At 38.1% G+C, this 205,070-nt stretch overlaps 2 protein-coding genes across 2 annotated transcripts; one reads left to right on the forward strand and one right to left on the reverse strand.

Annotated features, from left to right (window-relative positions):
* Positions 1–10,815: 10,815 nt before the first annotated feature.
* LOC150081616 (SPARC-like) lies at positions 10,816–122,743 on the reverse strand. Its single transcript, XM_090379471.1, has 8 exons — positions 122,649–122,743; positions 108,418–108,504; positions 98,123–98,300; positions 72,832–72,947; positions 56,124–56,262; positions 33,489–33,699; positions 18,956–19,104; positions 10,816–11,197 (listed from the first exon to the last, which is right to left on the reverse strand). Exons 2-8 carry the CDS (start codon positions 108,481–108,483, stop codon positions 11,151–11,153), a joined length of 906 nt encoding a protein of 301 aa, XP_090235597.1. The 5' UTR covers positions 108,484–108,504; positions 122,649–122,743; the 3' UTR covers positions 10,816–11,150.
* Positions 122,744–138,360: 15,617 nt separating this feature from the next.
* LOC150081617 (glutathione S-transferase 1-like) lies at positions 138,361–179,237 on the forward strand. The gene is made up of 6 exons (XM_090380265.1): positions 138,361–138,450; positions 145,396–145,538; positions 156,798–156,890; positions 164,869–164,987; positions 173,777–173,884; positions 179,070–179,237. The coding sequence occupies exons 2-6, from the start codon at positions 145,403–145,405 to the stop codon at positions 179,235–179,237; spliced, it is 624 nt and encodes a 207-aa protein (XP_090236391.1). The 5' UTR covers positions 138,361–138,450; positions 145,396–145,402.
* Positions 179,238–205,070: the final 25,833 nt, after the last annotated feature.

Consider the following 205,070-nt stretch of genomic DNA (forward strand, 5'->3'; position numbering starts at 1 on the left):
ATCAGGCTGATCCGTGACCACCCGTCTTGTCGAAGCAGGGGCCAAAGTGGTGTATTAAGACTGGTCCCCTCAACCACCAGGATGTCCCTTTCAGTTTCCACAGGTCGTGGTGCATGGCTGCACATGCCAGATTCCATTGATGTAACCCTGGAACCAAGGTATGGGCATTAGATCCCAGTGATAATAAATCTGGAAGGCCAGCATCACTGGGCGGTCCCCTCACCATGTACAGGTGTCGACGTCAAGGGGTCCAGGTACCGGCCAAATAAAAGACATTTATTTCTCATTGATCCATCTTCGAATATAGATGTGATGTCAGAAAAGAGCAAAATGAAAATTTTAAATTTAGAAATGTGAGCAGAAGTTATAGAAGATGCAGCAAAGGGTTTACCACGAAGACGGTTGGCATAAAAGTATAATTGTGGTAACCTGCATATTCAAAACATTTTACAAGAAAAGACAATATTAAAGAATAGTAGATTCGGAATGCAAATATTCAATGCAAAACATATCATCCATCTCAAAATATTAATATGTTAACACATGGCTGGTTTGATGAAAAAAAGAGATTTTCTGTTAGCAATGGATGGCTTAGAAAATTTTGTAACAGAAATAACATTTAGCAGATGAGAATACAGCAGAGCCAGTGGAAGCAGTAACTAATCGAACTCCCTCTTCAGCAAGTACATACAGAAATGCAAATATGCATAAATCGTTAGAAATAGAATAAATCATACCAAATATGCTGTATGTGATCAGATGACTGGGAGAGTGCGTACATGAGCGTGAGTGCTCATGAATGCACTGGATTTTGCATTCACCATCTTTAATCCAACAATTTGAAATGAAAGGCATCTAACATATATGAAACTGACCTCTTTTATTAAGCATTAATCAAGTAAATCATTAGTGTAATCTAAAGAATGTTCTAATTCTTTCGGTTATAAAAAAGAAAAACAGTGACAATTTTACTGTGTAAATTCATCAGGAAAAAAAAAACCATTGATAATTAATACTATGCTAACAACAAGATGTTTTAAAAACATGAATATGGCATTCATAAGTGTTGATTGGTATGTCAATTAAAAAAAAAAATTGGAAGATTTTACTATTATTAGATAATCCTCCATGTCACCCCCAAAAATTTGAATTTAAGTAATATCAATTATTATTTCTTTCTGCTAATACTTCAAGTACACTGGACCACTGGATCATTCAAATTACTTTATCACCTACTTATTTTCTTACATTAGTAGCAAATATGAACAGTATAAAATGTGGAAAAATTAATTTAAAAAATATCACAGCAGATGTTACTGAGTACATAAATTTGGCCTGGAATAGAGTTATCAAAAATACCATACAAAAGTGTTTCAATAAATGTCGAATTAACTGTGATACCGAGGGAGATATTATAACTGATTTTATTGAATTAGAAAAAGGAATTGTGAAACTTGGGCAGTATATAAATGTAAACATTGATATGAAAAATCAGACATATGAAAACTGTGAACTTTATGATTCTACTAGGAACATTGGCAACAAAGCCAATTTATGTGAAAATATAAATACAAATGATGAATTGGATGTTGAAGAAATTAAAATTCCAATAGAAAAAAGCTTAAATATTGTTTCAGAACTTAAAATTTTACCCCACCATTCAGGTAATAATAAAATATTTAAGGGCAAAGGCCTCATGCTACGAGGTAGAATGACTAACATATAGGTTATGTGCAAAAGCATCATTTTAACTTAGCCATCTACTAAAGTAGTAAAATTAATTAATTAAATTGGCATCGTTTTGGTTATATCTCATATTGGGAATACCTTCACAACGAGTTGCCATGGTATTGTACTACCATGAATAAGTATCACATCAGCAGTGGAGACTACTGTTACTTATTCACGGCAGATACCACCACCCAGACGGCACCGTTTCAAAGCTTGTCAGCTTCTCCTTTGTCCTTAAATATTTTATAGTCTATATCACTACACACCATCAGGCATCTCTCATTGTGAAATTATACTTCATAACTGAGTTGTCACTATTGCCCAGGTGCAACACCAGGGTACCTGCCCACTGAGGAGAAGCCAACAAGGTTTGAAAAAAGTGCAGTCTGGGTGGTGGCATCTGCCAAGAATAAGTAACAGTAGTCTTCTCCACTGGTGAAGTATTACTTATTCGAGGCAGTACAATACCGTGGCAATTCGTTGTGAAGGTATTCACAATATGAGATATAACCAAAACAATGCCAATTTAATTAATTAAACTACTTTTGTAGATGATTACGTTAAAATGCTGCTTTTGCACTAACTTATATGTGATGAACAATTAATCGAAATTATTTTAGAAAAGGAAATAATTCAACAAAAAACAAAAATATTATTATTATTAGCCATATGGTGCAAGGAAGCCTGAGGGTTATGTTGCACCAGCCAAAAAAAATTCCCCAGTTACCCTGAAAAAGAGAAAGAGAGAGAGTTAGAAATAGAGAGGTATCACCAAGAAAGAGAAGAATGATGACATTATCTGTTTAGTTTTTAAGATTTTTTTATAATTAAAGTAAATAATTAAATAATTTATTTTGAAATAAAATAAGACATTTCTATTGTCCTATTAAAATTTTCATTATACTGATATGACATATTTCTACAAGGTGGACTGCCTGTATAAAAGACCAAATATGTATTGAGAGATGTTTCACTGCACTTTCTTGATTTGTTTTATTAAGTCAGTTTAAAATTATATCAACTTTAATACAGGCTGGCCTTGATTATAATGCAATTAATCATCCGGCAAGCACATCACGCAAAATGGAAATGCATTAATTGAATATAATAAATAGGAAAAACTATAATTGGTCCGTGACCTTCACGGAATATCCATAAAGAATTTTAAAAGTACTTTTTGAATACCTAACTGTATACCATGTAAATGATAATGAAATTAATTATATAATTAAATGTTTATTGCTTAAAATACACAAAAAAGAAACTGTTTCTAGAACAGTGTTGCCTTTCTTTTTTTCGTCAATTTTCTGATAACCAACAACAATCTTCTCTAGACCTTGGTGAAATAAATATCACAGAGAACCTCATACCTTTTGTTTTAAGTTCTCTGTGATACAAAAGATTTCATCTAGTTCTTTTACCGCTATCTCCTTTGTGGTAACATTTTCATCTGGCTCATTTAAAAATTAAATTTTTTTTTGCATTTAAAAATTAGAATTTTTAAATGCAAGTCTGCACGTGACTAAATTAGTGGGAGACAAGTAACATGTCTGCTTCCGATGGTTGATGAAACACTGAGGCAGGCAGCGGGCAAACACTTATTTATTGACTATCTAACACGCAGTCAGCTTAGCATTCAAATATTTTTCAACTATCACAAAAAAAAAAAAAAAAAAAAATTCGTGTTAAATGGAAATTTGCATCGTGTAAAGTGGTATAATTTTTTTAAATTAATGGGAATTGAAAAACGCATTAATCGAACTCACATTATGCGAGGCCTGGCAACTTCCAATACCTATTTCATTAGGTAAAATTTAATTAATTGCAGTGCATTTTTATTCATGATAAATATTTAATTAATAGATATCAGAGCTGCAATAGCTCGATATGTTCTAGCATTAGCATTAGTAGAGGCATATGATGTAAGAAAGCAAGCTTATGCAGCATCAGGCAAAAAAAAAAAAAAAACTTCCACTTCATCCCTCCATTCGTTTGAAATACCTGTCCAGTTGAGCCTTAAATTTATCAACTTCCACAACAAGGGATGGAAGTCTGTTCCACAAACCAACAACCCGCTGGCTAAAGGCAAATTTCCACACATTTATCCTACATCTGTCTTTCTCAATTTGATTTTATGCCCTCTCAGGTGATTATTCTGAGCAAGAGGCGAATCCCATCAACATTGAGCATGCTCAAACCATTCAAGGCTTTATACACCTCTATCAGATCACCTCGCCAGTGCCTAGTCTCCAGACACTGTAATTTGCAAAACTTAAGCCTTTCTTCGTAAGAGCACCCCTTTGTTCCATTCACTAATCTTGTTGCCCTTCTCTGTACTCGTTCCAGCAGCTCTACATCCTTCTTGAAATGAGGCCTCCAGACCTGTATACAGTACTCTAGGTGTGGCCTGACCATTGCCTTGTACAATGGAATAATCACCTCCTTATCCCTGCTGGAAAAATTCCTGTATATCATTGACAATACTCCATGAGCTACTCTTGCAGCCCGTCTGCACTGCTCAGAGAACTTCATATCTGCCTGCACAATCACCCCCAAGTCCCTTTCATTCTCTACCACTGTCAGTGTAGTACCACAGAGTTGATACGTTGCTCTGGGGTTGCTGTTTCCCATGTGTAGTACTTTACATTTGTCAATGTTAAACTTCATTTGCCACCTCTCAGCCCATCTGCTCAACCTTTCCAGATCCTGTTGCAGCAGTGTAGTGTCAGTAGTGTCCTTGACAACCCTGCCAACCTTTGTATCATCTGCAAACTTGGACATTAAGCTTGATATACCATCATCAATATCATTTATAAATACAGAAAACAATAATGGACCCAACACTGAGCCCTGAGGGACTCCACTAATAACATTATTCCACGATGAGCAGGGTCCATTGATTACCACTCTCTGTCTTCTCCCACTCAACCACCCCTTTATCCATAGCAGCAATTTGCCTCCAATGTCACACTGCTCCAATTTGTGCAGCAGTCTTCCATGTGCAACAGTATCAAAAGCCTTTCTAAGATTCAAGTATATAATATCAAAGTTATTCCCTGCATCTAGTTCTTTTGTGACTGCATCATAGTATCCAATCAAGTTGGTCAGGCAAGACTTCCCCTTAACAAAACCATGCTGTGTCTGAGCTATAACTGAAGTCTTGTCTAAAGGATCCTGCAGTGCTTCTTTAACCAGTGCCTCCATTAATTTTCCTGGAACAGAAGTTAAGCTCACAGGTCTATAGTTACTTGTGTCAGCCTTTGATCCTCCTTTGTGAATTGGGGTCACATTTGCACATTTCCAGTCTATGGGTACCTCCCCTGAGTCCAAGGAAGCTCTCATAATTATGGCTAAGGGTTTGCTTACTTCCCTTGCTGCCTCCTTTAATATAACTGGATAGATCCCATCCACCCCGGGTGCCTTCCTTGTGTTTATCTTCAACAGTTTCTCCTCCACTTTACTCCCAGTTATTTCAAGATTCTGTAGCTTACTGCTAGAGTTGAATACACCTCTGGCATTCCCCTTGCTGAATAACTCCTCATGTGCGAATGTCGATGCAAAATATTCATTTAGTTTGTTAGCTACCTGAGCAGGATCATCAACAGTTGACCCATCAATATCAAGTGGACCAATCTGATTCATCCCCTTCCTTCTAGAGTTTACATAAGTAAAGAACTCTTTGCTATTTTTCTTTGCATCCCTTGCCAAGGATTTCTCGTAATCTGCCTTCGCCTGCCTAACCTCCTTTGTAACTTGGTTGCATATCAACTTGTATCTATCATAGGCTTCTGTGTCATGTGTTAATTTGTAAGTATCCCATGCATTTTTCTTCTCTGCCATATGCCTCATTAGTTCATCTGACATCCATTTTGGCCTAAACCTTGAACAATATTTCTTAGTTGGTATGTAAAGCCTAATAGCTTCCAAGATACGTTCTTTGAATGCTTCCCATTTTGAATTTGCTGTTGGTAACATCATCAGTTGGTCCCACTGTATAGAATTTAAATACTGTCTCAGTCCATCGTAGTCGCCTTTACGGAAGCAATAACCCTTCCCTTTACCCCTAATGGTAGTTACCTCTTTCAGTAAATCCCACTTCAGCACACTGTGATCACTACCACCTAGTGGTTCATTTATCTGCAGATTCTTAATGCATGAAGAATCACTGCTGATAATCAAATCAAGAGTATTACTCCCTCTAGTTGCCTCCTGAACATGCTGATGTAGAAAACAATCATCCAATAAATCCACAAAAGCCCTGCTAGTGTGTGAGTAACCAGTCCCAAAATTCCAGTCAATATCTGGGAAATTAAAATCTCCCATTATAAGACTCTCTGATTTACCGGCCCACTCTATTTCCCTGTACAGTTCCTTATTATACTCATCAGAGTCATTAGGCCTATAGCACACTCCTACTCTCAATTTTGATCTCCCAATGCTTATGTCACACCAAACTGACTCAACACTGCACTGTCCAGCGATGTCGACTGGCTTCACTTCCTTGGTTTTTATGTGTTAAGAGAAAACACCACGTCTCTGATATCCCAACAATATCTGCCTTTGATGTTTTGAGCAATACCTCAAATTCATCAAATTTATTTACTAAACTCCTAGCATTGGTGTACACGCAAGTATACCTGCACCTGTTTCTATTCTTAGCTACCGTAACACAACCCATGTGTTTATTTGTACCGCAATGGCTCCCAGCAGTCTCTGAAATACCATGCATCTTGTTTTTCAGGCTTCTGCTCATTCTAATAGAAGCAGTGCAAGAATCTCTTTCACCTCTGCCAGTGGCTACTGTCAATGTATTGGTCTTTGTCTCCCCCCAAGCTAGCAGTTTTCCGACCCACCTAACACTGCCTCGATAGCATCAGCAAATATTCTTGCACCCTTTCTATTTAAGTGTATCCCATCCCTGTAGAAGCAATCTCTCCTGTTAACAAGTACAGTCCAGGCTGAAAAAAATTCTACCCCTTGAGCCTTGCACAATCTTTCCAGGGCCGAATTGATCGACAAGGCTCTCATCATATACTCCCTCCTATCGTGTCTGGGCAGAATTGCAGACACTTTCAAATTCAACCCTAATTCTCGGCTTTTGTTCAACAGTGACCTGTACTTGTTAAGTAATTCTGCCGGTCTCCTACTCTTAATATTATTAGTGCCAACGTGTACAACTATAACACCTTTTGTGCCCTTAAAAGATGATATTCGCTCTACAACGTCATCAACCTTTGCCCCTGGCAGACATACCCTGGTCCTGTTCCACCTATCTTTTTTACAAAGCATGTTCCCCGTTTCCCTGACAATAGAGTCACCAACAACTACTAGTTCCTTCGGGACCAGTGCATTCTGCCTTGGGGGTTGTCTCTGTGTCACGCGATGCCCAAGTGCAAGCTCTGGCGTTGATGTGGGCAGCTGAGAGCTTGATGGGCCCTCAATTTAGTTTCTTCGAGGGCATCCACCCTGTCCTTCAAGCTCTCATATAGGCCCACAAGAACGCCGAGTTGTTGCCTGATATCGATACACTCCTTGCATCGCGCACACACAAAGACATCCCCCTTGGCAGTATCATGTCCCGTACCCGATTGCTCTGCAAACATCAAGCAAACAGTGCATTTTATAAGGCTGTGAGTCAGAGGACAACTGCCCCCCTCAGTTCTGCTCTGAGCCACAGCGCTTCCATTAGCTTGAGCCTTTTGCTTTGCTGCTCTGGTCTGAGTCATGATTCTATTAATTTATTAATTAATTATAATTAATTATGTTAAATATAATTAATTATATTACGTTTGTAATCTAAGTCGTTATATGTATTTATTTAAACGTACAATTTAACTGCTAACGAAGTTCAACTAACGCTATCTAGTACGGCATACAACTATCGTATCACAATGGCGGGAAAATTACGAACGCTAGCGGAGTTGAAACACGTGGAAACCTTTACCGATACTTTTATGCAATTACAAGGCCGAGTAAAGAATAAATACACCAAGTTAATCAGAAAATCACAAAATAATGTTATACTACTAAATTTAAATCAAAAGTTTTAGAAAAACAATAATTTCAAATCAATAAATAAGAAAAATCCACTTTGCGGCTTGGAACACGACCGTCTCTAGTAGCCTCGTCAGCAGACTGCTTCTTTGTAAGAGAGCAACCCTTTGTTCCATTCACTAATCGTGTAGCCCTTCTCTGTACTCGTTCCAGCAGCTCTACATCCTTGAAATGAGACCTCCAGACCTGTATACAGTACTCAAGGTGTGGCCTGACCGTTGCCGTATACAAGGAAATAATCACCTCCTTATCCCTGCTAGAAAAATTCCTATATATCATTGACAATACACCATGACCTACTCTTGTAGCCCATCTGCACTGCTCAGAGAACTTCATATCTGCCTGCATAATCATCCCCAGGTCCCTTTCATTCTCTACCACTGTCAGTGTAGTAGCATAGAGTTGATACGTTGCTCTGAGGTTGCTGTTTCCCATATGTAACACTTTACATTTGTCAATGTTAAACTTCATTTGCCACCTCTCAGCCCGTCTGGCTCAATCTTTCCAGATCCTGTTGCAGCAGCATAGTGTCAGTAGTGTTCTTGACAACTCTGCCAACCATTGCACTGTCTGGAAACTTGGACATTAAGCTTGATATACCATCATCAATATCATTTATAAATACAGAAAACAATAATGGACCCAACACTGAACCCTGAGGGACTCCACTAATAACATTAGTCCACAATGAGCAGTGTCCATTGATTACCACTCTGTCTTCTCCACCAAAACCACCCCTTTATCCATAGCAGCAATTTGCCTCCAATGCCACACTGCTCCAATTTGTGCAGCAGTCTTCCATGTGCAACAGTATCAAAAGCCTTTCTAAGATCCAATTAAATAATATCAAAGTTATTCCCTGCATCCAGCTCTTTTGTGACTGCATCATAGTATCCAATCAAATTGGTCAGGCAAGACTTCCCCTTAACAAAACCATGCTGTGTCCAAGCTATAACTGAAGTCTTGTCTAGATGATCCTGCAGTGCTTCTTTAACCAGTGCCTCCATTAATTTTCCGGGAACAGAAGTTAAACTCACAGGTCTATAATTACTTTTGTCAGCCTTTGATCCTCCTTTGTGAATTGGGGTCACATTTGCACATCTCCAGTCCATGGGTACCTCTCCCATGAGTCAAAGGAAGCTCTCATAATTATGGGAAGGGTTTGCTTACTTCCTTTGCTGCCTCCTTTAATATAACTGGATAGATCCCATCCACTCCAGGTGCCTTAGTTATTACAAGATTATCTAGTTTACTGCCAGAGTTGAATACACTTCTGGCATTCCCCTTGCTGAATAACTCGTGTGTGAATATCGATGCAAAATATTCATTTAGTTTGTTAGCTACCTGAGCAGGATCATCAACAGTTGACCCATCGATATCAATTGGACCAATCTGATTCATCCCCTTCCTTCTAGAGTTTACATAAGTAAAGAACTCTTTGCATCCCTTGCCAAAGACTTCTCGTAATCGGCCTTCGCCTGCTTAACCCCCTTTGTAACTTGGTTACAGATCAACTTGTATTTATCATAGGCTTCTGTGTCAGGTGTTAATTTGTATGTATCCAATGCATTTTTCTTCTCTGCTATATGTCTCATTAGTTCATCTGACATCCATTTAGGCCTAACCTTGAACAATATTTCTTAGTTGGTATGTAAAGCCTAGTAGCTTCCAAGATAAGTTCTTTGAATGCATCCCATTTTGAATTTGCTGTTGGTAACTTCATCAGTTTGTCCCACTGTATAGAATTTAAATACTGTCTCAGTTCATCGCAGTTACCTTTACGAAAGCAATAACCCTTCCCTTTACCCCTAATGGTAGTTACCTCTTTGAGTAAATCCCACTTCAGCACACTGTGATCACTTCCACCTAGTGGTAAATTTGTATACCAAACTCCTAGCATTGGTGTATACGCAAGTATACATGCACCTGTTCTTTTTCTTAGCTACCCTAACACACCCCATGTGTTTATTTGAACCGCAATGACTCCCAGCAGTCTCTGAAATATCCTGCATCTTGTTTTCCAGGCTGTGGCTCATTCGAATAGAAGCAGTGCAAGAATTACTTTCACCTGTGCCAGTGGCTACTGTTAATCTATTAGTCCTTGTATCCCCCCCAAGCGAGCAGTTTTCCAACCCACCTAACACTGCCTCGATAGCATCAGCAAATATTCTTGCACCCTTTCTATTTAAGTGTATCCCATCCCTGTAGAAGTATTTCCTTCTGTTAACAAGTACAGACTAGGCTGAAAAAAATTCTACCCCTTGAGCCTTGCACAATATTTCCAGGGCCGAATTGATCGCCAAAGCTCTCATCATATACACCCTCCTATCGTGTCTGGGCAGAATTGCAGACACTTTCAAATTCAACCCTAATTTACGGCTTTTTTTCAACAGTGACCTGTACTTGTTAAGTAATGCTGCCGTCTCCTACTTTAATATCATTAGTGCCAACGTGTACAACTATATCAGCTTTTGTGCCCTTAAAAGATGATATCCGCTCTACAATGTCATCAACCTTTGCCCCTGGCAGACATACCCTGGTCCTGTTCCACCTTTCCTTTTTACAAAGCATGTTCCCCGTTTCCCTGACAATAGAGTTATCAACAACTATTAGTTCCTATGGGATCAGTGTATTTTGCCTTGGGGGTTGCCGCTGTGTTGCGTGATGACAAAGTGCAAGCTCTGGCATTGATGAGGTCAGCGGAGAGCTTGGTGGGCCTCACTTTAGATCCTTCGAGGGCATCCACCCTGTCCTTCAAGCTCTCATATAGGTCCATGACAACGCTGAGTTGTCGCCTGATTTCGTTACACTCCTTGCATCGCACACACACAAAGACATCCCCCATGGCAATATCATGTCCCGTACCCGATTGCTCCACAAACATCATGCAAGCAGTGCATTTTAAAAGGCTGTGATTCAGAGGGCAAGAGTTTTTTTATTTTTTTATCTAATATCACAATAAATATGCATGCATACTTCTGTTTCTTCTTTCTCAAACCCCATTCCTCGTTTAATTCCAGATCAACTACACCTTTTTTAAACAAACTTTATTAAAATAACAATATGGCAGTGTTTTAGGGAGGCACAACCCAAGGCACAACATGACCACTACCACTACAAAACATATCTGAATAAGACTTTCCATATAATCAACTAAAAAATAACATTCCCTCAATAGCAACACTTTAACTAAAAGTATACAATGTAAAATAAGTATAAGAAAAGCTGGAATGTGTTTAGTTTCACGATGTCACATTTCTTTCACAACCAATTAAGTAGTCAGCAGAAATAAAAAAGGGCGATTGTAAGGAACTCTAAAAATAAAATAAATGTTGCTGCATCCTAATTGTTGTCCTTCCTTCATGTCAGCCTTGCCTTTCAACAAGATAAGCACATTTATCTTCAATTTCATCTGTAAAAGTTACATAAAATTAATAAAATAACAGCTTTCATATAAAAATTTCTAGACAAAAATATACATATTTCAGAATGGATGGAAATGCATCATTTTAGGAAACAAACACAAATCAAAGTGAACAAACTAAGTTGGTAAGAGGAAGTTACAAACACACAAGTGGAGTACATTTCTGATATTCTGTGATGATTATGTCTCAATTTCTTGCTTGGAAAGTACTCAATATTTACATTTTACAATTTGAGTAGTTTAGCTATTATATACTCTTTATAAAATACCAAAAACAAATATAAAAATTTTGACCAAACAAGGTATTTTCTTTGTGGATAATCTGTGGCACTGTTTTCAAACTGATGGTGACAATGGTTTAATTGTACAAAATAAAATCGACAAGATGAGGTAACCGTACAAGTACTTTAATTTCGGGCATATTTGATTTTCCTTAAATTTTGTTTTGCAATTATTTATGTAGCAGTCTGAATACTGCTAGGAAACTCAATTAGCTCAACTTATATTAGTTGAGCTAATATTCATTGGATAAGTCTTAATTCTCAGTTAGTCATTAAATTTTGTAAATGATTTTTTTATGTACGTTCTGTAAACTCAATTTAACGAATATAAACTTATAATCTTCATCACTGAGCTGAATGACATCTTTTATGTGCTTGCACACACAGAATGAGCTTTTGCAGTACATAATTACTAAAAGTACCGTATTAAATCATCCATCATTAAATATATACAGAGTAGCCTTTTCCTTCAGTGCAGTATGCTGATTTTCTTTTCCTTGTAGTATATTAAGGGTGTGAAATAGAGTTCCTATTTCCAACCACCTTCATTGAATAAACTTTTTTCCATTTTCTGGGATAACAGAATGAAATGAAATGAAATAATGAGTCGTCATCATCTACTCCATTAAGTGTATTTACTCCGACAGAACTAACATAAAGGAACGAGTTATCCTCAACTCAAAGAATATTTAGCAGTAGTTTCCTTATAATTTAGTAAGTTTCAATTACATATATTATCGAAGGTAAAAGAATATACACTGAGCAGCCACTCTATCAGGCACACTTACCCCTCTTTTTTTTTTTTTTTTTGAAATGGAACACTCCTTCAGTAACAACATCACATGTTCTTACCATGTGTTAAAAAGCAAATGAGCAGAATATGCAGGGATGTTCTTGTATTAAATTCAGTGTAAGAATGGGTAAGAATAAAGATTTATATGGGTTTAAACATGCTCTAGTAGTTCATGATAAGCATATTAGTATGAGTAACTTGGAAACTGTGACCTTGCTGGAGTTTTCACATGTGACTGTCCCATGCGGAGATGGGGGAAACTGCTAGTGCTGTCAGACAATACACTTGTCCCATGTGTATCAAGATTAGTTCACTAACCAAATAACATCCAGCCAATGAAGTCTCACAATACACGTGTAAGATAACAGAAAAGCTAGTCAGTCAAATCTCCACATATGTGTCATGAATGGGGTATCACAGAAGATGACCAAACTGGGTTCCACTTCTGTCAGCAAAAAACAAGGTGAGGTTACAGTGGGCTGTAATACATAAAAACTGGAAAAATATTGATTTCCAGTTCTTACTGTTCTTCCACACTGACGGGAGGGCCAAAATATGGTAAAAATAGCATGAGTTCATGGACCCATCCTGTCAGATATTAACAATGCATACTGGTGATAATGGTGGGGGAAGTGTTTTTTGTGATACTCATTGTGCCTCTTGATAACAAGTACATCCCTACATGACTGCAGTGTATCCTGCAAAGAGGTTCTTCCTACATGATAATGTGCCCTGTCACAAGACCAGAACTGTGCAGAACTGGTTCCAGGAGAGACACAGTGAATTCAGCCTACTGCAGCAAAAAGCCTCTCCATTTACCAGATCTCAATCCATTTGAGATAAGGTGGAACAAGCTCTTCTGAGCAGAGATCTGCAGCCATCAAATTAGCAACAACCATGAGAAGCAATCACGTCTTCCTTATTTCCACTTTCAACACCTGAGTCCATGCCACAACAAATCTAGGCTGTTCTGAGGGTTAAAAGGAAACCCACTCAATATTAGGTTATTGTTGTTGTTGTTATTTAGTTTTTAGGAGCATTAGCAACTAAGGCCATATTGCTCCGGGGATATGCGGTGGTCATTCCCTGACCTTTCCGCATCCTCCATATTTGGTGGCTCACAGGCTCGAACCCGGTCTAATCAAGAAGCGCTCGATATTAGGTAGGTGTAGCCAATGAAATGGCCACTCAGTGTAGATGAATCAAATAAGGTTAGACATATTGTGGTTGCTAGAAATAAATTTGCTCAGAGGAAGTACAGATGCCTTGCAGGGGACAAATGACAATAACCTGGTGGCTTGCCATGGCTGCAGTCCTTCAACTGTAAAGGAAGAAAATTTATTTCAGTGTGCTAGATGCAGAGAGTGCAATGGTAAGTCAAAGGTTAGCGTACTAATGGATGAGAATGAGTGACAAGGTTCTCCAAATTATTCAATATTTGCCTGAAAATTTATTCAAATGAGGTAATTTTAGCATAGCACTGAGCTGGCGGAGAAACTGGGACTATAATAAAGACAGATGAAACAGAACTAAGGTATGTCTGCAAGGTATGAAAAGCAAATATTATTGTAAAACAAATAAAACAAGTAATTACAAGTAAAAGCAAGTATGAAAAGCAAATATTACTGACCAGTTGCCAGCATATTCACAATCAGGCTCAAGCACAGGGAACCCTTGTTCACAAACATTTTTGTCACAGTTCTTGAAAATACAGTTTTTTTCTATTTAAAGGCAAGATTAGATGACGTAGTTACTAAAAATGCTCCTAACAGAAGTGTGACTGTTCAATCAGAATTAAGGTTCCTATCTGTTTCGAAAAAGACATGAAAAGTTTTCGAAATATTTTGCTATGGAAGATACAGTATGCGTTTTTGCAAAGACATTATTGGACTTCTGAAAGAACTAGGTGTCATGCATAAAGTCAGATAAATGGCGTTTATTCATAGATGCCATAAAATTAAGTTTTAAGTTTAAAAGCAGTTTTGCTTCCTAAAGGTGGCAATGAATTTCCATCAGTTCCCGTGTTTCCTTCAGTTGGACTTAAAAGAAAGTCATGAAAGTATGTCTAAGGTTCTATATGCTATAAAATACCAGGATTATGGTTGGAACATATGCAGTGATTTTAAGGTTATTGGTTTGCAGGGGGGGGGGTTTCACAAAATGTTTTTTGTGTTTGTGGGACAGCCATGCGACAGAAGAACATGTGCAACAATAGGACAAGCAGGACGAGTTCATACCAGGACAACGTAATGCAAAATATATTCCTTATTTTCGTAGGACCCCAAATTAGGAAACACCTGAAAGATGATGTTTGAAACCCAGTTAAAAGAAGTTGAATTGGCAACTTGGGAATCATTTAAGACGGCAGTACATGTTTCTTTGGGTAACAGGAAATTTATTCGAGTGCTAAAAAACATGGGCTGTTGAATGTCGTTGAAAATTCATTTTCTTCATTCCCATCCCAAATTGTTCCCAGAAAATCTGGGAGATGTGAGTGATGAACAAAGGGAGCGGTTTCATCAAGATATTTTCACGATGGGAAAGCGATACCAATGTCACTGGGTTCCTGTAATCATGGGGGATTACTGCTGGTTCCTTGTGAGGGATAGTAAGCCAGGAATACAAGAGAAAATCCCTTAGTTGCAAACATTTTTAAGGACAATTACAGATATGCTGATTATATATTATTGAAATATAACTATTTTGCAATGGTTTTTTTCTGAAGTTAAATGAGTTATAGAAAACGTTAATTTTTTTTTAAAACTTGTATTACAAACTTGAATTATACGTATATATCCCTTTATTTTAACACTGAACATTGGTACATCTTTTGACATAGACGCGATGGAGACTTTTTATGGTGATTTTCAGAAACAGTTTGTTTATTTCCTCCATAATCACATATTTTCATTGCAGAGGTATGAAAAAAAAATTTTTTTTGTTGGCTAGTGTAAAGTAATTCTTTTCCCTTCACTGTGCATAATAATATAATATTAGTCAAATTTCTGTAATGCCCTTTATTATTTCCTCCTGGATTTTAATAAGTGAAATCACACACCTGATCAAGAGATCTGAGGATTTAATTAACAAGTACAAAGCAATGTTGAGAAAAAGTCACGAGTAGGACTGAAACGAAAGTATCTACAATTCTGCTCAGACATGATAGGAGCCTTGTCAATCAATTCAGCTCTGGGGAGATTGCAACACTCATGGTGTAGAATTTTTCTCAGCTTGTTAACAGAGAGAGACTGTTTTTACAGGGTTTTAGGTTTACATTTTTATTGCCATATTAGCAACAAAGGTGTTATGCACCAAGACAAGGTTACCTCATCAAAAGGTTAGGTTATATAAGTTTGATTTGATTTATATTTTACTGGCAATTGACCGTAACCTTTCAGAAAGGTTACCGTGTCAGTATATACATAAAAGTGTAAAATAGAATAAAAGCAGAATACATGGACTAAAAATACAAGGGCAGATCAATAAGTAATATACAGTTACTCGCATCTGCATGCATAAGCAAGAGGGAGAATTTCTGATGTACACTTATTGTACTACCAATCACCATTAACAACACCTAATATTATTTTTCTGGTGTTTTTAGATCTGAAGATATGGATGGATAAAATGACAGCCATTTCAAACAAACTGTGTGTGTGGGTGTGTGTGATTGAGTTCAAATTGGGTGAGCAGTCTATCCATCAAACTCCTGGCAATCTATGGGAACCAGACAAGTGACTACAGTAACGTCTATCGGTGGCTCAAACAATTTCAGGAAAGTGATTTTGGCATCAAGGACAAACCAAGAGCCGGAAGACCAATGTCTGTTACAAACAGTGAAAAACGAAGAACATTACTGACATTCAAAATGACAGGTGCATAACCAACAGACAAGTAACAGACGCTGCAAAAATGTCAGAGGGAAATGTTTTGACCATCATCAACAGACAGGGTACTCACATACCCATCATCACCTGCAAACAAGAAGCCAAAACTTTCCAAATCACTGACAAAACTTATAGCCATCTTCTAGAATCAAAATGGTATAATTTTTATCGATTTCAAATGGAACAACTATCAACAAAGAAAGATACTGCTTGTCGCTGGAAAAACTTAATCAAGCTCTGAAATTTGATTTGATTTCGGTTTTTATGGTGCAAAAGTGACTAAGACCATGATACGCCAAGTCCAAGCCAAAAGATCTGAACTGAGTTGGCAGAACATTAAGTTTAATCAGGATAGTGCAAGGATGCAAGGGGCTGCACACAGCACAGATGACATCATCAAAGACCACCCAGCAGAGGTGGAGCAAAATTCCTCACCCACCCCATCAGATTCAGAATGGTTTAACTGTTGATGACCCTGCTTAGGTTGCTGACTAACTGAATATGCATTTTGTATCTACATTCACACACCAGGGATTTTTTGGGGATGGGGATTACAAAAGCTTATCAAATTCAAACAGGAAACTGATGATTTTGTGATAACTGAGAGAAAAGTAGAAGAGAAATTATTGAAACTAAATGTAACAAAAAGGTATCTGGGATGGATAAACCTACCTAAATATATTAATGTAGGCTGTAAAAGAAGCTAGTCCTCTTTAACCATAATTATGAGAGCATCCCTGGGTATATTAATAATAATAATTCCAGATACACTTTACAGAAGTGTATTGCTGTAGTTTCCCCCCTTGGTTAATCAATAGCCACTGCATTTTATAGAAGTTTCAATTTTAGTTACTGTAGTTGTCTTTCAATGGTAGGCATGTTTGATGACTGACAGGAAATAGCAAGATTGTCTATATACATTTAAGTTTCCACCATAGCTGGAATGTCTTGAGTATGCTATTGGTATGTAATGCAAAAAGAGTTGCAATTAAAATCGATCCTTGAGGTGCCCCTTCTTCCAGCATGTGAATTGTGGCAAAGCATTCTGGAATTGTACTTGAAAAGTCCTGAGATGGAGAAAATTCTGAATAAAATCAAGGTTGAATTAAATCTTGGAGAATTCCATATCTCCAGGTGGTGTTAAATGCTTTATTAATTGCAAAACTCACTATTACCATATGTTGTTTTTTTTTAACAAAAGCATTTTGAGCATATACTTCGACTTTAGTAGTAGTGGCAAATGATGCAAAAAAGAAAGCTTATATAGTATAAGCCACACACACACACGCCGACCGGGCTAGCCGAGTGGGTAAAGTACCTGCCCGGCAACCCAAAGGTCGCGGGTTCGATTCCCGCCTCGGGCTTGGATCACTGTACTGCAAAAACCTTTGGAGGTGCAATATGGCCACAGAAGCCGATGCGCCAACAACTACCAAATCAAAAAAAAAAAAAAAAAAAAACACACACACACACACACACACACACACACACTTTATCCATCCTTACCCTTCAAGAATTTGTTCAAATGTTTAAATTCAATTCTTGAATTTATTCAAATCCTCCACTTCCAACAACAAATGGAAGCCTAATTCAACGATCAGCCACTTGCTGGCAGAAGGCAAACTTCTGCACATCTATCCGGCAACGATCTTTCCTCAATTTGAATTTATGCTCCCTCATGTGTATAGTCTCAGCAGGAGGAAGCATGCCATTCACATTCAGCTTACTCAATTCATTCAAGGCCTTAAGCTTCTCGATCAGATCATCCAGCAGGTGCCTCGTCTCCAGATGCTGCAATCTGCAGAACTGAAGCCTTTCTAGATAAAAGCACCCCTTTGTTCCCTTCACCATCTAGTTGCCCTTCTCTTTTTTTTTTTTAGTTTTTTTTTTTAGCACACACTACATTCTGGAATTCAGCTAAACATGACAATATCAAAAGTCTCAGGCAGCTAAGGATTACTTCTCATGAAGTTTTTTCATATTTCAATTACTGGAATATAAATTATGCTTTATATCTGTTACAAATCATATGCAAGAAAATTTGCAAGATTCACAGCACAAACAATTCAAAGCAATTATTTTTTGACAAAAATATAAATAAATAAATAAATTTTCTGTTTATACTCCGGCACGACAACCAAGTCAGTAGAGTTTACAATAAATCGTCAATACAAATATTTATCGTATTTAGTAGTCACGGGCTTGAACCCCGGTCCACTCAAGGAACGCGTGCTATGCACTCTCGCTCCTGACCACTGGGCTACGTCAGGCCTACCTCCTTACCCTCACTGATAAGAGATCACATTGGCTCTGTTGTTGGGAAGTACATAATGATTATTTTCTGATTTTTTACTCTGCAGTTCATAAAATTTGTTAAAACTGTCAAGAACGGTTTTCAATATCTAATTTTATATTTGTAATATCTATTTAATCTAATAATTATAATTTATCTGCTATGAAAATGTTTATTTTCCAATTTACGTGTTTAAAATCGCATGTAGTTATTATTATTAATGATTGTAATCATTATTTTTGTAATGCAACAAGCTGTAAGGTAAGTGCACAAAGTAATACTAATTCTGCACACTGAGGAAAAAAATTAGAGGCTACTATGACCATATGCTCACATTTTTAAAATGCATTATAAGCATAAGTAGACTCCTCCTCTGATCCCAAATAAAATGGCTTACTGTAACCCTTGTGGCCTGTGCTGTACAGGATACATTTTTTATGTATTACGCCCTACACAAACAAGTAATATTTAACTCATTTCCATTGTACTTACTTTCTTCTAGGCCCAAACACTTTCCCCATTCTAGTAGAGTAATCATATGATCATCATTTGCATCGCAATTGTCCAAGAAGGGTGCTATACAATGTTCCATTGCTATAAGTGGTGCCCTGATTGGAAATAGTTCATGTCTAGAAACAGCCCTAAAAATAACAAAAATAAATTAAACAATGTTCTCAAGGGAGAAAAATAAATAACAAGTGGAACAGAATGTTATTTTAATTATGTCGTCTTTAAATTCATAACAGGAGGAATAAACTACAATTTAAAAAAATGAGCAAAATATCATGCACATAAAATTTAATGCATATTATTCTATATGAGTTAAGCAATCAGGCTTGTTTAATCTGGCAAGTAATTAGACTGCACCTTGAAGTGCAGCACAAAAGTTTTTGTTCAAAGTTAATGATTTAAAATTTCACTGCTTTCCTAAATATAGACACTGTTTACTAGAGTAGTTTTTGAAATGCAATTTCTTTTCAGGGATTGTGTGAAAATCCCATCAGATACAGCATGACACGAGATCACAGGTGTTACTCCTCCCCCCCAATATATATACACTGTACAGTCAGAACATTGTGATCATCTACCTAATAGTGGGCATGTCCTCCCTCCTGCCACCACATGGCAAGGCATGGATTTTATAAGATCTCTGAATGCTGCAGAATGTATGTTGTACCAAGCCACCAGGATTTTGTCCCACAGATCTATGACAGCCTGTGGTGGAGGATCCAAACTCCAGATCTGTCAAGCCACGTAATCCCAGACACATATGGTGAAATCAGCAACCAAGGTGGCACCTAGAAGTAACTTTTGTGTTTGGTGAACCACTCTCGAACAATACTGGCAACATGGCAGGGCATATTATCCTACTGGAACACACACCTGTGCTACATCGAGGAAGACAATCACCACGAATGGGTGTACCTGATCAGCCACAATGGCCAGGTCATTTTTATCATTCAGAGTGTGGTTTTGGGGTATGAGGAGCTCTAAGAGATTCTGAGAAAAACATCCCTAAACCAAAAAACTGCCACTGCTTGCCTGTTCTTCTTGGATCAGGAAATTGGAGTGATTCCTCTCACAGTTTGTCACCATACCTCCAGGAGGGCATTTTGAATGCTTTAAATGAGTTTTCTTTTAAACAGTAGCTAAACACATAATTCAGTTGGAGGGGGGGGAGGGCAATAAAGGGAAACTCTTCAGAAAGAAGGTAGAAAGTCTGTCATTGCCATGGCTGCAATGCATGAGTGCAGCTTTGAAATCTTGGATTATCTCCCAATCACCACATCTAGCACCCATTTCCCCACCAACAGTGACAACACTGCTGCAGTAGATGCATTCCTGGAGGCACAAAATAAAACTTTCTTCATAGTTGGAATCAACACATTGGTGACAAAAGTGTACCGACTCCAAAGGTGACCATGTTGAAAAGTAACATTACCAGATTCCTCAAGTAAATCCTTCACCCTCAGGCCATGAACTTTTCAAATGCCTCTTGTATATCTCCTACCCAGTTGTGCTCTTATATAGTATGGTCCTTATATATATAATTTTATGTACCTTATTCACCTTCTTGATCTCATCTGCTACAACCCTCATACTGATTTCATTTATTTGCATAATCCTGATGTTTTTTTTTTTGTTTTGTTTTAGGAACATTAGCAACTAAGGCCATATTGCTCCGGGATATGCGGTGGTCATTCCCTGACCTTTCCGCATCCTCCGTATTTGGTGGTGACGGGCTCGAACCCCAGTCTAATCAAGAAGCGTGTGCTACGCACTGCTGCTCCTTCCCACCTGGCTACGGAGGCGCCAATCCTGATGTTGGTATGAAATGAAAGATGTGAAAGACTTGTGGAATTTGCAGAATCTCGAGGATTGTCAGTAATAAACACTTTTTCAAGAAAAGGGTGAACAGAAAGTGGACATGGAAGAGCCAAATGGATTAACAACTAACGAAATAGACTTCATCCTCACTAACACAAGATATATCGTGAATGATGTTACCATCCTGAACAAGGTAAATGTTGGAAGTGATCACAGAATGGTAAGATGCACACTTGATATAGATGTAAGAAAAGAAAGGCAAAAACTTACTAGAGTAAATAATACAAAGGTCTTTGAGATAACAGAAGAGGAGAAAAAGCAGTATTTACTGGAACAAGTTTGAGCTTCTGGAGATGGCTCAGAACAAAGATATTGATGAGGTATATTACGGCTTTCTGAAAGGTCCAAGAAACCTGTATAGGTAAAAAGAAATCCAAAGAAGAAAAAATTAGTCAAGAAACACTTGTCATGATGAATTGAAGACAACAAATGAAGAGCAAGATAAACACTGACAAGGAGAAAATTCAGTATACTGAGTTATGCAAAGCCATTAGAAAGAGACTCAGAGAGGACATAAGAAGATTTAACACAAGAAAAATCGAACAAGCATTAAGGAAAAACAAAGGACTTAAATCAGCAGCCATGTGCAGTAATACAGAAAGACAAATGATACTGAAACTGAAGAATAGCGATGGCATACTTATAAATAGCAGAGAAGGCATAATTCAAATAGCAGAAGACTACTATAGACAATTATAACCAAGGAGCGAGGGAATGACGCCAGCAGTGGGGAAGATGGATCGCAAATTAGTAACACATACGACGTACCTGATATCCTTCCTTCCTTCCTGATGAGGTAGAATATGCGTTGAAGAAAATGAAGAATCAGAAAGCCCCGGGGGAAGATGAAGTTACTGTAGAGTTGTTAAAATTGGGAGGAAGAGACATGTCACAAAAACTGGCAAGACTCTTCACAAAATACATTAGAAAAGGTGTGATGCCTAAGGAGTGGAATAATGCAAGCATAGTTTTGCTGCATAACTAAGGAGATAAATCAGAAATTGGAAATTATAGACCAATTAGCTTGTTATCCCACATCTACAAGTTATTCACAAGGGTCACTATTAACAGATTAGAAAGAATACTTGATGAAGAATCAACCGAAACAGCAAGCTGGCTTTAGGACAGGATTCTCAACTATGGATCACCTTCATGTAATATCACAGCTAACGGAGAAAGCAAATGAATATAAAACACCATTATGCCTGGCATTTGTGGATTATGAAAAGGCGTTTGATTTCATACAGCATAAGGCAATGTTTCAGGCACTGGAAAGACAAGGCATAGATACCCCATATATTATGATTATGAAGAAAATATATGAGAACACTACCTTCTTTATTAGACTAGACAAAGACAGTAGCAAATTTAAAATTGAGAAAGGAGTTCAACAAGGAGACAATATCTCCGAAGTTGTTTACTGCTGCCCTTGAGGAAGCTTTCAGAAGATTAGACTGGTTGCAGAAAGGAGTCAATATGAATGGAGAGTACCTAAACCATTTACGGTTTGCAGATAACATTGTAGTCATATGCCATGATCCCAAAGAATTAGAGGAAAATCTTAATCAGTTATGAGAGTTAGTAAGGATTTTGGACTAAAGATGAATATGGCTAAAACAAAAGTAATGATGAACAAGTATGCCACGGAAAGGGAAATAATGATTGAAGGAGCAGTAATTGAAAAGGTGGAGTCATATACTTATCTGGGACAAGTTATTAGCTGTAATAATGATAAATGGCTGGAAATCAAGAGAAGAATAAATTTTGGATGGATAGCATTCAGGAAATATAGTCACATACTGAAGAGCAATATCCCAGTTTGTCTGAAACGTAAAATAATGAATCAATGTATACTCCCCACAATGACTTATGGAAGTGAAACTTGGGCACTCACCAAAAGAATGGAAGAGAAGCTGAGAACTACACAGCGAAGAATGGAACGAATTATATTGGGAATCAGACTGTTAGATAAGAAGAGAAACACATGGATTAGGCAGCAAACTCAAGTAAAAAACATTCTTATTAAAACTACAGAACTAAAATGGTCTTGGGTAGGACACAGCTTGAAGATATGATGACAGATGGATTAAGAAAATAACAGAATGGTACCCAAGAGGAGCTAGAAGAAAACGTGGAAGACAACGACAGAGATGGACAGATGAAATTCATGAGTTTGTGGGTAGTAAATGGATGGCCATTGCACAAAACAGAAGGAACTGGAAAGTTGCTGGAGAGGCCTTCATCCTGCAGTGTACTGAAAATGGCTGATGATGATGATGTTGGTACAATACATTGCACTTTGATTGTTCCAAATATTATTATTCATTGAAAATTCTGGAAATTGAGATTCACAGTGGTTGGAATCATGCTTATGTCTTTTACAGTTTATGCAATCTTGGGAGTATATTTTGTTAGGCATTCCAAGAAGAGATGCTTTTGTGGTGCAGTGCCCACATGAGTGCACTGGCTCTATATCTGAAATGTGCACCCACAGCCTAGGCAGGTACAAGGTTTAATGTTGTGTGCAGCACACCCAAGGGAAATATTTTCCCTTTGATGTTTTGCACATTTTTCCTAGCTTCCAGAAAAACTGGAGAGGAGGATAGTGTAAGATCTTTCTTTGAGGCCGTTTCAATGACAACTCGTTTACTTTTTGTTAGTTTAACCATTTTGATTCTGATATCCTCCAAGTTATTTTTAATTTTAATACTGATGGTAACCTTCACTTCCTGACTGGTCTTATAACCACTTTCTTTGGTAGCCTTGAAAATAAAGTTGTTCAGCTTATGTCCAGAATTTGGGATATTTGGGGGGGAGGAGGAGGTTGAGGGGCATTCTTTTCCTTTGCAATGGAAAATACGACTTCTAAGTGTTTTAAGGTATTTTCTGAACTCATAATCATTGCTGTATATGACTAAGATAGATGAAAGATTTTGTAAACCAAGTTTGGGATTAATGTGAAGCTATGATTAATTTCTCATTTTCCATATACAAGCAATTTATTAATATTTCTAGGGTATTCCAGTATCTTAGGATAGTGTACATTTTATATTTAAAAATTAAAATAGTTTCTGTAGCCAGGTGGGCAGGAGTAGCAGTGCGTAACACACACTTCTTGATTAGAACGGGGTTTGAGCACGTGACCACCAAATACGGAGGATGTGGAAAGGTCAGGGAATGACCACCACATATCCCCAGAGCAATATGGCCTTAGTTGCTAATGCTTCTAAAAAAATAAATAAATAAATAAATAACAACAATAAAAATAAAATAACAAGTATCCATTTGTCATTATGGTTTCCATTCTACTTCCAAGAGTGACCTTGGCTTGGGGGGGGGGGGGGTGAGAGAGAAACTGTAATTGACTCTAGTTCATCTGAGTTTGAATTTTGATCCATCTGTGCATCCTCTTTTGGAGTGCTTTTGCTTTTCTGCAATTTCCTTTTACTGTTTTCTGTATTGCTACCCTCCTAGAACCAGGTGCTCGATTGTATTATGCTGGTCTCGTTTCTGGTTTGTGTGTGTTACAGTGTGCTCCCTGAAGGACAGAGGAGGGGAAGCAGCCTAGTGGAAGTGGTGATTTTTCTGTTCTGTGCTCATGATGTATAAAAGAGCAGTTTATTAATTTTATTTAAAATTAATAATAAAATCACTATTATTTTATTTAAATAATTTATACATAGAGATGGTAGCAAATATATTTCACTGCCCCCCCCCACCATGTGTCATGTAATCTCACTTCAGACCTGTTTCAACATGTTACTAAATTTAGATTCCATTATTAAAATATTTTAAAAATTCAATTGTTAATTGTTAAAATATTTTAATATTCTAACCATTCAAATTTTACTACACTAAGCTGATATCTATTCATTACAATATCTCATTCAATAACAATATGCACTTATAATTTGGTTTCCGATATTTATGATATATGGCAAGATCAGATAAATTTGTATCTGATCTTTAACTTTTATTCAAATTTTGGTTATCTTTCAGTGATCACGGAGGGGGGGGGGAGCTTCTGTTACTTCTCTAGGATAAAAGGCTGCTGTAAATGTGAAGCGAGCAGAAACAAAACCAAGAAATGGAAAACTAACACAGAATGGTTACATGACATACTTAATACTTAGTAGTACCATAGAGATTTTTTTTAATATCTACATTTTCTCAATTAAGAAATAAGGATGCAGACTGAGAGTCAATACTATATCGGTAGAATAATACAATTTTAACCACTACTGTAATTTTTAAGAGATATTTAAATTTTTCAGTTTTCCTCTGCTTTAATATAAAATATAAACCAAGATACCCACTAGAGAGTAAACCACTTTTCGACTGCTAGCAGACAATTATTTTTGGGATAGTGTTTGTGCTTCTTTTTTTAAAACAGAATAGGCAAGCTGAAAATACAAAATGAGGTTCATTCTGAAACTTATGCTTCCAATTTTTATTGTATACCACTGCAGATATGCCAATTTAAACTGAATATTATGTACTTCAAGTCTCAGCCAACTTACTAGGGCCTTCACCCACCAATAAAAATTACTATCAGCCTATAAGACCACTGATGCAACAATTCCACTGTCGTTGATGAAGCATTCTCCACAAAAGCCATCTTTCATTGGGTCACACAGATGAAAGTGTAATGGCACAAGGTCAGAATGTTAATAGGTTTCTTCCCTCGCCAATTATGTTTTAAATGGAAATTTCACTTCTGTCCATGGCTTAGCTTTCCACTTTGATAAAACACATTATTCAGTTTGGAAAAGTTTTGCTAACAGAGACCACCTATCAACTGATGAGAGCCCAGTAAGCTTTTAAACAGCTGTCTTGGTAATGTCTCAGCTTTTTAAATGTACAGCATATTTGCCTATTCTGGTGAAGGAAAACAATTTCCCTAGAAAGCCAGCAAAATCAGAATGTCTTATAATAGAGAATTTTAACTTTCCCGATATTGAATGAAACTTGGGGGTAGGTGGCTTAGATAGCAATAGAGCTTTTCTAGATGTACTAGATGACTGTTTCCAATACCAGCATATTAGACAGGCAACAAGAGAAAGCAAACTATTGATATGATTATCAGTAGTTACTCTTCATGCATTAAGAATTTCCAGATAAAGGAACCACTAAGCAACAGTAATCATAACATACTTTTCAGATTTACTTAATGATATAAATACTGTCAAGGACATGGGGGAGGGAAGGGATCTTGCTTTCGTAAAGGCAACAATAATGGCTTTAAACAGTTGTCAAATTCTTTTCAGTGGGACCTATTCTACAAATTCTAAACGGGAAGCATTCAGAGAAGTAATCACAGAAGCTACACCAAACTTTTCACACTAACTAAAAGATACTGCTCAAGGTTTAGTCCTAAGTAGATGTCAGATGATCTGAGGAGACTAGCAGCAGAAAAATACAAAATATGGAATGATTATAAATTATCAGTGGGTACAGAAAAACTATAGGGGTAAAAAACAAGTAGATAAGAAAAACAAATTATATGCTTCCCTCCTCACCTCCTATCCCTTCGTCGATGTCATTTATGAAAATGAGAAACAACAATGGTCCTTGAGGGATCTCCCTCCTGATTTTAGACCAATCTGAAGAATATTCATTAATCACAATCCTCTGTCAGCCATCTTATCTATCCATCCATCTTAGAATCTTACCAGTAATCCCAACCTGTTCAAGCTTACGCAGTAACCTCTCATGAGGAACCGAGTTAAATACTTTGCTAAAATCCAAATAAACTATGTCGAAATTGTTCCCTAAATCTAGATCATGAGTAACTGTGTCAAAATAGCCCCGACTAAGTTAGTTAAGCATGATTTATCCTTAACAAAGCCATGTTGTGCACCCTTCAGAATGCCATATCTATCTATATGTCCCTGGATTGCACTCTCAATCATTGCCTCTAAGATTTTTCCTAGCACTGAAGTCAGTCTAACTGATATGTAGTTACCAACTTCACTCTTAGAACCACTTTTATGTAATGGTAATACATTGGCACTTCTCCAATCCAAAGAATCTCCCGAGTCCAAAGATGCCCTCATAATTAACCTCAGTGGTTCAATACATTCCCTCATGTTCTTCCTCAAAACTATAGAGTATATGCCATCAACTCTGGGAGCCTTACTTTGCCTTTACTTTCAAATGATTTTCCAATAAACAATCATCTGTAATAACAACATCACTAATTTCATATGGCTCTGCCTCACTCGCAAAGCCTCTTCTCAGCACAAAGGGTCTTTTGTCAGTAAGGAGCGATGCAGAAATACCTATTCAAATCATCTGCAACATCAGCTGGGTTCTCTAAGACTTACACACACCCAGTGCACAAAGGTCTCATCTGATTAGCTTTCTTTTTTTGTTGTATTTACATACATGAAAAATTCCTTGTCTCCATTCTTTGCTCCCTTAGGCAATGCAAAGAATTCTTTGCCCATGTTAACACTAGAAGGAAAGGGATAAAGGCATATGAATGGCATAACTACTGATGATACCTTTCAGATTGCTGATAAACCGAATAAGTATTTTGCATCTGCACTGGTGCATGAAGAAGTTTTTTAAGATTGGAACATCCACACTATACCAAATTATAAGTGGGAGGTAAAGCATTCTGTCATAACAGAGAGGAAAATGAAAGAAAAATTGTTGGAGTTTGGCGATGTGCAAACATCACTCCTATTTATAAAGGGGGTGGGAAAAGTGCAAAGTGAGTAATTATAGACCTGTAAGCTTGATCTTTGTTCCAGGGAAAAATAATGGAGTCAGTAAGTATTAGTAATAGTAACGGCCGCATGGTGCAAGAAAGCCTATGGCTTATGCTGCACCAGCCAAAAAAAAAAAAAAAAAAAAATCCGAACAAAACAATGATAAAAACAAAAAAAAAATAAATAAATAGATAAATAAAATAAATAACTAATTAATAATAATTAATAAATAAAAAAATAAAATAAAAAATAAATAAAAAGGAAATTAAACCTATCATCCTGTGCGCTTCCCTTACCCGAAAATACTATCCAGATGACCTTTGAATTTCCCCAAATTGTCGGCCTCTACCACCCATGAAGGCAACTTATTCCAGTAATTTATAACTCGCTGGCTAAAATAAAACTTCCTGCAGTCCAATCTAAACATTTCCCCCCGTAACTTGAATTTATGTCCCCTAGTTCTAGCATCATTTATAATCTTGAAAATTTTGTCCTCATTCATTTTACTGATGCCTCTCAGAGCCTTAAACACCTCAATCAAATCTACTCTAAGGTGTCTAGTTTCCAAACTCTGCAACCCACATATTCGAAGTCTTTCCATCATAAGGACGCCCTTTTGCCAATCTCACCAGGCGAGTTACCCTTCTTTGCACCCTTTCAAGAAGCTCGATGTCTTTCTTTAGGTGCGGTCTCCATACTTGGACACAGTATTCCAAGTGTGGTCTAACATAAGCCTTATATAATGGGATTATCACGTCCCTATCTCTACTTGCAAAAGTTCGATAGATCATCGACAAGACACCATGGGCCTTCCTTGCAACCTGTTTACAATGATCAGAGAATTTCATGTCTGACCGTATCTTAACACCCAAGTCCCTTTCCTCTAGTACTGGGTTTAGTTGAACTCCACCAAGTGAATAAGTTATTTTGGGATTACTGTTTCCCAGGTGTAACACCTTACACTTTGTTGGATTAAAGCACAGCTGCCATTTTTCTGACCATTCCTGAAGTCTATCTAGGTCTCTCTGAAGAAGCTCAGCTTGACAGTGATCATTAACTACTCTACCAATTTTAACATCATCTGCAAATTTAGACATCACGCCCTCTATCCCTTCATCAATGTCGTTTATGAAAATTAAAAACAACAGTGGTCCTAATACTGATCCTTGGGGAACCCCACTTCTTACATCAACCCAATCTGAGGAATAGCCATTTATCACAACCCTCTGCCTCCTGCCCTGAAGCCATCCTTCTATCCATCTAAGGATTTTCCCAGTGATTCCAACCTGTTCCAGCTTATAAAGCAACCGCTCATGTGGGACTGAGTCAAAAGCTTTGCTGAAATCTAAATAAACAATGTCGAAATTATTCCCTAAATCCAGCTCGTGAGTGACCCCTTTCGAAATAGCGAACCAGATTTGTTAAACATGATTTTCCCTTTACAAAACCATGCTGAGTATCCTTGAGAATTTCAATTCGATCCAAATGATCCTGATTTCCACCCTTGATCATTGCCTCCATGATTTTCCCTACTACTGAAGTCAGACTGACAGGTCGATAATTTCCAACTTCACTTTTAGAGCCACCCTTATGTATGGGAGATACATTTGAACTTTTCCAATCCAAGGGAATCTCCTCAGTCTAGTGATGCTCGCATAATTAGCCTCAATGGTTCAATGCACTCGCTTGCCGCTTCTCTTAAGATTATAGGGTATATTCCATCAACTCCAGGAGCCTTACTGGTCTGTAGGCTCGAAAGTTTTTTCATTAAATAATCTTGCGAAATTTCAATATCATTAATTACATATTTTTTAACTTCGCTCCCACAATTTCCCATTGCCACAAAAGGCTTTTCATTTGTAAATATCGATGCAAAATAACTGTTGAGTTCATCTGCAACGGCAGCTGGTGTATTTATTACTATCCCATTTCCCTTACGTAAAGGTCCGATCTGGTTTGTCCTGCTCTTCTTGGCATTTATATATGTGAAGAATTCTTTATCCCCCCCCTCTTTGCTCTGTTTGCTAGTGATTTCTCATAAACTGCCTTTGCCTGTCGAACCTTTTCTGTGGCTCTATTACACATCACCTTGTAGCTGTTATAGGCTTCAGTACTTTTTATTGCTCTGTAACCTTTCCATGCCACCTTTTTCTGCTCAAGTAATGCGGCAACTTCACTATTCATCCAACTTGGAACCCTTCTCGTGGAGTATTTTTTTAATGGTATATACTCATTCAAGGCATCTGTGATTAATGTTTTAAAAGCGTACCACAGTTCAATTGTATTCATTCTCTGCGCAATATCTACCCAGTTAATAGAGGCCATGTAGTACATTAAGGCATCGTGATTTCCTTTTCTGAAATTAAAACCCATTCCTTTGCCTTTAACTACTGCTACCTCTCTCGTCATCATCCACCATAGAACTCCGTGATCACTTCCTGCTACTGGTTCCTCTACTGTCAGCCCTGTTATGTCATCTGATTCATGTGTGATGATGAGGTCTAGGATATTCTTTTCTCTAGTACTTTCCCTGACATGTTGATACAAATAACAATCATCTAGTTGATTTAAAAATTTTGTTCCCCATGTCGAGTTTCCTTCCCATTTACTCCAATCAATTAGAGGCAAATTGAAATCACCCATAATAAGACATTGACGCTTACTTGCCCATTCCATTTGCATATAGAGGCTTTTGTCATAATCTTCACAATCACCTGGTCTGTAGATTACTCCTACTCGCATTATACCTTTGTTTCCAACTATCTCACACCATACAGATTCTATACTAGCATGTGAAATGTCTGAATCCGGGAAAGTAACGAAATATTGCAGGATCATCTTGATAGTAATAGATAATATGGAAATCACAGCATGGATTTTTTTAAGGAAGGATATTTTCTGACTACTGACTAATCTCATTAGTTATTATGACACAAAAACAAAGGAAATGGATGCAAAAAATAATTTTGACATCTTATACTTACATTTCAATACAGCTTTTGACACTGTTCCATGTGAAATACTGCTGTACAAATTGGAGCATTGTGCCATTGGGGACAAGTTACTGCTACTGTAGGTCAGATTTTGAGTGGCAGAAAACAGAGGATGGTCAGATAGGTGGACAGAGGGTGGGTGGACACTGCTGTTCTTGGATTAATGCTGGTGGAGTCCTCCAGCATTCAATGCTGGGCCCCTTACTATTTGATATTTATTAATATAATGACGAGGCATATCAAGCTTGTATAATTTTCCAGATGATACAAAAAAACATATAATGCTACCAAAAAATATAATGCTACAAAAGGTGGCAGCATGGTTAATGACAGGAATAAAGGCATTCTACTGTAACAAGACCTAGAAAAATTAGGCAAGTTGATTGAGAAGTGGCAATTGAGGTTTATCATTGATAAATACAAGATACTGCATGTGGACAGCAATAATCCTAAAATAATGTACCAATCAGGTTGAACCATGCTAAAGGTGGTGGGGGAAAAAAAACCTAGTGTAATTATATCATCTAACAATTTCTCTGAACAGTGCAGATAGGCTGCTAGAATTAGAGAGGATGGAAACGTTAGATAGTGTTATATTTTTTTTGTTAATGCTGTATACGCTTGCTTTCCTGCATTATTTGCCATTACTAATACTAACTGCAGTTACAAGTAATAGTCATTTTTATATTTACAACCGTTGAGACATAACCTCTTATTATTTAAGTCTTCTTTACCTAAAATTTGCAAAGTGTGACTGATGGTTTCTACAATGACTGATTGAATTTCAGACACCATTTGGGCACTTGAGCTGGTGCACATGAGATCCATCACCAGATGAAGATGCCAATACTACAAACTGAAGAGAAAAAGCACTATTGGACTCATTACATCTCAACATCATTTTTCAGCTAATCAGACGCATCATTTCACAACTGAATAATGACTAGTCTGAAATTGTAGTCATTAATAAATTATGAAAGCAGTATGCCAACAATTAAGCTCTTTATGAGCTACAGATTTCTTTTATCAAGTTATGTCTGAAGTAGTTATCCGCAGAGAAGGGCAACAAGATTGGTGAGGGGAATGAAGGGATCCTCTTACCAAGAGAGGCTTAAGTTCTGCAAATTGCAGTGGCTGGAGACTAGGCACCTACACGGTGATCTGATTGAGGTATATAAGGCCTTGAATGGGTTGAGCACGCTGAATTCTGATGGGATCCTTCCACTTGTTCAGATTACGAACCTAAGGGGGCATAAATTCAAATTAAGAAAAGACAGATGTAGAATAGATGTGCGGAAATTTGCCTTTAGCCAGCGGGTGGTTAATTGCTGGAACAAACTTCTATCCGTCGTTGTGGAAGTTGATAGGTTGAATAAATTTAAGGAGGAACTGGACAGGCATTTGGAGGCAATGGTGTGATTTTTTTTTTTTTGGCTGATGCTACATAAGCTCATACACTTGCTTTCTTGCATCACATGCCACTACTACTACTACTACAAACTGCAACAGATAGTGTTGAAGTGTGTGAAGTATTTATCCACACACTGCAACACTATCTGTTGTTCATGTTATTAATAAATTAACAGTGTACAGTCAGTCCTCGTATAACACGTGTTTACACTACACGAATTCGATCATACACGATTTATAAATAGGGGAACGATATCTTATATAACACGAACCGAATTCGCTTATGCATGATTCGCCTTTGTATTTACAAGAAATGGCAGTCGAACGTGGAATCACCCCAACCGAATGCAACACGATAGGAATGAAGAGAAGATTCCGAAAATGTATTTGTGTTTTATATCAGTGAAAGGGGAAACACATTTCACCATAATAACGTAAAAACCAACACAATTCCAGCTATCGGTATAATCGCAAATGCAATTATATCAAGTTTACTACCAGTTTATAACAGATTCCACTAGCAGGGATGCAACTGGAAATTGTTTTTATTGTTTTATGGTAGTAACCCCTAGAAATGTTCTTTAGTAAAATGTGAGGTGTTAATAGTGTATCTCTGCCTTTACGGTGTTGTTTATTCAGTTGCTACATGTGTGCAGCTTTGTTTATGTGTATCAAGCATGCCTCCTCGTTTTGTAATTGTGCTTTATTCCCTAAAAATGAGGAAAATACTTAAAAGGTATGAAAAGGAAGTGTCCTGGTAAAGACACTGCAGATTCAGAGAGAAAAAGAAAAGTGATATCGATAAACAGAGGCCGACTGGGTCAAAAATTCTTACACAGGAAAATTTGTAGTGGCCTCATACTAGCGTTTATGGCCAAAATCACATCAGCCTCCGGGGTTTCCTCCGGTAAGGCTTATGGCCAGTCCACCTCTGTCGACTGAGAAAAAAATATGAAATTGTGAAATGCTTTGAGCGAAATGAAAGACCATGTGATACTGCACATGCTACAGACCTAAATGAGGCAACACTGAGAATTACAAAGAATGCAGAGAAAATAAAAACAACTTTGATAGCAGGAACAACTCAAATTGTAATTAAAATCCATTAGATTAAGACACAAAGAATTGGAAGAGATGGAACAGCTGTCATCTGTTTTGGATAGAAAATCAAACAAAAAACAAGTTTGCTTACGATAGAAGCAAAAGCATTAGCAATATTTTATTACGTAATAGTCATAATAAAATACGTAAGTATTTTATTATGATAATTTATTGTGTTTGGTAATGTTCTGGTTACAAATGTGAGTTCAATCTTGGGTGGTCGGCACCTAACACTATTTTTCCCATAGGGCAAATGTTGTTTATATTGCACGAGGGTTTCTAGGAACACAACTATCGTGCTATACGAGGACTGACTGTATATTATACTATGCTATTGTACAGATTTTTTAATATTTGCAACAGTATGTACAACTTAAAAACAAATGATAATTTATAACATAAAAATATCAGTTATACCTGTCATGTGGGTGAGTGTCTAAGTCACAAAATTTCCAAATAACAGCATTTACCCACTTTCTGCCATGCTGTTTTTCTGCTTCCTTTTCCATTCGAAGAAATGGATCCTTAAGCTCCTCTCTTCTTGCTAGGTCTTGCATAATATTAAACAGCCATTCACGCATTCGGCGTGGAAAGTCAGCCATTTCTTCCTCAGCACAAGCTTTTATGTCTGGAGCAAAAAAAAAAATATAGTGCCTTTACAGTTTTGTTTAATCTTATTTATAGTAATTTAATATTGATTTAATATCACTGAATATCTGGGGTTTCTTTTAAATTAGAGAAATTACTGTAAAACAGAACTACAATGTTCCATACATTCTATGCTGTATTTCAATAATTGCAGAAGAATAAGAGAAATTTACCCCAGTATGATACATATAACCTTCCGTATGACAGTCTCCAGCAATTAAAAAGAATACAAAATTGACACAAAATGATTGTAGTAATAAAAATCAATTAAAAAGACCATATGTCTTGATCACAGGAATAAAGCAGAGTATGTGTGAACCGAATCTTAAATAGAGATATTATTTGTCTACTGCAATCATTTTGCATTAGTTTTATATTGTTTTAATTGCTAGAGAGTGTCATATGGAAAGTTCTACGTATCATATTGAGGTAAATTTCTCTTATTCTTATACAAATATCAATTAGAGAGAAGACAGGAAACAAAAAGCAAATACACCTAATTCTGTTTTCGCACGAACTTTTTTTTACACGAATTCAAAATAAAAATTTCATTCTCTTTTTAAGCGAGTCATTTTGATTTAACACGATTTCTATGAATTTTTTTTTGCCTAAATTCTAAGAAAATTTTTTTTTTTTATTTGTGGCATATTAGTATCATTTCTATATTACACGCACCAATAGATTGGATAACACCTAGTGTGTGCATCTTGAAACATGCTTTTGTTTACCAATGTGTACATCTAGGTATCTATGAATCATCATTTTTACTGAATTTGGTGCACATCTACGGTATTCGTGCATTGTATCTTCAGAAGACATTTAGTAGTAAGCTCTATTTCAAAGTGAAAGAATCTTTAGTGAAATTTGTGCACATATAAATTTATTAATTTTGCCGATAGTCAATAAATTGTAATTTTACAAAGTTTTCATACTTTTTTTATTAATTATAACTGAGATATTTTTCGGTAGCCCTTATATAACTGAATAATTCCCCTATTACGAAAATGAAAAGGAAAGCGATTTCTTTGGAACTTAAAATTCAAATTTTAGATCGTCTTGCAACTGGACAAGGGGCTACGTCTGTAGGAAAGCATTTTGGTGTACATGAAGCTACCGTAAGAACTACTAAGAAAAATGAAGCTGCAATTAGGAAGTCGGTATGTTCTGGAACAAAAGTAAGTGTTAATTCATCGTCATATACAAGAGATATTGTCAAGGAAAAAATGGAAAAGGCTCTGGTAATATGGATAGAAGATCAGTCACAAAAAAGAGTACCAGTAGATGGAAATGCCATCAAGCAAACAGCATTAAGAATTTACAGACAGACTAAAGAAAAGGAGCCAAGCACTTCATCTCAGTTAAACAGAACGTATGAATTTTCTGCAAGTACAGGTTGGATGACAGGGTTTCTTAAAAGGAATGCTCTTCATAATATAAAAATTAAAGGCGAAACTGAATCTGCAGATGAATCGGCTGCTAAAGTATTCCCGCAGGAACTTGCAAAAATTATTGAAGATGGAGGATACACTCCTGATCAAGTGTGGAATGCAGATGAAACTGGTTTCTTCTGGAAACGAATGCCGAACAGAACGTATGTAGCCAAATCGCAGAAAACTGCTGGTGGCTTTAAGTTAGCTACGGATCGTGTAACCTTATTATTTTCCTCCAACGCTTCAGGAGATCGTATGTTGAAACCACTGCTGGTAAATTGAGCCCTAAACCCACATTCAATGAAAGGTGTAGATATCAATAAACTGCCTGTTCACTGGATGGCAAACAAGAAGGCCTGGATGACCACTGCTATCTTTACAGAATGGTTCAACAAATATTTCATCCCAGAAGTCAGACGTTATATGAATTTGAAAGGTCTCGAATTTAAAGTTCTTCTGATTCTTGACAATGCACCCGGCCATCCTGTCTTGGAACACCCAAACGTACAAATTTTATTTCTGCCAACTAATACTACATCTTTGATACAACCGCTAGACCAAGGTATAATTGCGACAATTAAAACATACTACGTAAAACGAATATTCTAACACGTTTTGGACAAACTGAATGATGAAACACTAACAGTCATTGATGTGTGGAAGAAATTCTCAATTATGGATTGTATCAATCAAGTTGGATTAGCGTTAACTGAATTAAAACCAGCAACTTTAAATGCATGTTGGAAAGCAGTTTGGCCACAATGTGTAAAAAGCAAAGATCCCATCATCCCTAATACGACCGAATTTCCCAACATCATTACATTGGCACACAAAATTAGTGGAGAAGGATTCGACGATCTATCGTTTGAAGATATTGATGAATTGTTAACCGACAAAGCCCTAAGCGAAGATGAAATATTAGAGGTTGTCCTTGGGACTCCTTATCCCACAGAATATAGTGATAATGAAGAAAATGATCCTATTCTAAATGCAGATTTAATAAAAGAAGGTCTGGAACTGACCAGAAAATTAGGTAATCATTTTGTCAAACATGACCCTAATGAGGAACGCGCTGGGAAGTTTCAACGTGAACTGAAGTTGTTGACAGCCTCTTACAGAGAATTATATAACAGCCTAACCAAAACACGAACACAACGATTAATAACTGAATTCATTCGTAAAACCGGTGAAACATCAGCACCAGAGGAGACTCGTGCTGATTTTGCTCAAGAGATCACAGAAGGAATTTCATTAATAGAGGAAGAAGACAATGTCCACAACATTTCTAGTGATAGCAGTGATATTCCAGTCGTATGCAAACATATGTGCCGTTTATTATCAGAAGGTGAAAATGAATAAAATCTTGTTATGGGTAAAACAGATTTTTTTTGTTCATGAAGAATTTTTTCATTTCATATGCATGCAAATTTACTTTAATACATTTTCATTACATATTATTACGTGTGTATTTTGTTTAAATAAAATAATAAGGTTAAAACGAATATTTTCATGTGTTTTTTTTTTTTAAATTATTTTTACTGATTCTTTAGATCCAGAACCAATCTTCTTTTCTTCCATATATACAATGTCTTTTTTTTACACCAATTTTTTTTGCACGTATTTTTCAGGAACGTATCTATCGTGTAAAAACAGAATTAGGTGTAATAATTCAAGTATTAGACTTCTGAATTAAAATATTGCCATTTACTGAGTGACTCAAAGGACTGCTATTAAATGGAAGGACCTTTTAAAAAAGATTGTAATTGTTAACTAGCAGCTAATCTCTCTCTCTCTCTCTCTCTGTTTACAATAATGGAGTCAATCTGAAAAGAAAAACAAATGAATATATCAAATTTTACCAAGAGCAACAGCTGAATCCATATTAATTTGTGTCATCAGTATAAAAGCAATCTTCACCAAACACAGTATTCTTTCAACTCAATTGGTTATACATTTCGATATTCTCTCTCTCTCTCTCTCTCTCTCTCTCTCTCTCTCTCTCTCTCTCTCTCTCTCTCTCTCTCTCTCTCTCCGTTTTTTTTGTGTGTCATTTTACACTGTTTAGCATACAATGATCAGTGTAAAGTCAGTGTAAAGTAACCCATATGAAATATATGTTATAATATGGACCGATTACACTGCATTGTTTTTTTTTTTTTTTTGCTTTTAACCTAATCGTCAGCTGCAAGACAGTTTCTTATATATTGTTACCATTAACAGAGGGCAGTATTTATGGCCTTTGTTAAATCAGGACTGAAGTTCTACACAGCCAACATCTCACACATTTATCGCCATGGCTGAAATCTGCTCTTTGTAGACAATTTTACATTTCATAATCATGAGTTTGTTCAATCAACATGATCAAAGTTCACATAAAAGAACTGCAAATGTTAAGGGAAAAAAAAATGGCATTACATTGAAATATTTTATTTTTTGAGAAGTTGATTTATTTAGATAACACAATTGTTAAGAAACTACTAAAAATGTTTCACTACACAAAGTCATACACAAGTCATTTGATAATGAAACACAAGTTTAGAATTTTAAATCATAACAAATTATTAAATATGAATTGTACAGTGTTTAAGTGATAGCAGAATTAACTTATAACTTGGGAGATTTTTAATGTGGAGTCACATGTGACTCAATACAATTTTTTTGACATCCATCATCATCCACAATTTGTTACTTTAATTCCTTTGTGTTAAGCACATTAACAAATATGAAAACGCAACTATTGTCTTCACCGTGTCATCTGCATGTAAAACAACTTGACTCTCAGCAGAGAGATTTTCATGAAATTATATACATACTTGGACCTTTTAAAAAGATATATCAAGCCAATTCAAATTTCATTAAAATCGGACCAACAGAAATCTAGCATTTATTATTATTATTTTTTTTTTTTCATCCTCACATAATAACTGAACTCCCAGTGGATGGGTTTTCATGAAATTTTATGTCTAGGCCTTCTAAGAAAGATTTATACAGCCATCCTAAATTTAATTAAAATCTGACAATTATTATTATTATTTGTTGCACATGGAAGACTGCTGCACAAATTGGAGCAGTGTGGCACTGGAGGCAAATTGCTGCTATGGATAAAGGGATGGTTGAGTGGGAGAAGACAGAGAGTGGTAATCAATGGACACTATTCTTCGGGGACTAATGTTATTAGTGGAGCCCTCAGTGGTCAGTGTTTGGTCCACTGTTGTTTTCTGTATTTATAAATAATACTGATGATGGTATATCAGGCTTAATGTCCAAGTATTCAGACGATACGAAGGTTGGTAGGGTTGTTAATGACAGTACACTACTGCAACAGGATCTAGAAAAGTTGAGCAGATGGGCTGAGAGGCGGTAAATGAAGTTTAACATTGACAAATTTAAAGTACTATATATGGGAAGCAGTAATCCCAGAGTAACGTATCAACTCTGTGGTACCACACTGACAGTGGTAGAGAATGAAAAGGACCTGGGGGTAATTGTGCAGGTAGATATGAAGTTTTCTGAGCAGTGCAGACGGTCTGCAAGAGTAGCTCATGGTGTCTTGTCAATGATATACAGGAATTTTTCTAGCAAGGATAAGGAGGTGATTATCCTGTTGTAGGTCAGGCCACACCTTGAGTACTGTATACAGGTCTGGAGGCCTCATTTTAGGAAGGATGTAGAGCTGTTGGAACAAGTACAGAGAAGGGTAACAAGATTAGTGAATGGAACAAAAGGTTGCTCTTACAAAGAAAGGCTTAAGTTTTCCAAATTACAGTGTCTGGAGACTAGGCACCTGCGAGATGATCTGATTGAGGTGTATAAAGCCTTGAATGGTTTGGGCATGCTCAATGCGGATGGGTTTCTTCCTCTTGCTCAGAATAATCGCCTGAGAAGGCAATAAATTCAAATTGAGGAAAGACAGTTGTAGGATAAATGTGCAGAAGTTTGCCTTTAGCCAGCAGGTGGTTGGAACAAACTTCCATCTGTGATTGTAGAAGTTGACAGCTTAAATAGATTCAAGGCAGAACTTGACAAAAATTTGGAGCGAGTGGATGAGTGAAATAAGGGGTTTTTTTTTTTTTTTGGTTGATGCTATATTAGCAAAGGCACATTTGCTAATGCTAATTAGCAAATGTGCCTTTGCTAATGCTAATGCTATTTCTTTGCCTATGTGTCCACATATAATAGCTTGATTCCCAATAGATGGATTTTCATGAAATTTTATATTTGGGCCTTTTAGAAAGATTTGTCAAGTCATCCTAAATTTTATTAAAATCAAACCAATAGAAATCTGATAATTATTATTTCTTTGTCTGTCCGTCTGCATGTAATAACTCAACTCTCAGCGGATGGATTTTGCTGAACTTTTATATTTAGATCTTTCTAAAAGGCTTGTTAAGCCTTCTCAAATTTCATTAAAAATTAACCAATAGAAATCAGGTAATTATTATTATTATTATTTTTTCAGACATAACACATTGTTCATCCATATACTGTATATTGCAGCTGAAGCAGTGGATATTATTTTTGTTGCTGTGCACCACTTTGAGGAAAATTAGTTGCTTTTTGCTCTTTTATTTTATTTTTTCTTATCATGAATTAGTACTTATTTGCTAACACACCTGATATGTAACACAACAATGCATACATTAACAAATCTGTTATTACTTAATTTACTGATTCAGTTCCTGCCAAGAGTCAGTAACATAGGCTGATATATATTCATCCCCATTAGAGGGGGGAGTTGCCATATGTACTGTTCTCAGAAGACAAGCAGATGGACCCCCCATCCTACAACTGATCCAACTGCTAAGTTGGATCAGTTGTAGGATTATCTGGTTATTCCATTGTGGTGCTGCATCATTCTGGATGAATGATGCAGCACCATGAAGGAATAACCACTGTTGAAGTATGCTAGGGTAAATCATTTCTGCCATATATTTTTTTTTTGACAAGGAAATGACCATGAACCTTTTCCATACACTTTAAGAAAAAAGGTGGACCAGTTCCAAAAACCAGTTTGGTACAGTGTATACGCTGTACCAAATTATTTGTCCACAATTGTGAACAAATAATTTGGCATATGTCTATCGTCAGCTGCAAAATTTAGCAACTTCTGTATTATATTCTGACATTGAATTTTCATTCAAAATCAAAATTGTTGTTGTTGTTATTATTTTGGTTTTTAGGAGCATTAGCAACTAAGGCCATATTGCTCCGGGGATATGGCGGTGGTCATTCTCTGACCTTTCCGCATCCTCCGTATTTGATGGTCATTCTCTGACCTTTCCGCATCCTCCGTATTTGGTGGTCACGGGCTCGAACCCCGGTCTAATCAAGAAGCGTGTGCTTTGCACTGCTGCTTCCTGCCCACCTGGCTACAGAGGCACCTCAAAATCGAAATAAAAGGTGATTTTAACCTACAATAGGCACTAATGCAAATATACTATCACATAGGCTTATTCTTTTACAATTCTTGTAATTTTGTTGACTGCTTACTAACATTTCATAGGGGTGTTGATACTTTAATACGGTAGTTCCATGAGCACTGGGTGATTTTATTTCTGTATACTAATTTGCAATCTGTGAAGCAATCAGCTTGAATACCAGCCAGTTGAAACTCATGCAGCCTTTGCCACTGACAAAAACCAAAAATTTATTGAGGCTGCAAGATGTTGTGAGACAAGATGGAGTGCAATACCTTATCTCACAACATCTTACTGCCTCTTCTTTATAGGCATCAAGGACATTAGCCAACACCTTCACCACACCACAACTTGCTTTTCTGTGTCAAACTTTATTCGTATGTATTGGTTACGTTCTATTCCATCTTCCCCAAAACAGTGACCGTGTTCATGTTTCATACATTATTGTACTGCTTTAATATAGCAGTACATTACATATAGGGTATATGTTCTTGTTTATACTCTGGCACGACCACTAGGTCAGTGGATTTACAATAAACTATCAATACAAACATTAGTCATATTTGGCAGTCGTGCGCTTGAACCCTATGACTGCCAAAGAGCAAGTGTTACTGCACTCTCGCTCCTGACCACTCGGCTATGTTAGGCCTAATATGATAGTTGGTTCTAATCACTGGCAGTAAATCTGTCAATTTAAATTGCATTAATATTAAATGTGCCCCTAAGCAATATGATAGGCGAGGGGAAACATAGACGTGGCTAAGAGGATAAAAGGTGTTCTTTAGAATATAAGACAACATTCCTTGTTGAGCCAGCTCAAAGTAAAAACAATTGTGCAGTTTCCCATCAGTTTTATGCAAACAAATCAGCACTTCAATAAAAAAAAAAAAAAAAGTATATACCATAAAGGCCATTATTGCAAGTGACATGAAAACATCGCTAAAAGCATCATATACACCTTATAGCCCAACTTTGAAAAATGAAAAAAAAAAAAAAAAAAAAAACCGGAAGCAGTGAAAATTTGTGGAGGACTAGTCACAAGAGAAAATGACTATTAGTATGTGTCATCTGCAAAGCCAAACTACCGTATTTCTCCATGTATAAGACGCACCTTTTTTCGAAAAATTTGGGGTCTAAAAACTGGGTGCGTCTTATACAGTGGTTGTAAATTTTTTTACTTGCATTTGTTGTCTTTGCACTCATTGTTTCGCACTTGTTACAGGTATATTAGGTTACGTTTTGCCAAGTTCTGCCCAGAAATGGCTCAGAAAAGATTTTCGTACAGTGCTGAATTCAAGTTAAAAGTGATCCAGTTTGCAAAAGTGAATGGAAATCGTGCTGCTGAACGTGAGTTTGGTCCTCCTCCAACTGAGAAAACAATCCGAGACTGGCTACGGGAAGAAGAAACCCTACTGAAAACGCCACGGCAGAAGAAGGCCATAAGAGGCAAGCCAGCAAAATGGCTTGATTTAGAGAGGGAATTGAAGATATGGATTGAAGAGCAAAGGGCAATTGGAATTCATGTGTCCACAAAGATGGTTCAGCATGAGGCAAGAATTGCTGATGAAAAAGAAGTTACTGATTTCAAAGGAGGACACAATTGGTGCTTTAGGTTCATGAAACGGAGTGGACTAAGCATGCGTACATGCACCAGACTTGCCTAAAAGATGCCTGAACGCTATGAGCCGAAGGTCCTTGAATTTCATCATTTTGTCATTCAATGTCGGAAGACACATCAGTTTGAGTTGGGACAGATTGCAAATATGGACGAAATTCCCCTTCAATTTGATGTCCCAAGTAACAGAACTGTTGATAAGAAGGGGGTGAAAACTGTAACTGTGAAGACAAGTGGACATGAAAAGAGCCATTATACAGTTGTTCTAGCTTGTTGTGCCGACGGAACCAAACTGCCTCCTATACTGATTTCAAATGCAAAACAATGCCAAAAGAAGACATTCCTCGAGGAGTGATTGTCCACGTTCATGACAAAGGTTGGATGGATCAGGATGGGATGAAGATCCAGTTTGAGAAAGTTTGGAGCAGGAGACCAGGTGGGCTCTTACGCAAACCTGCCTTATTGGTGCTTGATCAGTTCAGGGCACACATAACAAAAAACACAAAGAAGATTGCTGCAGAGCAAAAAACAAAACTTGCCATCATACCTGGAGACTTGACATCCCAGCTCCAACTACTTGATGTCAGCATTAACAAACCCTTCAAAGCTGCCATGAGAGACGAATGGAACCAATGGATGAAGACTTCTGGGGACAATTTGACACCAGCAGGAAGAGTGAAGAAACCAACTATAGGAGAAGTTTGTACCTGGGTGAAAAGATCCTGGGATAATATCAAGATTGAGATTGTTGTCAAGTCATTTAAGAAGTGTGGCATTTCAAATGCCATAGATGGAACTGAGAACGAGGCAATATATGAAGACAGTGATTCATCATCAGACACAGATGAGGACAAGCTAATGGATGGGAGTATTGTTAGTGATGAGGAGTTGTATGAATTTTATAATGAATAAAACTTGAGTTCAATAACTTTACGTAATACATTTTTTTTCAAATTTCGGGCCCCAAAATTAAGGTGCATCTTATACATGGGGAAATACGGTAATTTACAGGACTTTTACAAAATTCAGGTACAAATTCTAATAAGTTTGGTTTGGTTTGGTTTGGGTTTTATTGGCGCATCAGCAACTGAGGCTATAATGTGCCAAATACCGGTCATATTATAAAAAGTTAAAACATTCAGTGACCTAAGTAGTTAGGCCACCATGTCCAGATATATAATAACAGGTATATAAAAAATAAACCAATAAAGAGATAACAATAACATAAATTTTACATACAATTAAAAACTTTTATTGATTTCAAATAGTTAAAAACAGCAGACACGTCATTGTCAGATAAAATCTGACTGAGTGTATAAGGTTCAGTCAGATAATTAAAAGCGGTAAAACGGGTGCTGCTAAAATCTGGACAGTCAATTAAAAGGTGTCTAATCGTTAAAATTGTGCCACAGGACACACACATAGGAGGGTCATCAGCCCTCAGCAGAAACGAATGAGTTAAATGACTGTGTCCTATGCGGGTCCGGGCAAGAACAACTTCCTCCTTACGATTCCTGCGCAGACTAGACCTGCCACGGTTCAATTACAGGCTTTATATGATATAATTCATTCGTAGTCTGTCTATTCCATGAATCCTGCCATTGGGAGTGTATCTTTTGATGTATTATTTGCCTGTAGTCTGTATAGGGGACTGACAGGCAGCAGTTATTATTGGGAATTGCTGATTTGGCTGCGGCGTCAGCCAAATCATTTCCCGTAATCCCAATGTGGCTGGGAATCCAGCAGAAGCGGATATCATATTCATGTCCACAGAGGAAGTTTTTTTTTTTTTTGGTTTTTTTTTTTTAGGAGCATTAGCAACTAAGGCCATATTGCTCCGGGGATATGCGGTGGTCATTCCCTGACCTTTCCGTATCCTCCGTATTTGGTGGTGACGGGCTCGAACCCAGGTCTAATCAAGAAGCGTGTGCTACGCACTGTTGCTCCTTCCCACCTGGCTACGGAGGCGCCTACAGAGGAAGTGAATCTTCTGCTGAATACTAGACAGAACTGGATGAGGATTATATCTCACAGATATTAAAGCCTGTAACATGCTAAGAGAGTCGGAATATAAAATGAACCGTTGGTATTGGCATTTACTAATGTGATCCAAGGCTAACTCAATTGCGTGCAGCTCTGCAGTAAATATGCTACATTCAGAGGGAATCTGCTCCGATGTAGTGCTGTCTGTAAAGACAGCAGCAGATCCCACATATGATTCTGACTTCGAACCGTCTGCGTAAACTGGCGCGAAGTCAGAATGTTCAGCTCGGTGTGCTGAATAAAGCTGCAGGTAGACAGATGATGGAGTGTCCGACTTTCCCCAATTCTGAAGGGACAAATCACATTTCGGGACATGAGCATGCCAGGGTGGAAGGGGTTGCTTATGTGTTTGGGCAACCTTGTCTACCTTGATATTAAGTTCTTTGAGTAGCTCTTGGAGATGAATACCAAAAGGACGATTGGCAGTCTTACGGGTATTGTACAAATTTTCCCATCGTGGCTCAAAAACGGATAGCCACGTAGGGTGGTCTGGCAGGGATTTCAGTTTTAAAGCATACTTTAAAGACAACTGTTTACGTTGAAGCGATAACGGTGGTTCGTTTGCTTCGACGTATAAGCTCTGGACAGGAGATGTGCGATATGCTCCAGTAGCGATACGGAGAGCCTGATGATGGACAGGATCCAGCCATCGAAGGGCACTGTCTCTGGCTGAGGAATATACCTGGGACCCATAATCTAATTTGGATCGCACAAGTGCACGGTAAAGCCACAGAATGGTGCATCAGTCAGCTCCCCAAGATGTAGAGGAGAGCGAGTGGAGAATATTAAGCCCTCGTGTGCACTTTGTGCGGAGTTGACGGATGTGATCCAGAAATGTGAGTTTTTTATCAAATATGAGTCCCAAGAATTTTGTGTCCCCTGCTACTGGAATAGCATTTTGTCCGAGCCTTAATTCAGGTTCAGGATGAAGATTACGCTTACGACAAAAGTGTATGCAAACGGTCTTCTCCGGCGAGAACCTAAAGCCATTAGTAAGTGTCCAGGAATTGAGGCGATCAATGGCTTTTTGCAGTTGTCTTTCAATAACCCTCATGTTGCATGACTGACAAAAAATGCTAAAGTCATCAACATAGAGGGCACTGTTTACAGTTGGAGGAAGTTGTTCTGTGATGGAATTTATTTTGATGGCGAAAAGCGTGACACTTAATACTGATCCTTGTGGTACTCCCTCCTCTTGGCTGAAGGAACGAAGTGAGGATCCCACAGGATGAATAAAAAAAAGGGGAGATGCCCTCTAAGTCCTAGGCTATGTAAATCTTTTAAAATGCCAAATCTCCAAGTTGTGTCATACGCTTTCTCCATGTCAAAGAACACTGACACCAAGTGTTCGCGTTTTAGAAAGCATCCCGGATGGATGTTTCCAGTCTAATAAGATGGTCCAAAGTGGACCGGTTCCTTCAGAAGCCGCACTGGATGTTGGAGAGAAGGTCATTTGATTCTAAATACCATATTAAACGAGAATTAACCATTCTCTCCAGGATTTTGCACAGACAGCTAGTCAGAGCAATAGGACGATAATTGGTGGTGACTTTTGGATCCTTTCCTGGCTTAGGAAAGGCAAGAACGATTGCCTTTCGCTAGGAGTCCGGAAACTGCCCTTCAGTAAAGATTCTGTTATACAGAAGGAGCAGACAATCCATAGATTTTGGTGAAAGATGTTTAATCATTTCATAATGGATGCCATCTGGTCCAACGGCACTTGCTTTGGAAAGAGCGAGGGCTCTTTTCAGTTCGTGAATAGTGAAATCCCCGTTGTAGGGATAAATGCTCTTTGATTTAAAGTTAAGTGCCTGTTTTTCGATTTTATATTTCAGGACCAGGAACTCTGGGGAATACGAAGATATTGCAGAGATGTTAGAGAATGTTTCCCCAAGAGAATTGGCTATTGCAGTTGGATCTGCAATAGCGCATCCATTATAATCTAGGATTGAAGAAGGGTGGGATGTATATTTTCCCTTCATTTTCCGGATTTTATCCCAGACTACCTTAGAGTTGGTAGACTGGTTAATAGATGATGTAAAACGGATCCACGATTCCTTTTGACTCTGACGGCGGATATATCGTGCTTTGACTCGTGCACGTTTAAAGGCTATAAGGTTGGTCGTGGTAGGATATCGGCGGAATATCCCCCAGGCTTTGTTTTGAGCCTTTTTTGCTGCTGTGCATTGTGAATTCCACCAAGGTTTGGGAAATGGTGGAAACCGGGCAGATGTTTTTGCATTCGCAGCTGCTTGGACAATATTTTCTGTGATGTACTTAACTGCATCATTGATAGGTTCTTGACTGACTGCTAAGAACAAAATTTGCCTGATGTTGGAAGGCATTCCAGTCACCGTGATCAAACTTCAACCGTGGTAACCTAAAAGGAAGACATGGTCTCCCACTGTGTAACAAGGTTATCACAGGGAAGTGATCACTTCCATATGGATTCTCCTCCACTTCCCAAGTGAGTGAAGGGAGTAGAGAAGGGGAGCAGATAGAGAGATCAATGACAGAAAAAGTAGGGTAGGCATGGAAGGTGTTTGTTCCAGTATTTAGAAAGGAAAGGTCATTGAGCATACGCTCTATGACTCGTCCCCTTCCTTTGATGTTAGCACTACCCCACAGGGTGTTATGTCCGTTAAAATCCCCGAGAAGTAAGAAAGGGGGAGGCAACTGCGTTAGAAGATCATCAAGGTCTTCTTGGGAGATGTCAGTCCCAGGTGGCAAATAGATAGAGCAGACCGTTAATAAAAATCCCACCGTAAGGCAAATTGCAACAGCTTCTATGCTAGTTGTAATTAGCAGGGGCTGCACTGGGGTATGGTTACCCACAAGGATAGCCACTCCCCCATGAGCAGAGCCATCAGCAATTCTGTCCTTTCGAAAAATTGTGATGTTGTGCATGGTGGGATCATCATTTGCCTATAGATATGTCTCCTGCAAGCAAAAGCAAACTGGCTCATGCTTTTGCAGGAGGGCCTTGATGTCATCAATATTTCGCCGGAATCCACGACAATTCCATTGTAGGAATTTAGCCATTATTTTGGCTTGGTGGGTCCATCAGGCGGCTTCCGAGGTGCTGAGGGCTTACTTTTATCAGTCTTGGGTTTATCTTTTTTGGGGAAGAATGGACGCTGTCCCGTGTCCATTTCTTCCTCCGCAAAGAGTTCCAAGACTGAATCTTCGGGTACCTCCTTCTGCTCGACATCCATGTTTTCTTGGGTACTAGGGGGGACTTCCCCTTTCTTATTCTTTTCTTTCGTAATTACCTTGGTTACTTGTGGAGCATTAGGAGGCACTGATATAGCAGTGGCAGCTGATTGGTTTTTCTGTGCAGGTTTTTGAGAACTTAAGAGGTAACGCGCGATGGGAGTGAAAGACTCCTTTGGAGGAATGGTCATGTCCGTCTGAGTTCCGACGGAACATCTCCCTGCTACCTTCTGGGCGTAGGTAGGTTTGTTGATATTCAGGGGTTTGACCGATTTCCTTGCCTCCTGGTATGATATATTTAGCTCTGCTTTCAGCCGTTGAATTTCTTTTTCTTCTTTCCACCTCTGGCATGTTCGTGAGTAGGCCGGGTATTCGCCTTCACAGTTAATACAGGTGGGTTTTACGGCTGAACATGCTGTTGTTTCGTGGTCCTTTGCACCGCATCGAGCGCATGCAAGGACTCCACGGCAGGCCATTTGAGAATGTCCATACTTCTGGCATTTAAAACACCGTAAAGGGTTCGGAACGTATGGACGCACTGAACAATTGACGTATCCAGCTTTAATCTCGTCAGGAGGTTTAGGAGAGTTAAAAGTCAGGATAATGCTCCTGGTTTTAACAATTTTTCCATCCCTTCGCGCAGTAATTCTCTTGACGGCAATAACTCCCTGTGGTTTTAATTCGGAGCAGATTTCCTCCTCGGTTACGTCGAGAAGGTCCCACTCCGAAATGACACCTCTCGATGAATTGAGTGTTCTGTGTGGTGTCACTGTTATAGGTATTCCTCCGATTGATGTTGTTCGGAGTAGATGTTCAGATTGCCTGTCATTTTTAGTTTCAATTAAAAGGTCTTCAGAAACGAAGCCTCTTAACTGATTTGGGTGAACCTGCTAACCCATCTAACCCTTTTTGAATAAAAAAGGGCGACATTTTACCAATCGCTGTTTCATTGGTAGAACGCATGATTAAGAACCTTGGGACAGGCCCTGATGCTAATTCGGTTCGCTGCCTCTTTTTAGCAATAATGCTATCTGCCTCTCTGTCTAAATTTTCAGATAGGGACCGGGTTGGGGCCCCTGAAGGAGTAAGTTTATCAGGATTCATATAGTTTTTTAAATTGTTCAGTGCCCGGGTTCCCCACCCACCACGGAGCCCAAAGGGATGCCCACTACCCGGCATGCAATAAATGCGCTTGGGAGTGGAACGCCAGGGCTACCCAGACACTATATCCGCACCGCCGACAGCCTGAATCCTGTCCCTCGGACCATGAGGGTAGGGGCGTGGCATTGACATGGTTGACCCTCGCAGGCGAGCCTACTAGCCGATTGATCCTAGCCGGGCCTTCCAGGACCACCCGTCTTGTTGAAGCAGGGGCCAAAGTGGTGTATTGAAGCTGGGCCCCTCAACCACCAGGATCCCCCTTTCCGAATTTCCACGGGTCGCAGCGCATGGCAAACACGCCTGATTCCATTGATGTAAGCCTGGAACCTGGGCTGTGGGCGTTGGATCCCAGTGATGCTATTCTGGAAGTCCAGCAGCGTCACTGGGAGATCACCTCACGTCGAGGGGATTCTAATAAGTTAAGACAGCCAGTGCTGGTTTCATAATTTTAAGAAGCCTACCTAATGTGAGGATGGCAGAAGAGGTATCAGCAGATTCTCCTTCTGCCATCTAGCCTAGCTTTGAAACATCCAATAGAACAAGAAACTTATTCAGAAAAAGGTTATAAATCTGAGTGGGTCTTCAATGCTAACAAAACAAGCCTGTTTTGGAAACATGAATAGCTTGCATTTTGAAAAAAAATTCAATGATGTTTTCTCAGAAAAGGATGTTTCTAAATCATTTTCTAATGCATTTCAAAAATTGACTTCCATTTGTTTCCATCAATATCAGGTTTCTTCAAAAATCACAAAAGAAAATTTGATTTTTCACAAATTGTTGTTAATTTTGGCAGATTCTGTGCATTAAAATTATAACAAAATTTTACTTTTACTAGACTTTTATATTTAAATACAAGTTCAAAACACTATTAAAAGGAGCAGTTAGGGTAAAATGTCCATTAAACACTCACCTCTCATTTTAAACCGATCTACCATGGGTCATATTTTTTTTTTTCTTTGATTTTCTTACAGATCCTTCAATTTTAGTGTCCCTCCTCAGCATCCAACATTAGTCAGTCATCATGTTGACATTCCAACTTCCCTGGTACCTCATCTTTATGTCTTTAATGTCCTGGAGAAACCTCTCACTGTGTTCTTCACTAACACTTCCTAGTGCTTTCTGGAAAGTAGTCAATGTCGGAGTGTAGAAAATATACCTTGACACCCATGTTGCAGTCCAGCTTCTTGAAGTTTGCCAACATATTTTCAACTATATTCTTGTAGTAAGTTCTCAACAATATACCTGAAACTAATCCATGCCTGTTTTTCTTTTATTCCATAATTCCCTCAAAATCTTGGTCCCCTCATCAGTTTGCAAATTTGATGTCCAACAAAAATACCTTGTTTAAGCTTCTTTTGGGTGATCAATGGTAATTTAGTACAAAAGGTAGTTGAACTAGGAACCTACCTGAGGTAAAGCTTTCACAAAGTCAGTTTGATGTGCAAGGGTGGAAAGAGGAGAGCTTTGGGGGTCTACAAGTAGTTTATGAACCATGTTCTTTGATCTAGGCAAAGTTTTTTACATAAAATCTTTTTATGTAAAAAGATTGCTATCCAGGTAACATGCCTATTACTTTAAAGTCAACCAATCATGTTCTTCATAATTAACATTTGTCAACAACTTCTTCAAGTTCTCATATGTTTCTTTAAAATGCAGAGAATAAGCTACTGGAATTGACTCATATTTATTTCCATTGTGGAGCAACACACCTTTGAGATTCCTCTTTCACGAGTCAATAAAAATTCTTCACTGTGAAGGACTGTAACTAATTCCTAAATAGTTCATTAAGTCATTTATATTACTACAAAAAAATAAACCCATAGAAAATACCTCAGAAAAGTAGGGGCCTAGTTCTCATTCTCTGTGTCTGTACCATGAGAAAAACATCCCATGTGCTAGATTTTTTGACTTAAGTCTAGAACAAAGGAGTTCTGCAACTTCCTTTGTTAAATTTAAATCTCTTACCAGATCACTGAGTTTGTGCTGTGAAAACAGTAGTGGGCTGGATTCAGTCTCCAGACATGTAGGCTTCAGTTTCATCTTCAGAAGCGTCACTTTCGGTACTCTCTGCTACTGCATTCTCCAATATAAGTGGAGAGCATGGAATTGGCAAGTCATCTCCACATGGGACTGGTCTAATGGCAGATGGAATATTAGGATAAACAATGCCCTTCTTACTCTTTACATTGTATCCCTCTACATTAATAAAACAAAAATAACAGTCACACAGTGGTTTGTATGCTCTTGTCAAATCATGATAATTGCAAATGGCATAGCCTTCTTTTTACCAATTTTCCTATATGAATGCTTCAAACACAGGTTCGGCAAACTTTACGCAGAGTACTCCAAAATAAACATAATACATATATTTTTTTTTTTTACAAATTCTGTAATATCGTCTTTGCTCGAGGCCTACATAACTTCCACAAATATAGCATAATAAGTTCCGATTGTTCAAACACTTGAGTGAAGATGTTTTACTCACTGTTCAGCACAAGTCTGACATGATAACCTCAAAAATAAACTGATCTCACACTGATAAACACTGTTGCATGCAGCTCTCCAAGTCGAGAAGTAAATGGCTTGAAACAATGTTGCCAACAGGTGAAGATTTAGTTTACAAAATCTCAGCATTTACTCCTAACTTAATACATTTAATAACACAACTCATGAACATCTCTGAAATCAGAATAAAAAAATGAGTTAAAAACAGCCATTAGTTTACAAACATCGAAAATCATGTAGAGTGGTAGCTGTACATTCCTTTCAAGGAAGAGGAAACTAGTCAGGGCTTAAAAGCAATGATGAGCAAGCTAACTCCTTATTTGGTGCAATGTTTCAGGTGACTTCATTTCAACAGATGTTTCTCTACCAAACCTTCACCCTATGTGTTCTCTTAAGGGCAAAATAAGAATTACCTTTCTCTTTGTGTGGTCAGAAAGGAAGGCATGGGAGAAGATATACAAGAGTTAACTGCATTATCTAATGACAATGAAGGAACCAAATAAGAGGACAGATCTAGAAAATGTAAATGTAAACAAATCACTTAAAATCTGAACAAAACAAAGCTATGGAATCAATCTATTCCTTCGTGGAACAAAGCTTGCTCTTAAAAGTGCACCATGATGATACACTAAAATATTGCATGGAGCTATAAAAAGATCTGAATCAGGAAGACTTGGCCAATGTTTAGTGCTTTCTTCAAAGAGTTCAAGAAGGCAACTCCAGAATGGGTTCAACCATCCTGCAGCATTTTTAAAAAATACTTTTTGAAGGCTGCATGATGATGGAACAAAATCTCATGCCATACCACACAAACTAGAAAAAAGATTCATAAGGAATTCATTTAACCTCGTACAGGTTGAAGTTGGAAAACAAATCATACATTTGCAATTAACATGCAAGACAAAACCAAGATGGTAATCCAGATTATATTGCTGTCCAGGCTTTCTAATAAAAGGCATGCAGCAGAAACTGAATATCTGTATGATAGGAAGCAAGAGTCAATTAAAATGACTCAATTAATCTGAATGTTCTCTTCAGGATACAGTCTAGGAATTAAAGAACAGTTTTGATTCATTATGTTTCACATCACTACATATGTGGAACAATAATGAATGGTTGGGAGTATTTGTTGCGTCGGTAGCCATTTAGAAGAAAAGTAATGACAAGAATAGAAGCAAAAAACCTAGTTTATTCAATGCAGAAGTTAACTAAGTTAGAAATTTTTTTAATGAAAGAGAAAAATCCAGTTTATTCAATGCAGTTTGAAGTTAACTAAGTTTCTTCTTCCCACCAGGAATTACCTGGAGAACAGCATTTAAATTATCATCAGAAGGGTAACATAAACCAAGGTATCAACAGTGGATAAGAGAATGACAGAACTGATACCAGTGATTGTTAATCAGATGAAGGATTAAGAGAGTGTAACAGTTAGCAGCTGATGGATTTCTCCATTACTTTGGAAAGAGATGAGGGTACATGCAGTGGGATGATAAATGGGGGGGGATGTCACCAGGATCTGGAGACCTCTTGGCATAAAGACTGTTCAGGATTCTTCTAATTTTTTTTCTTCCTATAAGATCCACCACCAACTGGTATGCAAGAGTCAATTTACCAAGATCATCAATGAAAGGTTTAGAGAAGTAATCTAATAAATCAGCCTTACCTTTAGATGAGATGTAATTGAGCAATCAGGATATAACAGAAACAGAAGTATGGATGGACAGAAGTCAAATCCAAAAGCTCTGCTATCCTTTGGATAAGTAAAGTTTCCAACTTCTTTAGCCTTTTCAAATCCAAGTGTGCATTTATTTATAACTTGTTTACAATTGTTGCAGGCTTTAGTGTAGGCAGAAAATGAAGGTGGAGACTTGAATATAAGCAAATTGCAATATGCTATATTCTTACCTTGAAGGACCTTAACATTTTCATTGGAAAACCATGGTTCAAATAAAGGATGAGCATTGAGTGTAATGAGGAATAAGAATTTCATCTTTACAAGAATAATTTTACTGCCTTATCTGAACAAATATTAGGATCAGAAGAATCTGTGGAAAACAACCAACACCAATCTGACTGATGTACTGTACCTAAAGCAGTATTTTCCAACATGTGGCCCAGGTAACTTATGAAAGTGGTCCATGAAAAGTGATAATAAAACAGTTTTTTTTTTTTTTTTTTTTTTTGTGGTAGTGGCAATAATCCCATTAATAGTGATGGAAAATGCAGGTATGCCAACAATTCCATAAGTATACTACATATCACTGTATATTATTGATAAGTATTTCTTAAGGAAATAGTTATTAATATATACATATATACTTCAATATTTTTTTTTTTGTGGGCCTTGACATCTATCTACCTTAAATTTAAAAGTAGTCTGTATCTGAAAAAAAGGTTGGGAAACACTGACCAAGAAACATTCAAGTGTTCTTGAAAATTTATTGGTGAAGAAAAGATCAAGGGTGTTAAGTGCGTAGTCAGGACCATCTGGTGTTCTAGTAGGTAAATGAACAAGTTGTTTGGGGTTATTTTTTTTCAATGATAAAATCCTGATCTCTGCTACACACAAACCAAATGCTACTTCACTATACACGAAAAGTAGTTGCTGACAATTTCTCTTATGATTATATACATACACCGATGAGCCAAAACATTATGACCAGCGGGTCTTTATGCAAATCGAAGCAACTGCAAGTGCACGGGTCAGGATACAGTAAAAAAAACACCTGATACTGAGCTCCATTAATCAGTGTTACTCTTGTTCTTCAGATCGGAAAGGCAGCGGACTTAAGCGAGTCTGATAAAGGCCAAATTGTAATGGCCATATGACTGGGTCAGAGCATATCCAAAACGGCATGGCTGGCGGGGTGCTCATGGTCAGCCGTGGTTAGTACCTACCGAAAAAACCCACAAACCACCAGCGAGGTGTTGGACGATCGCTGCTCATCGATGCTTGAGATGGGCGAAGGCTCACGCGGATGGTACATCGCAACAGAAGGGCAACTGTGGTGCAACTCACAGGTAATTGGAATGCTGGTGACAGGAGTAATGTGTCACAACACACAGTACATCGAACCCTGCTGAAAATGGGGCTGCGTAGCCGCAGGCCGCTCCGAGTGCCCATGCTAACCACGGTCACTGGTGACAACACCTATGATGGGCACATGAGCATTGAAACTTGGCCTTGATTGAAAGAAGGTTGTCTGGTCCGATGAATCATGTTTCCTGTTGCACCATGTGGATGGCCGGGTACGTATGTGTCGTTTACCTGGGGAAGTGATGGCACCTGGATGCACCGTGGGACGAAAACAAGCTGGTGGCAGTGTCATGCTTTGGGCGATGTTCTGCTAGGATACCTTGGGTCCAGTCATCCATGTACCGGGCACTCTAATGTCTACCACATACCTAAACATCATTGCTGACCAGGTACACCCTTTCATGGCAACGGTCTTCCCTTCTGGAGGTGCTGTCTTTCAGCAGAATAATGTGCCAGGCCACACCGCCCGGATTGTTCGAGATTGGTTTGCGGAACATGAGGAAGACTTCCAGGTATTGCCCTGGCCTCTAAATATTCCCCAGACATCAATCCCATCGAGCATCAATGGTTTGCATTGAAATGCAACTGCGATCTGTGGCATCTCAACCACGGACCTTACAGGAGTTAAAAGGTCTGCTGGTTATGTGTTGGTACCAGATACCACAAGACACATTTAGAAATCTTGTAGCATCCATGCCTCACCGGGTACGAGCTGTTTTGGCTGCATGTGGAGGAACAACATCATATTAGGTAGGTGGTCATAATGTTTTGGCTCATCAGTGTATATAACTGAGAACATGCTAAAAAGTTAAATAAAATTTCTAATGCTAGGATTAATTTAGATGAAGATTAACATTCTGAAAAAATTATTTCGGAAAATTAATGACAACCAAAAATAAGGATGAAGTTAACACAGAAAAGAATATTTTAACACATGACATAAATGTTTTGATGAACTATTTAAGGAGCTGAAGAAGAGGAAAAGACTGAAATAAAGGAGGTTTTGAATACTATTTCTATTGTTAATGTAGAAAAGGCCATGTAAAATACAAAGTATGAAAAGATGAAATTATACCTGAAATGCTGAAAGCTGGCTGGAAAATAGTGTCATGGCAGTTACACTGTATTATCCAGAAGTGCATTTCTCAAGGACAAATTCCAAAAGTTAGGGGAAGGCATTTGCTTCACCAATATGTAAAATGGAAAATAAAGCTGAATGTGGAAATAGTAGCAAACTAGTTAAATTCAGTCGGAGCAAAAGAGAAATTTGCCATAACACAAAATTTTATATTACATTATATATTACAATTTCTATATCTATTTTAACATACTTAGCTGAAAGCTAGATGAGGAAAAGAGACCAATCGAAATCAGATCTTCAGAAATGAGTTTTAAGAAAAATAAATGGAATTAAAAGATGAAACCAAAGAAGAGACCATATTACAAATAATGAAATATAAAAAAAAAAATCTTTAGGTGAATAATAAAGATAAATGGGGATTTAGACAGATATGTAAAAAAAAAAAAAAAAAAAAGAAAAGAAAAGAAAAGATAATAAACTTAAAAAGAAGGCCAAGAAAAATAAAAAGGTGGATTGAAGGTGTCCAGCATGCATTGGGGGAGGGGAAGGTATACTATGGTTAGGATGACTGAAAATCTAACATAAAATAAGGTGGCAGGAAAGAAATGGCAAATGGAAGTCTAACAGCTTTGTGTTATTACTGGCAAAGCCACCTCTGAAATAGCCAAAAATTTTATACCCAGCGGTGTAACAGATTTGGCTAATTCAAAGGCAGCTATTTCTGTTTATCTTATGAGCATAACCTTTAACGGGCATTTTACAATCCATATTACAACTTGAAATAGTGGAAATAATAATCTCAATTCCATTTAACATATGCATGTGAATAAAACATGGGTGAAAAAAAAAAAAAAAAAAAAACTGACATAAAATATTAAGAAGTTCTAAAAATAATCATCTACCTCTACAAGCACCATAATAATCCACATGAGTATGTTTATACTTCTTGTGATGGCAATCCTCAGTTCCTTCATTACATAAGCATCTCATCTTGTACAGTTCACAGTCACTGTCCCAGGTTTCATTGTGATTACTGCATACCTACAAATATAGAAGAAAAAGAACGTCATTATCTTTTTAAGATTTTTAAATAGACACATTACTTTGTAAACAAAATATTCTGCATATGTATCCCAACTTAAAATATTTTACTTAGATCTGCTGTCACTATATGAGTTAAATTAATGTGAAGCTTTTTAAATTTTTCTGCACATGGAATCAAAGAAAGGACTTACAAATAAGGAAATAAAAAAATTTTAGGCAAATAATAATCAATCAGTTGAGGTGGCCACCCAGGTATGAGCAATGTAAGCAGGAGTAGAGGTGTGGCATCTGCATCATACAGAGGAATAACACCTCTCTGCATCATCGGGCAATACTTGACAGGACCATATGCGTAGGGAAAGTTCCATATAAGGATACCCCTTCAGCTTTTTCCCCTTGACTTGATCCCCAAAGCTGGCTTGACTACATCACTAGGTTTGCCACCATTGCCAACCCAGAAGACCAGCCCTTGCTACCAACATCTGACACCACTTTTGACCCACTGACTACCATAATAATATTGAGACAAGAATTAATTAATGCCATCAACTCACTGCCAGCAACTTCTACTACTGGACCTGACTGGATTCCGCAATTTATGCTTAAGAGTCTGAGTCCTTACATCCTGCAACCTCTGTTACATATCTTTAACTCAGTGCTCTCAAAGCACTGTTTCCCACACCAATGGAAGGAATACCTCGTCAAACGAAGGCCAAAAATTCGAGATCCATCACTTGTAAAACATTACAGACCGATCTCAAATTCATCCTGTCTATTGAAACTGCTAGAAAAAATACTGTTCCCGATCCTCACTAAGCAAATCCTGCCAGACAATCCTCCACAAATCCACTATGCACTCCAACACAGATCAACTGTGACCAACCTTCTAGCAACAACTAACAGAATCCTCACAGCCTTTGAGAATAGAGATGAGCTGGCAGCCACCTACGTAGACATTGAATCTGCATTTGATGCCGTGCTCATCCCATCTCTCCTAAAACTACTAGAAAAGCACTATCAGATAGGAGGCGACATCTTAGCTTTCCTCACATCTCTGCTAAATAACCGAATATCAAATTATCTGTAAATAACTCACGATACTGCAAAGTAATCTCAGTTGGAGTCCCGCAAGGGGGAGTGCTATCTGGCCGCCTCCTCTTCACCGCCCTTATTGTTCCACTGGTAATCCAAAACTTAAATATCCTGGTATATGCCGATGATCTAAAAGTACTCATGCCAATAAAAGCAAGCCAAAAACCTCACCAAGTCTCAGAAGAGCTAACCTCCATTCTCTCCTCAATATATATCTACCACAAACAATTTGGTCTGCTTATCAATCCCGAGAAGTCAGAAATCATGGTCTTCTCGTTAAAGAAACAGTCAACAAAAATCTATCCAACCCTCAATGGCACCTCCATCCCTCTTGTCCAACATCACATTGACCTAGGAATAAGTTTTGATCCGAAGTTCTTTTCGGCCAGCAAGTAGACGTACTCCTCACAAAAGCTGTACAAAATCTATACAGAAAACTACTATCCAAACTGTTTGGTGCCATGTCATTGGCTTTGCTTTCCCCAAACTAGGAAAAGACTACATAAATCCAACTCACCATCATCCAATTGTGCTAGCAATCTGTGTAGGAAAAGCCTTCCATAAAATAGTTAACAATAAGCTATTGTAGCTTTTGGACACAAAAAATTTGCTAAGCATCCACCAGTATAGATTTAGGAAAAGCCAGATAAACTCTGGACCTCTTGATAAAAACAGAAGCTAATATTTGCAATGCTTTCCTTCACAGTGAACACCTTGTAATGATATGCCTTGACATAGAAAAAGCATTTGATACAGTTTGGAGATGTGGCATATTAAAAAATCCCCATGATTACGGTTTGAGATGACATCTACTCCTAATATGAAATATTCTAAGCTGTAGAACCTTCTGAGTCAACAACTAAAACATATTCACATAAGAGGGAGTCCCAAAGGGCTATGTCCTTAGTGCTACTCTGTTTGGTATAAGAATAAACTCTGTTACAAAAGATATACTAGACGTAGTGGAAATGTATCTATATGCAGATGCCCTTACCATTTCCTATCATTCACAGCACATGCATATGATTGAGAGACTACTTTAGGGCACAGTAAACCTGTGACCAAGTGGTCAGATGTGAGGGTACATAAGTACACATGCTTTGATTAACTGGGATTCTAGCCTTTGTGATTACTAAATGTGCTGTTTCTTGCATATCTAGTGAATTCTCTGACCGTGTCCTCCTACAGTATATTCAGAAAATTTATTTTATTTTAAATAAAATAGAAACTTTGACCAAGAACAATGGGTACAAAATCTCAAAACAAAAAAGCAACCACAATACACTTTTGCAGAAAACAACCCAATATCTCTTACAACCAGTACCTACCTTCTTGAACTAACTCTCGATAATAACCTCACCTTTTGAGACCACATTAAAAATATCTTCGTACAGTCTGTCTGGAAAAAGCTAAATGTACTTAAGAGTGCTTTCCGTCACACGCAACAACATTGATACAGAGCCCTGATTAGGCCTAAATTAGAATGTGGTGCCCTAGTATATAGCTTGGGGAGACCAAGTACTCTGAAGTGGCTCACAAACCTGCCATGTCTGCCAATGTGTACAACTATATCACCTAGAAGGTGATATAGTTGTACACATTGGCACTAATGATATTAAGAGTAGGAGACCGGCGGAATTACTTAACAAGTACAGGTCACTGATGAAAAAAAAAGCCGTGAATTAGGGTTGAATTTGAAAGTTTTACACCACATTTTAATTTGGGATTGGTACATGCACATTGGGAAGAAAAGAATAATTAGTTGAGCTTTATGAAAACAGACATTTGAATATACATCCCACAAGCTATGCACATGGATAAACTCTGACTTGTACACCTATCATTTAAGGCCATTTCTGAGTCGTGAAATCCTCGAATAAAGCATTCAATGTGAATCTTATAACAACTTGAAATTTTCAAAATATCACATTATTATAAAATATACAAATTATCAAGAAATGTCTGCTTGCTCTGACTGCTAATCAAGTAAGTAATACTCTTTAGCATGGAAACTAGTAAAGCCAGACTATTTACATAGTCCACAGGTGCCCAAAAATGCAACCTGTTGGCCATGTGCAACCCATTCTTTTACAATACTGGGCTGTCTACTTGGCCATGTTTGGTATGGCCCTAAGTGTCATGCGTCCACCCAAGTTTAAAACTAGCATGTCACAAAATACAGTTTCACACACTTCTGAAAGTATCCATATTTAGTAATACAGTGGATTACAGGTATTTGGGCCACTGGTTAATCGGGACAGCTGTTTATTTTGGACAAATCTTAAAGAACAGAATCCAATCAAGAGAATAGCCAGGGTTTACTTCACTTAACTGGGACAATATGCTGTTTAATCGGGGCATGAGGCCGCAGCACTGGAGATTACCCTGCGATTGTCTCTGACTGTACCTCGTGAATTGGTCGGATTTCTGGAGGTCACAACTATAAAATAATAAAAACAAATAGAAGACACCTGTTTATTGGACTTTTCTGTTAGTGCAATCTATCATAGACGGATAGTAAACTCGATCTTATGGAATTTGCGATAATACCGACAGCTGGAATTCTGTGGGTTATTATGGTGAAATGTGTTTACACTTCTATGAAATCTTCAATCGTATAAAAAAATTAATTTTCAGAATCTTCTCTTCATTCCTGTTTTTAAAGTTCTGTAACTTGTTACTCCATTCTCACTTGCACATATCGTGAGAATGGAGTAACAAGTTACAGAACTTGTTACTCCATTACTTGCAATTTCTGTGTGCCGTGTTCTTTGTTACTGATTGCTTATCTTTTTACTGTTTTAAATTTTAACCCCCGCCCACAAACGTCAGTGAATAGAAATGTCAACTAGTTAGTATGTACATATTACAGTACGTATTAATTATTCCGATTACCATGTATATTCGTCCAATTTTCGTGTATCATTTATGCTTAATAAATCTTTACTTTTATAGCCTGTGGATAATATTCCTCCTATTTTCGCTAATTACAATCGCTGTTTAATAGAATTGAAATTCAATTCACAAACGTGATCACAATGACCGGTGCCTACTACACATCGTATAGTGAACAGTACTTTACTATGGTAAGGTTATTGTAACATGATTTGATTGTACAGTGAGCCAATTGTAAAGTGGGTATCCACTGTATTTTTAACTATTTACGTGAAAATTCGCATAATTGGGACAGCCCTTAATCAGGCCAAAATGTACTAGTCCTGATGTGTCCCAAATAAGCAGAATCGACTGTATTTGATTTTTCTGTATTGCTTTTGCATGTTTTATGTGTCTTCCTCAGTATTTTAACAATATCATTATAACATATAATAAAAACTTTATTATAAGAATACTTAATTCTTAAATATAAACATTGATAACAAAAATCAAATTCTATTTTGAAAAATGGAAAATTAGTGTAAAGAACTCTTCTTGCAGCCTTTTTTTTTATTATCTGTTCCAGCTCCTAGCCCAACGACGATCATAATGACCACTTGTCTGTCTCCTAACATCCTGTGTTAACACAAGTAACAGACTTCTGAAAAAATTTTAACATAACAGATCCCAAATGCAAATGAACCACTCTATAGGATTACCAATTTTCAGGAAAATAAGATGCCTATCATTTTATGAAAAATTCCCAAACATCCAAAAAACAGGAACTAGCCACTATAATATGCAAATCTTAAATCTGGTAAACCTCGGCTGCATCATTAATATAATAAAGTGGTTCCCAACCTTTTTTGACTTGCGAACCCCTTTCAACATAATATTTTGATCACGAATCACTAAGCCTATATTCTCTAAAATCGTATAATAGTTGTGAATTTTTATTAAAAATATAAAATTATTATTAAGTACCTATACATAACAATGGTCTTTGAGAATGAAAAAAATTTTAGTATGGAAAACATTTAACACGATATACTGTACGATAGTAAACTAATTATAAGGAATTGTGGGAGATGTAGTTTCTTTCATTGGCAATTCTTTACTTTATATTTAATTTTATTTTACTTTATTCTATCTTTGTTTATTATTAGTTATAATTTTTATAATGAACAGTCCATAATTTTTAAAGTTTAAAAATACTATGAATTCACATTAAAAACAATTTAATACTGTATAACGTTCAAATCCAACACGATGTGGTGTGGCACAGCAACTAGCAACGTTTACCAGAGTTTGTCTGACACATGACTGAACGGTGAGATACATATAGGAACGTTCACACCCAACCCCCCCCCACTAACGTCCTGTCATGCATGCTCACTATGTAAGGGCGCATGACCCAAACCACAACTAAATATAAATTTTGAACCGAACCACATAAATTAACATTAAACTATTTTATAGTTTACAAAAATATACCTATGTAAATCTAAGCAGAAGCCATTACAAAATTTTTAGTGCGAACCCACTGGAACACTCTTGCAAACCCCTGGGAGTTCCCGGACCACCAGTTGGGAACTGCGCAATAAACTATTGTCTCTTTCAAACCATCTTTTTTGTGTATTGTAAGAATTCAAGAGTTAGAACTAGCAGACAAGAGACTGGAGAAACTCTTAAATTCCTCTTCAAAGAGTAACATCACTACTACAGTTCGGAAAATTAAAATTCTCTGGAATGTCACAGTTTTTGTATAAAACAAAATATTCTTACCTTTCCAGCAGAATTCCATGTATAATTTGATGTATCCTGTTTCTGAATCATAATAAAATTAGCTCTGTTCAATTCTTCCTTCAATCCTCACTGCCAAATTTGTCATTTTTATACAAAATTTTGATTTCCTTTAACTTGATATCATATTTTTATAAAATTTGAAACAGCATATTTATAAGTACTTTATCATAAGATTTTTCAAAATCAACAAATTCTAAATTCAAGTTCCAATGACACTCTTCTATAATTTGTTCTTGTGCAAATAGTTGATCCTGGCATACTGCTTGACCTGAAATTTGACTCTTCTTTACCAATGTTACATTCAGGCAATACTTTTTAATCCTCTTCTAAAATACTTACATAGATTTTACATGGCATATCAAGAAGTGAAATTCCTCTAACTTTCCTTTTTATATATTGTTGCAATATAAAAAATTCCAGAATTGTCCTTTGGAAAAAGGATCTACATAATGTGATGTAACCAGAGCAACACCAATTTCCCTCCAGCTTTTGGGATGTTAGGTGTACTTTCAATTACACCTGCTGCATTTAAGCACCTTATATTTTCCACAACTCTTTCCGTCTACATAATATAGACAGCATCCAAATTTCCATTGTTTCAAACCTTTTATATTCTTCAGTGATATCTTCAGCTCCTTTGTTTAGCATAGTTTCTTTCTTTCTTTTTTTTTTTTTCAGTTTTAATTTCACCCTCCTTCATTTTTGATTACTTCCAAAATCTTGGCCATCGTACACTTGTTCATTATATTCCAATTTATTACTTTAACTTGCCAAAATTGTCTTAATATTTTTTCTTTTCCCTAACTGCATATTATGACAAAGGATGGTGACAACTTTGTAATCATGGGAGACTTCAATGCCATGGTTAGATTGCAATATGATAGAATAGGAGTTGGGAAGTTTGGACTCGGAAACAGGAAGAGCACAGGCAACAGGCTGCTCGACTTCTGTGAACAGTACGATATGGTGACAACCAATACCTACTTATTCTATTAGAATAAGTAGCGACCTGGAGTGAGGGGTGCTGGGAGTTTCAGGGACTGATGGCAGTCATCATGAAACAGGTGGGTATATGGGATGTGTCAGGGTAACTAGGAATAGGAATAGGTGCATGTATAGCAATGCTAGAAGTATAGTAAATAAATTTGACGAATTTGAAGTGTTGGTCAAGACATCAAAGGCGGATATCGTTGGGATATCAGAGATGTCGTGTCACACTGATATTAGGAATGCAGAATTGGAATTTGGGGAGTACAATGTGTACAGAAAGGATAGACAGGATAGAAAGGGAGGAGGTGTCATACTGTTAATTAAGAAAAACATAAAATCAAAACCAAATAAAATTAAAACCAAACTGTTAAGTCAGTTTGGTGTGACATAAGCACTGCGAAAGCAAAAATAAGAGTAGGAGTGTGTTATAGGCCTAATGACTCGAATGAGTACAATGAACAATTGTAAAGAGAAATAGTGGGCTAGTAAGTCAGAATGTCTTATAATGGGAGATTTTAACTTCCCAGATATTGACTGGAACTTAGGATTGGTCACTCATACACTAGTAAGACTTTTGTGGATTTATTGGATGATTGTTTTCTGCAGCAGCATGTTCGAGAGGCAACCAGAGAGGGTGATCTGGTTATCAGCAGTGATCATTCGTGTATTAAGAATATGCAGATAAAGGAACCCCTAGGTGGCAGTGATCGCAGTGTACTGATGTGGGATTTACTTAAAGATATAATTACCATCAGGGGTAAATGAAAGAGTTTTTGCTTCCATAAAGGTGAGTACAGTGGTCTCAGACAGTTTTTAAATTCTGTACAGTGGGATCAACTGACGATGTTACCAACAGTAAATTCTAAGTGGGAAGCATTCAGGGAATTAATCGTGGAAGCTACTAAAAGTTTCATACCTATTAAGAAATATTGTTCAAGGTTTAGGCCTAAATGGTTATCAAATGAACTAATGAGACTCGTGACAGAGAAGAAAAATGCATAGGATGCATATAAATTATCAAGCAACTCAGAAGCCTATGGCAGATATAAGTTAGTCTGTAATCAGGTCACAAAGGAGGTTAGGCAGGCGAAGGCAGATTACGAGAAATCTTTGGCAAAGGATGCTAAGAAAAATAGCAAGGATTTCGTTACTTATATAAACTCTAAAAGGAAGGGGATGAATCTGATTGGTCCACTTGATATCGATGGTTCGACTGTTGATGATCCTGCTCAGATAGCAAACAAACTGAATGAGTATTTTGCATCTACATTCACACATGAGGAGTTATTAAGGTTTGAAAATGGCAGAAGGTTATCAAATTGTAGCAGGGTGTTTAATGATTTTGTAATAACTGAGAGCAAAGTGGAGGAGAAATTGTTGAAGTTAAACATAAGAAAGGCACCTGGGGTGGATGGGATTTATCCAGTTATATTAAAGGAGGTGGCAAAGCAACTAAGCAAACCCTTAGCCATAATTATGAGAGCATCCTTGGACTCAGGGGAGGTCCCCACGGACTGGAGATGTGCAAATGTATCCCCAATTCACAAAGGGGGATCGAAGAGTGACACAAGTAATTACAGACCAGTTAGTTTAACTTCTGTTCATGGTAAAATAATGGAGTCACTAGTTAAAGATGCATTGCAGGATCATCTAGACAAGACTGCAGCAATAATTCAGATACAGCATGGGTTTGTTAAGGGAAAGTCTTGTCTGACAAATTTGATAGGATATTATGATGTGGTTACAAAGGAACTGGATGCAAAAATTAATTTTGATATCATATATTTGGATTTCGGGAAAGCTTTTGACACTGTTGCGCATGAAAGACTATTGTACAAATTGGAGCAGAATGGTATTAAGGGTAAGTTGCTACAATGGATAAAAGGATGGTTGAGTGGGAGAAGACAGAGGGTGGTAATCAATGGGTGCTGCTCTTCGTGGACTAATGTTATTAGTGGAGTCCCACAGGGTTCGGTGTTGGGTTCTCTGTTGTTTTGTATATTTATCAATGATATTGATGAAGGTATATCAGGCTTAGTGTCGAAGTTTGCAGATGATACAAAGGTTGGCAGGGTTGTTAATGACAGTAATGGCAGTGTGCTACTGCAACAGGATCTAGAAAATTTGGGCAGATGGGCTAAGAAGTGGCAACTGAAGTTTAACCTTGACAAATGCAAAGTACTGCATATGGGTAGAAGTAACCCCAGAGAAACATACCAACTGAGTGGTACTACACTTAAGGTGGTAGAAAATGAAGAAGACCTGGGAGTAATTGTGCAGTCAGATATGAAGTTTTCTGAGCAATGCAGACAGGCTGCCAGGGCAGGTCATGGGGTTTTGTCAATGATATATAGGAATTTTGCTAGCAGGGAAAAGGAGGTGATTGTCCCTCTGTATAAGGCATGTCTGGAGGCCTCATTTTAGGAAGGATGTCGATTTGCTTGAGCATGTACAGAGAAGGGCAACAAGACTGGTGAACGGAATGAAGGGATCCTCTTACCAAGAGAGGTTAAGTTCTGCAAATTGCAGTGGCTGGAGACTAGGCACCTGTGCGGAGATCTGATTGAGGTGTATAAGGCCTTTAATGGGTTGAGCAAGCTGAATTCTGATGGAAATCGTAATCCGAACAAGTGGGAGATCCTCCCACTTGTTCGGATTACGAACCTAAGGGTGCATAAATTCAAATTAAGAAAAGACAGATGTAGAACAGATGTGCAGAAATTTGCCTTTGGCCAGTGGGTGGTCAATTGCTGAAACAAACTTCCATATGTCGTTGTGGAAGTTGATAGGTTAAATAAATTTAAGGAGGAACTGGACAGGCATTTGGAGGGAATGGTGTGATTTTTTTTTTTTTTTTTTGGCTGATGCTGCATTAGCTCATACACTTGTTTCCTTGCATCACATGCCACTACTATTACTACTACTACTACCTTATTTGAAGTACCACAGAGAAGATACACCTGGAGAACACCAGGTGAGATACGTTATCAAATTGATTACATACTAGTCAAGACAAGATACCGCAACCAAATTAAGTCGAGCCACAGTTATCCTGGAACATAAGTTAAAGTGACTACTGTCTAGTGATGGCAAAGTGCAATCTTAGATTTAAGAAATTCAAACGAATTGGAAGGACTAGCTAGGATTTGGATAAATTACAATATGAGCATGCTAAGAGGAACAACGAAGAGAAAACAAATGAAATCATAGCTAACATAACAGGAGGGATCAACTGAGATTTGATAAAGCAAGGTACATTAAAAGTAATGCAGGAGACATTAGGAAGGAGGAGCTTTGGTCCAAGGAAACCATGGATCACGGAAGAAATACTAGGACTCATACAAAGATGTAACATATATAGGAAAATATCCACAGAGGAAGGTCGGGAGAACTATAGATACACAAAGAACCTAATTACAACCAAATGTCGGGAAGCAAAACAAGACTGGATGAATAAAATTTCAGAAGACAGTGACGAGGACTTGACAAAGGAAAGAACAGACAAAGCGTATAGAAAGATTAAGTCATTACAATGCAATCCCAAAACGAGGAGCATGATGATTAAAGACAAAGAAGGAACCTACTTATGGACCCAGAGGAAATTGGTGAGCATTGGAAGGAATATCTAGAAGAACTCTACTGTGGAGAAGAAACAATTGGTGAGAACGACTATATTGAAACAGAAGACAAGGTGGAAGAGGATGCTAAAGGCCCAACAATTACAAGGAGTGAATACGAGTTAGCATTAAGTCAATTAAGGAATTTTTTTTTTTTTTTTTTGGTAGTTATTGCCGCATCGGCTTCTGTGGCCATAGTGCACCTCCCAAGGTTTTTTGCAGTACTTTGATCCAAGCCCGAGGCGGGATTCGAACCCGCGACCTTTGGGTTGCCAGGCAGGCGCTTTACCCACCCGGCTAGCCCGGTCGGCCAATTATGGAATAAGAAAGCAGCAGGACTAGACAATGTCCAGGCAGAGCAACTCAAGAATATGGGAGGAGACATGAAAGATAGGTTTTATCAAGTGATACAAAAAATCTATGAAAGTGGTGAAATCCCAGATGACTTTAATAAAAGCAGAACAATCACTCTTCCAAAGAAAGGAAATACTAATGACTGTGCCAATTACAGGATTATAACCCTACTGTCCCATGCATCCAAAATCATCATGAATGTAGTGAAGAACAGGATCAAGAAAAGGATTGAAAAGGTCATCGATCAAGATCAGTTTGGCTTCAGAATTGGATATGGGACAAGGGAGGCGCTTCTAGCAATTCTTGAAAGAAGGATGGAAATGAATAGGAGAACATATATTGCTTTTGTTGATATACAAAAAGCCTTTGATAACATAAATTGGAAGTTGTTCAGAGTCATGAAAAACCTTGGCCTGGACTGGAGAGACAGAAGGCTTATCCTGTATCTGTAAAAGACACAACGTACTGAAATAGATATTAATGGTACCATAAAGGAAGCAAGGATCAGGAGAGGTGTGAGGCAGGGTTGCTCTTTATCCCCATACCTTTTCAACAGGTTCATTGAGGAATCCATAACAAAAATGAAGCAGGAATCAAAGGGTATCAAGATTAATGTACAACAGATTCACTGCATCAGATTTGCGGACGACATAGCATTATTAGCTGACTCAGAGCAGGAGCTGTGTAAGATGTTGGAAAGGCTATCATTAAGACTACAGGATTCAGATCTAAAGATAAATGCACAAAAGAATAAAATACTTCCAAGATGAACAACCTCAAACAAACATCAAAATGGGGAACAACAAAGTGAAACAGTTTTGTTATTTGGGGAATTTCATTACCCAGGGCAACCGGTGCACTACAGAGATCAAAAAAAGAATCACCCTTGCCAAGCAAGCTTTCAGTAACAAGCAAAATATTCTAACCAGCAGACATATTGACAGGGAGACCAGGAAAAAGTTTGCTAAATCATTTGTTTGGCGTGTGCTGCTGTATGCTAAGAATCAATGGGTACAACCAGGCTGCCACGCACGGAAACTGAACTTGACCTGTTATAACGTAAGATCACTCATCGGTGAAGACAGGATATTAGAGCTGGAAAAGGAATTAGAAAATGTGAATTGGAATATCATCGGTTTGGCTGAAACAAGAAGAAGAAATGAATCACTTATAAGTTTATCAAGTGGAAATCTGCTGTACACCAATGGAAACAGTGAAAGGAGTGAAGGTGGAGTTGGGTTTCAGTCCATAAAGATTTTAAAAACAACATTTTGTAATTCAAAAGTACATCACCAAGGGTGTCAAGACTAATACTCAGGATTTCTAAGAGATACAAGCTAAAGGCTATAACGATTTATGCACCAACATCGAGCCATGATGATGAAGAGGTTGAAGAAATGTACACCGAAATTGAGAATCTTCTAGATGAGCAGAAAACCCACTACACTATTATTATGGGGGACTTCAATGCTAAGGTTGGAAAAAGACAAAACAGTGCAGAAAGGGGGACTTATAGGAAATTTTGGAATTGGTGAAAGAAATGAAAGAGGTGAAAGACTTGTGGAATTTGCAGAATCTCAAGGACTGTCAGTAACGAACACTTTTTTCAAGAAAAGGGTGAACAGAAAGTGGACATGGAAGAGTCCAAATGGATTAACTACTAATGAAATAGACTTCATCCTCACTAACAGAAGATATATTGTGAATGATGTTACCATCCTGAATAAGGTAAATGTTGAAGTGATCACAGAATGGTAAGATGTACACTTGATATAGACGTAGGAAAGGAAAAAACTGACTCGAGTAAATAATACAAAGGTCTTTGAGATAACAGAAGAGGAGAAAAAGCAGCATGTACTGGAACTTAAGAACAAGTTTGAGCTTCTGCAGACTGCTCAGGACCAAGATATCGACGAGGAATATTACAACTTTCTGAAAGTGATAAAGCACAAGAAACCTAAAGGGAAAAAGAAACCCAAAGAAGAAAAAATTAGTCAAGAAACACTTATCATGATGAACTGAAGACGACAAATGAAAAGCAAGAAAAACACTGACAGGGAGAAAATTGAGTATATGAGTTATGCAAAGCCATTAGAAAGAGACTCAGAGAGGACATAAGAAGATTTAACACAAGAAAAGTAGAACAAGCATTAAGGGAAAACAAAGGATTTAAATCAGCAGCCATGTGCAGTAATACAGAAAGACAAATGATACTGAAACTGAAGAATAGCGATGGTGTACTTATAAACAGCAGAGAAGGCATAATTCAAATAGCAGAAGACTACTATAGAGAATTATACAAGGAGCAGGGGAATGATGCCAGCAGTGGGGAAGATGGATCGCAAATTAGTAACACATACGACATACCCAATATTCTTCCTGATGAGGCAGAACATGCGTTGAAGAATCAGAAAGCCCCAGGGGAAGATTAAGTTACTGTACAGTTGTTAAAATTGGAGGAAGAGACAGCACAAAAACTGGCAAGACTCTATACAAAATTCATTAGAAAAGGTGTGATGCCTAAGGAGTGGAATAATACAATCATAGTTTTGCTGCATAAGAAAGGAGATAAATCAGAAATTGGAAATTATAGACCAATTAGCTTGTTAACCCACATCTACAAGTTGTTCACAAGAGTCATTACTAACAGATTAGAAAGAATACTTGGGAATCAACTGAAAGAGCAAGCTGGCTTTAGGACAGGATTCTCAACTATGGATCACCTTCACGTAATATCACAGCTAATGGAGAAAGCAAATGAATATAAAACACCATTATGCTTGGCATTTGTGGATTATGAAAAGGCATTTGACTCCATACAGCATAAGGCAATGTTTCGGGCACTGGAAAGACAAGGCATAGATACCACATATATTATGATTTTGAAGAAAATATATGAGAGTGCTACTTCCTTTATTAGACTAGACAAAGACAGTAGGAAATTTAAAATTGAGAAAGGAGTTCGACAAGGAGACACAATATCTCCGAAGCTGTTTACTGCTGCCCTTGAGGAAGCTTTCAGAAGATTAGACTGGTCGCTGAAAGGAGTCAACGGAGAGTACCTAAACCATTTACAGATTTGCAGATGACATTATGATCATAAGCCACAATCCCAAAGAATTAGAGGAAAATCTTAATCAGTTATGCACAGTTAGTATGGATTTTGGACTAAAGATGAATATGGCTAAAACAAAAGTAATGATGAACAAGTATGCCACAGAAAGGGAAATAATGATTGAAGGAGCAGTAATTGAAAAGGTGGAGTCATATACTTATCTGGGACAAGTTATTAGCTGTAATAATGATAAATGGCTGGAAGTCAAGAGAAGAATAAATTTTGGATGGATAGCATTTAAGAAATATAGTCACATACTGAAGAGCAATATCCCAGTTTGTCTGAAACGTAAAATAATGAACCAATGTATACTCCCCACCATGACTTATGGAAGTGAAACTTGGGCACTCACCAAAAGAATGGAAGATAAGCTGAGAACTACACAGTGAAGAATGGAAAGAATTATAATGGGAATCAGACTGTTAGATAAGAAGAGAAACACATGGATTAGGCAGAAAACTCAAGTAAAGGACATTCTTATCAAAACTAAAGAACTAAAATGGTCTTGGGCAGGCCACATAGCTCGGAGACATGATGACAGATGGACTAAGAAAATAACAGAATGGTACCCAAGAGGATTTAGAAGAAAACCTGGAAGACAAAGGTGGAGATGGATAGATGAAATTCATGAGTTTGTGGGTAGTAAATGGATGGCCAGCGCTCAAAACAGAAGGAACTGGAAAGTTGCTGGAGAGGCCTTCATCCTGCAGTGGATTGAAAATGGCTGATGATGATGATGCTGTATGGACATTATGCAAGCAAGATATCAAGAGACTGGAGGCATTGGAGATGTGGGTCTGGAGGAGGAGGATGTTAAGGATTAGCTGGACTGAGCGACGATCCAATGAATCTGTCTTGAACGAGATGCAAGAAAAGTGACAGCTACTCACGACTGCGGCGAAAAGACAATCTAAATTTTTAGGACACACCCTAAGATAATAAATTTTTAGTGAATATCTCAGAAGGAAAAATATTGGGAAAGAAAAGAAGGGGATGACCAAGGAAGAAAATTTTGGAAAACCTAATAAGGAAAATGAACTTGAGGGGATATGAGGAAATGAAACGTTCAGCAGAAGACAGAGATGTATGGTTGCAGTGACAAGGCAAAGCCTTTAGAGTTTGATGATGATGAACTGCATATAACTTCTTGGGTCCACCATGTTGTTCTGAATTTCCTATCTTAAGACCTTCATTACTATTTCCCACACATCTCTTTTGTATCTTTCCTCTAAAGGGCTCTTAAAAAAAAAAAAAAAAAAGCATTTCTGTGGAATTAAGCTCTTAGTTTTTAAGCAGAAACATTTCTATATTTGATGGTTATGGCAGATCTCACAGCTCTGACTAAGAGTCCTTTTTGACAAATTTTATACTTCTTATTTTTGGCCATAATTAGTATTTTTAATTTGCTGAATACAAGATGACCAATGCCAATCTCATGCATACATGCACAGATAAATTTCTTCCACCTTGTATTCTATGGCCAGTTTCCTGGCCAAATAAATTTTCTTACAAACTAGTCCTATAAGCTACTACTAAGACTTTCTCTGTACAATATCTTACTCCTGAAATAAATTAATTTATAATTATTGTTTAGCTGTAGCATCCCTGCATATGAATGTCTCATCATCATCCTCATTGTTTCTGTGATGCTTGTTATTCTGACAACATATCAAATTAACTTAGTTTTTCTGTCAGTTTCACTTCTTTGCCCTTTAAGCTTCTAACAACACTGATGGCTGTTTCAGTGGCATATTTAGCACTACATTGTGTGTGTGTGTGTGTGTGTGTGTGTGTGTGTGTGTGTGTGTGTGTGTGTGTGTGTGTGTGTGTGTGTGTGTGTGTGTGTGTTCCTGGTTCCCTGACAAGCATACAAGGACTTTGCTGACACAGGCAATGTTCTAGCCTTGATTGCTTTTTCCTGTTGTAGAATAAAGTATCAGCCTTCAATTTATCTGATTTTAGTTTATTCCCATATTGGCAATCCATCCTTATTCATTCAGTTTGCTCCCTACTAATAGACCAGAAGGTTGTGATGGGCAAACATTAAGTGTGGACTCCAGTCCACACTTAATGCTCCAGCCAGTTTCTCCTGATCACAACACTCACTCAGGAGAGTGGGGACAATTTAAATACAGTAGACAAAGATAAGAGACTCAACTTGTGATCCATTTCTGTATTTTAAAGAAGAAAATAGGTTTACAAATGATATCCATTTTTAACTTCCAAGATTTCTTCCAGGCACTGGAGTTAATCTCAAAGAAACACTTTTACAACACAGGATGGGACAACCACATATAATGTGCACTCAAATGAGCACTTCAGTCAGATACTGAAAATGTTTTGAATACTTGATCAGAAAATATGAAATGAGTGACAAAAAATTCAATTTGTCATACATTTCACTAAATACATATAAATTAATTTAGGGTTCTTTTTATAGAATATTCTAAAAAAAAAAAAAAAAAAAAAAAAATATATATATATATATATATATATATATATATATATATATATATATTAGTATACTATTACAATAATTTTTCATATGTTCATTACTCATTTAGCCAAGATTTCAAAAATCAAGTTCTTTCTACCATTGAATCATCCAAATATGAGTGTTAAAACAAAGTGATATAATCCCCTTCACTCTAACGAGTGAAGGGATATGTTAATAATAGATACTTATGGCAATATTAAAAAAATAATTTAATCAATTACCTTTCTCCTTTCATCTCTTTCTAGAGGACAAAATTTCACACAAGTACAATGGGGTTTTCCTTCATCATTAAGTTCACACTCTCGGCCTGCACCACAGTGATGTTTATCACAAGGATCTATATTAAAAAGAAAAAATAAATAAATAAATAAAATATCTAGGTGATGGTTATAAAATATTTCATATTAGTGAGCAAACAAGTGTGTGTGTGTGTGTGTGTGTGTGTGTGTGTGTGTGTGTGTGTGTGTGTGTGTGTGTGTGTGTGTGTGTGTGACATCTGAGGCATTTTTATAAATTAAACAAACTCTCCTTTTTTTTAAAAATTAATTAAAAAAAAAAAGGAAAGCTTCAAACATTTCTGCTAAGACTGAAGTCAATGGGTTAAGAAATGAAACTGACAGCAATATAGATAGTATCATCTATTAGTTCATACAAATACCTTAACCAAAACAAATATTGTGGAAGTAGTGCCACAATATTTGCTACTTCATTCTAACCTAAGGTAATTGTTATAGGCTACATTTCTGAAACAACCATGCAATCCATCAAAGCCAAAAATGGGGTTTAATTCTGAATAAAGTTAAAAATTAAAAACATGGCAAATGTTACAAGTAGATATATAAAAATTGATGCATTTTAAAAATTACAAGTGAACACATTACAAGCAAATTAACATATTATCTAAGAGAGAATTTAAAACAATCAACTCACCAGATACAGCTAATTATGTCTTCACATCAAAAAGCCAAAAACTGAAATTGAAGTGAAATGAGTGCTGAAACTATATAAGGTAAGTACGTAAAGGCTGATACATCCTAGGATGATGTCATCATACAATTAACAATACTAACAATTGAAGTTAAGAGATAATTATGAAGAGATTGTCTGGATACAAGATTAACAGATAATAAGATGCCATAAAAAGGATGACATTACCACGACTGCTAATGAAAGGAAAATTAAAAATCATAAATTAACGTTTTTTAGATTAAGGAAAATAAACACAATGAAAACAATTAAACCTTGCATTACAAGTTGGATGTGAGCTTATTCTAAATGATAATCAGACAATTAGGACACTAAAAAAAGAAAACCCATTCCTTCCCCATCACAATTTCTGCCACTTCTATTCATTATGGCGGGAGGGGGGGGGAACTGCCAACCAATCTTTTGCCTAATTATTATATGGAGAGGTTGTCCATCTCTTCTGTAAGTTTTAGATTTGCATGAGAACTGCGAAGAGCTTGTGTATCCTAGTATTATAAGGTGGTTTACGACTGGTAGGACTGGTCAGGGCATGCTTAATCAGTTCTAAAGCCTGCTGTTGTTTGCTCTGGTGCTATGGAAGTTTATAGGGTTCTAAATACCTTAGGTGATTGGTAACCAGTTGGTTAGAGGGCCAAGTCACCTTTGCCTTGCACTGAATTATTACCAGGGTGTGAAACTTATGCTTACAGAAATGATAATATTAAAATTGAAATGGGATTCATGTTTCATGTAACGCCCATTCAAAACATTTAATGAAGATTGATTCTTTAAAGGATCTTCTGCAGTATGAAAAGTGTGTAGATAGCACTTTGGTTCCTTCACGAAGAGCTGTACCAGATTTTTCTAAGTTCCCTAACATCACCTACATAGGCACTGTTTTAACCACAACAATAAAAAATAGGACCTCTAAAATAGTTGGAAGAGTATATGGAATGTTTCTATGTTACTGAGTGAAATCAAACCTGATAATATGTGTTTATGCTATGAATTTTTAGTATTTAGCCATGTAATGCAAGGAAGTCACAGGCTCTTGCTACACCAGACAAAAAAAAAAATAAATAAATAATAATAATAATAATAAAATAAAATAAAAAAAATAATAATAATAAATAAATATATAAAAATAAGCTGACCGGGCTAGCCAGGTGGGTAAAGTGCCTGCCTAGCAACCCAAAGGTCGCAGGTTCGAATCCTGCCTCGGGCTTGGAACAGAGTAAAATGCAAAAACTTTGGGAGGTGCATTATGGCCACAAAAGCCGATGTGCCAACAACTAACAAAAAAAAAAATATATATATATATAAAAGAAATATAAAATTATTTTTATTGTTATTTGTAGAATGTAGTAGGTATATATCTATAATTTAACTAGTGCTAATAATGAAAATACCGTGTATCCTGGGAGCGATATATGTTGATTAAAGGGGGGGGGGAAGGAAAAGAAAAGTGTAACGTTATAAACAAGAAGAAACAAAGTGCGAATTTTGCAAAAAAAAAAAATGCAAATTTTGAAAAGAACGACCAAGGTAGAAATAGCATTGCAGTATCTTTCATAATTTATGTGTCTTCTTCAGAGGTCATCCACCCAAATTATGAAAAAGAACAGCAATACTCTTACTTCTGTTTCTGACATGTTCTGTATGTCAAAAAGCACGTGTAAGCAGCCACGTGGTAAAAACTAATTTAGAATACAAATTTTGAATAAATAAATAAAATAAATTACAAGTTATGCAAAACTATTATGTGCCAATAAAGTATAACATACAGAACATGGATGACCTTACAGAAGTAAGTAGCCCGTCAAAAAAGCGAAGACAAAGGAAGGTAGTGTCCGAATGACAAGAACTTACCGCTACTGGACGGGTTGACAGAAAAAGACAGAGCCGGAGGCTAACCCGTGTATATATGTGTAGAAACGCTAGCGGCGCCTAGCGTTAGACGAATTTTGGTGTCTGCATATTATGTAATTTACGTATGCGGTGGAGCTACGCTAGGTTAAAGTTAAGTACATGATGCTCAAACACCCGGGATAGCAAAGAAATATAATAGCTTACAAAGTAGCAGTAGAAGGCAGCTAAACTTTGTTAAGACGAAAAAATATAGATTGGGTATAGTAAGAAAAATAGTACTCTGATTATTGCGGTCGGTAAACTAATGGCCCACAGAGCATAAAAAGTAGAAATTAGTAAAGCAAAAAGATGATGAAATTAGGGATATGTAGTTGGGCTAGGGTAGTTCGGGGTTGCAAACCCGTTCCTATAGTTAGGACCCTGAACGAATGTCCGAGAGTTCGTGCATCATGTGCTTAAGTCAGTTGTGTTAAAAGTGTAAAATGTATATTATAATTAACAATTAAATAAATAAATAAATAAATCAAGATAAGTTTAAAATTAATTACAAGGTAATTACAAGGTAAATACACTATGTCAGGCCAATCCGTGGGTACAAGTTTTCCAGACCGTAAGACACCAAAGAGGCCTAGTGTATTGTATTTACACTATATACAAACTCGATGCGTATGGGAATAATTATAAGTTATGAACTAATAATGCTGTTTATATTGATATCTATTAATTTCTTGTGCCTTAATATGTTAAGGGCTTTATTGATATGATGACGCAGGTATGTAATAGGAAAAAGATTTTTGGTCAGTTTACTGTATAATATTCTGATGTTATCAATAACTGTTGTTTTGTCGCTGCATATTGTTGCTATTCTGATGCACTGTGCTAAGATAACATTAGCATGTACCTGTTTGGAAATATTGGAATTCCATTGTGTAAAAGTTTACTATGCTAAAGTTGAATGCTTCACGTTTGTTGTACAAATTGATGGAGGCTATACCATTTTTTAAATTAATGTCTAGATCCAAAAAATGGGCTGCTGTATCCGAATTGTTAGTTCTTTCTAGTACAAGTTCCTACAAAAATAACACGCCTATAGAAGCATACCATATGTGGATTAGCCATACATTCGCCTTATTCAAACATAAATATGCATTACACAGTTCAAATGTATATTATCAGGGCACATACTACAACTTGACTGAATTAAAACAAAAACTGCTAGAAATACACAAAGACTTCGTAATCACACCGGTAGATAAAGCAGCCAATAATTTTGCATTCATTTGCAAATATTTTTATACATATACTTTAACTAATGAACTTAACTCAAGCAATACCTACAAACCGATTTCCAGTACATGTAATATCATTACAAAAAAACTAATGGCCTTCAACAAAAAACTAAAGCTCAACTTAAGCAATTACAACTTACCTTATATCTACTTCATCCCTAAATTTCATAAAAAACCAACAGGCTTCAGATTCATAACCTCATGCAAAAATAGTTATGTACACAAATCTGGAAAAACACTTGAACAACTACTGCAACCACTGATGCATAACATAAATAACAGCAAAATCATAGGCAACAACCAGCCCGTATTAAAATTTTTGCAAAGTAATACAGTCAATAATATTCAAACCTTTGATTTCCATAGCCTATTTACCAGTATCAATCAAACCAATCTCAAATTGGTACTCAAAGATATCTAAGATAAACATAAGGATTTTATTTCCTGCAACACCTATTACTGGAACAACATACTGAACTTATGTATTTCCAATAACTTCATATATGATGGTAATACAGTATATCAACAAACCAATGGACCACCTATGGGCAGCCCAGCCTCGTGCATAATAGCCAACCTATACCTATACTGGTCAGAAACCTCATTTCCACAGGACCTATTACTATTCAGATATATAGATGACCTCATGGTAATTAACTGCCCGAATTTCATCCAGGATTATGGACATCTATACCCTAACGAACTTGTACTAGAAAGAACTAACAATTCGGATGCAGCAGCCCATTTTTTGGATCTAGACATTAATTTAAAAAATGGTATAGCCTCCATCAATTTGTACAACAAACGTGAAGCATTCAACTTTAGCATAGTAAACTTTTACACAATGGAATTCCAATATTTCCAAACAGGTACATGCTAATGTTATCTTAGCACAGTGCATCAGAATAGCAACAATATGCAGCGACAAAACAACAGTTATTGATAACATCAGAATATTATACAGTAAACTGACCAAAAATCTTTTTCCTATTACATACCTGCATCATCATATCAATAAAGCCCTTAACATATTAAGGCACAAGAAATTAATAGATATCAATATAAACAGCATTATTAGTTCATAACTTATAATTATTCCCATACGCATCGAGTTTGTATATAGTGTAAATACAATACACTAGGCCTCTTTGGTGTCTTACGGTCTGGAAAACTTGTACCCACCGATTGGCCTGACATAGTGTATTTACCTTGTAATTACCTTGTAATTAATTTTAAACTTATCTTGATTTATTTATTTATTTATTTAATTGTTAATTATAATATACATGTTACACTTTTAACACAACTGACTTAAGCACATGATGCACGAACTCTCGGACATTCGTTCAGGGTCCTAACTATAGGAACGGGTTTGCAACCCCGAACTACCCTAGCCCAACTACATATCCCTAATTTCATCATCTTTTTGCTTTACTAATTTCTACTTTTTATGCTCTGTGAGCCATTAGTTTACCGACCGCAATAATCAGAGTACTATTTTTCTTACTATACCCAATCTATATTTTTTCGTCTTAACAAAGTTTAGCTGCCTTCTACTGCTACTTTGTAAGCTATTATATTTCTTTGCTATCCCGGGTGTTTGAGCATCATGTACTTAACTTTAACCTAGCGTAGCTCCACCGCATACGTAAATTACATAATATGCAGACACCAAAATTCGTCTAACGCTAGGCGCCGCTAGCGTTTCTACACATATATACACGGGTTAGCCTCCGGCTCTGTCTTTTTCTGTCAACCCGTCCAGTAGCGGTAAGTTCTTGTCATTCGGACACTACCTTCCTTTGTCTTCGCTTTTTTGACGGGCTACTTACTTCTGTAAGGTCATCCATGTTCTGTATGTTATACTTTATTGGCACATAATAGTTTTGCATAACTTGTAATTTATTTTATTTATTTATTCAAAATTTGTATTCTAAATTAGTTTTTACCACGTGGCTGCTTACACGTGCTTTTTGACATACAGAACATGTCAGAAACAGAAGTAAGAGTATTGCTGTTCTTTTTCATAATTTGAGTGGATGACCTCTGAAGAAGACACATAAATTATGAAAGATACTGCAATGCTATTTCTACCTTGGTCGTTCTTTTCAAAATTTGCATTTTTTTTTTTTTTTTTTGCAAAATTCGCACTTTGTTTCTTCTTGTTTATAACGTTACACTTTTCTTTTCCTTCCCCCCCCCCCTTTAATCAACATATATCGCTCCCAGGATACACGGTATTTTCATTATTAGCACTAGTTAAATTATAGATATATACCTACTACATTCTACAAATAACAATAAAAATAATTTTATATATACATTATGGTTGTAGGGTACTTTTGCTCTTGCAGTGTCCCTGATCCATAATTCATATTTTCGCTTATATATTTTCGCTTATTCATATTATCGCTATTCAAATCCAATTTCTCTACTTAATTTTAATCTTATTATTCGTAATTATAAAAGAAATATATATATATAAAAGAAAATAAACTACCTGTGTGTTTCCCTCCTCACACAGGTAACTATACAACTGATTTTTGAATTTCTCCAAGCTGCCAACCACAACTACTAACAACGGTAACTTTTCTTTATTACAATAATTCACAACTCGTTGGCTAAAAGAAAACTTCCTGCAGCAACCCAATCTAACCCTTTCCGGACGATTTTAATTTACGACCCTTATTACTTCTGAAATCAATTATAACAATGAAAATTTTGCCTTCATTTTACTATCCCCTTTCAGAGCATTATAGAACTTAATCTGCTATCTTTCAAGATGATCATTACTAATCTCTGTTGCTCACACATTCTAAGTCTTTCTTTATATGGGCACCCTTTTGCAGATCACACCAAGCGGGTTGCCACTGTTTACACTTTTTCAAGAAAATTATTCTTTTTTATTTATGGTGCATTCTCCATGCATGGATAGTATTCCATCTGCGAGTTTACAGTTACCTTATATGATAGGATTACCTATAAGACACCATGAGACCTGTCTGCATTACAGGGATTAAAAAAAAAAAAAAAAAAAAAAAAGTAAACTGCTGCCATTATCAACCTACTGCAGGATGGAAGCCTCCTCAATGATTCATGTTGGGGGAATGGACCATAATCTGCCACACTGACCTAGTGTGGGTTGGCAGATCGATTGCATTTAGTAGTCAGGGGCTTAAACTCCAGTCTACTCAAAGAGCGTGTGCTACTGCACGCCTGCTCTGACCACTCGGCTACAGAGGCCTTTTTTCATGTCAACCCAAAAATAAATAACTTCCAAAATCACTTTTCCTTCCTCAACTATTATTGATTCAACCCTACAAAATTACATTATTTTGGGGTTGCTATTGCCCAAGTGTAAGACCTTGCATTTTGCTGCATCAAAGCAGCTGCTACTTTTCTGACCACCCTGTCCAAGTCATCCTGAAGGAGAACTGCTTTGCACTGATCATTAAACACTCTCTCAACCTTTACATAATCTGCAAATTTTGATTCCATGTCCTCTATGTCAATGTCATTTAAGAAAATCAAGAAATAATTCTTGGAGGACCCCCCATACTAATGTTATCCTCTGCTTCCTACTCTGCAGCCACCCTGCAATCTTGCCCATTATCTGAATTTGTTCGAGCTTACGGAGTAATTTCTCGTGAGGGACTGTCAAATGCTCTGCTAGTTCTGACCATTATAGTCTCTTCTAACTAATCTGAGATATGAAGGGAATATTTATGGGCTTGGAAAAAGGATGTGTCTGGTATGGAATCTTCTGACTGGTGGAAATGGTCTTGGATGTGACATTTTCTGGATAACCATTTTGCTTGTATATTTTTCTAATAACAATTCTTTTTGAAGATGTTTTATTGATGCATACTCTTAGATCATACAGCCCCAAAAGCATATTTTAGTATAAAATGAATTGCATGATTTAAAATCAAGAATTTTAAACCTGTGCTGAATTTTAAACCTGTGACACCTGTGCCTGAATGGCATCTAGTAGTGACAATTATATCCCAGTAGGAGAGAATAATATCTAAAAGCAGAAGAGATGTGTTGCTTTCCATTTCCGTTTTAAACTCAATGGAAGGGTGAAAGTTTAATGATGGATCTGAGAAATGTTTAGTTGTCCAATCAATGAATCCATGATTGATGACACAGTCCACCAAACTTTCTCCCCAAAGTCCACCAAAAGAGTTTTGAAATTACGTGGAACTCCATGGATTTCTTAACAAACGAAGTCATGAAGATTGATTTCAGCACACAGATTGCACTTTGATCCCAGCACATGTTACTACACCAGAGAGCATGAAAAATCACACCAGACTTTTCTGTGTTCCCTAACTGCACATCAGTTTTGTGTTCCCTAAAATATTCTGGGAGTACTACGTGAATGATGTCCTCAAGCCGTAGCTTGAAAAACTTCCAAACACTTCTAAGATTCATCAGTAACTTTCAGCCTTTCCATTAATTCTCTTCTAAATGCTTCTTAATTCTCTTCAGTTTAATAGCACTCCTTTCATAATTGGGAACTCAAAGTATGCACAGGTTAAGTACGAACACTATCAAAAAGGGTTAAGACAGCAGAAAAACAGTCAATAAAAATAGGTATCCATAAAAATGTTGTATTCGAGGCCAACAACATCAGAAGGCTCCAGAGCAATTACAAACTAGACCTGGTCACTTCATGTCCATAAATAAAAAGAGACCCTAGGACAACCAAAGTCCGTAACATAACTATGTATTTATCACAGCTGAAATATTCAGGCAGATTACAACCTATACCCTGTCCACAAAGCCCTACAGGTCCTACCTATCACATCAGTTTTGGTTACAATAGTGTCATGTAGAGGAATCCTACAGATGGCTTGATGTTAGCAGCAGGGAAAAACATAAAACTGATGCAAAGTTAGACAACACAAAGTATTATTTACAGACTCACCATACTGCGGGAGAGCCTTCAAAGAAGCACTCTTCATAAAATGTTTTGAACTGATTACAATTAATAGGAAGAAAGGAATCCATTTCAATTGGAAATATTTCCATTTGTTTAAAGATAAACTTACTGACAGTTTAAAATTTAGTAATAACATAAGGCATTAGACGCTCAGGCACTATCTTCTAGCACTCTGCAAACCTCCCCAGCACCATAGGTCTCAAAATAATACCCAATCTTCCAGGCTTGCTCTTGAACTAGATCACAGCACCCTTAGAACTGAATCAATAATGCCTAACTTTCAGTCACAGCTGGCAAGTGGAGCCCACAGCTCTTCTTGATCCCAAATCACCTGATAATACTAGAAGATTAAGTCCACCACAGCACCATTTATAATGTGGAAAAGGACATTGACAGTATTAAGCTTTTACAGGATATTTATGCTCAAAACATTTCTAATTTTGGGATTAGCATTGAAGAATTTTATCAAGATTTCCCCTATTGCACTTTTCAAATTGAAAGGCAATGTTCAGAATGTAAGTGGATAACTGAAATTTTGCTTAAGATCAGGAATTGATTGGAGAAATCAGGAATTATCTTTAGAGTTGGCAGTGGTTGTACAAATTTAAAAGATTCTGTCTTGGTACAAATTTAAAAGATTCTGTCTTGTTATAATGTGTTATCGGTATCTGAGATATGGATGCTGTCACTGTAAAGAGATAGTGTGTTTGCATTGTGCTAACAGGAGGCATTCATACCATGAATGTAAAAGAAGAAATTACAATACAGTATGTGCAATCCGTTGCAGTATAAAAAAATTAGCTTATTTTATTCAGTGTGAAGTACATCTTGTCATTATCTTAAGGCAATTGAGAATGCCAAATTACAGAATTGTGTATTCTAGGAATAAATGTGAACATACACAGATAAGTATATTATGACATTTTCAATGATGGATGTTAAAATTTTGCTAAATCTAATACAAGAATGCTCATCTAATCTATTAGTCACAAGCTTTGTTGGGCATACAATGCTGAGACAAGTGTTGCATTTTCCAGGCATCTTTTCATCATCCTCTATGGAAATTTTGTGGTAGTGTTCATTCCCACTCTGGATGCAACTTGCATTTCCCCCCTTCCTAGACAAGGAGAGGGAAACATGCATGGAGAGGGACCAGACCCTGGCCAAGTTCCATGTGGCAAGGATGGAAACCAGATGGTTGCAGTTTCTGCAGCCATTTGTGTCAAGAGGCCAGCTACTCAATATGAACAACATAACCCAACAGCAGATCTGACCTAACCTATCCCAAGTGGTCAGAGGGAAAAGTGCACTAGCACACGTTCTTTGAATGAACCATGGTTCAAGGCCACAGCTGCTAAATACAATTAACTATTGTATTCATGATATTGTAAACACAAGGGAAGGGCAAAACCATCCAGAGCAACAAACTGGAAGTGCTTTCTGTGCAATGGCACTAGTGACCACCAGGAAGAAAGGAAGAGCCAATGCATGAAGTGGAGCAGTGAAATTAATATATTCATCATGCGAACATATGAAGTAACCAAGCTAGAGACCAATATGACAATGTACAGGATTGAACTACACACCAAGACTGTTCAGGTCACCAGAAAGCGAAAGCACACCAGAGATGGATCACTGTCATGAAGAACCTGATAGCTCCTGCAACCTTGAAAAGAAAAAAAGAAAAGAAAAAAACAAGATGTGAGGACCAACTACAAAGAACATAAAATATGGATGCAACCGAACCAAAAGTAGAGAAGGAACAACAAGTACAACTTGTAAAAGCCGAAGTGGAAACAGGTGAGGTCGTAATATCCAGAATAGAAGAGTGAAAGAAGGTCCAGCAGAATACGAGGTAAAGGATCTCTCCAAACACCCACACCACACTGAGGCAGAAACCTAAAAGAATCCTGTGGCAAGTCAACAGACCACCTCAATTGGCGAACAATACTGGATTGCCTCAACAACAACGAAGTAACACTAGATACTATACAGCCATTTTTTTACTGTGCTGCTATAGCAGCCACAAGGATGAATTAAAGAGAAACCAGAATCAGAGACCAACAGAAAACAAAACGCAAAGACAAGGAACCACCAGCTGGGAAAAAGAAAGCTACAGCAGAAGACAGAAGAGCACAGAGTGAAGATAGGCCAACTGACCCAGTACCAATGGGGCAGGAGAAGTAAGAAGCTGATCAGAAAAGTGAAGATCATCCACAGCAAACATGAAACCTATAATCTGATGATCAAAGAATACCTGGACACCTTCAAGCAAAATTTCCTTGCACTTGGCAAGAGACTCCGCTGTTACAAGGAAAATGCCAAGAGGAAAACAGACAACCGGTAATTTTATTAAAACCAGAGAACCTTTTAAAGGAACACTGCACAAGAGGCGAAGGGCAATGGACCCACTGACAAGAAGGCACTTGAGGAATTCTAGGGCAATCTGTGAAGCAGCAAAGTTAGCCATAGCAGCCATATCCCCTGGATAGACCTAGAACAGAAGAAAACAAAGGACACAGAGATGTCAGCGGGAGATCTGGAAGGAAGAAGTACAACAGTCAATCAGAGAGTCTCACAACTGGCAACCCAGGAATAGATAACATCCATACTGCTTGTACAAGAAGTTCAGCTGTACACAGATGCACATAGCAAAGCAGTTTACCCAGATAGGTACCCTGACACAATCCTAGATTTTCTGACTCAAGGAATCACCTATTTGAAAGATGAGGGCAAAGACACCAAAACCTTAGTGAAGTACAGACTAATTACCTGTTCCCCAACAATGAACAAAATCCTGAGTAGCTGCATAACTAAGAAGATATCAGCCCACTTGGAGAGCCAGAACATCATGGCCAAGCAGAAAAAGGGGTGTAAGCAGATGAGCAAACCTAAAAGCACTGCAATCTCTACACGGCCTGCATCAACTACCACAAGGCCTTTGACTCCATGTCCCAAGCTAGCTGAGGCATGGAATCAAAGATCCCCATCAGAAGAGGAATCTTCTAGGGAGATGCATGGAGTCCACTATGCTCAAGTCTCCCACTCAATTCACTGTCCACCATGCTCAACAACAAGATGTAGGGATATGTCCTTAAATAAGGGAGGAAGAACCCACACACCCTCTCTCAACCTGATGTACATGGATGACATCAAACTATGCAGGAACCAAGAATTAACTCCAAGAGCTACTCTGGATTGCCAATTAGTTCAGAATTGACACTAGGATGCAATTTGGCCTAGACAAATGCAAGACCCGTGGACTGCATCAGGGGAATCTAGTCAGTCAAAACTATCAGTTGAAAACCAATGACGATATTAAAGCCATGACAGAGGGAGAGACCAATAAATATCCGGGACTGATGCAAGCTCAACAGTTAGAACACAATGAGATCAAGGCCCCTGCCTGACTGAGAAATACCATCAGAGGCTTAAGGAGGGATTGAGCAGCCAGCTAAAAGCTGAATGGCAGGAAGGAACGTGGTCAGAGCCATAAACCTACACACTGTCCCACCTACAATTACAGATTGGACCAATGCTGAGCTGGAGATTATAAGATTGACCATGAAAATGACCAAGAGGCTCCAACACCATCAGAAGTTATCCATCAAGAGACTGACCATAGCACAAGGAGAGCAGAGTTGGACAAACCTCAGTGAACAACAGAAGGTGATTAAGAACTAGAGGGATTACTTTTAGGAAAACACAGAGCCAATCTACCAGGCCATAATGAAGATAGACAAACAGAAAACACTGCTCAACCACCACAGCAGACACCACTACAATGAGCTCTATCAAGACCACACACATAAGATGGCTTCCAAGCAGGAAGCTCTTCCCCAAGACCAAAAGTTTCATGGTCTCCATCCAAGTCCAGGTAATGAACACCATGAACTACATCGCCGAGAACCCCATAGTGACAAATGACGCATCAACTATGCCAGCTGGTCTCAGAAACAATCCAGCACATCAATGATATAGGGTGATCACCCAGACGGACTACACTGATAAGCATGACCAGGTCACCAGGATAATACATCAGATGGTAGCTCAAAAACATCAGTTGATCAAAGAAAGTGCACCACATTACAAGTATGAACCCCAGGCAACTAGAAACTCCTACTCACAAACTATACTGGGACTGTGCCATAATAACAGACAAGATAATCCCAAACAAACAAACCAGACACAACCCTCATCCAAACAAACAAACCAGACACAACCCTCATCGATAAGAAGGAAATGGCTACCTACCTGATCGACATAGTGGTGCCCAACATGAGCAAATTCTAGAAAACTTACAAGGGAAAGATCAGGAGGTATATAGACCTATGACAGGAAGTCAGAGAAATGTGACATATGGAGCAAGTAATGACCATCCTGATCACCATGTCAACCACTGGAATGGTGCCAAAGAGCCTCCATACGAACCAGCAGCAATAAGCCTCTCAGAGAAAACTTATATGAAACGCCAGAAAGCTACGATCCTGAATGCTTTTAGTATAGTCAGAGAGTTCCTCAACCAACAGTAATAAAAATAAGACCTCACTGAGCAACAAAAGAAAGTGATAGAGAATCTGAAGGATTACTTCCAGAAAAACACAGGACCACTCTACCAGGTCATAAGGAAGATAGACAAGAGGCAAACCCCACTCAACCTAAGCAAGGAGACCCCTCCAGCCCAGATGAAATAAACAAAGCTAGGATGATGGGCAAAGAAGACACTTGGCACACATTATCAGTGTTTTTTTTTTGTAAAAAAAAAAAAAAAGTGCCGGTACTCATTCTTTGCTATCAGGAAAAACTGAAAATTAAAAGTATATGAAAAGTACTCTAAAAATTTTTTTTCTCCTGATATTGTTACTTTAGTAATGTTTTTAGAATAAGAACAAATTAAGTGTTTTAACACAGTTTATTAAGCATAAATTTTATTATTCAAATATATAAAAAAATAAGTAAAAAATAATAACATAAGTAAAAATAATTTCATTATAAAGTTTTTGTAGAATATTTCAAATTTTTATTAAATTCTCATCCGACACCTATGCCAGGGCCCGACAACCGTTTTTGGGTGAAGAGCCATTTTTGATCTAATTAAAAAAAAAAAAAAAAAAAAGAATCCGAAGAGCCGTAGCTCAAGCTGGGAGGAAGGAGGTGGGGAAGGCAAGAGTTTTTAATAAATGGAATAGAGTGGGAATGCGTTTATTGAAAAAAAAAAAATAAATAAAAATATATATATATTTTTTGAAATGTTATTTATGAATACTGAAAAAACTTAACAAACATCCAATTAGGTACAAATTAATGTGACTTTTACTGATGAACTTCTTGAGCAAGTCTCTCAACATCATGCAAGTATGTTATAATTAAACATGCTCGCATTGTCCAGACGACGGTTTCTTGATTTATTTTTAATATAGTCCATGTTAAAAAATATTTGCTCACAGAAATATGTCAAACCAAAAACTGACAGAAGGTCAAACGCAAATATTTTCAAATTTATATACTTGTCCGGTCAAACACAATTTTGTCTTGCATTTTCAACTCATCTATCGCCATCCATTTGTGTAGAATTGCAAGGGCAGCCTTTTGCCTCTCTAAATCCCCAATTTCAGTTTTAAGTCCTTTTAGTCTTGCACTCCACATGTCCTTGATTTTTAAGTCCTCTTAACTCTATTTCAAATTGTGCTTCATGTGAACTAAAAGTTAAAGAACTGCAGTTACATGTTAAAAGAGCTGCATCATAGGACAGGAGTCGGCAACATGCGGCTCGCGAGCTGCAGGTTGCCGAAACACAGTTTATTAAGCATAAATTTTATTATTCAAATATATAAAAAAATAAGTAAAAAATAATAACATAAGTAAAAATAATTTCATTATAAAGTTTTTGTAGAATATTTCAAATTTTTATTAAATTCTCATCCGACACCCTATGCCAGGGCCCGACAACCGTTTTTGAGTGAAGAGCCATTTTTGATCTAATTAAAAAAAAAAAAAAAGAATCCGAAGAGCCGTAGCTCAAGCTGGGAGGAAGGAGGTGGGGAAGGCAAGAGTTTTTAATAAATGGAATAGAGTGGGAATGCGTTTATTGAAAAAAAATAAATAAATAAAAATATATATATATTTTTTGAAATGTTATTTATGAATACTGAAAAAACTTAACAAACATCCAATTAGGTACAAATTAATGTGACTTTTGCTGATGAACTTCTTGAGCAAGTCTCTCAACATCATGCAAGTATGTTATAATTAAACATGCTCGCATTGTCCAGACGACGGTTTCTTGATTTATTTTTAATATAGTCCATGTTCAAAAATATTTGCTCACAGAAATATGTCAAACCAAAAACTGACAGAAGGTCAAACGCAAATATTTTCAAATTTATATACTTGTCCGGTCAAACACAATTTTGTCTTGCATTTTCAACTCATCTATCGCCATCCATTTGTGTAGAATTGCAAGGGCAGCCTTTTGCCTCTCTAAATCCCCAATTTCAGTTTTAAGTCCTTTTAGTCTTGCACTCCACATGTCCTTGATTTTTAAGTCCTCTTAACTCTATTTCAAATTGTGCTTCATGTGAACTAAAAGTTAAAGAACTGCAGTTACATGTTAAAAGAGCTGCATCATAGGACAGGAGTCGGCAACATGCGGCTCGCGAGCTGCAGGTTGCCGACTCCTATCCTATGACGACTTCTTTTCTACCTTTGTGTGTCGGTTGCTGAATGACGTTTTCGAAGCAGCCAAGAATCAACATATTTTGCTGGATAGAAGCGGGTCAGCGGTGGGCCTAGAATTTTAAGAAACAGTAGTGAAGAAACTGTTTTTGTCATCAACGAAGCGCTGGTTGAGCTGGCGATCAGATTCATTTGTGAAAATCCTCATTCACATTCACTCGATGGAATTGATATCGTACTCAGAGTTAAATTCTTCCGAAACCTTATCAATTAGATATCCACGAATTGCATTTAACTGATTGACAGTTTTCTAACTTCACTTTCACCAAATGCCAACAATTCATGTTTAGAAGAATTAATACCTTTATTCCTCGTTAATTGGTCCTCGTTTTCTGTCTCTCGTCATCGGTATTGTCACTATTTCTTAAATTTGAATTTTTTTTTCTTTCCTTTTTTATTTGAAACTGTCCAAAATGTCGGTGTCATTCGGATATTCAGGTGCTGAGACCATGTAAACAGAGATAGGGAAAATTTACGGAAAAATGTGGATAATGCACTTCCTCCAAACAACAGATGATTATTTGTCGGGGTAAAAGAAAATCACTTTTCCAATTCTCGAACGGGGTGCTTACAGTTGATTCACAAAGGTGTCCAACCGAGGAAAGTGAACTAAAAAAGCATTTTAAATTTTGTTAATTATCGAAAAAAATTCTCAATAAATGTTTAGTGCAGTAAATATAATTGTGCATTGCACTTAATAAAATTTACAAATATTTTCAATTTTATTTTTGCATGCAACAACATATGGAAAATGTAAAACAATAAAGAACTTTGAATTTTTTTTTAATGTGTCCCCTATATTTGGGTTGTTAAGGACACTACTGACGCTATGCTGCTGCAACAGGATCTGGAAAGGTTGAGCAGACGGGCTGAGAGGTGGCAAATGAAGTTTAACACTGACAAATGTAAAGTACTACATATGGGAAACAGCAACCCCAGAGTATCAACTCTGTGGTACTACACTGACAGTGGTAGAGAATGAAAAGGACCTGGGGGTAATTGTGCAGGCAGATATGAAGTTCTCTGAGCAGTGCAGACGGACTGCAAGAGTAGCTCATGGTGTCTTGTCAAGGATATACAGGAATTTTTCTAGCAGGGATAAGGAGGTGATTATTCCCTTGTATAAGGCAATGGTCAGGCCACACCTTGAGTACTGTATACAGGTCTGGAGGCCGCATTTCAAGAGGGATGTAGAGCTGCTGGAATGAGTACAGAGAAGGGCAACAAGATTAGTGAATGGAACCAAGGGTTGCTCTTACGAAGAAAGGCTTAAGTTTTGCAAATTACAGTGTCTGGAGACTAGGCACCGTCGAGGTGATCTGATAGAGGTGTATAAAGCCTTGAATGGTTTGAGCATGCTCAATGCTGATGGGATTCTTCCTCTTGCTCAGAATAATCACCTGAGAGGGCATAAATTCAAATTGAGGAAAGACAGATGTAGGATAGATGTGCGGAAATTTGCCTTTAGCCAGCGGATAGTTGGTTGGTGGAACCGACTTCCATCCCTTGTTGTGGAAGTTGATAGCCTAAGTAAATTTAAGGCTGAGCTGGACAGGTATTTCGAACGGAGCGTGAAGTGGAAGTTTTTTTTTGGTTTTTTTTGGCTGATACTGCATAAGCTTGCTTTCTTACATCATATGCCTCTACTAATGCTAATATATGTTTTGAATATGTACGGGAAAAGATTGGACACCACTGCAGAAGGTAGACCAGAGCCCACTGGGAATACACCTTGATCTGCTCACTCTTGATTAGTGCGACTTCTCCGTGTGTGAGACAGGTGGTCGGATAGGTTTTAACGGGTACCACTAAGTTGTAGAATGCTTTAGCTCTCTTAATTCACGCAGCAGCACTAACTGCCTAAATTGCCTGCAGGCCAGAAATGTGAACAGTGCGTACCAAGTTAATTCTCTCCTAATCCGTTCGCTATATGAAAATTTTCTTTGCTTAACGGAAACTATTTTAAATGTAACTTCCAAGAGGAATTCAAAATAATTCGCTATAAAAGGACTTTGTTAAACTGAGGTCCAACTGAGTAATTTAGAAAATTTAAAAACAGTTATACAGTTTTATATAGAAAATATCTTAATAATAGACAGTAAAAAATGCAAATTTAGTTAAATAATTTTAAGCTTATACAAATAGTAGGTAAATATATGAAAAAAATTTATGGAATATTACAAATTTCGAAGTGCACCGCATTCAAATGTCACACATCACTGTTAATAAAGGTGCCGGTACGCCGTACCATTGCGTATCGTCCCATAAAAACCACTGCACATTATAATGACCTCCATCAAGACCACATAAATAAAATGGCTTCCAAGCATAGCTCAGAAGAGGGCTGCATTTCCTCGAGACTGAAGGATTTATGCTCACCATCCAAGGCCAGGTAATATGTAAGGGAAAATGTACGGAAATATACACCACAAACTATAGAAAATACATTGCCAAGGAACCCAGAGTGACAGATAACATGTCACCTATGCCACCTGGCCTCAGAAACAATCCAACACATCACCCAGATGGAGTACACTCACAGGCACAACCAGGTTGTCAGGATAATACTTCAGAAGCTAGTGAGGAAATACTAGTTGATCAAAGAAAATGTACTGTATTACAAGTACGAACCCCAACCCACAAGCTGTACTGGGACTGTGCCAGTACAGTGAGACAGAAGACAACGAAACAATCCTACAAACAGACTGGATATAACCCTCATCGAGGAGAAGAAAAAGGCTACCTATCTGATAGACACAGCTATGCCTAACACTGGCAACCTCCAGAAAACTTACGAGGAAAAGATCAGGAAGTACACAGAACTAAGATAGGAGAACAAAGAGATGTGGCATATGGAACAAGTAATGACTATCCCAATCATTGTGTCAATCACTGGTATGGTGCCAGAGATCCTACATAAGAACCCAGCAGCAATAGGTCTCCCAGAAAACACCTACAAGGAATTCCAGAAAGTTGCAATCCTGAACACATGTAGGATAGTCAGAGAGTTCCTTGGTCAACAGCAATAACAGTCAGACATAACAACCATCCTGTGCATGTGGCACCAGTATCTGTCATGGGTTGGAACCCCCAATCAGGGAGAAATAATAGTATAATAGTAATAGTACAAAAGTATAATAATAATAATAGCAACTAGACACAACCAACCATCCCCATCTCATAAGGTTGGTTGATTTTATTTTTAATGGCACATTGGCAGCTTAAGCCATAATGTGGCAAGTCAAAAATAAAAATAGCACTAAACATGTTTGGTAACCTATAAATTATGAAATAAGGTAAATATAAAGTATATATAAGGTAAATAAAAGGGAATAACAAAGTATAAGAGTAAAACTTTAAATTTGAGTGTATAAATTGATAGAAAGCAGAAAGTTAAAAACAGGTGCTTCCATAGCCAGGTGGGAAGGAGCAGTAGTACGTAGCACATGCTTCTTGATTAGACCGGGATTCAAGCCCATCACCACCAAATACGGAAAGGTCAGAGAATGACCACCGCATATCCCAGAGCAATATGGCCTTAGCTGCTAATGCTTCTAAAAACCAAATAACAACAACAACAAGTTAAAAACATCGACATATTGCCTGTCACTTAAAATCTGGCTGAGTGTAAATGGTTCATCGAGATTATTAAAAACAGCAAAACATAAAAAGGCACGCATCTCTAAAGCCTGGATATTTGATAAAAACATGAGAGAGAGAGAGAGAGAGAGATGGGTAAAATAATTTTGCACTTCTCATACACAGTTGTCATCCATCCTCAGCAAAACAGAATGTGTCAGATGACTGTGACATATGCAGACTCGAGCAAGAACAACTTCCTCTCTTCAGAGACCCTGCACAGGCTGGACTGCCATACCTTGATTATAGGCTTATTCTGATATAGTTTATTTATGGCCAGTCCATGCCAAGAATACTGCCATTGGGAATTTAATTTTACCATTAGCATTAGCAAAGGCACATGATGCAGGGAATTAAATGATTTTGTAATAACTGAGAGCAAAGTGGAGGAGAAATTGCCAAAGTTAAACATAATGAAGGCACCTAGAGTGAATGGGATCTATCCAGTTATATTAAAAGAGGCAGAAATGGAAGTAAGCAAGATCTTAGCCATTATTACAAGGGCATCCTTTGACTCAGGGGATGCCCTCACAGACTGGAGATGTGCAAATGAGATCCAAAGCCTAAAGAGGGGATCGAAAGGTGACACGGGTAATTACAGACCAGTTAGTTTAACTTCTGTTCTGAGAAAAATAATGGAGTCACTGGTTAAAGAAGCATTGCAGGATCATCTACATAAGACTGCAGTTATAGTTCAGACATAACAGTGTTCTTCACAGAAAAAAAATTGTCAGGAGGGTGGGGAAGTATAATTGGCATTAGTATTAGCAAAGGCACATGATGCAAGAAAGAAAGCTTATATAGCATCAGCCAAATCAATTAAAAAAAAAAAAAAAAAAAAAAACCTTCTCATCTCACCAATCCACTCGCTCAAATGTTTGTCTAGTTCTGCCGTGAATCTATTTAGGATATCAACTTCTACAACGACAGATGGAAGTTTGTTCCAGCAATCAACCGACCGCTGGCTAAAGACAAACTTCCGCACATCTATCCTAAAACTGTCTTTCCTCAATTTCAATTTATGCCATCTCAGGTGATTATTCTGAGCAAGAGGTCTGTTTGTTTGTTATTTGGTTTTTAGGAGCATTAGCAACTAAGGCCATATTGCTCCGGGATATGCGGTGGTCATTCCCTGACCTTTCCGCATCCTCCGTATTTGGTGGTGACGGGCTCGAACCCCGGTCTAATCAAGAAGCGTGTGCTATGCACTGCTGCTCCTTCCCACCTGGATACGGAGGCGCCTGAGCAAGAGGAAGAATCCCATCAGCACTGAGCATGCTCAAACCATTCAAGGCTTTATACACCTTAATCAGATCACCTCGCACGTGCCTAGTCTCCAGATGTAATTTGAAAAACTTAAGCCTTTCTTCATAAGAGTAACCCTTTGTCCATTCACTAATCTTGTTGCCGTTCTCTGTACTCATTCCAGCAGCTCGACATCTTTCCTAAAATGAGGTCTTCAGACTTGTATATACAAAGGGTACTAGGAAAGTTTTGCAATACAGCTTTGTTTATTTAATTTTTTCAAAGTAATTTCCTCTACATTCAATACACCTCTCCATCCTCCGAAACCAATCTTTAAACCAGTTCTGCCAAGTTTCACTAGGGAGTAAAGCACACTCGTTGTCCCAAGCCCGTAGAAGGTCCTCATCACTGGAAAACCACCTCCCTTTTAGCTTCATTATCACATGCGGAAACAGTGCAAAGTCGCAGGGAGCAAGGTCTGGACTGTAGGGAGGGTGCTCGAGAAGTTTCAGTCCTGTCGTGGTCAAATATTCGGTGCAGGCTTTGGCGCAGTGAGCTGGAGCATTTTCGTGATGGAGGTACCAGGTGTCCATTCTTGACTTTGGCCGCAGGTTCTTCATAGATCCAATGACTTTAGCAGGCATTGTTCAGTATACCACTTAGCTGTGACTGTCTTCTGCGTGTCCAAAACGACACGTTCCACAATTCCATTCGATTTGAAAAATACAGCTATCATTTTCTTCTTTACAGATCGGGATTTTCTGACAATTACGGGTGTGTCGTCATCATCAAAGACCCAAACTTTGTTTTGAGCCTTGGTCGGCAGATCGTAATAGTACAGCCAAGTCTCGTCACCTGTCAGGATGTTGTTCACATACCGAGATTGTCCCTTATCAAACTTTTTTAACATCTCCCGGCACCAAGTCACACGTCGTGTCATCTGCTCTTCAGTCAGTTGATGCGGCACCCAGAGAGAACAAAGTTTCTTCACGTGCAAATGATCTTGCAGAATCGAACGAATTGCTGGTGCATTTAGGCCCAAAGTATCCTCTATCTGTTGATAGGTCACTCGCCTGTTTTCGTCAAGCATTTTCCTCACAGCAGTAACGTTTTCCTCCGTAACTGACGTTTGTGGCCTTCCCGGCCTCTCCGAATCCTCCAGAGTGAAATTTCCCCTTTGGAATTCTCTATACCACCTGAATATCGTTGTACGATGTGGACAATCATCATCTAGTGCAAGAGTCATTTCTTCTAAGCACTGGTCTATGGTTAAACCACGCACGAAATTATACCGCAAAACTGTCCTTATCTCATTTCGTGACCACGATGCCATCGCAAGCACTTTACACCCTCACTACTAATGAATAACTGAGCCCATCGACTTGGCGCGGCGGCTACTATGCACGTATGAACATGTCTCAACATGCAGCAACAAGCAGCTTCCTGTGATTCATTGTTGCGTCGTATTGCAAAACTTTCCTAGTACCCTTTGTAGTACTCAAGGTAGCCTGACCATTGCCTTATACAAGGGGATAATCACTACCTTATCCCTGCTAGAAAAATTACTGTATATCGTTGACAAGACACCATGAGCTACTCTTTCAGACCATCTGCACTGCTTAGAAACCTTCATATCTGCCTGCACAATTACCCCCAGATCCTTTTCATTCTCTACCACTGTCAGTGCAGTACCACACAGTTGATACATTACTCTGGGGTTACTGCTTCCCATATGCAGTACTTTACATTTGTTTGTCAATGTTAAACTTCAGTTGCCACCTCTCAGCCCATCTGCTCAACTTTTCTTGATCCTGTTGCAGCAGTGTACTTTCATTGGTATCATTAAAACCCTGCCGACCTTCGTATTGTCTGCAAACTTGGACATTAAGCCTGATATATATACCATCATCAATATCATTAATAAATACAAAAGACACCAATGGACCCAACACTGAACCCTGGGGGGCTCCACTAATAACATTAGTCCACAAAGAGCAGTGTTTATTGATTATCACTCTCTGTCTTCTCCCACTCAACTATCCCTTTATCCATAATAGCAATTTGACTCCAATTTGTGCAGCAGTCTTCCATGTGCAACAGTATCAAAAGCCTAAGATCCAAATATATGATATCAAAATTAATCTTTGCATTCAGTTCCTTTGTGACCACATCATAGAATTCAATGAAACTGGTCAGACAAGACTTTCCCTTAACAAACCCATGCTGTGTCCGAGCTATAACTGAAGTCAAGTCTAGATGATCCTGCTGTGCTTCTTTAACCACTGCCTCCATTACCTGTGTCTCCCTTTGATCCTCCTTTTACACATCTCACATTTACACATCTCCAGTCCATGGGTACCCCCGAGTCCAAGGAAGCTCTCATAATTATGGTTAAGGGTTTGCTTACTTTCTTTGCTGCCTCCTTTAATATAACTGGATAGATTCCATCCACCCGAGATGCCTTTCTTATGTTTATTTTCAACAATTTCTCCTCCACTTTGCTCTCAGTTATTACAAAATCATTAGCTCACTGCCAGAGTTTAATTCACCTCACATTCCCCTCCCTGAATAACTCCTCATGTGTGAATGTAGATGCAAAATACTCATTTAATTTGTTAGCTACCTAAGCAGGATCATCAACAGTTGAACCATCAATATCAAGTGGACCAATCTGATTCTCCCCTTCTTCCTAGAGCTTATATCTGAAAACATTAACATTAACATTAGTAGAGGCATATGATACAAGAAAGCAAGCTTATGCAGCATCAGCCAAAAAAAAAAAAAAAAAGTATAACCATTTTATAGCATGTTTTTTAGTTCCTTCTTATCTGAAAACAGAACAATTTGCCAATGCTGTTAGCCCCCCTAAACTTTAACAGATTTAAAATACAAAGACTGTATCCACTTGAGGCCTGACGTAGCCGAATGGTCAGGGATGCGAGTGCGGTAGCACACTCTCCTTGAGTGGACCTAGGTTCGAGCCCGTGACTGCTAAGTAAAGAAGTAAAGAACTCTTTGCATCCTTTGCCAAAGATGTATCCCATGTATACCATGCATTTATATGTATCCCATGCATTTTTCTTCTCTGCAACACATCTCATTAGTTCATCTGACATCCATTTAGGCCTAAACCGTGAACAATATTTCTTAATTGGTATGAAATGCCTAGTAGCTTCCAAGATTAATTCTTTGAATGCTTCCCATTGAATTTGCTGTTGGTAACATCATCAGTTGGTCCCACCATAGAGAATTTAAATACTGTCTCAGACCACCATAGTCACCTTTATGAAAGCAAAAACCTCTTCCCTTTACCCTGATGGTAGTTACCTTTGAGTAAATCCCACTTCAGCACACTGTGATCACTGCCACCTAGTGGTTCCTTTATCTGCAGATTCTTAATGCATGAAGAATCACTACTGATAATCAGATCAAGAGTATTACTCCCTCTAGTTGCCTCCCGAACATGCTGCTTTAGAAAACAATCATCCAATAAATCCACAAAATCCTTGCTAGTGTGTGTGTGTGTGTGATCAACCCACAAATTCCAGTCAATATCTGGGAAATTCAAATCCCCCCATTATAAGACACTGATTTCTCTATACAGCTGTTTATTATACTCATCAGAGTCATTAGGCCTATAATACACTCCTACACTCAATTTTGCTTTCCCAGTGCTTATGTCACACCAAACACTCAACGTTGCACTGTCCAGCCATGTCGACTGGCTGTTCTTCCTTGGATTTAATGTGTTTCTTAACCAACAGCATAACTCCTCCTCCCTTCCTATATTGTCTATCCTTTCTGTACACATTGTACTCCCCAAATTAAGTTCTGCATTCCTTATATCTGTGATACCACATCTCTAATATCCCAACAATATCTGCCTTTGATGTTTTGACCAACACCTCTAATTCATCAAGTTTATTTACCAAATATCCTAGCATTGATGTACAATGCTAAAAGGGCATGTATTTCCTTCAGTATAAGGCTGTGTACTTACACTGTTGAAGGTGGGTGTTGCTTTGTCTTTTCTTATTTATATTTTATCTCATTTAGGATATTAAGTGGGTTGGTACATAGGAGCAGAATCACACCTTGTCAAATTCAACTTTAACCACAGAAGGAATTTGTTGTATTTCTTAAGTGGTTTAATGTTTTCTTTTTTTCATAAGTCTTACTGATGTTATTACATGGTCCCTATGGTAAAATTATGTTTGTTTACAGTCTTGTGTGAAGAATTGCTGCTGTTTAGACTGCATCATTTGACAGCAGTGCTTATTACAGCTTTATAAATTTGAAAATGGAAGAGACTGTCATGTTTAAAAAAAAATTTTTTTCCCCTCTAGGAAGAATTTGTTTTTTTTTTTTTTGTTGAAAATAAGCATCAAAAACCAAATTTTTAAATTTTTTATTAAAAAATTTAAAATCACATTTAAAAAGGAATTTTTGTTATAATTATTCATAATATGTAACTTATTGCTCTGACTTTTTTACTGAATTTCACTGCTACAAAATTTTGCTATAACGAATACTTTTCTTTGCCCACATGAGGTAATTTTACTGACATCTCGCTTTATTATTATTTGCAGCTTTTACTGTTTACAAATTATGTTTCTATATTTACTAACTTTCCAGTAATATAATCTCCTTTGCCATTTATTTTATGCATTTACTAATTGCAATTTTGCCAAACATGGAGCTTACACCTCCCCACACAATCAACAAAGAAAGCTTGCACCTGTATATAAAAATATTTATAGTGCTGTTTAAAACATCTGAATGTGAAAATATATCATGACTGCAAAACTATTTATGTAATACCTTTTATGTATCCTCCTCTGATCTGGTTTTCTTCTTCTTCTTCTAGTTTCTTCTCTATGTCTTTCCTCCGTTTCTCTTCATCTGCTTCATCATCGGCCAATAATTCAAAAACATCTTTTTCATTCTCTACTTCTTCACTCTTGGGAAAGTGTTTCTTTTCATGTTTCTTTTTGTGTGTCTAATGTATAAATAACAAGGAAATGCATTAATGTAAAATAGTTTGATACTGCAAAATAAAAACGTTAGTAATGCCTATAAGATTAGCAAAAAACAATAATAAACAAGTAAAAATAAAAAATTCTTTTTTATACTCATACTGCAGTCCTAAGGAGCTCAGAGACAGTCCAATACAAACATAACAATACAAATTATGTTTATGGCACAGGCAAGTCTGTTAAACTAATTTTAAAAAAATAGTTTAGCATTACATTAGACTTGTGAGGAATCAAAAATTAACAAAAAATGCATAATTTCATTCAAAACTCTATATATAAAGAATTTTCAAAGGATACGCAGTATTGTACAGTGATATTCCATTCTTCCCAACTAACCAAACACTAGAGAGCTAGTGTGATCAAAACCACGATCTAGTGTGTAAGTGTGTCAGAATGAAAAAGGATAAAAGACAGAGAGAGAGAGAGAATGAGCTGTTGTTGTTTGTTGTTGTTTGGTTTTTAGGAGCATTAGCAACTAAGGCCATATTGCTCTGGGATATGCGGTGGTCATTTCCTGACCTTTCCGCATGCTCCGTATTTGGTGGTGACGGGCTCGAACCCCGGTCTAATCAAGAAGCGTATGCTACGCACTGCTGCTCCTTCCCACCTGGCTACGGAAGCGCCTGAGAGAATGAGCAAAATAGGAATTATGGTAAAAGGGAATAAAAGGCAGTTTTGGTGAAAGAGTGATCCAGTATGAGAGCAAGAGAGACTGAATGAGTGTTATGATAAATGGGAATGAGTGAAGGAGTGAATGTCATTGGCTGTATGAATACAAACTTAATAATAACTCACATTAGTTTATATATACTAACAACCCAAACACACACTCACTGCATTCTCCACATGCCTTCAAAATGTTGCAGCTGGGCCTGCACCTCAATTAAAGAATAATAGTAAGTTGAGGTGCCCATAGAGTGCAGTATAGAAAGAAAGAGTTGAACAAATGAAATGATAGTGTAAATGTGTGAGAGAAAAAACACAAACCATAAAATGTTATAGTTAAGTATACACTAATCCTAGTTTTTAATTTCCAATAACTTTACACTGCATTCCCCCCATGGTGTGTGAGAAAAAGGATGAATGAGTGAGGGAAAGAAAAAAAAAATAGATATAACTTAACAGAAAATGTAAGAAAAAAACAAAAAAATAGAACGAAAGTAGAGTGTGAATGAAGATTATGAGTACAGCAAATGTCTCTTCCCCCCAGATAGAATGATGGGGAGAGCATAGGGAAAAATCCTCTCCCTATGTTCTTTCATTCCTATCACCTAGGTAGGTTGATCTCTTACTCCCCCACCCCTTCCCCCAACCCAAGTGGCACCCTTCCACCCTTTGCCTGGTGGGTTTTCCACTCCAAACTATCATATCCCACCCCAGAGCAGGATGGGCATCCTGACCTGAAGGTTCCCCCCTTTCACTCAGTCAGGCACCTTCACTACTGCCTCTCCTCTATCCTTCTTACCGCATTTTCCTCTCCCACTTATCTCCCCACTACCATCTTCTAACTTTCACTTTTTTTTTTTTTTTTTTTTTATACTGAGCTCTCCCTGTCTGTAGCCTTTGTTGCCACAAGATTTTCCCTGGAAGTGCTTTACACTCCCTATTGCGAAGTCCACCTTCTCATGGTGCTGGACAGTAAACTAGAGGTTTTTTTGTGAAAACAGATGTCTTTAGGCTAAGAGGCTGAATACACAACACAAACACTAACACTCACTAACTTACATAAATCTGGCCTTTACAGAGTTTTGTATTCATCACATTGCTTGATGCGGAGTTGGGGGAACCCCCTGAGCTGCATTACAATTAACATTATACACTAGTACTGTTAGGATGAGTTTAAAGGGACCACATTCTTAAAATAAAACTCTTTATTAGTTATTTTTTAAAGTCATTGAGATTTAGCATTAGCATTACTAGCATTAGTAGAGGCGTATGATGCAAGAAAGTAAGCTTATGCAACATCAGCCAAAAAAAATTCCACTTCATCCCTCTGAAATACCTGTTCAGCTGAGCCTTAAATTTATTTAGGCTATCAACTTGCACAACAAGGGATGGAAATCTGTTCCAACAACCAACTACCCACTGGCTAAAGGCAAATTTCCGCACGTCTATCCTACATCTGTCTTTCCTAAATTTGAATTTATGCCCTCTCAGGTGATTATTCTGAGCAAGAGGAAGAAACCCTTGAATGGCTTGAGCATGCTCAAGCCATTCAAGGCTTTATACACCTCTATCAGATCACCTCGCCGGTGCCTAGTCTCCAGACACTAATTTGCAAAATTTAAGCCTTTCTTCGTAAGAGCAACCCTTTGTTCCATTCACCAATCTTGTTGCCCTTCTCTGTACTCGTTCCAGCAGCTCTACATCCTTCTTGAAATGAGGCCTCCAGACCTGTATACAGTACTCAAGGTGTGGCCTGACCATTTCTTATACAAGGAAATAATCACCACCTTATCCCTGCTAGAAAAATTCCTGTATATCATTGACAAGACACCATGAGCTACTCTTGTAGCCTGTCTGCACTGATCAGAGAACTTCATATCTGCCTGCACAATTACCCCCAGGTCCTTTTCATTCTCTATCACTGTCAGTGTAGTACCACACAGTTGATACGTTGTTCTGGGGTTGCTGTTTCCCATATGTAGTACGTTACTTTGTCAATGTTAAACTTCATTTGCCACCTCTCGGCCCATCTGCTCAACTTTTCCAGATCCTGTTGCAGCAGCATAGCGTAACTCCTTAACAACCCTGTCAACCTTTGTATCGTCTGCACACTTGGACATTAAGCTTGATATACCATCATCAATATTATTTATAAATTCAGAAAACAATGGACCCAACAGTGAACCCTGAGGGACTCCACTAATAACATTAGACCACGATGAGCAGTGTCCATTGATTACCACTCTCTGTCTTCTCCCCCTCAACCACCCCTTTATCCATAGCAGCAATTTGCCTCCAATGCCACACTGCTCCAATTTGTGCAGCAGTCTTCCATGTGCAACAGTATCAAAGGCCTTTCTAAGATCCAAGTATATAATATCAAAGTTATTCTTTGCATCCAGTTCCTTTGTAACTACATCATAGTATCCAATCAAATTGATCAGACAAGACTTCCCCTTAACAAACCCATGCTGTGTCCGAGCTATAACTGAAGTCTTGTCTAGATGATCCTGCAAAGCCTCTTTAACCAGTGCTTCCATTAATTTTCCTGGAACAGAAGTTAAACTAACAGGTCTGTAATTACCTGTTCTCCCTTTGATCCTCCTTTGGGGATTGGGGTCACATTTGCACATCTCCAGTCCGTGAGTACCTCCCCTGAGTCCAGGGAAGCTCTCATAATTATGGCTAAGGGTTTGCTTACTTCCTTCGCCGCCTCCTTTAATATAACTGGATAGATTCCATCCACTCCAGGTGCCTTTCTTATGTTTATCTTCAACAATTTCTCCTCCACTTTACTCTCAGGTATTACAAAATTATCTAGCTTACTGCCAGAGTTTAATACACCTCTGGCATTCCCCTTCCTGAATAACTCCTCATGCGTGAATGTAGATGCAAAATACTCATTTAGTTTGTTAGCCACCTGAGCAGGATCATCAACAGTTGAACCATCAATAATCCCTTTCCTTCTAGAGTTTACATAGGTAAAGAACTATTTGTTGTTTTTCTTTGCAAACTTTTGCCAAAGATTTCTCATAATCTGCTTTCGCCTCCCTAACCTTTGTGACTTGGTTACAGACCAGCTTATGCCTAACAAACAGCATTAGGTATGACAAGTTCATTAACGATGGGGATGAAATTTAATGGTTTTGTTCATCTGTGAATGATCTCTCCCTACTGTCTTTAACACCATACCGAGTTTTTACTAGGGTTTTTGTGGTTTTTCCTTTTGCAAAACTGGTAAATTAACCATATCTATTTCACCTGTTATTTTATATGTATCCCATGCATTTTTGTTCTCTGTCACATGTCTAATTAGTTCATCTGACATCCATTTAAGCCTAAATCTTGAACAATATTTCTTTGTTGGTATGAAAAGCCTGGCGCCTCCGTAGCCAGGTGGGAAGGAGCAGCGGTGCGTTAGCACACGCTTCTTGATTAGACCGGGGTTCGAGCCCGTCACCACCAAATATGGAGGATGCGGAAAGGTCAGGGAATGACCACCGCATATCCTGGAGCAATATGGCCTTAGTTGCTAATGCTCCTAAAAACCAAATAACAACAACAATGAAAAGCCTAGCAGCTCCCAAGATTAATTCTTTGAATGCTTCCCATTTTGAATTTGCTGTGGGTAACATCATCAGTTGGTCCCACTGTATAGAATTTAAATACTGTCTCAGACCACAGTAGTCACCTTTACAAAAGCAAAAACCCTTCCCTTTACCCATGATGGTAGTTACCTCTTTGAGTAAATCCCACTTCAGCACACTGTGATCACTGCCACTTAGTGGTTCCTTTATCTGCAGATTCTTAATGCACGAAGAATCAATACTGATGAATCACTACTGATAATCATATCAAGAGTATTACTCCCTCTGGTTGCCTCTCGAACATGCTGCTTTAAAAAACAATCATCAAATAAATCCACAAAAGTCTTGCTAGGTTGTGTCCAACCACAAGTTTTAGTTAATATCTAGGAAAATTAAAATTAAACATTATAAGACACTCTGATTTACTGGCCCACTCTATTTCTCTACATAACTGCTCATTATACTCATCAGGCCTATAACACACACCTGTGTCGCCTGATAATTTATATGCATCCCATGCATTTTTCTTCTCTACCACGAGTCTCATTAGTTCATTTGACAACCATTTAGGCCTAAACCTCGAACAATATTTCTTAATTAATAGGTATGAAACGTTTAGTAGCTTCCACGATTAATTCCTTGAATGCTTCCCACTTAGAATTTGCTGTTGGTAACATCATCATCACCTACCCTCATTTTTCCTTTCCCAGTGCTTATGTCACAACAAACAGACTCAATATTGCATTGTGCACCAACATCAATTAGATGCACTCCCTTAGATTTTATGTGTTTCTTAACTAATAGCATAATCCCTCCTCCCTTCCTGTTAGGCGCCATAGCCAGGTGGGCAAGAGCGGCAGTGCATAGCACAAGCTTCTTGATTAGACTGGGGTTCAAGCCCATGACCACCAAATACGGAGGATGCTGAAAGGTCAGGGAATGACCACCGCATATCCCCGGAGCTATATGGCCCTAGTTGCTAATGCTCCTAAAAAAAAAAAAAACCCAACCCTTCCTGTCATGTCTATCCTTTTTGCACACATTGTATTCCCCAAATTCCAATTCTGCACTGCTTATGTCTGTGTGACACCACATCTCTGATATCCCAACAATATTTGCCTTTTATGTCTTGACTAGCACTTCAAGCTCATCGAATTTACTAACTATACTTCTAGCATTGTTGTACATTCAAGTATACATGCACCTGTTTCTACTCTTAGTTACCCTAACACAGCCCATGTATTTACTTGTTCGACTATGACTCCCAGCAGTTCTGGAAATCCCCATTGCCTTGCTTTCCAGGCTGCTGCGCAATTGGATTTCAATAGAAGCAGTGCAAGAATCACTTTCACCTCTGCCAGCAGCTACTGTTAATCTATTAGTCCGTGTTTCCCCCCCCCAAACTAGCAGTTTTCCGACCCATCTAAGTCTGCCTTGATACTATCAGCAAATATTCTTGCACCCTTTTTATTTAAGTTATCCCATCCCTGTAGAAGCAGTCTCTCCTGATAAAAAGCACAGACCAGGCTGAGAAAAATTCTACCCCTTGAGCCTTGCAAAATCTCTCCAGGGCCAAATTGCTCAACAAAGCTTTTAACATATTCTCCCTCCTATCGTGTCCAGGCAGAATTGCAGACACTTTCAAATTCAACCCTAACTCGTGGCTTTTTTACAGCATTGACTTGTACTTGTTGAGTAATTCTGCCGGATATAAGACAGGATTGAGTTTCAGAAGTAAAATTAATTAAGTTATCTTTTCCACACCAGAAAATTACATGGAGATCAGCATTTAAGGAATTGGTCGTGGATATTTGAGAAGTTTGTGCAGGGCAAGGTTGCTCAAACAGGAAGGTGGAATGCAATGAGCTACCATCAACAATACTATGGATAGGATTTCCAGTCAGTGGAAGAAGATGATTAACATACAATAAGGAAGGGGTGGGAGAATGAGCTGAATCCTTGTAAACACCAGCATTACTACAGAAGTCAGAAGACAGATTGCTAACTCCCATCCCCTGCGGAGAGTAGTCAGAGGAAAAACTGAATACTCAAACACAGTTTAGAAGACATTTATGAACATGATCAAAATCTTTAAAAATGTCAAGAGCAACTATTTGAGCTTAATTAAAGTTTTCCATTGCATTTGTCCATAGATAGACAACATAAGCCAATATATTACTGGTGGATTAACGATGGAATCTATACTGGCAATCAACGATTGGATGGAAGCTTTCATGATAGTTTAGGAGTTGGTGGTTGGTAGATTCTTCCATTATTTGGAGTTTTTGGTTCATGGATTTCTCAATTACTAGAAAGGAGTAGACATAGGTACAATAGAGCAATAATTGGATGAGAGGGATTTGTCACCCTTTTTAGGAACTGGCTGGATGTGAAGAAATTTCCAAACAAAAGTAAAAAAACAAAAAACAGGCGGTTATTCCACTAGTTTTTTTTTTTTTTTTACTTCTGCTCAGAAATTTGTTAAGAAAGTTTAAAAGGGCAAATTAATAGAAGAATTGTTCTTGGAATGAAGGTTTAATTGTAAAAGTGCTACTATGGCCAAATTGCACCTCCAACTTTGAAATGTTGATCAGTATGGTAAAGAAAAAAATTCAGAAGTAGTTATAGAAATTGATTGCTTTCAGATAAGTGAACAGCTCATTTAAATTGGCATCATCTCCAATGATGTGGTTTAGGATTAGTGGTTCTATTAGGTTAGCAATTTACTGGAAGGAGGAAATTCTAACAGTATGCTCAGGTGATAGGCCTGACATAGCCCAGTGGTCAGGAGCGAGAGTGCATAGCACGCGTTCCTTGAATGGACCGGGGTTCAAGCCCGTGACTACTAAATACGATAAATATTTGTATTGACGATTTATTGTAAACTCTACTGACTTGGTTGTCATGCTGGAGTATAAACAGAAAATTTATTTATGGATCATCCCTGAGCAACAAAAAGATGTACTACCACAGTCGCTGCTGCCTCCATGCACATATGCATAAAAAGCACTAGGAGTATTGTGCTGCAATACTCCTAGTACTATTTGTGCCACAATACACAAATTCGTTCAAAATGTGCCCAAGTGGTGCATCATAACACATAGGAGCAGTCATTCTTAAAGCAATCAACCAAGAAATGCCATAAACATAAAGGTAAAATGAACACTACTCAGTACTGGCACACTGATTGAATGCTTTGTAGTAATGCTTGGCATTTGCTTAGAGACTTAGCACACAGTTTTATTTGTTTTCCTTTTTTTGCTAGTGTTGATGTTAGTTCGTGTACATGAACAAACTTTTTATAAAATTTTAAGATTTGTTCTGATGCACAGCTCAGCACAAAAGTGTTCACCTTTAGCAATGAATTCCAAACTTTTTAATTTTCACCCATTATGTATGAATTTTTGGAATGCTGGGGATGTCAGAATGTTGATTTTTTTAAAAATTACGAAAATTACAGCACATTGAATGAGTTCTTTCACATTTAGGTAGCAGTGAAAATGTTAAATAGGTGTGGTCAATTCTTGTTCTCACCAGTACAACTTCTTTGTGCCTATTCTCTTGGAAGTTGGATTTCTGTAATTATGGTTTCTGCTTTATTTGTAGCAATTTATTACATGTTTTGGTGCTTCACAGTTGAGCCCACTGTTCTTACATAGTCATCATAAGGTCAGTTCACAATCAGTGGAGGGAATCGAAATGGGGTCAATGTCTATAGAATTTTTTGCTGCTTGATCTGCATGTCATTTCCCTGTATTCCAAAGTGCCCTGGAATCCAACAAAATGAAATGATCTGTTTATTATCATTGAGCTGAAATGTTCATCACCCGATCTGTCTCAACAGCGGATGTGGATTTTAAAACCATTTTCCAATTGCTGTCAGAGTCTGTATAAATTATCTTCTGTGGACTGAAGAGGTTAGCAAATAGAATTAAAGCCACTTCAACAGTGTGAAGTTCTGCTGTAAAAACAATGCATTCACATAGACATTCTGAGGACTAATGCAGCTCCCACAACTGTGTCAGTTTTTGAGCCATCGGTATAAATATAGAGTTTGTACAATGGCTAAGGCATGGGCTGCACGTAGCCTTTGAAAAGTTTGTTTGTCCAGGAAGTGTTTCTCCCGATGACAGAAGTAGCTATCACAGGGATGTATGCTTATTTTCCATGAAGGCTACACTGGTTCTGTGTCTTGGTACATTACTGGCCAGTTGTATACTCCATTACTGCATTATTCCTTGTAGGTGGATTCCTGCAGGTTTTTTTCTCTAAAGGTTTATCCATGGAGGATCATAGAGGTATCTCCAGGTGGGATAAGACGAGAAACTATGGATTTTAACTGCACAATTAAGTAACAGCTCCCCCCCCCCACTGAAAATGAAGTGGAGGTTCACTGAAACAGGCCTGACGTGGCCCAGTGGTCAGGAGTGAGAGTGCATAGAACGCGTTCCTTGTGTGGACCGGGGTTCAAGCCTGTGACTACTAAATACAATAAATATTTATATTGACAATTTATTGTAAACTCTACTGACTTGGTTGTCGTGCCGGAGTATAAACAGAAAATTTATTTTTTAGGCCTGACGTAGCCCAGTGGTCAGGGGCGAGGGTGCGTAGCACGCGTTCCTTGAGTGGACCGGAGTTCAAGCCCGTGACTACTAAATACGATAAATATTTGTATTGACGATTTATTGTAAACTCTACTGACTTGGTTGTCGTGCCGGAGTATAAACAGAAATTTTATTTATTTTTTTACAGACTTGAACTGGAAAGGTGCAGAATGCCTCAAGACAATCACGAGTGCACTGTGTTGAACTAGGTTGAAACATTCTAAGTCTTTCATGCAAAGTCATAAATTGGCTCTCCGTAATCTAATTGCAGGCTTTATACAGGTGGAGAAGCATATAGCAATCCATCCCTATGTCATTCTGATTTCCATATGTAACGTATTTATTTATTTTGAGCAAATAAATAAATACTTAATGTAACAAGGCATAATATTTTAAGATTCTATATATATATATAATATCGGTATAGATACACCACAGACAACTCTAAGAAAAACTACGATCGTAGTGTGAAAGGCACCCACCGATGAAAAGCCAACTAGCTTTAAAATGGTGCCTTCTGGGTGGCACTTATTCTCGGTGGGCACCTTCTGGTGGTGCCCACCGAGAATAAGTGACAATAGTATCCTCCATTAGTGAAGCATTACTTATTCAAGGTAGTGCAATACATGGTAACCAGTTATAGGCACAATATGAGATACAGATGAAATGATGCCTTTCACACTACGATCGTTGTTTTTCTTTAAGATGTCTGTGGTGTATCTACACTGATATTATATAGATATAGTAATGTATTTATGTATTCATAATTGAGGAAGAGATACACACAGAGTCGAAAGCTTCTGTAATTATTTAATTTTAAAGTTAATCACAGAGAACAACCATCAAAAAGTAGATGGCTGTGCTGCCAATACATTCCCCCTTTATCTGTTCTTGAATTTTGACAAATCATGATTGGTAAGATTTATTGTCCAAAAACCAGCAATCTCCAAGTCCAGAGGATGAGGGATTTCAGACTTTGCATCTGCATTAATATCTAATTTGTAATCAGATTTAATTATCATAAAATATTAAATATAAAGGGATGGATTGGGCACAAAATGTAAATATGTTATATAAGCTGGCTTCCCTGCATAATTGACAGTACTACAAACATCCAGTTTTTAATCAAATATATGTTAAATATAAAGGTATTTTTTTACTAATATATTATATATTATCACAAGATATAAAAAAATAATAAAAAAAACAAAAACACTTACCTTTTTTGCTAATGCTGTTGCTAATACTAATAAACATAACAGTAGTACAATAGTGAACTTCATCATTTACGGAAGTAGGATGGATCTCTGAAATACAAACAATTTTATAGCTGGTACAACTTTTATTTAATTTATTTATACATCATCATGCCTCTTTATGACTGTACCAATGTCATTAAAATTTAAAATTACCAAAATTCTGCACATTTAATTTGTAAGAAACAAAATCAGTTAAAACACACAAACACACACCATTATATTTTACAAATGTCATTGAACTTGTGTTAATCAAACTACACACAGATGCAACCCTGATAACAGTTTCTTCATAATAACACTTATTTGATATATCTGATTAAAATTCAAAATGTGTCAGACCTGGAAAAGAGAAACATTTACTGATAGCTGCAACAATCATTATGTTAGCACAAAAGATATCATAAATAGCCATGTAAAAAATAGTTCGCATAAACTCTCCTTATACCCTCAGTGTCGAAAAAATTTACAGAAGAAAATTTATATACATTACATTACAATATTTACAGAATAAAAACCTTTTACATCAATGAGAAATTATGGGAGTGAAGCTTAAAAAAATGTAATTAATGATGTTGACATTTCACATGTTTATTTAATGAAAAACCCTTTAGAGTCTATAGGCCAGTAAGGCTCCTGGTATCGATGGCATTTACCCTATAATCTTAAGGGAGGCAGCAAGTGAGTGCATTGAACCATTGAGGCTAATTATGAGAGCACACTGGACTTGGGTGTGATTCCATTGGATTGGAAAAGTGCCAATGTATCTCCAATACATAAGGGTAATCATCTTTAGGGATGGTCAGAAAAATAACAGCTATTCTTTAATCCAGCAAAGTGTAAGGTATTCCACCTGGGGAACAGTAACCCAAAAATAACTTATACACTTTTCAGAGTTGAACTAAAGTCAGTAGTGGAGGAAAGGGACTTGGATGTTATGATACGGTCAGACACGAAGTTCTCTGAGTATCATAGACAGGTTGCAAGGAAGGCTCATGGTCTCCTATCGATGATTTATGGAACAACTGCTAGTAGAGATAAGGACGTCATAATCCCATTTTATATAAGGCTATTGTTGGACCACACTTGGAATACTGTGTTCAAGTACGCAGATCGCACCTAAAGAAAGACATTGTTCTTCTTGAAAGGGTTCAAAGACGAGTAACTCGCTTGGTGAGATCAGCAAAAGGGCGTCCATATGAGGAAAGACTTCAAATATATAGGTTGCAGAGCTTGGAAACTAGGCACCTTAGAAAAGACTTGATTGAGGCGTTTAAGGCTCTGAGAGGCATAAGCAAAATGAATAAGGACGAAATTTTCACGGTTATAAATGATTCTAGAGAACAAAGGGCCATAATTTCAAATTATGGGGGGGGGGAGTTGTTTAGACTGGATCGCAGGAAGTTTGAATTTCCCCAAATTGTCAGCCTCTACGGCCAATGTAGGTAACTTATTCCAGTAATTTATAACCCGCTGGCTAAATTAAAAGGTCAGCTGGATAATTACCTAAGGGAGTAGGGAACTGCATAGGTTGACCATTTCCTTTTCTCTTATTAATTAATATATTTTAAAATTTTCTTCTTATTATTAATTTGTTTTTATTCTTATTATTTTATTTTATTTTTTGTTATTTTATTATTATTATTCTTTATATATTTATTAATTATTATTTTTTATTTTATTTATTATTATTATTTTTTTGGCTGGTGCAGCATAAACCATAGGCTTACTTTCACCATGTGGCCAATACTAATACATCTCTATATAATATCGGTGTAGATATACCATAGTTAAACCATAAATTTGAACTATGTATGTACTGCAAAAGGCATCATTTTAATTGTATCTCATATTGTGATAGCTGGTATTGCACTACTTCAAATAAATAATGCTTCTCTAGTAGAGAAGACTATTGTTATTTATTTTCAGAGGATACCACCACCCAGACAATCGTTTCAAAGCTAGTGGGCTTCATCATCAATGGGCGGGCAGGTACCCTGGTAATGCAACATGCTATCACAGTTGAAGTTATTTTCACAATATGGGAGATGCCAAATGGTATTGGTAATAGTGTATTAGAAGATGAAATGCACAAGGTATAATAATTCCTTATGGGTTTAGGTAATTAACTATATAATATCGGTATAGATACACCATAATTAACCCATAAATTTGAACTATGTATGTAGTGTAAAAATCATTGTTTTAATTGTATCTCATATTGTGGGTGCCTTCACAACGAGATAGCTGGTACTGCACTGCTTCAAATAAATAACACTTCTCTAACACCATTGGGCATCTCTCATATTATGGAAATTACTTCACAACTGTGATGGCATTTTGCATTACAAGGGTACCTGCCCACCCACTGATGATGAAGTCCACTAGCTTCAAAACGATCGTCTGGATGGTGGTATCCTCTGAAAATAAATAACAGTAGTCTTCTCTACTAGAGAAGCGTTATTTATTTGAAGTAGTGCAATACCAGTTTTCTCATTGTGAAGGCACCCACAATATGAGATACAATTAAAATGATGCCTTTTACACTACATATGTAGTTCAAATTTATGGATTAACTATGGTGCATCTACCCCGATATTATATAGTTAATTACCTAAACCCATAAGGAATTATGCCTTTTGAATTTCGTCTTCTAATAAATACATTTTATACACTTCAGATAATTAGCCTTTCCCAACTACAGAGATATATTATTACCTATTCTCAGGTGAGTACTACCACCCACATTTCAGTGGTAGTACTCACAATTTGAGAAATGGCAAATGTGCGAGAAAATGTTTTTTGAGAAAATGTTTCAATCTATGGTAAAGAAATAACTACTACACTATTAATGCAATATACATCAAATTACATGTAGCCACATAAAAGCAAATAGTTTGCACAAATCCATTTCAGTGGTACCCTGAGTGTTTCAGTGGTTGACAAACCAGTTGTGGTTTCATTTCACAGTATGAGAGATATTTAAAATTCAGAGAAATTTTAAAGAAAATGCTTCAATATATGATAAAGATATAATAACTACTGCACTATTAGGGCAATAAGCATCAAATTAAATGTAGCCATATAAAAAGGATCTAGAAAAGTTAGGCAGATGGGCTGAGAGGTGGCAACTGAAGTTTAACATAGAGCAACGTACCAACCATGTGGTACTACACTCAAGGTAAGGGAGAATGAAAAAGACCTGGGGATAATTATGCAGTCATAAGTTTTCTGAGCAGTGCACAGGCTGCCAGAGCAGCTCGTGGGGTACTGTCAATGATAGACAGGAATTTCACTAGCAGGGATAAGGTGATTATCCCCTTTTATAAGACAATGGTCAGGTCACACATTGAGTACTGCATACAGGTCTGGAGACCTCATTTTAGGAAGCATGTACAGCTGCTGAAACAAGTACAGAGAAGGGCAATGTGATTGATGAGGGGGAACAAAGGGTTGCTCTTACCAAGAAAGGCTTAAGTTCTGCAAATTGCAGCATCTAGAGACTAGGCATCTGCGAGGTGATGTGACTGAGGTGTAAAAGGCCTTGAATAGTTTGAGCAAGCTCAATGCTGATGGGATTCTTCTTCTTGCTCAGATTACAAACCTGAGGGGGGATATAAATTCAAACTGAGGAAAGAGAGTTATAGAACAGATGTGCAGAAATTAGCCTTTAGCCAGTAGGTGGGTGATTGCTGGAACAAACTTACATCTGTCATTGTGGAAGTTGATAGCTTACATAAATTCAAGGAAGAACTGGACAAACTTTTGGAGCGAATGGATGGGCGAAATTAGAAGCGAGGTTTTTTTTTTTTTTTTTGTCTGATGCTATATAAGCTTGCTTTCTTACATCATATGACTCTACAGTATTAATGCTAATGCTTAAAAAGCAGTTTGCACAAATCTCCAAATAAGGAAACTTGTTAAGGGATTCACAACAGAAGATGTTGTATACCCAAAATTGTGTTTGCTTTTTTTTTTTTTTTTTTTTTATGTGGCTACTTACAAATCAGATGCTATTACAGGAACAGTATGACAGTTATGTACCTTTTTCCTATCTTGAAACATTTGTTCTGAAATTGCTCTTATAAATATAATAATTAGCTAAATATACTTATTAATTATAATAATAATTATTTGACTTTGGCCATATAAAGTAATTCTAAATGTTAAAATATTTGGTAACAATACCAGGAACAACTATTATTGAAAAAAAATTATTTCTCAAATACCTCTCTTCCAATGCACAGCATCACAAAGCAAGAATTATCAAAGCAGAAACAAACACTACAAGAAAATTTGCTATATTTTCAGGATAAAATGCAATGAACAATAAGACACACCCAAGTATTAGAAGGAACACTTTATTCCAAGTATTTGAAACAGATTCTCAGATACTTACTACACAAAAATGCCTGTATAGAATGCTAAAAACTCATCACTACTCCCACAGTTGTCCATTTCATCAAAGACAAAAACTCTGTTTCATCAACTCCCACAAATTTTTCACACAATTGCATAACTGTTGGTCACTTCATCATGTTGGTCTCAAATCATGATTTGGTGCCTCCTTCCAATTGGTACATTCCTCACACACATGAATGCATTAAAGGGTTTAATTGAGATGTCCAATGGCAGTAGTGGGCTAAGACTACTTGGAATTAAGTTAATTCCATGTTTAATTCAACAATTGATCCTTTTTGTTGCGTTCATCACATGTAAGCTTAACTATCCACATGGTAAAAGAGTTAGATTTTTTTTTCAGGCCACCTTTTAGCATTAGCATTAGTAGAGGCATTTGATGGAAGAAAGCAAGCTTATGCAGTATCAGCCAAAAAAAAAAATAAATAAATAAATAAATAAAAAATAACCACTTCCACTTCACCCCTCTGTTCGTTCGAAATACCTGTCCGGCTCAGCCTTAAACTTATTTAGGCTATCAACTTCCACGACAAGGGATGGAAGTCTGATCCACCAACCAACCAACCACCCGCTCGCTCGCTAAAGGCAAATTTCCTCACGTCTATCCTACATCTGTCTTTCCTCAATTTGAATTTATGCCCTCTCAGGTGATTATTCTGAGCAAGAGGAAGAATCCCAGCAGCACTGAGCATGCTCAAACCATTCAAGGCTTTATACACCTCTATCAGATCACCTTGCTGGTGCCTAGTCTTCAGACACTGTAATTTGCAAAACTTAAGCCTTTCTTCGTAAGAGCATCCCTTTGTTCCATTCACTAATCTTGTTGCCCTTCTCTGTACTCGTTCCAGCATCTCTACATCCTTCTTGAAATGAGGCCTCCAGACCTGTATACAGTACTCAAGGTGTGGCCTGACCATTGCCTTATATAAGGGAATAATCACCTCCTTATCCCTGCTAGAAAAATTCCTGTATATCATTGACAAGACACCATGAGCTACTCTTGTAGCCTGTCTGCACTGCTCAGAGAACTTCTTATCTGCCTGCACAATTACCCCCAGGTCCTTTTCATTCTCTACCACTGTAGTACCACAGAGTTGATACTCTGGGGTTGTTGTTTCCCATATGTAGTACTTTACATTTGTCAGTGTTAAACTTCATTTGCCACCTCTCAGCCCATCTGCTCAACAATTCCAGATCCTGTTGCAGCAGCACTGCATCAGTAGTGTCCTTAACAACCCTGCCAACCTCTGTATCATCTGCAAACTTCGACATTAAGCTTGATATACCATCATCAATATCATTTATAAATACAGAAAACAATAATGGACCAAACACTGAACCCTGAGGGACTACAGTAAACCCCCGCTATTCGCGGGGGTTACGTTCCTGAGAAATGTCGCGAATACCAAAAACGTGAATACTGAGTTATGGCTCCCATAGTAATAAAGGGGTTCCGTTCCAAAGTATGAAATATATAAGAAAAACTAGTCTAAAATTTTGTCTATGTTTGTATTATATGTACATTCATAATATGACTGTACATAGACAGTACATAGTGAAATGCAAGCATATGGCATTGAAATGAAAATAAGAAACAATTTAATATTAAATGTAATATTTATTAGAAATTTCAAACAAATCTTTCAAACCAGCGCCTTTGCTTGCTATCAAAAAAAAAAAAAAAAAAACATCCCGCCAGTGCTATCACTAGTTTCGCTAAAGTGTTGATAAAGGAGTTTTGCCTTTTCACGAATGATGAGTGAACTTAATGGAATTTTATTTTGAGTTCAGTCTTCTATCCACATATTTAAAGCTTTTTCCATTTTTTCTAATTTAACATCACGAGTTACAGAGCAAATTTTTGAAACAATTAGCGCGTTTTCGCGGACACTACGGCGGATTTTTTTCTTCCGATTTTTGATTGATCGTACCGTTGACTCATTGATTTTATAATGTTTTGCCACTGAAGAGACACTTTCACCATTAGAAATTTTGTCTAACTCAATTTTATTCGCTAATGTCATCACCTTCTTTGATATTGTCACATTTCTCTTTTTATTCGTAGCCATATTTTTGTACGGGTTAGAAAGAACTTGTCCACAATAAAGTCACTTTCTTCCGTTAACACACTCGAAAAAGTCTGTTTTACACTGCAAAACGGTAGATTTATCATTTTTGTAAGCATATCAATTTATAAATTGATAAATTTATAAGCATATCAATTAAAAGCAAACGACGAAACCTTCCATGACAAACGCATAACACATACTGAACAAGGATTAGCGAGAAACATCCACGCTCGCGATTTTGTCACCCCTCTCCCCCCACCCACTGAGCGCTGTTTTGACCGGACAAGATAATTTTAGCCATGCCCGTGTTTTTTATGGCAGAAAATATTCACGGCGCTTTAAAATTCACATTTTTTTAGGTTTCATTTTATATTAAATCGGCGATCGCGAATACGCGAAACCGCGAATAGCGGGGGTTTACTGTACAATTTTTTTTTTATTTTATATATATATTTTTTTATTTATTATTTATTTTTATTTATTATTTTTTTTATTATTTTTTATTTTATTTATTTATTTTTTTTTTATTATTTTTTTTTATTTATTTATTATTTTTTTTTTATTTATTTTTTTTATTTTTTATTTATTTTTTTTTTTAGGCCCTTGCCACTGAAATCTTAGGAAATTAGGTGGCAGGGCCTGCCAGAGTAATTACTTCTAATGCGATCCCTCTATGCCTGACCTGCCTCCTCGGGGTTAAGTGTGGGCAACGGGGGGTCCCACTAGGGGCCCAACGGCTAAAAGGTCAGAGGAACAACACAACATGACACTACACAACATAAACATGTACCTTACACTTTTTAAAATCTCTGGCCTTCACAGTGTTCTGTGTTTCACAAACAGAGTACACAACACGGAGATGGGGGAAACCCCTTGGGCCGTTAGACAATGAACACTTTACACTTTGTACACTAATAATGTTAGTCCAAGATGAGCAGTGTCCATTGATTACCACTCTGTCTTCTCCCCCTTAAACATCCCTTTATCCATAGCAGCAATTTGCCTCCAATGCCACACTGCTCCAATTTGTGCAGCAGTCTTCCATGTGCAACAGTATCAAAAGCCTTTCTAAGATCCAAATATATAATAGCAAAGTTATTCCCTGCATCCAGTTCTTTTGTGACTGCATCATAGTATCCAATCAAATTGTTCAGGCAAGACTTTCCCTTAACAAAACCATGATGTGTCCGAGCTATAACTGAAGTCTTGTCTAGATGGTTCTGCAGTGCTTCTTTAACCAGTGCCTCCATTAATTTTCCTGGAACAGAAGTTAAACTCACAGGTCTATAATTACTTGTGTCAGCCTTTGTGAATTGGGGTCACATTTGCACATCTCCAGTCTATGGGTACCTCCCCTGGGTCCAGGGAAGCTCTCGTAATTATGGCTAAGGGTTTGCTTACTTCCTTTGCTCTCTCCTTTAATATAACTGGATAGATCCCATCCACCCCAGGTGCCTTTCCTGTGTTTATCTTCAACAATTTCTCCTCCATTTTACTCTCAGTTATTACAAGGTTATCTAGCTTACTGCCCGAGTTCAAGACACCTTTGGCATTCCCATCGCTGAATAACTCCTCGTGTGTGAATGTCGATGCAAAATATTCATTTAGTTTGTTAGCTACCTGAGCAGGATCATCAACAGTTGAACCATCGATATCAAGTGGACCAATCTGGTTCATCCCCTTCCTTCTAGAGTTTACATAAGTAAAGAACTCTGCTGTTTTTCTTTACATCCTTTGCCAAAGATTTCTCATAATCTGCCTTCGCCTGCCTAACCTCCTTTGTAACTTGGTTACAGACCAGCTTATATCTATCATAGGCTTCTGTGTCACATGTTAATTTATATGTATCCCATGCATTTTTCTTCTCTGCCATATGTCTCATTAGTTCATCTGATATCCATTTAGGCCTAAACCTTGAACAATATTTCTTAGTTGGTATGTAAAGCCTAGTAGCTTCCAAGATAAGTTCTTTGAATGCTTCCCATTTGACTGACTCGACACTGCACTGTCCAGCGATGTCGACTGGCTTCACTTCCTTGGATTTTATGTTTCTTAACTAATAGCAAAACCCCTCCTCCCTTCTTATCCTGTCTATCCTTTCTGTATACACTGTACTCCCCAAATTCCAGTTCTGCATATCTGTGTGACACCATCAACAGTTGGTGGTTGAACAGAGAAATCTAATATCCCAACAATATCTGCCTTTGATGTTTTGAGCAATACCACAATTCATCAAATTTATTTACCAAACTCCTAGCATTGGTGTACATGCAAGTATACATGCACCTGTTCCTAAGAATAGGAACAGGTATATACATGCAGCTGTTCCTATTCTTAGCTACCCTAACACAACCCATGTGTTTACTTGTACCGCAATGACTCCCAGCAGTCTCTGAAATATCCTGCATCTTGTTTTCCAGGCTTCTGCTCATTCCAATAGAAGCAGTGCAAGAATAACTTTCACCTCTGCCAGTGGCTACTGTTAATCTATTAGTCCTTGTATCCCCCCCAAAGCTAGCAGTTTTCCGACCCACCTAACACTGCCTCGATAGCATCAGCAAATATTCTTGCACCCTTTCTATTTAAGTTATCCCATCTCTGTAGAAGCAGTCTCTCCTTTAACAAGTACAGACCAGGCTGAAAAAAATTCTACCCCTTGAGCCTTGCACAGTCTTTCCAGGGCCGAATTGATCGACAAGGCTCTCTCATCATATGCTCCCTCCTATCGTGTCTGGGCAGAATTGCAGACACTTTCAAATTCAACCCTAATTCACGGCTTTTTTTCAACAGTGAGCTGTACTTGTTAAGTAATTCTGCCGGTCTCCTACTCTTAATATCATTAGTGCCAACGTGTACAACTATATCACCTTTTGTGCCCTTAAAAGATTAGTTTTATAAAACCTGTATAAATTAACTATCTTATAATATGGATAATATCACGTTATAAACTTAGAATTTTTTATACTATGTATTAACCTGATAAATCTGATGTGAGCGTCGAGTGAAGAAATTTCCTATAAAAGGTATGAGAAGTTAGCTATTTTTTTTAAATAGGAACAGAGAAATTTCTTTGCAGAAGTGGGCCAGGATGTTGGTACTCTGTTTCCTTCATGGGTTTGTGTCCACTTCTGCTCCTGCCAATGCAGTTGGCAAGAAGCCTTGGTTGTTGTTTTTCTTGGATTTGATAACAACTTCCAGCTTGGTTTTGCTGGTTAATATGAGTAACTTCTGTTGAGCTCTCTAATTGCTGGTGGATTGCTGTTCCTCGAACTGTTTATCTTTTGGAGATTACTGGCAATGATCAGTCTCTAGGATGCGATGCTCATCTGTGGACAGTGTCTCTTCATCGGTTTCTGTTGTAGCCTGCTTGTCCAGCTCATTGTGCTGTAGCTTAGTTCGGGGATGACCATTGTATAGTACAGTTGGTTTGTCATGTGCTAAGTGAATTAATCGATATGTCATCATCATTCTAAGGGCCAAGCCCTGTCACCATAGAGATCTTTTTTCTCCACTCGACCCGAATTTGGGCTTTTTAGTATGGATAAACTAGTTCATTCTTGAGAGTCGGAGCAAGTCATCAAGTGGTGTGATTCTTGGTGGTCCTCTGCTTCTTTTCCCTTCAAGCTGTCCTTCTAGTATGTTTACTATCCAATCACTGTGTCTCCAGAGATGCCCTAGGAACTGCATCTTCCTCTTTATTAAAGTTTTCTTGATTGTTCTTCAGCTACTCTGGGGACTTCATTTGTCTTTTTGTCTCTCCAGTTGATTTTCATCAATGTTCTCCAGCAAAACATCTCAAATGCTTCAATTCTCCTCCAGTCCGTTGCTGTTGTTGACCATGTTTCACATCCATACAGCAGTATAATCCATATATAGGTTTTTACGAATCTCTTCCTCTTTTCTTTGTGTATCTTGCTTGCAATATCACGGTACTAAGTACTATAGGTTCTAATACCTCTCCTGTTTGGGGTTCACATAAAAAAAAAAAAAGAAGATTTATTTTTACTAAGTTCCTCTTTGACTATAGGAATTCTCCTTTTTATTTCTAAATGGCTTTTCCCATCCTCTTGTATGTTGCTTCCAAGATGTATATACAAATGAACTTACTTGTTCAATTCCCTTATCTATTTCTATCTTCTGTTTTTTTTTACTTTCTTTTTCGGCAACCATTATTTTTGTCTTTTTTGTGTGTTAGAAAACTTCTTTCATTACTTCTACTGTGTTTTTAAACTATCCTTCATTTTCTGCTGGTGCTGCTATTATCAACTGCATCTGTACTCCTCCTATGTTTATTCCTTTGGTTTTACACTTCCCTTTCTCTAGAGCGTCCTCCATGTACAAGTTAAATAGTAATGGTGATAATGCACACACCTGCCTAACTCCTTTTCTTATATTGGATATTATTTCATTATTTTAAAATTTTTGTCATTTGATTTTGATATAATTTTTTGAAGGCTCGTCGATCTCTCCAATCAACTTGAGCCTTCTTCATGACTCTGAAAAGCTTCTCCCAGAGAACACTATCAAATGCTTTTTCGAGATCAATAAAAACTATGTGTATGGTTTTATTTATGGTTATTCTTCTATCTACAATTGTGCAAAGCACTAAGATAGCTTCTTGTGTTCTTCTTCTATTTTGGAAACCAACTGATCTTTGCTTAAAAACTGTTCTGTTTTTGGTTTAATTCTGTGTTTTATTATGTTCAAAAGTATTTTGGATCGTGGCTAAGCAGACTGATGGTTTAGCAGTTTTTACACTCTATCGCATTTCCTCTTTTCGGCAATGTCACTTTCCGGCTTTGAAAAAAGTCATCCACATATTTTCCTTCTTCGTAGACTGCTTTTATGATATTGAACATTTCTTTCCTTGTTTTGTCTCCTGCTTTTTTTCAGCAATTCAGCTGGAATTTAATCTGTCCCTACTGCTTTTCCATTGGGGATCTCATTTAGAGCTCTTCTATATTCTAATTCTAGTAGGTCTGGCCCCAAACAGTCCTCTTTTACTTCATGTTCAGCCTCCAAGGCTTCCTCACTTATTTTGTTCCCATCATAGAGGTCTTCTAGGTACTCTTTCCATCTTATTTCTATGTCTCTGTTTCTAATCAGTAGTTTTCCATCTTAATTGACATGTACAATGTGCTAACTGAATGTACAATGTTTCATGTATATAAGAATATTGTTAATATTTGTATATTTTACCATGTCTATATGTATAGCAGATTTGCCGGATATTTTGGCTAGGGGCCACTTTACTCAATAAATTAAAAAATAATGTATTTTCTTTTAATTAATTGACTTCACTGTGTGAATTTCAAAAATTGGGGTTAAATAATGTACAGAAACTTTTTTAATAAAAGCAATACGTAAGGAGTCGATTAAATGATTTCAACAATTACTATTTATTTATGCAGCTGGACTTACATTAAAAAGCAACTGGTACTAATAACATTAAAATGCAATTTAAGGATGCTGATCAAAATAATCTTTTACAGTCGTCTCTTTTGTTTGAACACATTTTGCCTTCATTTATTTTTTCAAATTATCTTCTACTTGAAATAACAAAAATAACAATGCTTCATTTCCTTAGCAGTTGTTAAACTTTCCCTGAATAGTATAACTGTTTCGATCCTTGCCTCATTATCATTATGCTTGTCCTCTTTTCCGTATCATCTGGTTCCATATTTTGACAGTTAAAAAATTTTTCTTTGCAATTTTAAAAGGTTGTCATCGCATATATACATCATTCTCAAAAGTTAAATTTACTTGAAAATTTGCCACTTCTAGCTGCATTGATTCCTTTTCAGAGGATGATATGTATTGTATGTCATTTTCTATAATTCCCGTATTAATTCAACAATTTAAAACATTTTTTGATTGTATCTTTCAAAACTGCTTGACATGCCTCTTTGATATATTCAACATTACAAAGATTAATTTACCTTATCAATTGTTCTAAATTTTATGCTGAGTCCATTTTTGTCACTAATATCTCCAAATCTGTTTCCTATAATGTAGCATAAATGTTTAAGCTATGCAAAACTCTTCACTTTCTCTTTTAATATTGGTCCATTTATTGGTAAGTTTCTTGCACGGGCACCATTGAACCAAGAATGAGTCAAATCATTGATCTCCTTGAAAGTTTGATGAGAGTCCCTCTAAAAATTTCTGTTGCCATTTTCAAACCATATCTTTAACACCTTATTTTTCAAAGTGACCTGGATCTGAGTCTTGCAGCAGTGGTATTTTTCAGCCAATCTTCTCTAAGACATTCCTCTTTCAGCATCTTCTATCACTTTGATTTTTGTTTGTTACTCTAACATGTTCACTTTCGTGTTCATTGACATCTTTGATGTTTGCTAATCAGTGGCTTAGCCAAAACCGAGATAAGTGAGTCGGTGAAGTGCAGGTGTAAATTGCGGCACAATTAACATAAGCAACAATTTACAAGTGGGGAGGTCTTGTCCCCCACTTGTAAATTGCAGCATGATACTGTATTATTACAGTGTTTTTTTTTTTATTACTTTTATTGTTGCAAAACTGGGGTTTAGCTAAATCTGAAAGTGAGCTGGAGAAGGGTACTTATAAATTGCAACATAAACAACACCAGTTCTTGTCCTCCACACGTAAATTGTGGCAGACTTTATTATTATTATTTTTTTTATGTAACTGAAATTACAATATGAATGTTTCTATCCCTTTAGTCCAATACTGTATATTTATCCTCAAATTAAAGCCATGAAATATGAGGTGCAAATAACAAGGAGTACAGTCTAAGTTATTAATCCTCATCAATAGTCGGTTATTTTTTTATGACATTTCTATTCGTGTTGAAATTACTATAAGATTTCTCACTGCTTACAGCACAATTTACATGTGCCCCATAATGAACAATGTGGCCATTCAACCAATAGTAAACAGCATCCTCCCCCACTCCTACTACCTAAAAAAATCCCTCAAATTATATATAAACCAACCTTTTCATCAACTCAGCTGTGAGAATGGCTGTCAGGAAGATAGGGCATTAGATAGTTGACTTTGAGAGGATAACTAGACCATATGAACATGAATATGGTAACTTTTTAAGCCATTCCACCAAATTCGGTTATCTACAGAGGTTTTACTGTATACATTGTGTAGTAAAGTAATACCTGAGTAAAATTCACTCAGGCATTACTTTACTGAAAACATTTATACCACAAGTGTGTATAAATGTTTTCAATATATTTCAAAAAGTAGAATAAGCAAAATATACTGAAACTGAGTTTGTGCTTGAAAATGGTTTCTAAAACGAATTTGTTATTTTTTTTTTTTTTTTATGATTTTATGTGTACAGCTGAGTTTGATAATTGTAACTTATTATTTTTATTATAATGCGATGTGCCTGTTATACACACTGAAGTTAAATTTCTAAACTTTTTTTTTTTTTTTTTAAAGACCTTCAAGATACATTATTTGAATAATGTATCTTGAAGGTCTAATACCAGCCCATTCTTATCCAATTTTCTGATTTATGGCTTCCTACCTTAATGATAAATACATTTAGATTTTGGGTTAAACATGCTGTGCGCGCGCGCATATGAGTTTGTTTATTGACTATTTTACATAATATATATAATTATAACCCAACTCAATTTCATAAAACTACAATAAACAATTCAAGAACTCAAAACCATATAACACAAAAAAAGTACAATACAAAATACTTACCTCTTCTACCGACGTTGTCCTATATACCCTTATTTGACCATCACTTTCAACACGGAAACGACATAAAATAAACGCTGGGTCCGAGATTGTTACATAAGCCAGTTTATTATATGCATACTGACTTCCGCTAGTTGCAACGCCACACCTTATCCTCTTTTTTTTCTTTTTTTTTTTTTTTTTTTTTTTTCCTTCTTTTTTTTTCTCCACGGAATAGTGCTTTTTCTGTCTTTATTTTTGTTTATGCATACTGTACTTCCGCTAGTTGCAACGCCACACCTTATCCTCTTTTTTTTTTTTTTTTTCCTTCTTTTTTTTTCTCCACGGAATAGTGCTTTTTCTGTCTTTATTTTTGTTTATGCATACAGTACTTCCGCTAGTTGCAACGCCACACCTTATCCTCTTTTTTTTTTTTTTCTTTTTTTTTTCTCCACAGAATACTGTAGTGCTTTTTCTGTCTTTATTTTTGTTAATAAGACTTTTCGAGCCATTTAATTTTTAAAATATTAACAGTAAATTTTAGAAACATAAAAGTGGTTCTAATCTTTTCAAAAATGCGTAAAACTTAGGAATATTTTTAATTTTTATACGGAAAGCAGAGGAGGACTGGATCAAAAATCCTTACCGGGAAAAAATTGTCACGGCCTCATACTGGTGTTTAGGGCCAAAATCGCGCCGGCCTCCGGTCCCTCCCCAGTAAGCCTTATGGCCAGTCCGTGTCTGCAGTGGAGACTAGTGGCCGGATTTCAGGCTTCAACAACACTACCAATGGCACAAACCAGCTGGAAGTTATCCTTGCACTATACCCTGTACGTTTGACGTCCCTCCATATCACTTGTGCAACTCTGAACACAGCCCAATCTCGTGCCTCTTCAATTCCCAATCTACAACTTCAAAAAGTCTGTGATAAGAAAAATTATTTCCAGTTCCACATTTCTAGATGTTTCCAAACACATTACAGCACCATCCCTAATCCCATGATTGTTGTTGTTCCTGTAGTTTTATGTGCATCAGCATATTAAGTCATGCTGCCCCTTATATGTCTGTGAATTGCGTGTGTTCTATGGTCAATTTGCTATTTGCTTGACGAGAAACCAGAGTTTCCGTGAGATAACCCCAGGGGCTCACATCTGGTGAGTATGGGCTTGGCACATCCAGGGTCCTGAGCTGGATATCATCATTCTTCTTTTTTATTTTTCTTGGTGATTCCCTTCTACTTCTCTCTCTCTCTCGGGGTAATTCAGAATTTTTTTTTTCGGTTGGTGCAGCAAAGCCTCACGCTTCCTTGCACCATATGGCTAATAATAATAATAATAATAATAAACCATGTTACCCTTGCCTGAGACCGAATAACTTATTCAATGCTGTGAAAAAGACAAACATTCGCATTATTGCTATCTCATGGGCTATACTCGAATCCAGTGCAACTAACTACCTGTGATACTATTGATAAACTGGATTATCACATTAACACAATATTTAGCTCTAAAAACAGTGATAATAACTTCTCACTTCACAGTTGTTATTGTTGTTATGTGGTTTTACGAGTAAGAGCATCAGCAAAGAGGGCCATATTGCTTCGTGTATAGTGTCTGTAAATTGCGTGTTCTGTGATCGATTTTTTTTTTTTTTTTTTTTTGCTGGACGAAAAATCCGACTTTCCTGAATAAAAAACTATGCTACTCTCGCCTGAGACCGAATAACTCAGCCACGTTGTAAAAAAGGCCCATAAAAATCCCCCACGTCATCGGCGGGAATCTAACTCGGGTCTTTTCCACGCGGTGTGAATAGAAAGACGATTCTACTAACTGTGCTACCCACGAGGGCCCCCACTCCAGAGTATTCTGAACTTCATTTTAACAAAGTATTCGCAACTAATTGACTACATACCACTGATTGGATATTATGACACAGAAACAAAGGAACTGGATGCAATCAATAATGTTCACATATCATGGACTTCATATTAGACCTCAGAAAATCTTATCATGCTGCTGCACACGAAATACAATTGTAGAAATTGGAACAGGGTGGCATTAAGAGCAAGTTATTGCTATAGATAAAGGAATGGTTGAATGGAAGAAGGAACAGGTCAGTTTCCAGAGGGCATTGCTCTTCTTATATTGTTACAATTAGTGGAGTCTTCCAGGGATCAGTGCAGGCTCAGTGTTTTTTTCTAAATTTATTGATATTGATGAAGGAATATCAGGCTTAATGTCTGTTTGTACATGATAAAACGGATATCACGGTAGTTTATGACAATAATCGGACTCTGCTATTGGAAAAAGATATAGAAAAATTAGAGAAATGGTCTGGCTTGTTTTTTTTTTTTTTTTTTTATTTATTAATCACAACACAGCATAAAACCTTACATTAGTGATTTACAATTTACTTTATAATTAGAAAATATACTTAAAAATTCCAAATATATGTATCTCTCAGTAAATAAAATATTTATAAGGAATTTAAACAGAGGTACAACAGAAGAGTACTATTATTTTTTAATTAAAAAGAATGATACAAAGATTAAAAGGAAAAAAATTAAGAAATAAGAAATATTACATCATTATCAATGAGTTAAATTTATTTTTTATTATTTTAAATAACACTTAAAACCTAATAAAAGAAATTAAATTATTATAAACTATAAAACAGATTATAAAATTCATTTTTAATACTGATTTTGCTAAAAAATATATCAATATTGTTTTCATTAAGAATTCTGCTGTTCTATTCAAATTTGATATGATTTGTTCTAAATTCGGTGATATGAAATATAACTTCTAACTCTATTGTCGGGAAGACGGGAAATATATTGTGCAAAAAGGACAGGTGGAATAGGACCAGGGTATGTCTGCAAGGGGAAAAAGTTAATGAGGTTGAAGAGCAGATATCATCTTTTAAGAGCACAAAGGGTGATATTGTTGTACACGTTGCAATAATGAAATTAACAGTAAGAGATCTGGCGACTTACTTAACAAGTACAGGTAAGTCAAGGTTGAAAAAAAGTCGCAAGTTAGGGTTAAATTCAAAGTGTTTGCAATTCTGCCCAGACACGATAGGAGTGAGTATTATGATGAGTGGCTTGTCAATCAATTCGCCATGGAGAGATTGTGCAAAGCTCACGGAGTAGAATTCTTCTCAGCATGGTCTGTGCTTGTTAACAGGAGAGATTGTTTCTGCAGGGACGGGATACGCTTAAATAGAAAGGGTGCAAGAATATTTGCTGATGATATAAAGGCAGTGTTAGGTGGGTCGAAAATTGCTAGCTTGGGGTGGATTCACAGACTTATAGATTAAGAGAAGCCACAGGCAGAGGTGAAAGTCATTGTTGTACTGCTTCTATTGGAATGAGAGCAACCTGGAAAGCAAGATGCTGAGGATTTCAAGGACTGCTGGAAGTCATTATTGGAACAAGTAAATACACAGGTTGTGCTAGGGTAACTTAAGAGAAAGAATACGTGCATGTATACTCGAATATACACCAATGCTAGGAATATAGTAAATAAATTTGATGAATTTAATGTGCTGGTGAAGACACAAAGACATATATTGAGGGGAAACCAGAGACGTGGTGTCACACAGAGATAAGCAATGCAGAATTGGAATTTGGGGAGAACAATGTGTACAGAAAGGATAGACAGAATAAAAAGGATGGAGGAGTCATGCTGTTAGTTAAGAAACACATAAAATCTAAGGAAGTGCATCCAGTTGACATGGGTGGAAAGTGCAGTGTTGAGTCAGTTTGATGTGACATAAACACTGGGAAAGCAACATTGACAGCAGGAATGTATAATAGGCCGACAGACTAATGAGTACAACGAACATCTGTACAGAGAAATAGAGTGGGACAGTAAATTAGATTGTCTTATAATATTGGATTTTAATTTTCCTAGATACTCACTGAACCTTGTGATTGGTCACACAACCTAGCATGACTTTTTTCGATTTATTTGATAATTGTTTTTTAAACCAGCATGTTCGAAAGGCAACCAGAGGGAGTAATACTCTTGGTCTGATTATTAGTAGTAGTGATTCTTCATGCATTAAAAATCAACATATAAAGAAACCACTAGGTGGCAGTGATCACAGTGTGCTGATGCGGGATTTACTCAAAGATCTAACAACCTGCAATGCAAATGAAGTTTAATATTGACAAATGTAAAGTACTACATATGGGAAACAGCAGCCCCAGAGCAACGTATCAACTCTGTGGCACTACACTGACAGTTTTAGAGAACGAAAAGGACCTGGGGGTAATTGTGCAGGCAGATATGAAGTTTTCTGAGCAGTGCAGACGGGCTGCAAGAGTAGCTAATGGTGTCTTGTCAATGACATACAGGAATTTTTCTAGCAGGGATAACGAGGTGATTATTGTCTTGTGTAAGGCAATGGTCAGGCCACACCTTGAGTACTGTATACAGGTCTGGAGGCCTCATTTCAAGAAGGATGTAGAGCTGCTGGAACGAGTACAGAGAAGGGCAACAAGATTAGTGAATGGAACAAAGGGTTGCTCTTACGAAGAAAGGCTTAAGTTTTGCAAATTGCAATGTCTGGAGACTAGGCACCGGCGAGGTGATCTGATAGAGGTGTATAAAGCCTTGAATGGCTTGAGCATGCTCAATGCTGATAGGATTCTTCCTCTTGCTCAGAATAATCACCTGAGAGGGCATAAATTCAAATTGAGGAAAGACAGATGTAGGATAGATGTGCGGAAATTTGCCTTTAGCCAGCGGGTAGTTGGTTGGTGGAACAGACTTCCATTCCTTGTTGTGGAAGTTGATAGCTTAATTAAATTGAAGGCTGAACTAGACAAACTTTTGGAGTGAATGGGTGGGTGAAACTTTAAGTTTTTTTTTTTTTTTTTTGTCTGATGCTGTAAACTTGCTTTCTTGCCTCATATGCCTCTACTAATGGTAATATGGTAATTCTACGGCTAGTTATGTACCCTCAAAGGCATAGGTGTACAGATAAAATTAATATACGATAGGGGCATTGGGGCATCAATTTTGCCTTGAAGTATAGTGTAGTAGATTACAATCAAGTATATATCTTTCAAGTCGCGGAGACTGAAAATTTTATATCAATCTTTATAACTGTACAAATAAAGTCTAGATCTGATTTATAAGCTAAATGCCTGATGAGGGATTTTTGCACCCGTTCTAACATATTTATATTATTTTTTTTCAAAAGGGGGTCCACACGTGTGTTGCATACTCCAGAATTAGTCGAACGTGTGAAATATAAGCCAATTTTGGGATATCACTGCCAGTAAAATCAAAACAGGCTCTATTTATTAATCCAAGCATTCTAGATGCTCAGGTAGTTATTTTAATAATATAAGAGGTAAGGGATATTTTTAGGGATATTAAGAGGGATATTTAAATAAGACTTAAAACCTAATAAAAGAAATTAAATTATTATAAACTATAAAACAGATTATAAAATTCATTTTTAATACTGATTTTGCTAAAAAATATATCAATATTGTTTTCATTAAGAATTCTGCTGTTCTATTCAAATTTGATATGATTTGTTCTAAATTCGGTGATATGAAATATAACTTCTAACTCTATTGTCGGGAAGACGGGAAATATATTGTGCAAAAAGGACAGGTGGAAGAGGACCAGGGTATGTCTGCAAGGGGAAAAAGTTAATGAGGTTGAAGAGCAGATATCATCTTTTAAGAGCACAAAGGGTGATATTGTTGTACACGTTGCAATAATGAAATTAACAGTAAGAGATCTGGCGACTTACTTAACAAGTACAGGTAAGTCAAGGTTGAAAAAAAGTCGCAAGTTAGGGTTAAATTCAAAGTGTTTGCAATTCTGCCCAGACACGATAGGAGTGAGTATTATGATGAGTGGCTTGTCAATCAATTCGCCATGGAGAGATTGTGCAAAGCTCACGGAGCAGCAAAGCCTCACATCATGGTTCTTAATACCCCTAAATCAAAAATTTCATGTATTCTTTTAATGAGTAGGGATTCCAAGTATAATTATAACAGATAACTAATTGTTTGTGAGAATCGGTTATGGTAATGGCATGGCGCATTCACAGATAGGCCATGCCATTTAATCCAATTATAAATCAGCTGAATGCCCTTTTGTAATTCCTCAGAGTCCATAGACTGGTTAATTAATTTCTCATTATAATATCATGCCATCAGCATAAGTAAGGACACTGAACTTGGCTTTCTGTAGACATAAATATATGTCATTCAAGAATATTACTGTTTTGTTTTTTTATGGCGCATTATAAACAACTATGTTTATAAAGCGCCATATCACAATCGTCTGGCATGTAGTAACTGAAGTTTAGCATTGACAAATGCTAGGTACTGCATATGGTAGAAGTAGTCACAATATAATATAGCAACTGAGCACCCCCCTCAGTAGTCAAACAATTATCAATAGCTAAAAACGCACATGTCTCTCACCATGCCCAGAGGATGACATTTTAAACTGACAGGTCATCTCTATTCAGCACCCTGACAGAAAACCGAACGTGACTAAACCAGACTGACTGGGGTTCCCCCAGACATACCCCGCTTTATGCTGGGACCTGGGGGTCCCCACATACCTGCTATGTAAACATATAGGGGAGGGAGATATACAGGCAGCCAAGGAAGCAGCTTAGCTGAAAAACACTAGAGCTAGTAGCAAGGGAATGCAATGTACAATGAAAGAGGAATGAACAAAAGAGTATGAAAGACTGAGTAAATGGGCTGTGCACTGAATGATAGAGTGTGAAAAAGGAAATGTGGTAAAAGGGAACGAGTGCTAGTTTTGGTGAAAGAGAGTGACTCAGTAAGGTAGCAAGAGGGAGTGAATGAGAGTTATGGTAAATGCGACTGAATGAAGGAATGAAAGAAAGTGGCTGAATGAACAAATACTTAATAATAATACATTTTAGCTTATATACACTAACAAAAACTCTATTATAATACTAACAACATCAACACACACACAGCATTATCCCCTCGCTTGCAAATTGCAGCTGAGCCAGCACCCGAACTGAAAAATACTAGTAAGCAGGAGTTCCTGAGAGGGCAGGGCAGAAAGTAAGAATTCAACAGATGAGAAGAAAAACAGAAAAATAAGAGTGTGATTGTGTGAGTGAAAGAACATAAACCACACAGTGCCATAGTTACGTACTGTCTAACTCCAGTTTAACTTCTTTCTAACTCTTCTTATGTAGCCTTAATTATTATCTACTAGTATATTTTAAAAGATTTTTCTTGACTAAATGCCTAAGGGTGTGAAGGAAATTGCTTATGTATGGGTAATGCACACACATCATTTCTACTACCTAGGTAGTTTTAATGCATCGTTTTAATTATATCTCCTATTGTGAATACCTTCATGAGTTGCCATAGTATTGCACTACCTCGAATAAGTAACGCTTCACCTAAGGAGAATAATATTACTTATCCTCGGCGGATACCACCACCCAGAAGACACCATTTCGAAGCGTGCTTGCATTTGTGTGGGATAATAGCTGTAACTCGCACTACTCATAAATCAGCAGTCGTTGAGGCATATGATGGAAGAAAGTAAGCTTATAGAGCATCAGCAAAAAAAAAAAAAAAAAAAACAGCCCTTCCCATTTCACCCATCCGGTCACTCCAAATGTTTGCTGGTTCATCCTTAAATTTTAGCATTAGCATTAGCATTAGTAGAGGCATTTGATGCAAGAAAGCAAGCTTATGCAGCATCAGCCAAAAAAAAAAATAAAGTAAAATAAATAAATAAAAATAACCACTTCCACTTCACCCCTCTGTTCGTTCGAAATACCTGTCCAGCTGAGCCTTAAACTTATTTAGGCTCTCAACTTCCACGACAAGGGATGGAAGTCTGTTCCACCTACCAACCACCCGCTGGCTAAAGGCAAATTTCCGCACATCTATCCTACATCTGTCTTTCCTCAATTTGAATTTATGCCCTCTTAGGTGATTATTCTGAGCAAGAGGAAGAATCCCAACAGCATTGAGCATGCTCAAACCATTCAAGGCTTTGTACACCTCTATCAGATCACCTCGCCGGTGCCTAGTCTCCAGACATTGCAATTTGCAAAACTTAAGCCTTTCTTCGTAAGAGCAACCCTTTGTTCCATTCACTAATCTTGTTGCCCTTCTCTGTACTCGTTCCAGCAGCTCTACATCCTTCTTGAAATGAGGCCTCCAGGCCTGTATACAGTACTCTAGGTGTGGCCTGACCATTGCCTAAGGAGGTGATTATTCCCTTATACAAGGGAATAATCACCTCCTTATCCCTGCTAGAAAAATTCCTGTATATCATTGATAAGACACCATGAGCTACTCTTGCAGCCCGTCTGTACTGCTCAGAGAATTTCATATCTGCCTGCACAACCACCCCCCCAGGTCCCTTTCATTCTCTACCACTGTCAGTGTAGTACCACAGAGTTGATACGTTGCTCTGGGGTTGCTGTTTCCCATATGTAGTACTTTACATTTGTCAATGTTAAACTTCATTTGCCACCTCTCAGCCCATCTGCTCAACCTTTCCAGATCCTGTTGCAGCAGCATAGTGTCAGTAGTGTCCTTGACAACCCTGCCAACCTTCGTATCGTCTGCAAACTTGGACACTAAGCTTGATATACCATCATCAATATCATTTATAAATACAGAGACCAATAAAGGGCCCAACACTGAACCCTGAGGGACTCCACTAATAACATTAGTCCACGATGAGCAGTGTCCAGTGATTACCACTCTGTCTTCTTCTTCCCCTCAACCACCCCTTTATCCATAGCAGCAATTTGCCTCCAATGCCACTCTGCTCCAATTTGGCAGCAGTCTTCCATGTGCAACAGTATCAAAAGCCTTTCTAAGTTCCAAGTATATAATATCAAAGTTATTCCCTGCATCCAGTTCTTTTGTGACTGCATCATAGTATCCAATCAAATTGGTCAGGCAAGACTTCCCCTTAACAAAACTATGCTGTGTCCGAGCTATAACTGAAGTCTTGTCTAGATGATACCTGCAGTGCTTCTTTAACCAGTGCCTCCATTAATTTTCCGGGAACAGAAGTTAAACTCACAGGTCTATAATTACTTGTGTAAGCCTTTGATCCGCCCTTGTGAATTGGGGTCACATTTGCACATTTCCAGTCCATGGAGATGCAAACCTCACATCTCCAGTCCATGGGTACCTCCCCTGAGTCCAAGGAAGCTCTCATAATTATGGCTAAGGGTTTGCTTACTTCGTTTGCTGTCTCCTTTAATATAACTGGATAGATCCCATCCACCCCAGGTGCCTTTCTTGTGTTTATCTTCAACAATTTCTCCTCCACTTTACTCTCAGTTATTACAAGATTCTCTAGCTTACTGCTAGAGTTGAATACACCTCTGGCATTCCCCTCACTGAATAACTCCTCATGTGTGAATATCGATGCAAAATATTCATTTAGTTTGTTAGCCATCCTAGCAGGGTCATCAACAGTCGACCCGTCGACATCAAGTGGACCAATCTGATTCATCCCCTTCCTTCTAGAGTTTACATAAGTAAAGAACTCTTTGCTGTTTTTCTTCGAATCCCTTGCCAAGGATCTCTCGTAATCTGCCTTCGCCTGCCTAACCTCCTTTGTAACTTGGTTACAGATCAACTTGTATGTATCATAGGCTTCTCTGTCACGTGTTAATTTGTATGTATCCCATGCATTTTTCTTCTCTGCCATATGCCTCCTTAGTTCATCTGACATCCATTTAGGCCTAAACCTTGGACAATATTTCTTAGTTGGTATGTAAAGCCTAGTAGCTTGCAAGATAAGTTCTTTGAATGCTTACCATTTTGAATTTGCTGTTGGTAACATCATCAGTTGATCCCACTGTATAGAATTTAAATACTGTCTCAGTCCATCGTAGTCGCCTTTACGAAAGCAATACCCCTTCCCTTTACCCCCTAATGGTAGTTACCTCTTTGAGTAATCCCACTTCAGAACACTGTGATCACTGCCACCTAGTGGTTCATTTATCTGCAGATTCTTAATGCATGAAGAATCACTACTGATAATCAAATCAAGAGTATTACTCCCTCTAGTTGCCTCCCGAACATGCTGATGTAGCTGTCCATTTATTTTAGCTATCAATCAACCAACTGCCACAACAACAGATGGAAGTCCGTTCCGGCAAACAACTACCCGCTGGCTAAAGGCAAACTTCCACACATCTATTCTACAACAGACTTTCATCAATTTGAATCTATGCTCCCTCTGGTTCTTAATCTCAGCAAGTGGAAGCATCCAATCAGCGTTCAGCCTGCTAAAACCATTTAAGGCTTTATACACCTCAATCAGATCACCACGCACGTCCCTAGTCCAGGTACTGAAACTGACAGAATTTTAGCCTCTCCTGGTAAGAGAACCCTTCGTTCCTCTCACTAATCTTGTTGCCCTTCTCTGTACTCGTTCTAGCAACTCTACATCCTTCCAAAAATGAGGCATCCAGACTTGTATGCAGTACTGAAGGTGTGGCCTGACCATCGCTTACAGAAAGTTATAATCACCTCCTTGTCTTTGCTAGCAAAATTCCTATATATCATTGACAAAACTCCATGACCTGCTCTGGCAGCCCGTCTACACTACGCAGAGAACCTCATATCCGACTGCACAATTACCCCCACGTCTTTTTCATTCTCCGCTTTCCTGAGTGTAGTACCACACAGTTCGTACGTTTTTCTTGGGTTTCTACTACCCATATGCCGTACTTTGCATTTGTCAATATTAAACTTCAGTAGTCACGTCTCAGACCATCTACGTAACCTTTCGAGATCCTGCTGCAGTAGCATACTGTATTTACTATCATTAACAACCCTGCCAACCTTTGTATCATCTGCAAACTTGAACATTAAGCCTGATATACCTTCATCGATATCATTAATAAATACACAAAAGAACAATGGGTCCAGAACCGAACCCTGTGGTACTCCACTAATAACATTAGCCCACATACAGGAATGCCCACTGATTACCACACTCTGCCGTCTCCCACCCAACCATCCCTTTATCCATTGCAGCAACTTGCCATTAATGCCATACCACTCAAATTTGTTCTGCAGTCTTCCATGTGCAACAGTATCAAAAGCTTTCCTGAAATCCAAGTATATGATAACAAAATTATTTTTTGCATCCAGTTCCTTTTTGACCACATCGTAGTATCCAATCAAATTGGTCAGACAAGGCTTCCTCTTAACAAATCCATGCTTTGGCTAAACTATTACTGCAGTCTTGTATAGGTGAGCCTGTATAACTTCTTTAACCAGTGACTCCATTATTTTCTCCGGAACAGAAGTTAAACTAAGAGGTCTATAATTATTTTCGTCACCCTCTGAACCCCCTTTGTGAACTGGGGATACATATGCGCGCACCTCCAGTGCATGAGGACCTCCCCTGAATCTAAGGATGTTCTCATAATTATGGCCATGGTTTTCTTAATTTCTTCGCTGCCTCCTTCAATATAACTGGATAGATTCCATTTGCCCCAGGTGCCTTTTTTATATATTAAACTTCAGCAATTTGTCCTCCACTTAGATCTCCAATATTACAAAATCATTTAGCTCACTGTTAGAGTTTAGTAAAATTCTGTCCTCCCCTTCCTTACAGAATTCCTCATGTGTGAATGTAGATGCAAAATACTCATTCAGTTTGTCAGCTATCTGAGCAGGATCATCACAGTCAAACCATCAAAGTCAAGTGGCCCAGTCTGATTCATCCCCTTACTTCTAGAGTTTACATAAGTAAAGAAGTTTTTGTTGTCTTTTTTTTTTTTTTTCTGCATCCTTTGCCAAGGATTTCTCGTAATCAGCCTTTGCTTGGGACTTGATTAAACCTCTTTTGGGACTTGATTATATCTGCAGTAGCCTTCTATGTCACTTGCTAATTTTTATGCATCGCATGCATTTTACTTCTCTGCCTCATGAGTTCATCTGACATCCATTTAGGCCTAAATCTTGAACTCTTATTTCTTAGTTGGTATGAAAAGCCAGGGCTGCAGCAAGTGGGTAGGCGAGGTAAGCATCCCTTACAGGCGGCAGTTCAGGAGGGCGCCAAAGGTTTTTTTGACATATACAAGTGGGATCTCTGTTTAACGAACTTCTTTATAGCGAAATTTTCTATTTAGCGATATTTTTGAATTCCCTTTGATAATTGCATTTAAAATAGTTTCCGTAGGAAAGAAAATTTCCATATAACGAACGGATTGCAAGAGACTTAACTGATTACGAGAGACTTAACTATTTCTGAATTTAAAAAAATGGTCACACGACTATTTTTTCAATCATTGCAAAGATTTACATATTAAGTTAATTATATTAATATAAGGTACGAGTGCAGAGTTAGTCGTCTTATGTAGCATAGATAAGGTGTCAGTGGTTCAGTAGGTAGTAAAATTCTGCGTGATGGGTAAAAGGAAGGATTTATCGGACTTTGATAAAAACAGATTGTGGGAGCTCAGCGAGCTGGTGAATTGATTTCTCAAACGGCTCAACTGGTTGGGTGTCCGAGAGCCGCCGTAGTTAAAGTGTACCAGGACGCGTCAAGATGGTCAAACAACGACCCGACGGCAAAACTGCAAAAGTCAGCGAAAGGTTAATGTTAGAGACGAGCGCCGGGTACGACGACTCGAACAGGCGAATGGGATGACCATGCGTCGCACGCTCGCACGTATGGACTATACCAGCAGACGGCCCCTACGGCATCCTCTCCTAACCAAGGTTCATCGGCGTAAAAGATCCGTCTGGTGCAAACAGCATGCAAGTTGAACGTTAGAAGACTGGAAGAAGGTGTGCTTGTCGGATGAGTCACGTTATTTACTCCACACTGTGGATGGTCGTGTACGGATTTGGCGTCAACAACTCTTGATCCATCATGCATGGTATCAAAAGTGCAGGACGGTGGAGGCGGTTGTATGATGTAGGGCAGGTTTCACTAGCAGGAACTTGGACCCCTGGTGCATGTAGAACAACATATCACTGGTCTCCGCTATCGTCAACTGCTTGCTCACTGCCCCGCAATGTTACACTTTTTCTCGAATGGCCATGGTGTCTTCCAAGATGACAATGCGCTGAGCCATCGGGCACTTGTTTTGCAGGAATGGTTTGAGAAACACAGTTCTGACTTCCAGCATATCGACTGGCCTCCGAACTCGCCCGATATCAATCTCATAGAGCACTTGTGGGACATTATGGAAAGGCATATCAGGGGTCTGGATACACCAATCACCTCCATACCTGCATTGCTAGCCGCATTACACACAGCTTAGTTGACCATACCTCCCTTACGCTTGCGACATCTTGTTGAATCAATGCCACGTCGGATAGCTGCTGTACTGAGGTCAAAAAGAGGACATACGAAGTATTAGGTAGGTGATCATAATTTAGTGATCACTCAATGTATATATCTCATATTGTGATTACCTTCACAACGAGTTGCCATGGTATTGCGCTATCTCGAATAAGTAACGCTTCACCTATGGAGAACACTAATGTTACTTGTTTTCGGCAGAGTCCACCATCTAAACGGAACCGTTTCGAAACTTGTTGGAATCTCATCAGAACACTAATGTTACTTGTTTTCGGCAGAATCCACCATCTAAACGGAACCGTTTCGAAACTTGTTGGAATCTCATCAGTAGGTGGGCAGGAACCCTGTTGTTGCAACCTGAAGTAGAACTTGAATAAATTCAAATGGGGGATTGAACAGGTAACATGGAAGAGGGAGCTTTTTTTTTTTTTCTTTCCTTTTTTTGCTGACAATGTATCAGATTACTCTAGAATCATTTTCCATTGCTAATATAAGGCTAATACTAAAACTAAAGCAGCTCCATAAGAACTAGAAACAATCTGGAAATATCAATAGTAAAATTTCCTCCTAAAGTGCCCGTGCATTATTAGCCAACAAAAATCCTTAGCAATCAAGAATTATTTCGATGGCATAGCTGCAGCCAGAAAGACACTATATTCAGAAGTGTCACCAAGTATTATTAGAACAGCTTGATCCTCAGAGTTGGAGAGATTTCGTACGATGGTTTTGTGAAACTGTAGGATTACCAATGCACTTCAACCGCCTAGCCAGTCACGGTGAAAAGAGCCCATTCGCGTCAATATTCATATGAAAGCAATAGCTCATAGCAAGCCTGAATTCAATCCCTCAAAGGCTTTTGACCATGTTTGGCAAAAAGATCTTGTAAATAAATTTCCATCTTATCGTTTGCCAACTGTTTTTTGTAATTGGGTATTCAGTTTTCTCTCTAGAAGACAGAGATGGCTCTCTGTCTTCTAACTTCTCCACTAATGCTGTTCCCCAAGGTTCAGTTCTTTCTCTAACTCTTTTCCTGTTGTATATTAATGACTTTCTTCCATCGACCGGAAATCCTATCCATAGTTTTGCTTATGATTGCACATTGCATTCTATCTTCCAGTTTGAGAAACCTTGCCCTGCACAAACAGCTTTAACTTCTCAAATATCCATTACTAATTCCTTAAATGCTGATCTCCAGGTAATTATCCAATGGGGAAAATATAAGTGTCAGTTGATTTCAATCCTTCTAAAACTCAGTCCTGTCTTATATCTCGCAAAAAGGATTCTTCTGCTCCTATGATTATCTTTGACGACACACTGATTTCTAGACAAGATCATATATCTCTATTGGGGATTACTCTGACTTCGAATCTCTCTTGGCGTAAGCACATTACAAATATTTTCGCTCTCGGCGTTAAATAGCTGTTCACTCTGTACAAATCGCAAATCCGCCCTACAATGGAATATTGTTCCCACACCTGGGTTGTGCCTCCAAAAGCTGTCTCAGGTTTCTAGATTCCATTCAAAAGAGGGCAATTGGGTTAATTAATGACTCATCTCTAATAGAGTCTTTCCATTCTCTGTCTCATAGAAGCTCTGTTTCTGCTGCATATATTTTCTATAGATACTTCCATGGGTACTGTTCTTCTGAAATGGCTTCTATAGTTCCTGTTCTCTCTTCCAAAGCAGTCCGAACATATGCCACAACCAGTCAACATCTTTTAATGTCCAACTTCAAACTCGCAGAACCAACTTTTTTATTTCCTCCTTTATTCATTCAACTTCTATTTTCTAGAACAACCTTCCATCATACGTATTTCCTGAACATTACAGTTTACTTCTACTTTTGACTCTCTCTCTCTCTCAGGGTAACTCGGTTTTTTTTTTTTTTTTTTTTGGGCTGGTGCAGCATAAGCCTCAGGCTTCCTTGCACCATGTAGCTAATAATAATAATAATAAGTCAATCAATATGATGTACGCTGGTTATTCAAACGGTAACGACAACAAAACTAGCCTCCCTATACAGTATATATCGTCCCTTATCTCGTTTTTTCGCTAAAAGTGAAAAATTTATTATGTGGCATACAAATTGAAAAAGAAAACATTATTTTAATCATTTGAATACCTGAATCACATACAGAAGCACTACCTGAAAAGTACAAATAAAGGTCATCATTCACTCTATTTTGCTCCCTCAGCAACAAAAGATGGAATGCAATTACTGTAATAGTTTTTTTACAATATCTTATCATTATTGTAAACGTAATAAGTACGTTGTACCAACAGCTCTTTAGACTTTATCCTCAAACTCCGTGTTGTTACTATCGAAGTACCAAGTTAGGGCGCCACGTGACTTTCTATATTTCAACATTCATATCAGTTTCTGGAGGGCGGATTCCTCTTACTTTTATTGACTCCAATTCTAAAGAAAGCTATAAATTTAGTGTGCCTCAGTGCATGTGTGCATAACAGGATCGCACTACATCCAGGTAAAACACAATGATTTGCTTAATTTATTAATGATATGCTATTATTACAATTTTAAGGTGTCAAAACTATGATGCAGTGAAATAGTATTTTTATATTATTATTATTACATTTTTCATTATTATTACAATACATCATTGGTGACTTTATACTGAGTGATATATATCATCTTTGTGGATCGCAAAGTAACAATCTTCATGGCCAGCATGATCCACATTACTGTTGAGTCAACAGTAATGATCATATCGACCATAGTTAACAATCGCGAATTTCTTCTAGTCCAGCACTTAACAATCGCGCAGTTCCTCTAGTGCAGTGGTTCCCAATCGGTGTGCCTCGGCACATTGGTCTGCCACCAGCCTTTTCAAGTGTGCCGCGAGATTAAGAAAAATTGAGTTCGATGGCAATCATTATTTCGGTGTGCCGTTAATATTCGCCTTTTAACTTAAAGTGTGACTTGAGTGACAAAAAATTGGGACTTTGCCCGGTTTTCCCTGTGAGTTAGACTAGACTAGAGTCCAGTCTAAACTTTTATCTCATTTACAACGATAATAACTAACAATCGAAATTCTACTTAACACGATAAAAATGCGTTTTCAAAAATAAAGCTAAGCTACACAATTAACATATGATCTTAATATGTAATAATTCTATGGTAAGAAAACACTTTTAGGAAATGTGACACTCAGAATAATCTTTAGACATTTACTGACTAATGTGAAATAACGTTAGAGGCTTTGTACTGTTATACAATACTGTTCAGAATAGAATTTTCCGTTCATATTCAATCACCTTTCGATATAAAACTTCAATATTTATCATGAACCTACGTAGAAGCTCAGTGGCCCTTAGTTTCTTTCTTCATGATTATGGAAACAAGCTTGTGAATGGAGTATGGGAAAAATGACTATAGTAGAGAAAATTTCTTTAGTTAGGCCAAGATCATTCACTCCCTATTTCGTGATGCATTCACGCTATAATTCCACCCCTTCTCATCAATAAACCGTTGGTCTAAGAAACGCACTGCTTACGTAGTCAGCACCACGAATTTTGTATACTGATTGAGAGAGGAGAGAGCAGCTAACGAACAATCCTCAACCGCCTATACAATTTCTGTCTACTATAAATCTGTTTAACTTGACTTTCCTTCGAATTCCATTTTGCAGAACAGTAGACATTACTTTATCCTCTGTGAATAGTATAATGGGTTCACACTTTACGGTCGTTTTCAGAAAGCTGAGTCCGAATCCCTTCAAAGATCGGTGGAATTCTTATAGGTCTCTTCAGTCAGAGCTGTTATTAGCCATCTCTCAAATTGAAGTGTAGAGTTTTTCTCGAAGTGCTTTGGGTTTCTCAGCCAGCAAAGGATGCAAATACTATGTACAGCAGTCATGTCAAACTAGCGGTCTGGAAACTGCATGCGACCCTCAAGCATTTGTAGTGCGCCCCCCACCCAAGTGTGCAACTTTCATAGCACATCTTAGCATTTAACTAACCCAAATAGTAACTGATGACACTTAAAGGAGATAATATAACATTTAAATAAAATTCATAACTTATACAAACCTTCATAAATGTTGTGGTTATGAGATTACATATTTTTGAGCAAGGAGAAAATATTTAATATACGGTACTTTGCTGAATAAAGCCATTGATGTGATGTTTGAATTCTAGTGCAGTTCTTGAGCCACCTGAGAGTCACTTGGGTAGCTCTGTAGTTCCCCGAGAACTGTCTGTGTGTTCCCTAAGCACTTTGAGTTTCATATTCGTGATGTACAGCATCGTATACAATGATGATGATGGTTCTGTTATTGTTGTTGTTGTAGGGTTTTAGGAGCATTAGCGACTAAGGCCATGTTGCTCCATGTACATTGTCTGTAAATTGCGTGTTCTGAAGTCGATTTTCTGTTTGCTGGACGAAAAACCCGTTTTCCCGGAGAAAAACTATACGATCCTCTCATGAGACCGACTAACTCAGCCAAGTTGTGAAAAAAAGCACGTAAAAATTCCTTAAGTCATCGACGGGACTCGAACTCAGGTCTTTTCCACTCGTTATGGGAAGGATGGCGATCGTACCAACTTTGCTACCCACGAAGGCCATATCCAATAAAAAGATCACGGATGCTACCATAGGAACCGGTGCAATATGATCAAAATAATCGATGCACCAAGAAAATCTGCCCCACGAAAAAAAAAAAAAAAAAAAAAACAGAAACAAGTGCAATAGCAAATCCATTCTCAGACGATAAATTTTTCTTCACGAACATCACAGAATTTCAGAGAACCCTTAAGGAAACGGCATCTCCAACAACTAACTACTTAATTCCATGCTCCAGAAAGAACATGAAATTAATTCCTTCTAGAAGTGAAAGAACACGTTCATCGAAAATTTACTATTTTTGCTGGGCGTTGTTTGATAGACAAAACAAATTCGCCTTTTCTGCATTCCCATATCACGATTTGACGTTCAGCAATAGTTTACAGTTGAGTTAGTTAATGTAAATTGTTCAAATATAATTTTTCTTTGTAAAAATAAATAAATAAACTTTATACTTTACTAACTTTATAACTATATTAGCATATAAACGTATTTATTAATTTTTAATTCATAATGTTAAAAAAATGTATTGTGCATTGTTAATGGAAAGTCCTGTTATGTGGACGACGTATAAATAGAAACGTAAAGAACGGCCGATAGTTTACCATACTACACTGGTGTGCAAAACTTAAGGACCAACACTATTTCTAAAGGTTACAACCACAAAATCAAATGAAACAGCCTGTGCCGATTTGCATAACTGTGGCCGTTCAGTAGAAAGCTGGTGCACATGCAAAAATTTGAATCGTGATGAGAGGGCTCACATAAACAGATAAAAGCAGCAATTATGTGCAAATTACCGAATGGCGAGCACGATTGTTAGAGACGTTCGATTGGTTTCATACAGGGCTACAGACAACGAAATGGCCATCCGAAAAGTCAGCATCTGGATGAATTTACCCGGGGTCGAATGATTGGGAAGCTCGAGGAAGGTCGAAGTGCGAGGAGTGTGGCTGCAGAGTTCGGAATCGCCCAAAGCATCGTCTCACGTGCGTGATCGGCCTTCAGAACGACAGATACAGTTGTTCGAAGGACCAGTGGTGGTCTTCCAAAAAAAAAAAACGCCCAATGATGACTGCTGTATACTCCTACAGGCCTAGAGGGACCGACACTAGACAGCGAAATCCATTTCAAACCGGCTATACAGGAGCACAGGACGCAGGATATCGCGGTTTACTGTGGTCAGGCGAGTCTGCAAAGATGGACTGTTTGCCTGACGGCCAGTACGCTGTGTCCCATTAACACCTGCCCATCAGAGACACCATTTAAAGTGTGCATCGAACACAAGCACTGGACGGCAGCGCAATGGGGTATGGTACTCTTTACTGATGAGAGTAGATTCAGTCTCAGCAGCGATTCTGGACGTCAGCTAATCTGGCGAGAGGTTGGCACACGGTATCATCCCGCAAACATCACTGAAAGGTATCGATATGGCGGTCGAGGTGTTCACGTCTGGGGAGGCGTTATCTTGGATGGCCGTACACAACTCTAGGTACTGGAAGGCGGTACTATCACCGTGCACGCTACTGTACTGAGATAACCCTTTCCCATATGCGAGGTGCCATTGGCCCCGAGTTCATGTTTATGAATGATAATGCTCACCCCATCGCACTGCAGCTGTTGATATGCTTTTGGAAAGTGATGACATTGTTCGTATGGATTGGCCTGCCCGTGCCAGCGATCTAAATCCCATCGAACACATATGGGACGCTCTGAGGAAACGCCTAGCTGCACGTTCACCAGAAAATGTTCACCAGCTGAAGATGGTGCTGACATCGGAATGGACGATGTTAACGCAAGAACTTATCAAAAACATTGTTCTAATTATGTACAGGCGGTGCAAAGCCTGCATCGACATTAGGAGTGGCCATATCTCCTACTGAGAACCACCTCTTCCCTTTGTTCCATCTTTGGCAGTGATGCATCTGTATCATGGCAGCCAGTGCTATGTTGCCATTTTTGAATAAAGTTTCTCTGTACCGTTTTGTTTCCGTTCTTGTTTCCTTCATCATTTCTGTACCTCACGAGGTTCCTTTGGTATGCTTTTCCCATATCCAGGCCACTCCTATGAGAAGCTACAGATAAAAACTTGACTGGTCCTTTAGTTTTGCACACTAGTGTATGACAAGTTTTCTTAAAGAGGAAATTTATAGCAGTCTCAGGATTAATTTTAAATGAATATCCTCAAGCAGCTCTACTGCAAAATGGGCATCATCAGCATGTACATATAATCTATAATACATTACAGCTAAGAAACTCGGAAGGTATACATGGGAGACCTCCAGCAAATGTGCAATAACTAGAAAATTTCTACCCAACATACGGCTAGTATACCCGGATTATCCACAGTGGCTCTCACAGGACTCTACACCACCTACCTGCTTACGGGACGCAGGGCCATTAGAGACAAACTACAAGGATTTGGACTAAGTGATACGCCGTTTTGCCTCTGTGGTGAACGTGAAACTTGGGAGCACCTAATGTACAGTTGCCCACTATATGAGGACCTCTATTGCAGGTTCATTACTTGAACACAGCTTAACCTCCATAATCAAGAAGACCTCGCCATAACTGAAGTTTACACAACTAGGCATTCGCGCAGCTGGCCCAGGACCTCTTCACAAGAAGAAGGACGCTCCCACAGCCTGACGGGCGCCTCCGTAGCCAGGTGGGAAGGAGCAGCAGTGCGTAGCACACGCTTCTTGATTAGACCGGGGTTCGAGCCCGTCACCACCAAATACGGAGGATGCGGAAAGGTCAGGGAATGACCACCGCATATCCCGGAGCAATATGGCCTTAGTTGCTAATGCTCCTAAAAACCAAAAACAACAACAACCCACAGCCTGAACCACTGCAGTAAACAACCATGCAGACCAGCAGAAAGTCCACACAACCACGGAAACCTACCCAGATGATGAACTGGCACCAGGGTGAAATAACCAAGGAATTAAACCTCACAACTGAGTCTACCTGAAGTGACAATCTCTATGACAACCCACAGATGTATCCACCTGACGTGACAATCTCATTCAACACATGAATATGACATGACCTGAATAAGGTAACTGGACCTGACCTGGAAGTGACCAACTAAAAAAATAAAAATAAAAAAGAAATCACACTGTGACAACCCGATTAGACAACCTCATCCAGCACAGGCATTTGACAACCTGATCAAGACAACAAGACTACCATGCAAGGGCTCAGAGAAATGACTACAGCACATTGCTGCCACCTAGCCATATGGCGATCTGGGCTGGTAACCTTGACCAGCCTGCTTTCACTCCTATTAATTGGCAGGGGGGGGGGAGATGGCTCGCTGTCTTCTTCTTCTCCTCCTACCATCCCCTCTTTCCCTCTGGTGGGGAACGAGCATGCCCCACTGACTGCAGGGGCCATCTACCCTATCGGCCCCTTATTCCTCTTTCTTTCCCCCAGCCTTCAGTCTCCCTACCCTTCTCTTGACTATACACCGCGAAAGCCCCACACACCCAAATTTAAAGTAACACCAAAATTATTGCCCGCTCCATTAGACCTCTAGAACTTGTCATTTCAGCGTACAACCCCATGGTCATTTCGGTGAACAAATCCCACATACTATCTTTTAATAGCGATCTTGCAATAATACCACCGTGATTATCTTTTTTTTTTTTTTTTCTTTTAGGACCCAGCCGCTGAAATCCCAGGAAATTAGGCAGCAGGACCTGCCAGAGTATAATATATTTCAAGGTACACCTGGCCAGGCTCCTCGTTGGTATAGTACGGACAACGTCGGGTCCCATCAGGGGCTCGACGGCTAATAGGCCAGAAGAACAATGGGCACAATATACTACACAACACATGATCCACGGCGCCTCCGTAGCCAGGTGGGAAGGAGCAGCAGTGCGTAATAAAATAGACCGAGATTCGACCCGTCACCACCATAATACGGAGGATGCGGAAAGATCAGAGAATGACCACCGCATATCCCGGAGCAATATGGCCTTAGTTGCTAATGCTCCTAAAAACCAAATAACAAACAAAAACAAACATGATCCACACACTTTTAAATCTCTGGTCTTGACAGAGTACTGTCCCTCGATACAGCGAACACTCGCGGAGATGGGAGAAATTCCTGGTGCCGTTTGACCCTCAACATACTTTGTACTTTATATCCTGGCGAAAGGTGGGCCTACCCGTTATTTGGTAGGTGTTCCCTGATTTCTGTCCACTCAGTGTACAATGCAGTGATAAAATTATTACTATACCCAATCGGCCACTGTGTGTGGAGAGAGGAAAGAGAGAAGGCCGACCGCTGGTTTAGTATGGTTGCTAAGTAGCATGAGGGGATTAGTACTTGAATCAAGTAGGAAGGTTAAGAATTTTTAATTTTGCCTCAGATGTCTTCTGTGAATATACAGTTTTTTTTTTTGTTTTTTTTTTGTCAGAGTATATGTTATTGTTACCTGGCATATCCCAATGAGGCCTTATTCATATCTCACTAGAACTCGACCAAGACAAAAAGATAATAAAACCCTAGTTCTTCTAGAAACCTCAAGGGTTTTAAGGAATATGGAATTAGCAATGCCTCTGACGGAACTTGATATGAATTTTTTGAAGAAAATTAAATTTCAGACATAACATCGATAATGACGAGTGTACCTTTTTCCTACAGTGGCATATGAGAGGTACAATATGGCCATAGCAGCTCTTGCACTACTAAACCTCAATTTCAACAACATGCACTGTTTACTTTTAATTTGTTACTTGCCTTGCCATACGATTGACATATTCTTAACTTATGATGATATATATAAAGATAGGTAGATTATTTCATAAAATTAAGAAATCATTCTTTTTTTTTTTTCAGTATCACCATGCCTCACTACAAGCTCATTGATTACGGGCGTCCAACCACCGGAGAACTTGCCCGCTTAATTTTCAAATATGTTAATGTACAATTTGAAAACGAGCAACTATGTACACCAGATACTATCCGTGAAGCTGAAGAAGGTAAGTGAATAAATAAATGAATCGAATGAGTTCCAGTAGCTTATATACAAACTATAATCATAATGTACATTTAAAATATCACCTTTAATTTAATGTGGTTAATCTACCTGCTAACCACTCAGAAGTGTGTTTACACTTCTGAGTGGTTAGCAAAAGGTACATGGTCTTCGGGAAAGAGACCTAAATATGAATGCAAGAAATGAAGTTTCAGTGACATATGGCATCCCATTTCTTTATATTCATCGAGCGGAACTCAATCGTTGCATGCTGGAGACCTGTGGTTACCCAAAATGTTTCTACAAAACCAGTTGAAAGCCTGCCATACTTTTAGTTCTAATAAACTCGGGTACATATTTTCAAAGCTTTCATCCTGCAGAAACTCTAAGATTTGAGGGCTTCACAATGATTCCCTCTTTCGCTTGTGCCGAACATATATTAGGAAATCCCCTGGAATTCATCTTACCTCGCTTTCACAAGGCCTCTTATTAAGCCAAGTTTAATTTGGAGAGGTGAAAATACAATCTTCACCAGATTCACTAATGGAACATATTGTACACTGCTCATTCCTCGCTTTTTCTAAGGCCAGTCGCGTCTGATGAAATTGTCTGCTGTTGAACGGCTCAACGGTAGGCATAAACAACGATATGTTATAAGTCCTCTTTGTATGCCCACTAACATACCGATGACACTGATGTCGCCTCAGATATTTCACTGAGTATTCCACTGATAAATATGCACTTGGGGTCTTTGTTGACTTTATGGATGCTTTCGACTCCTTGGGTTGGGACAGTATCCTTAGAAGGTTGAAACAGATGGAATGCCCAATAAATACTTATTATCTGATGCGTACATATTTTGCTAATCGAAGAGTAAGGGTTAAAGGAAATTATACACAAATCACTAAAGAATTAGAGAAAGGAGCACCTCAAGGTTCGATAGTAGGACCGAGAATGTGAAATTACGTGTTGGATGAGGTGATAGAAAAAAATTGGCAAGATATTGACATAATAGCATATGCAAATGATGTGGTTATGATAGTATATGGGGACTCCAGAATCTCAATCGAGAAAAAAACTGAGGAGGCCATGGAGAGGCTGCGGATGTGAGCTGATCTGCACAAATTGTGCATTTCGCCTATTAAGACGAAATGTATGCTTCTGAAGGGCCGGTTAAGTGAAAGGAGTCATTCCACCGTAAGGACGAGAGGGAAGACACTGGTTATGAAGCCCAAGTGAAGTACCTCAGTATAGTATAGATTTGGATGAGAGGTTCAAATTCAAATTCATGCCTCACATGAGATACATTTGAGAAAAAGTTGTTAAGATTTACAACAAGATAAAAAGAGTTGTTCGGTGTCATTGAGGTATAAGAAGAGGAGCACTGAATGTGCTTTACCAATGTGTGAGTATACCAATCATAATCTACGCATATGAGGCGTGGGGTTTCTACTGTGAATCAAGTACACACAAAGAGGCACCTATGCACCTACTTGCTGCTCAGCGGGCAGCTACTACCTTACTAGGCGTTACCCGAGCTTGCAGAACTGTATACAGCGATGCTCTGCATGATGTGAATGATCGGCATGCAGATCAGATGAGTGGTATCGTCACCGTCCTCCCCCACACTGGATGGAAAAGGTCCGGGTTCTAATCCCGTCGATGACGCGAGGAACTTTAATGAGCTATTTTCGCTCTGTGGCTGAGTTAGTCGCTCTCAGGCGTAGATAGCAAGGTTCCCTCCCAGGAAACGGGTTTTTTTCGTCCAGCAAACAGACAAATCGACCAGAAAACACACGCAATTTACAGACAAAATAAATAAATGGGTAGATGTAGCCATTTACGGTGACCCTAATCTGAAATTTTTTTATGGGATATCAAAATCTGAAAATATTAACAGAACATAGACTTAAAGTCAGGCTCTTCCAGTTTCAGCTGAAGGATACTATGGAGTGTAGATGTTAAAAACCTCCATACATATTGTACTGCATTGTCCACGTTATCAAAGAACTGTTTTGTAAGGTAAAGCCTGAGCTGTCGAGGCTTCTTGAGAGAAGCGAGTGTTGTGTGGATTTTATAGAGTTTGTTAAAAAGGTTTTTGAGATACGTGCTGTAAATAACGTAAATATGTGATATTTATACACTAAGTGATCACTGAATTATGACCACCTACCTAATACTTCGTAGGTCCTCCTTTTGACCTCAGTACAGTAGCTATCCGACGTGGCATTGATTCATGAGGATGTCGGAAGTGTTCGGGAGGTATGGCCAACCAAGCTGTGTGTAATGCGATCAGAAATGCAGGTATGGAGGAGATTAGTGTGTCCAGACGCCTGATATGCCTCTCCATAGTGTCACACAAGTGCTCTATGGGATTGATATCGGGCGAGTTCGGAGGCCAATCGATATGTTGGAAGTCAGAACTGTCTTCCTCAGACCATTCCTGCACAACAAGTGCCCGATGGCTCGGCGCATTGTTATCTTGGAAGACACCATCGCCATTCGGTAAAAAGTGTAACATAGCGGGGTGTACACAGTCAGCAAGCAGTTGACGATAGCGGAGACAACTGATAGATACGTTGTTCCACATACACCAGGTGTCCAAGTTCCTGCCAGTGAAACATCATACATGAGTTAGTCGGTCTCAGGCGTAGAGAGCAAGGTTTCTCCCCAGAATCTGGGGTTTTTTGTCCAGCAAAACAGACAAATTGACCATAGAACACACGCCACTAACAGACATAAGACACAGCAGGGCAGATGAATTTAATTATTCGGGTGGCTAAAAATAATAGTTTGGTTGTTTTTTTTTTTTCTTTTTTTTTTTGCAACAGCCGACGGATGCTTTCGCGTGTGGCAAGCGCAACACGAGTCCATGGACCCATCGTGCAAGGTGCCCTCTATTCAGCCAGGTGCCGGTTGTTTAATAAGGGCTTGTTTTATTGGCAAGAACCAGGACCCCACCCTCCCCTGTTGCATATGGACCAACGTTTCTCTGTTGTGGTCTACCCGCAGCTCTAACGAGATCATGTGTTCTTTGTCATGTTGCATTTTTTTCTTGGACCGAAACGGGATCTTCCAAGATGATAATGTGCTGTGTCATCGAATCCGCACTGGGCACGAGTGGTTCGAGGAACACAGTGAAGACATCGCCCATCTTGGTTGGCCTTCAAATTCGCCTGACCTCAATCGAACTCAACACCAGTGGGATGTTTTAAAAGGGGAAGTGAGGCGTATGGACACCCAATCGTCATCTATTCCAACGCTATGGAACGTTCATCTATTTGGAGTCAATGACTAAGCGAATAGCGGCTGTTATCCGTGCGAACGGTGTCTCACAACACGATATTAGGTAGGTGGTCATAATTGTGTGTGTATGTATTTACACACACGTACATACGAGGGGAGTTTGAAAAGATCGTGTACCAAAATATGAAGGGTTTATTTAAGGAGTCTGGAAATATATTACTTTTCAACACAGTTACTTTTGGACTGAATACACTTTTGCCACCAATGCATTGATTCCAACCGTGAAGAACTTTTCTCTTGAACTTTCACGATGCATCCACCTCAGCAGTCATGTCACTATCTGTGGAGAAATCGATGCCAGCCAGGTATTTTTTCAAATTAGGAAATAGGTGAAAGTCCGATAGTGCTTGATCTATGAATTGGGAGGGGAGGGGAATAGTCCAAAATTTCAAATCCGCAATCGTGCAGTGCAGTGCAGTCGTGGCAATGACAAACTTGTAAACAGGCTCGTTTTCTTTCTGGAACAAGATTCCCTTGCTCAGTTTTCCTAGGCGTTCGTCTTTGATGTTTTCACGTACCCTGGTGACTGTCTGTTGGGATGCTGATGGAGTGTTGCTAATGGATTACCTTTCTGAAGGTAATCTACTAGCAACATCCCATCAGCATCCCAAAAAACCAATACTATCACCTTGCCAGCAGAATGAACCGATTTGGCTTCCTTTGGAGAAGGAAAAGAGCTACTTTTCCACAATTTGGACTGCTGCTTTGTCTCTGGTTAAAATTGATGGACCCGCCTCACATCCATGATCACAAACCTTGCAAGGAAATTTATTGGATCTGCTTGAAACCCATCTGCCCAACTTTACTAGCTCCTGCAATAGGCTCTAGAAAACTTGGGCATATTGGCTGAAGGGTGGCAACTGAATTTTTACATTGACAAATGCAGAACACTTCATATGGATATCAGAACCCTGGAGTGACATACCAACCGTATGGTACTACACCCAGCGTAGTGGAGAATGAAAAAGACCTGGGGATAATTGTACAATCAGATATTAAGTTTTCTGGGAGTGCAGACAGGCTGCCAGAGCAGCTCATGGGGTCTTGTCAATGATATATAGGAGTTCGAGCCCGTCACCACCAAACACAGAGGATGCGGAAAGGTCAGGGAATGACCACCGCATATCCCCAGAACAATATGGCCTTAGTTGCTAATGCTCCTAAAAAAAACCAAAATAATAATAGTTAAGATATATAGGAATTTTGCTAGCAGGGCTAAGGGGGTGATTATCCTTTTGTATAAGGTAATGGTCAGGCTACAACTTGAGTACTGCATATAGGTCTGGAGGCCTCGTTTTAGGGAGGATGTAGAGCTGCTGGAAAAGTACAGAGAAGGGCAACAAGATTGGTGAGGCGGAAACAAAGGGTTGCCCTTATCAAGAAAGGCTTAAGTTCTGCGAATTGCAGCGTATGGAAACTAGGCACTTGCGAGGTGATCTGATTGAGGTCTAAAGGCCTTGAATGGATTAAGCAAGCTCAGTGTTGATTGGATTCTTCGTCTTGATCAGATTACACACTTGAGGGGTCACAAATTCAAATTGTGGAAAGACAGTTGTACTATTGATGTGCGGAAATTTGCCTTTAGCCAGGGAATGGTGGATTGCTGGGACAAATTTCCATCTATCGTTGTGGAAGTTGATAGCTTAAATAAATTCAAGGAAGAATTGGACAAACGTTTTGAGCGAATGGGTGGATGAAATGAGAAATGTTTTTTTTTTTTTTTTTTTTTTGACTGATGCTGCATAAGCTTGCTTCCTTGCATCATATGTCTCTACTAATGCTAACGCTAAAACGATGCAAATCTTCACTTTACTTGAAAACTCTTATAAGTGTTTGATCTGCTATCAACAACTTTGGGACCCATTGTGCTGACACCTTTTTCACAGTTAAAACCTGTTTTTATGTGGTACACATGATCAGATGAGATGCCTAAGAAGCTGGCAATGTACTTAACTGTCACTCATAGATCACTTTATCACCAGATCATGCACACTGTCAACAACCTCTGGAGTGATTGATGTTGCATTGTTGCAGGTTTTCCACAGCGTGGGTTCTGGCTCTCCCTCTCTCGTTTAAATTCTGCTGCCAACTTCTTAACTATGGAATAGGAAGAGGTGTCCTCCCCCAATGTTTTAACCATATCCTAATGAACTGCCTTTTGTATTAGTCTATTTTTTCTCAAATATTGGATGACTGCGCGGTAACTGGTTTTGTCCATCTTTCCTCATTCACACAACTTTGTTCACTTCAGGACCTGTCATTAAAAAGAGACCTTATTGAAACTGCATGAAACTTTGTGGGTTACTATGTGAAGTGTTATACACTGCTCGACAAAATTAACAGAACAAACAATTTTTCATGAATATTTTATTGCGAACAGCGTCCGCGAAGGTGAATATTTGATATAATCGGCTGGCATGCAAATTCCGAATATCCAATAGAAATCGATCTACCACCTTGTTAAAGTTGAAGGAGAACCTCGCCCAGGAACCTGCTTACTACTAATCATCTAAAACCAGCGATCGCAAGAATAACCCCATGGAGCTGCGGATCTTCCCATGATGAAGAGAACCACAGCCATAGCTAACAGACCAACAATGGACCTGACCAGTGTTCATAGCTGAGGAAAAATATGGCTACCAATGACAGAGAAGACCAACGAAGATAGAGAACTCCAAGTTGCTGCCTCAACGGAGCCATATTGGCTCTATGCTCTGCACTCTCTTGTGCAGTGCAATTCTTTTACTCCCACACCCGGCAGGGGTGGGAGGTGACGGCTTGCTGTCGCCTCTCTTCCCTGCCACACCATTTCTTCCCTCTGATGGGGCATGGGCATGCCTCACTGAAAAATTGGGGGTCACCTACCCTATCGACCCTCTTCTTCCTATTTCACCCACCAGCCTTCATTCTCCCCTCCCAGCACTTTTTCTTGCACAGCGTATAGCCCTATACGTCCAAATTTAAATACACCAAAAAATTTCGCCCAACCTTTTAGGCACTTCAGAAACAGGCTTTCAGCGTCAACCCCATATTAGTGCTTTAATGTAAGTGATTTAAAATCAACCGCGGTCGTTCCAATTTTATTTTAGGTCCTAGCCACTAAAATCCCAGGAAAGTAAGTGGCAGGACCAGCCAGAGTACAATTGACTCAATGGTAACACCCGGCTAGCCTCCACGTGGCGAGGTATGGACAACGTCTGGTCCCATTAGGGGCCTGGCGGCCAATAAGCCAGATAAACAATGGGCACAACATATAACACTACTCATGACCCACACACTTCTAAATCTCTGGCTTTGACAGGGTACTGTCACCGATACATAGAACATTCGCGGAGATGGGAGAAATCCCAGGAGCCGCTAGACCCTCAATATACCTCATACCTCATACCTCATATGTAAATTATTCATGCCTATGAAAACATGGGTTGCCACGACATCACTTCAGTCCAGTTTTTTTTTTTGGCTTGCTCAGTGGGACAGTCACATCTCCAGTACCCAGGATGGTAAGTCATCGTCGTTTAGAACTATTAAAGTCACCGAGAATTTAACTATCCATGTGTATTGTGTCTGTAAATTGCGTGTGTTCTCTGGTCGATTTGCCTGTTTTGCTGACCGAAAAACCCCAGTTTCTGGGGGGCAAAAATCTTGCTATGTACGCCTGAGATCGATCAACTCAGCCACAGAGTGAAAAAAGCCAATTAAAGTTCTTCGGGTCATCGACGGGATTTGAACCCAAGCCTTTTCCACGCGGTGTGGGGAGGACAGTGACCGCACCACTGTGCTACCGCGCAGACTCATTGTCGTTTAGATGATTCTTTGAGATGAGGCTATGTCAGCACTTGGATAACCTTGGCCAGCTCTTCTTGTAATGGTTCCTCTCTTCTGAAAGTGCTTCCACTGTGCTGAAACGACACTGCGTGACATATTAAGCCAAAGTGCCACCTCCGCCTGCGAATGCCCGGCTTTAAGTCATCCAACGCCCCTAATCTCAAAGAATCATCTGAACGACAATGAGTAGCCGAGTGGTCAGGAGCGGGAGTGCGGTAGCACACGCTCTTTGAGTAGACAGGGGTTCTAGCCCCTGACTGCTGAATACGGTCGATCTGCCACCCCGCAATGGACCAGCGTGGCAGATTATGGTCCATTTCCCTCAGCATGAATTGTTGAGGAGGCTTCCATCCTGCAGTGGGTTGATAATGGCTGCACTTTACTTTTATGTCTGCCAGAACAGACTACTATCTGGCTCTAACAGCAAGACGGAACCCTACGATATCTTGTGATCCATTCCCTTGATATTGCTGCGGCTACAGGTGAAAACATTTCCAACCAGACTGTGTTAAGAAGGCTCAATTCAAGTGGATTCTACTCAAGAAAGCCAGTGGTTTATGTTCCGTTAACCTCAAACCACCGCAGAGCTCGTCTGAACTGTTGCTATGAAGACTTGGAGCCCTAAAAAATTGGTATAAAATACACATATAGAAAAGTATATAAAATACATATACATATAAAAAAGTGTATAAAATACACTTTAATTCGCAAATTGATTTTTTCCGACAAAGTGAAAAATTTCAACAAGATGTTGCCTAACAAAAAATGTCGAGGAAGATGGGATCTGTTCATGATGAGTGAATATTGTTGGTTTTTGCAAAGAAAAGGCAGATTCCATTAGAATTTCTTAAAATTCTAATGGAATCTGTCTAATTATATCTTAATATTTTATTAATATTACAGAAGTAGGACGACGTAAATATGCCACGTTATTAGCTCGCCATTTCTCATCATGCTATAAAATAACTGTTTCAATAATAATAGTAATAGCAATAGTAATAGAGGCATGATTCAAGGAAGCAAACATATGAGCTTATGTAGCATCAGCCAAAAAAAAAAAAAAAAAAAAAGCTTCTAACCAGGAGCACCAGGAGCAATGACGAGAATCATGTGCGCATTCCAAAATTCCAACATTGGAACGTGGGTTACAATTAACGTGCTGTCAAACCAAAAATTCTCAGCAAAAGCAGAGCGGATTTTCTTTCTTTCTCTCGGTTTTATTTATTTAATTTTTTCCTCTCACGGTTCACGATCTGCGTCGGTCTGTATGTCTACATTATATGTAGCACGTGTGCATATAATGCATATTTCGTTTTTATCGCTTTTTTCTGCAAAATATAATGATGATATGTCCTACTACTTGTCTTCAAAGTTGATAAAGGAGCACATCGCTCAGAAAGCTACTTGATATATATTTTGTTTTTATTGCTTTTATTACTTTTATCACTTTTAGCATTTATCTGTATATTTTATTTCTATCTATCTATCATAGCTTCTGTTCTTTATAAAGTTTCCGTATATTGTACTTTATTTTTTTTCGCTACATTTTCATAAAGTTTAATTTATATTTTTACGTTTCGTCGGTAGTTAGATTTGTTTCGGTATAGTGAATGTTCTTTTTTGGATGTTCTTTTCACAAACCGAATGTTTTAAGAGCCAATCATCAGACATTATCTTAATAGCCAGGATTGATTACGAGGAGTCCAATCTTTATTTACAATTGCGATAACAACAATAACCTACTCGTTGAGCCATTTACACAGTAGGAGATAAAAGAAAAAAGTGTCTCACATCCGGTTTAAGTGCTGTATTTTGTTAAGGACACTCCAAATGATTAGTAGATTATTTTCTCACTAAGGACATTCCGAATGATTGCTAGTATTTGTTATTGTTGTCTGAGGGATTGTTATGGACAATTTCTTTCAGTAAAATCCTAAATCATTTAAAATTTTTATGATTCATCGTGCCGAGGACGAGGGGGTGAAATATATATATCAAGAAGAGAAATGGAGGCAGAAATGGATGTAAGGAAAATGACAGGAAGTAAATCGTCAGGGAGCGATGAAGTACGATATAAATGGTAAGAAGTGCACGGCAAGCAGGGCTGCAATGGATGCACAGAGTAATGAATGTAGCATGGTAGGAGAAAAGGATACCGGGGGACTCGAAAGGAGGTTGGATTGTGTCCATATATAAAAAAAGAGACAGGAGAGTGCAAGAATTATAAAATTATCACTCTGAGTAGTCACAAAGGGAAAGTGTTCGAAAGAATAGTGGTAAGGAGAGTTCGAAAAAAGTTTGAAAGTGGGACGAGAGAAGATCAGAGAGACTTCACACCAGGTAGATTGACGGCGGACCTAAATTTTCTCGTGAGACAAATGATGAAAAAACATTGACTATGGAAGGGAACATATATATATATATTTTTAATTTATTTGTTATTTATTATTTTTTATTTATTTGTATAAAATTATTTTTGTATATTGTTTGCTTCCTCAGTTCCAGTTCATTTTTGTACTGGGTTTTTCAAATTCTTTCACTTTTTTTACCACTACCTACTTCACTTCCAGTTTCTACTATTCCTTAAACTTCTCTTAGTTCAGGCACTTTGTGTATTTTTCATTTCCATTTTCACAGACACTTTATTTATTTTACAAACTACACATTATTTATATATATATAATGTTGCAGGGGAGAAAATGCTCCCCCTGCAACATTTTAGCCTTAAAAGGCGCCTATGGAAGGTTACACAATTTCTTTCTATCTGTTGTGGCTGGTACATTTTAGCCTTAAAAGGCGCCTATGGAAGGTTGCACAATTTCTTTCTATCTGTTGCGGCTGATAATCTCCAGCTTCAATGATATCAGAAAGTGTTGTCGGAAATTCTTCAGCAGCAATGCCGTCGGCGCTTGCCGCTTCACCAGTATAGTAGAATTTTACTTGATGCCTTTGGATACAGCAATCAGCAGTACACAGGAGAGGTTCAAAAATTTCCTTGATGTGGCTTCAAACTCTAGTGTACTGGATTCCAAGCATTTCGATGATGAGGGTAATGTCAGCAGGTTAGAATTTCTAGCAAAGGAATATGCCAATGTCCTTGATGACCAAAGTGAAATTATTCTGCAGTACTACTCTTGTGCTTTTACATTCGACACAACGTTTTGGCAGAAATTTCTTGGTGCAGTACAGCCTCGATTTTAAGGACGAAAACGTGACTAGCACCAAGAAATATTCTGTGGTGCTCTTGAAATAGAAGAAACTCATGGATAATCATCCCAGTCTTTCTCAGGAGTATGCGAGCAAGAGCCCTAGTCTGTTCATGGATAAGTTCGCTATCATATCGTTAAATGCTCGTCTGTATCCTGTTTCTTTAATGCCTTTGTATATTACAGTATATAAGATATCACCTGTAAGTATACAAGTGATATTTTGCCACTAATACAAAGAAAAACACAACTTGGGACTTGAAAGGAGTTAACACGTGAGGTATCGATCTCTTATATTGTGCGGATCTTGCTATGAGGTTCCCCACTATTACATTACAAATGCTATTCCCCCGATGAGAGTAAAATAATCCCCAATATAGTAATAGAGTCATTATAAATAAATAGTGGCATGCATTATAAATGAATAGTGACATGAACTATAACTAAAAGATATTGTACTTCTCCAGCATTACAAATAGTATTATCCTTTTCGAGAAGTGCTCTCTATGAAAAAAACTTCTTCCTACAAATATTTGGCGGGGCGGGAAGAAGTACTTGATAGCAGTGTTTCTCAACATTTAGTAGACCGAGGAGAACCACAAAGTATTTCCTAATTTAGGCGGAGCACCAGAAGAAATATGTATATATTTTTAAAATTTTATGTATATAAATATTATATTAATGTAAAAACGATCCAGAAAATAAACTAAACAAGATCTCACTAATATTTACACAGAAAATAAATTTAAATCTAATATTTAAAATAAATTATTAAAAACTTCATTTTATTTTAATACTGAAATACGGAATATTTTAATAATTTAATAGATATTTTAATGTTCTTATTAAAGCAAATATTTCTAGTAGAGTGAAATATTTTGAAGCGCTGTTGTTTATAGGTATTGTCATTTTATTATTTAAAGCATCCCCATTCGGAATCTTACCAATATTGGAAGTCGATGGAGAAGTTGTCGCACAGCAGCAAGGCATATGCAGATATTTAGCTACAGAATATGGTAAGTTAGTATCCCCCATTGATCATCCATAATTTTAAGGTGAGAAGGTGCAGTTTAAAAAAGAACAAGATAATTCGTGATAAGGTAACAATAAGTAGTGTAACCAATGCAAAAGCGAAAATTCACACAAAAATCAAAACAGAAAAGAAAAACAAGAATTCATATTGGCTCATCTGTCTTTTCGTTTCGTGAGATGGCAATGAGCTAATATGAATTTCATTTTATATTCTGTTTCTCTGAGAAGGGAGTCTATATGAATATTTTCGTCCAGCAGCTGGTGGACTATTGCCACTACCTTTATAGCCAAAGGTGATTTGAGAAATAAAAAAAAAAAAAAGCATCAAAAAAGTTCTTCTTTCGTAATGTGAAGTTGACTAGCGAAGCAGTATCTCCAGACGAAGAAGCAGCAGAAGCCTACCATCTCTTCTTTTAAGTAGAGACAATAAAAGAAAAAAAAATAATACAGTCGAACATCTCAAATCCGGCAACCTCGGGACCTGATCCTTGCTGGATTTTGAATTTTCTGAATTTCGGCTTTTTATCAGTGTCATAAAAATGCAGTAAAAAAATATTGTATTCCTATATTGCAGTTTATTGTACACAGCACTTACAGGGGTAGTTGTTTTTTGGAGAAAATGCTAATGTATACAGTAAGCAGAAAAGAATAATAAATATTACATGAATTATTTTTCTTTCCAAAATATACCGTACACAGTAGATATACTGTATTTTGGCATATATTTTGGAAGAGGAAAAGCGAAAAGATCCTAACAATCGCTTTACCGAAATCTCCACTTCGGGAGCCTTTGGTCTACCTGGGGGAAAAGTTAATGTTGTTGTAGCAGGGATTTAGGAGCATTAGCGACTAAGGCCATATTGCTCCGTGTGTACTGTCTGTAAATTGCGTGTATTCAGTGGACGATTTTCTGTTTGCTGGACGAAACACCCGAGTTTCTGAGAGGAAAAATCATGCTCGAGAAAAACTCGAGCATGAGACCCACTAACTCAGTCGCGTTGTGAAAAATGCCCATAAAAATTCCTAAAGTCATCAACCGCACTCGAACTCAGGTCTTTTCCACCCAGGTGTGGAGAGGACGGCGATTCTATCAACTGTGCTACCCACAAGGGCGGAAAAAGTTGATGATCCAGAGCAGCTATCTTTTTTAGTAAGGGCACAAAAGGTGATACTGTTGTAAACATTGGCAATAATAATACTAATAGGAAATCTGAAGATTTACTTACAAAGAACATGGAAACATCGAAAAAATTCGTGAGTTAGGATTAAATTTGAAAGTGTCACCATAGAAAGGACGCACGTTATGAGCGATTTATCAATTAATTCGCCTTGGAGAGACTGTGCAAGACTCATGGGATAGAATTTTTCACAGCGTGGTCTTTGCTTGTTAACAGGAGACTTTTTATAGAGATAGGATACACTTAAACAGAAGTGGTGTAAGAATATATATATATATTTTTTTTTTGCTTGATTTTTTCGGAAACTCGAGTTTCCAGGAGAAAAATTCATGTCACCCTCGCCTGAGACCGACTTACTAGGCAATGGAGTAAAAATGTCCATAAATGTTCCTCGTGTCACTGATGGCATTCGAAACCGAGAATTTTCCATCCGGTGTGGAGAGGATAATGACGATACCAGTGCTCTACCTGCGCAGACTTGGGGGCAGTAGAAGTCAGCGAACTGTTTGCTTGTTAGTTTTATGTGCTGGTTGTTGTGAGATTTTAAGGGTACAAACTTCGAATTTGGACTGGGTTGGTCGGAATATGGAGAGCACGGTGGAGTTCTTCAGAGGTGGGAGAGATAACCAGGAAGATCATTCCTGTGGCAGATGTTGCCATTACTAAACCGGTGTCGTCGTGGTTCTGTCCGTATACCAGTTTTTTGCTAACAGGTCATGGGTCGATCAGAGATAAACTGTATTCTCGAGGGTTGGAGCCGGATCCATGGTGTTCTTGTGGAGGGGCAGAGACTTGGCAGCATATTTTGTTCTCTTGTCCTTATTATAATGCTGAACGGTGTCTTTTGGGGAAACAGATAGCTAATTTTAATGAAGATAATGTACATAGATTGGTGCAAGGAGTTAACAACTTTCAGGCCTTACAAGAGTATGCAAATGCTGTGTTCCCTAAAAGATCTATCATACGAAACCTCAATGACATTGAATTGGCCGTCTACAACCAGAATCTTTATTGATTGCATCAGGGCTTGGGAGCTTCAGACCTGGAAGCTTTTGGTCGGGTCTGGGGCTCCTGGGCATGGACCACTTAAGTGGTTTTTTTTTTTTTTTTTTTTGTTCGGCTGTTGTTCAGTTCTTGGGTTTGGGCGGCCCAAGGCTGGACAGCTGGCACTCAACAGTCTAGCACTCTCTCTGTTGAGTGTTTAATTGCGCTTTGGCGCTTCAGCTTTTAAAGACAGAACCAGGTCCGGCTCCACGTGCCAGGGACGGGCATCAGATTGCAGTTGAAGAGTTCAGCTGCTTTCTGATGGCAAAGTGACCTGACATAAACAACATACTACACTCACAAACATCTCTCTTATATTTACTTTTATTCTTTCCTATTCAAAATTTCTTGTTTATACACCTAACTTAGCTTAGATTATGAACTTAACTTAACTTAAATTTTTTTTTTTTTTTTTTTACTTTACTTCTCTTTTCAAAAATATGTTTTGTCTTCTTATTTCTTAGCTATCTTTTTATTTATCAGGTCCACTTTACAGATTTTCTGTTTTAAATGATTTAGGTGGAGATGGGCATCTGCCTGGGAACCACCCTGAACCAGTACACACACACACACACACACACACACACACACACACACACACACACACACACACACACACACACAATGTTCGGATCCCCTTGTCGGTGCAGGTTGGGCTTCCTTCCCGGCTAGGAGAATCTTTCAAAATTACAAGCCTTCAGGCTTCAAAATTTTACCTCTTCAAGCTCTCTCGCTTGTTAGATTTTCCAACTAGTGTTTTCCTCTTTCCTATTTCTTCTTTTTCCTGAGAGAGTGTTTCGCTCACTTTTCTTCTTCTACTTTCTTTTCTCCTGCTTTATCCTCCCTATTCCTTATTTATTATAACCGGGATTCCACTTGTTGGAATCCCACTTAGTGTAATTTAGATAGTTCCTGGAGCGCCTTCACGTGGCTAGGGACGGGAGTCGGGACGCAGGTAGCTTGCTCCCTGCCTCCCGGCTGCTAAGACTCCAGGGCCGGCAAACAACAACCATCATAACACACATATACTTACACACACACACACACTTGCCGGCTATAAATAACCTACAGATGCTACAGCGGTATATAGGGGTAACCCTGGAGGCCGCAATCAATACAAGAATACCTTGTCCCTTGTCCCTTGTTCGTAAATTGCGTGTGTTCTGTGGTCTTTTCTCTTTGCTAGACGAAAAGCCCGAGTTTCCGGAAGAAAAAAGCATGTTACCCTCGCCTGAGACCGATAACCTCAGCCACGTTGTGAAAAGGGTACATAATTCCTGCGGTCATTCACGGGATTCGAACTCGGGTCTTTTCCACCCAGTGTGGGGAGGATGGTGATTATACTAACTGTGCTATCCAAGTGAGCAGTTCTCTCTAAATATTCATATTTGTGTTGAGAGGCACTTGTGGAAGGCGAGCTTCTAGAAGCAATCAGAGATGATCGATTGTCTGAATTCCCTCGAATGACGGTCTAAAGTTCCGCTTTATCTCGAAATGGTGAATTACCTTGCCTAGCGAGGTTGTTATGGATTGAGCAGTGTTTATCCGTTTGTATTAACGTTCAATTTTTCTTGTATTGCTTTTTTTTATGTAAGTTCCTCAGTATTTAACAATATTATTATAAATCCGTTTATTAAAATAAAACCCACCTCTTGAATAGCCAATTGTACTAGCAGGGTGTACAGGTTTGTACAATTAGAAACAGGTCAAAATGCCGTTACAAATACAATATTACACAATTTTAATATACATATTAATTTCACAATCAGTAAAAGTATGAAAATTATGTTGCTTTCTATAGAGTTTGAATAAATGAACAAGTGAAAATCAAAATAAGCCTGCACACGATTTTTAGCTCTGGTATCTGTTGTGTAAAATTACAAAGAATTCAAAGACGATGTTCTGCATACAGGAGTTGCAGATCACAGTAAGAACGGGTTCGTGCGAACAATATCACCAATATGGTAGAAATTTTTAATTCACTGAGAATTTGCTTTCTGTAGGGCATGTTCGTAGAGAAATTCTGGAGATAAATGGTGTACGTCTGAAACCTGGTAGCGCACAGATTAGTGCTCTATTAGTAAGCAGTTTAGGACGAACAAATTGAGGAACTCGTAGGATAGTTTGCTAGATGGTGTTAATCAAACCTCACTGCAGATCTGTTCCGATACACAATTTCCAGGATTTACTTCCTATATTTCTTGTAATCGATTTGCTTTGGGATCTATTTGCCGAATGTTGAAATAGTCAACCGTGTTTGCTGGGAATATGTCCCTGACGGAGGAGGCTGGTGAGTGTTGACCTATATTGTCGTTTATGTCGCTCCCTTAGGAGTACACTTGAGGCTGCAATTATTTCATTCACGTCGGGAGAATCTATCCTATTAATTAGTGCTTTGGCACTACTGAATAGGTTTTGTTCAATAATTTGATTTTCTAAAGGGGTCAATGTTCATATTAGCATGCGGTATTGATCTAAAGATGGTGAACGGGAAATCCACTATCATATTCAATCATCTCAGAATCCAGTACTGAAATCCCAGGAACTTCTAAATATTTAATGGGTCTGAGGACCCTCAGAGAGGTATGTAAAGGGATGGGGAACGAGGCGCCGTTCAATATATTTGCATATCAATGATGTATTTTGGCATCTAGTAATGTCCTGGTGGATTTCCCAGAAAAACTGCCTACGTTTTCTTTTTTGTATGGGGGAAATGTTCGCGAAATGTAATTTTCATCTCAAGTAAGGTCAAGACTCGTATATCAGAAAGTTTCTTAATTCGATGGCTATTTACCAGCGCATGAATCTAGTTTTTCTACGCTTAACAACCCAGACATTTTCGGCGTAAGAGCTGAAGTTAGTAAAAGTTACTATAAATGGTTTTAGGACGACTGCAAAAAAAGGTAGTAGATAATACCCCAACTTGTGGTATACCACTTTTAGCAGTAATCATAGTCTGGTAGTTGCCATGCATATGATGAGTATCCTTTCCTTAAGGAGGTTCCGGAGAATAAAGATCAATGAGTCGGATGCCTTCAAATAATTGTTTAATATATGAAGCAGTGCTTGAATTAATACATTGTCAAAAGATGATGATAATTTAGGTCAAAGAAGATTTCTATTTGAGATTTGCTGCTGATGGCGTGTTGAATCTGAAATAGCGTATCTGTCAAGGTGGTTTGGTGTGGTAAATATTTGCTGCAGTGGTGCATGGAGATGTGGTAGTCTGTTGCTGAAGCAGAGTTTGCGCGCTTAGCACAGTGGTATCATCACCGTCCTCTCCACACCGGGTAGAAAAGGCCTGGGTTCGAATTCCGTCGATGACGCGAGTAATTTTAATGGGCTTTTTTCACTCTGTGGCTGAGTTAGTCGGTCTCAGGCATAGAGAGCAAGGTTTTCCCCCAGAAACTGGGATTTTTCGTCCAGCAAAACAGACAAATCGACCATAGAACACACGCAATTAACAGACATAAGACATGCAGCACGGCATATGAATTTAAATATTCGGGTGGCCTAATATAATAGTTTGGTTTGGTTGTTGCTGAAGCATTGGTCGACTACAGCGGAGAGTATTAGTTTTCCAAAGCTTTTTCAGCAAAGAGCATTAAGTGGATATAAGACGGAAATCTGTCGGTAACTTTGGATATTTGTTTTTTGGGATGGTTTCACACTATAAGTCCTCCATACGCAATGGGCAATACCAGTTTCTAGGAAAATGTGTAAAATGATATCTATAATACAGACAGAACATATTTTGACTTTCCTACAATACCCAACAGTAGCCTTATTTGGCAAGCTGGTAATGATTTTAATTAGCTGTTCCTTAGTATTTCATTTCATACAAGGGCATCATTTCATTCATGGGCTGTCAGAGACTGTGGTTCTTTTAAAGTAGGAATCTCGTAGTTACTAGTTTTTGTTGATATTTATAAAGAGCTCTTCCTCCATATCAAACTTCCAGTCTCGTCGCACAAATATTCTTCTTGACTGTTTTATCCAAGAAATGATAAGATGATGATGCACTGCCTTCTTTAATTTGAGGAAATATGCATGATCTCTTTTGTAGATTTCCTGTTTGGCTAATGTTCTTGACTTCACCCACTTTCTGCATGATTTTAGCTTTCTTGCGAAGGCCAGCCATCTTTATGTCGCGGTTGAAACAACTTCTGGTCTGATCAGCTATTCTTACTGGTTTTTTTTTTTTTTTTTTTTTTTGAAGCCTCAACAGAAGCAATAAATCTAAGCTGTTGAAAGAAGCCCGTGGTTGCTTTATCTATATTCATATTCACAGTCCAGTCATAGGTGAAGTGAGACATTACAACTTGTGGATTAAAAAATTTAAGAGAGTAGGGTTATTTTAGTGGTTGTTTTGTTGCTAATTGTGAGGGCACACGAGAGTAAGGTGGTCTGAAGTAAGTTATGAAAAATAAGGTCAGGTGGCTGTCCATATCTTGTTGATGACGTTTCATAATCTTATAAGATCAGCCCAGAATTTAATGTTAGTGCCAAGTCATACAGAGCTGATGCATGCCTTGAAAATGGCATGTTAAAATCTCCATCCAGTACTGTTGGGAGATCTGAGGTTGAGGTTGATTATTAACCAGGATTGAAATTCGAGCCTAGTTAGAGTTGTATGAGGAATATTATTAGCGTTATGTAATAACTGTTGGATTTTCATATTTGATAATTACATGTAAAAAATAATTAAACTGTAAACGTAAATCACAAAAATTATATTCCATTTCGAAACAAAATTGTGATAATTAGCGGTAAGAAACTGTTTTCTTGCGGCCTGCCTTCCGCGAGAAGCTATGCGGCTTGACACCAGCATTTTATCTGTGACCATTGTGTTAAAGAAGAAATGGATCAAAATACAGTACCGCCTTCCTGTTATCAAAAATTGGTTCAGAGTCTACCGAACAGGAGGAGACTGTCTATAATTAAGTCCATAGGGAGCCCAACACGTTATTAAATATTGCATCAATAAAAAGTTCTTTGACCCATGCAGGTGTCTGGTTACTACTGTCAAAATAGCCTATTTTTAGAATTAAGCACCCGTTTCCTCTCTCATATCTTTTGAGCGCCACAAAATGATAGTGGATATTCTTTGGTTTCTGCTATAGGCGCAATGTACATAGACCTTATCAGCAGGTAATTGTTTGTACAAAAAAAAAAAAAAAAAAAATGCCCTTTACTCTAAAATTATCAACGATAGAAATTCTGAAATGTTACGATATGATCCTGGTTCTCAATTAGCTCACTGTCACTAAGGCGTCACTCTAAAACCTAAACAAAGTTCATTCAACCGTCTTGTGACAATCATTTTATATTTCTAAATCTCATTTACAGACACAAGTAAAACCTAATGGCTACGTAAGTCAAAACTGATAAGTGAAATTACTTACAGCTTGCATAAAATATGTTATCAAACGTATTTTCACCATTTCTGATGTTTCCTATTAAGGGCGTTAAAAATTCCCGGCCAATGGTACTTTTGTTAAATTAGTAAATCAAGGTGTAAATCAAAGACTTGAACACGGATTTAGATATCAAATGATTATTTAAAAAGCCATGCAGAAATGAAGGTTTGTTCACGTATTTGAAATGTCTTTATTAAACTGGCTGGGAAGAAGCGATGCAAAACTACGAAAAATATTGAGATATAAATTAATTAAAATACAATTTAATGACATAAATTAAAATACAAACTAATTTGTTTCATTTTTCTTGTGGCTTTAAGGTCTTACAGGTAAGAATAGCAAAGAAACTGCGATGTGCGATATGGTCATGGACGGACTGGGCCGAATGTTTTCGAAACTTAACACCAGCGAATTTCCAAAGCTCTCTGGTGAAAAGCAAGTATGTTTAGAAAGTATTATTTCCCTAACTAAGCAGTCATAATCGAAATAATGAAGAATTTAATAGTCGGCTAAGTTAAAAACTTTTATACCACGTATAAATCTGCTTCTAAATGTAATAGGAGAGAGAGAGATTTTTGATGCTAATTGCTATTAAGCAATTAAATAGACGCATTTCAAATAACACCATAAAAGCGTAAAATATGGCATTATTTAACAATTTCATAGTTTGCATTGAAATTTATTTAAGAGCTTGTTAGCATCTCTCTAGTATTTTTTGTTACATTTAGGTAATTTTATAGGTAATAAATGTTCTTTTGTTTATTTAATTTAAACATCATTAGATCATCACACCACATTTAATTACTTTGAACATTTATTTAACTCATCTAATGAAGGTAATAGTAATAGTAATAAAAATAGAGGCGTGTGATGCAAGAAAGCAAGCGTATGCAGCATCAGCCAAAAAAAAAAAAAAAAAAATTCACACAACCATTCCCTCTAAATGTTTGTTTAGAGGGAATGATTGTGTTTTTTGAATTTATTTAAGCTATCAAATTCCACAACGAAAGATGGAAGTTTGTCCCAGCAATTAACCACCCGCTGGGTAAAGGCAAATTCCGCACGTCTATTCTACAACTGTCTTTCCTCAATTTGAATTTATGCTCCCTTAAGTGCGTAATCTGAACAAGTGGAAGAATCTCATAAGAATTCAGCGTGTTCAACCCATTCAAGGCCTTACACATCTCAATCAGATCACCTTGCAGGTGCCTAGTCTCCAGCCGATGCAATTTGAAGAACTTAAGCCTCTCTTGGTAAGAGGATCCCTTCATTCCCCTCACCAATCTTGTTGCCCTTCTCTGTACACGCTCAAGCAAATCTACATCCTTCCTAAAATGAGGCCTCCAGATTTGTACGCAGTACTCAAGGCCTGACCATTGCCTTATACGTGGCCTGAACATTGTCTTATACAAAGGGATAACACCTCCTTTTCACTGCTAGCAAAATTCCTGTATATCATTGACAAAACCCCATGACCTGCTCCTGCAGCGCGATGGACCCCTGGTTCGAGTACCGCCTTGGCGGAATCGAATGCGACTCCATCAAGCTGGTAGACCGGTATAATAATAGTAATAAATAATAATAATAATAATAATAATAATAATAATAATAATAAATAAATTAATTAATTAATAGTAATAAAAATTAATAAATAAATAAACATCGTGAAAGTTGTTTCTACCTACCCCAAAGTCGGAATGGCGGCTACGGTTGGTTGTGGCGCCATCTGGTGTCACTCCAGAGAACTACCACTGGACATACGCCGAAGCTAAACGGGTCCACCTCCATAGATAGATGATGTCGCAGAGAAATATTAATCATACTGCATCGAGTGTGGCGCAGGATAAAGTCACTCGAGTTCAGGCCTTAGGCAGAGGGGTCGGTTCGAGAATCAGAGACGGTCTCCCGATAAAGACAGTGGAGCCAGTGGCGCTGTACCCCGTATGGCTACCACAAGAGAGGGGCAGGACCATTCAGCTCCACCAACTGGAAGTGCTTCCTGCGCAACTGCGCTAGTGACCACCCAGGAAGGGAGAAAACGCCAACGGAGAAGTGGAGCATCGAAATGAATACGTACATCATGCAAGCATACTACAAAATAATGAAGCTGGAGACCGATATGACAACTTACAGGGCGAGACTTACATACCAAGTGGCTGGAACGATTCCCGGATATTCAGGTCACCGAACAGCGAATAGCGACCAGAGAAGGACCATCGTCACAAAGAACCTGATAGCGCCTGCAATCTTGGAAAAAATCAAGCAGGACGTGATCGATCAACTACAAAGGATAAAGAATACGGAACCAGAGGAAGAAGAGCAAGAAGAAATACAACCCACAGCAGCTGAAGTGGAAAGAGACGAGGTCATGATATCCAGAATAGAGGACGAGTGGAAGAAGGCCCTAACATAATTCAAAGGAATGGACTCACTTGCAAAGACTCACGTGATACCGAAGCAGAGGCCGAATAGACCCTTGCGGAGAGTCACAGACCACCTGAATCGGCACATAAAACCGCATTACCTCGACAGCAATGGTGCAACACTGGAGGCCATCCATACAGTCGTGTATTGTGCTGCGATAGCAGCCAAGAGGATTAATGAAAGAGAAGCGAGAAACCAGCAACAGAAGAACCGAAAACAGAAGGAACTACCAGCATGGGAAAGAAAACTTTAGCAGAAGATGGAAGGATTAAGAGTCAAGATAGGCCAATTGACCCAGTACCAACGGGGCAATAAGAGTAAGAAATTAATTGTAAAAGTGAACAGCATCCTCAAGAGAGACAACGTCCACAGCAAACATGAGACAAAAAATTAGAGAATAGGAGAGTACTTGGACACATTCCCAGATATTCAGGTCATCGAACAGCGAATAGCGGACCAGAGAAGCACCACCGTCACAAAGAACCTGATAGCTCCTGCAATCTTGGAAAAAATCAAGCAGGACGTGAGCGACCTATCTTTGTATCGGCGATTAAACAACTTGTTATTGGAACGGGGATTAATTGCGCCTAATCAATACGGATTCACTCCTGGAAGGTCCTGCGAGGACGCCCTTGTAGACTTCATTTCTTCTGTTGAACACTCCAGTTTCAAGTATACTCTTGCTATCTTTATTGACTTCGAGGGTGCTTTTGATTCCCTTTGGTGGGAAAGTGCTCTCGAACGTTTACGTCATGCCGAATGTTCCCAGCAACTTTATCTTCTAATTAAGAGCTATTTCTCTAACAGATTTATCACCGCCAGATCTAAGTACAGACAAATTTTGCGTCAGGTCTATCGAGGGTGTCCTCAAGGCTCCATTTTGAGACCACTTTTCTGGAACATTGTCCTGCAAGGTTGGATTACCCGAACTTTTGACAACGTGAAGACCATGGCATATGCGGATGATTTGACAGTCCTTGTTGGTGGAAATTCAAGGTCTTCTATTGAAATATCCGCTGAGAAAGTTCTATCTGATCTTCAACAATGGACAGTTGAAAATAAGTTAAAATTAGTTCTACCAAGACAAAAATTATGATCCTTGGCTCTAAACTGGATGTTCGTCGACCACCAAGAGTTAAAATAAACGATAGACAAATACCTCTAATAACGGAAATTAAACTTTTGGGAATAACTATTGACAGCAAGTTAAACTTTCTCCCTCATTTATCCACTCTGCGAATTAAGATCAGAAATTTCACCGGCGCTCTTGTCAGAGTTTCTAGAACTGAGTGGGGTCTTTCTAGAAGATGTTTAAGAATCTACTATAACTCTGTGTTTCTCCCTATGGTTACCTATGCTGCTGGCGCTTGGTTCCATAGGGTGCGGACTGTACAATTTCAATCAAAATTGATGACAATCCAGCGTACAATGTTACTTTGTATTTTGAAGATTTGTCGAACAGTTTCAACACCTGCTTTACAGGTTTTAGCCGGGACGTTACCACTCGATCTCTACGTAATTTTCAGAGGCTTATGTTATCGCCTGAAACGTCAGATTCCCACTGAGATCCTTGGTATTTCTATTAACACTCAAGTCGATGTTAAAGCCGAACGACAAAGAATTTGGCAAGAGTTGATCAACTTGTGGCATGGTAGGTGGGATGACACAACACTGGGCAGTGTAACGCATAAGTTTTTTCCTGAAGTTGACTCTCTTACGGATAAAAAATCTACAGTCTGGTTTAGCCTTGACTTATTTACCTCCTATTTGATATCAGGCCACGGATCATTAAATAAGAAATTGTTTAAATTTCGCTTGTCTCCTACGGAACTCTGCCATTGTGGCGGTGTGGAAGATTGGCAGCACGTGTTGTACTCTTGTCCCTCATACAATGAATTTCGAGTAATTCTGCAGAATGCAATTCCCAACTTTTCATCAGGATTGGAACCTAATTTTGTATCAAATGCCACGAGTTACCGCGCTCTTCAGGATTTTGCTAAGGCAACCTCCAATAAAAGGCTCGCAATTCTTTCTGCAATGACTACACATGCGAATGTTTCAAATTCAGCTCAAGACTCTTCACCTTCACTGCAATGACGTCCATTTTCTCAACAAGATCTACCGCTCTGGACTTGTGCTCTGTGTGTGTGTGTTGTGTTTTTTTTTTTTTTTTTTTTGAAACTCTACAAGTGTCCTACAACTGAAACTCAATTTGATTCCTGTGAAAATTCCTGTGCTCCTTTGTTCGGATGGCTGTTAACTGACTGTGACTTTGTTATTGGTGATTAACTGTGACTTTGCTACTAATGACTGCAGGACTTACTGGATTTAACCTCAACTGTTTTTAAGGTTTGTTTAAGACTTCTGGGCTTGTGCAAAGTTTTGTCGGTTGAATGGGTACTGTTATCCTTAATTATTTTCTTTGAACTTTTTTTTTTTTTATGTTAATATGCATAAGATTACTTTCATTGTTTACTTTGAAATTATCTGTGTTTACCTCAATCTGTTGAGGTTTTCTTTTGTACAGTATTTAATCTTTGTATATTTGTATAAGTTAACGAGGCGGAGATGAACTAACGTTCCAGGTGCCGCCCAAGACAAATAAATACATTTGTATCGGCGTAGCAAGAGACTACGCCGATACGAAGACAGCTCCCAGAGGAAAATAAACAACCGAATCTTCGATGAGGACCAAAGAGGATTTTACAGGAATCTCAGAAAAGACGGGAAAGAAGGGAAATGACCACCGGAGAAGAAGACGATTGTCGAGTTCTGGGGAAACATATGGAGCAGGGAAGTAAAACATAACAGCCGAGTCCCCTGGATAGAACTAGAACGCAAGAAAACCAAGGACGTACAAGAAATGAGAGGGTGGGAGATTCGGGAAGAAGGAGTGATCAAGAACTCTCACAACTGGCGAACTCCAAGAATAGATAACGTCCACAACTACTGGTACAAGAAGCTCACTTGCACACACAAGCAACTGACAGAGCAGTTCATCGGAATGATAAGGCACCCAGAAACAATCCCGAAGTTTCTCACTCAAGGAATCACATATCTGAAGCCTAAAGACGAAGATACAAGAAACCCGGCGAAATATAGGCCAATCACCTGCCTCCCAACAATGTACAAGGTCCTGACCAGCTGCGTAACCAGGAAGATATCAGACCACTTGGAGAGCCAGAACATAATAGCCGAACAGCAGAAAGAATGCAAGCGGCTGAGCAAAGGATGCAAGGAGCAATGAACCATAGATGCCGCGGTTATGGAGCAAGCCTACAAGAAGCGCCGCAACATGTACACAGCTTACATCGATTACCACAAGGCCTTAGACTCCGTGCCTCATAGCTGGCTAATAGAGGCGCTGAACATCATTAAGGAGTACCACACTGAGCCCATTGTGGTTCTGTCTAGCACTTAACCCGCTATCCGCCATGCTGAACAGTAGCAAGCAAGTACGGATTTAACCTCAAAGAAGGAAGGAAGAACCTGTACACCCTCACCCACCTGATGTACATGGATGACATGAAGCTCTACGCGGGAACCAAGAAGAACCTCCAGAAACTACTCCAGATCAACGAAGAATTCAGCAATGATATTAGAATGGAATTTGTTCTAGATAAATGCAAGACCCACAGATTGCACCAAGGAAAATTAATCAACCGAAACCACCAGCTCCAGACGTGTAAAGAGATCGAAGCCATGGCAGAGAGTAAGGCCTACAAATACTTGGGGATGATGCAGGCTCAGCAGTTACAGCACAAAGAAATTAAGGCCTACCTGACCGAAAAAATACCATCAGAGACTAAGAAGCCCGCTGAAAACAAAGCTGAACAGAGAGAACACAGTTAAAGCCGTAAACACCTATGCAGTCCCAGTGCTAACATACTCCTTCGGGGTCACAGATTGGACTAGCACCGAGCTGGAGGATATCATGAGAAAGACAAGGACAATGATGACCAAGAGCCGCCAATCTGCCGTGGAGAGACCGACAATTGCCCGGGAAGAAGGAGGAAGGGGCTTGATAGACCTCATTGAGCAACAGAAGACAGGGATAGTTAACCAGAAAGATTACTTCCAGAAACACACAGCAGCAGTGATAGACAAGCGGTATACCCCACTCAACCTAAGAGAGGAGCCCCCCAACCAGGAGGTACAAGAGAAGACACTCCATGGTACAAGAGGAGGTATAAGGGCAGAGAAGACACTCCATGGCAGACACTACAGTGGTCTCCCATCAAGTTTACATAGATAAAATTGCTTCCTAAGGATCTTTTTCATCTCGCCCAAGAGAGAGAGCAGACACTACAGCGTGATCGCCAACCTCCAATAGAAGACGGCATCAAAAAAAGATTATTATTATTATTATTTTATTTATTATTTTTTATTATTATTTTATTTATTATTATTTTTATTCTATTTTATTTATTATTATTTATTATTATTTTATTTATTATTATTTTTATTCTATTTTATTTATTATTATTTTATTTATTATTATTTTTATTCTATTTTATTTATTATTATTTTTATTCTATTTTATTTATATTATTATTTATTATTATTTTTATTCTATTTTATTTATTATTTTATTTATTATTTTTTATTTATTATTATTTTTATTCTATTTTATTTATTATTATTTTTATTCTATTTTATTTATTATATTATTTATTATTTTTTATTATTATTTTATTTATTATTATTTTTATTCTATTTTATTTATTATTTTATTTATTATTTTTTATTTATTATTATTTTTATTATATTTTATTTATTATTATTTTTATTCTATTTTATTTATTATTTTATTTTTTATTTGAACTTCTGTAGACTAATTTTCAGGAAATACGTATGAAGGAAGGTTGTTCCAGAAAACGGCAGTTGAATGAATAAACGAGGAAGATGAAAAGTTGGTTCTGTGAGATTGAAGTTGGACAGTAAATGGATGTTGGCTGGTGGCGGCACGTGTTCGGACTGTTTTGAAAGAGACAGAGCAGGAATTATAGAAGCCAATTCAGAAGAACGGTGCCCATGGAAGTATCTGTAGAAGAGGCATGCAGCAGAAACAGTACGTCTATGAGACAGCGAGTGGAGAAACTCTGTTAGAGATGAATCATTAATTAACCTAACTGCCCTCTTCTGAATGGAATCAAGCAGCCTGAGAGAGGTTTTGGGGGCACCACCCCAGATGTGGGAACAATATTCCATGGCAACCTCAAGGACCAAGGGACATATTCCTTGGTCCTTGAGGTTGTCACAGACATTCTCTCAGATATGCCAGACAAGCTGTACTTGCTACCTGGGAGTCTAAAACGCTGATGGAACTGATATTCGGGTGACACTCAAGTCAAGTGGACCAAATTTCGGCGAAGTCCGGACGGTCTGTGACAGCCAAATCCTCTGCTTGCACCTTCACGATGGTGGGACTGTTAGTAATCCTGGGTATATATATCCTGGGTAATCCTGGTAATCCTTAGTAATCCTGGGTATATATAACCTCCATGCACAAGTACATGGTGGGTGACCACCCAGGTGTGAACCAACGTAAGCAGGGTTCGAGGTGTGGCGCCCACACTACATGGAGGAACGCCGCCCCTCAATGTTACTAGGCAGTAGTAGGTGGTAGATGACTCTCATCAACCGGTGCAATACCACTTTGCTTATTGGAGGCTTGAAGTGGTGGATGGTTGGTTGGTTGGTTGGTTATTGGACGTTTAATGGCGCATCAGCAACTAAGGCTATCATGCGCCAAGAAGTGGTGGAACCCATGTTTAGTCTCTAGAGCTAAGTTCCAGTCGACCCTTCCCTATCTCTTCCATCATGCAGTATGATTGATGACTTTTGAGGTTATAATGAACATCGTGGCGAGATCCAATACTTCTTACATTTCGAGGGTACAGCTCTAAAACGGTGTTCGCAGGCCGGCCGGTAGTTAGTACACCGGACCGAACCTATTGGTAACTCTGTAGGAGGCTTCCGGATCAGCTAGTGTATAATCTTGCTACCTCTACTCTGCCAGATAGTGACTGGAGGGAGTCCGAGTAGTGTGTATGCGGGGAGCATTGTCGAGGCCACGTTATGTCAAGGATCTGTGTATATTCTTATCATGTGTGTGCCATATCCAACAAATTTCATTACTTCATACAGCATGTCCCACCCACTTTTTCTTACTATTGAATACACCATGAATTGTCAAACTAATAGAGCAAGCTTATCTGCGAAAATATGTAAACCTCCCAAGCACTTCCTAATTCATTTCACAAATATACGTGGTCTCAATTCTAATCTCAATGATGTCCATTTCCACTTGCAGTCTGCCAAACCCCATGTACTTTTTCTGACAAAATCTCAGTTATCGGTTGATTCAACTATTGCTCATCTCAGATGCCCAAATTATTCGCTGTATGATTCCTTTTGCCTCAAAGGTGGTACTTGTGCAAATGTCCGTTCTGATATTCCCTGTCAGAGACTTGGCGGAATCTCCTCTCTTTGATCTTCTCTGGCTTAAAATCTCTCTACCTCATTGTGTCAAATTCATCTGTTGTCTCTACCGTTCTCCCAACTCCAATAATCACTTGGAGCTCTTTGACTTCCTCTCTTTGCAACTTGACTTTCTCCAGTCCAAATGTATTATTTTGCATTATTGTTTTTATTTAATTTATTATTATTTTATTTTTATTTTTATTTATTTTTTTTTTTTTTTTGGCTGGTGCTGCATAAGCCATAGGCTTCCTTGATCCATGTTACCATTGCTAATACTAATTAGTACAAGAATATAATTTTATTTTTTTCCCCTTTCAGGGAGAAGTACTTAAAGAAATGATAGAAAAAGACGTTCCTAAATATCTGCAGCTATACGAGAAGTATCTTGAGAAAAGAGGCACAGGAAACTACATTGTTGGTGATCAGGCAAGTTAAACTCACACTCAAACTCTAAAGTTACAATAAGTACTGTATTCGTATGCATTTATGAGAGTAATTCAAATGAAAACCACAAAGTCGCTGTAAATTACAGCAAGCCATAAAATAATAATATTGAAACTCTTGAAATACCTTAGTATATCACGAGTTACTGATCTTCGAAAATAATAAAATAATAATAATTATAGCAACCATACCAAGCCAGCCATCGGATCCCCCCCTGACTCTTCTACTGCGTCTGGGCCAAGTGTATTTCAATCAGTAAACCCTTGTTCCGAAACAGAAATAGACAATTACATGATTAATAACAAACTCGTTCATGTTATAAAATAATTATCGCGATTTAGAAGTGTTTAGAGCGACGCATAAGAATTTTTCTGGCAATGCGATGAAATTTGTGCCTGCATTCAAGGAAAACAAATAATAAATAACGTGAATACAACAATGAATGCACTTTTTCATATTTAATTGCAACAGTATTACTCTCAACTATTTTTCTTCATTGCAAATGTATGGTATTTTAGTCAGGCCCCTTTTCACGGGAAGTAAAGGAGGAGCTACAGTCCCAGACCCCAGTTTGATCGGAGGCCCTAAATTTTGGGGCTTGGAATCGGCTAGAGTGAATGGGAACTATGTTCCCATTCACTCTAGCCGATTCCAAGCCCCAATAGAATCCAAGTTCCACTCTAGCCGATTCCAAGTTCCCAAGTGAATGGGAACATAGTTCCCATTCACTCTAGCCGATTCCAAGTCGAACATAGTCACCACACAGTGGGCGTGGTCGTAGAAAGGAGTGATTGTACAGTCGATTTCTATGATTGGGTGATTATTGCAAAGGCGTTTTCTTTCTCATTGTTTTGTGTCGTCGAGGAGGAAGGGGGTGCTTAGTTTAGGTAGGGTGTTTATCCTTCCATCCTACTGTTTTAAAATCGGGAAACGAGTTCGCAATTTAAAAACAGCGGCAAGTGGAGAGGATAAACATCTTAGGCATATCAACCTAGGAGGATAGTGGTCGGGGAAAGCAGTGAGTGGCACCTGCCAATCACTGCTTTGTTCCTGTCCGTTTGTCGAAATATGGACTAGTACCCAAGATCTGGAGTTTTACCACTTTAATATAAAACGATAAACTTCTCTTATATTATAACTATAAAACATCAGTGAGACTTCTGTTGCTGCACCATTGACGACACTTTGAGATACTTTACATCAGGCTTATACTTTGTAAATTTTAGAGCTATGCATGCAGCACTAGTTTCATCCGTGACACTACTCCTATGATTAGACTTAACAAAGTTCGTCACTGACAAATTCGACTCACAAGAATATGTTGTGAGAAAATTGTTAGTAATGTTGTTGCCAGATTTATTTTTAAAATAGACAAAAATTTCAGGAATGGAATTCCAAACTTTTAATACCTCATTTTTTGCAGTTTTCTTTGCGAATCCCATCAATAATTTTTCCCTTTCAATATTTTCTAAACCAGCTCTGACATTGATAAATTTTTGCCTCCAAATTGAACTGCTCTGAAAATCAATCAATTGCATCTCAAAATTATTCAGTCGATCCACTGAAACACTTTCAGGTTCAGTTCGGCTGGTTTTACACTGTCTGCAAACTTAAAGAAATTTGCAGTTTCTTATAATTCTCTGAACTTGACAAATCTTGAAGGAAACTGTTCAATAGTTGACTCAATAACGTTCAGACAGCATTTGGAGGCTCTGACAGTCTGTTTTCTTATCAGTTTCAAGATCAGTGATGTATCTTTTTAGGTTTGGGAAATATTTAAAATTTCCACTGTACATAGCATTTAAAAACTCCCACCTTAAAATCAGCAGAAGCCACTGTCACAACTTGCGAGAAAAGCCTACGAACTTTATTTTGGATGTAAGGTCGGAGATCAATATAAAAATATGGGACCGAAAGATTTCCTGTAACTCATGTTCAAGGAAATTAACAGGCTAGCTTAGAGGTAGTCATAAATTAAGGACTTTTGCTTAAATTAGAGGTAGTCTTACTTAGAGGTAGTCATAATAAACTACTTAGAGGTAGTCATAAATTAAGGACGGTGATATGGTGGGAATCTCGAGATCACATAAACGATTGCTACTTTTGCATGACCAATATTTTTGGTTTTTCTGGAGAATCTAAGCAAGAAGTAGAGCATCCCACATACCTTCTGCTCACGATGATACAATGCCAGTGCCAAAACCACCAGAAACTTATGGACTTGACTCTGAAACAGGATCGGAAAAGGAGTCTCCAGAAAATGCAAAACCCAGAACAAGTTATTTGTTATTTGTTTTTTTTTTTTTTTTTTAGGAACATTAGCAACTAAGGCCATATTGCTCCAGGATATGCGGTGGTCATTCCCTGACCTTTCGCATCCTCCGTATTTGGTGGTGACGGACTCGAACCCCGGTCTAATCAAGAAGCGTGTGCTACGCACTGCTGCTCCTTCCCACCTGGCTACGGAGGCGCCCCCAGAACAAGTACAGATACACACTTTTCAACTCTTGATGCTGCAAAGCCGCATATAATCACTCAGGCAGAAATGAACGATTTGTTCAGAGATTTGGGCCTCTCCAAAACAAGGCTCAATTACTAGGGTTACGGCTTGGGGCAGTGGAATCTTCTTGAAAAAGGATCTAAAGGTATCTTCTTATAGGAAGAAGCAATCTAACATAACGACCTATTACTCCATGGATGGTGCTCTGGTCTATTTTAACCATGTCTAGGAATTAATGAAAGAGTTACATCTGGAGCACTCCTTCCGGACCGTGAAAGCTTTCATTGATTCATCCAAGGTCAGTTTGAAAGCAGTTTTACCCCATAATGGAAATAAGTACTCATCAATACCATTGATCCATGCAGTTCATATGAAGGAAACGTACGAGAACCTACGGGTTCTTTTGCAAAAAATATGCTATCAAGAATACAATTGGAATATCTGTGCAGACCTAAACGTGTTGCTGACTGGTTAACAAGGGGATACACAAAATACTGCTGCTTTTTTATGCGAGTGGGACAGCCGAGCGAAGGATTGCCACTACAGGGTAAACAAAAAAGGCTAGACTGTTCAAACTACAGCAGGCCAGAAAAAATGTAGCACATCCTCCTTTGATTGAAAAGTCGAAAATCTATTTACGTCCATTGCACATCAAGCTAGGTTTGATAAAAATATTTGTGAAAGTGACAGACAAAAAAAGGAAAAGGATTTTCCTGTTTGAGGCAAAAGTTTCCTCGAATCAGTGAGGCCAAGAGGGAATTTTTGTGGGTTCTCAAATCAGACTGCTATTCCAAGATGAGGAATTCACTAAAAAAGTAAATGCTACAGAAATAAGAGCCTAGAAAGCATTCGATAACGGCTGTCGGAACTTTTTAGGCAATGAGAAATCAGTAAATTACAGTGAAATTGTGGATGAGCTAATTTTAGCGTACAGAGAATTGGAATGAAACATGTTGTTAAAGATTTAGACTTTTTTTCCTGAAAACCTGGGAGCAATCTTCAATGAACACGGAGGTTTCATCAAGATATTTCTCAAATGGAAAAAAGATACCAAGGTAAATGGAGTCCAAATACGTTGGCAAGCTACTGTTAGCATCTCGAAGGGAAGACACAAATGGACGGTTATAAAAGGCCAAAAATGACAAAATAAGTGTTTCGTTATCATATAAACATTTTTGTAAATCGAATAAGGTCAACAGACACATTATTCAATATTTAGTACTGTATGTAACATTTTCTTAAATTACAGTATATCATTTATTGCCATCCAATCAAGTAAGGTCAATAACCGGTACAACCAAGCTAGTGGGATTTACATACGTATACTGTGTGCAATATGCATATACTTGACACAGTTTGTGCCAAACTTGAATAAAATTCAACTTAAAAAAAAAAAAAACTGTAAGGGGGATTATTTTTCTTATTTCTTTAACGACTTTATAACGAAGAATAAATGACATATTTTCTATAATCTTTGCATTTCAGTCCTAATTTCTGTTACGGTATATCAATTCTCCAACTACACATCCATCTTCAATCTTACTTTAATTTGGCATTATGATTGCAGTGAAAGAATACTTTGATCCTTGACCTTGTTTAAACTAACTTTCAAACGACACTCCTCGAAGTTGATTCTGGAATCAACAACAATTTCTGGAAGAATTGCAGGCGCGTCTGTGTCATTAACCTGAAACTGACTTGCGATGATGTAAATACTAGCACTGCAACGTAGTGTCTCCGTTCCTGCGACTACGTCACTGATGACCCATCCAGATCTGGACTTTCCTTCCATCCATAGAAGTTTCCTGATAACGTCTGATGGTTCTTGGTAATTTTCATATAACTGAATATGGTGCTGTTTCTTGTATTCTGTCTATCTTGTAAACTCCTCTGACTGTTTGGTCGTCCCGGAGTATAAACAGAAAATTTATTTATTTATTTTATTTTATTTTATTTTAACAAGTTTGGAGAGGTCTAGGTTCGATTCCCGTTTGAAATTAGAGGAATTTCTAAAGTCATCGTCAATCGCGGCTGTAGTTAGACGATCTGAAGCGTGGGGGTGGGGTTATTCCGGGTTTATCAGCCAGCACAACATGCAAATCGGCCAGCGAACACGCACTTCTATCTAGAGACAAAAATCATTACACGCAGGGGTTTACAGGAGAGGACTGGGGAAAAGGCTCAAGCGAACTTGTTTTTTAAAAAAATTAGTTTTAAAATTTTAACAGGAAATTTTTAGTTTTGAAATTTTAATAGGGGATGACCCTTAGCTGAAATTATATCTCGAGTGAGCTCTTTAACAAATTGGCAGCATACCTCTGATTATACGGATATGAACAATAATCTCCCGTACCTTTAAACTAATTTGAAGTTGCGTATTTTAACAATCGGTGGTGTACTTTTTCAGTTAATAACGATTATTTTGTGACATTTATGCCTTCCACCATCGAAAAATATGAGAATCGAGTTACGTTATCAGTGATAAATTGAATTCCTGAATCAGTGACATATTTTTCTTTTGGCTGTGGAATGAAGTTTTTTTGTTGTTAATATGGGGGAAGAAGGGATGTTCTTGAATAGACATTTCTTCTGTATTAATGTTTGCTGATTTTGATCCAACATACATTTTGTATTAGTGTTTACTAATATACTCTTGTACATTTACAGCTGACATGGAGTGATTTTGGTGTGGCTCTTACACTTTCTGCTTTAAAATCTCGACATGCAACTCTCCTAGAAAATCTTCCCCTTCTTGAAGAATACCTGGAAAAGATAACTGCCATCCCAGCAGTGGCAGAATATGTGCAATCGCAAAGCAAGCACTGGAAAGCATAGCAAGTTTAGGTGCTTATTGTTAAATTTTTCAGTGCTTTATTTGAGAGACAGTTCTCTGTATTGAACACATGTCAAACGATGCCTAATCTGTCTTGTGCAATGTATGATGTATTAATAAAGTATTGCGGCTTCACCAAATATAGTATTCCTTTCATTAATGCAATACAACAGATCCAAGAAAAATAACTTCATTACCTGAAAATTCCTTAAGCGAATTAATTTTTCCCATAAGCAATGAAATATTATTGGGAGCGCTGCATTCTCGACATCTTATGACTTTTATCTATTTCACTAATAAAACTTCACTATACAGTACAATAATATACAACGTGTTCCCCAAAAGTTGGGAGACTTTTTTCTCTCTCTTCCCTTTTTTTTTTTTTTTTTTTTTTTCAGGTAGCTATTCTTGTAATTTCTTTTATGTACTCGTATATGATACGAACTCAGTTCTCTACTTCCCTAAAAATTGTTGTACGTCCATTGCCCAGCACGCTTCCACATTGATGTCTTCGTGCCGGCTTCTTTTGGACAGTCTCATATTGAGCGGAGATGGGTAAGTAAACAACGAGTGAACAGCAGATCTTATTTAAAATTGGGCAGGAGTGCCACAGAGACAAGCTGTTACATAAAGGTGAAGAAGCTTTATCGTGTTTTTGAGTGTATACAAATTTCCGCGATGGAAGGGGGAAAGTTGAAAGTGATCCATGGTCGGGCCATCCTTCCACTTTACGTTCAAATGAAAACATCGACTAGGTTCGGGTATTTTTACAAGGTATCGCCGAGTAACAGTTCGTCTGCTAGCAGACGAACTGAACATAAGCAAAAACAGCTGTCATCGAATTTCGATTGGAGATTTGGGAAAAATAAAATTCTGTGCGAAATTGCTGATGCACAGCCTGACACTAGAACAAAAGGAAAATCGGACTACTAACCTTCTGTAAACTTCATTTATGAAAACGCCTTCACTGGGTCCATTATTGATGGAGATAAAAGTAGTTGTTACCAATATGGCCTTAAACAAAGTGACAAAATGAAGGGTGGAGAGAAACTCTACCACCTCCCTCGAAAAATGATCTTGTTCAGAATTCAAAAATAAAATCCCTGTTGATCGCTTTTTCCAATGCAAAGGGTTTTTTTTATTATTATTGTACTAGGCGGTCCCTGTCAACCTTTGGCAACCCCGCATATATTAGACAATATCATATATAAGATTAAGAACATCACATGCAAAATAGAGAATGAGGTATATCTTACGAACAGAATCACACATATTTAAAATATACCAAGATTTAATGCTCAATGATGTATCAAAATTAAAGTCTCGTTCATTATATGAAACCCTAATACAAATCATACGACTTAAATTTACTAAAAAAATTCAGAACACTCATGTTACCAAAATACTAACGTCCAATAAGTGAATCAAAATAAAGTTAATTGGAAAACAGCTCACTGTTAATCCAATTCACAGATCCTAATATTAGCAGATCATTATATTCAAATAACTCATTCCACCAAATACAGTAATTCTTAAATTTGACTCAAATAATAAATTAAATCACTGAAGAGAAGCTAATTAACATCCTATGACATGTTAATACTAATACTAAGGAGAGTGTTTACCCCTGGAGGTATAACTATTAATTAAGAGTTCTGCAGCATATATTTACTAACGAATATTTGTCGCCACAGTTGTAAGATGTGGGAATTCGGAAAGTGGTTTCTTTTGCTATAACATGTGCACTCACACACGTCACTCTCTGTACAACAATTTTGGCGAAAAGACAAGTTCATGCCATACCTCATCCACAGTACTCGCTTTATTTCTCAACAAATTTCAATGAAAGACCTGCGTACAGGTCAGGAGGCCTCATTTTAAGAAGGATGTAGAGTTGCTAGAACGAGTACAGAGAAGGGTAACAAGATTGGTGAGGAGAACGAATGGGTCCTCTTAAGAAGAAAGACTTAAGTTCTGCAAATTGCAGCGTCTGGAGACTAAGCACCTGTGAGGTGATCTGATTGAGGTGTATAAGGCCTTGAATGGGTTGAGCAGGCTCAATGCTGATGGGATTCTTCCTCTTGATCATATTACGAACCTGAGGGGGCATAAATTCAAATTGAGGACAGACAGTTGTAGAATAGATGTGCGGTAATTTGCCTTTAACCAGTGAGTAATGGATTGCTGGAACAAACTTCCATCTGTCGTTGTAGAAGCTGATAGCTTAAATAAATTCAAGGAAGAACTGGACAAACTTTTAGAGCGAATGAATGTGTCAAATGTTTTTTTTTTTTTTTTTTTTTTTGGCTGATGCTATATAAGCTTGTTTTCTTGCATCATATGCAATGCCGTACCTAGGTACGAGCGAACCGGGTAGCCGCCCGTGATCCGGAAATGCAGGGGACCTGAATTCCGATAATACAAATTTGTACAGTATTTTAATTTTTTTAAATATAAAAAATGGTTGTTTCTTAATATAATACTTTATTCATTGTACAAAAAAAAAAAAAAAGTTACATTATTGGTTTATTTATATTACAGTAAATTTATTTTATAATCAGATATTAAAGAGAAATTAATTCTTGCCCATATTTAAACCTAGTTTTAATGTAAAAAATCTACAATAGATACACATTTAAAACTGTTCGCTTTCAACAAAACGCTATCCATTAGCTTATCACCGACGGTTTTCAACTGAGCAGCGTTTCAGGACTTTAAAAAATGGAGAAAAGCTTGAAAGAACTTGGTTGATACACACACACACACACACACACACACACAAAAAAAAAAAAAAAAAAAAAGGGACGCCATTTTCTGCTTTTTCTGCAAATTATTTTGTCATGCAAATATTCTCTTTAAAAGGTTTAAATATTCTCTTTTAAGGGTTCCGTTCTTGGCATCATTCAAAAGATGGTTTAAGCTCGCATGAGAACTTTCAAAATCATAAATTATGCATGCAACAGTGGAAGGAATTAGAGCTCCAGTTAAAATCCAATAAAATTATGGATGTTGTGAATCAAAATTTGATAAGAAATAAAAAATATATATAATAATAATGATAATAATAAATAAATAAATAAATTGGACAATGATTTTGGAACGAGTAATTGAGATAATTAAATTTTTGCTTCAAGAAATTTGGCACTGAGAGGAAGCAATGAAAAATTATTTGAACCAAATACTGGGAATTTTTTCGGACAAGCATAAAAGAATTTTACTAGAAAATATATCTTTTTATGTTCCGTGTGTTTAATTTAAATTTAGTTATCAGATGCAGCACATTCTTCAACAGCAGCAGAATTATTTTCTGGATCATTACAAAGATTATACGCAATTTGCGTTGCTTCGACAAGTAAGTGGGATATTTGAAAAAGGCACATAAAACGTACTGCGAAATCTCTACCGGAAACACGATGGGAAGGAAAGATAAAAGCTGTTGAAGTAGTACGATATGACTTACAGGATATTACAACTGAAATCAAGGAACAGGCCAAAGGAAAAGATGCAAAATTGCAGTCTGAAATACAAGGTTTGTTAACAGAAATTACTTTTAAATTTATTATAGGTGAAGTCGTTTGGTATGAAATACTGAGTGTTATAAATAAAGCAATAAGCCATGCAAAGTAGTACAATTGATATGAACACTGAAATTATACTGATATAAGGTGCTCTTAATCAACTAAATGAATCTAGAACATCAGGATTTAAATCGTGTGTGGATAAACTCATAGACATTGCAACTGAGTTGGAAGTACCCTCAGTGTTACCAGACGTTCGAGTTTCCAGAAAAAAGCGCGAGTTTACCTGTGAAACTTCATCAAATGAATGCTCTAATGATCTAACCAAAAGGTTTGAATCGGAATTTTTTAATATAATATCGATGTAGCTATTGTTATAGTTTACAAGAAAGATTTGATCAGATGAATGAAATATTTTCGGCTTTTCATCTAATTCTAAAAGAAGAAAACTTCATGAATTTATTTGAAAGTGCAATATAACGAAATGTTAACATAATATAAAATTCCTTGAAGGAATTTTAATGGCGAAGACAGGATCAGCAACATCGATGCCAAAAAGTTACGTCAAGAAATCCAATAGTCTTTAAAGTTTAAATAAATTATTACGATTTTAATAATTTTTTGGGTTTCCTTTATTTTTCAATTTTACGAATTGCACCTTAATTTTTTGCTTTTGCTGGGACTAAAAATGCCCCAGATTAATATTTCGCCAGGGGGCCGACAGAAGTCTAGATACGGAACTGATCATATACCTCTACTAATACTAAAGGTCATTGCTATGAGACATTCTAAACACTGAAGCAATGTGTGAGAGTGTATGAAAATTATTCCCGAAAAAAACTTACAATGTTGCCTCAACACGCCAGTGACGTTGGAAACATTGCTTTAATTCAGACTACTGTACTTCGAAGAAGAAAATCGCCATTAGATTATAAGTACTTCCCATGAGTTTATAAAATTGGTCCTGGAACTTCTAAAACAACGGTTTTATAATAATATAATATACATGCACTGCGATCAAAATGTTCGGGGATTGAACTAATATTTGGGAAATGACTGAGCTTAACGACTATTCGGATTCATTGCGTTCTAAATCGTCTCCTTCGTAACCGTATATATACCGATTTCAAAGCTTCTGCAAATCCTGGAAGCATTTCTGATAGATTTCTTTTGGGATTGCTAGTAGTTTTTCTGTCGCTTTCCGAATAATTTTCGTTTCAAATCTATGACCTTTCAAGCGGGACTTTAAGCTTGGGTTGGAAGTGGGAAGAAAAGATCACAATGAGCTAAATCTGGTAAGGCAGATTGGAGAAGATGGGGAACGATAGTGATGGAGTTCTTCACACTAAATTCTTGAATGGAAAACGCCAAGTGTGCAGGGGCATTGAATTTGCTGAAACTCACTTTTCCGGCTGTTTTCTCCAGAGAGCATCGTGCAATGACTGCAGAACTGTATGGTAGTATTCCTGGTTCACTGCGTGACCATGCAGGGCAAATTTATAATGAATAATGCCTTGTGAGTCAAAAAATAGGATAAGCACGATCTTCATATTTGATCGAGATTACCTTGATTTTTGGTAGGGAGGATTGGAACTAGATGAAGTTCTTTCATTTTCCTCAACGGCTACGCCAAGTCCATTTAGAGAACTACGCCTTTGTTTCCAGGTCACAGACACATCCACGATTGGGCACCACTAAAGACGGAGTAAAAAGTGTGTTAGCAGCAGCACGCTAGCGAAAATCCTGACATGCAAGAAATCGTCAATCACTATGATCATTAATGAGGATGCGAGGCATAAATTCGGCTGACACGGGTCGCATTCCTAAATCTCCTGTTAAAATTTATTGCCATGTGCTGTAAGAAATGCCAAATACACTTCGTAGATCTTTCCTGATCGCATGAGACACGCGCAAATAAATAATTGGTTTTTGTAGTTGAAGGGGGAAAGCGAGGATCATCTTGGACGGAGAAGCAGCCCTCTTTAAACTTTGAACCCCACTGAAAAGCCTTCGAAAGACACAGCATATTCTCCGGAAACTGTTTTTAACATTTCGTGGGTTTCTCTTGCACTTTTCCCCTAACATAATATAAAACTTGATGTAAATTCGCTAATCATTTTAAAATGCCATAAAATATATTCTATTCAACGCGTCCTAATTCAGACTCCCTACAGATAAACGGATGATTAATGTGTTACGGTGCACTAATGAATCACCAAATATGTGATAATGACAAGTCACAGCAGGCTAAGATGCAGCAATTTTAAGATACAAAGCCAGTCACCGAACGTTTTGATCCCACCTCGTATATAATTAAATATATATATGAAACTGAATAAACTCTTTCTTGAAATTCGTGTTCTCTTTCACTTTATGTATAAAAAGTATGAAATACTTATATATATTGAATACTTATTAATTTATTCACCTATCATATTTATTATATATGTAATTATATAAAATAATTAAATTATATATTACACAAGGTATATTGTGTATTAACTTATTAATATTTAAATATATATATATTTTTAATACTTATCCCTGAACAGATCCATGAAGTTTACATAGGTTGTTATCAGACTTTTACGAACCACCTGACTTAGCAGACAGTAATCCGCAGAATTTGTGTAATACAGAGGTGAAGCTATAAATCCCTTCCTTTCATCCCAACGAGATGGATTTCCGGAAGCACTAACGTAATCTTAAAGGACCATACCAAACCGGCCGTCCTCCACACCGCGTTGAGCAAGGCGGCATGTCATTTTTGTCACTGACAATATAAAACTCTTGCGGGAAAGAGTCAGATCTTAAAGTAGATTACTGAGGGAAGAAAGGATGAGGAGTGGGCCCAATGTGTTGCCAACTGCATTTTGGTAAACAAATTACTGCATATAAGAATATAAGAATCCCATGCTGATGGGATTCTTCCTCTTGCTCAGATCAAGAACCTGAGGGGGCACAGTTTCAAATTGAGGAAAGACAGTTGTAGAATAGATGTGCGGAAATTTTCCTTTAGCCAGCGGGTAGTTGATTGGTGGAACAGACTTCCATCTTTTGTTGTGGAAGTTGATAGCCTAAATAAATTTGAGACTGAGCTGGACAGGCATTTGGAACGAATGGAGGGGTTAGTTGGGAGGGATTTTTTTTTTTTTTTTTTGGCTGATGCTGCATAAGCTTACTTTCTTGCATCGTATGCCTCTACTAATGCTAATGCTAATGCTAATAATACAAAGTATATAAGCCTATTCATTTTGTAGTAGTAGTAGTAGTAGTAGTAGTGGCATGTGATGCAAGAAAGCAGGTGTATGAGCTTATGCAGCATCAGCCAAAAAAAAAAAAAAAAAAATTCCCTCTAAATGTTTGTCCAGTTCCTTCTTAAATTTATTTAATCTATCAACTTCCACAACGACAGATGTGGAAGTTGATAGGTTAATTACAGGCTAAATAGGCTAAAGGCAAATTTCCGCACATCTATTCTACAGCTGTCTTTCCTCAATTTCGATTTCTGCCCCCTTAGGTTTGTAATCTGAACAAGTGGAAGAATCCCATCAGAATTCTGCGTGCTCAACCCATTCAAGGCCTTATACACCTCAATCAGATCACCCCGCAGGTGCCTAGTCTCCAGCCGCTGCAATTTGAAGAACTTAAGCCTCTCTCTTGGTAAGAGGATCCCTTCATTCCCCTCACCAATCTTGTTGCTCTTCTCTGTACACGCTCAAGCAAATCTACATCCTTCCTAAAATGAGGCCTCCATCCTGTACGCAGTACTCAAGGCGTGGCCTGACCATTGCCTTATACAGAGGGACAATCACCTCCTTTTCCCTGCTAGCAAAATTACTGTATATCATTGACAAAACCCCATGGCCTGCCCTGGCAGCCTCTCTGCATTGCCCAGAAAACATTTATACATTTATATAACTTCGAAACGGTATTTATACTGATATCAGAAGAGGTCCCAGGTAATGATAAAAGGAGCTATAGCACTCCCATCACCCCCGATCAAAATAATACGGATTTATTATTTCTAATAATTAAAGCTTCGTGATTCCCCCAGAACACCGCTTTAACTCTCCTCTTAGAAAATTCTGGGACCACTCCTGACTGATGTCGCAGCAAAATAAATGTTCTCGTATATTAAGTCAGAGCTAATAGCCTAAACAGAAACTAATAGAATATACACGGAATTACGAATATTAAACATTTCCTACCTCTTTCTAAGCACTAAGTACTAGGGCCACTAGTGGCCCTAGTAGCCGTTGGGCCGTAAACAGCCATTTCTGACCAACTTACCTTTCTTTGTTGTGATGACCAGATTCCTCAGAGTAAGGAATCGTTTTGTTCCCCGCGCCCCTTCAAGGAGATGAAGTGCACATAGTTCAACAAAATCCAATATTGCAACACAGTTTTTCGTTAACAAAAAAATGTAGAAACAAATTCTAGTTTTCAGTGCTAGCATGAATTCCTTTCATAAAATTCCATTATTCTTCATTAAACAAATTGGGCAGGCTATGCAATTACGAATACAGCTTTCATCTTTTAGAAGTAAATGAAAAAACTGCTTCTTTACTTCGCAATGGATACTTAGCATAAAAAGACGGTTACTGCTACTACTAAATTTTTTAATATAAAGAAAATTACTTGTATATGAGCAACATGCTTGTACCACTCGAAATACTTCATAGTACATTGTAATCTGCAATAAGATAGATTATTTCTATAAATTTGTGAATGGTTAATCTGTTCTGTGGCAATGAAATAAAATTGAAGGCTTCCAAACAGAAAACAGAATACATTAACTGAAAAGGAGCTGTAAATAACGTAACGTAAAACACTAGCTCTCTACTGCTATTGATGTCATTGACACCTGGTGGGAAAAAAGCCTGGTGACAACATTTGATGTGTAAAATTTATTTAATTAATTATTAAATTATAATTTTATAAAAGGTAATCATAATTATATTATAATATTAATTTTGTTATATTTTATACAGCATTAAGAATTAATTTTGTGGGAAACAATAGAATATTTAAGAGTTAGTAACGTTTTGTTACACACTATTGTAATATTATTTTATTATTATTATCTGTTTATTTCTCTTTCGAGACACCCATAAAGAGCATGTAGCTAGAGGGTGTGGTTACATTATTTCAGTATTTACAAGCATGTTTATATGAACTTATTTACAAAATTTGGAGATGAAAAAACACAGAGCATGTGGTTAATGAATTAATTATTAAGCTGTTTTAATTGATTACTAAATAATTGTTAAAAGCTAAATATTATTATATAAATTATGAAGTTAGTATTCTTATTATATTTGTACCTGCCGGTACACATTACCAAAGATTTCTGTCCTATACATTTTGTCAGTACATAGTTTCTCTGGATATATATTTAAATTATTAAAATAATTCACAGTATTTGCTTGGAAGAATCTCCCCAGAGAATCCAACTGAGTCAATTCGCACTCGAGACTTGGTTCTTCCCTGTTTATTCTCGGTCTTATCATCCGAGGGCTAGTGATCACATTTTCCACTTTCGGCGCATCTATTCTCTCCGTTAGTAGCTTTGCCAGAGTTAAGATGTTTCTGGTTATGGTGATATACAGTACTTCCAGGTGTGATGTCCAGATTGGCAAACAAGACCGCTCTTGAAATGGAAAACGGTTTCTCAGGAGTCAGTATTCTACTTCTAAGAAGGCCTTGGTGTTGTTCTCGGAGGCCGATGACCAGATAGTCGATGTGTACAACGGAATCGGTGTAACGCATTTAAGGATGTATTGAATCATAAGGTGAGGACTTCGGAGACCGGCGAGTTCTTGTCTAGTGCTCCAGAGTACTACTTATGTCTTTTTTATAAAGTGTTCGAAGTGAGGTATGAAGTTTAATCCTTCATCCCACTTAAAGCCAAGGTCGACATATGCTGGGGATTTTTGGACTCTGGTAATGTTTACAAAGATCGTAATTTCATTTTTCTTCTTTTTTGCTGGTGAAGGTCATTTGGGCAGTTTTCTTTTCATTAAGTTTCAGGCCAATATAGTGCAGATATTCTTCTAGCTTCCTGATTGTCTTGTTTACTTCCTTGGATAGATGGAGTGCAGTTTCTTGTTCTTTAGAGGTTACAAAAAATTTCAAATCGTCAGCATATGTAATAAATTGTTCACGGTTTTGAGCTAAAAATGGGGCTAGTGCTATTGCGAAGAAGGTGGCCGGTAATCCGTCCCTTGAGACACTCCCCTGGAGATACAGTAAGTTACTGTTTGTTTCCTGTTTATTGCGATAATATGTCTTTCTTGAAGGGTGTTAGTCAGAACGCTTAAAGTGCTTCCTGAGATGAGGAAATACTCCTTGAGAATTACTGTCATAGCTGAGATAGAGACGTTGTCGAAGGCTACTGCTACATCCAGGAAAACGATGTCCAACTGTTGTTTATTATTTAATGCTAGCTGTATTCGTAGTAGAGTCTCCATTAAATTTGTAATAGTCGACCTTCGAGGAAGCACAGTGCAAGTATTCTGGCCTTTCCCAAAGCAGAGCTGATTGACGTTGTTTAGGATTGTTTTTTCAAATATTTTTTGCAGAGAGCATCCGATTGCGATGGGCCTGAAATCTTTACTGGTTTTGGGATTGTTTATTTTTGGAACTGGTTTTACGTAATATCTCTTCCATGTTTTCGGGATAATCCCCTCACTTAGTATTCGTTGGAAGAGGTGGTGGAGCGGGTCGATTATGTAAGCACTACATATTTTTATCATGAATAACGGGAACTGGTTCGGCCCGATCGTTGCTTTACTGGGGAGCGAGTTAATATCTTCCTTTAAGTTTTCCCCTGGTGATATTAATTTCACGTAATATTTTCTAGCTCCAGTTTGGTTAGTATCAGTGGTATCCGTCAGTTTTTTAATCATTTTCTGCATCTCGCGGATGTTTTCCTCACAATTTTTCTGCTTTTCATTCAAAGGCTTTCCGAATGTGACTTCTGTCCACCCTCTAAAAAGCTGGTCCGTCATTTCTTTTTTGTTGTTTTTCTTGCTTACTATTCTCTTTCCTTTTTCTAGTTTTTCTTTCATAACATCAAAGTATCCTTGACTTTTCAGTCGAATGAAATTTGCCCTTTCGCATTTGTAGATAGTCCGATCAGTCCGTGCCCAGTTCTTTTCCACTTTCGGTAGAGCATTTGCTTCTTTTTAAACATAACTTTAACTTGTAGAGTGAACCAGGTGTTCACTCTGTCGGAGATCTTTAATACTTCCGCTGCTCCTAGACAGGCAATATGCAAGAGTAACCACGAAATCTCGTCTATGGCTTCTTCAGTGGACATCTTATGTAGACTTTGAAAGTTGTAAGTGTAAGTGTAAGTGTAAGTGTAAGTGTGTGTTGTTGTCTTACGGCACCAGGGGTTTCCCCCATCTCCGCGTTGCTTTCATTGTGGTGAACCAGTTCACTGGGAAATGCCAGAGATTTAAAAGTGTGTGGGAATTGTTCATGTGTTGTGTTCTGTACCGTTGTTCATCTGGTCATTTAGCCGTTGGACCCCTATTGAGGCCCAACGTTGTCCCACTTACGCCCCGTGGAGGCAGACCAGGAACCCAGTAGCTGTAGATTCACTCTGGCAGGTCCTGCCGCTTAATTTCCTGGGATTTCGGCGGCTAGGACCTTAAAAAAAAAAAAAAATAATAATAATAATAAATAAAATAAAAGAAAAGAAAAATAAAATAAAATAAAATAAATAAAATAAAAAAATAAAAAATAATAATAATAAATAAATAAATAAAATATAATAAAAATAAAAATAATAATAAAAAATAAAAATATATATATAAAAATAAAATAAATAAATAAATAAAAAAAATAAATAAAAAATCTGCGCTGTTGTAGGGGTAATGTCGCTTTGGTTTGCTAGGCCGAGTTTTGGGCGTAAGGTAATTTTTTGAAAGTTGTATTGCGCTAAGGATTGCAAGATGACCTCGCATTTAATATATTTTGTGGAAAATATCAAATTCGATTCATTACCTGGATGTGTGCCGCCGTTCTGATCGGCAGTCTGTCTTCGAAGAGCAACTTCCTTTGAAAGCGCACAGTGGTCGGAGGAAAATTGTAAGGAATAGTCTATTAAGTTAATATCTTGCGCGTTATAATAAATTAAATCCAGTCGCTCTAATCCTCTTGTCGCAGGTGTTGTTAATTGTTTCATTCGGAGTGCTTCTACTGTGGCGTCTAGCTCTGCTTTTACATATTTATTCCTCGGCAAAGGCATATTCAGATCTCCAAGGTGATTGTGTCAATATTTAGGTCTAAATTTGAGACTAGCAAAGGTAAAGAACTCATTTCTGGTCTCTTTCATATGTTCTGGTGGCATGTAGATAAGACAACCCTGTACCTTGCTGTTCTCACCAGAGAATGTGGCGATAACAGCTTCAAAGTTATCAGAATTAGAGCTTTGTTCTTTCACAATCTGGCGCCTCCGAAGCCAGGTGGGAAGAAACAGCTGTGCGTAGCACACGCTTCTTGATTAGACCGGGGTTCGAGCCCGTCACCACCATATAAGGAGGATGCAGAAAGGTCAGGGAATGATCACCGCATATCCCGGAGCAATATGGCCTTAGTTGCTAATGCTCCTAAAAACCAAATAACAATCAAACAAATTTCACAATCTGGAAGTCAGTTTTATATAGCATCATTACTCTTCCGCCTCTTTTGATCTCTCTCTCTCTCTCTCTCTCTCTCTCTCCCTCTGCCAATGCACTTGTAGCCTAAGCTGAACGCTTAGGCTACCAGAGCGTTTAGCTGCTTATTATTTTGGAGCCACGTTTCCTTCAGACAGATAAATGAGTGTTCTGAATTTATTAGAAGGCTTTGGAAGGTGTGGAGTTTATTGGATATGCTGCGACCATTTTGTAAAAAAAGGGGAGACTATTGCAGCTCCTTTGAAGACTGGCGAGGTGTTCGTTAATTGCTATTGCTTTGTTGGGGTCTTCACTGCACTAGTATTGGGCCTTGTCGATTGTTCTCTGAATCGTTTAACGAGGGTGCCACTGGGCCATATGTTTCTGTTCAGTAGTTGGGCTTCACAATTAATGGGGCAAGATATAGTTAAGGAGAAGTAGGCAGGGTGTCTAGTTCGTACTTGACGTACCTCAACATCAGTACCAATTCCCTCAACACACATTTCTCTGATGACACCAGGAGTAATATTGGGGTTTGTTCGCGACACAAATATTTTCCCCCTGGTTTGAACTGAATACTATTACTAATAGTAATAGTATTCGCCATAGTGTAAGGAAGCCACAGGCTTTTGCTGCACTGCCAAAAAAAAAAAAAAAAAAAAAAAAAAAAGATGAACAAATACAAATTATATATTTCCTTCCTTACACGAGTAACCATCCAGTTAACCTTTGAATTTATTCAAACTGTCAGCCTAAACTACCTACAAAGGCAACTTGTTCCAGCAATCACCGATCCGATGGCTAAAACTAAACTTTCTACAATCTAATCTAAACCTTAAACCCTGTAATTTGAATTTATGGTCCATACTTATGGAAATCTTTATATAACAATGAAATTCCACATTTATTCATTTTACAAATCCCTCTCAGAGCCTTATAAACCTCAATCAGCTGACCTCTGATGTGCCCGGTTGCCAAGCTATGAAGCTCACATAGCGGGAGTCTTTCCTCATACGGTCGCCCTTCTCCCGATCTAACCATTCGAGTTGCCCCTCTTTGGAGCCTTTCAAAAAGTTCAATGTCTTTATTCAGATGAGGTCTCCAGAAATGAAAACAGTATTAAAAATGTAGTTTTACAATTGCCTTATACAGTGGGATTATGACCTAACAGTCTCTAGACGATAACGTTAGATAAATCATCGATAGGACATCATGGGCTTTCCTGGCTTCCTGTTTATACTGTTCAGAAAACTTCATATCTGCCCGTATTGTAACTTCCAGATCCCTTTCCTGCTTCACTGTTTTTATTTCAAACCCCACCGAATGTATAATTTATTTGTGGGTTGCTATTCCCCAATTGTAAGAACATTTTCATTTAGCAGCATTAAAACATAGCCGCCATATTTCTTACGATCTTTGAAGTCTGTTCAAGTCATCCTAAAGGGGCGCTGATTAGTATTGACCATTAATGGCTCAGCCAATCTTCGCGTCATCTGCAAATTTTGATATCATGCATTCTATCTCTTGGCTGATGTGAACAGAAATCATAGGACATCTACCAAGTAATGGGTAGGCCCACCCATCACTCTGATAAGGGCAGTTACAAGTTCACGAAATCTTTCCACAGGTATTTCCATCCATGCTTGCTGCACCGCTGTCCATAATTCTGTCGCATTCACAGGTATTTCCTAATCCTCAGAATAACCGGGTGGAGGATCCAAAGCTCGAATGGACCATTCCACAGCATCCCAAAGATGCTCCATAGGCTTCATGTCTGGTGAACGGGGAGGCCATACCATAGTAGTAAAATTTTCGGAATGCTCTTCGAACCATGTTCCAGTCACCATGGCTCTGTGGGGTGCGCATTGTCCTGCTGCAAGAGTCCATTGCCCTTTGGGTGCACGATGACAACGAAGGGATGCAGATGGTCTTCAAGGATGGACACGTAACCTGGACCGTCCACAGACGCGTCTAGATGTACCAGAGGTCCTAACGTGTGCCAGTTGAATACATCCCAGACCATTACTGACCGTCCACCTACCTGAACAGTTCCTCGTTGACATGACGGGTGCACAGCTTCTTGCAATTTCTACCAGATACGCACCATACCGTCCGCTGGAAATAACTGGACACGGGACTCATTAGACCAGGAAACCCTTCTTCAATCATCCAAGATCCAGTACCGATGTTCTTTCGCCCATTTGAAGCGTAGAGTCCTGTGTCGTGGTAATAGCAATGGGACTTTGGTGGGTTGCCAATCCCATAATCTATTGCGCCTAATAATCGACTGATGGTCTTGGTGGAGACGTTTCTGGCACCTACCTCATTGAAGTCGGCGGTGATCTGACGCTCTCAAGTTGGTTGAAACAATGCGGGACAGACGTCGACGGCCACGTTCATCCACCACCTTTCTCCACCTACAGCGCTGTCCACAATGAGATGTTATTTCGGAAATGGCGTATTCCCGATACACTCTTGATACTGCTGAACGGGGATAGCGCAATTTCTGTACCATCCCCGCGATAGAGTAACCCATGTGTCGACATCCACTATCATCCCTCTTTCAAAGTCGGTTAACTTACGACGTTTGTCCATACTGACATCGAATTGGCGTCTACTTGAATGCAGTGATGCGGCGTAACTATATAGCTGCAAAGCAGTGGGTTCGTCCCTTAGCAAGAGGGGGTGACAGCTTCGGGTTGCTCAGGAACGAGGTATCCCTCGAATTTTGTCCGTTCGGTATAATTTATGAAAATAAGAAACAACAGTTGTCCAAGAACCAATCCTTGATGGACCCCACACATAACATTACACAAATCTGAAGAATATCCATTAATCACAATCCTCTACCTTCTGCTCTGCAGCGACCCAGTAATCCATCTTAGAATCTTACCAGTAATCCCAACCTTTTCAGGTTTAAACAGTAACCTCAAAGGGGACCGAGTTATATGCGTTGCTCAACTTCAAATAAATTGTGTGACAATTGTTCCCTAAACCTAGTTCATGAATAACTGTGCAAAAATTGCCTACTAGTTAGTTAAGCATAATTTACCCTTTACAAAGCCATGTCGTGTGTCCTTCAAAATGCCATGCCAATCGAAATATCCCTGAATTGTACCCCTTAATCATTGCCTCGGTTATATTCCTACCACTGAAGTCAGAATACCCGATTTGTAGTTACCAACTTCACTCTTAGAACCGCTTTCATGTATTGGTGGTACATTGGCAATTCTTCAATCCAGAGGGCTGAAGAAGTGCCAATGTATCATTAATACATGAATCACCCTTAATGTATCACCGTAAATGCAAAGATGCCCTCATAATTAACCTCGATGGTTCAATTCACTTCCTCAAAACTACAGGACATATGCCTTTATTCTCAAAGGATTATCCAATAAACAATCATCTGTAATTACCACATCACTAATTTTATATGACTCAGCCTAATTGCACAGCCTCTTCTTAGATTGAAGAGTATTTTTTCAGTAAAAACCAGTGCAAAATATGTATTCAATTCAACTGAAATATTCGCTAGGTTGTCTAAGACTTTCCCACACCCAGTGCCCAAACGTTCGACCTGATCAGCTATCTTCTTCGTTGTATTCAAATACATGAAAAATTCCTTCTTCCGATTCTTTGCTCTCTCAACCAATGCGTTCTCATATGCAGCCTTGTCACCCCAAACCTCATTTGTAGTACTATTACAGATCAAATTTTTGGTGTAGGCTTCAATGCTCTTCATAAGAAAGGCACCGGGGCAGGATGGGATCTATCAAGTTATATTGAAGGAGATGGCAAAGGAATTAAGCAAACCCATAGCCATAATTATGAGAGCATCCTTGGACTCAGGGTAGATCCCCACGGACTGGAGATGTGAAAATGTGTCCCCAGTTCACAAAGGGGGATCGAAGGGTGACACGAGTAATTACAGACCTGTTAGTTTAACTTCTGTTCCGGGTAAAATAATGGACTCACTGGTTAAAGATGCATTGCAGGATCATCTAAACAAGACTACAGCAATTATTTAGACCCAGCATGGATTTGTTAAGGGAAAGTCTTGTCTGACAAATTTGATTGGATATTATTACGTAGTTAAAAAGGAACTGGATGCAAAAAATAATTTTGATATCATATACTTGGATTTTTCAGCAAAGCTTTTTACACTGTTGCGCATGGAAAAATACTGTACAAATTGGAGCAGAATGATATTAAGGGTAAGTTGAGACAATGGATAAAAGGATGGTTGAGTGGGAGAAGACAGAGGGTGGTAATCAATGGGCGCTGCTCTTCTTGGATTAATGTTATTAGTGGAGTCCCACAAATTTCAGTGTTGGGCCCACTGTTGTTTTGTATATTTATCAATAATATTGATGAAGGTATATCAGGCTTAGTATCGAACTTTGCAGATGATACGAATGTTGGCAGGGTTGTTAATGATAGTAATGGCAGTGTTACTGCAACAGGATCTAGAAAATTTGGTAAGATGTGCTGAGAAGTGGCAACTGAAGTTTATCATTGAAAAATGCAAAGTATTACATATGGGTAGAAGTAACCCCAGAGGAACGTACTAACTGTGCGTTACTACACTTGAGGTGGGAGAAAATGAAAAAGACCTGGGAGTAATTGTGCAGTCAGATATGAAGTTTTCTGAGCATTGCAGACAGGCTTCCAGGGCAGGTCATGGGGTGTGTCAATGCTATACAGGAATTTTGCTAACAGGGAAAAGGAGGCGATTGTCCCTCTTTATAAGGCAATGGTCAGGCCACGCCTTGAGTACTGTGTACAGGTCTGGAGGCTTCGATTTATGAAGGATGTAGATTTGCTTGAGTGTGTACAGAGAAGGTCAACAAGATTGGTGAGGGGAATGAAGGGATTCTTTTACCAAGAGAGGCTTAAGTTCTGAAAATTGCAGCGGCTGGAGACTAGGCACCTGTGAGGTGATTTGATTGAGGTGTATAAGACCTTGAATGGGTTGAGCACGCTGAATTCTGATGGGATTCTTCCACTTGTTCAGCAAACGAAACTAAGGGGGCATAAATGGATATTGAAGAACTGTAGAATAGATGTGCCTTTAACCAGCGGGTGGTTAATTGCTGGAAAAAACTTCTATCTGTCGTTGTGGAAGTTGATAGGTTAAATAAATATAAGGAGGAACTGGACAAATATTTAGACGAAATGGTTGTGTGAATTTTTTGGCTGATGCTGCATAAGCTTATACGCTTGCTTTCTTGCATCACATGCCACTATTACTACTACTACTTCTACTATTACTACTATCTCTCTTAAAATTAGCATTAGCATTTTATTGAGGCATATGATGCAAGAAAACAAGCTTATGAATCAGCCAAAAAAAAAAAAAAAAAAAAAAACTTCACATTCCTCTCATCCGGTCACACCAAATATCTGTCTAGTTCAGCCTTAAATTTATTTAAGCTATCAACTTCGACAACAACAGATAGAAGTGTGTTCCAGCAATCAACTACCCGCTGTCTAAAGTCACACTTCCGCACATTTATTCTACAACTATCTTTCCTCGATTTGAATCTATGCCTCCTGAGGTTCTTAAGCTGAGAAAGCGGAAGTATCCCATAAGCTTTGAACCTGCTCAAACCATTCAAGGCTTGTGCACCTCAATCAGATCACCTCAATTTGTTCCTCTCACCATCTTGTTGCCCTTCTCTGTACTCGTTCTACTAACTCTACATCCTAATTAAAATGAGGCCGCCACTCATGTACGCGGTACTCAAGGTGTAGCCTGACCTGCCTTTGCTAGCAAAAGTCCTATATATCATTTACAAAACTCGACGACCTGCTTTAGAAGCCCGTCAGCATTTCTTAGAGAATTTCATATCTGACTGCATAATTACTCCCAGGTCTTTTTCATTCTTCACTTCCTTGAGTATAGTACCACACAGTTGGTACTATACTCAAGGAAGTGAGTATAGTACCACACAGTTGGTACATTTCTCTTGAGTTACTGCTGACCATATGCAGTACTTTGCATTTTTGAATGTTAACCTTCAGTTGCAACTTCTCAGCACATTTGCCTAACTTCTCTAGATCTTGTTGCAGTAGCATACTGTCTTTACTATCAGTGACAATCCTGCCAACCTTTGTATTAACTGCAAACTTTGACATTAAGCCTAATATACCTTCATTGATATCATTGATAAATATACAAAACAACAATGGGCCTAGCACCGAATCCTGGGGGACTCCACTAATAACATTATTCCACTTAGAGAAGTGTCCATTTATTACCGCTCTCTTCCGTTTCCCACTAAACAATCCCTTTATTCATTGCAGCAACTTGCCCTTAATTCCATACAGCTCCAAATTGCACAATTGTCTTCCATGTGCAACAGTGTCAAACGCTTTCATATAATCCAAATATATGAAATTAAAATTATTTTTTGCATCCAGTTTCTTTGTGTACACATCGTGGCATACAATCAAATTGGTCAGACAAGACTTCCCCTTAACAAACCCTTGCTGTGTTTGAACTATTACTGCAATCTTGTCTAGGTGATTCTGCATCACTTCTTTAATCAGCGATTCACTCTATTTCTCTGAACAATTGTTCGTTGTACTCATCAGAGCCATTAAGCATATAACGCACTCCTACTCTCAATTTCCGTTTCCTAGTGTTTATGTCACACCAAAGTGACTCAACATGGCACTGTCCACCCATGTCAACTGGATGCACTTCCTTAGATTTTATGTGTTTCTTTAGTAACAGCATAATCCGTCCTCCCTTCCTATCCTGTCTATCCTTTCTGTTGACATTATACTCCTCAAATTCCAATTCTGCACTGTTTATATCTGTGTGACACCATGTCTCTGATATCCAAACTATATCTGCCTTTGATGAATTTGAAATTCTTCATCAGAATTTCAAATTCATCAAAATTATTTACTATAGCTCTCGTACACACTTCTAACCTTTTGTATTTTCGCTCGTCTGCTGATATTTCAAATGTTTGCTAGCTCCGCACTTGTCGAGAAAAGAGAAATTAGATGCCTTCAGAGTGTTCGTTCTCTGTGCTGAATTCCAGTTCTTAAAAATAAACTTTTTAAGTGTTTATAGTTAATTGCATAAATAATTTTTATACTTAATTGCATAAATAATTAAGAGTTGAACTTGACTGCATACTTAAACATCCATTGATTTAAGGTAACCACAACGATTCATTTATTAAGGGAAATCTAAGCCCAGTCCGGTGAGAGTTTCTATTGGTCGTTATTGTTGCTATTGGGTTTCAGGAGCATCAGCGACTAAGGCCTTATTGCTCCATATATACTGTCTGTAAATTGTGTGTGTTCTGTGGTCGATTTTCTGTTTGCTGGACGAAAAACCCAGCAATTTCACCTCGGGGGCTCACATATGGTGAGTATGGGCTTGGCAAACCCAGGGTCCCGAGCTGGAAAACATCATTTCTTTCTTGGTGATGCCTTCTCTCTCTCTCTCTCTCTCTCTCTCTCTCTCTCTCTCTCTCACACACACACACACACACACACACACACACACACACACACACACACACACACACACACACACACACACACACACACACACACACACACACACACACACACACACAGGGGTAACTCGGGAATTTTTTTTTTTTTTTTTTTGGCTAGTGCAGCATAAGCCTCAGGCTTCCTTGTACCATATGGCTAATAATAATAATAATAATAATAATAATTTTCCAGTTTCCAGGAGAAAAAACCATGCTACCCACGCCTGAGGCCGACTAACTCAGCCACAATACGAAAAAGGCCCATAAAAATTTCTCTCCTCATTGATGAGACCTCGAACACCGGACTTTTCGACCATGTGTGTTGAGGATCGCGATTCTACCAAATATGCTACCCACAGGACATTTTCATGGGAGGAACCAGTATTCAGCATTGCAACAGTAGAATGAACGAATTGCTGAGTCAGAGTAACTATTCTTTATTCGAGTTATCAATTTGGTACGGTGGTCCAAAATTAAATTTTATTTTCACCCGTATTGGAAACATTAAAGCCCTCTAATACGATTAATGTATCAATTAATTTCATTATGAGGTTAACTGATGGAGTATTATGTGAAATTCGTTCAATGTATAATGCTTAAAGAAAGGATTAGACAAACAAGAAAACAAACAAAACAAGACAAACATTGTTGTGCTCTTTTTTTTTTCTCTTAATTTCTAAAAATAAACTTTCTAAAGTATCCAACATTCTATAATTAATTATTGTTAATTCTTTGCTCCTAATGGTCGCGATGCCGCCTCCTCCCCTACAGTTTTCTCCTAGAATAATAAAAATAGAATTCAAGGAACTCACTATCACGGATAGAGGGGGTTTACAAGATTCAGTTGGAAACAACATATCATAATCTACTATTAAACAGTTAGTTAATTTTGATAATCAATTATTATTTTTTTTTTGCTAGACTTTTAACTGGTCTGACAACATCTGATATATTTATAAGATGGACTATCTTATTAGGTTGCTGTAATTTCTACATTTTGGAATTTGTAAGGAGAGGTGATATGTTAAAGTTTCTTTTTTCGTATGGTTCCGTCAAAGAGTTGATGTTTTTCAAATTTTTGGAAAAAAAATGCTAATATTAATAACTAGTCAGTTTAAACATTGGCAATTATTAATATTAGAGATGATATCGTTATGAAGAGTGCTACAGTAGACATTAAGTGAATGTATACATGGTTTTTAATTTTTTTTTGCTTGAATGTCCAATTTGAAAGCTTCTTTACATAAATAAATAATGACCATTCAGAAATTTAAGGCATCATTCTAGATTATTTATTTTACGAGTGTGAACACAATTATATAATATGAAAAACACAACATGTTCTTGTCTGTTTTAGCCCCTTTCCTTTTGTCAGTTGTTTAGTTGGGATAATGAAAAATACTGAATCCACCCAAAATTCGAAACTTATTATTATTATTATTGCTCTTATATTATTTCTCCCTGATTTGGGGTGCCACTTCGTGACGGATATTGCTACCAAGTACACAGGATGGTTGTTGTTATGTCTGGTGGTACTGTTGGTCGAGAAACTCTGACTGTCTTACTTCAGGATTGTGACTTTCTGGAGTTCCTTGAAGGTGTTCGCTGGGAGACCTATTGCTGCTAGATCTGTTATGTTGGGTCTTTGGCACTATACCTGTGGTTGACACAATGATCGGGATGGTCGTTACTTGTTGCATATGCCACATTCCTCTCCTGTACTTCCTGATATTTCCCCCATGGGTTTTCTGCAGGTTGACAGTGTTGGGTACCGCTATATTCAATCAGATAGGTAGCCTTTTCCTTCTTGTCCACAAGGGTTATGTCCGGTCTGTTGTGAGGGATTGTGCTATCCGTTATTATCTCCCGTTCGTTGGGAGACCTATGCTACTAGGCTGTTATGTAGGGTCTTTGGCACCATACCTGTGGTTGACACGATGATCGGGATGGTCGTTACTTGTTGCATGTGCCACATCTCTTTGATGTCCTGTCTTAGGTTCGCGTACTTCCTGGGTTTTCCCCCATGGGTTTTCTGCAGGTTGACAGTGTTGGGTACCGCTATGTCAATCAGATAGGTAGCCTTTTCCTTCTTGTCCACAAGGGTTATGTCCGGTCTGTTGTGCGGGATTGTCTTATCCGTTATTATGGCGTGGTCCCAGTACAGCTGCTGGTTTGGGGTCTCTAGTACTGCCTGGGGTTCGTACTTGAAATACGGTACACTTTCTTCCATCAACTGTTATTTCCTTGCTAGCTCTTTGATGTATTATCCTGGCTACTTAGTTGTGCCTATGAAGTACTAAGTCTGAATGATCACCTGGCATCCTGCAGTGACGTGTTGGATCGTTTTGAGGCCAAGTGGCTTCGTCGACATGTGTCATCGAACACTCCAGGTTCCTTGGCGATGTATTTCCTATAGTTCCTGGTGTTGATTACCTGGTCTTGGATGGCGAGCATGAATCCTTCAGTCTCGGGGAAGAGCATATCGCTTATGAGCCATGTATTGGAAGCAATTTTATCTATGTGATCTTGATGGTGATTACTATTGTACTGTCTGCCATGGAGTGTCTTCTCTGCCGATCTTTCTAGCTTCGTTTGTACCTCCTGGTTTGGGGCTCCTCGCTTAGGTTGAGTGGAGTATACCGCTATTCTATCTTCCTTATCGCCTGGTGGAGTGCTGCTGTGTGTTCCTGGAAGTAATCCTTCTGGTTAACTATCGCTTTTTCTGTTGCTCAATGGGGTCTATCAGGCCCCTTCCTCCTTCTTCTCGGGCAATTGTCGGTCTCTCCACGGCAGATTGGCGGCTCTTGGTCATCATTGTCCTCGTCTTTCTCATGATATCCTCCCGCTCGGTGTTAGTCAAATCTATGACCCGAAGGAGTATGTTAGTACAGGGACTGCATAGGTGTTTATGGCTTTAACTGTGTTCCCTCCGTTCAGCTTTGCTTTCAGCAGGCTTCTTAGTCTCTGATGGTATGTTTCGGTCAGGCAGGCCTTAATTTCCTTGTGCTGTAACTGCTGAGCCTGCATCATCCCCCAAAGATTTGTAGGCCTATCCCTCTGCCGTGGTTTCGATCTCTTTTCCGCTCTGTATCTAGTAGTTTCGATTGATTAATTTTCCCTGGAGCAATCCGTGGGTCTTGCATTCGTCTAGTTCAAATTCCATCCAAATATCAATGCTGAATTCTTCGGTGATCTGGAGTAGTTGCTGAAGGTGCTTCTCGGTTGCTGCGTAGACCTTGATGTCATCCATGTACATCAGGTGGGTGAGGGTGTACGGGTTCTTCCTTCCTTATTTGAGGTTATATCCGTATTTACTACAGTTGAGCATGGTCGCTAGCGGGTTAAGTGCTTGAGCTGAACAGTAGAAAATATATCTGTATTTGCTACTGTTGAGCACGGTAGATAGCGGGTTAAGTGCTAAACAGAACCACAATGGGCTCCCCTGAAAGATTCCTCTCCTGATGGGGATTGGCCTGGTTGTGATGTTTTCCACCTTATTGGTGGTATTCCATTTCGCCAAATACTCTCCTATTCTCTGAATTCTCTGATTCTTTGTGGGCGCTGTGGGCGCTGTCTCTCTCTCTTGAGCATGCTCTTCACTTTTCCAATTAATTTCTTACTTTTATTGCCCCGTTGGTACTGGGTCCATTGGCCTATCTTGACTCTTAATTCTTCTGTCTTCTGCTATAGTCTTCTTTCTCAAGCTGGTGGTTCCTTCTTTTTTCGGTTCTTCTGCTGAGGGTCTCTCGCTTCTCTTCCATTTATCCTCATGGGTGCTCCCGCCGCACAATACACGGCTATCTGGATGGCTTCCAGTTCTATTCGGCCTCTGCTTCGGTAACACGCAAGCCTTTGTGGGGTCCATTCTTTCTTCCACTAGTCCTCTTTTCTGGATATCATGACCTCGTCTCTTTCCACTTCAGCTGCTGTGGGTTTTATTTCTTTTTGCTCTTTCTCCTCTTGTTATGTGGTATGTTCTTCCTTCTGTGGTTCCATATTCTTTATCCTTTGTAGTTGATCTATCACGTCCTGCTTGATTTTTTCCAAGATTGCAGGAGCTATGAGGTTCTTCTTGACGATGGTCCTTCTCTGGTCCGCTATTCGCTGTTCGGTAACCTGAATATCCGGGAATCATTCCAGCCAATTAGTATGTAGTCGCGCCCTGTAAGTTGTCATATATCTGTCTCCAGCTGCAATATGCTTGCCTGATGTACGTATTCATTTCGATGCTCCACTTAACGCGTTGGCGTTTTCTCCCTTTTTGCGGTAGTGACTAGCGCATTTTCTGGCGTTTTCACCCTTTCCTGGTGGTCACTAGTGGATTTTCTCCCTTTCTGGGTGGTCACTAGCGCAGTTGCACAGGAAGTACCTCCAGTTGGTGGGATTGGATGGTCTTGCTCTTCTCTTGTGGTAGCCATACGGGGGACAAAAAGTGTAAAGTGTAAAATGTATTCGTGTCTAGCAGCACCGGAGGTTTCCCCCAACTCCGCGTTGCTTTCATTGTAGGTGTAACAGTTCCCTGTAAAGGCCAGAGATTTAAAAGTGTATGGATTTTGTAAGTGTAGTGTTGTGTATCGTTGTTCTTCTGGCCATTTAGCCGCTAGATCCCTGATGGGGCCCAACCTTGTCCACACTTAACCTCGTGGAGGCAGACAGCATCAAACAAAGGCGAAGTGATTCATATCACTGGTTGCCAAGACGTGTCCAAACCCCCCCCCCCCCCGTGGTTTAACCCGGGGTTAAATGCAACCTATTTACTAACGGGCCATGGCCCATTCAAGACAAAATTGAACGGGCTGCAGCACTACTCCCTTCACTGTCTTCCTCGGGAGACCGTCTCTGAATTTTCGAACCAACCCTTCTGAACGCGAGTGACTTTATCCTGTGCGACACTCGATGCAATATAATTAATATTTCTGTGCGACATCATCCATCTATGGAGGTGGACCTGTTTAGCTTCGACCTATATCCAGTGCTAGTTCTCGCGAGTGACGCCAGATGGCGTCAAGATGCGGTTAAGGTAGATTGTGACGCCAGAATGGCGTCACAATCTACCTTAACCGCAACTCTGACCTTCGTCTAAGTAGGTCCCTTGGAGCAACTTTCACGATATTTATTTATTTTATTAATTTTTATTACTATTAATTAATTTATTATTATTATTCTAATTTATTACCATTATTATATCGGTCTCCCAGAAAATAGCGGCGTTCTCTTCCACCAATTCTGCACTAGAACCTGGGTCCATTAGGCTGGTAGTCCAGTGTCGTAACCAATGGACCATCGCGCCCATCATCATCATCATCGTTATGATTATTATTATTATTATTAGTAGTAGTAGTAGTAGTAGTAGTAGTAGTAGTAGTAGTAGTAGTAGTAGTAGTAGTAGTAGTAGTAGTAGTAGTAGTAGTAGTAGTAGTAGTAGTAGTAGTAGTAGTAGTAGTAGTAGTAGTAGTAGTAGTAGTAGTAGTAGTAGTAGTAGTAGTAGTAGTAGTAGTAGTAGTAGTAGTAGTAGTAGTAGTAGTAGTAGTAAGGAAGCCTGAGGCTTTTGCTGCACCAGCGAAAAATAATTTTCTTAATTATTATTATTATTATTATTATTATTATTATTATTAGCTAAATGGTGCAAGGAGCCTGAGGCTTATGCTGCACCAGGAAAAAAAAAAAAGTTCCCGAGTTACCCTGAGAGAGAGAGAGAGAGAGAGAGAGAGAGAGAGAGTCAAAGGTAGAAGGGAATCACCAAGAAAGAGACGAATGATGATATCCAGCTCGGGACCCTGGGTGTGCCAAGCCCATACTCACCAGATGTGAGCCCCCGGGGTTAAACCCTGAGAGAGAGAGAGAGAGAGAGAGAGAGAGAGAGAGAGAGAGAGAGAGAAGGGAATCGCCAAGAAAGAGAAGAAAGATGATATCCAGCTCAGGATCCTGGGTGTGCCAAGCCCATACTCACCAGATGTGAGCCCCTGTACTTGAGTTTTAAATAAAGACTAATATTGGTACATATAAATACGTGACAGTAGCGTAGTCGTAAGGGGTCAAAATGGATGGTTTCGCAGCTTGTCATTCGTTTGGAGAAATCTGACAGTCACCAGTCCTGTCGATGATTAGAGGAATTTAAACGTCTCTTT

Source organism: Mastigoproctus giganteus, chromosome 8, assembly GCF_048544385.1.
Source record: "Mastigoproctus giganteus isolate SK-2022 chromosome 8, ASM4854438v1, whole genome shotgun sequence".
In the NCBI taxonomy this organism is placed as follows: Eukaryota; Metazoa; Arthropoda; class Arachnida; order Uropygi; family Thelyphonidae; genus Mastigoproctus; species Mastigoproctus giganteus.

What these genes read in the sequence shown, in the direction of transcription:
- LOC150081617 (XM_090380265.1), top strand. Translation starts at nt 145,403, where the DNA reads ATGCCTCACTACAAGCTCATTGATTACGGGCGTCCAACCACCGGAGAA. An exon ending in AGCTCTCTGGTGAAAAGCAA is followed by an intron (nt 164,988 to 173,776) that starts GTATGTTTAGAA and finishes TTCCCCTTTCAG; the next exon opens with GGAGAAGTACTTAAAGAAAT. An exon ending in ACTACATTGTTGGTGATCAG is followed by an intron (nt 173,885 to 179,069) that starts GCAAGTTAAACT and finishes GTACATTTACAG; the next exon opens with CTGACATGGAGTGATTTTGG.
- LOC150081616 (XM_090379471.1), bottom strand. Translation starts at nt 108,483, where the DNA reads ATGATGAAGTTCACTATTGTACTACTGTTATGTTTATTAGTATTAGCA. An exon ending in CAGAGGAGGATACATAAAAG is followed by an intron (nt 72,948 to 98,122) that starts GTATTACATAAA and finishes TTTTTAATATAG; the next exon opens with ATCCTTGTGATAAACATCAC. An exon ending in AAAGAGATGAAAGGAGAAAG is followed by an intron (nt 56,263 to 72,831) that starts GTAATTGATTAA and finishes CTATATTTGTAG; the next exon opens with GTATGCAGTAATCACAATGA.